The sequence below is a fragment of the Rhinoderma darwinii genome, chromosome 3, assembly GCF_050947455.1.
Source record: "Rhinoderma darwinii isolate aRhiDar2 chromosome 3, aRhiDar2.hap1, whole genome shotgun sequence".
Taxonomy (NCBI): Eukaryota; Metazoa; Chordata; class Amphibia; order Anura; family Rhinodermatidae; genus Rhinoderma; species Rhinoderma darwinii.
The window spans coordinates 47,400,641-47,645,315 of record NC_134689.1 but is presented as its reverse complement, the minus strand read 5'-3'; the positions used below and the strand labels follow the sequence as shown (position 1 = coordinate 47,645,315).

Sequence of the window (244,675 nt, the reverse complement as noted above, 5' to 3'; positions counted from 1 at the left end):
GCACTGACAGAGAGAAGGGCTGCCGATTACTGCAGTGTAATTTTGCAGCGAAAACGTGCCCATAAATACGGGTGGAATACGGTTGACACCGGACCCGTATTTATGGGCACGGGTCCGTAAATACTGGTGCAATACGGGTCGAAAACGTGTGACCAAGGACCCGTATTTACGCCAGTATTTACGGGAGGACAAAAATACGTTTGTGTGCATGGGGCCTAATGGCAGGGAAATGTAACTTTTATTAAATTATAAATAAAATGTGAAAAAAACAAAAACACCTTGATGTTGGTGTTTTGTTGTATACTATTTGGTAAATCAGGACGTACCGAAGACTCAAAAAATAAGTATTGCAATACTTGATACTAAATCTTCGAAGTATTCCCTATCGTTCAGTATGCTCTCAGGCGAGTAGTACATGGCAGCAATGAGAGCCCTAAAGTTATGTTATGTGACATTACTCCTGGGTATCTTCAGGTTTGAAAAAATTCTGCACACGACCTGTTATATCCGTAGTGGTAAAAGTTCTGTTAATAGAATGTTAAAGTATATATATATAGTCGTATGTGATACAGTGTAGAACGTATGATACATTTGATGCATCCATACGCCAAAGTCGGGTAGGGGAAGTATGGAACGGGTTCACGGAGTGAACCCACTCCATATGATGCCGGTGTCGGCTGTTTGTTACAGCCGACACTTCAGAGTAACGAGCGGCAGCGTGTTTGAGCGCTATCCCGCTCGTTTAACTCGTTAAATGCTGCGGTCAATAGCGACCGCAGAATTTAACTCGTTAGAAAGAGGAGGGCGACCCCCTCTAACAGCTCATCACGCCCCCCACAACGCAGTCACGGGGGGCCGATGGTTGCTATGGCTGCCTGGGGGCTTAATGAAGGACCCCAGGTCCGCCATCTTTGTACACCTATTAAGCCTTGCCTCCGGCAGGGCTTAACAGCTGCCTGTCAGAATCACGATATACTGCAATACATTAGTATTGCAGTATATCGTGCAAGCTATCTAACGATTGCTGGTTGAAGCCCCCTAGGGGGACTAATAAAAAAAGTAAAAATTAGTTCAATAAAGTTTGTTTTTTTGTGTAAAAAAAATAAAAAATAAATATTAAAAGTTCAAAAAACCCCCCTTTTCCCATTTTCCCCCTAGAGCATAGTAAAAAAAAAAATAAACAGAATTGGTATCGCCCCATCCGTAAAAGTCTGAACTATTACAATATATCATTATTTAATCCGCACGATGAACGACGTAAAAAAAAAATTGTAAACGCCAGAATCTCTATTTTTTGGTCACCTAATTTCCCACAAAAAAATTTAATAAAAAGTGATCACACCGTCGCATGTACACCAAAATCATATTAATGAAAACTACAGCTAGTCCCGCAAAAAATAAGCCCTCATACCACTTAATCGACGGAAAAATAAAAAAGTTATGGCTCTCGGAATTTGGCAACACAAAATACATTTTCTTTTTTACACTTAAGTTTTTACTTGTAAAAGTAGTAAAATATAGAATAAACGATATATATTTGGTATCGCCAGTAATCGTATTGACCCACAGAATAAAGTTAACATGTTGTTTTAATTGCACAGCGAATTCCATAAAAACGGCGTGCAAAAAACCATGGAGGAATCGCTGTATTTTTCATTTTCTACCCCACAAATAATTTTTTCCCGTTTCCTAGTACATTTTATGGCAAAATAAATGGTGCTACGAAAAACTACAACTCGTCCCGCAAAAATCAAGCCCTCATAGTACTATATAGACGGAAAAATAAAGACGTTAGGCTTTTGGAAGGTGGGGAGGAAAATACTAAAATGAAAATCTGAAAAAGGGCTGCGGCGGGAAGGGGTTAAGCTAAGAAAATAAAGGAAGAGTTCAGGACAGCCAATTCCAAAGATAATTGGAGCCTGGAGTGGCCAGATCGCTTGTTATGGCTCAACCCCTCTAACTGATTTAAGGGTATTGGGGGTTGGATAATGGGTTTGCTCCAGAGTGTCCTGCAGGTTGTTTTATTATGTATTGCATTATATTTGCTTCTGCGCCTCATATTCTGAGGCTTGCCGAAACTTTTGCAATGTTCACAGCACTCTAGATCCTTTAATCCAGCGTTCCCCATGCGTGATCCTCATAATGTAATGACATCACAGCAAACTGAAGCTGAATCTCAGCACATGCATAATGTGAATATTGAAGAAGTACAAAACATGAGCCATGAATAAAGGGCATTGTAACAACCAGGAGGTTTGTCAACCCACTGGGCTACACCACGGTAAGCAGGCCGGTGACGGATTGCTGGAAGCAGGCCGGTGCCGTATTGCTGAAAAGAAGCCGGTGTCGCGGTCACGGAACATTGGCATTACCCGCAAACGGCCGCGACCGCAGACCTGTGAGCTCGTGCCGGCGTCTCACTCCTCTGAGACAATGGCATACAAGACTGTCCTCGGTGGCTGCTGCTGCTACCGTACATAGGGTGTCTTGAAGGGCCAGCATGTGCACCAAGAAAATCTCCTATCCCAGCATACCAGGAACTATAAAAAGGACTCTGCCCTATTCCTCCTTGCCTGAGCGTTGTTGTGTCTGCACATGTTAGTCTTTGCAAATGGCCCCTTAGTTGTATATCCCGGAAACAAAATGTGCCATTTTAGAACAACAGTCCACAATAGCCCAAATAGTGGTGCATACATCAGACAGAGGAAGATCTGTAATGAAATCCTTGGCAATGTGTTGCCATGGGCAGTTCAGCACCGGCAAGGGTTGGAGCAGACCCGCAGGCTTGAATTGAGTAATTTTATTTTGAGCGCACTTGATACAAGAGGAGACATAGTCCGTGACATCTTTGTGCAATATGGGCCACCAATAGAGGTGAGAGATAAAGTCCAAAGTCTTACGAGTGCCCGAATTACCTGCCAACTTGGAATTAATGATTTTTTTCCTGCCAATTGGACGACCAATAATGTTCCCAGGAGGAATGTGTTTAATTTGCATAGGGTTAACGGGAATAATACAGGAAGTGTCAATAATATGCTGAGGTTCCTCTTCAGAGTCATCTGTCTCAAACCAACGAGACACTGCATCAGCCTTGACATTTTTATCAGCAGGACGAAAATGGAGAAGTTTTAATCTGGCAACAAAAGTGACCATCTGGCTTGACGTGGGTTCAGGTGTTGTGCAGACTTTAAGTAAGTGAGATTCTTGTGATCAGTATAGATGATAATTGGATGAGCAGACCCCTCTAGCAAATTCCTCCACTCTTCTAAGGCTAACTTGATGGCAGGTAGTGCACGTTCCCAGTGGCAGATTAAGTGTACCATGGGCCCTGGGCTGTTGACACAACTTGGGTCCCCTCCTTCCCCCTCACATGTATATTGGTTTTAGCACTAGATACAGCTGCTCTGTATACAGGATACAAAGCAGCTGTATCTCAAAAAGTAAAAATAATTTTTAATAAAAAAGTATTTAGAAAGTTGCACCAAACACACTGATACACTGTTTTATTAAAGAAAAAACTTTAAAAAAAACGTTTGATATGTCAGAGTGATATCAGAACTTTTAATCGGTGGGGGGTCCGAGCACTAAAAAACCCATTGATCGCTAAAATGAAGCGCTCTGTTGAATGCTGCGCCGCTTCTTTTCTGATCGGCATTCCTCGGAGTGGTGTACGTCCGTACGCCCCTTGCTCGGTTTTTCGAGAAAAGCAGATCAGAAATGAAGTGGCACAGCGGTCACCTAAGTGCTTCTGCTACATTATTTTAATGATCAGTGGGGTCTCAGTACTCAGACCCCCACCGATCAAAACGTCTGATATTTCACTATGACGAGTCAGAAGTTTTTTCGAAGTTTTGTTACACTTTAAAAGGGTTTTCCCATGAGGGACATATATGACATATCTACAGGATATGTCATAAATGCCACATAGATGCGAGTCCCACCTCTGGGACTCGCACCTATCTCTAGAATAGGGTCCACTAAACCCCGTTCTACCTCTTTCTCCTCTAGCTGCCTCCCAGCCACTTCCGGAATTCATGGTCGGGAGTTACGAAAACACTGTTTCTTTTACTCTCATAGTAGTGAATATCAGTTATGGAAGCAGCGTAGCATGGGAGCTACGCTGTTTCTGTAACTACCATTCAGTTCTATGGGACTTACGAAAACAGCGTAACTCAGCGAGCTACACTGTTTTCGTAACTCCCGATCATGAAGTCGGGAAGTGGCCCAGAGAGAGCGAGTGCAGAAAGAGTTAGAACAGGCTTTCAGGGGCCCCGTTCTAGAGATAGGTGTGGGCCCCAGAGATGGAACTCACATCTATCTGACATTTATGACGTATCCTGTGGATATGTCATAAAGTCCCTTTATAGGAAAACCCCTTTAAGTAGTCAGACACCCCTTCCCATGTGGTAAAACAACTACTAAGGCCAGTATGTGGGGATTATATTGCAAGGGGAGGTCAGATTGTCTGACTGACTTCTGGGGGCTCTATAGGGGTGTGTGTGTGTGTGTGTATGACTCTGGGGGGGGGGATATCCCTCCTATAGAGACCTCAGCAGTTAGTCGCTCAGACCCCCTATAGAGCCCCCAGCAGTCAGTCAGACAATCTGACCTCCAAGTTGCAATATATTAGTAACTACTGAGGGCTCTATGGGAAGGGGGGATTATACTGAAAGGGAGGTCTAACCATATAAGTGACTCAGTATTTATTATAGAGCGGGGGGGGGGGGGTTGCGCGTCTGACTGCTGAGTGCTCTATGGGGGGAAATTATTATCCCCCATAGAGCCCTCTGCAGTGAGTTCGATGGACCCTCTCTTGTTGTATAATTAATCCCTTCCTAGCGTTGGCCGATCGGTTTTTAAAGTTGGCTGGGGTAGGAGGCGAGTACCACACTAACCTCACCACATGACCACCGTCCTGCTTTCCTGTACCTCTCTGGCGGTTAATGCATTGTCAGAGAGGCATGTTCTAACTTCTACCACTAGCACACGTGCCTATCGTGACGCACTTCTGCTAGCCCTGCTAGTGGGTTTAGAGGTAGGACTGTGTGACTCTTCAGGATAGTGGCACTGCCCCATGACCCTTTAATGAGTAATTAGCATATAGTGTGCGCCGTTTAAAAAGTAGATTTTATAAATTTTGCTGCATCTGAATAAAACATTTAAGGGAATGTTTGGAAATATTGTCAGGTCATGTATTACCACATGGTGGCGGTTCAAGGGGTTAAAATTACCTCACAGGTTCCCATTAAATATACAATGAATTGAAAACTATTCCATCTGCCCTGCAATTTTGTTATTATAAAGATATCCTATATAATTACAGCATCAGAACCAAACTCTGACATATACGGCTCCAGAACGAAGCTCAGTACATATATACAACCCCAGAACCAAGCTCATACATATATACAACATCAAAACCAAGCTCTGTACATAAATACAGCACCAGTACCAAACACAGTACATAAATACAGCACCAGAACAAAGCTCAGTACATATATACAGCCCCAGAACAAAGCCCATACATATAGCACCAGAACCAAGCTCAGTACATAAATACATCACCAGAATCAAGCTCAGTACATAAATACATCACCAGAACCAAGCTCCGCACATAAATACAACACCAGCACAAATACAACTCAATTTAGTGCAACCCCTGCCATATAGGTTTGTACGGCGTAAAACGACAGAACCCAGCATAACCCGAACAATGGTAAGGATATCCTGGGAGTTGCTGTTTCCCCCCAAAAAAAATATCATACCACCCATCTCGCTGCAGATAATAGAGTGACTATAGTGTTGACTAGAGGCAGAATAAACATTTACATTAAGTGACTCACCGGTGACGTCTTTTCAGATTCTAGTTGTTCTTTTTCTCTTTTATTCTCCATCCGGTCCAGACCCCTATGATGACAGCCCATTTCTGCAGTTTGCCGCTCAGATGTCTTCAGCTTCTCACTTTGCAAACATTTCTGCACCTATAAACGAAGATAAAATTCTCATACTGCCACACAATACGCCCCTAAATATAATAGCACAATACACTGCACCTCTAATTATAATATAACCATACACTGTGTCCCTGATTATAATAGCACCATACACGGTATCTCTGATTATAATAGCACCATGCACTGTGTCCCAGATTATAATAGCACAATACACTCTCCCTGATTATAATAGCACAATACCATGTGTCCCTGATTATAATCGCACAATACGATGTGTCCCTGATTATAATAGCACCATAAACTGTGTCCCTGATTATAATACCACAATACACTCTGTCCCTGATTATAATAGCACCATACAATGTGTCCCTGTGCTCCCTGTAGATAGTGCCCCCATAGAGCCCCCTGTAGATAGTGCCCCCCACAGAACCCCCAGTAGATAGTGCCCCCATAGAGCTCTCTGTAGATAGTGCCCCCATAGCTAGCATCCTCTGTAAATAGTGCTCCCCATAGAGCCCCCTGTAGCTAGTGCCCTATATAGATCCCCTGTACATAGTGCCCTTCAGACAGCCCCCTGTAGATAGTGCCCCACATATAGTCCCCCTGAAGAAAGTGCCCTACATACGGCCCCCTGTAGATAGTGCCTTACATATAGCCAACCCTGTAGATAGCGCTCTACATATAGCCCCCCTGTATATAGTGCCCCACATATAGCCCCCCCTGTATATAGTGCCCTACATATAGCCCCCCCTGTAGATTGTGTCCCACATAAAGCCTCCCCTGTGGATTGTGTAAAATTAACTTAGCCTAAAAATTCTAGACTGTTCATGTCTTTGACAGTGGGCAAACTTACAAAATCAGCAAGGGATCAAATACTTATTTCCTTCACTGTATATATATATATACACACACACACACACACACACACACACACACACACACACACACACACACACACACACACACAATGCATCCGGAAAGTCTTCAGAACCTTTAAAAAAAATTTACATTTCATGTTGGGGCCTTGTGCTAAATTCTGTACTGCATATACCACAATGACAAAGTGAAAACAGAGTGTTAGTAATCTTTGCGAATTTATTGAAGTGGAAAAACTAAAATGTTGCATTGTCATAAGTATTCAGACCCTTTACTCAGCACCTTTTGGCAGCGATAACAGCCTCTAGTCTTCTTGGGTATAATGCCACAAGGTTTGCACACCTGGATTTAAAAATGTTCTCCCATTCTTCTCTGCAGATCCTCTCAAGCTCTGTCATGTTCGATGGGGATCGTCGGCGGGCAGACATTTTCTTGTCTCTCCAGAGATTTTCGATTGGGCTCTGGCTGGGCCACTCAAGGACATTCACAGAGTTATTCCTAAGCCACTCCTGTGTTGCCTTGGTTGTGTGCTTGGGGTTATTGTCTCGTTCGAAGGTGAGCCTTCGGCCCAGTCTGAGGTTCAGAGCAGGTTTTCATTAAGAATATCTCTGTACTTTGCTCAAATCATCTTTTACTCAACCCTGACCCGTCTCCCTGTCTCAGCCGCTGAAAAACACCCTCACAGCATGATGCTGCCACCACCATGCTTCACTGTAGATATAAGACTGGGCAGGTGATGAGCAGTGCCTGGTTTCCTCCAGACATGACTCATAGAATTAAGTAAAAAAAAGCTTAAACTTGGTTTCATCAGACCGCAGAATCTTGTTTCTCAGGGTCTGAGAGTCCTTTAGGTGCTTTTTGCAAACTCTAGGCGGGGTTTCATGTGTCTTTTACTGAGGAGAGGCTTCTTTTCTGGCCACTCTGCCATAAAGCCCAGATTGGTGGAATGCTGCAGTGACAGTGGACATTCTGGAAGTTTCTCCCATCTGTACACAGGATCTTTGGAGCTCAGCCAGAGTGACCATAAGGTTCTTATTCACCTCTCTTACCAAGGCTCTTCTCCCCTGATTACTTAGTTTGGTGGGGCGGCCAGCTCTAGGAAGAGTCCTGGTTGTTCCAAACTTCTTCCATTTAAGAATTATGGAAGCCACTGTGCTTTTGGAAACTTTCAGTGCATTCAAATTTTTTTCGAACTGTGCTCCAGATCTGTGCCTCCACACAATCCTGTCTCTGAGCTCTACAGGCAGTTCTTTCCTCCTCATGGCTTGGTTTTACATACATACATACATACATACATACATGTAAACTGGAATGCTTGTAGAAGCATGTCCGCCTGCATGGCTTGAACTGCAGTCTTGGGTTGACCAGTGGGATTCATTCACCATACATACATACATACATACATACATATATACATACTCAATGAATTAGAATATCATCAAAAAGTTAATTTATTTCAGTGATTCAATTCAAAAAGTGAAACTCATATATTAAATAGATTAATTACACACAGAGTGATCTATTTCCAGCATTGTTTTTTATTTTAAAGTTTAAGATTATGGCTAACCGTTAATGAAAACCCAAAATTTTGTGTCTCAGAGAATTAGAATATTATATAAGCCCAATTTCAAAAATGATTTTTAATACCGAAATGTAGGCTTACTGAAAAGTATATAAAGTATATGCACTCAATACTTGGTCGGGGTTCCTTTTGCATGAATTACTGCATCAATGCGGCGTGGCATGGAGGCGATCAGCCGGTGGCACTGCTTGGGTGTTATGGAAGCCCAGATTGCTTTCATAGCGGCCTTCAGCTCGCCTGCATTGTTGGGTCTGGTCACTGATCTTCCTCTTGACGATACCCCATAAATTCTCTATGGCGGTTTAGATCAGACGAGTTTGCTGGCCAATCAAGCACAGTGATACTGTAGTTATTGTAACGTCCGTAGTCGCTGACCACGAACTCCTTCCATCCAGTCTACGCCCTTCCATCAAGAGATGTCTGCACATACGGTCGTCCTGCTCCACAGTGACCACCAGGGTGCGCTCACGAGCTCAGTCCAGACTTGAGAAGCCAGAGTGCACCCATGTTGGTAGTTGAGCTGATTGCTTTAGAGCACCCTGGGCTATAAGAAGGTCCCAGCCCCATCCTCCCACGCCTGAGCTTTGTTGTGTATTCCTAGTCTATCTATGTCAGGGGTTTCAAGCACCCGGCCTGCGGGCCACATGCGACCCCTGAGGCTGTCATCTGCGGTCCGCGGGACACAGATCCGCTAGTATCGGCTCTGCTCCTGTGCTCTGAAATCCCTGACATCGCTGTCCATGAATGGACACGCGATGTCAGTGTCTTGCCCACAGTGGAGTCCCGGGCAGAGCGCTAGCATAGGCTCTGCTCCGGGACTCTGTGGAAATCACCGACATCGCTGTCCATATATGGACAGTTTTGTCAGGGTCCTTCCCAGAGCCTGAGTCCCGGACAGAACGCTAGTACAGGCTCTGCTCCGGGACTCTGTGGAATACCCTGACATCAGTGGCGTAACTACCGCTATAGTAGCTGTGGATAGGGGATGCATGTCTTTTGTAGGACAAGCTATAGGCCGTTTTTTTTTGGGGGGGGGGGCGTTATCTACAAGGGGGGTTCTGTTTGGCGTTATCTACAGGGGGGGTTCAGTATGGTGTTAACTACAGAGGGTCTGTATGGCGTTATCTACAGAGGGGGTTCTGTATGGTGTTATCTACAGGGGGGTTCTGTATGGTGTTATCTACAGGGGGGTCTGTATGGCGTTATCTACAGGGGGGTCTGTATGACGTTATCTACAGGGGGGTCTGTATGGCGTTATCTACAGGGGGGTATGTATGGCGTTATCTACAGGGGGTCTGTATGGCGTTATCTACAGTGGGGGCTGTATGGCGTTATCTACAGGAGGGGTCTGTATGGCGTTATCTACAGGGGGGTCTGTATGGCGTTATCTACAGTGGGCTGTGAGGCGTTATCTACAGGGGGCTGTGTATGGCGCTATCTATAGGGGGCTGTGTATGGTGCTATCTATAGGGGGCGCTGTGTGGTGGAATCTATAGGGAGGCACTATCTACAAGGGGGGGGGGGTTGTGTGATACCCAGGGGAGGGGATGCCCCAGTCAAAAGTTTGCTATGGGGCCCAGTCTTTCCTAGCTACGCCCCTGCCTGACATCGCTGTCCATATATGGACAGTTTTGTCAGGGTCTTCCCCAGAGCGGAGTCTCGGGCAGAGCGCTAGCATAGGCTCCGCTCCGGGACTCTGGAATCCCCTGACATCGCTGTCCACATATGGACAGCGATGTCTAGGGATTCCCCAGAACTGGACAGTGATGTCAGGAGAACAGCTGGAGTCCCAGTATTAGCGCTCTGCCCGGGACACCAGCTCTGGGGTTGCCCCTGACATCTCTGTCCATATATGAACAGTGATGTCAGGAGCAGAGCTGTAATCCCAGGCAGGGTGCTAGAAGCAGCAATACTCCGGGACTCCAGCTCTGGGCAAGCCCCTGACATCACTCTCCATATATAGACACTGATGTCAGTTGCTTCCCCAGAGTTCCGGAGTAGAGCCTATACTAGTGCTCCGCTCTGGGACACCGGCTCTAGGGTTGCCCCTGACATCACATCACAGTGACATCAGGGGGCATATGTAATCTGTGCGGAGTACATCAGGGTATATGTAATCTGTGCAGAGAACATCAGGGCATAATAAGAGGGTATAATAATGCGGTAAATAAATAATAATTCATAGATGTGTGGCCGGTGTCGCACTGAGAAATGGTGTCGGATGTTACCTGCTTTTAGAAAACACTGCACATTTTGCATCGCCATATTCTGAGAGCCAGAACTTCTGTATTTTTTCACCACCGGAGCTGCGTGAGGGCTTATTTGTTGCGGGACAATCTGTACTTTTCATTAGTACCATTTTGGGGTACATGCGATTTTTTTGATCACTTTTTATTACATTTTTATTAAATTTTTTTGCAAGCCGGGTGACCAAAAACAAGCAATTCTGACAATGTTTTTTAGTTTATTTTTGCGGCGTTCCCCGTGCACTATAAATGACAATTTTACTTTATTCTGCGGGTCGATATGATTACGGTGATACCATATGTATATAGGTTTATTTATGTTTTGCAGCGTTTGCGCAATAAAATCACTTTTTTATTAAATAATTTATTTTCTGTGTCACCATATTCTGAGAGCCGTAACTTTTTTATTTTTCAGTCCAAAAAGCTGTGTAAGAGCTTGTTTTTTGCGGGACGGGTTGTAGTTTTTATAGGTACTATTTTCGGGTACATGCGACTTTTTGATCAGTTTTTATTCTCTATTTTGGGAGGGGTGGTGACCAAAAAATAGTGATTCTGGTGTAGTTTTTTATAGATTTTTTTTGGGGTGTTCATCGTGCGGGAAAAATAACATTATAGTTTTATAGTTGGGGTCGTTACGAACGCGGTGATACCAGATATGTGTATTTTTTTTAACGTGTTCATTTTTTTCCTATAATGAAAGACTTATTATAGGAAAAAAATGCAGTGTTTGTTTATATAACCTATAACTTTTATTTTTAGACTTTTTTAAAACATTTTTATTACTTTTTTTTACTTTTTTTACTTGTCACACTAGGGGACACTTAGACTTGCAGCTTTGATCGCTGCTAGAGTACATTACACTACACACGTAGTGTAATGTACTCTAACTGTCATTGTGATGTGACAGTCACACTGACAGGAAGCCTCGGAGGACCGGCAGGAGGCTGCTCCTCCGAGGCTTCCGTACATGGCAACCCAGAGGTCATTGTCTGACCTCTAAATGCCACGACAAGCATCGGTAGCCCCCATGATCACTTCGTGGGGGCTGCCGATGTGCTTCAAACCACTTAAAAGGCTCTGTCACCAGATTTTCAAACCCCTATCTCCTATTGCAGCAGATCGGCGCTGCAATGTAGATAACAGTAACGTTGTTTTTTTTCAAAAACGAGCATTTTTGGCCAAGTTATGACCATTTTTATATTTATGCAAATGAGCCTTTCTTAAGTACAACTGGGCGTGTTTAAAGTTATGTCCAAGTGGGCATGTATTGTGTGTGTACATCTGGGCGTTTTTACTTGTTTTACTAGCTGGGCGTTGTGAATGGAAGTGTATGATGCTGACGAATCAGCATCATCCACTTCTCTTCACAACGCCCAGCTTCTGGCAGTGCACAGACACACAGCGTGTCCTCGCTCATCCGACGCGATGAAGTTCCTGTGGGAGGAAGTGAGTGACGTCACAGCGTGATCCCGCGAGGACACGCTGTGTGTCTGTGCACTGCCAGAAGCTGGGTGGTAACGAAGAGAAGTGGATGATGCTGATTCGTCAGAATCATACACTCCCATTCACAACGCCCAGCTAGTAAAACAAGTAAAAACGCCCAGACGTACACACACAATACAAGCCCACTTGGACATAAATTTAAACACGCCCAGTTGTACTTAAGAAAGGCTCATTTGCATAAATATAAAAATGGTCATAACTTGGCCAAAAATGCTCGTTTTTGAAAAAACAAAACACGTTACTGTTATCTACATTGCAGCGCCGATCTGCTGCAATAGGAGATAGGGGTTTGAAAATCTGGTGACAGAGCCTCTTTAAATGCAGCAACGGCAATCTGTCGCCGCATTTATGGGGTTAAGTGTCGAAATCAGCGGCTATGGTCCGTTGACCGGCAAGGCTGGAGTGTCAGCTGTCGGGGACAGCTGACCTCCCGGTTCCCGGACACTGTCCGTTAGGACAGTGTGCGCCGGGAACTACTGCGCAACTGTACGTCCTGATGCGGGAACTAACCCCTCTGCAGGACGTGCTATTGCGGAGCAGCACGGCAAGAGGTTAAAGAAGAAGCAGGGGGGCTTGTCTCTACCAGATATAAGGTTATATTATGAAACAATTCAATTGCTTAGTTGGTCGCAACTTGCTAACCCCTCTCTTACTTACAGTTACTTGGATATAGAGAGACGAGTTCTCTCGGAGGAATTATTACCCTTGCTTTGGGTTAAATTACCATTGCCACCGAAAACAATCCTAGTAAGTGATATGACTCGTGGTATGCTTAAAGTATGTCAGAAGTCTATACAGTACTAAATATGGCTAGTGGTTGCCTCTCTGTTAGCTCCATTGGGGGTCCTCCAGTATTTTACAGATAGGGTAAATGTTATTAGGTCGTCGCTATGGCCTCTGCTTGGTTCTCTAAGGGTATGTGCACACACACTAATTAAGTCCGTAATTGACGGACGTATTTCGGCCGCAAGTCCCGGACCGAACACAGTGCAGGGAGCCGGGCTCCTAGCATCATACTTATGTACGATGCTAGGAGTCCCTGCCTCGCTGCAGGACCACTGTCACGTACTGAAAACATGATTACAGTACGGGACAGTTGTCCTGCAGCGAGGCAGAGACTCCTAGCATCGTACATAAGTAGATGCTAGGAGCCCGGCTCCCTGCACTGTGTTCGGTCCGGTACTTGCGGCCGAAATACGTCTGTCAATTACGGACGTAATTAGTGTGTGTGCACATACCCTTAGGGTCAGTGAGGTAACTATGTGTAGAGCTACTCTTGCACTAAGTGCTTTGTTGGCACAATCCTCTGGGTCTGGTTTGTCTGCTTCTGCTGCTAATGTGACATTTCTTCATAGGTATGACTTTAACTCAGCGTGCTGCAAATTTTTGGCTATAGCTCCCTCACCAAACCCTGATCCCACGTGGATGGAAAACTATACTCTTATGCCTCAATCTCCGCCCAGATCCATGTCCAAAATATATACCAACCTTCTTTTAGATTTGGTCCCATCCAAACCCTTTTTCTTAATGGAATGGGAAAAATAAATAGATATTGTTCTATCACAAAAGGAAGTCTGTTGTGTACGACACCAAGAGAACTCTTTTATAAATTGCTAACTCGATGGTATCGCACTCCAGCATATCTTTATAGGATACGTCTCTCCCTGTCAAATGTTTGCTGGAGCTGTTGGTTAACTCCTGGATCTCTGTCCCATTTGGTGGTTTTGGCCCAAGATCAGACCTTTCTGGTCACAAGTAGAAAGGTCTATTAACCCCTTAGTGACCAAGCTTATTTGGACCTTAATGACCAAGCCAAATTTGTCAAATCTGGTATGTGTGACTTTATCAGAGAATAACTCTGTGAAAGTTTTGAATATCCAAGTAATTCTGACATTGTTTTTTCGTCACATGTTGTACTTTATTTTAGTGGTAAAAGTAGACTGATACGATTTGCGGAAATAACTTAAAAAATAGAAAAATTGAAGAAATTTTGTAAAAATCATAATTTTTCCCTATTTTTAACTGCAATATGTCACATATGTACACACATACTGTACAATTTTTTTTAATTAAATATATATTTCCATCTCTTTACTCTATTTTGGCAGCACTTTTGAAAAAAATAATAATTTTTGAGCAATTTAGAAGACTTACAGAATGGTGGAAACCCCCACAAGTGACCCCATTTTGAAAACTAGACCCCTTAAGGTATTTATTAAGTAAGGGGTGTTGTAAGTATTTTGACCCAACAGTTTTTTTGTAAGAATTCATGCAAGGCAGGCATAAAAAAATATAATTTCACTTTTTTCATAAAAGTATCACTTTGAAGACCGATTTCTTTGTAAAGCGACCATGAGAATGAAGAAACACATTCCAAAATCTATCACCCTGTTTCTCCTGTTTTCAAAAATGCCCCCATTGTGACCCTAATGCGTTGCCTGGACACACGGCAGGGCCCGAAAGGGAGGGAGCACCCGGAAGCTTTCAGGACTCATATTTTGCTTGAAAATGTTTTAGGCCCCACTGTACATTTGGAGAGGTTTTGAACTACCAGAACGATAGAAACTCCCCATAAACGACCCCATTTAGAAAACTAGACCCCTTAAGGTATTTATCTAGGGGTGTAGTGAGTATTTTGACTCCACAGTCTTTTGCTAAATTTAATGCATAGCTGGTGAAATAAAAAAAAAAACACTTTTTATATAAAAGTATCACTTTGAAGACCGATTTCTTTGTAAAGCGACCATGAGAATGAAGAAACACACCCCAAAATCTATCACCCTGGTTCTCCTGTTTTCAAAAATGCCCCCATTGTGACCCTAATGCGTTGTCTGGACACACGGCAGGGCCCGAAAGGGAGGGAGCACTCGGAGGCTTTCAGGACTCATATTTTGCTTGAAAATGTTTTAGGCCCCACTGTACATTTGGAGAGATTTTGAACTACCAGAACGATAGAAACTCCCCATAAACGACCCCATTTAGAAAACTAGACCCCTTAAGGTATTTATCTAGGGGTGTAGTGAGTATTTTGACCCCACAGTTTTTTGCTAAATTTAATGCATAGCTGGTGAAATAAAAAAAAAAATCACTTTTCATATAAAAGTATCACTTTGAAGACCGATTTCTTTGTAAAGCGACCATGAGAATGAAGAAACACACCCCAAAATCTATCAGCCGGTTTCTCCTGTTTTCAAAAATACTCCCATTGTTGCCCCAATCTGCTTATTAGACGTGTGGCTGGGCCAAAAAGAGAGGGAGCACCCTTTGGCTTTCAGGGCACAATTGAATAAATTCTAGGCCCCATATCATGCATTTAGAGGCATTGAGAAGCCTGAACAAAAAAAAAAACCACGCAGAAATGACCCCATTTTAAAAACTAAACCCCTAAAGGTATTCATCTAGTGGTGTAGTGGGCATGCGGACCAAAAATTTTTAAGGAAGAAATAATGGTTATTATTTCAGACACTATGGGTATATAATGTTTTCTTCAAACTCTTATTACGTTTCCACATGAAATAGAGGAGACGTGGTAGAAGGTTATTTTGTTAGAAATATGCCACATTAATAAATTTGTGCGGCACAGAAGAGAAGTGAAGCCGTGTATTCATAACGGATACATGTTGCTATAGACGTATTTGCCTGTACTTATGACTATGTCTTGCTGAAGAAGCAGTTGGTGCCATTATGATGTCATTGTGGACAGAATTCTGTCCTAATATAAAATCAGTCAGAGAGGAAAAAATAAACTGTACTGGAGTGACGGGCAATATCTTCAAACAAATGGAGGAAAATGTATCCAACTATGTTGCAAACTCGAGTCTGTTCACTACATAGAAGAACACCTGCAGGGCTGTCATGACAAGGTTTGTTTTTTTCAGTGACTGGTTGTACAACGTCCCTTTAGCTCCATCAATCCTTATGAGGGACGAATGTGCCAAGTGACGCGGTACACCATAACAGGCCCCTGCCCGGCAAGGTAGGAACCGCTATGTGCACAAAACAACCGATCACCTACAGAATATATAAAGGGACAGTGTCCAAAACCATCTATAGGAACAGTAAAGGATCACTAATCCCCAAAATGATGTCAGTATTTCCAGAAGAACTGTAACAAAGCCCATGGTGTATTGATAAGGAACAGCTCGATTAAAAGAGATCCTCCAAATAAAAAAAAAGATCATGCCCGTATCACGGTACAGAATTAGGAATGTAACAGCTGTATGTGGCAGGACATAGTCATAAGAACAGTCAAAATAAAAAAATTGTGGATGTGGGATTTTGTACTGGACAATTAATTCCAGCACTTGATCACCCACAAATAAATAAAAAAAATCATAAGGGGTAAAATTAGTTTCACGGTCTGAAAAAAATGTGCTCTACAACCTCTCCCACAAGAAATAATCCCTACTTGGAAAGCCCACAAACTAAAAAGAAAATATAAAGAAATTGACTCCCTAAAAAGGCCCCCAACCCATTTTTTTTTTTGTGTTAAATTCTAGTAATTTGCAACCGTGTGAAAGGTTTCGAAACAGGGGTAGTTACAAAGGGCTGGTTTTGATGGACACATGGGGCAATAAAAGCGGGTATCCCTCCTCCTGCCATGCTTGCTACATACCCGACAACTTTTTTGGGGATATTTTTGGGTCTCAGTGGAAGGAATAGGGTGTAAAAAGTGGCGCTCTGAAAGCCTGCGCACATCCTCAGATTCGCAGGATTGTGCCGGTATAGTGGACTCAAAAAGGAAATGCTCAATGACCTTCTTCTGAAATTGAAGGAAAGTGAGCGTTCCTTGGGCTTTTTTGAAAATAACAAAACTGTTATAGGTAGCAACCTAGATGAGGTAGATTGCTACCTTTTTGTACCAGGCCTTATTTTTGCGCTTCACCAGGTACGGCTGAAGCACCTGGTCGGAAAGGTCTACACCCCCCATAAATTTGTTGTAGTCTGTTACACAGACCGGTTTCGGCTTTGCAGTGGTAGCCCCCCTCTCCGTAATTGCCACAGTGGTGTCCGTGTGTACGGTGGACAGCATGTAGACATCCTTCTTGTCGGCCCACTTCACTGCAAGCAATTCCTGACTTGCAAGGGCCATGGATGTTCCTTTTCCCAAACGCCTGGACACCAACTGTTGTGGGAGTCCCACTCTGTTCTTCCGTACTGTCCCACAGGCCCCTGTATTTGCAGCATGGAGGGCTTTATAAAGGGCAACGCTTGTATAAAAATTGTCTGTATAGACGTGGTACCCCTTGTGCAGAAATGGCTCCATTAGGTTCCACACAATTTTGCCAGAGGTGACAATAGTTTCTGGGCAGCCTGGGGTATGAATTTGGCAGTCCCTGCCTTCATAGATTTTGAAACCGCAGGTGTAACCCGTTGTGCTCTCGCACACTTTGTACAATTTCACCCCATATCTGGCTCGTTTGGAAGGGATGTATTGACGAAAGGAAAGACGCCCTTTGAAGCTCATGAGCGATTCATCTACAGACAAATTTTTGTCAGGGGTGTACAACTTTAAAAATAAATCATTTAGAAGGGTGATTAATGGCCTTAATTTATTAAGCCGATCATAGGCTGGGTCACTTCTTGGGGGGACTTGGGAATTGTCAGTAAAATGCATGAATCGCATTAGGGCCTCATAGCGGTTTCTGGACATCCCTGCTGCAAATACAGGGGTAGCGTGGACAGCACTAGAAGTCCAGTAGGACCGGACAGAGGTTTTTTTTTAACCAAACCCATATTGAGGGTAATGCCTAAAAATTTTTTTATTTCTGGGACACTTGTGGGGCTCCACATTCTGGAGTACATAGACGCAGGCTTTTGTAGAACAAACTGCCTAGCATACAGATTAGTCTGCTGAACTATCAAGTCTAGGACCGTATCACATATAAATAAATTAAAAAAATTATAGGGGGTAAAATTTTGGACGTCGACACTAATTCCTGGGGTCGCTTCAAATTGGGGTACTTAGGGGGAAAATGATAGTGCAGGATCCCACATCACGGGAGGGACTGCAACACTCGGCCCTGCACTTGACACCTCTACAGCGACTGACGTATCCACCACCATAGGACTATGGGGTTCAGCGGTGGAATTAGAATCGTCACTGTCACTGTCTTGAACAATTTCTGAAGCGGTGTCTGTTTCGCTTTCAGAAGTGTCGGAACATAGCAAGGCGTAGGCTTGCTCTGCGCTGTACATTCGCTGAGACATATTTATAGATATGTATGTATATATATATATATTTATATATATATATATGCCCTATAAGTCCTAACCCTAAAGTAAACCTAAAATCCTAAAAACGACACAAATTATTATTATATTTTTTTATATATATATATTTTTTTTATATATATATATATTTTTTTTTATATAACAGACGTAAAATAAATTCTAACGGCCCTAAACACGAACGCTAAACTAGCCCTAACCCTAAACTAACGCTAAACTAGCACTAAACCTAAAGTAACGCTAAACTAGAACTAACGCTAAACTAGAACTAACGCTAAACTAGCGCTAACGCTAAACTAGCGCTGACGCTAATCTAGCGCTGACGCTAATATAGATTTTATATATATATATATATATATATATATATATATATATATATATATGTGTATATATTAGAACAATGATTTTTTATCACTTTTTCTTTCACAGCACAGGACGCAGACTGATTTCTCTCTCCTCTCAGAACAACTACAATGGGAGGAGAGAGAAACACAGCCCATGTCCTGGCTGTGTTATGAAAATAACTGTCAGTGATCTCTGTGATAGGTTTTATCACAGAGATCACCTGATCAGGGACCAGTCACAACGGTCCGATTGTTGCTGTGCCAGCTGACGACACAGGTAAGATATGCAAAGCGCATTCGGGCACCATTTTGGGGGGGGGGGGAATCGGACCGGGGGGGGGTCGGATCGGACCGGGGTGGGGAATCGTACATGAAGGGGAATCGGACGGGGGATCGGACGTGGGAGGGGGGGGCCGCACTAATTACCCGTTCTCTCTCCTCTCTAAGGAGTTATTCCATGAGAGGAGAGAGAAATGGCGATTATCTGCCGCTTTAGCGTGAACGCCGTGAAATAGCGTTTCACGGCGATCACGTGACCAGAGACCACTCGTTATGGTCTCTGGTCGTTGCTCCGAACTCTCAGCTACCGGAGGTAGCTGAGAGAACGGAGCTCTGATCCTTCGTTTCGGCGCTACTTTAGGCTAAAGCGATCACGTTAAAAGGCGTCGCCTTAGTGAGGAACGCCCATTAGTGAGGAACGTAAAAAGGCGTACTGTTGGTCACTAAGGGGTTAATGATATTGTGAATTTATCCTTAAAATTGACCCCTGAACTGATCTTCTTATGGCTCCCTTCAGGAGACTTCACTCCTGTACCAAGGGACTTGCCTACCTTAAAGATCTCGGCTGCTAAATTGTTGATACCGTTGAAGTGGCGCAGTGATGACCTTCCCTTGTTGGAGATGTGGTGCTCTAAAGACATCAGCTCCATTCATTGGAAGAAATTTTAGGGTGGCACACCTTCTTGAGGGACTTGTTTCTGAGAGTTTGGCAGCCATGGAGAGATTTTCATAGTAGGGCTGTAAATGTGCTGTGATTCTGACTCTTTGCATGTTCATTGTATACTTATCTCTGATTAACATGCTCTTGGGAAGTCCTCACTCTTAGCTGATCATTTATGTGGTATTCATGTTCCCTTTAACCCATCCTTTAAACAGCGTTTATTGCTAATTTTAATAACCTTACTCATTTAATGACCACACCTGATAGATTGCATTTTTTGGAGGTTTATTTTTATTATCTGTGTGTACTGGAAGTCGTGCAATATACCTCATTGTTACTGGGATAGAGATACGTCCTGTTTTGTTTTATTTATTTTCTGTCTTAATTTTTTGCTTTAATGTCTGAATGTATGCCCTGTTTGACTAGTTCTTTAGCTGCGGTCACTTTCTTATGTGTTCATGCAAGTGGTTTTCTTTTCTGCTGAATATTTGGAATTTATATCTTCCTGCCATATTGCACTTTTGCATACAGGTGGTGATCGTTTGTATAATGTGATAATTGTTTATTGTTGTCAACAAAAATTCAAAAATATTTCTTAAATAAAGAATTTACAAAAAAAAATAATTCTATAATATATGATATTCTAGTTTTTTGAGACACAAAATTTTGGGTTTTCATTACTTTTTGAATTTAATTACTGAAATAAATTAACTTTTTTTATGATATTCTAATTCATTGAGAAGGACTACTGTGTGTGTGTGTGTGTGTGTGTGTGTGTGTGTGTGTGTGTGTGTGTATATATATATATATATATATATATATATATAGCTAGAAGTATATGAGCTTGTTGGGCATCCCATTTCAAAACCATGGCTGTTAATATGAAGTCGGGTTCCATTTTGCCCCTGCAACAACCTCCACTCTTCTGGGAAAGCTTTCCACAAGGAGGATTTTGGTGTGTGTCTATGAAATTTGTGACAATTTAACCAAAAGTATGAGAGATTTATAAACAATCCCTTTTTGTTGCTCGCTTCGTACACTGGGGCACAGTCATGCTGGAACAGGAAATGGCCTTTCCCAAACTGTTGGAAGTATACAATTGTGTAAAATGTCTTTTGTATGCTGTAGTATTAACGTTACGCTTCACTAGAGGTAAAGGGCCTAGTCCAAACCCTAAAAAATGCTCCAGTCCATTATCTCTACTCCAACAAACTTCACAGTGCGGACTATGCATTCTGGCATGTGTCAAACTCAGATTCGTCCATCAGACGGCCAGATAGTGAAATGTGATTTATCATTCAAAAGAACACGTTTCCACTGCTCCAGAGCCCAGTGGCAGCAGGCCTTACACCACTCCAAACAACGCTTGGCATTGTGCATGGTGATCTTGTCAGGGATCATTACCATGTATATTGTTTGCAAAAATATTATCCTTACATATATATGTATATATATCAGTATATTACACAAAGAACTGGAATGTAACAAAATGGACCATGTATCAGGAACACGTCTATGGAAGACACCGCCCCTGGAATGCAAGAGGAGTGTACAGAAGAACTTACTGCTGAGGAGCCAATAGGGTTTAAGCACGTCCCACCTTCCTACATGGAAGTTTTTTTGTGTTTCTTTGTTCTTTAAAAAAGTTCAGTTCACTTCCTACCTCACTGAGGGAGGATGTCTACCACCATTCGTCTGTTTGGTACATATCTTCCATGCATGCCCTCAGTTCCAATTTACAGAGGTGGCTATTCGGTGTGGAATAACAGGGAGAAGGAAGTTTGCCCTGACAATCTTAGGCTTCTGTGTAGATGATTAACCATCGGAACACTGAGCGGGCCTGCTCTGTGAAAGTGCGTGGTCTACTGCTTCGTAGCTGAGCTGTTGTTACTCCTAGACGTTTCCACTTTATATTAATAGCATGTACAGTTGACTGGGGCAGATTTAACTTGTGGCAAAGGTGGCATCTAAAATCACTGAGCACTTTAGTACCACTAATACTATCAGCAATGTTTGTCTATGGAGATCGTATGACTGTATGGTTGATTTTATGCACCTGTTTGCAATAAACGATCTATGTGTATTTAAAAGTCTGTCTAATTTAGTAAGATCCCAAAACATTATTAAAGAGATTTTTGTAACCGCTAAGGACCACTGAATTTCTTTAGTAGTATTTTAGGCATGTAAGTATGGTGATAGTACATTTTCTACTTGATGCTAATAATTAATATTACAGTACTAATGGGCACAGTTTTGTTTTTTATTTGAACGATTATAATTTAATACTGGATACATCATATGAAGGATATCATCTTGGAATAAAATACAGGTGCACATGGCATTCATGGAATAAATGTAAAATATTTGTGACAGTAATGTTTTACACATAAAGCCACGCATGCCCTATGCCATTCAACGAGAACTGTTCCTGCACATCATCTTCATATCTACCTGCAATACCACTTTGTCATTATATTAATTAATTCAAGTTACAAAATCTGAGCAACAAAATAAAATAGAGAATAAAATGTACAGGACTTGATAGTCATCAATCAATGTATTGTGATAGCCAGCGGAATCCTTCCCCGTAGCCTTGTCTCTTTAGTATGCTGCACATGAAAACTTCAAGAGGTCTTGTATTCAGCAGCTTTAAAGGCACTTTTCCCTAAAAATGTAAAATAAAATTTATATGATCCTTAATAATTATAGAGAAAGCAAGACTTCTAAAACACACTTGAAAAACAATAAGCAAAGATTCAATTATTAAAAAACACTAATAACAAGGATTAGTAGTGTGGCAAACTTCACCTCTTACAATAGAGTAGTTAAAATCAGACCATAGTCAAATTGACAGTGGAATTGGGCATCAAGAAGATTTAAAAATTCACAGCACACTTTAAAATCTGCACTAATTTTTTTCCTACTGCGTTTGAATGAGATTTTCATAATGTGGTGGATTTCTTCTGTCTAGATCAGGGGTCTCAAACTCGGCCGGGTAAGTGGGCCGCATATAGAAAAAATGGGAATTTGACGGGCCGCATTACTTTCAAATTTGATACAATACAAAATTATTGTTAATCAATTAGTTATTTGAACTACTATAACACTATATTACTATAATAATACCGCTAGGTTTAAAATTTGAGATATTTCTCCACGTGCTTATTTCAACAATCCAGCTTTCCAGTTTAAGTGTCGCTAAATGCAGATGCTGCCGCAGAGTCTTCCGTAGATGCTGCCGCAGAGTCCTCCGGAGATGCTGCCGCAGAGCCCTCCGCAGATGCTGCCGCAGAGCCCTCCGCAGATGCTGCCGCAGAGCCCTCCGCAGATGCTGCCGCAGAGCCCTCCGTAGATGCTGCCGCAGTGTGCCCTCCGTAGATGCTGCCGCAGTGTGCCCTCCGTAGATGCTGCCGCAGTGTGCCCTCCGTAGATGCTGCCGCAGTGTGCCCTCCGTAGATGCTGCCGCAGAGTGCCCTCCGTTGATGCTGCCGCAGTGTGCCCTCCGTTGATGCTGCCGCAGTGTGCCCTCCGTTGATGCTGCCGCAGTGTGCCCTCCGTTGATGCTGCCGCAGTGTGCCCTCCGTTGATGCTGCCGCAGTGTGCCCTCCGTTGATGCTGCCACAGTGCCCTCTGCAGATGCTGCCACAGTGCCGTCAGGGGCTTGCCTAGAGCTGGCGTCCCGGAGCAGAGCCGCTTCTGGCACTCTGCCTGGGATTCCAGCTCTGCTCCTGACATCACTGTCCATATATAGACAGAGATGTCAGGGGCAACCCCAGAGCTGGAGTCCCGGGCAGAGCGCTAGTAGGATCTTCCTGGGACTCCAGCTGGGCTCCTGACATCACTGGGACTCCTGTCTGGGGAAGCCCCTGACATCATTGTCGATGTATGGACAGCGATGTCAGAGGCTTCCCCAGAGTCCCGGAGCAGAGCCGATAATAGAGCTCTGCCCGGGACTCCGCTCTGGGGAAGACCCTGACACACTGTCCACATATGGGCAGCGATGTCAGGGAATTCCACAGAGTCCCGGAGCAGAGCCGACACCAGCGCTCTGCTCGGGACTCCGGCTCTGGGGAAGCACCCAGACATCGCTGTTCATATGTGGACAGCGATGTCAGGGAATTCCACAGAGTCCCGGAGCAGAGCCGAGACCAGTGCTCTGCTCCGCTCTGGGGAAGACCCTGACACACTGTCCACATATGGGCAGCGATGTCAGGGAATTCCACAGAGTCCCGGAGCAGAGCCGACACCAGCGCTCTGCTCGGGACTCCAGCTCTGGGGAAGCCCCAGACATCGCTGTTCATATGTGGACAGCGATGTCAGGGAATTCCACAGAGTCCCGGAGCAGAGCCGACACCAGCGCTCTGTTCGGGACTCCGGCTCTGGGGAAGCCCCAGACATCGCTGTTCATATGTGGACAGCGATGTCAGGGAATTCCACAGAGTCCCGGAGCAGAGCCGACACCAGCGCTCTGCTCGGGACTCCGGCTCTGGGGAAGCCCCAGACATCGCTGTTCATATGTGGACAGCGATGTCAGGGAATTCCACAGAGTCCAGGAGCAGAGCCGACACCAGCGCTCTGCTCTGGGGAAGACCCTGACACACTGTCTATATATGGGCAGCGATGTCAGGGAATTCCACAGAGTCCCGGAGCAGAGCCTGTACTAGCGCTCTGCCCGGGAATCCGGCTCTGGGGAAGCCCCAGACATCGCTGTTCATATGTGGACAGCGATGTCAGGGAATTCCAGAGTCTCGGAGCAGAGCCAATACTAGCGGCTCTGTGTCCCGCGGGCCGCAGATGACAGCCCCAGGGGCCGCATGCGGGCCGTGGGCCGCGTGCTTGAGACCCCTGGTCTAGATCCACTTTGTGAGTTTTTCTTTGTGTAGAAGATCTCATATATAGCCCTAACACATCAAAAAGGAAGGGATCTTTTCAGACTTCGTTATGCGGCCCTATGAATTTTAGTTATGTCTGAACTAAAGCCTTAACCCCTTAAGGACGCAGCCTAGTTTGGGCCTTAAGGCTCAGAGCCCATTTTTGAAATCTGACATATTTCACTTCCCGCTCCTGGACGTACTATTAGGTCATGGTAACCATAGCGTTCGCGCTCCATGACCTAATAGTACGTCTCGGGAGTAACGGCCGTTTCGGATGTCCTCCCGACACATACAGGAGCTGTGACAGCTGCTGTCTTGTACAGCAGCTGTCACAGCTCCTACAGCGGGGACCGATCGCTGTGTCCCCGCTGATTAACCCCTTAAAAGCCGCGTTCAATAGAGATCGCTGCGTTTTAGGGGTTAAGCTACCATCGCCGGCCTGCTACACGATAGCAGCCGGTGATGGTGACTATGGCAACCGGACACCAAAGAATGGCGTCCGGCTATGCCATAGACGGAAGCCTAGTGGGTCCTGACAAAGTCAGGACCCACTATGCTTGCTGTCAGTGAGTAGCTGACAGCTCTAATACACTGCACTACGCATGTAGTGCAGTGTATTAGAATAGCGATCAGGGCCTCCTACCCTCAAGTCCCCTAGTGGGACAAAGTAATAAAGTAAAAAAAAAGTTAAAAAAAGATGTGTAAAAATAAGAAAATAAAAATTTTAAAAGTAATAAAAGTAAAAATCCTCCTTTTTCCCTTATCAGTCCTTTATTATTAATAAAACTAGATAAATAAACAAATAAACTATACATAATTGGTATCGCCGCGTCCGTAACGGCCTGAACTACAAAATTATTTCGTTATTTATCCCGCACGGTGAACGCTGTAAAAGAAAATAATAATAAACATTACCAGAATCACTTCACCTCCCAAAAAATTGAATAAAAAGAGATCAAAAAGTCGCATGTACCTAAAAATGGTACTGATTGAAACTACAGTTCGTTATACAAAAAATAAGTCCTCGCACGGCTTTATTGATGGAAAAAGAAAAAAGGTTTTGGCTCTTAAAACATGGTAACACAAAAAGTGAATGATTTTTTACAAAACTTATTTTATTGTGCAAACAGCATAAAACATAAAAAAAACTATAAACATATGGTATCGCAGTAATCGTATCGCCCCGCAAAATAAAGTGAATATGTCATTTATAGCGCACGGTGAACGCTGTAAAAAAAATAGAATAAAAAAACAATAGTAGAATTGCTGTTTTTTAGTCACCACGCCGCCTAAAAATAGAATAAAAACTGATCAAAAAGCCGCATGCACCCCAAGAAAACTACAATGAATTCCTCAAGGGGTCTAGTTTCCAAAATGGGGTCACTTTTGGGGGGTTTCCACTGTTTTGGCACCACAAGACCTCTTCAAACCGGATATGGTGCCTAATAAAAAAGAGGCCTCATAATCCACTAGGTGCTCCTTTGCTTCGGAGGCCGGTGCTTCAGTCCATTACCGCATTAGGGCCACATGTGGGATATTTCTCAAAACTGCAGAATCTGGGCAATAAGTATTAAGTTGCGTATCTCTGGTAAAACCTTTTGTGTTATAGAAAAAAATGGTATAAAAAGGATTTTCTGACAAAAATAAATATGTAAATTTCACCTCTACTTTGCTCTAAATTCCCGTGAAACACCTAAAGAGTTCATAAACTTTCTAAATGCTGTTGTGAATACTTTGAGGGGTCTAGTTTCTAAAATGGGGTGTTTTAGGGGGGTGACTAATATATAGGCCCCTCAAAGCAACTTCGCTTCTCCTAATGAGCATTGCCTACTCTAAGACGACCCCAGTTTTGACCATTTGTATAAACGGAGACCCCTATTAGACCGTTTCAGTGCCCGGTTTTCCCAAGCATACACCCCCGAGAATTGTATTTCAATTGATGAGTCCTTGGTACATTTTAAAGGGAGGCTTCAATTCCGCCAGTACCTGCCGGATAGGAGGGCAAGGTATGGCGTGAAGATGTATAAGCTGTGCGAGAGTGCATCAGGGTATACGTACAAAGTTAGGATGTATGAAGGGAAGGACACTAGTGCTCAGCCCCCAGAATGCCCCCCCCCCTTACTGGGAGTTAATGCTAAAATTGTGTGGGAATTGGTGCACCCACTGCTGGACCAGGGTTACCAACTCTACCTGGATAATTTTTATACCAGCTTCCCACTCTTCAAGTGCCTCGCTTCCAGAAGTCCTGCAGCATGCGGCACTGCTAGAAGAAATCTGAGAGACCTCCCTAAGACTCTGCAGGGCAAACACTCAGAAGGGGTGAGAGCAGGGCACATTCTAGCAGCAACATATTGTATGTCAAGTACAAGACAAGAGAGATGCCACAACAGTACCCATGTACCTGTACGAAGTACCAGTACAGAAACCCCCAAACCAGACTGCATCCTGGACTACAATAGGTACATGGGAGGGGTGGACTTGTCAGATCAAGTCCTGAAGCCCTACAGCGTCATGCGGTGTGGTATAAGAAGCTGGCCGTGCACATCATACAGATGGCATTGTTCAATGTGTACGTGCTACGTCGATGTGCAGGCCAGACGGGAACTTTCCTGGAATTTCAAGAGGTGGTTATCAATAAACGAATTTTTAGGGACCAAGAAGGGGGGGCACCCAGTACTTCTGGAACCGGGGTCACACGCATCGTACCAGGGCAACACTTTCCAGGAGAAGTTCCCCAAACTGGCAAGAAAGGAAAAAGTCAAAAGAGGTACAAAGTTTGCTATAAGAGGGGGATAAGGGAGGACACAATATATCAATGTGACACGTGTCCCGAAAAACTAAGGCTCCGTATGAAAGAGTGCTTCAAAATGTATCATACATCCCTTGATTTTTAATCTACCCCAGTTTTACTTACCCCGATGCACTCCCCCCTCATCTTTCCCATCTGAGCCCAGCCGTGTGCCCAGGCAGCTGATAACAGCCACATTGAGGGTATTACCATACCTGTGAGAACCCACATTACAGTTTATGGGGTGTATGTCCCGGTAAAAATGCTCACTACACCTCTAGATGAATGTCTTAAGGGGTGTCGTTTTTAAAACAGGGTCACTTCTCAGAGGTTTCAACTGTACTGGTACCTCAGGGGCAGGGGCGTAGCTAAAGGCTCATGGGCCCCGGTGCAAAAGTTCTTATTGGGCCCCCCCCGCGCAAACTTCTCATGGCCGACGGTCCGCAGCTTTCAGCTGCATCGCTGGGTCTCCTAAGTGACCCAACAATGCAGCACTAGCAGCCGGGGGCGTCACTAAGGACTTAAAATGTCAGGGGAAATAGCCCCAATGCATATGTGTCCGCCCAAAAAAAAAGTATGTGTGTGCGTATGTATAGGAGACAGCATAGCATATCTATAGCACTACGACCCTATAAACTATGGATAGGATTAGATACATTGGCTCAGCAGACAGTATCACACATGATAGGATTAGATACAGTGGCTGAGCAGACAGTATCACACATGATAGGATTAGATACAGTGGTTGAGCAGACAGTATCACATATGATAGGATTAGATACAATGACTCAGCAGCCAGTATCACACATGATAGGATTAGATATAGTTGCTCAGAAGGCAGTATCACACATAATAGAATTAGATACAGTGGCTCAGCAGACAGTATCACACATGATAGGATTAGATACAGTGGCTCAGCAGACAGTATCACACATGATTGGATTAGATATAGGGCCCAGCAGACAGTATCACACATGGTTGGATTAGATACCCGGCTCAGCTCGCTGACATTGCGGCTCCAGCGCTGGACCCAGGAAAGGTAAGAATAATAATTTTGCTTCTTTATGTGTTACTGATTATTTTTGTGTGTTTGTGTTTTTTTACAGGTTCAGTTGTTGGACTTCGGATACGAGGACTTCAATGACGGCGTTTTTTTATTCTCAATAAAATGGTTAATGAGGGTCGTGTTTTTTTATTTCAATAAAATATTTTTTCTATGTGCTTGTATCTTTTTAAACTTTATTATCACCGCCTTAGTAATGGCCGCTGGCAGATTGACAACCTCCATTACTAAGGCGGTGCTTAATGTTAGCAGGTGCAGAGGCTAACACTAACCTCCATTATTACCCTGGTACCCACCGCCACCAGGGGTGCTGGGAAGAGCCGGGTACGAACCAGTACCCGACTATCTGCAGTGACGGTCATGCATCGGGGTGGCCGCAGGCTGGTAGTATTAGGCTGGGGAAGGCCAAAAACAGTGGCACCTATCACCCTGGTAATGCTGCCTGCTGCTGCTGTGTTGTATCTGGCTGGTTATGAAAATTGGGGGGGGGGACCCCACATCGTTCTTTCCAATTATTTTTTATTTTTATTTTTTTAAATGATGTGGGGTCCCCCCCATTTTTCATAACCAGACAGATACAATAAAGCAGCAGCAGCCTAGCATCACCAGGGTGGGAAGGGCCACTGTTTTTGGCCTTTCCCCTCCTGATAATACCAGCCTGCGGCCACCCCAGTGGCCGACCATCACTACAGATGGTCAAGTACTGGATGGTACCCGGCTCTTCCCAGTACCCCTGGTGGCGGTGGGTACCGGGGTAATAAAGGGGGTTAGTGTTAGCCTCTGCACCGGCTAACACTAAGCCCCGCCTTATCAATGGATGCTGTCAATCAGCCGGCGGCCATTACTAAGGCGGTAGTAATATAGTTTAAAAAAAAACACAAAGATATAGAAAAAATATTTTATTGAAATAAAAAAAACCCGACACAACCCTCATTAACCATTTTATTGATAATAAAAAAAAAAGCCGTCATCGAAGTAGTCCTGGAATCCGACGTAGTCCAACGACCGAACCTGTAAGAAAACACAAAAAAAACAATTAGTAACACATGTGTTAGGCTTAGATACAGGGCCCATGTGTGATACTGTCACAAGGTAGGCTTAGATACAGGGTCCAGCAGACAGTAATCTTATACAGTATAAGATTACTGTGTGCTGGGGCCCTGTATCTAAACCTACAGTGTGGTAGGCTTATATACAGGGCCCATCAGACAGGATCACACATGGGCCATGTATCTAAGACTACCATGTGATTGGCTTAGATACAGGGCCCAGCAAACAGGATCACACAATCTGTGATCCTGTCTCATGGGCCCTCTAAGCCTGCTACATCATAGGCTTAAAGGGGTTGTGCAGTCCCTAAACATTGATGGCCTATCCTCAGGATAGGCCATCAATAGCTGATGTGTCGGGTTCCGACTCCCGGGACCCGCAAATCAGCTGTTTCGAAGGGGCCGCAGCGCTCGTACGAGAGCTGCTTCACCTTCATTTCACTACTCGCTCACACTGTGAATCGCAGACACCGATTCACAGTGTGACCGGAATGAAGGGGAAGCAGCTCTAGTGCGAGTGCTGCGGCCCCTTCAAAACAGCTGATTGGCGGGTCCAGGGAGTCAGACCCCGCCAGTCAGGGCTACTTATCTTACCTTCCTCTTCAGCCACGGCGGAAGTCCTGTCCTCTCGATGTTGTGCGCGGCGCATAAGGCTGTGACGTCAGGACCCCCGCTGCGATCCGGAACCAGGAAGGTAAGTACAGTCTGTTACTATAGTAACAGGGGCCCGCGGCCCGAGTTACTATAGTAACTTTTTATTGACGTGGTGTGGGGCGCTGTGGGCCCCCCTGGCTTCGGGGCCCGGTCGCAATTGCGACCGCTGCGACCCCTATAGCTACGCCAGTGGGTGGTACTTATGGCATATACTGTAAATAGGAATACCTCTTTAAGAAAGTAATAAAATACTTGTTGAATACAATTGGTGAGGAGAACTACAACTCACAGCAGGTCCTGAAAACCTACAGGTATCATGGCATGCTTGGAGTTATAGTTCCCCATGCAGGGGAAGGGCATAACAGACAGTAGTTTCTTTGCAAAGTACTGGGGACACTTTTTTCTCATAAGCTGCTGCAGTGCTGCCTGGCTCTTACCTTTGAGTCTGACTATTTCTCTGCTCAGCTCTGTGAGCCGTGATGCAATATGATGGGACCGGGGGAGGGGGAGTTGAAAAGTTAAGTCAACCACGACTCATGAGGCTCCTCCTGCTGCTGCTAGGACCACGACAATTCCCCCCTATGCAGTGCACAGTCTACATGCTGGCCGCTGTAGTACACAGCCTAGTGCAGCCCAGCCAATCAGTATGACCCACACTAATTGGCTGGACTGCAGCAGGCTGCGTAGTATAGCGTCCAGCAAGTGGGCTGTGCGCTGCTCAGGAAGGGGAAATGTGTCACAACTACAGAGCAGGGCCCGCCGCTGGGGATAAAGATGTTGGCGGGTAGCAGCAGCAGCATACTACATACACCGGCATCTGGCATTTGCCAGATAGGCAGCCTGGCCCTGCAGTCGGTGTTAGTGTGGCGAGGGGGGCCTGCGACCGCTGCGACCCCTATAGCTACGCCACTGCTCAGGGGCTTCTGCATACATGACTTCGCACCAGAAAATCCCCAGTAGGCCAAATGGTGGTCCTTTCCTTCTGAGCCCTCCCACGGGCCCAAGCGTCAGTTTATCACCACAAATTGGGCATTGCCGCACTCAGGACAAATTGGGCAACAAAATGGGGTATTTTATTTCTTGTGAAAATATGATATTTTTAGCTAAAACTACATATTATTGGCAAAAATTATATTTTTTTAAATTCCCAGCCCAATTCAAATAAGTTCTGTGAAGAAACTATGGGGTCTAAATGGTCACATTACCCATCATTTAATTCCTTGAGTGGTGTAGTTTCCAAAATGGGGTCACTTCTGGTGGGTTTCCATTGCTTTGATACCTCTGGGGCTCTGCAAATGCGACATGGCACCCGAAAACCAATCCAGCAAAATCTGCACTCCAAAGAACACACAGCGCTCCTTTCCTTCTGAGGCCTCCCATTGGCTCAAACAGCAGTTTTTCGCCACAAATGGGGTATTGCTGCACTCAGGAGAAATTGGGCAACAAAATGGTGTATTTTGTTCCCTGTGAAAATAAGAAATTTTGATAAAAAATGACATCTTATTGGAATAAATGACATTTTTTACATTTCACAGCCCAATTCAAATAGGTGCTGTGAAAAAACTGTGCAGTCGAAATGGTAACAAAACCATAAATTAATTCCTTGAGGGGTGTAGTTTCCAAAATGGGGTTACTTCTGGTGGGTTTTCATTGCTTTGATACCTCTGGGGCTCTGCAAATGCGACATGGCACCCGAAAACCAATCCAGCAAAATCTGCACTCCAAAGAACACACAGCGCTCCTTCCGTTCTGAGGCCACTCATGGGCCAAAACGGCAGTTTATCGCCACAAAAGGGGTATTGCTGCACTCAGGAGAAATTGGGCAACAAAATGGGGTATTTTGTTCCCTGTGAAAATAAGAAATTTTGATCAAAAATTACATCTTATTGGAAAAAATTTCATTTTTTTAATTTCACAGCCCAATTCAAATACGTGCTGTGTAAAAACTATGGGGTCAAAATGGTAACAACAACCATAAATTAATTCCTTGAGGGGTGTAGTTTCCGAAATGGGGTCACTTTTGTGGGATTCCTACTGTTTTGGCACCTCAACACCTCTTAAACCTGGCATGCTGCCTAAAATATATTCCAATAAAAAAGAGGCTTCAAAATGTACTAGGTCCTTCTTTGCTTCTGTGGCTTGTGTTTTAGTCCACGAGCACACTAGTGCCACAAGTGGGACATTTCTAAAAACTGCAGAATCTGGGCAATACATATTTAGTAGTGTTTCTCTGGCAAAACCTTCTGTGTTACAGAAAAAATTGAATACAATTGAAATTCAGCAAGAAAAATTAAATTTGCAAATTTCACCTCTACTTTGCTTTAATTTCTGTGAAATGCCTAAAGGGTTAAATAAATATTCTAAATGCTATTTTGAATACTTTGAGGGGTCCAGTTTTTAAAATGGGGTGTTTTATGGGGGTTTCTAATACATAGGCCCCTCAAAGCCACTTCGGAACTGAACAGGTACCTTAAAAAAAAGGCTTTTAAAATTTTCTTAAAAATATGAGAAATTGCTGTTTATGTTCTAAGCCTTGTAACATCCAAGAAAAATAAAAGAATGTTCAAAATACGATGCCAATCTAAAGTAGACATATGGGAAATGTGAACTAGTAACTATTTTGGGTGGTATAACCGTCTGTTTAACAAGCAGATGCATTTAAATTCTGAAAAATGCTATTTTTTATATATTTTCTCTAAATTTTGCAATTTTTTACCAATAAACATTGAATATATCGTCCAAATTTTACCACTAGCATAAAGCCCAATGTGTCACGAGAAAACAATCTCAGAATCGCTTGGATAGGTTTAAGCATTCCGACGTTATTACCACATAAAGTGAAATATGTCAGATTTGAAAAATGGGCTCTGAGCCTTAAGGTCAAAACAAGGCTGCGTCCTTAAGGGGTTATACCTATCCAAGCGATTCTGAGATTGTTTTCTCGTGACACATTGGGCTTCATGTTCATGGTAAAATTTGGTTGATATATTCAGTGTTTATTGGTGAAAAATTGCAAAATTTAGAGAAAATTTTGAAAAAATTGAATTTTTCAGAATTTAAATGCATCTGTTTTTAAAACAGACAGTTATACCACCCAAAATAGTTACTAGTTCAAAATATTTGTAAAGTATCGATAAGCATGAACCATCAGCTTATTCAGTTCAATTTGGTACACAGGCTTTACTATACGCCAGCCCTTTTGAGTAAGTTCTCGATTAATAAAGCTTCTAACTGCCCCAGATGTGGTGCAGCGGAAGCAAACTATTTGCACATGTTATGGAATTGTATTAAGATTGCTGATTACTGGGATAGAATTTTTAAAACCATTTTGAAAAAAATAGATCCAGATATAGTGTTTCAACCTCAACTGGTACTGCTGGGTGATGATTCCAAATTAAATATTTCTAAGGAAAAAAAATGTGGATTAATAAAACTATTATTTATTGCAAAATTACTAATAGTTAGAAAGTGGATATCTAGCTCCCCACCAGAGTTTAATGCTTGGGTAAATAATGTGAAAATTATAATGAAATATGAGAAAATCTATAATCAAGGCAAACACTGTAAAACCTATTGGGGGGAGTGGTAAGAATTTTTGTTCTTTTTTTTTTTTTTTTTTTTCTTTAACCAAGATCGGTCTTGAGAGGGTGGGGGGGTGGGAGTAGGGGGAAAATGTAAAAATGTGTATAATTGTATTTTCTTTATTCCTTACTTGTATGGAATTTTATATTTTATTGAATAAAAAAATAAATAAAAAAAAATAGTTACTAGTTCACATTTCCCATATGTCTACTTTAGATTTCCATCGTTTTTTGAACATTCTTTTATTTTTCTTGGACGTTACAAGGCTTAGAACATAAACAGCAATTTCTCATATTTTTAAGAAAATTTCAAAAGCCTTTTTTTAAAGGTACCTCTTCAGTTCTGAAGTGGCTTTGAGGGGCCTATGTATTGGAAACCCCCATAAAACACCCCATTTTAAAAACTAGACCCCTCAAAGTTTTTTAACCCTTCAGGCATTTCACAGGAATTAAAGCAAATTTCATTTTTCTTGCTGAATTTCAGTTTTATTACATTTTTTTCTGTAGGTTTTACCAGAGAAATACTACTAAATATGTATTGTCCAGATTCTGCCGTTTTTTTTTTAGAAATATCCCACATGTGGCTCTAGTATTCTCGTGGGCTAAAACACAAGCCCTAGAAGCAAAGAAGCATTTTGAGGCCTCTTTTTTATTAGAATATATTTTAGGCAGCATGCCAGGTTTGCAGAGGTGTTGAGGTGCCAAAACAGTAGGAATCCCCCAATAGTGATGCCATTTTGGAAACTACACCCCTCAAGGAATTAATTTATCGTTGTTGTTATCATTTTGATCGCACAGTTTTTTCACAGTACCTATTTGAATTGGGCTGTGAAATTAAAAAAATTTAATTTTTTCCAATAAGATGTCATGTTTCATCAAAATTTCTTATTTTCACAGGGAACAAAATACCCCATTCTGTTGCCCAATTTGGCCTTAGTGCGGCAATACCCCATTTGTGGTGATAAACTGGCGTTTGGGCCCATGGGAGGGCTCAGAAGGAAAGGACCACCATTTGGCCTATTGGAGCTTTTCTGGTGCTGTCATGTATGCAGAAGCCCCTGAGGTACCAGTACAGTTGAAACCCCCGAGAAGTGACCCCATTTTAAAAACTACACGCCTTAAGATATTCATCTAGAGGTGTAGTGAGCATTTTGACCCCACAGGTACTGTGCAAAAGATAATGCGCAGCAGATAGTGCAGAGTGGGATTTGCAATTTTTTTATATATATATATATATATATATACCATGTCAGTGTCCAATATAGTGTGCTCAGCATGTGCCACCGGAGATATACACCCCATAAGCTGCAATGTCGGTTCTCCCGGGTACGGCAATACCCTACATGTACCCTACATGTAGCTGTTATTAGCTGCCTGGGCACAACACACGGCAGGGCTCAGAAGAGAATGATGAGGCGGATAAGCTGTGCGGAGTGCATCAGGGTAAATTAAAAATGAAGGGACGTATGATAAATTCGAAAACAATCTTTCATACAGAGCCCTGGTTTTTCGGGAAACATGTCGCATTGGTATGTTGTATCCTTCCTTATCCCCCTCTTTGAGCAGACTCTGCACCTCTTTTGACTTTTTCCCTTCTTGCCAGTTTGGGGAACTTCTCCTGGAAAGTGTTGCCCTGGTACGATGCGTGTGGCCTCGCTTCCAGAAGTACTGGGTGCCCCCCGTCTTGGTCCCTAAAGATTAGGTTCTTGATAACCACCTCTTGAAATTCCCGTAAAGTTTCCCTCTGGCCTGCACATCGACCTAGCATGAACGCATTGTACAATGCCACCTGTATGATGTGCACGGCCAGCTTCTTATACCACACCCTCGTTTTTCGCATGGCGCTGTAGGGTTTCAGGACTTGATCTGACAAGTCCACCCCTCCCATGTACCTATTGTAGTCCAGGATGCAGTCTGGTTTGGGGGTCTCTGTACTGGTACCTCGTACAGGTACATGGGTACTGGGGTGGCCATGTATTGTTGTCAATACAAGGACATCTCTCTTGTTCTTGTACTTCACGCTATAGGGAAAAAGGAAACAAAGCGCACATAGTGCATGAGCCTGTATTGGGTGAGAACAAAAGGAAAAAAGTGGTCAATTGTGCTGACCTGATGTTGTTATGCTCGGAGCATAACATCCCAAGGTGCGTGTCCAAGTTAGACTTGGGTAGAGACAGTTGCAGCCCAAATTCCGGTTTGAAGATTGGTAAAAATCCACTATGTAGATCCAGGAGATAGGGAGATAAAACATGGAATATCCGAGGGCGCAGCTGTACTGGAAATGGCTTTTATTTGTACAAGAACAACAACAATGTGTTTCAAGGCCGTACCGGCCTCTTCGTCAGGTTAGGTACAAGTGTTAGGTCTATTCATGATGACTGTGCATTTATAGCTGGCCTAGGAATCAGTACCGGGTTAAGTTATAGGTCAAAGGTCAAAGGTCGATTGTGTAAGCAAGGTACGGCAGTGAGGTATAAAAATTATTCATTTAGAAACAAAACAGTTTTTCATTCATATTAAAGGTATAGACAAAGATACAAAACAAGGATCGTAGGTTCAAAAATATGAATAAGCATTTTTTACAGAATGATAATAATATAAAAATAATAATATTAAAATAAAACAATGATTAAAAAACATTAATGACAATATGTATAAAAGTATGTATAAAAAGATCATAGATGCATTTCAAGTGGAATGTCTCCGCAGTGTGTTTATTCGTTCGTTGTAGTATGAAGTTTTTTATTGTTGTTTTGTATTTTCAATTTAAAACATCGTTCATTCCAAACTTTCAGTGGTGTGTATCATCGTCCTGGTGATAGCAAAGTGCGGTAATGAAGTGTGTAAATAGGGAACAACTTACACACTTCATTACCGCACTTTGCTAATATGACTCATACCTAGGAGCGTCATATCACCAGGACGATGATACACACCACTGAAAGTTTGGAATGAACGATGTTTTAAATTGAAAATACAAAACAACAATAAAAAACTTCATACTACAACGAACGAATAAACACACTGCGGAGACATTCCACTTGAAATGCATCTATGATCTTTTTATACATACTTTTATACATATTGTCATTAATGTTTTTTAATCATTGTTTTATTTTAATATTATTATTTTTATATTATTATCATTCTGTAAAAAATGCTTATTCATATTTTTGAACCTACGATCCTTGTTTTGTATCTTTGTCTATACCTTTAATATGAATGAAAAACTGTTTTGTTTCTAAATGAATAATTTTTATACCTCACTGCCGTACCTTGCTTACACAATTGACCTTTGACCTTTGACCTGTAACTTAACCCGGTACTGATTCCTAGGCCAGCTATAAATGCACAGTCATCATGAATAGACCTAACACTTGTACCTAACCTGACGAAGAGGCCGGTACGGCCTTGAAACACATTGTTGTTGTTCTTGTACAAATAAAAGCCATTTCCAGTACAGCTGCGCCCTCGGATATTCCATTTTTTATCTCCCTATCTCCTTGTTCTTGTACTTGACACACAATATGTTGCTGCTAGAATGTGCCCTGCTCTCACCCCTTCTGAGTGTTTGCCCAAGCAGAGTTTAGGGAGGCCTCTCAGATTTTTTCTAGCAGTGCCACATGCCACAGTACTTCTGGAAGCGAGGCACTTGAAGAGTGGAACGCTGGTATAAAAATGATCCAGGTAGAGGTGGTAACCCTGGTCCAGCAGTGGGTGCACCAAATCCCACACAATTTTTGCATTAATTCCTAGTAAGGGGCTGCATTCTGGGCTCTGAATACTGCTGTCCTTCCCTTCATACATCCTAAATTTGTAGGTATACCCTGATGCACTCTCGCACAGCTTATACATCTTCACACCATACCTTGCCCTCTTACTCGGCAGGTACTGGCGGAATTGAAGCCTCCCTTTAAAATGTACCAGGGACTCATCAATAGAAATACACTTCTCGGGGGTGTATACTTGGGCAAACCGGGCACTGAAATGGTCTAATAGTGGTCTCAGTTTGTACAAACGGTCAAAACTGGGGTCATCTCGGGGTGGGCACTGCTCATTATCCGTATAATGTAAGAAGCGAAGTATTGCCTCATAACGCATCCTGGACATGGCCATACGGTACATCGGGGTGTGGTATAAGATGTCTGTGCTCCAATAGGTCCTAATGAACGGCTTTTTCAGAAGCCCCATGTTCAAGTGAAGTCCCCAGAACTTGCCCAACTCTGCTGCATCTACTGGGGTCCACCTGTGGGATTGGGCATAAAATGATGTGGGGTTCTTAGTAATATACTGTTGGGCATATAAATTCGTCTGGGAGACCATAAGATCTATAAAGTCATCAGTAAAGAAGAACTTCAAAAAGTCCATTTCACTGAGCCCTGCCATATTAAATTTTATCCCTGAGCTGCCCATGTACTCTGGGATTTGGGGCTCATAAATGTTCGGTGTGGGGGTCCAAATGGGTCACTTCGCTCCGGGGCTTGAACTGCGGCAGGGTCATCTCGCTCGGGGGCTTCAACTGTGGTGGTGGTCCTGGGGCGTCTCCTAGGGGGTTCCTCTTCTTCATCACTGGATGAGGAGGTGGATAAATAACTCACCATCCGACGACTCTGTGTTGGAGGCAAGAAATGAATATGCCTCTTCGGCACTAAATGTCCGTTGGGACATGTTTGATTGCTTCCTTAACTAGGAAGAATAGGCTGCTACCTAAACCAGCCAAAAAAATTGGTGTTTTTATAGAACGAGTGGGCTTCCCTGAGACTAAACCTAACTAGGGCGAGGGTTCCTAACACTAAACCTAACTAGATTTTATTTGAACTTCCCTGAGACTAAATCTAACTACGGCGACTATTCCCTGACACTAAACCTAACTAGATTATTTCCGAGCTTCCCTAACACTAAACCTAACTACGGTGACGGGTGCCTTACACTAAACCTACATAGATTATTCTGAGCTTCCCTGATGCTAAATCTAACTACGGTGATGGACCCCCTAACGCTAGATCTAACTACGGTGACGGATTCCTGATGCTAAATTTCCTGACGCTATACCTAACTACGCTTTTTGACGGATCCCTGACACTAACTAACCCTAATACTAAACTAACCAGTTAAATTGTCTAAATTAACTGTTTTTTTTTTACATTTTTATGTTTTATTGTTTTATATGTTTTTCATAAAGAAAAAAAAGAAAAAAATAATCCCCAGGGACCAAGAAATTGGTCCTGAAGACTAAGAAGTGGTCAGTGATAGGTGATCACTGACCAAAAACGTGGGGGGAACACAAGGAGGAAGGGTACAGGAATGGGTAGTGGATGGGAGAGGTGGGATGCCGAAAAAAGTTGTTTTTTAGACTTTTTTTTTAACTTTTTTTAACTTTCTCTTCTCTCTCTCTTTCTCACAACCGCTCTGAACGTCTCGCTATCTCCAACAGATGCGTTCAGGGCGGGAGCGGCAGGATGTGATGTCAGGGAGAGGAAGTGAAGAGACCGATCACCACTATTGGACAGTTACTCACTAACTGACCATTAGTGGCGATCGTGGAGGCGGGACCATCGCGACAGGTGGAAAATGGCGATGCATTTTACTATTCCGTCGCTGAGCGCGAACGTGTTGGTCAGCGCGACGGAATAGTACATCGCTGAGCGCGAAGGGGTTAATGTAGTTGAGAAAAGAGCCTTAAGCCTTGGCTAGATGACTTCCGGTGCACTACAGACGCATCCATTGGAATAAAATGGGCAACAATTGCTACATATGATTTGAGTCATGTGGCTCACCTCTAGCTAGCATTGTGCAGCTGAAGTCCTAGTCTAGCCATGGCCTTAAACTGCCCATACACTTGAGATAGATGTCGGCCGAACAATCATTAGCTTTTCCTCCCGACTCCCCCTTACACATGTATGTTCGACTCGGCCGAGCGTGCATGTGTTTTCAACAGGGAGAGAGCTGCTGCCGGGCTCCTCTGCCAGAGGCCAACAAATGAATTGAGCATGTTGAAACTCAAAATTCCCAAGCCTTTTCTCCCCCAACATCTGCCACAGGGGGAGGGTCCAGACACTATCATACACATTAGATGGTCGCCCGGTCCTGCCGAGATCGGCGGTATTTGGCCACTATACATCTAATGTATATGGCCAGCCTTAAAGAATGCTAAGAGACAGACTTGATACAATTTATCTGTAAGAGACATATCAGTACCTTTCCTGTTGTGTGACCATAAATTCCAAATGTATGCAAAAGTCTCTCCTCACTGATGGCCTCTGGTCTATCAATCTTGTTGCCAAGAAGAAGTATAGGTACACTGCTGATTGTTTCATCAGCTAGCAATTCCTTAAAGACAAAAATTAGGTTATATATTAATTTCATGAGGAAGGATAGTTGGCAGCAAAAACACATACAGTAAAGCAGGAAAAAAGTGCACATATAGTTACATAGTTAAAATGGTTGAATAAAAAAGACACCGGTCCATCAAGTCCATCCTATACTGTAATCCTTACTATGTTGATCCAGAGAAAGGCAAAAATTCCTAGGAGCTGGATGGCAATTGCCCAATATTAAAATTCCTTCCCGAAACAATTTGGAAATCAGAATAAATCCCTGGATCATTGTCCATCTCCAGAATTAGAATCCATAACTTGTAATATTTTATATTACTAGAAAGGCATCCAGGCCTGTCTTGAACTTGTTCCCTCAATCAACCATAGCAACATCTTTATGCAGAGAGTTCCAAAGTCTCACTACTCTTACAGTAAAGAATCTCTGTCTATGATGATGCTAAAGCCTTCTTTTCTATAGACGTAGAGGATGTCCCCTTGTCATAACCTGTACTGTCCAGTCATATATTTGTGCATTGTAATAAGCCATCTTTTTTCTAACAATAACCCCAAGTTTGATCATCTTTCTTGGTACTGCAATCCACTCATTTCCTTAAAGGGTAACTATATGTTCGACAAACTTCTGACATGTCATAGACCCCCACGAATCGCTAAAACTAAGCGGCAGAAGGGCTCATGTGAGCGCTCAACTGCTTTTTTTTTCAGAAAGCTGATGTATCAGAGTAGGGGCTCATAGACTTTCTATTGAGCCCTTACTCCGATACATTGATTTCAGGAAAAAGCCGAACAGAAACGAAGCGGCTGAGCATTCAAACGAGCGCTTCTGCCGCTTTGTTTTAGTGATTTGTGGTGGTCTAAGTGCTCGGACCCCCACCAATCAAATCTTCTGACATGTCACTATGACATGTAAGAAGTTTGTAGAGCATTTAGTTAACCTTTAATTACCTTGGTAGCCCCTCTCTACCAGGGACGATTCTCACTTTTCTGCTGCCTGAGGCAAATATTTAAATGGCACCCCCAGATATTGATTGATATTCCCTGGCAGTAATACATAACTACCGGCCTCCTCCAACTCTTGTGGATGCAACGTTGCCTTGTACTTCCCAAGCATGTGCAGTGCAACGAATTGTATTTCCGGGGATGGTGCAGCAATGAAGACGGGCAGAGTACACCAAGCTCATTACATAAATACAGCACCAGAACAAAGCTCAGTTCAGAAAATACAGCACAAGAACAAAGCTCAGTACAAATATACAGCACCAGAACCAAGATCAGTATTTTAATGCAGCACCAGAATAAAGCTCACTACATAAATACGGTACTAGTACCAAGTTCAGTACATAAATATGGCATTAGTACCAATCAAGCTCTAGTACATACAGTGAAGGAAATAAGTATTTGATCCCTTGCTGATTTTGTAAGTTTGCCCACTGTCAAAGACATGAACAGTCTAGAATTTTTAGGCTAGGTTAATTTTACCAGTGAGAGATAGATTCTATAAAAAAAAAAAACTGAAAATCAAAATTATATATATTTATTTGCATTGTGTACAGAGAAATAAGTATTTGATCCCCTACCAACCATTAAGAGTTCAGCCTCCTCCAGACCAGTTACATGCTCCAAATCAACTTGGTGCCTGCATTAAAGACAGCTGTCTTAAATGGTCACCTGTATAAAAGACTCCTGTCCACAGACTCAATTAATCAGTCTGACTCTAACCTCTACAACATGGGCAAGACCAAAGAGCTTTCTAAGGATGTCAGGGACAAGATCATAGACCTGCACAAGGCTGGAATGGGCTACAAAACCATAAGTAAGACGCTGGGTGAGAAGGAGACAACTGTTGGTGCAATAGTAAGAAAATGGAAGACATACAAAATGACTGTCAATCGACATCGATCTGGGGCTCCATGCAAAATCTCACCTCGTGTGGTATCCTTGATCCTGAGAAAGGTGAGAGCTCAGCCGAAAACTACACGGGGGGAACTTGTTAATGATCTCAAGGCAGCTGGGACCACAGTCACCAAGAAAACCATTGGTAACACATTACGCCGTAATGGATAAAAATCCTGCAGTGCCCGCAAGGTCCCCCTGCTCAAGAAGGCACATGTACAGGCCCATCTGAAGTTTGCAAATGAACATCTGGATGATTCTGAGAGTGATTGGGAGAAGGTGCTGTGGTCAGATGAGACTAAAATTGAGCTCTTTGGCATTAACTCAACTCTCCGTGTTTGGAGGAAGAGAAATGCTGCCTATGACCCAAAGAACACCATCCCCACTGTCAAGCATGGAGGTGGAAACATTATGTTTTTGGGGTGTTTCTCTGCTAAGGGCACAGGACTACTTCACCGCATCAATGGGAGAATGGATGGAGCCATGTACTGTCAAATCCTGAGTGACAACCTCCTTCCCTCCACCAGGACATTAAAAATGTCTCGTGGCTGGGTCTTCCAGCATGACAATGACCCAAAACATACAGCCAAGGCAACAAAGGAGTGGCTCAAAAAGAAGCACATTAAGGTCATGGAGTGGCCTAGCCAGTCTCCAGACCTTAATCCCATCGAAAACTTATGGAGGGAGCTGAAGATCCGAGTTGCCAAGCGACAGCCTCGAAATCTTAATGATTTACAGATAATCTGCAAAGAGGAGTGGGACTAAATTCCATCTAACATGTGTGCAAAACTTATCATCAACTACAAAAAACGTCTGACTGCTGTGCTTGCCAACAAGGGTTTTTCCACCAAGTATTAAGTCTTGTTTGCCAAAAAGATCAAATACTTATTTCTCTGTGCACAATGCAAATAAATATATATAATTTTGACAATGTGATTTTCTGTTTTTTTTTTTATATATAATCTATCTCTCACTGGTAAAATTAACCTAGCCTAAAAATTCTAGACTGTTCATGTCTTTGACAGTGGGCAAGCTTACAAAATCAGCAAGGGATCAAATACTTATTTCCTTCACTGTATATACAATACCAAAACCAAGCTCGGTACATATATACGGCACCAGAACAAAAATCATTACATACATACAGCATTAGCACAAATGCAGCTCAGTACAGAGATCATTTGCAAAGTTAGGTTAGCCCCTGCCATATAATAATTTATACGGCGAGAAATAGTGTCACATTGCACCCCCTGTAGATAGTGCAACATATAGTGCCCACCTAAAACAAATAAACAAGCTAACCTGTTCACATTTCCTCGTTGTCAATTGACACAGAACTGGCCTTCACCTAAGGAACGATACAGGCGGCGCGATGTTTCACATAAAAAGCGTTAAATGGTGGGGCAGGGAATTGATGGTTACCTTGCTTCCGCCAGCAATGTTACCCTATCCAATTGTATCTGCGTCCTATAGATAGGGGGGTGTCTGTGGCTGTTGGGTGAGCTCGGTTGAGCCACCAACCTGTAGGCCACCAAATGAGGCGAGATGCTCATCTTGCCTAATGCTAGATGTGGCCCTGTCCTTTACACCCGTTTAAGTTCAGCTATGTTTTTCTGACACCCAGGTGCCCAAAATTGTACACAATATTCTATGTGTGGTCTGAGTAGCGAAACTATGTTCCAGTCATGTGCATCCCATGATTTTCTTTGCCATTCAATAAGTTTACTGTCAACCAACAGCTCCATATCTTTTTTAGAGGCAGTTTTTTCCATTATTTTATTATTTAGTACATAATTGTAGAATTTGTTTTCTCGGCCCATGTGCCTAACCTTACATTTATCCACATTAAACTTAATTTGAAGTTGATAGGAGATGTTGAAAGGATAGCAGGATATAAAATAATAATCACTTAGAGGTATTAATGTTAAATAAGCACTCAAATATCTCCTGGAATCATAGATATCAATTAAGTATAGTGGCTACCCACTTCAAATATCTTGGCGTCCACATTGATAGGTATACGGAGATGACCAGACATTTGAAACTATGGTAGTCCGTTAAGGGATACTTACAACACGTTACAAGTAGGGAAATGGATTACTATGCACTATTGTGCAAGTAAAAAAAAAAACAAAAAAAACAAACACCTGTTATATATGCAATGGTTGATAGAAATAAATGTTTGAAAACCTGAAATAACACAAGGTAGAGGATAACATATTATCCTCCTCTGTGCTAATTACTTAGTAGAGCTTAGCATCATCTGCAAATATTAAAATTATACACTGTAAGCCCTCTACAAGGTCATTAATAACACATATTAAAAAGTAGAGCACCCATTATTGACCCCTGTGGTACCCCACTGGTAACTGACAAACTGAGGATGTTCCAGTAATAACTACCCTCTGTTTTCTATCACTGAGACAATTAACCCAAGTACATCTATTTTCTCCCAGTCTCTGCATTTTCATTTTATGCACCAACCTGGCACAGTATCAAACGCCTTTGAAAAGTCTAGAGACACACCATCCACCGCCTTACCCAGGTACACTCTAGCGCTTACCCCCTAATAAAAGCTGATCAGATTAGTTTGACAGAACCGATACCTCAAAAACCCATGCTGATTCTGCATTTTAAGTTTATTTTTATTGAGATACGTCAGTATAGCATCTCTAGAAATCTTTAAAATATTTTACCCACAATGGCGGTTAAACTGACAAGCCTGTAGTTTCCGGGTTCATATTTATTACCCCTTTCTTCAATATTGGCTCTGCCGTAGGTCCAAACAGCAGCTTATTACCACATATGGAGTATTGCTGTAATTGCTGCTTCTGCCCACGAGGCCGCTGTACCACGAGTTGAATGTGCCCGAATCGGAAAAGGCGGAGGAAGATCCCTGAGACTATAGCACTTAATAATTAGAGCTTTTATCCAATGGGCTAAGGAAGCTTTAGATGCTTGAGCCCCTTTTCTGGAGCCTAAGTATTGTAAGAATAGGGAGCTGGATTTTCTAAACTCCTTGGAACAGAAAAGGTAAGTTTCAACTGCTCTTTTCACATTCAGGAGATGCAATTTAGCTTCTTCATCATTCGCTGGATTAGGGTTGAAAACAGGCAAGTAAATATCTTGATTTATATTTTACTCTGTTGCAATTTTGGGAAGAAAAGATGACACAGTCTTCAGGACTACTCAATTCAAACAAAATTTTAAATACGGACGATCAGATGACAAGGCCTGCAACTCAGAAACTCTCTTCGCAGATATAATGGCAATTAGGAACAGGGTCTTCCAAGATAGCAGCTGGAGAGAAGACTCAGACAGGAGTTCAAAGGGTGGGTCCATAAGATATTTTAAGATGAGGGATAAATCCCATGATGGAGAAGTTGATCTCACAGAAGAACTCAGATTTTTTTTACCCCTCTAAAGAATCTTTTGATTAGTGTGTGCCCTGAAAACTTTCCATGCAAGAAAGCATTGATTGCAGACATCTGAACTTTAAGTGTATTGACCTTGAGTCTCGACTGGAAACCGTCCTGGAAGAACTGAAGCAACAGCGGAACTGAAATGGAAGTAGGTGAAGTGGAGTGAGAAGTACACCATCTTGAGAAGATACCCCAGATTCTGTTATACACCTTAAGAGTTGATGGTCTCCTTGCTGGAAAAAAATAAAAAAAGAGTACTGATTACATCTTCAGAAATGCCTTCACTAGACAGAACCATCCTGTCAGGCTCCATGCCGTCAGATTTAAATATGATACAGGCTGTGCTGGGGCAGCAGGTCTGGAGTCTGAGGAAGATGGCAAAAGTTGTCCCTCGAAAGATTTAACAACTCTGGTAACTAGGCCCTTTGGGGCCAAAAAGGTGCTATCAAGATTGCTTGAACCTTCTCCTCCTTGATCTTCCCGAGGAATTAGAGGAACTGGGGAAAGACGTAAATGAACAGGTGACTCCAATTTAGAAAGGAGGCATCCAGGGCTTCTGGGTAATCTGTTCTGTAAAGTGAACAAAAACGGGGAAGTTTGGCATTGCTACTCCTTGCCATAAGGTCAATCTCTGAGCACACTCACCTGTGAACTAACTGCTTAAAAATGTTGGAGTTAAGCTCTCAGTCCCCTGGTTTGAGGGGCTGACGGCTGAGTAGGTCTGCTTGGATGTTCTCTTCCCCTCGTATGTGGACTGCTGAACTATCCTGAAGATGTCTCTCTGCAAGCACATTATTTTCTCGCATTCGGACTGGAGAGCAATACTCCTGGTACCCCCTTGTTTAGATAATAAACAATAGGCATGTTGTCCGACTGAACCATGACAGATTTGGCTTGGTGCTGGTGAGAGAAGGTGAGGAGAGCCATTCTGACCACCTTGAGCTCTCTGACGTTGGTGGGGAGTTGTTGTTCTAGAAGAGACCAATTGCTCTGTGACCATCTTCCTTCCAGAAGCGTGCCCCATCCGTTCTGAGAGGCATCTGTGGTAAAACACACTTGAGGTAGAGGGTGAAATGTTTTCCCTCTGGAGAGGTTGTGAGGAGAGAGCCACCACTTCAAATGTTTTCTTGTCTGACTGGAGACCAACATAGTCCTGTCCAGGACGTACGTAATCTTCCTGTCCTAAACTCAGAAGTTGTGGTGGAAGAGGCCTTAAATGTTCTTTGGTCCACGTTACTGCGTCTATTGATGCGGCCAGATATCTGTGATATCATGACTGTTCGGATAGGGACTCTGGATGAAGAATGAGATGCTTGATTGCCTTCTGAAGTTTGAGAATCTTCCCTGGGGGTAAAAACAGACATTAGACCTGTGTGAATAATTATTCCCAGGAACTGGATGGAAATTGAGGGCTGTAGAATGGACTTTCCAATTTATGAGAAACCCATGGTCGGACAGATACTGGAGATGACTCTGGAACTGAAAGGGAGTTGCTGCCTTGAGCAACCAATCATCCAGGTGGGGAATAATATATATATATATACCCTGAAGTCTTAGATGGTTGGCAATGACAACGACGCGATTGGTAAAAACACGGAGTGCAGAGGAGAGGCCGAATGGAAGGGTTAGAAACTGTAGGTGTTTGATGGAACCTTGATGTTGAACTGCAATCCTGGGAAACTTGCTACAGCTGGAAAGGATAGGCACATGGACGTAAGCATCTTTTCGATCGAGTTTTGCAAGGAAGTCTCCTTGTTGAAGGACTGACAGTGCAGAATGAAGGCTCTCCATCTTGAATTTCCTCTTGATAAGGAATTTGTTGAGAAATCTCAGTTCTATAATTAACCTCCAACCTCCGTCTACCTTGGGAACAGGAAAAACTGTGAAATATAGTCCCCTTCCTTGTTGAGATACAGGAACCTCCTCTAATGCACCTTTTAGGAGAAAATCTTGAAGAAGCTGAGAGACCACAGGATTGTCTCCTAGGTTGACAACAAATTTTTCGGGAGGTAGGTGATGGTATTCTAGCTGGTAACCAATGTGAACCGTTTGAAGAACCCACGCATCTGTGGTTGTGCCTTACCATGCAGGAGAATATCTTAGAAGCCTGGCACCTACTCTCTCTGCTAAACTAGCATCATAGCTCGGATTTTGTACCATTGGAGAAGGATTTCTTCTTGAACGTGGAAGAATTTGTCTTTCCTTTGTTCTTGTCATACTGTTTTCCTGAAGATCTAAACCCTCTGTTAAATCTAGGAGATCTTCTTCTTCTGTTGTGAAAGGAGCAAAATCTAGCTCTTGAAGTAGAAGGAAAAGTGTAGAAAAACTCTAGGGGGACACTCCCAACTCTCACTCTATTTGGGATCAATCGAATCCACTCTTTTCACTGGAGCTATCCATTCTTTCTCTAGAACTTCTTTCAGGACCGAATGTCCTGGAAAAACCTTGGCCTTCTTTCTAGGAAAATAAGAGATTATTCTGGTGGACATCGGACTTTAGGTATCTCCATAATGTCTTTTACTGCTTAAATGAGTTTGGAAACTTGTTCCTTTTAAAAAAGAAATTGTCCTCAGACACTTCAATTTCTGTTTTGGAGGAGGAGTCATGAGTATCTGACATGACTTGGACCACAGAACTGGAGAAATCAGCATCACTCTCACTGCGGCATACTGTCTCTTTAAGAAGTCCGGTTTCAACATCCTGGAAGATCTCAATCATTTGGGATTTGAACCAGGTGAAAAATTATTTGGCTTGTAAAGAGATATCAGGTTCTTCGGGGCAACAGTTCACACAAATATTGGAAGCAGCATCATCAGGGACAGGCTGGATGCATACAGTACAAAGTCTGTGTCTTGATGTCCTCTTCCCTGACCTTGACAGGCTAGAATATAAAAATGTGAAAAAAATTCCAGATGCAGACAAATAATACAAGCACTTGCTAGCTACCAAACAGCCACTTAGTAAGACATATGCAAATATAAGGCAAGTACTTGCTGGCCAGAGCAATTCCAAACATGACCACTAGAGGGAATGAAAGTCTCAGAAACTGAGAAGCAGGTCGCTCAGCAGAACAAACTGTGCTGCTGCCAGCTTCTGGCCACTAGAGGGAGCACAAGTCAATCCCAACATGACAGCATAGAGGAGGGAAAGCTCATATCTTAAAGAGGCTCTGTCACCAGATTTTGCAACCCCTATCTCCTATTGCAGCAGATCGGCGCTGCAATGGAGATAAGAGTAACGTTTTTTTTAAAAAAAAACTAGCATTTTTGGCCAAGTTATGACCATTTTTATATTTATGTAAATGAGACTTTCTAAAGTTTTCCTACTTTTACAAATTTGTATAGTTTTTGTATGTTTTACTACTTTTACACAGTAAAAATGCTTTTTTTTCAAAATTATTTGTTCTTGCGTCTCCATATTTGAAGAGCCATTTTTATTGTTCAGCCGATGCAGTTGAATGAGGGCTTTTTTTTTTTTATCACTTTTTATCACATTTTATTTAAGTCAGGATTCATAGAAAACAGCAATTTTTCCATCTTTTTTATTCAATTTTGTTTTACGGCGTTCACCGTGCGGGTTAAATAATGTATTCGATTTATAGTTGGGGTCGTTACGGACGCAGTGATACCAAATATGCGTAACTTTTTTACTTTATTTTGTTTTTTTAATAGTAAAGCATTTTGTAAGGGGAAAAAGTGGGTTTTTCATTTTTTTTTCACATTTCTTTTTATTAACTTTATTAAACTTTTTTTTTACTTTTATACTAGGGGACTTTAATATGCGATTCTCCAATCGCTATTATATTACTCTGCAATACTTTTGTATTGCAGTGCATTACTGACTGTCCGTTTAAAACGGACAGGCATGACCTAGCAGGCATTCACTACAGGCAGACCTGGGGGCCTTTATTAGGCCCCAAGCTGCCATTGGAGACACAGACACTCGGCGATCTTATCGCCGGGTGTTGGTGGGATGAGAGGGAGCTCCCACCCTCTCTCCAAAACCACTCAGATGCGGTGCACGCTATTGAGCACCGCATCTGAAGGGTTAAACGGGTGAGATCGATACTTATATCGATCTCACGCGTTCGAGCAGGGACGCCCCCAGCCCTCAGCTACATCTGGCAGCTGAGAGCAGGGAGATTTGACAGCTCCCTGCTCTGTTTATTTATCCTGATGCAGTGCCGTAAAAAGGCTTATGCATCAGAATAAAGCCCGTTAGTGACCGACGTGAAAAGGCGTATTAGCGGTCACTAACGGGTTAAGGCAGTATTTACAGAAAACAGCAATTCTTGCATTGTTTTTTATTTTATTTTTTACAGCGATACCAAATATGTGTAACTTTTTAAAAGAAAAATTTGTTTTTTAATAATAAAGCATTTTGTAAGAGGGAAAAAGTGGGGTTTTCATTTTTTTTCTTCACTTATTTATTTATTATTAACTTTATTAAACTTTTTTTTAAACTTTTTTACTAGTCCCACTAGGGGACTTCACCATGCGATCATCTGCTCACTTTATAATACACTGCAATACTTCTGTATTGCAGTGTATTACTGCCTGTCCGTGTAAAACTGACATGCATCTGCTAGGCCGTGCCCCTAGCAGGCATTAACTAGAGGCAGACCTGGGGGCTTTTATTAGGGCCCCGGCTGCCATAGAAGACACCGACACCCTGCGATCTTATCGAAGGATGCCGCTGGTGTGAGATAGGGAGCCCTCTCCCTCCAAAACCACTCCGATGCGGCGCTCGCTATGTGAGCGCCACATCTGAGGGGTTAAAATTATATCGATCTCGCCCGTTCTAGCAGGTATGTTTCCAGCCCTCAGCTACCTCTGGTAGCTGAGAGCAGGGAGATTTAACGGCTCCCTGCTCAGATTAAGCCCAGTTAGTGGCCGCGTAAATACACCTATGGGCGGTCACTAACGAGTTAAATTAAAGTGGAGCGTTCGGCTGCCAGGAACAACTGGGCCGCTCCTACCTTGAATCCAGGGCCTTAAGACATGTCCAGCCCACACGATGTCTCCAGATCTCACACCTGCACAGGGGGAATACCACTGATGCAGAGACCAGACAGAAAGCACTGGAGGAAACATGTGCTGCTTAGTTCAGAGACGCTGCAGGGATGTAAACTTCCTTCATACATGCTGCCAGTGATATTATACTGCTCACCCATGGCCGCCCACCACTGGGGAACAGAAAAAAAAAGCTCAGGGATATGGCTACAGACGAGACCCCTCTCCACCTGGATGTATCTCCACTTTCCCTAACTGACTCGAAACTCCCAGTCAGGATGAAGCATCGGCCTAACCTGAAAAAAAAAAGGAAAAAGATTAGTATGCTTATTTATATGTCATCAGGGCTCCGAAAACCCAGAACTAACTGTGTCCTAAAGAGACCAGAAAGAAAAAAAAACACATCTGGTGTTAGGGTTAGGCCAGATTCAGACGAACGTGTGCATTTTGCGCGCGCAACATACGCTGCGTTTTGCGTGCGCAAAAGGCACTTGACAGCTCCGTGTGCCCTGTTCATATGGATGCGCGGCTGCGTGCTTTTCGCGCAGCCGCCATCAATATGACACTCCGTTTGGATGTTTGTAAACAGAAAAGCACGTGGTGCTTTTCTGTTTACATTCATTCTTTTACTGCTGTTGCGCGAATAACGCTTGTCCCACGGAAGTGCTTCCGTGGGGCATGCGTGATTTTCACGCACCCATTGACTTCAATGGGTGCGTGATGCGCGGAAAACGCAGAAATAGAGAACATGTCGCAAGTTTTACGCAGCGGACTAACGCTGCGCAAAACTCACGGACAGTCTGCACTGCCCCATAGACTTGCATAGGTCCGTGCGACCCGTGTGAATACCATGCGGGCTGCACGGACGCAAATCACGTTCGTGTGAATCCCCCCTTAGAGTGTATTTATAGAGTCCTCTGCCAGTGGTTAATTAATTAATTGTCTGCTTAACCATTTGTATGCTGTTCAAGTTCTGTCGTAGGGAATGAAGTCAGAAGAAGACCCTCGGGTGCTGCCAAGGACGATTAGGAAACAAATGTTTTTTTTTAAAAAGTAATTTTATTGTGCAAAAGCTGCAATACATGAAAAAAACTATATAAATTTGGTATCGCCGTAATCATATCGACCCGCAGAATAAAGTTAACATGTTATTTATGGTGCAGAGAATGCCGAATTAAAAAAAGATAAAAATTCCAGAATTGCTTGTTTTTGGTAATTTCCTCTTCCAACCCGATGTGCAGGCCGGAGGGGAACATTCCTTCAGTTTTAGGGCCCTAGTATTTAGAAACTAGGAAGGGAAGAGACATAGTACATCTTTCGGCAAGCGAGGGCACCCGTATTATAATAGGGCAACACTTTTCCTAGCAAAATGTCCCAAACTACAAAGGAGAAAAAGCCACTAAAAAGTGCAGAGTGTTACAAAAGGGGGACAAGAACGGACACTGTTTATCAGTGTGACGCTGGCCTGTGCAAAACAGATTGCTTCACAGCATAACACACATCTATGGATAGTTTTATTATTTACCCCATTATTATACCCTCTTATTATGCCCTGATGTACTCCACACAGATTACATATGTCCCCACATTATAAACTGAAATACCAGTAAAACTCAAACAAAACTACTACCAAGCAAAATGCACGCTCCAAATGTCGCTCCTTCCCTTCTAAGTCTACATTTGTATGGCATCACCATACCCGGGAGAACCCGCTTAACAATTTATGGAGTAAGTGGCACAAGCTGGACACAACATATTGAGCAGTTAAGTGGCAGATCAGTGGAAAAATTGAAATTTTCACTTTGCATCATCCACTGCGTATTCATTTCTGAAAAACACCTGTGGGCTCTAAATGCTCACTACACCCCTTGATAAATGCCTTGAGTGTAGTTTTTAAAGTGGGGTCACTTTTTTTTTTTTTGGTACATCAGGGGTTTTGCGAATGCGACATGGTGTCCACAAACCATTCCAGCAAAAACTATGCTCCAAAAGTCAAATACCACTCCTTTTCTTCTGAACCCTCCCATATATGTAAACAGCAGTTTATAACCACATATGGGGTGTTACCATACTCGGGAGACATTGCTTTACAAATGTCGGGGTGTCTTTTCTTCTTTATTCCTTGTGAAAATGAAAAATATTGATATAAAACTACATCTTATTGGTAAAAAAAATGCATTTTTAAATTTCAAAGCTTAATTCCAATTAATGCAGCAAAATACCTTTGGGGTGAACATTTTCACTATACTCCTAGATGATTCCTCAAGGGGTGTAGTTTCCTAAATGGAGTTACTTTTGGGAACACTGTTACCAGTACTAAAGGGGCCCAGCAAATGCGACATGACGCCCAGAAACGATTCCAAAAGCCAAATGGCGCTTCTTCCCTTCTGAGCCCTACCGTGTGTCTAAACAGCAGTTTATGACCGCATATGGGGTATTGCCGTACTCAAGAAAAATTGCTTTACAAATATTAGGGTGCTTTTTCAGTTCTTGTGAAATATATAAAAAAATAAAACCTACATTTTATTGGAAACATTTTTTTAGATTTTTATTTTCACAGCCTACTTCCAATAATTTCTGCAAAAAACCTGTGGGGTCAAATGCTCATTATACCCTAGATAATTTCCTTGAGGGGTGGAGTTTTCCAAATAGGGTCACTTGTGGGGCTTTCCAGTGTTTTGGCCCCCTGTGGCTTTGCAAATGTGACATGGCCTCCGCAAACCATTCCAGCTAAATTTGCGGTCAAATGGTGCTCCTTCCATTCTAAGCCCTGCTATCCAAACAGCCGTTTATGACCACATGTGGTCATACTTGCCGTACTCGGGAGAAATTGTTTTACCAATATTGGGCTGCTTTTTTTCCTTTAGTTCTTGTGGAAATGGACAAAAAAACTAGTTAAACCTACATTTCATTGGAAAAGTACATTTTTAATTTTCACGGCCTAATTCCAATAATTTCTTTAAAAAGACTTGTCAATTTGTAAATTTCACCTCCACTTTGCTTTAACCCCTTCCCGCTCCTGGACGTACTATTAGGTCATAGTAGCTGTTTATTTCGCGCTCCATGACCTAATAGTGCGTCACAGGAGGAACGGCCATTTCGGCCATCTTCGCGACACATACAGGAGCTGTGACAGCTGCTGTCTCGTATAGCAGTTGCCACAGCTCCTATAGCGGGGACCGATCGCTGTGTCCCCACGGATTAACCCCTTAGTAGCCGCGTTCAATAGCAATCGCGGCTTTTTAGGGGTTAAACTACCATCGACGGCCCGCTACATGATAGCGGGCAGCGATGATTGCTGTGGCAACCAGACGCCTGACGTCCGGCTATGCCATCTATGGAAGCCTAGCGGGTCCTCACAAAGTCAGGACCCACTATGCTTGCTGTCAGTGAGTAGTTGACAGCTCTAATACACTGCATTACACATGTAGTGCAGTGTACTAGAATTGCGATCAGCGCCTCCTGCCCTCAAGTCCCCTAGTGGGACAAAGTAAAAAAGTGTAAAAAAGTAAAAAAAAGTTGTGTAAATATAAGAAAATAAAAGTTTTAAAAGTAATAAGGCGGGATTCACACGACAGGGTCCCGCCCGAGCCCGAGTGTCGGCCGGTAAAATCGTCCATTTTGCCCGGCCAGTTTGCATAAAGTTTTGCATCCGTTCCGGGCCGGGCAGATCTGGACAGTGACATCAGCGGCAACTCCTGAAGGGGAATCCCCATGTGTTCGGGGATTCCGCTTCAGGAGTTTCCCCTGATGTCACTGCCCAGATATGGACAGTGACATCAAGCGCTCTGTCCAGGAGCGGAATCCCCGAAAACACGGGGATTCCGCTCCTTCAAGGAGCTAAAATGGAGCTAGCACATAGCAGAGCGGGGAGATACCTCCCTGCTCTGCTATAGTGGCGTCGCTACAGTAGTAGCAGCCGCAGGAGCAGCAGCTGCTAGCGGTGCCATGGATGGTGTCGCCGGGCCAGGGCGCTTTTAAAACAAGCAGGGGAAGGGAGCCAGCGCAGTGCTCCCTCCACCTGCTGTACACCCAGGCCCTGCCACACAGTATCTCCAGCGTAGCCATTCGTCCGAATGGCATCAACTCCTCCTCCTCACATGCACTCTGCGCTGTGAGGAGGAGGAGATAGAGCGCAAGCGACGGAAAACCCGGCCATCACTCGGGACACATTCCGGTGATGGCCGTGTATTACCCGGCCCCATAGACTTCTATGGGAGCCGGGCGGCCGGGTACCCGGCCGAAAATAGAGCATGACCTATTTTTTGACGGCCGGTTTTCCCGGCCGTCAAAAAATCGGTCGTGTGAATGGCCCGATTAGGGGTCTATTATTCCTAATGCAGCCAGGTGACGGCCGATTTATGAACGGCCGGCACCCGGCCGGGAAACCCTGTCGTGTGAATGAGGCCTTAAAGTAAAAATCCCCCTATTTCCCTTATAAGTCTTTATTATTATTAAAAATAAATAAACAAATAAACTATACATAATTGGTATCGCCGCGTCCGTAGCGGCCTGAACTACAAAATTATTTTGTTGTTTATCACGCATGGTGAACGCCATAAAATAAAATAATAATAAACCATACCAGTGATGGTACTGATCGAAACTACAGTTTGTTACGCAAAAAACAAGTCCTCACACGGCTTTCTTGTTGGAAAAATAAAAAAGTTATGACTCTTAGAATATGGCAACACAAAAAGTAAATGATTTTTTACAAAAAGTATTTTATTGTGCAAACGCCATAAGACATAAAAGAAACTATAAACATATGGTATCGCCGTAATCGTGTCGCCCCGCAGAATAAAGTGAATATGTCATTTATAGCGCACGGTGAACGCTGTAAAAAAAATAGAATGAAAAACAATAGTAGAATTGCTGTTTTTTAGTCACCACGTCTCTTAAAAATAGAATAAGAACTGATCAAAAACTCTCATGCACCCCATAAAAACTACAATCAATTCCTCAAGGGGTCTAGTTTCCAAAATATGGTCACTTTTTGGGGGTTGCCACTGTTTTGGCACCACAAGACCTGTTCAGAAGGACATGGTGCCTAATAAAAATTAGGCCTCAAAATCCACTAGGCTCTCCTTTGCTTCGGAGACCGGTGGTGCTCCAGTCCATTAGCACACTAGGGCTACATGTGGGATATTTCTCAAAACTGCAGAATCTGGACAATAAGTATTGAGTTGCGTTTCTCTGGTAAAACCTTCTGTTTTACAGAAAAAAATGGAATAAAAAGGATTTTCTGACAACAAAAATAAATAAATGAGGCAATACTTCGTTTCTAAAATTATACTGATAATGAGCAGTGTCCATCCCGATATGACCCCTGTTTTGACCGTTTGTATAAAGTGAGACCCCTATTAGACCATTTCAGTGCCCGGTTTTCCCAAGCATACACCCCCGAGAAGTGTATTTCTATTGATGGTTCCTTGGTATATTTTAAAGGGAGGCTTCAATTCCGCCAGTACCTGCTGAGTAAGAGGGCAAGGTATGGCGTGAAGATGTATAAGCTGTGCAAGAGTGCATCAGGGTATACGTACAAATTTAGGATACATAAAGGGAAGGACACCTGTATTCAGCCCCCAGAATGCCCCCCCTTACTGGGAGTTAATGCAAAAATTGTGTGGGATTTGGTGCACCCACTGCTGGACCAGGATTACCACCTCTAAATTTTTATATCAGCCTCCCACTCTTCAAGTGCCTCGCTTCCAGAAGTCCTGCAGCATGCGGCACTGCTAGAAGAAATCTGAGAGGGCTCCCTAAACTCTGCTTGGGCAAACACTCAGAAGGGGTGAGAGCAGGGCACATTCTAGTAGCAACATATTGTGTGTCAAGTACAAGGACAAGAGAGATGTCCTTGTATTGACAACAATACATGGCCACACCAGTACCCATTTACTAGTACGAGGTACCAGTACAGAGACCCCCAAACCAGACTGCATCCTGGACTACAATAGGTACATGGGAGGGGTGGACTTGTCAGATCAAGTCCTGAAGCCCTACAGCGCCATGCGGTGTGGTATAAGAAGCTGGCCGTGCCCATCATACAGATGGCATCGTACAATGTGTACGTGCTACGTCGATGTGCAGGCCAGACGGGAACTTTCCTGGAATTTCAAGAGGTGGTTATCAAGAACCTAATCTTTAGGGACCAAGAAGGGGGGGGGGCACCCAGTGCTTCTAGAAGCGAGGCTACATGCATCCTACCAGGGCAAAACTTTCCAGGAGAAGTTCCCCAAACTGGCAAGAAGGGAAAAAGTTAAAAGAGGTGCAAAGTCTGCTATAAGAGGGGGATAAGGAAGGACACAATATATCAATGTGACACGTGTCCCGAAAAACCAGGGCTCTGTATGAAAGTGTTTAAAAATAAAGGGATGTATGATCAATTTTAAATCTATCCCAGTTTTACTTACCCTGACGCATTCCGCACAGCTTATTCCCCTCATCTTTCCCTTCTGAGCCCTGCTGTGTGCCCAGGCAGCTGATAACAGCCACATGCAGGGTATTGCCGTACCCAGGAGAACCCACATTAAAATTTATAGGGTGTATATCTCCGGTAGTGCATGCTGGGCACAATATATTGGACACTGAAATGGCATACATATATAGAAAATTGCAAATCTCACACTGCACCATCTGCTGCACATTACCTTTTAGACAATACCTCTGGGGTCAAAATGCTCACTACACATCTAGATGAATGCCTTAAGGGGTGTAGATTTTAAAATGGGGTCGCTTCCTTGGGGTTTCCATTGCTTTGATACCTCTGGGGCTTCGCAAATGCAACATGGCACTTAAAAACCAATCCAGCAAAATCAGGACTCCAAAGAACAAATAGCACTCCTTTCCTTCTGAGCCTTCCCATGGGCCCAAACGGCAGATTATCACTACAAATGTGGTATTGCCGCACTCAGAACAAATTGGGCAACAAAATGGGGTATTTTATTTCTTGTGAAAATAAGAAATTATGAGCCAAAACTACATATTATTGGAAAAAAATAAAAAAAAATTAATTGACAGCCCAATTCAAATAAGTTCTGTGAAAAAACTGTGGGGTCTAAATGGTCACAACACCCATAAATGAATTCCTTGATGGGTGTAATTTCCAAAATGGGGTCACTTCTGGTGGGTTTCCATTCCTTTGATACCTCTGGGGCTCTGCAAAGGCGACATGGCACCCGAAAACCAATCCAGCAATATCTGCACTCCAAAGAACACAAAGCGCTCCTTCCCTTCTGAGGCCTCCCATGGGCCCAAACGGCAGTTTATCACCACAAATGGGGTATTGCTGTACTCAGGAGAAATTGGGCAACAAAATGGGGTATTTTGTTCCCTGTAAAAATAAGAAATTTTGATCAAAAATGACATCTTATTGGAAAAAATTTAATTTTTTTAATTTCACAGCCCAATTCAAATACGTGCTGTGAAAAAACTGTGTGGTCAAAATGCTAACAACAACCATAAATGAATTCCTTGAGGGTGTAGTTTCCATAATGGGGTCACTTTTGGGGGATTGCTACTGTTTTGGCACCTCAACACCTCTCCAAACCTGGCATGCTGCCTAAAATATATTTTAATAAAAAAGAGGCCCCAAAATGCACTAGGTGCTTCTTTGCTTCTGGGGCTTGTGTTTTAGTCCAGTAGCGCAGTAGAGCCACATGTGGGACATTTCTAAAAACTGCAGAATCTGGAAAATACATATCATGACCATCTGTGTTACAGAAAAAAAATGGAATAAAATTGAAATTCAGCAAGAATAATGAAATTTGCAAATTTCACCTCCACTTTGCTTTTGCTTTAATTCCTGTGAAATGCCTAAAGGGTTAAAAAAACTTTCTAAATGCAGTTTTTAATACTTTGAGGGGTCTAGTTTTTAAAATAGGGTGTTTTATGGTGGTTTCTAATACATAGGCCCCTCAAAGCCACTTCAGAACTGAACAGGTACCTTAAAAAAAAGGCTTTAGAAATTTTCTTAAAAATATGAGAAATTGCTGTTTATGTTCTAAGCCTTGTAACGTCCAAGAAAAATAAAAGAATGTTCGAAAAATGTTGCCAATCTAAAGTAGACATATGGTAAATGTGAACTAGTAACTATTTTGGGTGGTATAACCATCTGTTTTACAAGCAGATGCATTTACATTTAAAAAAATGCTATTTTTTTCGAAATTTTCTCTAAACTTTTGCCATTTTTGACAAATAAACACTGAATATATTGACCAAATTTTACTACTAACATAAAGCCCAATGTCTCACGAGAAAACAGTCTCAGAATCGCTTGGATAGGTTTAAGCATTCCGACGTTATTACCACATAAAGTGAAACATGTCAGATTTAAAAAATGGGCTGTGAGCCTTAAGGCCAAAACAAGGCTGCGTCCTTAAGGGGTTAACTCCTGTCAAAAGTCTAAGGGCCAGTTCACACGTTGCGTAAATACTGCAGATTTTACGCAACGGAATTAGTTGCGGAAAATCCGCAGCAAATACAGTAGCAGCAAAGTGGATGAGATAAAACAAATCGGTCAGAAATTTACCTGTATTTACGTAAACGCTTCTTATTTGTTGCAGGATTTCCCCATTGAATTCAATGGGGATGTAAATCCTGCATCAAATAGCAGTTCCATTTTTTGCGGCGGGTTTGCAGCGATCCCGCCGCAAAAAACGCAGCTCAGAAAACAAAAAATATGTTAAACTTACCTAGGAGTCTGTGTTTCATCCTCCTGGGATGACGCTTCATCCCATGTGACCGCCGCTGCAGCCAATCACAGGCTGTAGCGGTGGTCACATGGATGAAACTTCATCCCAGGAGGCCGGCCTGACATGGCGTCGCAGGAGGCCGGCCTGGATGACATCAGAGGGTCGGTCTCCTGGAATGACGTTTCATCCCATGTGACCGCCGATGCAGCCAATCAAAGGCTGCAGCAGTCTCCTGGGATGATACGTCATCCCAGGAGGCTGGCCTGCTAAGTGCTGCAGTTTTTCGCAGAGGACATTCCAGGCGAAAAACTGCACCACAGTTTGATGCGCTTTTTCACCCGGAATTCCCTGCGGCGCACATGGCGGAAACACTGCGTGCTATTACACAGTGTATCCGCACCATGTGAACTCAGCCTAAAGGGTTGAGAAACTTTCTAAATGCTGTTTTGAATACATTGAGGGGTGCAGTTTTTAAAATTGGGTGATTTATGGGGGTTTGTAAAGTATGGGGCCCTCAAAGCCCCTTCAGATCTGAGCTGGTCCCTGAAAAAATAGCCTTTTGAAATTTTATTGCAAATGTGAGAAATTGCTGCTAAAGTTATAAGCATGGTAACGTACTAGAAAAATCAAGGGATGTTCAAAAAATGCTGCCAATCTAAAGTAGACATATGGGATATGTTATTCTCGATATATAAACTCCAAAAGCATATTTCTTAGAGGCTAGGTGTTGTTTAAACCAACATCCCCCATAATTATCATGCAGGCAACTCCATAAATATATGAACCATACCGAAAAAAAACAGAGCATATAACCATGTATATATAAGAATATAACTAATTTATTAAACAGATAAGACAAACAATGTTATAAAAGCATAAAAGGACAAGACTCTAGTAAAAGTACGGGGTATAATGGAGCGAGATAGAAAATGCTGGATGATATGTATACATTTGAAAGGCTATTGTGAATTCACTCAAAATCTATCATTGACCCAAAATATGTCTAAATGCTGATGAATTCTAATCCCATGTAAACAATTCTAAATAGTAAAGGGGGAAAAGAAAAAGTGTCAATGCATGAGAATATAAATCAGTAACACCCTGAACATGCTGTGTGTGCTCGTTCCCTTAAAGAAAACCAGCATGGCAATGAGCTGATTGCATCAGGTCTGGCTTTTCTAAACCCCCGCTGATAAGTGGTTATCGGCACAGAAAGCCGTGTCTTTATAAGACAACCCCTTTATTATAATTAAAAACATAATTAAACAATACAGAATTATTAAAACTCATATGAAAAACTGAGATTTTGCATCTACTGAAAACATATTTTGTAACTTTTTGCCTACACAAAAATAACAACAAAGAACAGAATACTCCTACTGCCAAATATTAAGTTTACTAAGTAAATAATAAAAGTCCTGTGAGGATATGCTGAGCAAATATTCTTCTCATATGAAACGTCAACAGTAAACCGGTAATGTGGATTATTTCCTTCAGGGGATAAGATTCCCTGTACACATTTGCATTTGTTTTATTTTTCTGCCAATTTTTCATAATAAAAATTGTGAAAATTGTATGTGCTGTACTCCAAATTCACATAAATTGCTCATAAATAAAATTCTAATATAGATAAATAAACAATTTACAAATTTTAATTTGGAGTTCTTTTACAAATTTTAATACATATTCTAAGCTTATATAAGAAAAACAGAAGAAACAGCGCTGGAGTTTCAGGCAGTTTAACAAGTAAGTACCGTGGTTTTGTTTTTTTTTTGGTTTTTTAAAATGTTAGCAATTGCTATTTAATTGTATTTCTTTACTCTTGTACATCTTTTTCAAATTGCTTGGAGAGAAACTGTTGTGGTGCGTTTTTTCGAACGGAATATCCACTGCGGAAGAAAGCCGTTCATACTTACCACCTTGCTCCTCTGATGTCCACTCCGGCCTCCCGGGATGACGTTGCAGGCCATGTGACCGCTGCAACCTGTGATTGGGTGCAGCGGTCACATGGGATGCAACGTTATCCCAGGAGGCCAGACTGCAGGATAAGGAGGGTGTTCTGGGTAATTATGATTTTTTTTTCCGTAGTTGCAATTTTTGCGGAGTAATCGCTGCGAATACACCACAACACTTGGCTTTGTGTTGCGAATTATGCATCCCCATTGAATTCAATTGGGAAAAACCGCAACGGAAAATCAACTCAAATGTGGCATAAATTGACATGCTGCGGAATTAAATTCCGCATGGCAGGTAAATTTATTAACATTTACGCTGCCGTTTTTTTCCACAGCGTGGGCTTGAGGTTTTCTGAATCTCATCTACTTTGCTGCTTCTGTAAATGCTGCGGAATTTCCACACACAATTACGTTGCAGAAATTCCACAGCGTTTCCGCTACATGGAAACCCGACCTAAGACAGATGTTAACATATGACAAATTTTACCATGCGCAGAGGTGAACTCTGTCATCAGTTAAGATCTTTGCTCTGTGAAGAATATTACTGAAACCTGGGAATCTATATTACTGTTTATGAAAAAAAACCAAAAACCTTTCATCCCTGTTCAAGGTCACATTACCTCTAATGTAATTCAATCCCTCAGCTTAGACAACGTGAGGCCTCAGCTCTCACAATGACTTGCTAAAATATATCACCAACATTTAACTAATCAATACAAAGATTTCATTCAACAAGGTTCTGTACTTCAAAAGAATGTAGCTCACTGGTTTCAGTAGGAAATAGCGACGTTACAGTACACAGCTTGCTTCATTTGTCTCCTCCTGATATCCTGTCGCACCAATGTAAATAGCTTGCGACTTCTGGGTTGCCATTGAAATATCAACAGATATTTGTAGATGCAGTTTCTTTCATGTGATCACCTCTTATAGAATGCATTTAAAGGGGTTGTACAGGATTATAATAATATGGCTGCTTTTTCCAGAAACAGTGCCTCACTTGTCCGTGGGTAGTGTCTTGTATTGGAGCCAAACTCCATTAGGCCCTGTTCACACAGATGTTTTTGGCACTGTTTTTTACACAGAAACCACATCAGAAACTGCGCCAAAAAATTGCCGAAAACGCAACCTATTGATTTTAATGGGAGGCAGACGTGTTTTTTTCCTGTGAGCATAAAAAAACGCTTGCGGGAAAAAAAAGCGTCATGCCCTTTCTTCAGGCGTTTCCATCTCTGTACTCCCATTGACATCAATGGGAGGCAGAGAAAGCGGTTTTCGCAGCGTTTTTGCCCGCGGCGGTCAATGGCGGCGGCCCCGGAATACGCGGCAAAAAACGCTGCAACTGTTCTGACAGCAGGTCAAAATCTGATTTTTCCGCCTGCAAAAAACTCAGTGTGAACTAGGCCTTAAAGTGATTAAGTGGGACAGCAAAATTTCCATCCCTACCCCTCCACACCTGATTATACTCACTTTTCCAACTTTCTACATGTACGATATCACAGATTTTAACATAGGGTGGTTAAGGACTTAGTTATAGTATTTCTGTAATATCCCTGGGTGTCCAGGGAGGGTTTGTGATTAATACCTAGTGTCTCTGGTATTCTAGGTTGATAAAGGGGTTAATATTGTTATCGGTGGTGCTCTAGAAAAGCTATAAGTTAATATCTAATTCTGTAGGTCTAGTGCAGGGGTCTCAAACTCGGCCGGGTAAGTGGGCCACATATAGAAAAAAGGGGAAGTTGACGGCCCGCATTTAATTTCAAATTTGATACAATACAAAATTATTGTTAATCAATTAGTTATTTGAACTACTATAGCACTATATTACTATAATAGTATTACTACATTACTATAATAATACCGCTAGGTTTACATTTTTCAACAATCCAGTTTTCCAGTTTAAGTGTCGCTAAATGCAGTCTGGCGACTCAGTTGGCAGCGTTTGGCAGACACACATGTCAAGATTGGGCAGCCCCTTTTTAGTCCTCTGTAGATAATGCCACAGTGCCCTCTGTAGATAATGCCACAGTGCCCTCTGTAGATAATGCCACAGTGCTCTCTGTAGATAATGCCACAGTGCCCTCTGTACATAATGCCAGTGTCCTCTGTAGATACTGCCACAGTGCCCTCTGTAGATAATGCCACAGTGACCTCTGTAGATAATGCCACAGTGCCCTCTGTAGATAATGCCACAGTGCCCTCTGTAGATAATGCAACACACCCCTAGATAATGCCACAGTGTCCTCTGTAGATACTGCCACACACCCACTTGTAGATAATGCCACCGTGCCCTCTGTAGATGCTGCCACAGTGCCCTCTCTTAGATGCTGCCACAGAGCCCCCCATAGATGCTGCCACAGTGCCCTCCATAGATGCTGCCACAGTGCCCTCCACAGATGCTGCCACAATGCCCTCCGTAGACGCTGCCACAGTGCCCTCCGCAGATGCTGTCACAGTGCCCTCTGCAGACGCTGCCACAGTGTCCTCTACAGACGCTGCCAGTGCCCTCTGCAGACGCTGCCACAGTGCCCTCTGCAGACGCTGCCACAGTGCCCTCTGCAGATGCTGCCACACACAACCCAAGTAGATAGCTCCACTGGGGCTCCCTCTAGGAGTGGAATCCCCAGCCAGAGTGTTGCTGACACTTTTGCTGGGGATTCCTCTGCTGTTGGAGCCCCTGATGTCACTATATGGACATGGATGTCAGGGGCAACCCAAGAGCTGGAGTCCCGGGCAGGGGCAACCCCAAAGCTGGAGTCCCGGGCAGAGCGCTAGTAGGCTCTTCCTTTGACTCCAGCTGTTCTCCTGACATCACTGAGACTCCTGTGGGAAGTGCACTCCTGGGGAAGCCCCTGACATCACTGTCGATGTATGACAGCGATGTCAGAGGCTTCATCCTAGCGCTCTGCCCGGGACTCCGCTCTGGGGAAGACCCTGACAACACTGTCCATATATGGACAGCGATGTCAGGGAATTCCACAGAGTCCCGGAGCAGAGCCGATACTAGCGCTCTTCCCGGGACTCCACTCTGGGGAAGACCCTGACAACACTGTCCATATATGGACAGCGATGTCAGGGAATTCCACAGAGTCCCGGAGCCGAGCCGATATTAGCGCTCTGCCCGGGACCGGGACTCTGCTCTGCGGAAGACCCTGACAACACTATCCATATACAGTATGGACAGCGATGTCAGGGAATTCCACAGAGACCCGGAGCAGAGCCTATACTAGCGGCTCTGTGTCCCGAGGGCCGCAGATGACAGCCCCAGGGGCCGCATGCGGGCCGCGTGCTTGAGACCCCTGGTCTAGTGGTTTACACTGGTTAACCCCTAATAGTAAATAATAATATAATTGTAAATATAATCTAACTAGGTTTAAAATCCTTGACGTCACTTCACGTAATTACTGCAGATTTTCCGCAACGGAATTAGTTGCAGAAAATCTGCAGCAAATACAGTAGCATCAAGGTGGATGAGATAAAACAAATCTCATCCACACGCTGCATAAATACTGAGCGGATAAAATGCTCTGAATTCAATGGGGAGATAAAACCCACAACAAATAGCAGTTGTTGTGTTTTTTTGCTGCGGGTTCGCAGTGATTCCGCCGCAAAAACTAAAAAAATAAATCTTATACTTACCCAGGAGTCTGTGTTTCCTCTTTCAGGCCGGCCTTCTGGGATGACGTTTCATCCCATGTGACGACTGCAGCCAATCACAGACTGCAGCGATCTCCTGGAATGAAACGTTATCCCAGGTGGCTGGCCTGATAGCAGGCTGGCTAAGTGCTGCAGTTTTACGCAGCGGACACAGTTTGGTGCGGCTTTTCGCCAGGAATTCCCTGTGGCGAACAGGATGGATATGCTGCGTGCTTTTACGCAGCGTATCCGCTGCGTGTGAATTCATCCTTAGGGGTCAGAGATCTGTTTTGCTGATACAGAGCTCCAAATTCCCTGCTTCCCTTCACACAACCATCTAGGTAAAGGATACAATTCTGTCTGCCTCCAGCCACCACTCGAGGGAGTTCACTGCATATGGATTTATACAGCTCCCCATTAAGTCAATATGTCTGGAAATGCAGCGGATTTTCCGTGCGAAATATATTCAGAGGCGCAATATATGGTGCTATTGTTTGAAAAGTGAGAAGCAGAAGAAACCTGACCGGCAAACTGCAGAAATGGGCTTTGACCAGGAAAAGTCATTATAGAGGTCTGGATCGGATGGAGAAGAAAAGAAAAAAAGAATATATGGGCACTCTAATCAGAATAAATATAAATATACGGGAAGGTGTCCATGGGCAATAGAAATGAATGGGTCCGTACTTTGATCCGCAATTACAGTCCGTAATTGCAAATCTAAATTACGTCCGTGAGCATGGGGCCTTAGACATTTATGACATAACCACAGAATATGCCATAAATGTCTGATAGGTGGTAGTGAGGAAAACAATTCACGTCTATAGGTGGCTGATAGTCTATGAGAGCCACCTCTCCATTTATTCTCCGCCTGGATGTGGTGACTGTTGGCTGCCTCAACTATCTGAACGAGGGTCAAGGGATCCTGTTCTCCTGATATATATCCTATCTAATATGGGAAACCCCATTTAACACTGCAGTAATATTTGCCTTAACTATTGTGTAGGCAGTCAAGCGTGAACTCAATGTGATATTTATTGTTAGTATATGTTCTGTTCAGTTATTGATTAACCCTTCTGTTGTTTCTTCACTTATAAAATAAAAAAACAATAAAAAAACACGTGGTTAGAATTTGCATTTATGTTTTTCTACACAGTGAGATAAAAGCAACTAAAAGAATCCCAAGGATAGGGCATGCGGGGGTAAAAACAAAACAACAAAAAACAGCGCACTACTGCACTGTTTTTCTGGGAATTATCGAGTCCTGATTGCTGAATGCTTATTGTATATTGTTGCAAAATCCAATTTTGAACTGCAGTACTTACATCAAGTTCTGCCTTAGCTTCAGCCAGCCGTTCGTGATCAGCACAGTCAATGAGGAAAACAATGGCGTTTATGGCAGGGAGGTAGCTTTTCCATACTCTTCGCGCTAAATTGAAATAAAAAAAAAATATTATATTATTATGAGCGGTTATGATCACTAGTACTTGGAGAGAATCTGAATAAGACACATCTCATCCTATCAGATGCCTTAAGAGTCTAGTCACACTACGATCAAATTACAGTTTGTGCTGCGATTTTCGTTAAATCATGATCATGGATGCGTGATTATTACTTCTCTTTGCATGAGCAGTATATTTAGAGCCAAGGATGCAATCAGAACCCATGCTATAAGATTAGGAAATAATTTGTCAAAGCTTTCTTTGGTAATGGCTTTTTTAATCTCATATGTTGTAGAATCATATTATGCTTACCTACAAGCATTTAGTGTCACCCTCTTTAACCAAAGTAATATCTAATGTGCATAATTTGGAAGAGATTATGTTTCCCTCCCTAAACAACAATCCAATGACAGAAAAGAATAGAATTCTTAACATGTAAAGAGTTGCATCATAAATTTATACAACACCACTCTGGCTCATAAAGGGAGGGGTCTTGTACGGGGACCCCCCTCTATGAAATCTATGTAAGGGGGTGATACTGCCACTTTAAATAGTCTCCCCTGTTCGTCCCCCAAGTTTGTTGGTACCTGCATTCTGTGCTCCCTCCTGTGTGAAGTGATGACTGACCCTGTATGTCTGTATCTATGTGTTATTTGATGTATACCTGCCATGTTATCTGTAGCCCCTAGGAGTCACTGCAGAACTAGTGACTTCAAAGATCTCTAAATTTTAAACAAACTTTGCATAAATCAATAGTTCAAGCACATATAAGAAACTTTGTAATATATCTTATTAGAGAAAAATGCCTCTTTCTTCACCTATCAGGGTCTTCCATCCCCCCTCCCTTTCTTGCTAACTGTTCACTTTGAATTGACTGCTTTTTCCAACTCCTCAAGACAAGGCGGACTATCAACTCACTAAGGAAATAAGTTACAGCGTCCCATAGAAGTCTATGGGGAGAGGAGGGGAAGAGCGTAGGCACAGAGTGAGAGAGAGGGGCAGAGACACACAGAGACTCAACAGCTTCCTAGTAAGTGTTATATCTACACTGCTGACTACTGCTGCATAATGTCCTCCATGTTGCTGCTGCTTCTATGTACACAGTCGAGTCACATTATTATGACCACCTCCTACTTTCAACATCGGCAGCGTGTAGCCTGTGATGGAAGTGATGTGTCGTGGACTGGCTTGGTGGGTATTAGACTGCCTGAACACATATCACTCATTGTTGCCATGGGTAAAAGGGGCGATTTATCAGAGTTGCAAAAAGATTATGATTATTTTGGGCCAAGGGTGGCAGTATTTCTCAAACAGCGCAGTTTGTGAATGTTCACGTGCTGCTGTGGTGAAAGTGTATCATGAGTGGACAAATGGCAGCATTGGGAATAACAGGCATGGAAACTGCGGAGGACCAGGTGCCATTCATGTGAGAGGTGAAAGTCGGCTGCGAAGGTGCGCGAGGGCCGAACGACACTCTACAGTGGAGCAGCTCACCGTGAAAATCAACATGTGTCTAAAATGACAGTTCAGTGCACCCTACTGCGTATAGGGCTCCGAAGCCGACAGATGGTCACTGCTCCTATGCTAACAAAGGTGCATCGGAAAAAAAGGCTTCAATTAGCACGACAGTATCAGAATTGGACCACCAAGGGTGGCCTCCGATGAGTCAAATTTTCTGCTACATCGAGTGGATGGATGTTGGCGTGTTAGGCGAGAAATATCAGAGAACAAACACCCTGCAACCATTGCTGGAAGAACACAAGCTGATGGCAGCAGCGTTATGGTCTGGGGAATTTTTTTCCTGCCGTTCTCTGGGCACACTCATCCATGTGGAAGGCACTCTCTTTGGGTATGAATCCATCATTGCAGATCACGTCCACCTATACTTGCTGTTTGTCTTCCCTGGGGCAGATGGAATCTTCCAGAAAGACAATGCAACATGCCACATGACTAGAAATGTCCGACAGTGGTTGAAAGAGCACGACCAAGACTTCCAAGTACTTCCCTGGCCCCCTAATTCGACTTGAGCCCAATTGAGCATCTGTGGGACCTCCTCGATCATCTTGTTCGCTCTATGGATCCTCTCCCACGCACCCTGCAGCAGATGTGGAATGCAGTCAGCATGGCTCCAGATACCTGAGACAACTTACCAGCACCTTATTGAGTCACTCCCAGCCCGTCTAGCTGCTGCACACGGCAGTTACTCTGGATATTAGCTGGTGGTCATAATAATGTGATGGATAGAGATAGGATAGCAGGATTCGCCTCTTTTATATGTGCAGTGTATAGAAGACATGATAGCAGTTAGGATCCACCCACTAACTCAAATAAAACTAAGAATTAGAGCCTGCAGAGGAAAAAAAATACTAAATAATGCAGAATGCAAGTCATATAATGGTCATAAATATTGTTATTCTTCATGTATACACATATGACAGCTTATTCGAAAAAGTTGCATGAAAGGTTAGGAACACTATAATATATAGAGCTATCAGTGTGTGCTGTGGGGAGAGTTGCTGCACCCTGTGAGGGAGAGTTAGGGTTTTCCTTAGCCTTAAGCCTTATTCAAACGAGCGTGTGCGTTTTGCGTGCGCAAATAACGCAGCGTTTTGCGCGCATTGCACTTCCGTGTGTCATCAGTGGTGGCTGCGTTCGCCTAGTCTAAGTCCTGCACGGGTGTCCCGTGCAGGCAGGAGCCGGAGCTCTGCTGTCTGATGACAGCTGAGCTCCTGCTCCAATGCCCGTGATCGAAGTTTAAAAAAATTGCAATTTTTTTCCATTGCCCCCCAAAAAAGTCAGAATAAAAAGAATCAATAAGTCCCATGCACCCCAAAACAGTACCAATCAAAACTATGTCTCTTCCCGCAGAAAACAAGCCCAAAAATTCACTACATTGATGGAAAAATAAAAAAGTTACGGCTCTTGGAAAGCAACGATGCAAAAACAAATAATTTTAGTTCAAAAGTGTTTTTATTGTGCAAAAGTCGTAAAACATAAAAAACCTCTACATATGTGGTATCACCATAATCGTACCAACCCATAGAATAAAGGTAATGTGTTATTTACGCCGCACAGTGAACTGCGTCAATTTAAAAACGCATAGAACAATGGTGGAATTTCAATATTTTTTTATAATCCCCCCAAAAAAAGTTAATAAAAGTTAAAAACAAAATTATATGTACCCTAAAATGGTGCTATTAAAAAGTACAACTAATCCCGCAAAAAACAAGTCCTCATACAGCTATGTAGACGAAAAAATAAAAAAGTTATAGCTCTTTGAATGCGACTATAGAAAAACAAATAAAATAGCTTGGTCATTAGGGCCTAAAATGGGCTGGTCACTAAAGGGTTAAACTTGTTAAATTCACTCAGGGCAGAAGCCCACATATATGAAATCACATAAAACACAAAAATGTGAACAGTACATTCCAACAAAATGAAAAAGAAAAACATGTATACAGGTGCAAGAAGGCCTGTGACTGCAAATTTATACAGCATTAGTATCCAAAAATCTTGGTAATTCTGTTTCTAGGATAGTCAGAACCTCTTTACAGGAGAGCCATGGAAGACTTAAGTCCCTTTAACACAGGCCAAGACATCGTTGATCGGCGCACGTTTGCTCCTGTCACACGGAGCTATGAATGGGGACGAGCGGTTGTTACGCCGATCGCTCGTTCCCATACATTATTATGTCGGCAACACGTCTCCCTGTTTACACAGGGAGATGTGATGCCGACAACGATAATATTTAACTTTTTTAAAACTATACGATCAGCAGATGATCGAGCAGTTTGCTCGTTTTTCTGCTGATCGTTCCCCTGTTTACACTGGGCAATTATCGTCAACGTGCGTTCTGTGAACGCTTGTCTGCCCGATAATTGTCCAGTGTAAAACCCCCTTAAAGAGGCTCTGTCACCAGATTCTGAAATCCCTAACTCCTATTGCATGTGATCGGCGCTGCAATGTAGATAACAGTAACGTTTTTATTTTTTTATAAAACGTTCATTTTTGGCCAAGTTATGAGCTATTTTATATATATATGCAAATGAGCTTTGAAATGGACAACTGGGCGTTTTTTTTTCTCGTTATGTCCAACTGGGCGTGTATTGTGTTTTTAACTGGGCGTGTTTACGTGTATGACGCTGACCAATCAGTGACCAGTCAGCGTCATACACTCCTCTCCATTCATTTACACAGCAGCGATGTGCAGCCACATAAACAGAGATTAACGTTACTGCAGTGTCCTGATAATGAATACACATGACCATCCAGCCTGGACGTCATGTGTATTCAGAATCCTGAGACTTCTGAATCTTTTCTTTGAGATTTCTAGCACGGGAAACTAAATCTCGCGAGATTTCGGAGATAAACGAGATTTCGTTTCCTTTGCTGCAAATCTCACATAAAAGATTCAGAAGTGTCCTGATAATGAATACACATGACGTCCAGGCTGGATGAAAAAATGAACGTTTTAAAAAAAACAAAACTTTACTGTTATCTACATTGCAGCGCCGATCACATGCAATAGCAGATAGGGATTTCAGAATCTGGTGACAGAGCCTCTTTAAGTCTCCAAATTTTACGTTTGGCCACTTCAGGGGGTGCAGGGCCAAGGTCCGTCACCATTACCATCACTTCATGTAGGAGTTGGACAGAAGCTGGAGGAGGATTATAAATATTCATAATAATGAATGAGGAGAAATATAACTAGCAAAATAAATGAATGAATCTACCGCTAGGGTCAGTATTGACAGAAGTAATTACACACTCCAGGAGCTTGTCTCTATCTTTGAATTTGAGAAACTTGGCGAAAAAATTTACGTGGAGGTGCTCCAGTTGGGAGAGATCTGGTCAGGATACGATATGTCTGTTCCACACAAAACATGGGAGAAAATGCAGTTTGACTGAAGGACAATTTAACATGGGAGAATCAGTTGGTGTGGAAGGAGAGACAGCAGCCACTGAAGACCGTGATGTACGTGGCCCAGGCGCATTTCCCATCGATTTCCATCTTGTCAGTAATTTTGGACTGCTTTGAAGGCGCCATTACCGTTAGATCACAGACCATATACATGCCACAGAACAGATATTGTTTTCAGGCTAGTGCACCAAGAGTATACATCACAGTATTATTTGCAAAGGGAAGAAGAAGAGTCCTCCAGGTGGTACATCACAGTCACATATTTAGAAGTATAATGTGAGGGGGTTTCCAGCAAAATATGTAGTACTTCCAGGGAATTGATTGAGCCAAATAACCAGATCACTCACCATACCCAAGGAGAGTAGATGGAGTCTTGGATCTACAACCACAGAGAGCCTGTAGTTGTAGATCCAATATGGCAACCGTGCCTGCTATCACCTGCAGCTCCGATGGAGCTTAGGATCTGATTGGCACCATGGAGGATGTTCCAGACAATGTCTGTAATGTCCGTGGCTGCGGGCTGTCAGCTCCAACCTCCCCCTGACAGCCGCAGCCACGAGATGGCAAGTGCTGGCCCCAGCCTCCTCCTCAGGAGACACCAGTGCAAGCATCCACTCACCTCTGCCGGATCCCGCTCTTAAAGGGGCATCGCACGCACTGGACCTCATGGACGACCTTTGACCCGTGAGTACCCTGGACTATAAGAGGGGTCCAGCCCCCTAGTTCTATGCCTGAGCGTTGTTGTGTTCCCTAAGTTTGTCTATGTGATGGCCTCCTAGTTGTTTCCTGTTTCGGTCCCTGTTCCAGTCCCCGTCGTTGTACCTATACTTGTTTCCAGTTCCTGTTATGAGCAATCCATATCTTCCTGGTCGAGCACTGTGCTGTGCCAAAGTTGTGCTACGCTACATCCACGTCTGACCTGCTTCATCTCGCCTGACGCCCGCCTGCTACCTAAGTCTCAGCCGAGCCTGCCCTGCCGCTGTCTGAGCTGCCACAGGTACCTATAGAACTATAGGCAGTCACCTACTCCCTGTTGGCCAGCTGCCTTACCGCCACAGCGGTACGGCCCAGTGGGTCCACAGACCCTTCGTGACAATGTCCCAGAGTGATTTTCTAGCTCAGGGAGCGTTGTTTGACTTCAACTTGTCTCTGTGCGCCGGACCGGAAGTGTGGCCCACGCACTTCCAGATTCAAATTTAGGCTGGGGTTCCAGTTCGGAGAGTAGGCCCCTTCACTATATCGCCACCGAATGGGGCAAGAAAACCCTCAGAGGGTAGCAACACACCAGGGGATCACTACTGTGTGTATCCACTGGAGGAAAAAGACGGCTCCAAAGAGGATGGCGGTCAATTGTGTCAGGTGCTGGCGAAGCTCTCCGACTGCACGTCTGCTCCCAGCAGCGTCCAGGCCACTCCCTTCTGTATTTTGGCTTAGTCCGATTTAGAAACACCTGCAGAATTGTGATACCTGGTCTGAGGGCCGCTCAATAAAGTGTGTTCTACTGTTTAATAAAGAAACAATTAGTTTCACTGCGACATCCATGTCACCGGATAATGGATAGCAAGATTGGAGGTTTTCTTCAGTGCACAGTTTGCCATATGTATGCACGCCTGGAACCGGAGTTCCAGGGTGAATACCTCTGTGGCAGATGTGAGCATGTTGTTCACCTGGAAGCTCGCATTAGAGATCTGGAGGAGCAGAATGCAACACTGAGGAAGATAGACAATCACGGAGCACGCAGTTAGTGGGTTAGAACTGGAGGGTGAAGACATGGGTGAGCAGGATCAGGTAAGTAGCTGGGTTAATGTAGTTAGGGGCAGTAGAAAGGGGTCAAAGAAAAGGAATGCCAATCCGGTTTCTGATATTCCAAGCAAAATTGCCAAGTTGGGTGAGGATGCGAGGGTGTCTGTCTCTGAAATGGCAGCCCTAATGGATACTGATCTCCCTAACAGCCGGGAGAACAGCCCAGCTAGTAGTCAGCGGGATGGTAATGCAGGTAAGCCAAGACAATTGATAGTTGTAGGGGATTCTATAATCAGGAAGACGAATAGAATAATTTGTCGCCAAGACCGCCTCAACAGAATGGTTTGCTGTCTCCCTGGTGCCAGGGTTCGGCATATGGTGGAACGGGTGGACAAATTGCTGGGAGGGGCTGGTGATGATCCAGCTGTCGTGGTCCATGTGGGTACCAACGACAGAATAAATGGTAGGTGGGGGAGCCTTAAGAATAATTTTAAAAAACTAGGCTACAAGCTGAAGGGAAGGACCTCCAAGGTTGTATTCTCAGGAATACTGCCTGTGCCATGCACATCACAGGAAAGACAGCGGGAGCTTAGGGAGTTAAATGCATGGCTGAAGTCTTGGTGTGGAGGAGAAGGCTTTGGGTTCCTAGAGCATTAGGCTGACTTTTCATTGGGGTACAAACTGTATTCTGCAGATGATTTGCACCTAAATGGAAGGGAGTCTGCTGTGCTGGGGGAGAGATTTCTAGCTGGGGTGGCGGAGTATTTAAACTAGGGCTGAGGGGGAGGCCAATGTAGAAAATAAAGGGATAGTTAGGTTAGAGAGGGGTCAGACTATATTGGTGGGGGGAGAAACAGACTGTAGGGAGAGGACTAGGCAATAAGATAAGGAGATCCTTTCGTTACAAAACAGCAGTGAAAATAAAAAAGCCCAAATAATGTCAAATAACATTTCTGATAATCAAAGTGAAACATTTAAAGGCAAGTTTTACAAGTTAAAGTGTATGTTCACAAATACAAGAAGTCTAGCAAGAAAAATGGGGGAGCTGGAGGCCTTGGTACTGGAAGAAAGTATAGATATAGTTGGTGTTGCTGAAACATGGCTAGACTCTTCTCATGACTGGGCTGTAAATCTACAGGGTTTTACACTTTTTCGGAAAGACAGGACAAATAGGAAAGGTGGTGGTGTATGTCTGTATATGAGAAGCGATATGAAGGCGAGTGTGAATGAGACATTAGAGGGTGAAGATTGTGAGGAGGTTGAAACCTTGTGGGTGGAATTACAAAGAGAGGTAAACACTGAAAAAATAACTTTTGGTGTAATCTATAGACCCCCCAATATAACTGAGGAGATGGAAGATCAGCTATATAAACACAGCTATATAAACAGATGGAGCAGGCTGCACAGGGGGGGTACTGTAGTGATAATGGGAGATTTTAATTACCGGGATATTAATCGGTGTCATGGTTTGGCTTCAACTGCAAAGGGGAGACATTTCCTCAACCTGTTGCAGGAAAATTTTATGGGCCAGTTTGTGGAAGACCCGACTAGAGGTGAAGCTCTGTTGGATCTGGTCATTTCTAATTAATGCAGAGCTTGTTGGGAATGTCAATGTTTGTGAAAACCTCGGTAACAGTGATCACAATATACTTACATTTTACCTATACTGTAAAAAACAAACACAGGCGGCTGGGAGGGCAAAAACACTTAATTTTAAGAAGGCCAATTTCCCCAAGATGAGGGCTGCAATTCATGATATAGACTGGGAAGAACTAATGTAAAATAATGGTACAAATGATAAATGGGAGATTTTCAAATCTGCTTTGGGTAATTATACTGCAAAATTTATTCCTATAAGTAACAAGTATAAACGACTAAAATTAAACCCCACATGGCTTACACCTTCTGTAAAAAGGCCAATACATGACAAAAAAAAGGGCATTTGAAAAATACAAATCTGAGGGTACAGCTGTAGCCTTTGTAAAATATAAAAAGCTTAATAAAATCTGTAAAATGGTAATAAAATCAGCAAAAATACAAAATGAAAGGCAGGTGGCAGAGGATAGTAAAACAAATCCCAAAAAATTCTTCAAGCAAATAAATGCAAAAAAGCCAAGGTCTGAACATGTAGGACCCCTAGATAGTGGTAATGGGGAGTTGGTCACAGGGGATCAAGAGAAGGCAGTGTTACTAAATGGGTTCTTCCGCTCTGTATATACAACAGAAGAAAGAGCAGCTGGTGTAGCCGCTGTCAGTGCTGTTAATATATCAGTTGATATACTGAATTAGATGAATGTAGATATGGTGCAAGCTAAATAAAAAAAAAATAAACATACACAAGGCCCCGGGACCAGATGGGTTACACCCTAGAGTTCTTAAGGAGCTTAGTTCAGTTATTTCTGTCCCCCTCTTCATAATATTTAGAGATTCTCTCGTGACTAGTATAGTGCCAAGGGACTGGCGCAGGGCAAATGTGTTGCCTATATTCAAAAAGGGCTCTAGGTCTTCGCCGGGTAATTATAGACCAGTAAGCTTAACATCAATTGTGGGGAAAATGTTTGAGGGGCTTCTGAGGGACTATATACAGAATTATGTGACAATAAATAGTATTATAAGTGACAGCCAGCACGGTTTTACTAAGGACAGAAGCTGTCAAACCAACCTGATTTGTTTTTATGAAGAGGTGAGTAGAAGCCTAGACAGAGGGGCCGCTGCGGATATAGTGTTTTTGGACTTTGCAAAGGCATTTGACACTGTCCCCCATAGACGTCTAATGGGTAAATTAAGGACTATAGGTTTAGAAAGTATAGTTTGTAATTGGATTGAGAATTGTCTCAAGGACCGTATCCAGAGAGTTGTGGTCAATGGTTCCTACTCTGAATGGTCACCGGTTATAAGTGGTGTACCCCAGGGTTCAGTGCTGGGACCACTATTATTCAACATATTTATTAATGATATAGAGGATGGGATTAACAGCACTATTTCTATTTTTGCAGATGACACCAAGCTATGTAATATAGTTCAGACTATGGAAGATGTTCGTGAATTGCAAGCGGATTTAAACAAACTGAGTGCTTGGGCGTCCACTTGGCAGATGAAGTTTAATGTAGATAAATGTAAAGTTATGCACCTGGGTACAAACAACCTGCATGCATCATATGTCCTAGGGGGAGCTACACTGGGGGAGTCACTTGTTGAGAAGGATCTGGGTGTACTTGTAAATCATAAACTAAATAACAGCATGCAATGTCAATCAGCTGCTTCAAAGGCCAGCAAGATATTGTCGTGTATTAAAAGAGGCATGGACTCGCAGGACAGGGATGTAATATTACCACTTTACAAGCATTAGTGAGGCCTCATCTAGAATATGCAGTCCAGATCTGGGCTCCAGTTCATAGAAAGGATGCCCAGGAGTTGGAAAAAATACAAAGAAGTGCAACAAAGCTAATAAGGGGCATGGAGAATCTAAGTTATGAGGAAAGATGAAAAGGACTAAACCTATTTAGCCTTGAAAAAAGAAGACTAAGGCCTCATGCACACGACCGTAAAAACACCCGTTATTACGGGTCGTAATTACGACCCGAAATAATGGGCCAATAGACTTCTGTTGGCCACGGGTACCTTCCCGCTTTCTCACGGGAAGGTGCCTGTGCCGTTGAAAAAGGTAGAACATGTTCTATTTTTTTCTTTTACGGGCCGTGCTACTATACTTTATAATGGGAGCACGGCTCGGAATAACGGCCGGCTGCCCGTGGCCGGCCGTGTCCGGCCATGCTCGTAATTACGAGCACGGTCGTGTGCATGGGGCCTAAGGCCTCATTCACACGACAGGGTCCAAGTGTCGGCCGATAAAATCGGCCGTTTTAGGCCGTTTTCCCGGCCGGTTTGCATCCGTTTTGCACCCATTCCGATTCCGTTCCGGGCCGTGTTGCCGTTTTTAACGGGCGATTTTGACCCGTTTTGCAACCGTTTTTTTCCCTGTCCGTTTTAAAATTGGATGAATTTCATTTAAATTTGTTGCCATACACAGCTATCTGTTGATAATGCCACACAGCCCCCTGTAGGTAATGCCACCCAGCCCCCTGCTAGTAATGCCACCCAGCCCCTGCAGGTAATGCCACCCAGCCCCCTGCAGGTAATGCCACCCAGCCCCCTGCAGGTAATGTCACCCAGCCCCTTGTAGGTAATGCCACCCTGCTCCCTGTAGGTAATGCCACCAAGTCCCCTGTAGGTAATGCCACCCAGCTCCCTGTAGGTAATGCCACCAAGTCCCCTGTAGGTAATGCCACCCTGCCCCTGTAGGTAATGCCACCCAGCTCCCTGTAGGTAATGCCACCAAGTCCCCTGTAGGTAATGCCCCCAAGTCCCCTGTAGGTAATGCCACCAAGTCCCCTGTAGGTAATGCCACCCAGCCCCCTGTAGGTAATGCCACCCAGCCCCCTGTAGGTAATGCCACCCTGCCCCCTGTAGGTAATGCCACCCAGACCCCTGTAGGTAATGCCACCCAGACCCCTGTAGGTAATGCCACCCAGCCCCCTGTAGGTAATTCCACCCAGCCCCCTGTAGGTAATGCCACCCTGATCCCTGTAGCTAATGCCACCAAGTCCCCTGTAGGTGATGCCACCAAGTCCCCTGTAGGTGATGCCACCAAGTCCCCTGTAGGTAATGCTTCACAGATCCCTGTAGGTTGCACCCATCCACCCACCCTTCCAGGAGAAGTCACTGACTTCAATGTCCATATATGGACAGTTTAGTCACTGACTTCTCCTGGAGAGGAATCCCCAGCCACAGGGTCGGGGATTCCGCTTCTGAAGTGAGTGACGTCACTGTGTCCATATATGGACAGTGTAGTCACTCACTTCTCCTGTAGCGGAATTCCCTGCCACAGGGTCGGGTTTCCGCTTTTGAAGTGAGTGACGTCGCTGTGTCCATATATGGACAGTGTAGTCACTCACTTCTCCTGTAGCAGAATCCCCGGCTACGGGGTCGGGGATTCCACTTCAGAAGTGAGTAACGTCGCTGTGTCTATATATGGACAGTGTAGTCACTCACTTCTCCTGTAGCGGAATCCCCGGCCATAGAGTCGGGGATTCCGTTTCAGAAGTGAGTGACGTCGCTGTGTCCATATATGGACAGTGTAGTCACTCACTTCTCCTGTAGCGGAATCCCCGGCCATAGAGTCGGGGATTCCGCTTCAGAAGTGAGTGACGTCGCTGTATCCATATATGGACAGTGTAGTCACTCACTTCTCCTGTAGCGGAATCCCCGGCCATAGAGTCGGGGATTCCGCTTCAGAAGTGAGTGACGTCGCTGTGTCCATATATGGACAGTGTAGTCACTCACTTCTCCTGTAGCGGAATCCCCGGCCATAGAGTCGGGGATTCCGCTTCAGAAGTGAGTGACGTCGCTGTATCCATATATGGACAGTGTAGTCACTCACTTCTCCTGTAGCGGAATCCCCGGCCATAGAGTCGGGGATTCCGCTTCAGAAGTGAGTGACGTCGCTGTGTCCATATATGGACAGTGTAGTTACTCACTTCTCCTGTAGCGGAATCCCCGGCCATAGAGTCGGGGATTCCGCTGCAGAAGTGAGTGACATCGCTGTGTCCATGTATGGACAGTGTAGTCACTCACTTCTCCTGTAGCGGAATCCCCAATCCCCGGCCGGGGATTGGGGATTCCGACTCCTACAGGGAGCAAAAAAAGACCCTCCTCCTCCTCACATGAACTCTGGAGGAGGAGGAGGAGAGAGAGCGCGCGAGCGATGGAATACATGGCCGTCACTCGGGACACAATCCGGTGATGGCCGTGTATTACCCGGCCCCATAGACTTCTATGGGAGCCGGGCGGCCGGGTAAACGGCCGAAAATAGGGCATGTCCCATTTTTTGATGGGCTGTCAAAAAATCGGTCGTGTGAATAGCCCCATTAGGGGTCTATTGTTCCTAATGCAGCCGGGTGACGGCCGATTTATGAACGGCCGTCACCCGGCCGGGAAACCCTGTCGTGTGAATAAGGGCTAAGGGGGGACATGATTAACTTATATAAATATATGAATGGCACATACAAAAAATATGGTGAAATCCTGTTCCATGTAAAACCCCCTCAAAAAACAAGGGGGCACTCCCTCCGTCTGGAAAAAGAAAGGTTCAACCTGCAGAGGCGACAAGCCTTATTTACTGTGGGAACGGTGAATTTATGGAATAGACTACCGCAGGTGCTGGCCACAGCAGGGACTGTAGATAGCTTTAAAAAAGGCTTAGATCATTTCCTAGAACAAAAAAATATTAGCTCCTATGTGTAGAAATGTTTTACTTGCCCTTTCCCATCCCTTGGTTGAACTTGATGGACATGTGTCTTTTTTCAACCATACAAACTATGTAACTATGTATGTAACTATGTAACCTTCTGGAAAACTCTGTTACATCCATATGCCTTAAGGGTACGAACACACACAGCGTAAACACTGCAGTTTTTGTGCAACGGATTAATTGTGGAAAATACGCAGCGTATTACAGTAGCAGCGTGACATTTTTAACAAATCTCTTCCACACACAGCAGAAAAAAGCTGCCGAAAAAAAATGCACATGTAAATTAATGCTGCGGAATCGCAGTACTTCTGTTGTGAGTTTTCACCATTAAATTCAATGGGGTGCTTAAACCCGCAGCAAAGTGGTGTGTGTTGGGACATTTGCGGCGGAATCACAGCGATTCGACCGCAAAAATCCCAAGTAAGAAAAAAAAAAGTTATACTTAGGGCTCGTTTACACGAGCGTGATATACGTCCGTGCAACGCGCGCGATTTTCCCGCGTGTCTTACGGACTTATGTTAGTCTATGGGGCAGTGCAGACAGTCCGTGTTTTTTGCGCAGAGTGTGTCCGCTGTGAAAAACTCACGACATGTCCTATATTTCTGCGCTGTTCGCGCATCACGCACCCATTGAAGTCAATGGGTGCGTGAAAATCACGCATGCCACACGGAAGCACTTCCGTGTGACGCGCGTGATTCGCACAACAGCTGTCAAACTATGAATGTAAACAGAAAAGCACCACGTGCTTTTCTGTTTACAAACAACCAAACGGAGTGTAATAATGATGAATAAATCACGCAGCCGCGCATCATACGGAGATGACACACAGAGCTATTAAGTGCCTTTTGCGCACAGAAAATGCAGCGTTTTTTGCATGCGCAAAACGCACACGCTCCTGTAAACCCGGCCTTACCCAGAGTTCCCTGCATCTTTTCCAGTCCGGCCACATGGGATGACGTTTCATCCCATGTGACCGCTGCAGCGAATCACAGGCTGCAGCGGTCACATGGCCTGCAACGTCATCCCAGGAGGCTGACTATGCGCAGAGAAGAGGGGTTAAGTATGAACGTTTTCTTTTAAATTTTCCGGCGCTGCTTCAAAGCAGCGGAAACTCTGCTGGAAAAAGGCACCACGAAGTGGTGCGATTTTTTTGGACAGAATTACCTGCGGTGTTCAGGGCTGATATGCTGCGCAGCTTGACTCAGCGTATCCGTCCTGAACACGCAGTGTGTGTTCGTACCCTAATAGTGCAGATGATCAGTTGGGACAACCCCTAAAATGGACATTCCTCTGAATAATTAGGGTATGTTCACACGGCAACTCCAAATACGTCTGAAATTACGAAGCTGTTTTCAGGCCAAAACAACTCTTGAATTTCAGACGTTTTGACAAGTGCATGCGTTTTTCGCGGCATCCATTACAGACGTAATTGGAGCTGTTTTTCAATGGAGTCAATGAAAAACGGCTCCAATTACATCCCAAGAAGTGACATACACTTCTTTGAGGCGGGCGTCTATTTACGCGCCGTCTTTTGACAGCGGCGCGTAAAAAAAAAGCCTGTCTGCACAGAACACCATAGGACCCATTGAATTCAATGGGCAGATGTTTGCAGACAGTTTGGAGACATTTTTTCGGGCGTAATTCGAGGCGTAAAATGCCTGAATTACGTCCGTAAATTGGGCGTGTGAACATACCCTATTGTGTAGTTACCTGCCCTGTAATTAGGAAGCCTAGCCAAACAAATGGAAAGGAAACAACTGCATGGTGCATGTCATTGTTGAAATAAAATGAAGGCAGGTCAGACAGATGGGTGGGCCTTTTCCGCCATATGAGTATAGATTTATTCACCCATTATGATCACATTGCAAAAGTTGATGCAAAAACCCCAACATGACCATAGGCCTCCTTCACACACAATATTTTTCTGGTGTTTTAAATTGCATCAAAAAATGCTTCTAAAAGCAGTAGCGTTATTAAAATGAAACATACGTTTTTTAAGGCGTTTTTAGTCGTGTTTTTCATTTGGTGTAATTTTGTACATGCTTTTTTCTGGCTTTTTTGAAGTCTATAGAGAAGCCTATGGGATAAATGTCTGAAAAACGCCCAGAGCATGTTGCGTGTGGAAAAAAAGCCTCTGACCACAAAATTACCTAAAAAATGTCACAAACCAAAACTCAGTTGTGTTTAGTGAATTTGATATTTTACTATAAACGTTAATGTAACATTTGGACACACTAAAAAAAGCACCACAAAATCCTCAAAAAATGGCATTAAAAACACAGAAAAAAAGCACAGCAAAAGACTGTGTGTGAATCTAGCCGAGGGGGCCAGTCACATGTTGCGGTTGAGATGCGGTTACAAACGCATAAAAAAAGGCATCTGAAAACCGCATGCGTACATACTGTGATTTGGTGCATTTTTCAACGCAGTTGCGTTAAAAAAACACAACCGCATTGAAAAATGTACCAAGTTGCGGTAAAAATGCATGCAGGTCTCAACCTCAACATGTGAATGGACCCTAATGTGTGAATAGGCCTCAATTGTGTTAAGTTAGGGTATGTTCACACGGCAGCGTCCGTAACGGCTGAAATTACGGGGATGTTATCAGGAGGAAACATCCCCGTAATTTCAGCCGTAACGGCATGTGCAGGCGCTTGAACGCCGCGTCAGTTACGGACGTAATTGGCGCTGCTATTCATTGGAGTCAATGAATAACGGCTCCAATTACGCCCCAAGAAGTGACATGACACTTCTTTGACGCGGGCGTCTATTTACGCGCCGTCTTTTGACAGCGGCGCGTAAATATACGCCTCGTGTGAACAGACAAACGTCAGCCCATTGCTTTCAATGGGCAGATGTTTGTCAGCGCTATCGAGGCGCTTTTTTCGGACGTAATTCGGGGCAAAAACGCCCGAATTACGTCCGTAATTAGTGCGTGTGAACATACCCTTATTGAGTGCAATAGCAGCTACTAAATTATACTCCAGGTTCTGATTGGCGGTTGTCAGGGTAGCTGATTTGCTAAAAGAAATAACCAGAACCATTCGACAGCACCTTTTATTTGCAAAGACAATCAGACAAAGGGTGCATTCACACGTTGTGCAAAGGTGTGGTTAGAACCACATTGTAAAAATTCAAAAAGACGCGATTTGGTGCGTTTTTTTGTGCAGTTGCATTTTTCACCGCAGCTCAGTTTTCTGAGCCAAACAAAGAAGTGAATACAAAGGAAAGGAGGTGCATAAGTCTTTTGTTTATACCTTCCCTTCCATTAGATTAACATCTGCCTGATCAAAACTGTGGGTGTGATCCTGGCCTTATAATTTTCTCTGTTTATGTTTAACTCCTGGCTTCCAAAAACTGAAGCAATTTACTGTCCAAATTGCGGCTGTGTGAAAGTGGCCTGAGAGTGCCCGTACATGCAGCAGCTGAGCACTCTGTACTTGCCACAGAGCACGGCCACCAAAATCTCCCATAGAAGTCAATAAGCTGTTTCCTGATTTTCATAAGTCCAGGTGCCTGCTGTAAAGAAAATCTCTGGAACTACTGTTAGGGGGGATTCACACGAGCGTGATTTGGCAGCGTGTAGGGCGCGTGGTTTTCGCGCGGCACGCAATGCCCTATAGAAGTCTATGGGGCAGTACACACAGTCCGTGTATTTTGCGCAGTGTTTGTTCGCTGCGCAAAATACGCGACAGGTTCAATAACTCTGCGTATTTCACGCATCACGCACCCATTGAAGTCAATGGGTGCGTGAAAACCAGGCAGGTCGCACGGAAGCTCTTCCGTGCGAACTGCGTGTTTGCGCAACAGCTGTCAAAAGGATGAATGGAAACAGAAAAGCACCACGTGCTTTTCTGTTTCCAAGCATCCAAACGGAGTGTCTTTGCGAGGAGCGAACCCCGACAACCGAGGCAAACTTCACCGGGTTCGGCCAAACTCGTTTTGGCCGAACCCGGCAAAAAAATTTCCGGTCCGCGACGTCGGGAGAGATTCACTGTGCATGGTGCTGAAAGAGTTAAACTGTTTCAGCACCATGGACAGTGACTTGAGATCCCAAAATACATGAACCTGTAAAAAAAAAACGAAGTTCTAACTTACCGATTACTCCTGTCTTCTTCCTGCAGTCCGACCTCCCGGGATGACACTTCAGTTCAAGTGACAGCTCCAGCCAATCACAGGCCAAGCACAGGCTGCAGCCAATCACAGGCTGCAGCGGTCACTTGGACTGCCGCGTCATCCAGGGAGGTGGGGCCCGATGTCAAGAGAGGCGCGTCACCAAGGACGCGTCACCAAGGACGCGTCACCAAGGCAACGGCCAGGAAGTTCTCGGTAAGTAAGAACTTTATCTTTTTTTTTACAGGTGTTTCGCTGTTGTGTTCGGCATTCACTGTCGAGGGTGCTGAAAGAGTTAGCTCTTTCAGCACCTTGGACAGTGACGGGCGTCGACAAGCCTCATCTCTATGATGGCGGCTGCGCGAAAATCACGCAGCCGCGCATCAGACACGCATGACACACGCAGCTGTCAAATGGTTTTTGCGCTCGCAAAACGCCGCGTTGTTTGCGCGCGCAAAAACGCAACGCTCGTGTGAATCTGCCCTTACAGCAGTTCAGAGCTGCATCCAGAAACATGTGAATAAACAAAATAAAAAATATACAATCAGAAAATTAGAAAAAAACTAAATAAAAATGAGTATATTTCAGTATATATTTTTGATTAGTAAAAAAAAGTAAAACAAATGCCTGTATTATAACCCAAAGATGTACATATAAAGGTGTTCACATCACGTTTTTAGCTGGTAAAAAGCTCCCGATGTGTACGTTAAACATAGGCTGTGACAGACGTGTAATAGTGGCATCTCTCACCCATAGACTATGATGATATCCGTTTAACATATAAGTCATAAATTACCATTTCCATGACTTATTCGTTAAACCGATACCAATATGCTGGGTTCAAACTGCGTATTTGATGCATTTTTAGCATTAGTTTTTTTTATTTTGGTTGATAAACTCACATTGAGAAACATAGGAGTTTATCCACTAAAACAAAAACAACACTGTGCAAAAAGAATGCACAGTGTGAACCTAGCCGTATAGTCACCTAAAGCATCCGTCACCCATAGACTATAAAGGCATCTGTTTAATAGATACGTCATAAAAAGCTATTGAAATCATGATGTATCCGCTTAACGGATAGCCATAGGTTACCATGTTAAAAAAAATGCCTATGTTTAACTTTTTTTACTGAACTCTGCTGGGTGGAACAGCATAGTCTACTACACTATTCCATTCTTTTTTTTTTTAGGTATACTAATGTATACTGGCCAGACGGAAGCCAAGAGTACACTCTGACAATGGAGCCCTCTGGGCATGTTTAGAGCGTACGTCGGGAGCGCTTCTTATTTTCGCACCAAATGTATAAAAAAACGTGATGTGAACAGGGCCTAAGTCTGCTTGTTGCTCTGTATCAAGATGATACTCTGGTGATTTGCGTTCTGAGGAGTATACCCTGTATAAACACTGAACAAATGCTGGGTGATCTCAGTTCTGCATAAACTTTAATATAGAATGTAACTCAGCAGTGGCAGTGCAAGATAAGTGATGCAATGTCAAATTGTGTGTATTTTGTGTCACTTTCGTACATATCTTACCTTGAGCATGTCCTCCTAGATCAAATGTAGTGAATGTCATTCCTGCAATTGTTAATTCTTCCGAAGCTAAGAAAAAAGAAAAAAGCCAAGTATTTAGAGTGTATTCAGTCTCTAAACAGCTTTCTAAGTAACAATTGTGCATTTTTAAATTCTAATTTTAATCAGAACAACAAAGAAATGCTCACAGCATATTTTATCTTCATTCATACAGTACAATACATAAAGATAAAGGTGATGTTATTGATCAGATAAACCGTTTGCAGCGGAATGTTGGCTGTATATTACAGCTGGCATCTGCTGCGAATGGTGTGGGCACAGCTCCTGTGCCGTGCAATCCACTTTACTTAACATTTCACCCTATTGCAATGAATAGACCACAATTTGGGTGTAATGGTACGCCCATTTGCGCAAATGGGTTAAACCTCAGTTATTTTGCTCTATGTTGTTGAAATGTGGCTATCAATACTTTTTGATTCAGAGAACTCTCCCAGGCCTTCCTAAAACAAGTTATAGATGTTTAAGAGTCTGGAAAGTCATTTAAAGTTCGCCATGAATAATTTCACTGTCCAGAAGATGTCTTCAAGTGGAGAACATTTCACACAACTCCCAACTTGCCAATGTCATGCCTTCCCAGCAAGTTCCGCGCAACACTACTAGGCTCTAATACATGGTATTTCCCCCTTTGCCCAAAAAGACAAGACATCCACGGAGGATTTTTTAAGCTGTTTCCCCCATTATATCTAAATGGGATTTAGATCTCAGCTTTGACTTGGCCATTCAATAACCTTCCATTTCTTTCTTTTTTTTTTTAGACATTCTTTGGCAGTTTAGGGGCATTGTCATGTTGCAAGGTTCACTGTTAGCTGAGCTTCAATCTTCTGACAGGTAGTCTCAAATTATCCTCAAGAACCCCCTGGTACAATAAATTCGTAGTGGATTATATGATGTAGAGCTACCCAGTCCCTGATGCAGCAAAGCAGCCCCAAACCATAACATTTCCACCACCATGCTTTATGGTGTATTCACATGTTGCAGTTTAATTGTGTTTTCTGCTGCAATTTTGTACAAAATTGTGGGAAAATCATCAGTTTTGTGCAAAATGGTGACAAAAAGCACTTTTTAACAGCAACATAAGAATACACACAGAGAGGTTAAACTTCAGCTTATTATTGCAAAATTGAGGCAAAATCCTGTGACTCGCTGAGCTACGCTGTTTCCATAACTCCCATAGAACTGAAAAGTAGTTACGGAAACAGCGTGGTTTTTTGCAGACAAAAGAAACTGCATGACATAGGCGCGTAAAAAACGCAGACGCTCACGGATGCCACACGTAACTGCAATCAGCAAAAACACTGCATTTTTTATGCACTCGTGAATCTAGCCTAAAAATTTGGTATTGCCCTGCAGAATAAAGTTAACATCTTGAGGAATCACTGTTTTTTCTGTCCATATATGGATAGTGACTCCAGGGGCTTCTCCACGAGGGCCAAGGATTCCTCTCCAGGAGGAGCCCTTGACGTCACTGACCATATATGGACAGTGACGCCAGGGGCTTTTCCTGATCCGGAATTCCTGGCCAGAGCATTGCCGCCGGGATATTTGAATGCTGAAGTAGGGAGCTGACGGCTCCCTGCTTCAGCACTGGATTCAACTGTATCTGCGTCCTGAATTGAAAAAGGGACCTACCACTGGCTGCCTGGGACAGCCGGACAGCGCCCGGAATCCGGCACTGTCCTACTGAATCCGGGACGGTTGGGAGGTATGGTGATCGCTGTAGCCTTTGATTGGCTGCAGAAGTCAGATGGGATGAAAGGTCATACGAGGAGGCACTCAGAGCAGAGAATCCTGTAGCTATGACAACAGCCAGGGGTCAGTATGAAACTTTTTATTACTTTTCAAGCAAACATAGCTATTTTTTTCTGAATTGCGATTTGCCGCAGAATCGCAGCTTTTGCGCCGCAAAAATCCCATTTGCCTATTTGTTAGAAAAAACGGACCGTATTTCATGCATTTTATGTCCATGTGGCATCAGTGTGGTTTCCGTGTGGCATCAGTTTTTCACATCAAGGTTTCCCCTCTGCAAGCACTGCTTTTTCCCAGCACTTTTTTGGTCCTGCTGCATACGGCCCTGTATGGTCCAAGAGATATGGACCGTATGACGGCTGTATTTCCCGGACAAAACACAGCTCAGGGAGCTGGGCTCCTAGCATCATAGTTATCTATGATGCTAGGAGTCCCTGCCTCTCCGCGGGAATACTGTCCCGTACTGTAACAATGTTTTCAGTACGGTACAGTATTCCCGCGGGGAAGCAGGGACTCCAGGTATCATAGATAACTACGATGCTAGGAGCCCGACTCCCTGAACTGTGTTCAGTCTGGGAAATATTGCCGACTTATGATCCGTATCTCACGGACCGAACACGGCCCTGTGCAGCAGGCCTTAGCAACTGATGTGTGAATTTCGTCCATGTGCTGTCCATGTTTTTCATGCACCCATAGACTTCAATGGGCAAAGTGGTCCGCAAAAAGTGACCAGAATAGGATATTCAGTGAGTTTCACACATCAGATACAAGCTCCGTGAAAAAACAGGCATGTGTGAATAGCCCATTGAATTGCATGAGTCAGTAAGTTGTCAATTACTTCAACGGATAACAAAGGGATTCCGCCCCTTCAGAGAGCTACAGTGGCGCTATGTACAGAAAGGAGGGGGGGGGGTGCTATCTACAAGGGGGCTGTGTGGCATTACCTACAAGGGGTCTGTGTGGCATTACCTACAAGGGGGCTGTGAGGCACTGTAACGTCTGCGGTTGCAACCATCCTGTCCTGCAGTGACCAGGGTGCGCGCTTGAGTTGATTCCCGGGCTTAATGGGCCAGAGCACACACGTTTTAGATTTGACTGATTTCTCCCAGATCACCAGATCACCCTGGACTATAAGGGCCCTGCCCCACTGATCCTTGCATGAGCATTGTTAGTATTCCCATGTCAGTCTTGCAAATGGTCCCTTAGTGTTATACTGTTCCTGTTGTAACCTGTGCCCTGCTACCTGTATCTTGTGTCCTTGTTCCTGAAACTGCTAGTGTTGGAGTCGTGTCCTATTGCACCTGCTGTCGTCTGCCACGTCCAGGGTCATCTTCCACGTCCAGTATGATCCGCCACGTCTGGTGCAACCTGCTGCACCTGCTGTCATCCGCCACATCTGGCATAACCTGCTGCCCCCACCTCCATCCATGCTAAAGCCTCGGCCACTGTCTGGACTATTCAGGTACCCTAGCGCGGGACTTTGTATTGTTTGGGTGCTCTGTTGCTTGGCCAGCTGCCTTCCCGCTACGGCGGTAAGGCCTAGTGGGTCCACATACCCACAGACCGTGACCGTACGCTCAGGCCATGGATCCCGCTGGTCAACCTAAGACCTTGACGACACAAGCCATGCTGGCAGAGATGCAAGACCTTCAGTTACGGCAAGACCAACTCCTCCTGTCGGTGAACGCCATTGCGCATCGGCTGGTTGCTCAACCCAAAGTCATCACCGCACCTATTCCTGCTGTTCCACCTGCTACACCTCCTGTCTGTACCAGTGCCGATCCCCTATGCTTCCTGCCGCTACCTCCTCGTTATGACGGAGACATGAGGTCCTGCAGGGGATTTCTGAATCAGTACCAGATCCACTTCAGATTACATGCCAGGGCCTTCTCCTCTGATGATGTCAGGATCACCTTCATAATCTCTCTCCTTACTGGCAAAGCCCTGGCATGGGAAAAACCTCTGTGGGAACATCAGGGACCAGAGACTCGTTACTTGCAGTGCTTTTTATGGACTTTCCGTTCGATATTTGAGGAACCTGGGAGAGTTTCGTCTGCTGCTGCATCTCTGCTGACCCTACACCAGGGAGACCTCTCAGTGGACGACTATGCCATTTAGTTCCGTACCCTGGCTGCTGAACTAACCTGGAATAACGAGGCTTTGGTGGCCAGATTGTGGAAGGGACTGTCTTCTGGGATTAAGAATGAGCTGGCCGCTCGCGATCTGCAACCTATCCTGGACGATCTCATCCTACTAGCCACCAGGGTTGACATGAGGATCCGGGAGCGTTCCCAAGAGGTTCCCCGGGAGAGAGAATTTCCTAGGCTGGCTTCTACTTTCCAGCAATCCCTACTGTCCTCTTCAGTCGTCCTACCAGAGGAGTCTATGCAGATGGACCGAGCCAAATTGTCCACCCAGGAGAGACAACGCAGACGCACTTCAGGACTTTGTCTGTATTGCGGCCTCTGATGCAATGTTGTGCGTTTGTGTCCCCAGAGGCCAGAGAGACCCCATTGCCTAGGATTGGTTGGAGAGGCGACCCTAGGCGGAATGGTACCAAATAAAAGGTTCAGTTCCAAGCTGACCATTCCTGTGACCACAGTGTCCGGCAAGAAGACGCACCGGGTTTGGATTCCGGGTCCACGGCAAACTTCATCCAAAAGGATCTAGTGGATCGTCTCCAGTTGCCCACAGTTCCTCTTACATCTTTGGCTGTTGTCTCGGTGAATGGACTGTCTCTGCCTGATCCGATTGTATCTGAGACTAAGCCGCTGAGGCTCCAAGTTGGAGTTCTTCATTCAGAACTGATTTTGTTTCTTGTTTTGCCCAAAGCCATCAATCCTGTTCTGCTGGGCCTGCCTTGGCTTCAACTACATGCCCCAGTTCTGGACTGGAATTGCGGAGAGGTTCTCCAATGGGGCTCCAAATGTCTCGATCATTGTCTGTTGCAGATCCATCCTATCCAGCCTCCTCTGCCGCAGTCATTGGGTGGATTGCCACCTTATTTCGCTTTGTTTGCGGATGTCTTCAGCAAGAGAGAGGCTGAGACGCTGCCCCCACATCGGACTTATTACTGCCCCATTGAATTGGTTCCAAATGCCTCTCTTCCCCGTGGATATACCCTCTCTACCTGCCAGAGACTCAATCCATGTCTGTCTATATCAGGGAGAATTTGGAGAAGGGTTTCATACGAAAGTCTTCCTCCCTGGCCGGGGCTGGGTTCTTCTTTGTTAAAAATAAAGACAGATCTCTTCGGCCCTGCATAGACTACCGTGGTCTCAACCAGATCACGGTCAAGAACAAATACCTGTTGCCACTTATATCCGAACTATTTGACCGTATACGAGGAGCCAGGATTTTTTCAAAACGAGACTTGCGGTGGACTTATAAATTGATCCAAATCCGTCAAGGTGATGAGTGGAAGACGGCGTTCAACACCCGAGACAGGCACTACGGATACTGGTGATGCCCTTCAGACTGTGTAATGCTCCTGCGATCTTCCAGGAATTCATCAATGATATCTTCCGAGATCTCCTCTATGCCTGTGTTGTAGTCTAACTCGATGATATTTTGATTTTCTCCCCAGATCCGACGACTCATCGGAGGCATGGCTGTCAGGTTCTACTGCGATTAAGGGAGAATCGTTTATATGCCAAGCTGGAGAAGTGCATCTTCTAAAATAATTCTCTGCCCTTCCTGGGCTATACCATCTCGGATCAAGGTCTCAAGATGGATCCTGAGAAAGTTAAGTCCATTCTGGAATGGCCACGTAATCAAGGTCTGAGGTCCATACAGCGTTGTTTGGGATTCACAGGCAGTTTATCCCAAACTTCTCATCACTGACGCCAAGATGTGGACTCCAGAGGCAGAATCTGCATTTAATAGCCTTCACTTCAGCCTCGATCCTCCATCATCCTGACGTGTCTTGGCAGTTCTCATTGGAGGTGGATGCTTCTTCTATGGGTCCAGGTGCACTTTTGTTCCAGAGAAATTCCAAAGGAAAGGCAGTAGTATGTGGCTATTACTCGAGACTTCTTTCTTCTGCAGAGTTCAACTACTCTATTGGGGATCGGGAGCTACTGGCCATCAAATTGGCTCTGGAGGAGTGGAGACACAAAGAGAAGAGAGCCTCCCCAGTTTCTTCCGGGTACCAAGGTCTGGCTGTCCTCAAATATCCGGCTGAGGGTGCCGTCGTGCAAATTTGCTCCCAGGTTCCTCGGACCCTTTGAGAGCCTCCAGTAGATCAACCCGGTCTCTTATAAGCTTCGGCTGCCCGCTGCCCTCAGAATCCCCAACTCCTTTCATGTGTCTTTTCTGAAGCTTGTGGTCCTGAACCGCTACTCTAAGACTCTTAGCCCTGCAGTTGCCCCCAGCGGTTCTGCCGATGTATTCGAGGTCAAGGAGATCTTGGACTTCAAGATGACAAGAGGAAAAGCCTTTTACTTGGTGGATTGGAAGGGGTTTGGCCCAGAGGAGAGGTCCTGGGAGCTAGAGGAGTACGTCCAGGCTCCTTCCCTCATTAAGAAGTTCCTCTCACGTTCTGGTCCCAAGAAGAGGGAGCGTAAGAGGGGGATACTGTAACATTCGCGGTGGCAGACCACAGGCTCCTATCAACCTGCAGACGTCTTCCTCCCCAGAGATGCCAGCACATGCGGCCGTCCTGTCCTGCAGTGACCCCGAGGGTGCACGCTCGAGCTCATTCCCAGGCTTAATGGGCCAGAGCACACACATGTTTTAGATTTGACTGATTGCTCCCAAATCACCCTGGACTATAAGAAGGGCCCTGCCCTTCTGATCCATGCCTGAGCATTGTTAGTATTCCCATGTCAGTCTTGCAAATGGTCCCTTTGTGTTATCCTGTTCCCATGCCCTGCTACCTATATCCTGTGCTGTGTCCTTGTTCCTGAGCCTGTTAGTGTTGGAGTCATGTCCTATTGCATCTGCTGTCGTCTGCCACGTCCAGTGTCATCTTCCACGTCCAATGTGATCCGCCTTTTCTGGCACAGCCTGCTGCACCTGCTGTCATCGGCCACGTCTGGCATAACCTGCTGCACCCACCTCGATCCAGGCTAAAGCCTCGGCCACTGTCTGGACTATTCAGGTACCCTAGCGCGGGACTTTGTATTGTTTGGGTGCTCTTTCGCTTTGCTAGCTGCCTTCCCGCTACGGCAGTGCGGCCTAGTGGGTCCACATACCCACAGACTGACAGGCACTACCCACAATGGGGCTGTGTGGCACTACCTACAAGGGGGCTGTGTGGCACTAGCTACAAGTGAGCTGTGTGGCACTACTTACAAGTGGGCTGTGTGGCACTACCTACAAGTGGGCTGTGTGGCACTAGCTACAAGTGGGCTGTGTGGCACTACTTACAAGTGGGCTGTGTGGCACCACCTACAAGGGGGCTGTGTGGCACTACCTACAAGTGGGCTGTGTGGCACTACTTACAAGTGGGCTGTGTGGCACCATCTACAAGGGGGCTGTGTGGAACTACCTACAAGGGGGCTGTGTGGAACTACCTACAAGGGGGCTGCATGGAACTACCTACAAGGGGGCTGTGTGGCACTATCTACAGAGGGCTGTATGGCACTATCTACAGAGGGCTGTATGGCACTATCTACAGAGGGCTGTGTGGCACTATCTACAGGGGGATTCTGTGAGTGACAGGCTGATGGTCATTTTACTGTGAGTGTGGGGGGGGGGGGCTGATGGCCATTTTACTGTGAGTGGCGGGCTGATGGTCATTTTAATGTGAGTGGGCGGGCTGATGGTCATTTTGTGGTAAGAGGGGGGGCTGATTTTTTCCCAAGGTGCTTTGAGTCCGAAAAGGTTGGGAAACTCTTTACTAGACTACAGGATTACGCTGGCCTACGCACGGATCCTGTCATCGGTGTTCTGAAGCAGTTCAGTTAGTCGTGGGAACGGGGCTTAGGTGAGTACAATTTTTTTTGTTTGGGGGCACGGTCTACAAGAGGGAGGTGGGGGCTTTATGGCACTGTATACAAGGGGGAGGTGGGGGGCTGTATGGCACTGTATACATGGGGAGGAGGGGGCTGTATGGCACTGTCTACATTGGGGAGGTGGGGGATTATGGCACTGTCTGCAGGGAGGCTGTATGGCACAATCTACAGGGAATCTTTATCTACAAGGGTGGTGTGGCAGCCAGGGGAGGTTACATTATACTGTGTGGAGGCCACTATGCAGACATTATACTGTGTAGGGGCACTATAGGGGGCAATATACTGTGTGTGTCACTCAGGGGGCATAATACTTTGTGGGCCCAATTAGAGGACAAAATACTGTGTCCTTGAAGGGGTTATAATATATTATATTATATTATTATACTGTATGGGGAGCACTAAAGGGGCATTATACTGTGTGGGGGCACTATATAGGGCATTATAATTTTTTATGGGGCATTTTTTTATGATGGGATGGGAGCGCCGAAAGATAATTTCGCATGAGGCGTCATCTATCCTAAGGCCGGCCCTGAGTATAGGCTCATTTGCATATTTAGAAAAAAGTTCATAACATTTCAAATAAACTTTTTTGGACACAATTTTCACTAGCATTATCAGTGTGATAGCGACAATTATATAAGGTAGAAGATTAGACATGACTAAACTAGTGACAGATCCTCTTTAGTAGCCCTAGGGGTTAAAAAAGTAAAAATTGCTCTGAGCATCTGGGTAAGGGAAGTGGAACAAAGATCCCCTATACATGGTGAAAGACCCATGAAGGATAGAAATTGTCTGATTTTAGCCCTTTACTAAATTACATCATTTTTGAGAATTGGGACCTAGATCAAGACCATAAAAAGGAAATGGGACATACGGTAATATTTATTATATAAAAAAAAAATAAACAGGTCAGCAAATAATAGCCTTGAAAAGTAGTTTGTTGCTGTGATTTACATTAAACATTTCCGCATACTTTTTATGGACATCATTCCCACACCTCCCAACCATCTCAGATTCCAGGCGGTCTCCCGCTGTCCTGGGTGGCCAGGGGTATGTCCTGCTGTCAAGCTAATTCTGAAGCAAGGGACCATCAGCTCCCTGCTAAAGAATTATTTCAGAGGGAGCTCCTCCGCTCGCCGAGGACTCCCTGGGCAAAGCGCTACTTTAAGCGCTGTGCTCGGGGAATCCCTTGACGTTACTGTTCATATATGGACAGTGACGTCAGTGGCTACTCCTGGAGCGGAATCCTCGGCCAGAGTAGGCAATGGGGATTCCGCTCAAGGAGTAGCCACTGACGTCATTGTCCATATATGGACAGTAACATCAAGGAGCTCCCCCTGCTCCTCCGCTCTGAACTAATTCTGAAGCAGGGAGCTGATGGTTCCCAATGCTTCAGACTTAGTGGCTTTACCTTGAGCGGAATCCCCGTTGTCGATGATCTGGCCTGGGATTCCGCTCCTAGAGGAAAGCCCTGAGGTCACTGTCCATATATGGACATAGACGTCAGGGGCTCCTCCTGGAGCGGAACCCCCGGCCAGAGTCGGCAACGGGGATTCCGCTCAAGGAGCAGCCACTTACTCCACTGTCCATATATGAACAGTGACATCAGGGCTTCCTCTCTAGGAGCGGAATCCCTGGCCTATGCTCTGGCTGGGGATTCCGCTCCTAGAGAGAGTCCCAATGGGGGTATCTACAGGGGGGTGGTGGTAGCTTCAAGGGGGGTGAGGCATTATCTAAATAAACACTGGGGCACTATCTACAGGGGACACTGTGGCGCTATGTATATGGGCACTACCTACATGGGCAATGTGTCACTATCTACAAGGGCACTGGCACTAGGGGCAGCTAAGGGGGCATTATACTGTATGGGGCAGCCATGGGGGCATTATGCTGTATGGGGGAATTTGTTTGGGCATTATACTGCATGGTGGCATCTTTGTTAGCTTTATACTGTATGGGTGCATCTATGAGGCAGTATACTGTATGGTGGCAGCTATGGGGGCATTATAATGTATGGTGGCAGCTATGGGTGCATTATACTGTTTGGTGGCTGTTAGAAGTTACAGAACAGTTTTATTTAAATACTCACTTGGATGAAGTGTAGGAACATACTGGCCCATTCGTCCATCTTTAAGCATCTGTAGTAATGTGGTTTTTCCAGCATTATCCAACCCTAAAAATACTAATTTTCCATTTTTCTTGTAAAGACCTGCAGAATAAAATTAAAAGTATTTAGATTGAGGACCTTTTCAAACTGAGTTTTTTGCAGGCAAAAAAAAAATCTGCCTCAAAATTCCTTCAGGAACTTTGAGGGAGATTTTGACCTGCCTGCACTTTCTTGCCACAGTTTTCACTGCGTTTTTCGCTGCATTTTTTGGCCGCGGCCATTGAGTGAGCAGGCAAAAAATGTTGCGAAACAGTTTTTCTCTGCCTCTCATTGATTTGAATGGGAAGTCTGAGACGGAACCACGGGAAGAAAGAGCATGTTGCTTTTTTTCCCGCGAGCAGGAAAAAATGCCTCTGTCTGCCATTAAAATCAATGGGAGGCAGTTTCGTACGTTTTTTGGCGCTGATTACGACGCGGTTTCCGCGTAAAAACACTCAGTGTGTACAGGGCCTAATTTTCATTTATAGCAAAACGTGTCACTTTTTATGTTTTTTTTTTTTCAAAATTAGCTATGTTTGTTTACCTTTTTTTAAATTTACTTTTAGAAATAAAATTATTGCACCAAAGAGGCAAAGATGAAAGGGATAAAAAGGGCCGGGCATATTCAGGTGAGTTAGATTGCCTGGTTGAAGACTAAGCTCACTGCTTATTATTGGATTGTAAGGCCCCATGCACACAAAAAGAAAAAATCGTATCCAGAAGTCTGTGTTTCTTCCTCCAGGCCAGCCTCCTAGTAAAACGTTTCATTCCATGGCCGGCTAAATTTCTGCAGTGGATATTCCAGTGCGAAAAACTGCACCACAGTTTGGTGCGTTTTTTTGCCCGGAATTCCCCGCGGCCACCAGGGCAGATACACAGTTTAACTTTACGCAATGTATCCGCCCCGTGTGAACTCAGCCTTAGGGCTTATTTACACAAACGTGATAGACGTCCGTGCAACGCGCGTGATTTTCACGCGCCTCGCACGGACCTATATTAGTCTATGGGGCCGTGCAGACAGTCCGTGATTTTTACGCAGCGGGAGTCCGCTCCGTAAGACTCACAACATGTCCTATATTTCTGCGTTTCTCGCGCATCACGCACCCATTGAAGTCAATGGGTGCGTGAAAATCACGCGCAGAACACAGAAGCACTTCCGTGGGGCGCGCGTGATTCGCGCAACAGCAGTAAAAAGTATGATTGAAAACAGAAAAGCACCACATACAAGCATACAAACAGAATGTCAGCCGCGCATCATATGGTGATGATACATGGAGCTGGTAAGTGCCTTTTGCGCGCGCAAAACGCAGCGTTTTTTGCGCCCGCAAAACGCACGCGCTCGTGTAAATCCGACCTTACAGTAGCAGCAAAGTCAATGAGATTTAGAAAAAGCTCATGTGGCGGAAAAAAACAAAAGTCGTGCTGAAAGTGTTCTGCGATGCGTATTTAAATTTCGCAGCATGTCAATTTATGCCGTGTGTTTTGTGCGGAGAAATTCCTCAACAGATTTATACAGCGCATACGCAGCTGCAAATTTCAGGTGCACATACACTTTGCTATAATTAATGTTTAACACTGAATCTGGAGGTAAAACCGATGCGGAGAAAAAAGCAGCGTCCCTGCAGCAATATGAGCAGGAAAAACGCACTATTTGGTGCGGATTTCTGTGCCAGATTTACCAGCGTTTTTCTAGAAATTCTGCTGTAGATTTTCTGTTGCAGAGAATCTGCCGCGTATTCTGTGTGTGGGAACATACCTATGTTTCTGCTGCGTAAACGCTGTAAAAACCGCAACATAAATTTGTTGCGGATTTTCTGCTTCCCATTGTAGTCTATGGGCCAAACACGCATCAAATCCACACAGAACACGTGGCATATTGGCTTATTCACACGAATGTTGAATATGTCCGTCTGATGGCCGTTAAAACAATTTCAATGGGACCGTTGTTTCAACAGACTGTGTGAAGAGTCCGTTGAAAAGTAAAACATATACTATTTTCTTCCGTTTTCATGGATCCCCTAAGAAGTGACAAGTCTACGGGGATCCGTGAAAACGGGTCTCACACGGGTGAAACTCAAACGTGAAAAACTGAAGTTTTTCATGTCCGAGTTTTCCCACGTTCGTGTGAATAAGCCCTAAACTGACATGCTGCGAAATTGAAAAATGTGCCTCAGAACTCTTTCCCGCACGACTTTTGTGGTTTTTTTTACGCAGTGTGTGCATGAGATTTTCTAAAGCTCGTTCACTTTGCTACTACTGTAAATGCTGCGGAATGTCCAAACAGAATTCAGTTGCGGAAATTTCTCAGCGTTTACGCAAAAAAAAATCATACTTACCCAGAACTCCCTGCTTCTTCCTAGAGTCCGGCCTCCTGGGATGACGTTGCATCCCATGTGACCGCTTCACCCAAACATAGGCTGCATCGTCACATCGCCTGCAACGTCATCTTAGGACTACGCTCAGAGAAGAGAGAGGGGGTGAGTATGAAAGTTGTTTTTTTCCACAGCACTGCGTTCCGCAGCGGAAATTCAGTTTGAAAAACCGCACAACAATTGCAGCTCTTCTGTTGCAGGATTTCCTCATTGAATTCAATGGAGTGCTTAAACCCGCAACAAAGTAGTGTGACCCAATCGCAGGCTGCAGCGGTCACATGGCCTGCAATGTCATCCCAGGAGGCCGGACCACGCACAGAAGAGAGGGAGGGTGTAAGTATGAGGGTTTTTAGGGTTTTTTCTGACGCTGCTTTCAGCAGCAGATATTCCGCCCGAATAAACGCACCACAAAGTGGTGCGGATTTTCGGACGACATTCTCTGTGGTGTTCAGGGCAAATACGCTGTGCAGCTTGACGCAGAGTATCTCCCCTGAACATGCTGTGTGTGTTCCTACCCTAAAGGCGTTAATAAATGTGGCTTACACCACATTTTGTCAAGTACATGTTTCTGAGCTTTTTGTTGCCGTACTGGGTTGTCGCACCAGTTGGGCTGTAGGAGGTATGTAGAGTAAATTCTTTAAGGTACTATTATAAAACTTTACTTTCACATAGTACTGCAATGTATAGTTTAGAAACTGGTTTAAAGAAAATTTCCAGGGCAAGGAGGATATTCACATAGAAGACACGTCCATTACCGCAGCTCATTGATCAAAGGGAAGAGGTACATTCTGAGTCCGGACGTGGCCACTGAAGTTGCTAAACCACGCAGCGTATCCGACCCGTGGGAACTCGGCCTAAGGGTAGGAACACACTAGGCGTAAACACTGTGGATTTTCAGCAACGGATTTAATTGCGGAAAATCTGCAACATGTCACAGTAGCAGCAGTGTGGATGAGATTTGGGCCTGGTATAAGACTAGGGCCTGTTATAAAAAGATAGCAGGCTACCTCATCCAGATGGCTACATATAACAGCTATGTGCTGTACAAGACCCAAGGAATGCTCAATTTCCTACAATATCAGGAAAAAAAATTATAGGAGCACCTCCTGTTTGACTCCTCTGCACCAGGAGAATCCTTTGAGTCAGAGGATGTCCAATGGCTTATTGAGTGCCACTTCCATCACCCCATCCCTGCTACTGAGAACCAAAGATACCCTCAAAAGAGATGCCGTGTTTGCAGTAAACATGGAAGGAGGAGTAATACCTGGATTTACTGCCCCATGTGCCCTTCAAAACCAGGCCTGTGCAACTTTCCCTGTTTTGAGACATATCACACCATTTCTAAATATTAATTTTCTATAACATTTAGGGAAAACCAAAAAGGGTGGGGTCGGGGATTATTTTTAGGGAGTCGATTTCATTTATTCATATTTTTTGTTTTGTTTATGGATTTCCAAGGGAGGGAGGGATTCTCATGGGGAGGTAGTAAAGCATATTTAATTCAGACTCACAAATTCATTTCTATTGCATAATTCTTGGACAATTAAATCCAGGACTTGATCACTCACAACGGAAATGTACATGGCCCCATTGAAATGAATGTGTCAGTGTGCTATAAGTTAATTGTCATCGTCCTGTTTTGAGCAGACTCCCACGACCAGGTCTGTGTTTCTACAGACCTGGCTCATGGGACATTAATATATATATATATATATACACACGTCCCTGGTTTTGAGGACAGTCTTGTCTAGCAAATGACTGGGTGGTATGATGCAGCTTCCGTTACCTCACGGTTGAGCCAACAGTTCACACTAGCAGGGCCGCTATCAGTAATTTCTGGGCCCCATACACGCAAGGAGTCTGGGCCCCCCTTCATTACCGAGGGTTGGGCAATGGAAGGTGGTGCACTCACGTTTGTACATTATGCACGTTAACTGATTTTGGTACTGATGTCAATTACAGTGAAAGAAACCATGGGTCAGGCACATGCCCTGGATTTTGTTCAATTCAGCCAAAACGTATCCCACTGTATGGCATACAGTGGGATACGTCGCCCGGGAATGGCCCAGGGGAAACTCTTGAAGTCACTTTCCATAAATGGACAGTGACATTAGTAGCTTTCCTAGGGCTAGAGTCCCCAGGCAGAGCTTCTACTAGAACTCTGTCCAAGGACTCAGGCACTGTTCCTGATGTCCATATTTGGAAAGTAATGTTAGGAGCTTCCCCAGGAACAAAGTCGAAGGGCAGTGCGATTGCGATGCTCTGTCTGGGGACTCCAGCATTGGGAAGCACCTGACTGTAGCGTCCACAGCCGCGGACCGTTGGGATTACTCACCCCCTGACGGCCACAGCCATGTATCTGTGAGTGCTGGCCCGCATCTCCTGCACAGGAGACGGCAGCACTCACTACCGCTCCGTTCCGCTGTGTCATCAATTAACCCATGATCACCCAGGACTATAAAAACGAGCTCTGCCCTTTCACTCATTGCCTGAGCATTGTTGTGTTTACCCGTTTTAGTCTTGCAAATGGTCACTTAGTGTTATCCTGTTACCAGTGTTCCCGTACCTGCTACTTGTATGCCATGCTACCGTTGTTCCTGTGCCTTAGAAAGTTGGAGTAGTGTTGTGCCATCGGTCGCGCCTGCTGTGTTACACCACGCCTGGTGTCTGCTGCCAAGGTCCCATCTGAGCCTAGCCGTTACTACTGTCTGAACTGCTACAGGTACCATTGTGTTTGGACTATATAGCAATTGACTTGGTACACTGTTCCGCCTGCTGCTGTCTCGCTACGGCGGTACGGCCCAGTTTGTCCACATACCCACAGATCGTGACACTGACATTACTGTCCTTACAGTGTTGTCAGGAGCGGTATACCGTTTTTTTTTTCTCCGGGATCTCTCAGGATGGAATAGCATAGTCTACTATGCTATTCCATCCTTTGAAAAAAGGTAAACCCCATTCACATGAGTTATATTGTAATTTCTAGTGAATTTTCAGTACACAATCCACATAGAACATAGGAGAGTTTGAGCCATGTGCCAATTTAAAAGCAAATTGTTTTTCTATTACTCTTCAAAACCCACATGTATTTGGTCTTGTTTTTCTCAGAACATGTTGGGCTTCCATATTGTGTAAAAAAAAAATAAGTGATATATTTAACTTTTTTAAAAATTTAAAAGGAAAAAAAGGGAAATAAAAAAATAAATAAATGTGAATATGTAATATTAGGTGATGTTTTTAAAAAAAATCTGGTGCATGCCACTAGTTAAACATACGTAATAACGTATTTGGAAACTTCTGCCCACTTCAGCTATACTAATTGTGTGCGCATTTTTTTACATGCTGTGCGCAAGGCTGAGCTAACAATGAATGGTGCGCAAACTGGCTTTCGGAGAGCAAATTTTCCAAAGCTGGTTTGCTGACACCATACGACCATTGCAGATGTTGTGAAGTGCCAAAACACTGTTAACACCCCCAAAATGACTCTTTTTAGGACATTAGACCCCCCCCCCCAAGGCATTTGTTTGGTGACATAGAGGGCTAAAATCTTTTATATTTTTTCCGGACAATTTATTGACTTTGATGGAAAAAATTGAAACGGGCATTTTTTGTTCCAAATATGTGAATTCAGGTGAACTTTTCAGACATCTGGCACATGCCACTGGGTTATCACACCTGAAGACATGTTTGGCAAATTTTGCCGACTTCAACGATACCAAATATGTGTGCATTTAATAAAAGCTTTTGGAGAGCAAATTTTCCAAAGCTGATTTCATAGCAATCTCTGTGGATGTGTGGATGTGACCAGTGTCGCGGCCAAAGTCGCAGTGTAGCCTTAGTTTAAAACTGTATAATACATCAGTATATATTATATGAAAGATATGGATAAAGAGATAGGTAGATAGAAATAATAATAATCTTTATTTGTATAACACCCAAAAATAAATTAAAAAATAAATAAATCGCAATTTAGATAGATATATAAAGATATTATAATCAACGATCTCCTATCTGTCTGTCTGTCTATCTATCTATCTATCTATCTATCTATCTATCTATCTATCTATCTATCTATCTATCTATCTATCTATCTATCTATCTATCTATCTATCTATCTAGAATCCAAAAATCAGGCAGCACTCCAAGGTATAAGCAAAGTAGAAAAAGGTGCTTTATTGGTCCATATACACAAGACGTTTCAGCTCAACACAGGAGCCTTTCTAAAGTGAACAGATTCATGTCATGACCACTCATTTATAAGAGAACCAATATTACAAAAAAGTAGTGCCAATAAAATACAACAACACATATAAGGTTGCCAAAAGGTACATAGTGAATTCATATATGTAACATTAAATGAGTGAGGAATGTGTTATAAAGATACTATCACAACAGGACTGTAATACATAATATAATACATTACAGAAAGTTATATAGTCTAACAATCTTTTAATTGTATATAATTAGATAGGATCATGCACATGTGTAGATATCACTACACTTGAGGGACTCACCGAGAGTAAGGATCCTTACAATTAAATACAATTAAAAGATTGTTAGACTATATAACTTTCTGTAATGTATTATATTATGTATTACAGTCCTGTTGTGATAGTATCTTTATAACACATTCCTCACTCATTTAATGTTACATATATGAATTCACTATGTACCTTTTGGCAACCTTATATGTGTTGTTGCATTTTATTGGCACTACTTTTTTGTAATATTGGTTCTCTTATAAATGTGTGGTCATGACATGAATCTGTTCACTTGAGAAAGGCTCCTGTGTTGAGCTGAAACGTTGTGTGTATATGGACCAATAAAGCACCTTTTTCTACTTTGCTTATACCTTGGAGTGCTGCCTGATTTTTGGATTGTACTACAGCAGGTCTGTTAGCCCTGACCTGGGCAGGTCGGCACCCATCCATGATTCGCAAGGCTGTGCGGCTGACATTGTATTGGGACTTTATCTATCTATCTATCTATCTATCTATCTATCTATCTATCTATCTATCTATCTATCTATCTATCTATCTATCTATCTCATATCTATCTATCAATCAATCTCATATATATTGATATATAGTATAGTTCTAGCTGGGGCTACACGACTCCTTTGGCCACGTCACTGGTCTCATGGCCAAAAATCGCTTTGTCCGCTAGCCTACATCAAAAGTAAAATTCCTGCGACCACATTCACTGTCATTACTTGCCATGTAGGCTACGGAACATAGTAATCTTTGTCCGTGCGACCTGTGTCGCGGCCAAAGTCGCTGTGTAGCCCCAGCCTATGCTATACTTTATATGAATATATACAAGATAGAAAGAAATAATAAAAATCTTTATTTATATGACACAAAAAAAAATCTGCATTTAGAGAGATGATTATTATAAGAATCTTTATTATGGACTAGATAGAAATATACTTATTGGAGAAAAAAAAGTGTGTTTTATTACTTCTATTCTCCCTCCATGAGAGCCTGCCAGGAGAGGGAGTAGTTACAGCAGAATGTCGGGGAAGGGCCATGAGGGGTTGGACAAGGGGTGCTGCATGGTGGCCGAGGGGGGTGCCATGAATCGGACAGCCCCCTTTTTTTCAGCCATGTGGTTGGGCCCCTGAAGGCAGTACCGGTAGTACTGCCCCGATGGTGGCCCTACACACTGGAGAGTGAATTTATCAACCTTTGGCGTAAAAAAGTTGCAAACGACTTAAAAGTTGTAATTTGCGGGAAAAACTATGACTTTTGGGGAATTGATGCCGTTCGACACCCCCCGCCCCTCCATGATGAGATATTAAAATAAAACTAAAAAAATTGTACTCACCTCACCGCTTCTCCCTCCCTGGCTCTTTTCAGTCTCCCACATCAGGCCTGGGCGCATAGAAAGTCCTGACGCTGGGCACCTCAGCGCCAGGACCTTGTATGTGCCGTGGCCTGAGGTGGAAGTCTGAGAGATCCGGAGGGGAGAAGCAGAGCTTCAAGCGAGTACATTTTTATTATTTTATGTCCGATTGGGGGGCAGGAAAGACGGATTGGGCCCATCAGAGCAACCACAATTGTTACGCCAGAGAAAAGATGCAACAGATTTTTTAAGAGGCATGCCCCTCTTAATAAATCCGTTACATCTTACTCCAGCAGAGAAGAAAGCTAAGACTGCCATATGAAACACCAGTCTTAGTAAATCTGCCCCTAGAATTTTTCCTATTTTTGTTCTTCATTATCACAGCTTTGCTTCAGGTTCACAGACTAACCAGTTGTACTCGAATGAGGTGGAGTTTTATCCTGAAAACATGATCCTTTTCTTGGTGAAATGCAGGTAGATATCAATTGTAAGCTAATTGTTAGAGCAATATGTAAACATGGATCTCCCACAGAATGCAGAACTTTCAGTTTTTAATTTTATCTTTAAAAGTTCAAAAATAATTAGATGTGAGTTTAAACATTTTCTTAGGATCATACTAGTTTGCAATAAAAATACTTTCTAGAACAATTTGTGTGTAGCAAATCTGTTGACTTTTTAGGGGTTTGAATACTTTAATAGATGTTTTAATACAGTTAGGTTCAGAATTATTTGGACAGTGACGCAAGTTCTGGCATTTTAGCTGTTTACCAAAACATATTAAATATACAGTTATATAATCAATATAGGCCTAAAGTTCAGACTCTCAGCTTTAATTTGAGGGTATTCTCATCCAAATTTGAGGAAGGGTTTAGGAATTACAGCTCGTTAATATGTAGCTGCCTCTTTTTCAAGGGACCAAAAGGTAATTGGACAATTGTCTCAAAAGCTATTTCATGGGCTGCATGGTCTATTTCCTCGTCAATCCATCATCAATTAAGCAGGTAAAAGGTCTGGAGTTGATTCCAGGTCTGGTATCTGCATTTGGAAGCTGTTGCTGTGAACCCACAAAATTAGGTCAAAGAAGCTCTCAATGCAAGTGAAACAGACCATTATTAGGCTGAAAAAAAAAGGAAGAAATCCATCAGAGAGATAGCAAAAATGTTAGGAGTGGCCAAATCAACAGTTTGGTGCATTATTGGAAAAAAAAAAAAGCGCGCACTGGTGATCTCGTGAACTCCAAAAGGCCTGGACGTCCACGAAAAACAACAGTTGTGGATGATCGCAGAATCCTTTCCACGGTGAAGAAAAAACCCTTCACAACATCTACCCATGTGAAGAACACTCTCCTGGAAGTAGGTGAATCAGTATCTAAGTCTACCATAAAGAGAAGATTTCATGAGAGCAAATACAGGGGGTTCACTACAAGGTGCAAACCATTAATCAGCTTCAAAATGAGAAAGGCCAGATTAGACTTTGCCAAACAACATCTAAAGAAGCCAGCCCAGTTCTGGAACAGCATTCTTTGGACAGATAAAACTAAGATCAACCTGTTCCAGAATGATGGGAGGAAGAAAGTATGGAGAAGGCTTGGAACGGCTCATGATCCAAAGCACACAACATCCTCTGTAAAACATGGTGGAGGCAGTGTGATGGCATGGACATGCATGGCTGCCAAAGGAACTTGGTCACAGCCCCCCGCACCACATCAATAAAAAGTTACTATAGTAACTCGGGCCGTGGGCCCCTGTTACTATAGTAACAGACTGTACTTACCTTCCTGGTTCCGGATCGCAGCGGAGGTCCTGACGTCAAGCGCTTGTGGTAAGCTTAGATACAGGGTCCCACAGACAGTATCACACATGGGCCCTGTATCTAAGCCTGTGTTACTAATCGTTTTTTTTGTGTGTTTTCTTACAGGTTCGGTCGTTGGACTACGCGGATTCCAGGACTACTTCGATGACGGCTTTTTTTTAATTATCAATAAAATGGTTAATGAGGGTTGTGTGTTTTTTTTTAAATTTAAATAAAATATTTTTTCTATGTCTTTGTTTTTTTTTTAAACTATATTACTACCGCCTTAGTAATGGCCGCAGGCTGATTGACAGCATCCATTGCTAAGGTGGGGCTTAGTGTTAGCCGATGCAGAGGCGAACACTAACCCACTTTATTACCCCGGTACCCTCCGCCACCAGGGGTGCTGGGAAGAGCCGGGTACGATCCAGTACCTGACCATCTGTAGTGATGGTCGGCCACTGGGGCGGCCACAGGCTGGTAGTATCAGGAGGGGAAAGGCCAGATACAGTGGCCCTTCCCACCCTGGTAATGCTAGGCTGCTGCTGCTTTATTGTATCTGGCTGGTTATGAAAAATGGGGTGACCCCACGTCATTTAAAAAAAAAAAAAAATAATAAATAATTGGAAAGAACGATGTCGGGTCCCCCCCCAATTTTCATAACCAGCCAGATACAACACAGCAGCAGCAGGCAGCATTACTAGGGTGGGAGGTGCCACTGTTTTTGGCCTTCCCCAGCCTAATACTACCAGCCTGCGGCCGCCCCGGTGCCTGCCCGTCACTACAGATGGACGGGTACTGGTTCGTACCCAGTTCTTCCCAGTACCCCTGGTGGCAGTGGGTACCGGGGTAATAATGGGGGTTAGTGTTGGCCTTTGCATCGGCTAACATTAAGCCCCGTCTTAGTAATGGAGGTTGCCAATCAGCCAGCGGCCATTACTAAGGCGGTGATAATAAAGTTTAAAATATTTTATTGAAATAAAAAAACACAACCCTCATTAACCATATTAATGAGAATAAAAAAACGCCGTCATTGAAGTCCTCGTATCCGAAGTCCAACAACCGAACCTGTAAAAAAACACAAACACACAAAAATAATCAATAACACATAAAGAAGCAAAATTATTATTCTTACCTTTCCTGGGTCCAGCGCTGGAGCCGCAATGTCAGCGAGCGGAGTCCTGTATCTAATCCGATCATGTGTGATACTGTCTGCTGAGCCCTGTATTTAATCCTATCATGTGTGATACTGTCTGCTGAGCTGTGTATCTAATCCTATCATGTGTGATACTGCCTTCTGAGCCACTGTATCTAATCCTATCATGTGTGATACTGTCTGCTGAGCCACTGTATCTAATCCTATCATGTGTGATACTGTCTGCTGGGCCCTATATCTGATCCAATCATGTGTGATACTGTCTGCTGCGCCACTGTATCTAATCCTATCATGTGTGATACTGTCTGCTGGGCTCTGTATCTAATCCTATCATGTGTGATACTGTCTGCTGAGCCACTGTATCTAATCCTATCATGTGTGATACTGTCTGCAGGGCCCTATATCTAATCCGATCATGTGTGATACTGTCTGCTGAGCCACTGTATCTAATCCTATCATGTGTGATACTGTCTGCTGAGCCACTGTATCTAATCCTATCATGTGTGATACTGTCTGCTGAGTCATTGTATCTAATCCTATCATGTGTGATACTGTCTGCTGGGCCACTGCATCTAATCCTATCATGTGTGATACTGTCTGCTCGGCCAGTGTATCTAATCCTATTATGTGTGATACTGTCTGCTGAGCCAATGTATCTAATCCTATCCATAGTTTATAGGGTCGTAGTGCTATAGATATGCTATGCTGTCTCCTATACACACCTTTTTTTTTTGGGTGGACACATATGTATTGGGGCTATTTCCCCTGACATTTTATGCCCTTAGGGTATGTTCACACGGCAGCGTCCGTAACGGCTGAAATTACGGGGCTGTTTTCAGGAGAAAACTGCACCATAATATCAGCCGTAAAGGCATGTGCAGGCGTCTTTCGCTGCTTCCATTACGGACGTTAAATGGAGCTGGTTTTCTATGGAGTCCATGTAAAACGGCTCCATTTATGTCTGAAGAAGTGACAGGCACTTCTTTGACGCGGGCGTCTTTTTTACAGCGGCGCGAAAAAAAAATGACCGTCGGCACAGAACATCGTAAGAAACATTCAAATGAATGGGCAGATGTTTGCTGACGCTTTTGAGCCGCATTTTCGGACGTAATTCAATGCTAAAACGCCCGAATTATGTCCGTAAATAGGGTGTGTGAACCCAGCCTTAGTGACACCCCGGCTGCTAGTGCTGCATTGTTGGGTCACTTAGGAGACCCAGCGATGCAGCTGAAAGCTGCGGACCGTCGGCCATGAGAAGTTTGCAGGGGGGGGGCCCAATAAGTACTTTTGCATCGGGGCCCATGAACCTTTAGCTACGCCCCTGGTCACTAGTGTTTATTAATGATGTGACTGAAGACAGAAGCAGCCGGATGAATTCTGAAGTGCTAAGGGATTTACTTTCTGCTCAGATTCAACCAAGGGGCAGTAGCCCACGGCAACACCGTGAACAACAAGAGTAGTGAACGTGCCGAGTCAAACCAGGAGTGTACGAGGTACCAAACGCAGAGCAGGAGCGTAGTCAGTAAAGCCAGGGTCAATATGAAGCTGAGGTCAATAGTAATAGCTGGAAAAGCAGAGCCAGGAAACAGAGAGAATCCCAGGCAAAGACAAGAAGCAAATGGAGGTATACATAGACCGAGGGCGGGAGCTAGAACCGTCTGGCCAGGCTGTGATAGGTTCTCCCACTCCTCAGCCTACCAGCCTGATTGGTAGCAGATCGAGTCATTCTATCAGACCTAGGAGCAGATGCAGACTGAATAACCACGGGCGTCGACACAGAAGCTGTGTCTGGCAGATCCTTTACAGTACCCCCCCTTTTATGAGGGGCCACTGGACCCTTCCTAGGTGGACCTGGCTTATTGGGGTACCGAAGATGGAACCTCCTGAACAATACCCCAGCGTGAACATCCCGGGCGGGTACCCAAGTACTCTCCTCAGGCCCGTATCCTTTCAATGGACCAGGTACTGGAGGGAACCTTGGACCATCCTGCTGTCCACAATCTTGGCCACCTCTAATTCTACCCCATCGGGAGTGAGAACAGGGACCGGAGGTTTCCTCGAGGTAACCAAGGACGGGGAGCAGCGTTTCAGGAGGGAGGCATGAAACACGTCGTGTATTTGAAAAGACAGGGGTAACTCCAGCTGGAATGAAACAGGGTTAAGGACCTCAATGATCTTGTACGGCCCTATAAACCGAGGAGCAAATTTTTTGGACGGAACCTTAAGGCGTCAATTTTTTGAAGACAGCCACACTAGATCCCCGACCACAAACAAGGGGTTAGCAGAACGTCTTCTATCTGCCTGAGTCTTTTGTATGCTCTGGGATGCCTCTAGGTTCTTCTGAACCTGGGCCCAGACTGTGCACAGTTCCCGATGAACGACATCTACCTCGGGATTGTTGGAACCACCAGGTGAAACGAAGGAGAACCGTGGATTAAACCCAAAATTACACAAAAAGGGGGAGACCCCTGACGAGTTACGGACCCGGTTATTAAGGGAAAATTCGGCGAGGGGAATGAAGGAGACCCAATCATATTGACAGTCAGAGATAAAACACCTTAAATATTGTTCTAGAGACTGATTAGTCCTCTCAGTTTGGCCATTAGTTTCAGGATGGAAGGCCGAGGAGAAGGACAGATCAATCTCCAACTTTTTACAGAAAGCTCTCCAAAACAATGAAACAAATTGTAACCCTCTGTCAGTAACAATATTGACACGAACCCCATGGAGACGCAGGATGTGTTTGACAAACAAGGTAGCCAACGTCTTGGCATTGGGTAGTCTCTTGAGGAGCACAAAGTGGCACATCTTACTAAAGCGGTCTACAACCCACACCACCGACTTGCCTTGAGATGGAGGCAGATCGGTGATAAAATCCATGGAGATATGGGTCCAAGGTCTCTGGGGAATGGGCAAAGAACATAGTAAGCCCGCTGGTCGGGACCTGGGAGTCTTAGACCTGGCACAAATTTCACAAGCGGTGATGTAGGCCTTAACGTCTTTAGGCAACCCAGGCCACCAATAGTTTCTAGCAATGAGGTGCTTGGTACCCAGGATGCCTGGATGGCCAGATAGTGCAGAGTCATGATTTTCCCTGAGTACCCTTAGCCGGAATTGCAGGGGAACAAACAGCTTGTTCTCAGGAAGGTTCCCGGGAGCTGAACCTTGATCAGCCGCAATTTCGGAGACTAAATCAGAATCAACAGAGGATATTATTATACCTGGGGGCAAAACACAAGCAGGATCTTCCTCCGAAGGAGGGCTGGCCATGAAGCTACGCGACAGTGCATCAGCTTTAATATTTTTAGCCCCAGCCCTATACGTGACCACAAAGTTGAATCTAGTAAAAAACAATGCCCATCGAGCTTGTCTCGGGTTTAGCCTCCGGGCAGATTCTAGGAAGACCATATTCTTGTGGTCGGTAAGGACCGTTACCTGGTGCCTAGCCCCCTCCAAGAAGTGGCGCCACTCTTCAAATGCCCATTTAATGGCTAAGAGTTTGCGGTTGCCCACGTCATAGTTACTCTCAGTGGGCGAGAACTTCCTGGAGAAGTAGGCACAGGGACGGAGATGGGTGAGGGACCTGGTACCCTGGGACAAGACAGCACCCACTCCCCCCTCGGAGGCGTCAACCTCCACGATGAATGGCTCCAATTGGTTAGGCTGAATCAGCACTGGGGCAGAGATAAAGCACTTCTTAAGGATCCCAAAAGCCTGGACCGCCTCCGGAGACCAGTGGAGGAGATCAGCACCTTTGCGAGTAAGATCCGTAAGAGGCTCAGCGATGACTGAGAAGTTAGCAATAAATCTCCTGTAATAATTAGCAAACCCCTGGAAGCACTGTAACGCCTTCAGGTAGGCAGGTTGAAGCCATTCAGCCACAGCCTGAACCTTGGCAGGGTCCATGCGGAATTCATTAGGAGTGAGGATTTGACCCAAAAATGGTATCTCCTGCACCCCAAACACACATTTTTCGGATTTAGCAAAGAGTTTGTTTTCCCGAAGGGCCTGGAGCACCTTCCTTGACATGCTCTATGTGGGAGGACCAGTCCTTTGAAAACACAAGTAGGTCATCAAGGTACACTACAATAAATACCCACAGGTAGTCTATTAAAATCTCATTTATGAAATTCTGGAAGACGGCGGGAGCATTACACAACCCAAAGGGCATGGCGAGGTATTCGAAATGACTTTCAGGCATGTTAAACGCAGTCTTCCACTCATCCCCTTCTCTGACTCGGATAAGGTTATAAGCCCCCCGAAGATCAAACTTAGAGAACCATTGGGCCCCCTGAACCTGATTGAAGAGATCAGGAATCAAAGGAAGGGGATACTGGTTCTTTACAGTGACTTTATTCAAGTTTCGGTAATCGATGCACGGCCTAAGACCACCATCCTTCTTCCCTACGAAGAAGAAGCCAGCACCTACCGGAGAAGTAGAGGGGCGAATGTAACCCATGGCCAGTCTTTCCTGGATATATTCTCTCATGGCCTCACATTCGGGACAAGAGAGATTAAATATCCTACCCTTAGGGAGCTTAGCTCCTGGTACCAAATCGATTGCGCAATCGTATTCTCTATGAGGAGGTAACACTTCGGAGGCCTTTTTAGAAAAAACATCAGCGAAGTCCTGAATAAACTCAGGTAGAGTGTTCACCTCCTCAGGGAGAGAAATAAAATGAACAGAAAAACAGAATGTCATGCATTCATTACCCCATTTAGTAAGATCCCCAGTACTCCAGTTAAACGTGGGATTATGCGTCTACAACCAGGGAAGGCATAAAACCAAATCGGACGATAATCCCTGCATCACCAGTACAGAACACTGCTCCAAATGAATGGAGCCAACAATGAGTTCAAAAACGGGTATGCTGCGTAAAATAACCATTAGCAAGTGGAGTGGAGTCGATACCCACTACCGGGACAGGTTTAGGCAAATCAATCAATGGCATAGCTAGAGACATAGCAAATTCCAAAGACATAATATTAAGCAGAAGAGCCTGAATCCACGAAGGCACTGCCGGTGGTAGACCTACCCTCAAAAGAGACCTGAAAGGGAAGCAAGATCTTATTAGGTTTCATATTTACGGGAAATAACTGTGCGCCCAAGCGACCTCCCCGATGGTCACTTAGGCGCGGAAGTTTTCCGGCTGCTTATTCTTACGCCTAGGACAGTTGTTCACTTGATGCTTGTCATCCCCACAGTAGAAGCAGAGACCATTCTTCCTGCGGAGATCTCTACATTGTTGGGGAGACACGGAGGCCCGGAGTTGCATTGGTTCATCCGAGTTTTCCGTGGAAGAACGAAGCAACGGAACCTCGGGAGCCATCATGGGGGAGCCAGAGGAGAAGGCACAAAAACGTTCAAGTCGTCGTTCCCTGAGACGTCGGTCAAGACGTACCGCTAAAGCCATAACCTGATCTAGAGAGTCAGAGGAGGGATAGCTAACTAACAGGTCTTTCAGGACGTTCGACAGACCCAATCTAAACTGGCACCTCAAGGCAGGGTCATTCCAGCGAGAAGCTACACACCACTTCCTAAAGTCAGAACAGTACTCTTGAACGGGTCTCTTACCCTGACGTAAGGTCACCAGCTGACTCTCGGCAAAGGCAGTCTTGTCAGTCTTGTCATAGATGAGCCCGAGAGCAGAAAAAAAAGGTCAATAGAGGAAAGTTCAGGAGCGTCAGGAGCCAAGGAGAAGGCCCATTCTTGGGGGCCATCCTGGAGCCGGGAGACAATTATACCCACTCGCTGGCTCTCAGAACCTGAGGAGTGGGGCCTTAGACGGAAATAGAGTCTACAACTCTCCCGAAAGGAGAAAAAAGTCTTCCGGTCCCCTGAGAACCGGTCACGCAACTTGAGATGGGGTTCAAGAGGTGAGGTGGAGGGCACTAGCTGGTTAGCATCACGCTGGAAGCACCTATGAGCCAGGGCTTGGACCTGTAGGGAGAGACCCTGCATTTGCTGAGCCAGGGTCTCAAGGGGGTCCATAGTAGTAGGAACCAGGGTAGAAAAGGTATATGGGCCTGTGATTATGTAATGACGGGGTAGGGAGACAGACAGGTGAGCGCTATTCTACCCGCCACTCAGTCCCTGCCTACTTGCACGACCCGTCCTAGGCGACGGCGTACAACTGGGCGACGGTCCCTACGCTCAATATGTGCACGACAGACAAACAGACAAGGGAACACAGAAGCTAAGAGAAAAGGGGCAGTTGCCCACGGCAACACCGTGAGCAACAAGAGTAGTGAACGAGCTGAGTCAAACCAGGAGTGTACGAGGTACCAAACGCAGAGCAGGAGCGTAGTCAGTAAAGCCAGGGTCAATATGAAGCTGAGGTCAATAGTAATAGCTGGAACAGCAGAGCCAGGAAACAGAGAAAATCCCAGACAAAGACAAGAAGCAAATGAAAGTATACATAGACCGAGCGCGGGAGCTAGAGCCGTCTGGCCAGGCTGTGATAGGTTCTCCCACTCCTCAGCCTACCAGCCTGGGTGGTAGCAGATCGAGTCACTCTATCAGACCTATGAGCAGATGCAGACTGATTAACCACGGGCGTTGACACAGAAGCTGTGTCTGGCAGATCCTTTACAGATACGCTGCGGAAAATCCGCAACATTTCCGTCTCGTGTAAATCCAGCCTTAACCTTGGTTCACAGATCGCATTTATAATGTGTTTTATTTTGCCGAGAATCATGGCAAAACCATGCCATTTAGCAGTTATTTTATGAAAATCGCAGCAAAATGGCACAGTTTCACCATGATTCTCCTAATTGATGATATATGCAGCATTATACAAGGGACCATGTATGGATTATAATGACCAAATCTACTTCTTACTGCGCTTCATAAGCGGCAGTTATGAGTGCATAAATGCACATTGATGTGTTTTGTAATTTGGATACACACAAGATCTACATGATAACATAGCACCTGTCAGAAATTAGGATACGTGTTGTCATCAGAATTCTTCCAGAAAAGAATCATAAGGCTTTGAGCTTAAATTTAAGTGATCATGTATCAGAATAGAAGAAGAATTCAAAAAATGTTTTTTGCATTTGTAATGTGTACTAAAGGGCCTTTTCTTACAATTCTTAGGTTCCCTTTAAACAAAAAATAACTTTTCAAACAACTTCTGCTAATCCAATAGTATACTTGATATATACAAGTCATACAATGGCCAGAAATATTGTTATTCCTCATGTACACACATATGATAACTTATTCTGAAAACTCATCTGAAAAGTTAGGTACACTTTAAATTTGCTAATATATTGTCATTATATTCCACAAACTTACCTAAAAATTGAAGAACGCTGTTGAAACCACTGTATATCCAGTTGAATAGGAAAGACATTGTGAATATTTAGTAGTCCTAAATGCAAGCAAATAAGATCTTATGAGATTCACAATTTACTCTTTCAAGACAGACAAGAATTTAGCTGAGAAGCGCTACATGATTATAAGAAAACAACAATATTTTATTGCCTGGGCAAAGAACACTCTACTCTGTGTCATCAGATAAAGCAAATAAGGTTAATGTCTTCAAAGTAAGATAATATGATGAATAGTTCTGCTGTAAAGAAATGTAGCACATTACTTTTATGTTTTTCAGGGGTTCAAACTGACCAGAACAAGATCTGTATGGAAGTTTCTAGTTTTCTCATACATGATTAGGGTGTGTTCACACGAAGCAGCTTATATTGAGTAAATTTCTTCAACTGAAAATCTGTTTCATTAATCTGAATGGAGTTGTTTCTGCAACAGGTAGATGAATTTCTGCAATTTTCATTCTGATGAATGAAACGGATTTTGAAATCTCTGCAACAAAATCTGCCACGTGTGACGGCAACGTAGGACAATCGACATCCTATGGAATTAAAATGTGTGGCTGAGATAGGAAAATAAATTGTGAAACAGAGATTGATGTAAGTGAATATATATTTCGGGGGTTTTGCGTAAATTTTTAATAAGAAAGCACTGTATAGTCTTCTGGCCATATTACTTAAAATGTTGAAACTTACCTTATGTATCATACTATGAAAGCCACATGTGTCCAGTGTGACCAGAAGAGCAACAGGTGACTTAAACAGGTCTAGCACATTATGATAGTTTAACCCTGTAATGCCATGTAAATTTGATGAATATATCACATAACATAAAATTATCTAACCATACCTCCTCAAAGATTGTACAGTGCGACAGAATGTGTCAACACTATATGAACACCAAAGCATGAAAGGACCAATCTAAAATTGAAACAGGCTATAAATTGGAAACTAAGGTAATATTTTTAGTGCGCAAACATATAGGCACCACCTAATAAAGCTGGAGAACACCAGGCAAAGTTCTCAAAGTTTGCCTCACCTAAACAGCTGCATTCCAGGGATTCCCTGTGGTCCTTTCTAGGCCATAGCCTAGTCATGAAATTACAACGGAGCATCATGAGCCTGCTGGGAGTCATCATAGGAAATTGGCAGTTAGGATTTTCCTATACAAACTACAGGGAGTCTCATGATAGCATTGCTCAGTTGTCCTATAATGTAAAGATAGTCCTACTCACAGCTGTCAAGACAAGTAGCATGCAGCAGCTCTAGTTCCTACTGTAACTGGGTACAGGAAGTTGGAATCATAGTCAGCCATTTCAAAGTTATAAGGTTGAGTCTTCTGGTCACCCACTCACGTTAGTGTGTACAAGCATTACTATATTCTCCTCTGTCCTCCCCCTCTCCATGTATGTCAATATCATAAAGAAAAAAATAATTGTTACCCTTATAGGTCACGTCATGGTGTCGCTTCAGCTTATTTGGACTAGTACACAAGAACCTGCATTTCAAAAATGACTCTTTTACACTGGCATTCCTACTCCAAGGTAACAACACCCATATGAGCTGGCAATGGAGACTGGAGACTGTTCTAAGGGTTTCCATTCATTGCAACACAAGGCACAGCCTGGCAGAAAGGAACTAAAAAAATAAAATCTTGTTTTTAAGTAAATAGTGTTTTAATAGCTCACTTTGAATACATAGCTGGAAAATACTTTAATAAACATTTGATCACTGCACGCTGAAAAGTACACGTATGTAGCTTTTATACTGATCACAAATGCAAGTGAAACAAACTTCACAGCAAAGGTCAAAAACTTTTATAACATCCACACGTCAGCAGTTTCACTTGTTGCAAAACCACAATCCCAAAATGCCTTTAGCGCAATGTTAAGGAACAAGAAACAGTGATGCAGCAGGGAGGGTCAGGTTACAACTTACAACTGAAATCTATTCGGGTGATTCACAATGAGAACATCCTACCTTTGTCAGCACTGAGTCACTCCTGAACACCTATGTGCCTATGAAAATGTAGCATCTCCAGGGATGTCACAGCATTCTCAGAATAGTTTTTTCATGTAACATAATAATAAATGAGGGAGCAGTTGCCTGGGATGCATGTATCTAACATTTCAACTCGCCATGTTCATTCATGAAGCAGAAGACAGACCATATTTTTGTAGACAAGAAAAACACAACAAAACTCAAGGGAATGTTACCATGATGCTGTGACATCAAGATTTAAAGTATAAATTTGCATGTGGAAGTCTACATAAAAGACATACCATTAAAAAAAAGTACTTCTATACAGGGGCGTAACTAGGAAAGACTGGGCCCCATAGCAAACTTTTGACTGGGGCCCCCCTCCCCTCAGTGTCACACAACCCCCCCTTGTAGATAGTGCCTTTTTTTACAGCCCCCCCTGTAGATAACGCCATACAGCCCCCTCTGTAGATAGTGCCATACATCCCCCTGTAGATAATGCCATACAGCCCCCCTGTAGATAACGCCATACAGCCCCCTGTAGATAACGCCATACAGCCCCCTCTGTAGATAGCACCATACATCCCCCTGTAGATAACGCCATACAGCCCCCATGTAGATAACGCCATACAGCCCCCTCTGTAGATAACGCCATACAGCCCCCCCTTGTAGATAACTCCATACAGCCCCCTCTGTAGATATTGCCATACAGCCCCCTCTGTAGATAACGCCATACAGCCCCCCCTGTAGAGAACGCCATACAGCCCCCCCTGTAGGTAACGCTATACAGCCCCCTGTAGGTAACGCCATACAGCCCCCCCTGTAGGTAACGCTATATAGCCCCCCCTGTAGGTAATGCTATACAGCCCCCCTGTAGGTAACACCATGCAGCCCCAACCCCCCAAAAAATTCTGACCTACAGTGTGTCCTACAAAAGACATGTATCCCCTATCCACAGGATAGGGGATACATGTGTGATCGCTGGCAGTGGTAGGGAGAACGAGGGACCGAAAGTCCCCCGAAGTTCTCCATGACTAACCTCTGACTTCCGGCGTCTGTGCAGCTCAATAAAAATGAAAGGAGCGCTGGTCACGCATGCGCACAAGCGCGACCGGCGCTCCATTCATTTCTACGGAGCTGCCGACACAGACCCCGGAAGTCCGAGGTTTGTGATGGAGGACTTCAGGGGACTTTCAGTTGCCCGTTCTCCCTATCAATGCCAGCGATCACACATGTATCCCCTATCTTTTGGATAGGGGATACATGTCTTTTGTTTAATGGCAGAGCGGGGAGATACCTCCCTGCTCTGCCGTAGTGTTCAGTGGTGTCGCGCTGTAGCAGCCATAACGGCTGCTAGCGGAGCCTCCGGCCATGGTGTGGGCCCGTGCCGGCGGGCGACAGGGCCCCCTCATGCCGCGGGCCCCGTAGAAGCCGCTAGTTATGCCACTGGTTATATATTTTCATCCTTTTGTATTTTAATTACTTAATTTTTTAAGCAGTAAGGCATAAATATAAAAACATTAATGTTACACATCAGTCTATTACAATAGGCTAACTCCATGCACAAAAATGAGAAGGACAACATGCTACGGGACTGTAAACACAGCAACAATTTTACAACAAAACTCGTGATTGTCATTACAATTCTCAACATTTCGCTGAAAGTATGGAAAAAAATTGACATGGTAGAATGTTGACTAGTTTCATGGCTGGTGAGAAAGAAGGGAAATAAACAATAGTAGCACAAAAACGGAAAGAATGGTGAAATGAGAACGAGAACAAAAGAAAAATCTTGGGATAAGAGAGTCACAAATCCTGTTGAAGGTAACAGTATCAATCAAGAGGAACAGGAGTGTCCAATAGCTCTTCACCGCACATGTAGAGGGGATGTTTGAGAGTAAAATTGTAATGGAAGACTCCTTAAAAGTTGTAATATACTCAGCAATAAGTTATGCTAGCCTTTGTGAGTGCTGAATCTGTCTTAGGATCAGTTCACACGGCGGATTTTGCGTGGCAAGTTCCCACGCAAAATCCGCCACTGAATTATTCCTGCCTTCAGCAGGAAGATTCCTCCTCCCATTAACTTTAATCGAGCAGGACGTGTGAGACTCCCATTGGGATAGAAGTTTCCGACTCCCATTGAAATGAATGAGAGACAGAATTCTGTATGAACTGGGCCAGTGGCAGGATTTTGATGTAGGAATTTTGGCCCCAATTAGACATTTGTCACCCTAAATAAATACGTAAAATACATCCTGCAATCATAATGCTAATGGTTATTGGATCAAAAGTTATGTTTAGCAGGTAAGGAAGTAATGAAGTGCAATGGATCTAATAACTTTCCTATTAACATACACTGCTATATTCCAAAATTTTTAGTTGGACAGTATCCAAATTAGTTATTTATTAATCTAGACAAGGCCTAGGCTACCTAACAAATGACAACTATACTTCAACATTATATATGTAACAAGTAAACCACTTTAAATAATGCATTTAAAAAAATAAATAAAAAGGGATTGTTTTTATGATCAATACTTTATTAAGTTGTAGTACACCATTACAAAAAGTAACAAATAGTCCTTCTTTAACCCCTTAAGGACATAGCCTGTTTTGGCCATAAGGACACAGCCAATTTTTTTAAATCTGACGTGTCATTTTATATGGTAACAACATTGGAATGGATTTATGTATCCAAGCGATTCTGAGATTGTTTTCTCGTGACACATTGTACTTTATGTTAGTGGTAACATTTGGTCGATACATTTAGTGTTTATTTGTGAAAAACACCAAAATTCAGAGAAAATTCCAAATTGAAATGTATTTGCTTGTAAGACAGATAGTAATACCACACAAAATTGTCCCTAGTTAAGGCCTCATGCACACGACCGTATTTTTTCCCATCCGTAAATACTGGCGTAAATACGGGTCCGGTGTCACACGTATTCGACCCGTTTTGCACCAGTATTTACGAACCCGTGCCCGTAAATATGGGTCCGGTGTCACCCGTATTCCACCCGTATTTACGGGCACGTTTTTGGCGGCAAAATAGCACTGCACTAATCGGCAGCCCCTTCTCTCTATCAGTGCAGGATAGAGAGAAGGGACAGCCCTTTCTGTAATAAAAGTTAAAGAAATTCATACTTACCGGCCGTTGTCTTGGTGACGCGTCCCTCTCTTCACATCCAGCCTGACATCCCTGGATGACGCGGCAGTCCATGTGACCGCTGCAGCCTGGGATTGACCTGTGATTGGCTGCAGCGGTCACATGGCCTGAAACGTCATCCAGGACGTCGGGCTGGATGTCGAGAGGAACGCGTCACCAAGGCAACGGGCGGGAGACCGGACTGGAGGAAGCAGGAAGTTCTCGGTAAGTATGAACGTCTTTTATTTTTATTTTTTACAGGTTTATTCTGATCGGTAGTCACTGTCCAGGGTGCTGAAAGAGTTACTGCCGATCAGTTAACTCTTTCAGCTCCCTGGACAGTGACTATTTACTGACGTCGCTTAGCAACGCTGCCATAATGACGGGTGCACACATGTAGCCACCCGTCATTACGAGAGCTCCATAGACTTCTATGGACTGTCCGTGCCGTTATTACGGCCTGAAATAGGACGTGTTCTATCTTTTTCAACGGCACGGGCACCTTCCCGTGAAAAAACGGGAAGGCACCCGTCGCCAATAGAAGTCTATGAGCCCGTTATTACGGGTCGTAATTACGACCCGTAATAACGGGAGTTTTTAAGGTCGTGTGCATGAGGCCTAACATTTACCATATGTATACTTAATGTTGGCATCATTTTTTTAAATGTCCTTTTATTTTTCTAGGACGTTACAAGGCTTAGAACTTTAGCAGCAATTTCTCACATTTTCAATAAAATTTCAAAAGGCTATTTTTTCAGAGACCAGTTCAGTTCTGAAGTGGCTTTGAGGGTCTTATATATTAGAAAGTCCCCATTAATCACCCCATTTTAAAAACTGCACCCCTCAAAGTATTCAAAACAGCATTCCGAAATTTTGTAACCCTTTAGTGTTCTACAGGAATTAAAGCAGAGGTGAAATGTACAATTTAAAAAAAAAAAAATTTGACAAAATTAATTTTAAATTAATTTTTTCTGTAACAGAGAAGGATTTACCAGAGAAAAGCAACTCAATATTTATTGCCCAGATTCTGCAGTTTTTAGCAAAGAAGCACCTAGTGGATTTTGGGTCTCCTTTTTTTAGAATATATTTTAGGCACCATGTCAGGTTTGAAGAGGTCTTGGTGTGCCAAAACAGCGGAAACACCCCAAAAGTTACCCCATTTAGGAAACTACACACTTGTTAGCATTTTAACCCACAGTTTTTTTGCTACATTTATTGGAATTAGTCAGTAAAAATGAAAATTTACTTTTTTTGTGAAAAAAACTTAATTTTTTAAAATTTTTACAAGGAATAAAGGAGAAAAAGCACCCCAACATTTGTAAAGCAATTTCTCTCGATTACGACAATATCCCACATGTGGTAATAAACTGCTGTTTGGCCCCACAGCAGGGCTCAGAAGGGAAGGAGCGCCATTTGGATTTTGGAGAGACGATTTTGCTGGAATGGTTTTCAATGCCATGTCGTGTTTGCAACGCCATGGAGGGACCAAAAAAGTGCAAACCCCCCAAAAGTGACCCCATTTTGGAAAAGACACCCCTCAAGGAATTTTTCTATGGGTATAGTTAGAATTTTTGACCCCCACAGGTTTTTTGGGTGAATTTATTGGAATTAGGCCGTGAAATTGAAAAACTACATTCGAATAAAATGTAGTTTTAGCTCAGATTTTTTCATTTTCACAATAAAGGAGAAAAAGCACCCAAACATTTGTAAAGCAAACTCTTCTGAGCACAGCAATACCCCATATGTGGTAATAAACTGATGTTCGGACACATGGCAGGGCTTAGAAGGGAAGGAACTACATTTGACTTTTGGAGCTCAAATTTTGCTGGAATGGTTTGCGGCGCTATGTCACATTTGCAAAACCCCTGAGGGGCCAAAACAGTGGAAACACCGCAAAAGTGACCTCATTTGGGAAACTGCACCCCTCAATGAATTTATCTAGCGGTATAGTGAGCATTTTGACCCCATTATTGTTTTTTGCTGAATTTATTGGAATTATGCAGTGAAAATGAAAATCGAAATTTTTTTCCACTAAAATGTTGAACTTTTTCCATTTTCCCAAGGAATAAAGGAGAAAAAGCACCCCAACAATTGTAAAGCAATTTTTCCCGAGTGCGGCAATACCCCTATGTGGTCATAAACTGCTGTTTGGACACATGGCAGGGCTCAGAATGAGCAGAAGAGTGCTATTTGGCATGCAGATTTTGCTTGATTGGTTTTTGGGTGCCATGTCGCATTTGCAGAGCCCATGAGGTACCAGTACAGTAGAAACCCCTGAGAAGTGACTCCATTTTGGAAACTATACCTCTCACGGCATTCATCTAGGGATGTAGTGAGTATTTTGACCACGTGGATTTAGCTTGGTAGTTGTTCTGTTTGGAGTTTTACTGGTATTTCAGTTTAGTATGTGGGGGCATATGTAAGCTGTGCGGAGTCCATCAGGGCATAATAAGAGGGTATAATAATGGGGTAAATAAATAATAATATGCAGATATGTGGCCAGTGTCGCACTGATAAATGGTGTCAGATGTTATCCGCTTTTGGAACGCTCTGCACATTTTATATCGCAATATTCTGAGAGCCAGAACTTTTTTATTTTTTCTCCTACAGAGCTGTGTGAGGGCTTATTTGTAGTTTTCATTGGTACCATTTTAGGGTACATGCCATTTTTTGATGACTTATTATTTCACTTTTTGGCAAGCAAGGTGACCACAAACCAGCAATTCTGACAATGTTTTTTTATTCTATTTTTTACGGCGTTCACCGTGCGCTATAAATGACATATTTACTTTATTCTGCGGGTTGATACGATTACGGCAATTCCATATGTATATTGTTTTTTTCTGTATTGCAGCGTTTGCATAATAAAATCACTTTTTTTTTAAAATCATTTATTTTTTGTGTCACCATATTCTGAGAGCCATAACATTATTATTTTTCCGTCCCAAAAATTGTGGGAGGTCTTGTTTTTTGCGGGATGGACTGTAGTTTTTATTGGTATAATTTTGGGGTACATGCAACTTTTTGATCGCTTTTTTTATTCTGTTTTGTGAGGGGTAGTGACCAAAAAACAGCAATTCTGGAATTGTTTTTTATATTAGTTCACTGTGTGGGTAAAATTGCAAGATAGCATGATATTTTTATAGTTCGGATTGTTACGGAGGAGGTGATACCAAATATGTGTACGTGTTTTTTTATATGTTTTCCATTTTTTCCTACAATAAAAGACTTATTATGGGAAAAAAGGCAGTTATTGTTTTTTTTAACTTGAAACGTTTATTTTTTCCCTTTTTTTTTACAAATTTTTTAAAACTTTTTTTTAGCTTTTGTTTTCCCACGATGGGACTTGAAGGTCTGATGCCCTGATTGCTATTCTAATACACTGCTCTACCTACACAGTGCAGTCTATTAGAGCTGTCAGCTATTCACTGACAGCAAGCCTATTAGGCTTCCGTACTAGGAGGCTATTGTTAGGACTCCGGTTGCCATAGTAACCAACGACACCCCCGTGTGTGCCGATCGTTGCCATAGCAAATATCGGGTGTGATCTAACCGGCTAGATGCAGCGATCACTGTTGGTCGCTGAATCTATGGGGTTAATTGGCTATATCGGAGCCTAGCCGTGCAGCATCGGGGAGAGATACTGTTGATGAATGTGGCGTGGGATGAAAACAAACGTAAAAAAAAGTAATGAAAAGCTGATTCCATTATTAGTCAATGGGATCTATCAGGATTCTGTAAAAAAAACAACAACTGCAGTACAACAGTGTGTCTTTAACGTGTTTTTGTCTCAATTGTGTGGCACCACTATTTCTATGTGTGAAGATAGCCTAACCCACTGGCGTAGAATAAATTACAACAACAGCCATTACACAGACGCATTTATTTCAATGGGGGCCTTCACATAGCCGTTGTTTCAATGGACCGTGTGAAGGGTCCGTTGAAAAAGAAAACATGTCCTATTTTCTTCCGTTTTCACGGGTGAAAATGGGACCCACATGGGGGCAACTCGGACTCCGAGTTTACCCACGTTCGTCTGAATAAGTCCTTAACCCCTTCACTACCAGCCCACGTAGATTAACGGGCTGCAGTGCTGGGCTTTTGTCCTGCAGCCTGTTAATCTACGTGGTGTCAGAACAGAGCGCACAGCGCTCTCCCTATACCCTGAATCTCTCAGCACACGCTGCTACTAGCAGCCTAAGTGCTGAGAGAAGACATCAGGACCAGATTGGTGTCGGTCCTGATGACGTGATCACCATGATAAAGCTATCATGGTGTTCACAGCAAAGTTTGTTGCAGCAAAAAACTTTCGTGCTGTTCGTTACAATGTTTCTCCTCCCTCCCTGTCAGATCATTCTGAGACAGTGAGAGAGCAGAAGCACTGTGCCGAGCAGCTGCTGTGTGTCTCATATAAAGACACACTGACTGTGAAAAATACAAAAAACACCTCCACATAGATAGTTTAGTGTAGGCAGCTAGTTATAGTTTAGGTAGTCTGGTAGGTAGATAGTTTAGATAGTACTCAGATTAGGGCAATTAATTAGTTAATTAAAAATCATATAGATATATATATTTATATACTGTGTGTGTGTGTGTGTGTGTGTGTGTGTGTGTGTGTGTGTGTGTGTGTGTGTGTGTGTGTGTGTGTGTGTATATATATATATACACATATACACACGTCTATATATGTATATATATATATATATACATATATATATACACACACACACACACAAACACGTAATATATATTATATATAGACATATATTTGAAATTTGTTAATACTAAAAATTAATAATTAGGGATGTTATATATCTATAATATCATATAGATATATACGTACATGTAATATATACGTATACACACATAATCTTATATAAATCTCTTTGTATATTTTAGACGTCTGTAAATTCTAAATACATTGATTCATTGTTAGGATTGTTCATAAATTTATTATCTATTAGGGTTGTCATAATTTAGTTGTGATTTAATTATTTACATATATATCTATAATGTTGTATAGATATATGCACACGTTTTATATATATACACAGTACCGTTCAAAAGTTTAGGGTCACTTAGAAATTTCCTTATTTTTTAAAGAAAAGCACAGTTTTTTTCAATGAAGATAACATTCAATTAATCAGAAATACACTCTATACATTGTTAATGTGCTAAATTAATATTCTAGCTGCAAACGTCTTGTTTTTAATGCAATATCTACAGAGGTGTATAGAGGACCATTTCCAGCAACCATCACTCCAGTGTTCTAATGGTACATTGTGTTTGCTAACTGTGTTAGTAGGCGAATGGGTGATTAGAAAACACTTGAAAACCCTTGTGCAATTATGTTAGCACCGCTGTAAACAGTTTTGCTGTTTAGAGGAGCTATAAAACTGTCCTTCCTTTGAGCTAGTTGAGAATCTGGAGCATTACATTTGTGGGTTCGATTAAACTCTAAAAATGGCTAGAAAAAGAGAGCTTTCATGTGAAACTCGACAGTCTATTCTTGTTCTTAGAAATGAAGGCTATTCCATGCGAGAAATTGCCAAGAAACTGAAGATTTCCTACAACGGTGTGTATTACTCTCTTCAGAGGACAGCACACACAGGCTCTAACCAGAGTAGAAAGAGAAGTGGGAGGCCCCGCTGCACAACTGAGCAACAAGACAAGTACATTAGAGTCTCTAGTTTGAGAAATAGACACCTCACAGGTCCTCAACTGGCAGCTTCATTAAATAGTACCCACAAAATGCCAGTATCAACGTCTACAGTGAAGAGGCGACTCCGGGATGCTGGCCTTCAGGGCAGAGTGGCAAAGAAAAAGCCATATCTGAGACAGGCTAATAAAAGGAAAAGATTAATATGGGCAAAAGCACACAGACATTGGACAGAGGAAGATTGGAAAAAAGTGTTATGGACAGACGAATCGAAGTTTGAGGTGTTTGGATCACACAGAAGAACATTTGTGAGACGCAGAACAACTGAAAAGATGATGGAAGAGTGCCTGATGCCATCTGTCAAGCATGGTGGAGGTAAAGTGATGGTCTGGGGTTGCTTTGGTGCCGGTAAAGTGGGAGATTTGTACAAGGTAAAAGGGATTTTGAATAAGGAAGGCTATCACTCCATTTTGTAACGCCATGCTATACCCTGTGGACAGCGCTTAATTGGAGCCAATTTCTTCCTACAACAGGACAATGACCTAAAGCACACCTCCAAATTATGCAAGAACTATTTAGGGAAGAAGTAGGCAGCTGGCATTCTATCTGAAATGGAGTGGCCGGCGCAGTCACCAGATCTCAACCCCATAGAGCCATTGTGGGAGCAGCTTGACCGTATGGTACGCAAGAAGTGCCCATCAAGCCAATCCAACTTGTGGGAGGGGCTTCTGGAAGCATGGGGTGAAATTTCTCCCGGTTACATCAGCAAATTAACAGCTAGAATGCCAAAGGTCTGCAATGCTGTAATTGCTGAAAATGGAGCATTCTTTGACGAAAGCAAAGTTTGAAGGAGAAAATTATTATTTCATATAAAAATCATTATTTCTAACCTTGTCTATGTCTTGACTATCTTTTCTAGTCATTTTGCAACTCATTTGATAAATATAAGCGTGAGTTTTCATGGAAAACACAAAATTGTCTGGGTGACCCCAAACTTTTGAACGGTAGTGTATAAATATATATATATATATATATATATATATATATATATATACACACATGCAAACATTCATATAAATTATTAATTTTATTAATTCTACATATCAAATAATTGATAGGGTCATTCATAAAGTTATTAATTATTAGTCGTTCAATAATTGATTAGTTGTAAAGATTCAATTGATTATATATGTATACGTAATACATACAAATACACACACATTTAGATACAATAATTTATTCCTATATTTTACAGTTCTATTAATTCTAGATACTAATTGATTAATTGTTAGGGTCGTTTATAAATTTATTGATCAATTGATTAGTGGACTTTTTCTTTGTTACTTTTATTAAAATTGTTACAAAAAATACGTAAAAAAATGGCACGCAAGTTATATACCGCTGAAAAGGCATTTGCTCTCTTGGATTCTGATGTGAATGGGGTCACTTTTGGGGGGTTTCCGCTGTTTTGGTCCCTCCAGGGCGTTGCAAATGCGACATGGCACCGAAAACCATTATAGCAAAATTTGAGCTCCAAAAGCCAAATGGCGCTCCTTCCCTTCTGAGGGCTGTCGTGTGTTCAAACATAAGTTTATGACCACATATTGGGTATTGCCGTAATCAGGAGAAATTTCTTTACAAATGTTGGGGTGCTTTTTCTCCTTTATTCCTTGCAAAAATTAAAAATGTCTATGTTTCTTCAGAAGAAATGTAGATTTTCATTTTCACAGACTAATTCCAATAAATTCAGCAAAAAAACATGTGGGGTTAAAATGCTCACTATACAACTAGATAAATTCCTTGAGGGGTGTAGTTTCCAAAATGGGGTCACTTTTTGGGGGTTTCCACTGTTTAGGCACCACAAGACCTCTTCAAACCTGACATGCAGCCTAAAATATATTGTAATTAAAAGGAGGCTTCAAAATACACTAGGTGCTCCTTTTGCTTGTGAGGCCTGTGTTTCAGTCCATTAGCACACTAGAGCCACATGTGGGATATATTCTAAATCTGGGCAATACATATTGAGTTGTGTTTCTCTGGTAAAACCTTCTGAGTTACAGAAATGTTTCTATTACAAATGAATTTCTGCAAAAAAAATTTAATTTGTAAATTACACCTTTACTTTGCTTTAATTCCTGTGAAACGCCTAAAGGGTTAAGAAACTTTCTTAATGCGGTTTTGAATACTTTGAGGGGTAAAGTTTTTAAAATGGGTTGATTTATGGGGCGTTTCTAATATATAAGGCCCTCAAAGCCACTTCAGAAATGAACTGGTCCATGAAAAAACAAGTTTTGGAAATTTCTTGAAAATGTGAGAAATTGTTGCTAAAGTTCTAAGTCTTGTAACGTCCTAGAAAAAAGGACGTTCAAAAAATGATGCAAACATAAAGTAGACATATGGGAAATGTTATCTAGTAACTATTGTGTGTGGTATTAATTTCTGTTTTGCAAGCAGATACATTCAAATTTAGAAAAATGCAATTTTTGTGTAAATTTTGGTGTTTTTCACAAATAAATATTGAATTTAATCGACCAAATTTTTTCACAGACGCAAAGTACAATATGTCACGAGAAAACAATCTCAGAATCGCTTGGATAGGTAAAAGCATTCCAGCGTTATTACCACATAAAGTGACATGTCAGATTTGAAAAAATCACCTGCGTCCACAAGGCCAAAACAGGCTGTGTCCTGAAGGGGTTAATGATGGGGCAATTTTTTTTATTTTTTTTTCATCCATTCTAAGAGCAATAACTCTAAGAGCTTTTTTTTGGCGTACATATAATGTATTAGAGGTTTTATGCAAAATATTTAAATGCTAGTGGAAAAAAATTTGCAATTCCGCCATTGTTTTATGGGTTTTATTTTTACAGCATTCACCGTATGGATAACTTTATGCTGCGGATTGTTATGATTACATAGATACCAAATTTCTATATTTATTTTTTGGGGTTTTGCCACTTTTTTCGCCACATTCCAAGAGCCATAACATTTTTATTTTTCCTCGACAAAGCTGTGTAAGGGTTTGTGTTTTGTGGAAGAAGTTGTATTTGTATTTATTTGTTGTATGTGCGCTAACCTATTTTATTTTTACATTTTTCAATATAAGGATTTTTGTGAAAGGAATTTTCTCATATTTGACAATAAAGTAGTATTTTAGTCTATTCTAGTTTTCATTGTTAAAATTTGATGACTTTAGTCCATTTTTGGATGAACAAACAAACCGCAAATTTGGCATTGTTTTTTTCCTTTATTTATTTATTTATTTTTTAACAGTGTTAAACGTACGGGATAAATTACGGAACATTTGATGTTTATAGTATGGGTTTTTATGGACGAAACAATGCTAATTATGTGTTGGTTTTTTTTTAATTTTTTTCCTTACAATAAATTCTAAGGAAAAAAAAGGTGATTTTTTTTTTCTTTACTTTTATTTTTTTTTTTACCTTTTTTTTTTTTTTTTTTAGTCCCACTAGGGGACCAGACAATGTGATCCTCTGATCATTTATATAATACACTGCAATACTTCTGCATTGCAGTGTATTATGGCTGCCAGTGTAAAACTGACAGATAGCTTATAAGGCCCTGCATCACGGGGGCACCAATAAGGTGACAGAGGGAGCCCTTATGTAGCGTCTATGGCCGTGGGTCATCGGGTTTACTCCCCTCCCAACGCATTCAGCCATGGATCAGTGAGTGCTGGCTCACATCTCCTTCCTAGGAGACGCCAGGGCTCACTTCCGCTCCAGTCCGCTGTGTCCCATAGGGACAGCGCGCGCACATGTGAACAATCATCATCATCAACTACACATGATTTCCTGCCCTTCTGATCCTTGCCTGAGCATTGTTAGTGTATCCCAAGTCTGTCTTGCAAATGATCCCCTAGTGTTTTCCCGTTCCAGTTGTTACCCGTGCCCTGTTACCTGTTCCTGTATCCCGTGCTGTTTTCTTGTTCCTGTGACTACTAGTGTGGGAGTCGTGTCTACTGCACCTGCTGTCGTTTGCCACATCCTGTGTCATGTTCCACGTCCAGTGTGATCCGCCACGTCTGGCGCAACGTGCTGCACCTGCTGTCATATGCCACGTCTGGTGTAACCTGCTGCACCCACCTCCATCCATGCCAAAGCCTCGTCCACTGTCTGGACTATTCAGGTACCCTAGTGTGGGACTTTGTATTGCTGGGGTGCTCTGTGGTTTGGCCAACTGCCTTTCAAATGAAAGTCTTCCTCCGAACTGTTTGATAGTATACGAGGAGCCAGAATTTTTTCAAAACTAGATTTGCGTGGGGCTTATAATTTGATCCGAATCCGTCAAGGGGACGAGTGGAAGATGGCGTTCAACACTCGAGACGGGCACTACGAATAACTGGTAATGCCATTCAGACTATGCAACGCTCCCGCGGTCTTCCAGGAATTCATCAATGATATATTTTGAGATCTCCTCTATGTCTTTGTTGTCGTTTATCTCGATGATATTTTGAGTTTCTCCCCAGATCCGACGACTGATCGGAGGCATGTCCGTCAGGTTCTACTGCGATTACTACTGATTTACACAAGCGCGTGCGTTTTGTGCACAAAAAAAAAGCGGCGTTTTGCGTGCGCAAAAGGCACAAAACAGCTGCGTGTGTCATCAGTGTATGATGCGCGGCTGCGTGATTTTCACTCAGCCACCATCATTATGACACTCCGTTTGGATGTTTGTAAACAGAAAAGCACGTGGTGCTTTTCTGTTTACATTCAGAGTTTGACAGCTGTTGCGCGATTCACGCAGTTCACACGGAAGTGCTTCCGTGTGGCATGCGTGGTTTTCACGCACCCATTGACTTCAATGTGTGCGTGATGCGCGAAAAACGGCGAAATATAGAACATGTCGTGAGTTTTACGCAGCGGACTCACGCTGCGCAAAACTCACGGACTGTCTGCACTGCCCCATAGCCTAATATAGGTGCGTACGACACGCGTGAAAAGCACGCGGGTCGCAAGCGAGTATATTACGCTCGTGTAAATGATGCCTAAGGGTGAATTGTTTATATGCCAAGCTGGAGAAGTGCGTCTTTGAAAATAATTCTCTGCCCTTCCTGGGCTACATCATCTCGGATGAAGGTCTCAAGATGTATCCTGCGAAAGTAAAAGCTGTCCTGGAATGGCCACGTCCTCAAGACCTGAGGTACATACAGCGTTTCCTGGGATTCGCCAATTTCTACCGGCTTTTTATCCCAAACTTCTCATCACTAACAGCTCCCATCTGTCATGTACGTAGCTGCAGTCCATCAGGTTCACTTTCCCCCTGATGGCCGCAGCCATGGGTCTGCGAGCGCTGGCCCCAGTCTCCTCCTCAGGGGACGCCAGCGCTCACTTCCACTCATCTGGGCTGGGTCCTGTAGGGTGCGCGCACTCTGGCCCATTCTTAAAGGGGTAGCGCGCGCACGTCTACCCGCCGCCTAGTCCCAGCCGAGCCTGCCTTGCTACTGTCCGAGCTGCCACAGGTACCTTATATGAACTGTCAACTGTGACCTGCACCCTGTTGGCCAGCTGCCATACCGCCAAGGCGGTACGGCCCAGTGGGTCCACGAACCCAACGTGACAGTATGCTCAGGCCATGGACCCTGCTGGTCGATCCAAGACCATGACGACGTCACAAGAGATGCGGGGGGGATATGCTGGACCTCCGGTCTCGACAGGACCAACTCCTCCAGGCCTTGAACATTGTCGCACGTCGGCAGGAGGCATGAGCTGCCGTTCCTCCTACAACACCTCCTGGCAGTACTGTTCCTCAGACTACACAGATTTCAACCAAATCACGGTGAAGAATAAATATCCATTGCCGCTGATCTCTGAATTATTTGATCGTATATGTGATGCCAAGTTTTTTCCCAAACTAGATCTGTGTGGGGCTTACAACCTAATCCAGATTCGCCGGGGTGACGAATGGAAGACTGCATTTAACACCCGTGATGGACACTATGAGTATCTAGTAATGCCCTTCGGTTCTGTGTAATGCTCCCGAGGTCTTCCAGGAGTTCGTTAATTACATTTTCCGAGACCTCCTCTATGTTTGTGTTGTGGTCTTGATGACATCTTGATTTTTTTCTCCAGATCCTGTTACTCATCAGAGACATGTCCGCCAAGTTTTGCTGCGGTTAAGAGAGAATCGTCTGTACGATAAGTTGGAGAAGTGCGTGTTTGAAAAGGATGCTCTGCCCTTCCTTGGCTACATTGTCTCGAATAGAGGTCTCAAGATGGATCCTGAAAAGGTAAAATCCGTTCTGGAATGGCCACGCCCTCAAGGCTTGAGGGCCACTCCTTTAGACTGGCAGGTCACGCGGGGACCCGTAAGACCCGATATCTGATTGCCCATCATTTATGGTGGCCCACGCTGCCCAAGGACATTTTGAACCTGCTCAGTGTGTGCAGCTAACAAGGTCGCTCACTCCAGACCTGCTGGCCTGCTCCAGCCATTGCCTGTGCCCGATGCTCCCTGGCAGCATATAGCTATGGACTTTATTACTGATCTGCCTCTCTCTGCTGGATGCAGTACTGTCTGGGTGGTGGTGGATCGATTTTCGAAGATGGCCCACTTCGTTCCTCTGACCGGTCTTTCTTCTGCTCCTCTACTGGCCAAGCTGTTCACCCAACACATCTTCCGCCTGCACGGCTTGCCGCAGCATATTGTGTCTAATGGGGGGGGGGGGTTCAGTTCACCTCGAAGTTCTGGAGAGCACTCTGTGGACTGCTAGGTGTAAAGTTGGACTTTTCCTCAGCCTACCATCCTCAGTCCAATGGTCAGGTTGAGAGGATCAATCAGATCTTGGAGAGCTACTTGCGCCACTTCATCTCCAAGCAGCATGATGACTGGGTGCAGTTGCTTCCGTGGGCTGAATTCTCATGCAACAATCACACCAGCGAGTCCACACAGAAGACACCGTTCTTCATTGTCTATGGCCAACACCCACAAATTCCTCTCCCGGTGCCTGATACGTCCGAGGTACCAGCTGCTGACACGGCTTTTAGGGACTTTCTGCAGATTTGGCAGCAGCCTCGATGCTCCATCCTGCTGGCGGTCGACCGCATGAAACGGAAGGTGGACACAAGGAGAAGAGAACCTCCTCACTTTCTTCCTGGCACGAAGGTCTGGCTGTCCTCCAGGAATATTCGACTGAGGGTGCCATTATACAAATTTGCTCCCAGGTTCCTCGGACCCCTCGAGATCCTGCAGCAGGTCAACCCTGTCACCTACAAGCTTCGGCTGCCTCCTACCCTCAAGATCTCCAACTCTCTCCTGAAACCAGTGGTTCTGCACCGCTTTACCAAGACTCCTAGCCCTGCGGTTGCCTCCAGCGGCCCTTCAGACACCTTCGAAGTTAAGGAGATCTTGGACGCCAAGAGAGTGAGAGGAAATACTTTTTATTTGGTGGTTGGCGGGGGTTTGGTCCTGAAGAGAGGTCCTGGGAGCCAGAGGAGAACCTCAATGCACCTACACTTCTGAAGAAGTTTCTCTCTCGCTCTGGCCCCAAGAAGAGGGGCGTAAGAGGGGGATACTGTCATGTCCGTGGCTGCGGTCCGTCGGGTTCACTCTCCCCCTGATGGCCGCAGCCATGGGTCTACGAGCGCTGGCCCCAGTCTCCTCCTCAGGAGACACCAGCACTCACTTCCACTCACCTCGGCCGGGTCCTGTAGGGTGAGCGCGCACGCTCGTGCTCGCTCTTAAAGGGGCAGCGCGCGCACCGGACTTTAATGTTTTAATCAGCCCATGAGTGCCCTGGACTATAAGAGGGGCCCAGCCCCTTGCTTTGATGCCTGAGCATTGCTTGTTATATCCTAGTTTTTCTAAGCAAATGGTCTCCTAGTGTTTTCCATTTCCAGTGTTCCCTGTTCCTGTATCCCGTATTCTCTATCCCGTGCTATCCTGTTCTAGTGCCGTGCTGTGCTGTAGTCGTGCTGTGTTGTATCTATGACTGTCCTGCTGCTCCACGCCTGATGTCTACTCGCTGCCTAGTCCCAGCCGAGCCTGCCTTGCTACTGTCCAAGCTACCACAGGTGCCTTATACGAACTGTGACCTGCACCCTGTTGGCCAGCTGCCATACCGCCAAGGCGGTACGGCCCAGTGGGTCCACGAACCCAACGTGACATCATCTCTACCCTTACCAAGAAGGGTGTGAATGCCAAGGTGTGGACTCCAGAGGCAGAATCTGTATTTATTAGCCTCAAGAAAGCCTTCACTTCAGCCTCGATCCTCCATCATCCTGACGTATCTCTGCAGTTTTCTTTGGTGGTGGACGCTTCTTCGGTTGGTGCAGGTGCACTTCTGTTCCAGAGGAGCTCCAAAGGAAAGGCAGTTGTATGTGGCTATTACTCGAGACATTTTTCTTCTGCATGGCGCAATTACTCTATTGGGAATCGGGAGATACTGGCCATCAAATTGGCTCTGGAGGAATGGAGACATCTTCTAGAGGGCGCAGCTCAGCCCATCCTGATCTACACCGACCACAAGTACCTCACTTATCTTCAGTCCGCTCAACGACTAAATCCCCGTCAAGCCAGGTGGTCGCTGTTCTTCACCCGTTTCCAATTTGTGCTCCACTACCACCCCGCTGACAAGAATGTGAGGGCCGATGCACTGTCCAGGTCATTTGAGATGGATGACACGGTGGAGTCCCTTTAAAGTATCATAGACCCGTCCTGCATTGTCACTGCCAATCCTTTGCAGGTTAGAGACATTTCTCCGGGGAGGACTTTTGTTCGGTTGGCAGACAGGAGAAGAATTCTCTACTGGGGACATAGCTCTAAACTTGCTGGGCACGCTGGTGTTCGTAAGACCCGAGATCTGATTGGTCGTCACTTCTGGTGGCCTACACTACCCAAATATGTTGTGGACTTTGTCTCTTCCTGCACGGTGTGTGCTTCTAACAAGGTTACTCACTCCAAGCCTGCCGGCCTGCTTCAACCTCTGCCTGTACTCAATGCCCCATCTTCCGCTTGCATGTCTTGCCCCTTCACATTGTGTCAGATCGGGGAGTTTGATCAGTGAGCGCTGGCTCGCAACTCCTTCCTAGGAGACACCAGCGCTCACTTCCGCTCCAGTCCGCTGTGTCTCGTAGGGTGTTTCTGGTGCAACGTGCTGCACCTGCTGTCATCTGTCACGTCCAGTGTCATCTTCCTCATCCAGTGTGATCCGCCACGTCTGGCGCAACGTGCTGCACCCACCTCCATCCGTTCCAAAGCCTCGACCACTGTCTGGACTATTCAGGTACCCTAGTGCGGGACTTTGTATTGCTGGGATGCTCTGTGGTTTGGCTAGCTGCCTCCCCGCTACGGCGGTGCGGCCTAGTGGGTCCACATACCCACAGACCGTGACACCTTAGATGCCGCCAAATGCGTTGGCCACGGCATTAAAGAGTTAAATGGCTGGGATCTAAGTTATCTATAATTCTGGCTGTTACAGTGGTGTGTCCGTTGTATAATACAGCCGGTACCCCCAAGTGACACTGTTGCCACAGATTCTGTGCTATCACAGCAACGTAGTAGTATGTCGTTTCGCACGATGTTACTATTACACGGCTGAGCATATAGGGTTTTATCAGTATCTAAGGGCGGATTTACACGAGCATGTGCGTTTTGCGCGCCCAAAAAACGCGGCGTTTTGCGCACGCAAAAGGCACTTAACATCTCTGTGTGTTTTCCCATATGATGCGCGGCTGTGTGATTTTCGTGCAGCCGCCATCATTATGACACTCCGTTTGTATGTTTGTAAACAGAAAAGCACGTGGTGCTTTTCTGTTTTCAATTATACTTTTGACTGCTGTTGCGCGAATCACGCGCGTCCCACGGAAGTGCTTCCGTGTGGTGTGCGTGATTTTCACGCACCCATTGACTTCAATGGGTGCGTGAATCGTGAAAAACGCACAAATATAGGACATGTTGTGAGTTTTAAGCCCTAAAAGTAACCTTTTTGATTTTTTTTTTCTATGTAAGACAAGGATTTATTTGTCAGTCTATATACAATTATGATATCACAGAGGAAGAAAAATTGGTCTACATTTAGAAATATTTACACCATTCACTTGCAGACAGGAGATCATTCTATACTTTTGGTATGATGTACAGAAACTCTACAATATCTTTCTCACATAATTTATTTTTAAAACAGTTAGGCCTCATGCACACGGCTATGTTACAGCTCAGTTTGTACAGAACCTTAATAGAACACCAATAAAGGTGAATGGGCATGGGGCCTTGCTGTACCTCTGTACGCCTCTAACTTAGAGAACCAGTTCTAATTCCACCTGAGACAGTAACATATTTACCGGATAAATGTTAATATATTAAATATTAATACATTTGTCAACATGGTGTGATACAAGGTAAATATCACAAACCAACGCTTTATTAATTTAGCTACTATGATTTAAATAAACATTATAAGCATTTTAATTGGCAATTGTAAGGTTAAGCCTATGACCCCAGGGTATGTATGAAAGGGGTTTATGTTTCTACTGTTCCTGAAGAGAAGATATCTTACATTCTTCCTACACAGGGGAACTTGCTCTTTATACCGAACACCGGACGTACATGCCGGAAGAAGTTGGCTCTGGTTACTGAATAGCGGTTGAGCTGTAGTACTGCAGCTCAGCTCTTATTCAAGTGAATTGGAGAGCAGAGCTGCAGTACAGCTGCTATGCTATGTATGGAGCCAACCAGGGGCATAACTAGGAAAGACTGGGCCCCATAGCAAACTTCACACAACGCCCCCCTTGTAGATAGTGCCTTTTTTACAGCCCCCCTGTAGATAACGCCATACAGCCCCCCTGTAGATAACGCCATACAGCCCCCCTGTAGATAACGCCATACAGCCCCCTCTGTAGAGAACGCCATACAGCCCCCTCTGTAAATAACGCCATACACCCCCCCTGTAGGTAACGCTATACAGCCCCCCTGTAGGTACCGCCATACAGCCCCCCTGTAGATAACGCCATACAGCCCCCCCTGTACGTAACGCCATAAAGCCCCCTTGTAGGTAACGCCATACAGCCCCCCTGTAGATAACGCCATACAGCCCCCTGTAGATAACGCCATACAGCCCCCTCTGTAGATAGCACCATACATCCCCCTGTAGATAACGCCATACAGCCCCCATGTAGATAACGCCATACAGCCCCCTCTGTAGATAATGCCATACAGCCCCCCCTTGTAGATAACTCCATACAGCCCCCTCTGTAGATATCGCCATACAGCCCCCTCTGTAGATAACGCCATACAGCCCCCTGTAGAGAACGCCATACAGCCCCCCCTGTAGGTAATGCTATACAGCCCCCCTGTAGGTAAAGCCATACAGCCCCCCCTGTAGGTAACGCTATACAGCCCCCCCTGTAGGTAATGCTATACAGCCCCCCTGTAGGTAACACCATGCAGCCCCAACCCCCCAAAAAAATCTGACCTACAGTGTGTCCTACAAAAGACATGTATCCCCTATCCACAGGATAGGGGATACATGTGTGATCGCTGGCAGCGATAGGGAGAACGAGGGACCGAAAGTCCCCTGAAGTTCTCCATGACTAACCTCTGACTTCCGGCGTCTGCGCAGCTCAATAAAAATGAAAGGAGCGCTGGTCACGCATGCGCACAAGCGCGACCGGCGCTCCATTCATTTCTACGGAGCTGCCGACACAGACCCCGGAAGTCCGAGGTTTCTCATGGAGAACTTCAGGGGACTTTCAGTCCCCCGTTCTCCCTATCAATGCCAGCGATCACACATGTATCCCCTATCCTGTGGATAGGGGATACATGTCTTTTGTTTAATGGCAGAGCGGGGAGATACCTCCCTGCTCTGCCGTAGAGTTCCGTGGCGTCGCGCTGTAGCAGCCATAGCGGCTGCTAGCGGAACCTCCGGCCGTGGTGGGGGCCCGTGCCGGTTGGTGACACGGGCCCCCTCATGCCGCGGGCCCCGTAGAAGCCGCTACGGCTGCTACGGCGGTAGTTACGCCACTGGAGCCAACTGCTTCCAGCTCAGTACATCACATAATGTACCGGAGGCAGCCGGAGTGGCTTAACGATGCAGGGTTTGGGTGACAGACCCACACCGATTATATACTGATGACCTATCCAGAGGATAGGTCATCAGTTCTTCAGTAGTGGACAACCCTTTTAACAAACTACTCCTTGCTAACGATACTCAGCTTTCCTGGATTCCTTCTATCTCATTCAGCTTTTCCTGGATGGGACAGATACTTCCTGGAGCCTAGTACACACATGAGAGAAAGCTTATGTAACTATAGCAATCCCCTACCACTTTTCCAGGCACTGCCTCACAATATATATATAATTTTTTTTTTAAATGCTCACAATTCAGGATTATACAAAGAAATTATAATAAATGGAACATTCATTGTCATCATGGCTATGAGTCTTGAGGAAAGAAGCATTATTACAATAGGGGGCACTATGGAGGGCACTTTTGCTAATGGGGGCACTGGGGGAGTATTATTACTATGGGGAAGACTATTACTAATAGGGGCCCTTATATTAACGGTGTGCTCTGGAGGAAAATTACTATTACTAATGGGGGCACTATGGGGGAGTACTATTAATAGTGAGGCCATAATTACTAATGAGGCACAGTGGGGGGAGCACTATTACTAATGGAGGCACTGTGGGAGAGCATTATTATTATTGTAAAAATATTACTAATGGAGCTCTCTGGGGAAGCATTATTACTATTAGGTCACTATAGGGAGCACTATTAATAACGGGGGCACTCTTCTTTGCACAATTATTTTTGTAAGCACTGCTTAAGCACTATTACTGTCAGGGGCATTATCTACATCTATGTGGCACAAATATTTCTGCAGTACAATATTTGGGGGCACTGGGTAGCACAGCAGGCCCAATATCAGGGGGAGTAGCAGGATGAATCTGTTAAGGCACCAGAATGGGGAGTTTGTGATGAGAAGGTTGGGAGGATAATGGAAAAGTGCAAATGCTGCAGACGAGTCGTGGCTGGAAGAAGCATTCATTGCGGTCATGGTTGGTGGAGAAGACCATAAAAGAGAAAAACTCTCCATTCAGAGAAGACTGTGAGTCACTAGAACCTCCCTATTTGTAAGTAGATTTAGCTTTAGTGCATATTTATTTATATTTAGTGGTTTAGGTGGCATTAGTGTCGCAGGGTGCTGTCGCCATTTTTTGTCTGCTGCATATCTGCAGTCACAGGTGTTCTTGCACCTGCATACATTTTGTATCATTTAGTTGGAATGTGCTGTTCAAATTTTTGTTGTGTTTATGGTATCCATATATGTGGGGTTAGTGACTGCCTCCACTTGTTGTTCTTGCACTCCTCCCATTCTTCCCTGGGTGATTTTAATCAGTTCAATGCTGGATCCTACCATCCCCAGGTATATATGTAGGCTTAGTCCCAGTTCTGGGTGTATGTGCAGCGTAGGTTCCCACCTTACAGAGGTCGCCTTGTCGTGGCAGGTGGGCTAACACTTTTTGATCAAAATGTGCACTAAGAACCTCCCTATTTGTAAGTAGATTTAGCTTTAGTGCATATTTATTTATATTTAGTGGTTTAGGTGGCATTAGTGTCGCAGGGTGCTGTCGCCATTTTTTGTCTGCTGTATATCTGCAGTCACAGGTGTTCTTGCACCTGCATACATTTTGTATCATTTAGTTGGAATGTGCTGTTCAAATTTTTGTTGTGTTTATGGTATCCATATATGTGGGGTTAGTGACTGCCTCCACTTGTTGTTCTTGCACTCCTCCCATTCTTCCCTGGGTGATTTTAATCAGTTCAATGCTGGATCCTACCATCCCCAGGTATATATGTAGGCTTAGTCCCAGTTCTGGGTGTATGTGCAGCGTAGGTTCCCACCTTACAGAGGTCGCCTTGTCGTGGCAGGTGGGCTAACACTTTTTGATCAAAATGTGCACTAAGAACCTCCCTATTTGTAAGTAGATTTAGCTTTAGTGCATATTTATTTATATTTAGTGGTTTAGGTGGCATTAGTGTCGCAGGGTGCTGTCGCCATTTTTTGTCTGCTGTGAGTCACTAGATGTCATTGTTGTTTATTTTACCTGTGACTTTGTCTTATTAGTGCTGGATTCTCCTGTATGTTCTGTAGTAGTGTTAAACTTATTTTTTTTTTAAATATCCATCCATGGACCGTGTCTTAGGACCCTAGCCACACTTCCTGCAGACTAACACATTATTCCCACATGGTCCTGCTACAACTACATACCAAGTAGTTTTCAAGAATCTCCCAAATTACTATAGTAGATCTCCAACTCACTAAGGTTGTCTACCCCTGGTGTAAACTCTCCGTGTTGCCAACAGATTTGGCGTGGGGCTAATCTGGATAGTGGCGTCTAAGGGATTCCCGAAGAGTTCACCCTTTAACCTCTGTATGGAGATGTGGACTTGGCTGCTAGGAATCCCTAAGTCGCTATGCCCAGAATAGTCTCTAGTGGCAATGGCTGACGTGATCAGAAAGAGCACTTAGGTTGAAGAATTGAAAAGGAGAGGGCACCACCAAAGCCAAAGTGGACGGTAAGAAGAGGGGTGCTGCAAACGTGCAAAAAGAGCACAATTTAACTAAGAGTAATGCAACACATTATGGACTTACGCACACCCAAAATTCACAGCAATATATCTTTTGTACCCTGTAAAGTTGGGTGGATTGACACACGCTCTTTTAAGAAAGGAGGAGTCAGCGCGCACACTCTAGTGGACAGAGGAGCTGGGGGAAAGCAGCGAGTTAGACTGCGAGCTGGGCGTCTCAGAGGAGCGGCGCAACATTGGCTGGACAGAGGAGATAGGTACGCTGAAGCAGAGGAGGAGGTGGTCATGAGAAGGTGGCTAGAATACTATGATCAATAATCAGTTTAAAAAACCCACAGACATCAAGAGACATCACGAAACTACGTAATAACAAGAAAGTTATGCAAGTAGCCAAAACAGACATTTGTAATATTCACATTATTACTCCATAAAAGCAACAAGTTAGTTCATCAACATTGGCCTATGATGAGACTTCATAAGGTTTTTGAGGAAATGCTTCCCATACATATTCATTTTTAAAAAGGCAAGAAATATTGTAAATGTAGTGGCTCCAATGACCCTCTTGTAAAAATAAGATAGGCTGGCTTAAGAAGCACTGACGGTATTATGGCTGGTATGGGGGCAATGTAGCTGGCATAAGGGACATTTTGACTGTCATGGGGGCATTGTGGCTGTCTCTGGGGCATTGTGGCTGGCATAAGGGAGTCTAGGCAGCAAACTCTGCATATGTATTTAGCGGGTGTCGTCTATGTTACAGTCGACACCTCACTGCAATGGGCAGACTCAAAGGTCACATTGATTCCGCCTGTTTAAGCCCTCAGGTCAATAGCGACATAGGCATCTAAGCCGTTAGAAAGAGGGGGCGGCCTGCTCTGGCAGCCCCTCGCCCTCCCGTGACATGATCACAGTGTGCCGATGATTGTCATGGCAGCCTGGGGGTGTGATGAAGTCCCCCCCATGTCTACCATTTTTCTGCTCCAATTAAGCTCTGCCTCTGAGCTTAAAAGTGCTCCCTCACACTTGCGTGTGACAATACCGATCGAATACGAATGTGCAATATTTAAAAATTATAAAAATTTTTGCTTCCGTATTCTATTTGTTTTTGTTCAGTATTTATTATAATTTTTTTAAATTTGTCATCTGTATTTGTTCAACTGAAAGTTTAAGGCCCCAAGCACACGACCGTGCCCATAATTATGATCTGTCCCCATTTACGGGCCGTGCTCCCATTATAAAGTATAGGAGCATGGTTTGTAAAATAAAAAAATAGGACGTCCTATTTTTTTCGGAAATTTCTATGGCTCGAATACCTTTCCGTAAATATACGGGAAGATGTCCGTCAGCCATAGAAATGAATTACATAATTACGGGCAATTTTATGGTCGTGTGCATGGGCCCAACTATTTTTATGCTGTTAGGATATGTGCACACACAAAATCAAAAACCTCTGAAAATACGGAGCTGTTTTCAAGTGAAAACGGCTCCTTATTTTCAGACGTTTTTTAATCAAACTCACGTTTTTAGCTGCGTTTTTACGGCCGTTTTTGGAGCTGTTTTTCTATAGAGAAAAACTGCTCCAAAAACGGCTCAAGAAGTGACATGCACTTCTTTTTCGCGGGCGTTTTTTTACGGGGGCGTTTTTCAAAACGGCCGCGTAACAAAAGGGCCCATTTGAACAGAACACCGTTTTTCCCATTGAAATCAATGGGCAGATGTTTGGAGGCATTCTGCTTCTGATTTCTCGGCCGTTTTACGGCCGTTTACGGCCCGAAAATAAGCCGTGTGAACATACCCTAAATGTAATGTTGCTAAAATATAGATGTAAAAAAACAAACAAATGTGCAAATTTAAACTAATAAAGCATTTGGAACATCCTGCGCAATGCCCCTAACTAAGTGGAAATGTGAATAAAACCCATTTAAATGTACAGTGGAGGAAATAAGTATTTGATCCCTTTCTGATTTTGTAAGTTTGCCCACTGTCAAAGTCATGAACAGTCTAGAATTTTTAGGCTAGGTTAATTTTACCAGTGAGAGATAGATTATATTAAAAAAAAACACAGAAAATCACATTGTCAAAATTATATATATTTATTTGCATTGTGCACAGAGAAATAAGTATTTGATCCCTTTGGCAAACAAGACTTAATACTTGGTGGCAAAACCCTTGTTGGCAAGCACAGCAGTCAGAATTTTTTGTAGTTGATGATGAGGTTTGCAGACATGTTAGATGGAATTTTGGCCCACTCCTCTTTGCAGATCATCTGTAAATCATTAAGATTTCGAGGCTGTCGCTTGGCAACTCGGATCTTCAGCTCCCTCCATAAGTTTTCGATGGGATTAAGGTCTGGAGACAGGCTAGGCCACTCCATGACCTTAATGTGCTTCTTTTTGAGCCACTCCTTTGTTGCTTTGGCTGTATGTTTCGGGTCATTGTCATGCTGGAAGACCCAGCCACGAGCCATTTTTAATATCCTGCTGGAGGGAAGGAGGTTGTCACTCAGGATTTGACGGTACATGGCTCCATCCATTCTCCCATTGATGCGGTGAAGTAGTCCTGTGCCAATAGCAGAGAAACACCCCCAAAACATAATGTTTCCACCTCCATGCTTGACAGTGGGGACGGTGTTCTTTGGGACATAGGCAGCATTTCTCTTCCTCCAAACACGGCGTGTTGAGTTAATGCCAAAGAGCTCAATTTTAGTCTCATCTGACCACAGCACCTTCTCCCAATCACTCTCAGAATCATCCAGATGTTCATTTGCAAACTTCAGACGGGCCTGTACATGTGCCTTCTTGAGCAGGGGGACCTTGCGGGCACTGCAGGATTTTAATCCATTACGGCGTAATGTGTTACCAATGGTTTTCTTGGTGACTGTGGTGCCAGCTGCCTTGAGATCATTAACAAGTTCCCCCCGTGTCGTTTTCGGCTGAGCTCTCACCTTCCTCAGGATCAAGGATACCCCACGAGGTGAGATTTTGCATGGAGCCCCAGATCGATGTCGATTGACAGTCATTTTGTATGTCTTCCATTTTCTTACTATTGCACCAACAGTTGTCTCCTTCTCACCCAGCGTCTTACTTATGGTTTTGTAGGCCATTCCAGCCTTGTGCAGGTCTATGATCTTGTCCCTGACATCCTTAGAAAGCTCTTTGGTCTTGCCCATGTTGTAGAGGTTAGAGTCAGACTGATTAATTGAGTCTGTGGACAGGAGTCTTTTATACAGGTGACCATTTAAGACAGCTGTCTTTAATGCAGGCACCAAGTTGATTTGGAGCGTGTAACTGGTCTGGAGGAGGCTGAACTCTTAATGGTTGGTAGGGGATCAAATACTTATTTCTCTGTGCACAATGCAAATAAATATATATAATTTTGACAATGTGATTTTCAGTTTTTTTTAAAAATATAATCTATCTCTCACTGGTAAAAGTAACCTAGCCTAAAAATTCTAGACTGTTCATGTCTTTGACAGTGGGCAAACTTACAAAATCAGCAAGGGATCAAATACTTATTTCCTTCACTGTATTTGCACTGGGTTTTCAAAAACTAAACCCAACAGTGTTATTTATTTCTTAAAGGCTATGTACACCTTTGAAAGGTGTATACATATATATACATAAAGGTCAGTCAGTGTGACTAGTGCAAGTTGCTAAATTGATTTTATTAAAAATAAATGATAAATTTTTAGATACAGCTGCTCTGTATTCTCTATACAGAGCAGCTGTATAGTTCGCTACGACCTGAATCCGTCAGTCCCGCATGATAGATTGCAGGTGAGTCCTGTGTGTCAGGGAAATGCAGAACCCGCTTTCACTGAACCCATCAGTCCCGAGGACCTGACGGGAGCAGGATTTAGTGCAAGATACAGCTGCTCTGTATAGAGAATACAGAGCAGCTGCATGTCAAAAAGTAAAATGAATTTTTAATAAAAGCTAATTATAAAGTTGCACTAATCACACGAACTAATCTTTTTAAAAATAATAATTGCCTTTCAAAGGCTTACATAGCCTTTAAAGAGGCTCTGCCACTACATTATAAGTGCCCTATCTTCTACATAATGTGATCGGCGCTGTAATGTAGATCACAGCAGTGTTTTTTATTTAGAAAAACTATCAATTTTGACAGAGACTATTTTCGATTTATGCTAATGACTTTCTTAATAGACAACTGGGCGTGTTTTTACTTTTTGACCAAGTGGGCATTGTGGAGAGAAGTGTATGACGCTGACCAATCAGCGTCATACACTTCTCTCCATTCATGTAATCAGCACATAGTGATCCTGCGTTGTTCACTATGTGCTGTCTCATATACTCACACATTAACGTTACTGAAGTGTCTTGAGAGTTAATAGACATCGCTTCCAGCCAGGACGCGATGTCTATTCACAATCCCGACACTTCGGTAACGTTTGTGTGCAGCACAGTAAGCGTGTTTTTGCTGTAAGATGTCATTTACAACGTGATCTCGCGAGATTACGCTTGCTGTGCTGTAGGTTCCTCACAAACTTTACCGAAGTGTCGGGGTTGTGAATAGACATCGCGTCCTGGCTGGAGGTGATGTCTATTAACTCTCAAGACACTTCAGTAACGTTAATGTCTGAGTATGTGACAGCACATAGTGAACAACGCAGGATCACTATGTGCTGATTACATGAATGGAGAGAAATGTATGACGCTGATTGGTCAGTGTCATACACTCCTCTGTACGACGCCCACTTGGTCAAAAAGTAAAAACACGCCCAGTTGTCTATTAAGAAAGTCATTAGCATAAATCTAAAATAGATCATAACTCTGTCAAAAATTATAGTTTTTCTAAATAAAAAAACTACTGTAATCTACATTACAGCGCAGATCAGATTATGTACAAGATAGGGCACTTATAATGTGGTGACAGAGCCTCTTTAAACAGGTTTGCTTATACGGTGTATGACAGCTTGAGGTTGTCAATATGATATTTTTTGGAAGGTCAGGCTCTGATCGTACCTGCATCGCAAGTTCAGCCACAGATCATTTGACAAATCGACAGACATTGTGATGGAAATGCGCCGGAATACATTAACCCCTTCCCGCACCTTGATGTAACTGCACGTTAAGGTGAGCAGTAACTTTGCGCACCTTGACGTGCAGTTACGTCTGTACTTTGACAGTTAACCGCCGCGTGGCGCTACACCGCAGCGGCGGTTAACTGTGCAGGTTGTCTGCCCTGCATTCCCTGTTGCCGATCAGCAGCCCATCGCCGCTGATTTCAGAATTTAACCCCTCAGATGCGGTGTTCGATTGCGATCGCCGGATTTAAGGTGTTTAGCGCAAATCAGCAGCCCCACGTGAAATCGCGGGGACTGGCGATGGTACCCATGTCAACCGGACGCCAGACAATGGCTTCCGGGCTGTCATGTACAGAAGCCTATGAGGACCAACCGGAGGCTAGTCCTCATACGCTTCCTGTCAGAGTGACTGTCACGTCACAATGACAGTTAGAACACATTACACTACGTAGGTAGTGTAATGTACTCTAGCAGCGATCAGAGCTGCAAGTCTAAATGTCCTCTAGTGGGACAAGTAAAAAATGTTTTATAAAAGTTTAAAAATAAAAATTATATGTTACATAAACAAAAAATGCTTTTTTACCTATAATAAGTCTTTTATTGTAGGAAAAAATCTAACACGTTAAAAAAAGTACAAATTTTTGGTATCACCGTGTTCGTAACGACCCAAACTATGAAACAATAATGTTATTTTCCCGCACGGTGAATACCGCAAAAAAAGTAAGCAAAAAACCATGCCAGAATTACTATTTTTTTTGGTCACCACGCCTCTCAAAATATACAATAAAAAGTGGTTAAAAAGTTGCATAGTATCAATAAAAACTGCAACCCGTCCCGAAAAAAAAAGCCCTTACAAAGCTTTTTTGACTGAAAAAGAAAAAAGTTATGGCTCTCAGAATATGGGGACACAAAAAATACATTTTATAAAAAAGTGATTTTATTGCACAAACGCTGCAAAACGTAAAAAAAAACTATATACATATGGTATCGCCGTAATCGTATCGACCTGCAGCATAAAGTAAAATTGTCATTTATAGCGCAGGGTGAACGCCATAAAAAAAAGAATAAAAAATATTGTCAGAATTGATGGTTTTTGGTCACCCGGCTTGCCAAAAAAATGGAATAAGAAGTGATAAAAAAAAAACACATGTACCCTAAAATTTTATCAATGAAAACTACAGATTGTCCTGCAACAAATAAGCCCTCGCACGTCTCCGGTGGAGAATAATAAATAAATAAATTCTGGCTCTCAGAATATGGCGATGCAAAATGTGTAGAGTGTTCTAAAAGCGGATAACATCCGGCACCATTTATCAATGCGACACTGGCCACATATATATGAATTATTATTTATTTACTCCATTATTATACCCTCTTATTATACTCCGCACAGCTTACATATGAAATACAAGTAAAACACCACACAGAACTACTACCAAGATAAATCTGCGCTCCAAAAGCCAAATGGCGCTCCCTCTCTTATGAACCCTACAGCATGCCCAAACAGCAGTTTATGTCCACAGATCTGGCATCGCCATACCCAGGAGAACCCGATTAATATTATATGAGGTATTTGTCTTCAGTGGCACAAACTGGGCACAACATATGGTGCACTAAAATGGCATATGAGTGGAAAATTTTAATTTTCACTCCGCACCACCCATTGCACATTAACCCCTTCGTGCACCACGGCCTAAATAGCATGGCGTGGTGTGCGGGAGGCATGTATGGAGCGGGCTCACGCGCTGAGCCCGCGCGATACACTGCAGGTGTCAGCTGTGTATTAGAGCTGACACCCGAGACTAACGGACAGGAACAGCGATCGCGCTGTTACAGGAGCCTGAAAAAATGACAATATACTGCAATACATTAGTCCCTAGGGGGACTAATAAAATGTGTAAACAAAAAATAATTAAATATAAATTAGTGAAAAAATGTAATAAATATTTAAAGTTCAAAAGAAAACCCTTTTACCATTTTTTCGCTGAAGTAATGTAAAATATAAAAAAAAATACACAAAATTGGTATCGCTGCATCAATAAAAGTCTGAAGTATTAGGCCCTGTTCACACAGAGTTTTTTGGCGCGGAAACCGCTCTGCAAAACTCGTCAAAAACTGCCTGAAAATGCCTCCCATTGATTTCAATGGGAGGCGGTCGAGTTTTTTTACCGCGAGCGGAAAAACCGCGTCGCGATAAAAAGAAGTGACATGACCTATCTTGAGGCAGTTTCCGCCTCCAAAACCCCATTTCAATCAGTCAGAAACTGTAAAAAAACGCCTCGACGAGTGTTTTGACGAGTTTTTCTCAAACCACTGTGCAAAAAAACGTCTGGAGCAGTTTTTGCAGGAGGAATTTTCCTCCTGCAAAAAACTCAGTGTGAACAGAGCCTTAGGCCGGATTCACACGAGCATGTGCGTTTTGCGCGCGCAAAAGGTACTTAACAGCTCCGTGTGTGAGCCCCGTACGATGCGCGGCTGTGTGATTTTCGCGCAGCCGCCATCATTATGACACTCCGTTTGTATGTTTGTAAACAGAAAAGCACGTGGTGCTTTTCTGTTAAGGGTATGTGCACACACACTAATTACGCCCGTAATTGACGGACGTATTTCGGCCGCAAGTCCCGGACCGAACACAGTGCAGGGAGCCGGGCTCCTAGCATCATACTTATGTACGATGCTAGGAGTCCCTGCCTCGCTGCAGGACAACTGTCCCGTACTGAAAACATGATTACAGCACGGGACAGTTGTCCGGCAGCGAGGCAGGGACTCCTAGCATCGTACATAAGTATGATGCTAGGAGCCCGGCTCCCTGCACTGTGTTCGGTCCGGTACTTGCGGCCGAAATACGTCCGTCAATTACGGACGTAATTAGTGTGTGTGCACATACCCTTACATTCATAGTTTGACAGCTATTGCGCGAATCACGCTCGTCCCACGGAAGTGCTTCCGTGTGGTGCGCGTGATTTTCACGCACCCATTGACTTCAATTGATGTGCGAAATACACACAAAGACCGGACAGGTTGTGAGTTTTTCGCAGCGGACTCATGCTGCGTAAAAATCACGCAACTGCCTGCACAGCCCCATAGACTAATATAGGTCCGTGCGATGCGCGTAAAAATCACGCGCGTTGCACGGACGTATATCCCATTCGTCTGAATAAGCACTTAGGGCTAGTTCACATGGAGTTTTTTGCAGGAGGAAAATTCCTCCTGCAAAATCTGCTCCAGGCGTTTTTTGCACAGTGGTTTGACAAAAAGTGTCAAAACTCTCTGATTGAAATCAGGTTTTGGAGGCGGAAACCGCCTCAAGATAGGTCATGTCGCTTCTTTTTACCGCGGTAAAAAACCGCCTCCGCCTCCCATTGAAATCAATGGAAGGCATTTTCGGCCGTTTTTTGACGAGTTTTGCGGAGCGGTTTCCGCGTAAAAAAAACTTGTAAAAAACTGTGTGAGGTATGTTCACACGCTAAGGGTATGTTCACACGCACTATTTACGGACATAATTCAGGCGTTTTATGCCTGGAATTACGGCCGAAAATACTGCTTGAAAGCGTCGGCAAACATCTGCCCATTCAGTTGAATGGGTTTTACGATGTACTGTGCAGACGGTCATTTTTTTTACACGCCGCTGTCAACCGTAACGGACGTGCACGTGTGAACATACCCTTAACCTAAAACGTCTTAAAATACGGAGCTGTTTTCAGAAAAAACAGCCTCTGATTTTCAGGCGTTTTTGAAGCTGAAAATTAAGCTTCTTTTAATTTGGAGCTTCTTTTGAGGCTTCTTTTCAGGCTTCTTTTGAGGCGTTTTTCATAGTGTTCAATGGAAAATCAGCTCCAAAAAACGTCTGAAGAAGTGACATGAACTTCTTTTTACGGAGCGTCTTTTTACGCTCCGTTTTTTTAAAACAGCGTATGAACTAAATGCTGTTCTTCCCATTGATTTCAATGGGCAGATGTTTGTTGGCGTTCAGCTTCTGTTTTTTCAGGCGTTTTTCGGAGGCGTAAATGCCCCAAAATACGCCTGAAAACACTGCATGTGAACATACCCTTACAATATACAATTATTTAACTTGCACGCTGAACGCCGTAAATAATAAAGATTTGAAAACGCCAAAATCACTGTTTTTTTGGTCACCTTAGCTCTAAACAAAATGTTAATAAAAAGTGCTGAAAAAGTTGTACACTACCGTTCAAAAGTTTGGGGTCACCCAGACAATTTTGTGTTTTCCATGAAAACTCACACTTATATTTATAAAATGAGTTGCAAAATGACTAGAAAATATAGTCAAGACATTGACAAGGTTAGAAATAATGATTTGTATTTCAAATAATAATTTTCTCCTTCAAACTTTGCTTTCGTCAAAGAATGCTCCATTTGCAGCAATTACAGCATTGCAGACCTTTGGCATTCTAGCTGTTAATTTGCTGAGGTAATCGGGAGAAATTTCACCCCATGCTTCCAGAAGCCCCTCCCACAAGTTGGATTGGCTTGATGGGCACTTCTTGCGTACCATACGGTCAAGCTGCTCCCACAACAGCTCTATGGGGTTGAAATCTGGTGACTGCGCTGGCCACTCCATTACAGATAGAATACCAGCTGCCTGCTTCTTCCCTAAATAGTTCTTGCATAATTTGGAGGTGTGCTTTGGGTCATTGTCCTGTTGTAGGATGAAATTGGCTCCAATCAAGCGCTGTCCACAGGGTATGGCATGGCGTTGCAAAATGGAGTGACAGCCTTCCTTATTCAAAATCAATTTTACCTTGTACAAATCTCCCACTTTACCAGCACCAAAGCAACCCTAGACCATCACATTACATTACCTCCACCATGCTTGACAGATGGCGTCAGGCACTCTTCCAGCATCTTTTCAGTTGTTCTGCGTCTCACAAATGTTCTTCTGTGTGATCCAAACACCTCAAACTTCGATTCGTCTGTCCATAACACTTTTTTCCAATCTTCCTCTGTCCAATGTCTGTGTGCTTTTGCCCATATTAATCTTTTCCTTTTATTAGCCAGTCTCAGACATGGCTTTTTCTTTGCCACTCTGCCCTGAAGGCCAGCATCCCGGAGTCGCCTCTTCACTGTAGACTGGCGTTTTGCGGGTACTATTTAATCAAGCTGCCAGTTGAGGACCTGTGAGGCGTCTATTTGTCAAACCAGAGACTCTAATGTACTTGTCTTGTTGCTCAGTTGTGCAGCGGGGCCTCCCACTTCTCGTTCTACTCTGGTTAGAGCCTGATTGTGCTGTCCTCTGAAGGGAGCAGTACACACCGTTGTAGGAAATCTTCAGTGTCTTGGCAATTTCTCGGATGGAATAGCCTTCATTTTTAAGAACAAGAATAGTCTGTCGAGTTTCACATGAAAGCTCTCTTTTTCTAGCCATTTTGAGAGTTTAATCGAACCCACAAATGCAATGCTCCAGATTCTCAACTAGCTCAAAGGAAGGTCAGTTTTATAGCTCCTCTAAACAGCAAAACTGTTTACAGCGGTGCTAACATAATTGCACAAGGGTTTTCAAGTGTTTACACCAACGGATTGCCGTCGCCGCATTTATGTGGTTTGAAGCACATCGGCAGCTCCCACGAAGTGATCGTGGGGGCTACCGATGCTTGTCACGGCAATCGGAGGTCAGATAATGACCTCCGGGTTGCCATGTACGGATGCCTCGGAGGAGCAGCCTCCGGCCGGTCCTCCGAGGCTTCCTGTCAGTCTGACAGTTACGTCACAATGACAGTTGGAGTACATTACACTACGTGTGTAATGTAATATACTCTAGCAGCGATCAAAGCTGCAAGTCTAAGTGTCCCCTAGTGGGACAAGTGAAAAAAGTAAAAAAAAAGTAATAAAAATGTTTTAAAAAAAGTGTAAAAATAAAAGTTATAAGTTCTATAAACACAATGCTTTTTTTCCCTATAATAAGACTTTTATTATAGAAAAAAAATGAACACGTTAAAATGTACACATATTTTGTATCACCGCGTTCGTACCGACCCCAACTATAAAACTGTAATGTTATTTTTCCCGCACGATGAACACCCCAAAAAAAATCAATAAAAAACTACGACAGAATCACAATTTTTTTGGTCACCACCGCTCCCTAAATAAAGAATAAAAAGTGATCAAAAAGTCGCATGTACCCGAAAATAGTACCAATAAAAACTTCTATCCGTCCCGCAAAAAACAAGCCCTTACACAGCTTTTTTGACGAAAAATTAAAAAAATTACATCAGAATATGGTGACACAGAAATTATTATTTTTTTATATATAAGTCATTTTATTGTGATAACGCTAAAAAAAAGGACCAAACCAATATACATATGGTATCGCCGTAATCGTACCAACTCGCAGAATAAAGTAAAAATGTCATTTATAGCGTACGGTGAGCGCCGCAAAAAGAAAACCTAAAAAACGGTGTCAGAATTCCTGTTTTTTGCTCAGGATTGCAAGAAAATTGAATAAAAAGTGATCAAAAAAAATCACATGTACCCAAAAATGGTACCAATGAAAACTACAGATTGTCCCACAACAAATAAGCCCTCACACGGCTCCGTTGGTGAAAAAATAAAAAAGTTCTGGCTTTCAGAATATGGCGATGCAAAATGTGCAGAGTGTCCAAAAGTGGATAAGATCGGGCGCCATTTATCAGTGCGACACCGGCCACACATCTATGAATTATTATTTATTTACCGCATTTTTATACCCTCTTATTATGCCCTGATGTCCTCCGCACAGATTACACATGCCCCCCACATTATAAACTGAAATACCAGCGAAACCCAAAACAGAAAAACTACCAAGCAAAGTCTGCGCTCCAAAAGCAAAATGGCGTTCCCTCCCTTCTGAGCCCTGCAGCGTGCCCAAGCAGCAGTTTGCGCCCACACATATGGCGTCGCCATACCCGAGAGAACCCGCTTAACGTTATGAGGTATTTATCTTCTGTGGCACAAACTGGGCACAACATATTATGCACTAAAATGGCGTATCATTGGAAAATTGCAATTTTCACTTGAACCATCCGCTGCGCATTAACCCCTTTGCGCACTATGACTTAATTGCCCGTCATGGTGCGGCGGTTGATGTATGGAGCCGGCTCATGTGCTGAGCCCGCTCCATATGCTGCGGGTGTCGGCTGTGTATTACAGCTGACACCCGGGACTAACGGACAGGTAAAGCGATCGCTCTGTTACAGAAGCCTGTAAGAACAACAATATACTGCAATACATTAGTATTGCAGTATATTGTACCAGTGATCCAATGATCGCTGGATCAAGTCCCCTAAGGGGATTGATTAATAAAATGTGTAGAAGAATTATAGTTATTAGTAGTGAGAATTTTATTTTTTAAGTTAAAAAAACAAAACACCTTTTCGCATTTTTCTTCTAAAGTAATGTAAAAAAAATGAACAAAATTGGTATCGCTACGTCCGTAAAAGTCCGAACTATTACAATATACCATTATTTAATTTGCACAGTGCACACCTTAAAAAAAATTAAATAATTGAAACCGCCAAAATCGCTGGGGTTTTTTTTGTCACCTTCGCTCTAAAAAAAAAAATGTAATACAACTTTTGAATCACTTTTTATGTACCAAAAAATGGTACCAATAAAAACTGCAGCTCCTCCCGCAAGAAATAAGCCCTCACATCACTCTACTGATGGAAAAATAAAAAAGTTATGGCTCTTGGAAAGCGGGGAGTGAAAATCTAAAATATGAAAGCAAAAAATGGATCAGTCCTGAAAGGGTTAATTCATTTCTAATGAAAAAAAAGTATGATCACATGTGGGGTATTTCCGTACTTGGGAGAAATTACTTTATAAAAATTGGTTGTTTTTTTCCTCCTTTATCCCTTGTAAAAATGAGAAAATGCAACATTTTAGTGGAAAAAAATTTGATATTCATTTTCGCGCCCTAATTCTAATAAACTTTGCAAAAGACCCGTGGGGTGTAAATGCTCACTATATCCATAGAAAAATTCCTTGAAGGTTTTTCCAAAATGGGGTCACTTTTGGTGGGTTTCCACTGTTTTGGTCCCTCCAGTGCATTGCAAATGTGACATGGCACCGAAAACCATTCCAGCAAAATCATAAATCCAAATGGCGCTCCTTCCCTTCTGAGCCCTGCTGTGCGTCCAAACAGCAGTTTATTACCACATATGGGGTATTGTCGTAATCGGGAGACATTGCTTTACAAATGTTGTGGTGCATTTTCTTCGTTATTCCTTGTAAATAATAAAAATTTCTATGTTGTTTCAGAAAAAAAGTACATTTTAATTTTTACAGACTAATTCCAATATATTTACGAAAAACCTGTGTGGTCAAAATGCTAACTATACCCCTAGATAAATACCTTAAGGGGTCTAGTTTTCAAAATGGGGTCGTTTATGGGGAGTTTCTAGCAGCTCAAAGCTGAAAGCCTCTCCAAATGTACAGTGGGGTCTAAAACATTTTCAAGCAAAATAGTCCTGAAAGCCTCCGGGTGCTCCCTTCCTTTGGGGCCCTGCCGTGTGTCCAAACAACGCATTAGGGCCACAGTGTGGGTATTTTTGAAAACAGGAGAAAGAGGGTGATAGATTTTGGGGTGTGTTTCTTCATTTTCATGTTCGCTTTACAAAGAAATCGGTCTTCAAACAAATACTTTTATGAAAAAAGTGAAATATTTTTTTTTTCACCTGTTATGCATTAAATTTAGCAAAAAACTGTGGGGTCAAAATACTTACTATACCCCTAAATAAATACCTTATGGGGTCTAGTTTTCTAAATGGGGTCGTTTATGGGGAGTTTCTATCGTTCTGGCAGCTCAAAGCCTCTCCAAATGTACAGTGGGGCCTAAAACATTTTCAAGCAAAATATGAGTCCTGAAAGCCTCCGGGTGCTCCCTTCCTTTTGGGCCCTGCCGTGTGTCTAGGCAGCGCATTAGGGCCACAATGTGGGTATTTTTGAAAACAGGAGAAACAGGGTGATAGATTTTGTGGTGTGTTTCTTCATTCTCATGGTCGCTTTACAAAGAAATTGGTCTTCAAACTGATACTTTTATGGAAAAAAGTGATTTTTTTTTTTTCAACCTGCTATGTATTAAATTTTGCAAAAAACTGTGGGGTCAAAATACTTACTATACCCCTAGGTAAATACCTTAAGGGGTCTAGTTTTCTAAATGGGGTCATTTGTGGGGGTTTCCATCACTCTGAGACCTATGAGCCTCTGAAAACCTGGCTTGGTGCAGGAAAACAAAATGTACTTCAAAATTTATAAAATTATTATTCAATTTGTAAGTCCTCTAAATTGCTGAAAATTTATTTTATTTTTTCAAAAGTGCTGCCAAAATAGAGTAAAGAGATAGAAATATATATTTAATTTAAAAAATTGTACAGTATGTGTGTACATATGTGACATATTGCAGTTAAAAATAGGGGAAAATGGTAATTTTTACAAAATTTCTTCCATTTTTCTATTTTTTTATTAATTTCCGCAAATTGTATCAGTCTACTTTTACCACTAAAATAAAGTACAACATGTGACGAAAAAACAATGTCAGAATTACTTGGATATTCAAAACTTTCACAGAGTTATTCTCTGATAAAGTCAGACATACCAGATTTGACAAATCTGGCTTGGTCATTAAGGTACAAACATGCCCGGTCATTAAGGGGTTAAAGGGAAAATAAGTGTATTTATTTTGCATTTGTACAAACGGCAGTCCTATGTAAATACTATTGTGCCTTTAAAATTATTTGTGTGTGCCCTTTGTGTTTCTCTCTCTAGGTTTGACCTTCCAGGGAAGACATGTTCTTGCTGTATATTGTAGATTATTTATTTGTAATGTAATGTATATTGTGATTTGGCAATTGCGGCTGCTATAGCTTTAAGGGATTTGGTGATGTAGGAAACAGGCCAGACACCATTTTAGTAAGTCAGATTGTTTTGCAGCACCATAACAGCATTGGCGGATGTGACACAGCATGGTTATGTTGCATGTTCACACTGTGGCAGCAGTAAATGCATAAAAGACGGCTTTTATACATTGTTAATGTGCTAAATGACTATTCTAGCTGCAAACGTCTGGTTTTTAATGTAATATCTACATAGGTGTATAGAGGCCCATTTCCAGCAACCATCACTCCAGTGTTCTAATGGTACATTGTGTTTGCTAACTGTGGGTTCACACGACCTATTTTCAGGCATAAACGAGGCGTATTATGCCTCGATTTACGCCTGAAAATACGTCTCCAATACGTCGGCAAACATCTGCCCATTCATTTGAATAGGTTTGCCGACGTACTGTGCCTACGACCTGTCATTTACGCGTCGTCGTTTGACAGCTGTCAAACGACGACGCGTAAAATGACTGCCTCGTCAAAGAAGTGCAGGACACTTCTATGGATGTTTTTGGAGCCGTTTTCTCATAGACTCCAATGAAAACAGCTCCAAAAACGGACGTAAAAAACGCCGCGAAAAACGCGAGTTGCTCAAAAAACTTCTGAAAATCAGGAGCTGTTTTCCCCTGAAAACAGCTCCGTATTTTCAGACGTAATTGCAGTTATCGTGTGCACATACCCTAACAGGCTTCAGCACACCTGCTACTGCCCATTGGACAGCAGAAGCGTTCCTGCGTGGTGCCAGAGGGCATCAGTGTTACGTGAGTACCCCGAGTGTCAGAGCAGGTCCAGAGTGGCAGTGGGGGATAGTGGAAGGAGCCTCCTCGCGTGCGTTTTACCATCAGTCGGGTAACAGACAGGATCCTCCCTGTGAGGTACAGCATGGTACTGATGGGTAAACGTGCAGGAGCCTCCCCGCAAGCAAGCATAAACTAATAGGCTGCAAGCCGAAAGTCAAGTGAGGGCCTGTGTATCTGAAGAGGTCATGCCCCGGTATCAAGGAGGAGTGAACGAGACTCTGTACTACAACTGAGTGTTGAGCAGCTAGCATTGCCTGAACCAAGGTGTACAAAGTTAAAGAGACTGTACCTCTCACGTATCCTGAGAAGTATTTAGTTGCTGTCTGCGGGGGTCGTGTGTGAGTGCATAATCGGTCTGAGTAAAGTGAATTTTTTTGGCCATAAACTTCATTCTATTCCATCTATCTGTGACTACCCTGCACACATTTGGCCTTACACCACCCGGCCCTACATTACATCCATATGGACAGTTTAATGACATCTATATAATTTAAAAAATAACTGATTTCTAAGGCTAAGGCCAGACATAGCACAGTTTTTCCACGACGGATCTTGCCGCAAGTCCACCGCTAAATCTATGTGTAACACATTTTGCAGTGAATATCACCTTTGCATTGCATTTCTGTATCAGCGTAGGTATACTGTGGATTTAAAATTCGGCATCAAAATGTGAACAGAGCCTTAGATAGTTGTTTGAGTCAGATGTTATGCATGAAATCATTTGAGACCTTAAACCATCTGCCAATAGCCATATTGCAACCACATTTTTCTTTTCTTTGGGCCTGTTCACATCACCGTTCATTTCAGTTCCAGGGTTCCGTCGGAGGGTTCCGTCGGGTGAACCCCGCAACGGAAAGTGAAACTGACAGCACAGCTTCCGTTTCAGTCACCATTGATCTCAATGGTGACGGAAACATCGCTAGTGCTTTCCGTTCATCACCATTCCGGCTGGTTTCCGGTTTTCCGACGGAATCAATAGCGTAGTCGAATTCATCAAAAATAAAAAAGGAAACAGCTATTTAACTCTTTAATGACTAGCGACGGATATATCCATCACAAGCAGGAGCTAGTTCCCGCATAAAGGCGGATATATCCATCAGTCTGATCTCGTGGGTACTGCCACTATACCCACGAGTTCAGTGGCAGGAGCGCGGCTGTTATACACAGTTAGGCTCCTGCCGCAACTGCTGGAATCAAAGAGTGCTCTGATTCCGGCAGTTGAACCCCTTAGATGCCGCTGTCAATAGTGATCGCACCATCCAATGTGTTTGACAGAGGGAGCTCCCTCTGTCACCCCATCAGCACACCCACGACGAGATTGCGGGGTGCTGCCGGCCTAACAAAGGCCACCAGGTCTGCCTTGAGCAACTGCCTATAAGGCCAAGCCAGAGGCAAAACAGCAAAAAGCTGTCAAATCTCCCTGCTCTCAGCTGCCAGAAGCAGCTGAGGGCTGGGGGCGTCCCTGCTCGACCGGGAGAGATCGATATAAGTATCGATCTCACCCGTTTAACCCCTCAGATGCGGTGCGGTGCTGAATAAGATCGCCGAGTGTCTGTTTCTCGGATGGCAGCCAGGGGCCTAATAAAGGCCCCCAGGTCTGCCTGTGGTGAATGCCTGCTAGGTCATTTAACCCCTTCCCGCTCCTGGACGTACTATTACGTCATGGCAGCTGTATCGTTCGCGCTCCATGACCTAATAGTACGTCTCGGGAGTAACGGCCGTCTCGGCCGTCCTCCCGACACATACAGGAGCTGTGACAGCTGCTGTCTCGTACAGGAGCTGTCACAGCTCCTACAGCGGGGACCGATCGCTGTGTCCCCGCTGATTAACCCCTTAAAAGCCGCGTTCTATAGAGATCGCAGCTTTTTAGGGGTTAAGCTGCCATCGCCGGCCTGCTACGCGATAGCGGCCGGCGATGGTGACTATGGCAACCGGACACCAAACAATGGCGTCCGGCTATGCCATAGACGGAAGCCTAGTGGGTCCTGACAACGTCAGGACCCACTATGCTTGCTGTCAGTGAGTAGCTGACAGTTCTAATACACTGCACTACGCATGTAGTGCAGTGTATTAGAATAGCGATCAGGGCCTCCTTCCCTCAAGTCCCCTAGTGGGACAAAGTAATACAGTAAAAAAAAAGTTAAAAGAAGTTGTGTAAAAATAAGAAAATAAAAGTTTTAAAAGTAAAAATCCCCCTTTTTCCCTTATCAGTCATTTATTATTAATAAAAATATATAAACAAACACATAAACTATACATAATTGGTATCACCGCGTCCGTAACGGCCTGAACTACAAAATTATTTCGTTATTTATCCCGCACGGTGAACGCCGTAAAGGAAAATAATAATAAACCGAAACACAATCACAATTGATTGGTCACTTCACCTCCCGAAAAATGGAATAAAAAGAGATCAAAAAGTCGCATGTACCGAAAAATGGTACTGATCGAAACTACAGTTCGTTACGCAAAAAATAAGTCCTCGCACGGCTTTATTGATTGAAAAATAAAAAAGTTCTGGCTCTTAGAATAAGGTAACACAAAAAGTGAATGATTGTTTACAAAACGTATTTTATTGTGCAAACGCCATAAGACATAAAAAAAAACTATAAACATCTGGTATCGCCGTAATCGTATCGTCCCGCAGAATAAAGTGAATATGTCATCTATAGCGCACGGTGCACGCAGTAAAAAAAAAAGAATAAAAAAACAATAGTAGAATTGCTGTTTATTAGTCACCACGCCACCTAAAAATAGAATAAAAACTGATCAAAAAGCCGCATGCACCCCAAGAAAACTACAATGAATTCCTCAAGGGGTCTACTTTACAAATTGGGGTCACTTTTGGGGGGTTCCCAATGTTTTGGCACCACAAGACCTCTTCAAACCGGACATGGTGCCTAATAAAAAAAGAGGCCTCAAAATCCACTAGGTGCACCTTTGCTTCGGAGGCCGGTGCTTCAGTCCATTACCACACTAGGGCCACATGTGGGATATTTCTCAAAACTGCAGAATCTGGGCAATACGTATTAAGTTGCGTTTCTTTGATAAATCCTTTTGTGTTATAAAAAAAATGGTATAAAGAGGATTTTCTGACAAAAAAAAGAAGTAAATTTCACCTCTACTTTGCTCTAAATTTCTGTGAAACACCTAAAGGGTTCATAAACTTTCTAAATGCTGTTGTGAATACTTTGAGGGTCTAGTTTCTAAAATGGCATATTTGATAGGGGTTTCTAATATATGGGCCCCTCAATGCAACTTCAGAACTGAACTGGATCCTAAAAAAATAAATAAATGAGGCAATACTTCGCTTCTTACATTATACTGATAAGGAGCCGTGCCCACCCCGAGATGACCCCAGTTTTGACCGTTTGTATAAACGGAGACCCCTATTAGACCGTTCCAGTGCCCGATTTTCCCAAGCATTCACCCCCGAGACGTGTATTTCTTTTGATGAGTCCCTGGTACATTTTAAAGGGAGGGTTCAATTCCGGGAGTACCTGCCGGGTAAGAGGGCAAGGTATGGCGTGAAGATGTATAAGCTGCGAGAGTGCATCCGGGTATACCTACAGGTTTAGGATATATGAAGGAAAGGCCACCCCCAAACCAGACTGCATCCTGGACTACAATAGGTACATGGGAGGTGTGGACTTGTCAGATCAAATCCTGAAGCCCTGCAGCGCCATGCGGTGTGGTATAAGAAGCTGGCCGGGCACATCATACAGATGGCATTGTACAATGTGTACGTGCTACGTCGATGTGCAGGCCAGACGGGAACTTTCCTGGAATTTCAAGAGGTGATTATCAAGAATCTAATCTTTAGGGACCAAGAAGGGGGGGCACCCAGTACTTCTGGAAGCGGGGCCACACGCATCGTACCAAGGCGGCAACACTTCCAGGAGAAGTTCCCCAAACTGGCAAGAAGGGAAAAAGTCAAAAGAGGTGCAAAGTCTGCTATAAGAGGGCGATAAGGGATGACACAATATATCAATGTGACACGTGTCCCGAATAACCAGAGCTCTGTATGAAAGTCAGTTTTAAAATTGATCATACATCCCTTGGTTTAATTTACCCCAATTTTACTTACCCTAATGCACTCCGCACAGCTTATCCCCCCTCGTCTTTCCCCTCTGAGCCCTGCTGTGTGTCCAGGCAGCTGATAACAGCCACATGTAGGGTGTTGCCATACCCGGGAGAACCCACATTACAGTTTATGGGGTGTAGGTCTCTGGTCAAAATGCTCACTACACCTCTAGATGAATACCTTAAGGGTGTAGTTTTTAAAACGGGGTCACTTCTTGCGGGTTTCAACTGTACTGGTACCTCAGGTGCTTCTGCATACATGACTTCGCACTAGAAAATCCCCAGTAGGCCAAATGGTGGTCCTTTCCTTCTGAGCCCTCCCATGGGCCCAAACGGCAGTTTATCACAACAAATGGGGTATTGCGGCACTCAGAACAAATTGTGCAACAGAATGGGGTATTTTGTTTCTTGTGAAAATAAGAAATTTTCAGCCAAAACGACATATTATTTGAAAAAAATAATTTTGTTTTCATTCCCAGCCCAATTCAAATAAGTTCTGTGAAAAAACTATGGGGTCAAAATGGTCACAACACCCATAAATGAATTCCTTGAGGGGTGTCGTTTCCAAAATGGGGTCATTTGAGGTTGGTTTCTATTGCTTTGATACCTATGGGGCTCTGCAAATGCGACATGGCACCCGAAAACCAATCCAGCAAAATCTGGACTCCAAAGAACACACAGCGCTCCTTCCCTTCTGAGCCCTCCCATGGGCCCAAACGGCAGTTTATCACCACAAATGGGGTATTTCCGCACTCAGGACAAATTGGGCAACAAAATGGAGTATTTTATTTCTTGTGAAAATAAGAATTTTTGAGCTAAAATGACATATTATAGGAAAAAAATATATATTTTTTTAATTCCCAGCCCAATTCAAATAAGTTCTGTGAAGAAACTATGGGGTCTAAATGGTCACATTACCCATAAATGAATTCCTTGAGGGGTGTAGGTTCCAAAATGGGGTCACTTCTGATGGGTTTCCGTTGCTTTGATACCTCTGGGGCTCTGCAAATGCGACATGGCACCCGAAAACCAAACCAGCAAAATCTGTACTCCAAAGAACACACAGCGCTCCTTCCCTTCTGAGGCCTCCCATGGGCCCAAACGGCAGTTTATTGCCACAAATAGGGTATTGCTTCACTCAGGAGAAATTGGGCAACAAAATTGAGTATTTTGTTCCCTGTGAAAATAAGAAATTTTGATAAAAAATTACATCTTATTGGAAAAAATTTCATTTTTTTAATGTCACAGCCCAATTGAAATAGGTGCTGTGAAAAAACTGTGTGGTCAAAATGCTAACAACAACCATAAATGAATTCCTTGAGGGGTGTAGTTTCCAAAATGGGGTCACTTTTGGTGGGTTTCCATTGCTTTGATACCTCTGAGGCTCTGCAAATGCGACATGGCACCCGAAAACCAATCCAGCAAAATCTGGACTCCAACAAACATATAGCGCTCCTTTCCTTCTGAGCTCTCCCATGGGCCCAAACGGCAGTTTATCACCACAAATCGGGTATTGCCACACTAAGGACAAATTGGGCAACCAAATGGGGTATTTTGTTCCCTGTGAAAATAAGAAATTTTGATCACAAATGACATTTTATTGGAAAAAATGACATTTTTTTCATTTCACAGCCCAATTCAAATACGTGCTGTGAAAAAACTGTGCGGTCAAAATGGTAACTACAACCATAAATGAATTCCTTGAGGGGTGTAGTTTCCAAAATGGGGTCACTATTGGGGGATTCCTACTGTTTTGGCACCTCAACACCTCTTCAAACCTGGCATGCTGCCTAAAATATATTCTAATAAAAAAGAGGACTTAAAATGTACTAGGTGCTTCTTTGCTTCTAGGGCTTGTGTTTTAGTCCACGAGCGCAGTAGGACAATACATATTTAGTAGTGTTTCTCTGGTAAAACCTTCTGTGTTACAGAAAAAAAATGAATAAAATTGTAATTCAGCAAGAAAAATGAAATTTGCAAATTTCACCTCCACTTTGCTTTAATTCCTGTGAAATGCCTGAAGGGTTAAAAGACTTTCTAAATGCTGTTTTGAATACTTTGAGGGGTCTAGTTTTTAAAATGGGGTGTTTTATCAGGGTTTCTAATACATAGGCCCCACAAAGCCACTTCAGAACTCAAGAGGTACCTTAAAAAAAAGGCTTTTGAAATTTTCTTAAAAATATGAGAAATTGCTGTTTATGTTCTAAGCCTTGTAACGTCCAAGAAAAATAAAATAATGTTCAAAAAACGATGCCAATCTAAAGTAGACATATGGGAAATGTGAACTAGTAACTATTTTGGGTGGTATAACTGTTTTACAAGCAGATGCATTTCAATTCTGAAAAATGCAATTTTTTTCAAAATTTTCTCTAAATTTTGCAATTTTTCACCAATAAACACTGAATATATCGACCAAATTTTACCACGAACATGAAGCCCAATGTGTCACGAGAAAACATTCTCAGAATCGCTTGGGTAGGTTTAAGCATTCCGACGTTATTACCACATAAAGTGAAATATGTCAGATTTGAAAAATGGGCTCTGAGCCTTAAGGCCAAAACTAGGCTGCGTCCTTAAGGGGTTAAACAGACAGGCATAATACACTGTAATACAGAAGTATTGCAGTGTATTATAAATGCGATCAGAGAATCGCATAGTGAAGTCCCCTAGTGGGACTAGTAAAAAAGTGAAGAAAAACAAAGTGAAAAAAAAAAATTAAAAACCCACTTTTGCCCCTTACAAACTGCTTTATTATTAACAAACAAAATAATGTAAAAAAGTTACACATTTTTGGTATCGCCGCATCCGTAACGACCCCAACTATAAACTTAGTATATCATTTAACCCGCACGGTGAACGTCGTAAAAAATAAAATTAAAAAAGCATGCAAAAATTGCTGTTTTCTTTGAATCCAGCCTTAATAAAAATGTGATAAAAAGTGATCAAAAAGTCGCATCTACTCCAAAATGGTACCGATAAAAACTACAAGTCGTACGGCAAAAAAAAAGCCCTCCTACAATTGCATCGGCGAAAAAATAAAAACGTTACGGCTCTTCAAATATGGAGACACAAAAACAAATAATTTTGAAAAAAAAGTGTTTTCACTGTGTAAGGCCGGCTTCACGCGAGCGGGTGTGCAAAAAATGCGGCGTTTTGCGCGCGCAAAAGGCACTTGACAGCTGCGTGTGACAGCCCCATATGATGCGCGGCTGCGTGCTTTTCGCGCAGCCGCCATCATTATGACACTCCGTTTGGATGTTTGTAAACAGGAAAGCACGTGGTGCTTTTCTGTTTTCATTCATCCTTTTCACAGCTGTTGCGCAAATCACGCTTGTCCCATGGAAGTGTTTCCGTGTGGCATGCATGATTTTTATGCACCCATTGACTTCAATGGGTGCGTGATGCGCGAAATACGCCCAAAGAACGGACATGTCGTGAGTTTTTCGCTGCGGACTCATGCAGCGTAAAAATCACGCACCTGTCTGCACGGCCCCATAGACCAATATAGGTCCTTGCGACGCACGTGAAAATCACGCGCGTTGCACGGACGTATATCCCGTTCGTCTGAATAAGCCCTAAAAGTAGTAAAACATACAAAAACTATACAAATTTGGTATTGTTGCAATCGCAACAACCCGCTGAATAAAGTTATTGTGTTATTTATACCACACGGTAAACGGTGTAAATTTAGGACGCAAAAAAAGTGTGGCAAAATTGCTGTTTTTTTTCTATTCCCCCCCCCAAAAAAAAAGTTAATAAAAGTTAATCAATAAATTCTATGTACCCCAAAATGTTGCTATTAAAAATTACAACTTGTCCTGAAAAAAACAAGACCTTATACAGCTATGTCGACGCAAAAATAAAAAGTGTATAGCTCTTTGAATGAGACGATGGAAAAACATAAAAAATGGCTTGGTCATTAACGTCTAAAATAGGCTGGCCATTAAGGGGTTAAGGTTTATTCTATGAAGCGGCTCAAACGGGGCACGACTGACGTGCTTCAAAACAATGGGCAACTCCCAAGAGGGCAGAGGGTTGTGGTAGTATGGCCTTAATTTTTGAACTGCTTTCAGGAATCTGGTTATCAGAGGATGGTTGGAGAACCTCCCCTCTGAATTAGCATTAATGGCCGTTAAATGCACTTTTAATGTATTGGGCTTGAGGCCTTTCTGGTATCCCTCTTGCAGAAACTGCATTACAGTGGACACTGTATCTGGTGACCTGTCATCATCCTGACACCATTTTGAAAATATAAGCCATATCCGAAAATATATTTTTGTTGTACTGGGTTTCCTGGAGGCTAATAGGGTATTAACTACTTCATCAGAGAAGCCCTTATTTTTTAGAGACTGTCGTTCAGTTTCCATGCCGTCGACTGTAACCTGTCTAACATGGGATGAAACCAATCCTCCTGTAGCAGGAGATCTGGACGTAATGGGAGTCTCCAGAAGTTGCCGTTCGAGAGCTTTAACACGAGCAGAAACCATGCCCTTCTGGACCAATGAGGAATGATCGCTATGGCCTTCACTTTCTCGTCCCTTATTTTCCTCAATACCCAAGGAATTAGAGGGACGGGGGAAAGACATATATGAAGCTCTTCTCCCAACTCAACGATAGACTGTCTATGGCATATGGGTGATCCGACCTGTTGAGGGAGCAAAACTTCCTTAACTTGGCATTTGCGGTCGCCATGACATCTAAAGATGGTTTGCCCACCTTCCTGGTGATTTGGAGGAAGATTTCCAGATTCAAGCTCCATTCTCCCGGATGAATCTGTTTCCTGCTCAGCCAATCCGCTTTCAGATTCGAATTCCCCCGAATGTGGACTGCGGAGACTGATCTCAGATTGCGTTCTGCCCACCGCATAATCTGACTGCATTCCCTGCTGAGGAAATTGCTTCTGGTGCCCCCCTGCTTGTTTACATAAAACAGTGTGGGGAGGTTGTCCGACTGAATTTGAACATCGTGATGATGGAGTACAGCCTGAAAAAGTGTAATAGGGCTAGTTTGATCGCCCTGAGCTCCATCATATTGGATGAAATGCAGCTGTCGTGTTTGGACCATTTCTTTTGCACCCATGATGTTCCCACATGTGCACCCCAGCCTGAGCCTAAGGCATCCGCAGTGAGGAGTATCCGATGAACTGGTCTCAGAGATCTGCCTTAATCGAGATGGTAGGGTACCAGCCACCACTTGAGGTACCGTTTCACATCCGGAGGCACTGATATTAGGGTGTCGAGTGACACTAATCTCTTGTCCCAGCCTTTCAGTATGTTGGATTGCAACATTCGGATGTGTGGCCTAACACCTTCATGGCGTGACGGATGGAGCAGTGACTGAACTAAGTTAGTCGCTGAACACCCTGACGGATAGAACATATCCGGTCGCTGGACAGAGTCAGTGTCGTTTTCTGTGTGTCTATCATGAAGCCTAAGTACTTTAACTTGGTGCATGGTGTTAGATGAGACTTGTGGAGGTTTATGATAAAACCATGCAATCTGAGCATGTCTAGATTGACCTTCAGGTGTTTTATGAGCATGTCTTCTAAAGGAGCTCTCACCAGCCAATGGTCTATGTACGGACATATGAAGATCCCTTTCATGAGTAGTACTGCAGATAGTACCACCACTACCTTCGTAAACACTTGGGGTGCTGATGTTATCCCAAAGGTTAGGCGGGTGAACTGAAGATGTAGGACTTGATGTTGAACAAAGAAGAAACTTCCTGTGTTTCTTCAGGACTGGGATATGAAGGTATACATCTTGCAGATCTAGTGGCTAGAAAATCTCCTTCTTGGACGATATTTATGACTGATTGTATAGATTCCATTTTGAACTTTTTCTTTACAAAGAACTGGTTCAGATGTGTTAAATCTATCACTAATCGACACTTGTCTCTTTTTTTGGAATGGCAAAGATAGGGGAGTACACTCCCCGACCTTGCTGATGATACGGGACTTCCTCCAATGCTCCCTTCCGTATGAAGTCCTGAATAAGGCTGAGAACAATAGGATATCTTCCTCTGTTTATACAGAATCTGTTCCTTGGAACGGTGTTTAGTACCAGTGAGTAACCATTTTGGATGGTGGATCTGACCCAGGCGTCTGTGGACGTTTATAGCCATAGGTGAACAAACTTTCCCAATCTTCCACCTACCAGACACTCCTCTCTCTTGGCGTCATAAGTTAGAATTTTTCCGAAAGGGTGATTTCTTTCTGACGGAGGGGTTACCCTCTTGCTTGCATTTGAATCTACGCTGTCCACTCCCCCCCCGCCCACCCCCCGTGAAAATATTTTGGACTCTTAGGGGACCTTTTGGAACGGTTTTAAAAGGTTTTAAATGGCGGCCTCATTGGAGGACGTTGGAAAGAAACCCCTTTCTCATCATTAATTAATTTAAGGATGTCTTCCAGCTGAGGGCCAAAGAGAGAGGAGGGATGGAATAGCAGGGAGCAGAAATTATTTTTGGATGGCATGTCCCCTGACCATTGCATGATTCAGAGGGTTCTACGCGCCATATTAGACAAAGCCAGGGATCTGGAAGAAAACTTGAAGGCAAGCGGCTCCTCACACAAAAATTCTGCAGCTGTCTTCATGAGAGGGATATTTTGCAAGATCTTCTCTCTCGATACGCCTCCCTCTAGATCCTGAGAGAGCTGACTCAGCTATGTACGAAGGGCTCTGGCAACCGGGATGGAAGCTGATGCCACTTTGCACGCTGCAGCCGACGATGAGTAGGCTTTTTTCAATATGGAATCAGCTCTGCGATCCATTGGATCTTTTAAGAGCGAAGACTCCTCTGAAGGGAACACAGATTTCTTTGAAAATCTGGTGACAGCAAGATCAACTTTGGGCGGAACATCCCAGTTAGAGCTGAACTTGGGATCTGTTTTGTAGGTGTTTTTAAACCTCACCCCTTGATCGATGTGCCTCTCCGGCTTATCCCAATCTTTCTGGACCCAGTCTATAATAACAGGATAGGAGGGGAGGACTCTGTCCTTATTGACCGAAAAATAATAAAGTTGTTCCTTTTTAGGTTTATGAGACACGTCTTTATCAGTTTGACTGTTTTCAGCAAGCGCGGGACCTTGTCTTTATCTAATAGATAAATATTATCTAAGGGTTCCCCACCAGAGTCCTCTGTATCCAGATCCTCCTCCGATAGATCATATTCGGAAGGGGATTGCGGAGAGGGCGACCGCTTTCTACTTTTGGATTTTTTCGGCATAGCAGCCGACTTAATCTCCTGAAAGGTATCTGTAAGCTGATCTTTAAACCAGGAAAGAAACCTCACGGCTTCAGTATGGAAGGATTGTTCAGGAGGTCTGCAAGATGAGCAGAAACTCTGGTCCCAATCCCCTGGCAATGGTTGCTGACAACCTTTACACATATTGTGTTTGGACTTCTGTTTACGTTTCCCTTGAGATGCAGGACTTTCCACCTGGGGAAAAAAGGCATGCAACTACACTCTTATCTGCAAGAGGCCTTAACCAGTTCAGGACCGGGCTATTTTGAGCCTTTAGGACCAGACACCGTTTAGCCATTTTTAGCAAGCGTTAGTTAAATCGCTATAACTTTTTTATTTGTTGGGCTAACTACGTGATTTTCTTATCGCTTTTATACACATCCTTTTTGCTATTTTAGAATTTTAGAATTTTAGAATTTTTGTTCTTAAAGTTTGAAAATAATAGTAAAAAAATAAGCTTTTTTTCTTTTCAGCAATTTTTTTTGGTAATAATAGTTTTACCCTAAGTAGACCTTTTATTTGTGATCATTGTCCACCGCAAATTTTTATATATTACATGTCTATATTAGGGTAATTGGGTCAGCGCTAGCGTTACAACAATGATTGGTGGGGGGGGAGTTTTTTTTGGGGGTGGGTATTTTATGTGTATTTATTATTAATTTTTTTGGGCACTTTACTTGACTTTTATTTTTTTATTACTATGGTCTGACCCTCAAAGGTCAAAAAAGACCTTTGGGGAACTTTACTTATATTTTTTTCTTTCTTTTACACCATGCTTTTCCACTGTAACTGGAGCTGCACAGCAGCCCCAGTTACAGGGGAAATCAGCCCTCTCATAGTGACAATTGTCACTAATAGGGCTGAGCTGGGTCTAGTAAGACCCAGCAGCGGTCTGCCACTAACGACACCCGGCGATCATGTGACCAGTCACATGAACACCGGGAGCAATAGAGACAGCGGCACGGCCGCTGCCTCTATTCCTATACACAGCGTTCATTGAGCGCTGTGTACAAGTGATCAGAGAAGACAGATGCAGCGAAAGCTGCTTCTATCCTCTCCTCAGGGTCCCCGGCAGTCGCTGACAGCTGGAGACCCGACATTCAGCTGCCCGATGGCGCGGGCAGCAAGTTAAAACCCGAGCCGTAAAAAGTCTGTGGCTCGGATTTTAAGGACCCTGACAGCTGGCCGTAAAAACACAGCCAGCGTTCGGGAACCAGTTAAGGAAGCAAACAAACCCTTCTCACATTAACACAATGAAAGTTTTGGGTACCTTAATCTCCAGGGTCGAGCAGCTGCACCAGCGCCGTAGCCCCGGATTCGCGGTCCTTTATTGAACCGCCGGGATCCCGCGAGACTTCCGTTCTCGCGCATGCGCAGTCTGCACCGAAGTCCGGGAAAGTGCACTGCGCCGGAATCCAGAGTACACCTTGCCTCGGTAGCGGCCATCTTGGGACACCCGCTTGGAAGTGTATGGGATCCACGTCTAGAAGCCGAGGGACAGGTAAGACCTGTATGTCGCTCCAGACTGGAAGCGTGGCTTCTCATTACCTCCAGGTAAGATTTTTAGAAGCCAGGCCGAGGGACTGAGGAAACCCCCAGTATACAGCCCCCATGTCCTCATGGGTCACAGCTTAGGGACAGAGGAACCCCCTCTGTTTAAGCATTTTGGTATAGGTGTCTTCTGTCTTCAACTATCCATGTTCATAGAAGAGAAGAAATACGCATTCTGAAGGGCTTTGGGCTCTATTTAAGGTTACTGCTAAGTAATATGTCTCTTCTATCCGGTCAGATGAAGTATCTTAACCCTTACGGTATGTTCACACGCAGTAGCAAAATATGTCTGAAATTACAGAGCTGTTTTCGCCTGAAAACAGCTCCTGATTTTCAGACGTTTTTTAACAACTCACGTTTTTCGCGCCGTATTTTACGGACGTTATTGGAGCTGTTTTTCAATGGAGTCAATGAAAAACGCCTCCAAAAACGTCCCAAGAAGTGACATGCACTTCTTTGACGCGGGCGTCTTTTTACGCGCCGTCTTTTGACAGCAAAGCGTAAAAATACACCTCGTGGGAACAGAACATCGTAAAACCCATTGAAAGCAATGGGCAGATGTTTGTAGGCATATTAGAGACGTTTTTTTTAGGCTTAATTCGAGGCGTAAAACCCCCCAATTACGTCTGAAAACAGTGCTTGTGAACATATCCTTAAGTGTGCTGCCTTAGGACGATCAGGAAATGCAATTCACACTGCTAGAATTGCAGTTCTTTTGGTCACCTCGCTTCCTTAGGCCTTAAAAAATGGGTTAAATATTGATCAAAAAGTCATATCTACCCAAAAATTATACCATTAAAAAACAAAACAAGCCCATAAATTATTTTTTTTAACAAATAGTTATTTTGTAAAAGTAGTAAAACGTACAAAAGCTGTATAAATTTGGTATTGCTGTAATCACGCTCATCGGGAGGATAAAGTTAACATACTTTTTTCAACATAGTGAACACATTAAAAACAAAACCCAAGAAATGATGGCAGAATTGTGTTTTTTTTCAAATCCACCCCACAACATTGGTTTTAAAAGTTTTTCAATACATTATATGGTACATTATGGAATGTGATGATGGAAAAACAAAAATGAAAAGCGAAAATTGGCTGTGTTCTTAAAGGGATGTACCAGAATCGAAAATTATCACCTATCAACATGATAGGTGATAATTCTCTGATCGCTGGGGGCCTACCCGCTGGGACACCACCAATCTCGAGAACAGGGGTCTCGAACCCCCTGTTCCTCCTCACTGAACCCTCCGCAGTGAAGAGGAGGTTGAATGGAGCAGCAGTCGAGCATTCGCCCGCAGCTCCATTCAATGTCTATGGGACTGACGGATACAGCCGAGCGCTGTACTCTGATGTTTCCTTCATTCCCATAGACATTGAAAGGAGCGGCACTGCGCATCCTCGACTGCCACTCCATTCAATGTCCACCCCTGTTCTCACAATCGGTGGGGGTCATAGCGATCAGGCAATTATCTATCTTAGGCCTTATTTACACGCACCTCGGACGTGAAAAACTACAGTTTTTCACAGCCGAGGTGCATCCATGCTCGGGGCTGCGGGATGCGATGTCTCGCATCCCCCATAGATGAGAGTCTATGAAGGGATGCGTGATGCGTGAAAACATAGGACATGTGCTATATTCCCACGGACCCTTCACACGGTCCATTGAAACAACGGCTGTGTGAATGGCCACATTCAATTACATAGGTCCGTGGGACGGCCGCTGTTTCAACGGCGGTCCCATGGACGTTTAACACGCTCGTGTGAATTAGGCCTTATGGACAGGTGATAATTCTCAATTCTGGGAATACCCCTTTAGGGGCTATGGCTGAGTTCACACTGTGTGTCTTTCTATTTTCTATAGGGTAAACATTTTTCAAATAGTCTCACAAATAGTTTGTTTTTAAGATAGTGAATTATATAGTATAGTATGCTACACTTTTGTTTCAATCCATTTGGATATTCCTGTTTGGGTCTCTTTAAAAAAAGAAATACAAATTTAAAGAAAAAAATAACATCACAAAAGAGGAGACTACCTAAAAGGGCTACAAAGTGTGTTTACATCACGTCTAAGGACGTGCTGCATGTAAGCAGACACTGACACAGCAGCCACAGCGCAGGATAAGAGCAACTGGTACATCATAGAGTTTTAATGTGTAGTCATATTTGCCTGAATGGCAATGCATATAAAAGTAAGGATAGTATGTCAAAGTAATGATAGTATGTAAAAGTAATGATAGTATGTAAAAGTAATGATAGTATGTAAAAGTAATGATAGTATGTAAAAGTAATGATAGTATGTAAAAGTAATGATAGTATGCAGAAGTAATGATAGTATATAAAAGTAATGATAGTATGTAAAAGTTATGATGCCTCTCACTTTCTAACACACAGTTCAGAACAATAAACTTATGGAAAAAATACTCAGGTTGGGTTTAAAACCTTGTACAAAGACAAGTTTGAGAGTAGAGTTCCCTGTGCACAGCAGAAGTTTAGTCTTTGATCGTCAAACTGCAGCACAAACAATCAACAAGTGACCCTGACAGCTCCTGTCACTTCTCCGATCACCCACAACCCACAACCCACAACACACAACACACACAAGTGGTCACCTTGATGAGGTAGTAGTGATCCAGTGAGTGCTCCCTGCTGTAGTCACACGATCTCTAGTACACAGATCCCAGGAATCACACTGTCTCCTCCCCCCCCCCTGTCACAGATGATCACAGCTTCCGCTGTCACTCACAGATCTGCTGACCCCCACCTGTCCCAGGTTTGTCACTAGATCAGCAGCAGCTCCCTATAGTAAACAGCGTTAAGTGTGAGTGTTCCTAGGAGTGGAGCATGTTCTGCTGTACAATGCTAAACATCACTGTAGTCTGTTTTATCAGTCAGTGACTAGCATGACAAGTATGTAAGTTTACCGTTAAATGGCTGTTGTATTCCTGCTTTACATTACACTATGCTAAAGGCTCTCCTCTACCCCAATAAGATCATTCCTGAGTTGTTTTTTTTGTCTGGATAACTTATGCAAAAAATGCAGACAGTCAACATTTTTTACAGACAAATTGTAAAATCAAAATGGCTATAAAGATAACATGTAATATATGTCTATAGCTCAGAATACTAATATGATCACATCAGAAGTCTTTACTGTGAACTGTAAAAAGATAATAATGCTAATCACAGTAACCCGTACCAGCCCCTCCAGCTCCAAAAACAATCACGGACACATTCATTGTTTTTTTTAAAAAAGTCTTCAATTTTTACGAACTGTCTGTGAATTTACAGACAGTTGAAAACCCTCAGACATTTGACATTTAGGGCTTATTCAGACGAACGGGATATACGTCCGTGCAACGAGCGTGATTTTCACGCGTGTCGCACGGACCTATATTAGTCTATGGGGCCGTGCAGACAGTTGCGTGATTTTTATGCAGCGTGAGTCCGCTGCGAAAAACTCACGACATGTCTGTTCTTTGTGCGTATTTCGCGCATCACGCACCCATTGAAGTCAATGGGTGCGTGAAAATCACGCGCACCTCACGGAAGCACTTCCGTGATTCGCTCAACAGCTGTAAAACTATGAATGAAAACAGAAAAGCACCACATGCTTTTCTGTTTACAAACATCCAAACGGAGTGTCATAATGATGGCGGCTGTGCGAAAATCACGCAGCCGCGCATCATACGGGCCTGACACGCGGAGCTGTTAAGTACCTTTTGCGCGCGCAAAACGCCGCGTTTTTTGCGCGCGCAAAACGCACACGCCCGTGTGAATCCGGCCTTAGTGTAATACTTTGAGCACATGTTTTTTTTAGAAAAAAATACAACAAAGTATTAGAGGATTTAAAAAACTTTTTAATTGTGTTTTATTAAAACAAAATGTTACTTTTTGAGCAACAGCTTCTATGTATCCTGGATACATAGAAGCTGTATTTTATGCCCAAACCAGAATCCGTCAGGTCAGCGAGAACAATTACCTAAGGCCGGATTCACACGAGCCGTGTGTCATCAGCATATGATGCGTGGCTGAGTGATTTTCGTGCAGCCAGCATCATTATGATACTGTTTTTATGTTTGTAAACAGAAAAGCACGTGGTGCTTTTCTGTTTTCATTCATCGTTTTGGCTACTGTAGCACGCATCAGGCGCATCAGTGCGTCCGTGTGCCGTGCGCGGTTTTCACGCACCCATTGACTTCAATGGGTGCGTGATGCGTGAAAAACGGGCAAATATAGGACATGCCGTGAGTTTTGCGCAGCGGACATACACTGCGTGAAAATCACGGACTGTCTGAACGGCCCCATTGACTAACATAGGTCCGTGCGACGCGCGTGAAAATCACGCGCGTCGCACGGACGTATTATACGTTCATCTGAATAAGCCCTAAGTGTTATGGATAACAACTGGATCCTGCATGTCAGGTGTCAGTTCTGTTGACCTGACAGATTTGGGTTTGGGCATGGCCCCACGTGGCGGATTTCTTCCGCAACTGTCCGCATCAATGCCGCACAGAATCTGCGTTGCAGATTCTGTTGCGGATCTGCCCAAAATGTGCATTAAATTGATGCGGACTGGCCGTTGCGTATTGAGGTGAAAGTACTTTCCTTCTCTCTATCAGTGCAGGATAGAGAGAAGGGACAGCACTTTCCCTAGTGAGAGTAAAAGAAATTCATACTTACCGGCCGTTGTCTTGGTGACGCGTCCCTCTCTTGACATCCAGCCCGACCTCCCTGGATGACGCGGCAGTCCATGTGACCGCTGCAGCCTGTGATTGGCTGCAGCCGTCACTTAGACTGAAACGTCATCCTGGGAAGCCGGACTGGAGAAAGAAGCAGGGAGTTCTCGGTAAGTATGAACTTCTATTTTTTTTACAGGTTGATGTATATTGTAATCGGTAGTCACTGTCCAGGGTGCTGAAACAGTTACTGCCGGTCGCTTAACTCTTTCAGCACCATGGACAGTGACTATTTACTGACGTCGCCTAGCAACGCTCCCATAATTACGGGTGCACACACGTAGTCACCCGTAATTATGGGTGCACACACGTAGTCACCCGTAATTATGGGTGCACACTTGTAGTCACCCGTAATTACGGGAGCCCCATTGACTTCCTCAGTCTGGCTGTAGACCTAGAAATACATAGGTCCAGCCAGAATGAAGAAATGTCATGTTAAAAAAACAATACACTCCGCAGCACACATAACATGTACATGACATCTGCGGACTTCATTGCGGAATTTAGAATCTCCATTGAAGTCAAATTTAGAACTTCCGCAATGAGTCCGCAACCAGTCCGCCACACGTCCGCAACAACCATTGTATGCTGCGGACACCAAATTACGCACCGCAGTCTATGCTCCACAGCGGAATTTTCCGCATCGTCTAAACGAACACTACTAAAAAGCAGTGGAAGGCAATGGAGAAACCGGTCCGCTGCGGATTGCTGCGGAATGTCCGCAGCGGAATTCCAGAGCAATTCCGCCACGTGGGGCTTTGCCCTTTGAGTGCAAGATACAGCTTCTATGTATCCAGGATACATAGAAGCTGTTTCTCAAAAAGTTAAACTTTTTTTTTAATAAAAAACAATTAAAAAGTAGTTTTAAATCCTCTTATACATTGTTTTATTTAAAAAGAAAAAAAATGTGCTCAAAGGTTTACATAACCTGTAAATATATTCTGATACTTCATAGAGACACGTTACGGTATATTCCCACACACAGGATACGCTGTGGATTTTCTGCAACAGAAAATCTGCAGCAGAATCTCAAAAAAACGCAGATAAATCAGTCAGAAATTCCACAGCAAATAGTGCTTTCACATTCGCTGCGATTCCGCCGCAAAAGTCGCAATACTGGGCTATTTGTTGGTTTTTGCATCCCCATTGAATCGAATGGGGAAAACCCGCAATAGAAAAGCAGCTATTCCGCAGCATAAATTTACATGCTACTGATTAATAAAACGCCGCGTGTGGATGAGATTTATTCAAATCCCATCCACTTTGGTGCTTTAATACGCCGCAACAGAAAAGCAATGAAAACGCAGCATAAATGGTTATGCTGTGGATATAAATTCCGTATCGCAGGTCAATTTATTAACATTTTTGCTGCGTATTTTTACGCAGCGTAAGGCATGAGATTTTTCAAAATTTCATCCACTTTGCTGCTAATGTAAATGCTGCAGAATTTCCACGCAGAATTACATTGCGTTTATGCTACATGGGAACCCGGCCTTGGTGTAAAGCATTGATTGTAGAAGACGGTATGTGCTCCTGATGTTTTTAGGTCTTGTTCATACCGTGCAGATTAACTGCAGATTTTGACAGTATTTTTCAAGCCAAAACCAGGAACGGAACCTAAACAGTAGAAATATATAATGGAAGTCCTTATAGGTCTACTCTCCTGGATCCAATTCCGGTTTTGGCTTAAAAAATGTAAGCAAAACTTGCAGCAATGCAAAATCTGCACTGTGTGAACAAGGCCTAATAGCGTTTCTGCTGTGTAAAAGCTGTACCCTAACAAAATCCACTTTGCATATTTTAGTACAAAATTAATGCACCGGATTCATGTCTATGGCCCAAATACGCAGCATCTCCACTCAGAATACACAGCATAAATTGATATGCTTCAGATTTGAAAGGCTCGTTTCAGAACACTTTTTTGCATGACTTTTCTAAAAAAACAAGTTCTGCAGTGTGTAGCTGATATTTGCAGAAATCTCTGTCTGCAGAGTATTGTGTTGCGGAAATTCAGCAGCATATTTTGGCGGTTTGATTCACATGGGATGGAAATGCTGTAGATTTTACGTGCGGAATTTCCATACAGAAAATCCGTAGCGAATTACAGTACCAGTCATGTGGATGAGATTGAACAAATCTCATCCACATGCTGATGAAAATTTTCCAGACGGAAATCAGAGCATGCTGCGGATTTTCAAAACTCTAGTGTGCTCATTCTGTTACATAGTTGACAAGGTTTAAAAAAGACACAGAACCATCAAGCCCAACCTATAATCCTACCATGTTAATCCAGAGAAAGGCAAAGCCCCATGAGGTTGATGCCAATTGCTTCATTAGGGCATCAAGGCCCTTCTTGAACTTGTTCAAAGAATCAACCATCACAACATCCTGTGGCAGAGAGTTCCATAGTCTCACTGCTCTCACAGTAAAGAATCCCCATCTGTGTTGATGGTGAACCCCTTTCTCCTCTAGACGTAGGTGATGCCCCCTTGTCCTTATTACAGGCCTAGGTGTAAAAGATCATTAGAAAGATCTCTGTACTGTCTGGTTATATATTTGTACATTGTAATTAGAGCGCCCCTAAGCTGTCTTTTTTCTAAACTGAATAGCCACAGTTGATAAGGGTGGCCCTTTTTTGCACCCGTTCTAGTTCAGCCATGATCTTCTTATACACAGGTACCAAAAATTGTACACAATATTCCATGTGTGGTCTGACTAGTGATTTGTATAGAGGAAAAACTATGCTCTTGTCATGAGCATCTAGGTCTCTTTTGATGCATCCCATGATTTTATTTGCCTTGGCCGCAGCTGCCAGACACGAGCTGCTAAAGGTAAATGTACTGTCCACCAATATCCCCAAATCTTTTTCAGTAGTATTTTTACCCAGTGTTTTACCATTTAACGCATAATTGTAAAATCTGTTTCCAAGTGCATAACCTTACATTTATCCACATTAAACTTAATTTGCCATTTCTCTGCCCAAACCTCCAGCTTCCCCAAATCCCTCTGTAGTATTACATTATCGTCCTGTGTTGATTACTTTACAGAGCGTCATATCATCTGCAAATACTGAAATTATACTCTGTAAACCCTCTACAAGGTAATTTATAAACATATTAAAAAGAAGACAGCCCAATACTGACCCCTGTGGTACCCCACTGGTAACTGTGACCCACTCTGAGGATGTACCATTATTAACCACCCTCTGTTTTCTATCACTGAGCCAATTGTTGACCCCAGATCACTTTGATTCCGCCCCCGTTCAATACCTTAAATGCCACAGTCAATCACGACCGCGGCATCTAAATTGTTAGAATCAGGAGGGCGCCCCCTCGAACACGCTATCACACCCCCCCCCCCCCCGCAGCACGATCGCCCGTTTACAGTGGTTGTTATGACAGCCTGGGGCCTAATAAAGGCCCCCAGGTCTGCCATCTTTGTACTCCTTTGAAGCCCTGCCTTCAAAAGAGACTGTCAGCATCACGATATACTGCAATTCATTAGTATTGCAGTATATCATGCAAGCGATCCAACAATCGCTGCTTCAAGTCCCCTAGGGAGACTAATAAAAAAAGTAAAAAACAGTTAAGGAGGCTCTGTCACCACATTATAAGTGTCCTATCTCCTACATAATCTGATTGGTGCTGTAATGTAGATAACAACAGTGTTTTTTATTTTGAAAAACGATCATTTTTGACCAAGTTATGAGCAATTTTAGATTTATGCTAATTACTTTCTTAAAGACCAACTGGGCGTTTTTTTAACTTTTGACCAAGTGGGCGTTGTAAAGAGAAGTGTATGACGCTGACCAATCAGTGTCATACACATCTCTACATTCATGTCTATTTGTGCTTAGCACAGCGTGATCTCGCTGTGCTGTAACATACACCCACTTTAACTTTACTGAAGTGTCTTGAGAGTGAATAGACCTTGCCTCCACCCAGGACGCGATGTCTATTCACACTTCCGACACTTTGGTAAAGTTTGTGTGGAATTTAATCGCTGCACAGTGTGATCTCGCTGTGCTGTCATTCATAGCGTGATCACGCAAGATCACGCTGTGCAGCGATTAAATGAGATAGGGCACTTATAATGTGGTGACAGAGCCTCTTTAACGATTTTTATAATGTTCCAAAAAATATATATATTAGAAGTTAAAAAAAATAACTTTTCCCATTTTTTCCCTAAAGCAATGTTAAAAAAACCTAAAAGTTAACATAACTGGTATCACCGCATTCGTAAAAGTCCGAACTATCACAATATAGCGTTGTTTAATCCACTTGGTGAACGACGTAAAAATAAAAAAAATATATATATATATATATAAAATATGCAAATTGTTGTTTTTTGGTCTCCTTAGTTTTCCAAAAAAAAAGGAATAAAAAGTGAACAAAAAGTCGCATGGACCCCAAAATGGTATTGGTGAAAACTACAGCCCGCCCCGCAATATTTAAGCCCTCGCGCCTCTAAATTGATGGAAAAATAAAAAAGTTATGGCTCTCATAATATGGCGACTCAAAACATTTCGTTTTTTTAGCATATAGTTTTATTTTTTAAAAAGTGGTATAACATAAAACAAAACATATAAATTCGGTATCGCCATAATCATATCAACTTGTAGAATAAGGTGAATATGTAGTTTTTACCGCCTGATGGACGCTGTAAAAACCAAACCCCCAAAAAATTGTGTAATCGCTGTTTTTTGCCCATTTCACCCCACAAATAATTATTTTTCAGATATCCTGTACATTATGCGGTACAATAAATGGTGCCATGAAAAACTGCAACTTGCCCCGCACAAAACAAGCCCTCATATGGCTATGACGACGAAGAAATTAAAAAGTTGTGGCTTTTGGAAGGCGGGGAGGAAAAAACAAAAATGAAAAACGCAAATTGGCCTGGTCTTTAAGGGGTTAAAAGTACATTGGACAAAAGAAAAAAAAACTGTGATTTTCAACAGGGTGCAAAAACGTAACGTGAAGACAATTTACAGCTGAGCATTGGAATATGATACTAGACCTTCTCTGCCAAAGAAGCTGAAGAGTACATATCCACAAAATACTGATTTCAACCAACATACATCTTTGGCAGCCACGTATATAAGTAGAAGAGAAGCCAGCTGGACTAAAATACAGCCTTCAAAGGGAGATGCAAATGTTCAAGGTGCATTCGATTAGGATCTGAGGATAGTACTAAACTGTGGTGAATTTCACCAGCTGTCCCTGGGCATTAATGAAATGATGTGCATCCATCCGTTATACATATCACAGTAGCAGTGGAGAAATGTACTGATTTTTAGGCTAAATGCACACGTTGCAGAATTTGGTGCAGAAAATCCATATCAAAACCGTAGGTAAATGCAGGTATTTCCATAGGTAAAATCAGCACCTAAGACCGTTGCGTAAACGCTGCAGAATTTCCGCAACGGAATTGTGTGTGGAAATTCCACAGCATTTACAGCAGCAGCAAAATGGATGAGACTAAGAAAATCTCATGCTCACGCTGCGAAAAAAAAAAATGTGGTGAGGAATTTAAACCCGCAGTATGTCAATTTATGCTGCATTTTCGTTGAATTTCTGTTGCAGGTTTTCTCCATTGAATTCAATTGGGATGCAAAACCCGCAACAAAAAGCCAAGTGTTGCAACTTTCAGAAAACTTCGGTGGGGTTCTGAGCACTGAGGCCCTCACTAATCGCTAAAATGAAGAGGCAGAAGCGCTTGGGTGAGCGCTGAGCCGTTTGGTTTCTGATCGGCTTTTTTCGGAAAGCTGAGGTAATGGTGTATGACTCAATAGAATGTCTATGAGCCCGTACACCAACTGCTCGGCTTTCCGAGAAAAGCCGATAAGAAACTAAGCAGCTCAGCGCTCACTCGAGCACTTCTGCCACTTTGTTTTAGTGATTGATGGGGGTCTCATTGCTCAGACCCCCACCGATCAAAACTTCTGACATGTCACTGTAACATGTCAGAAGTTTTCTGAAAGTTTAGTTAACATTTCAAATCTGACCACTATTAAAGAGGACCTGTTACTTCTCCTGACATGTCAGTTTTATTAAATACTTGTATTCTCCATAAAATAATAATGCTGTTGCATCTTTTCCTAGAACTCTGCACTGTCATCCCTCTGTTATTCCTCATATAAATTTATGAATAAATTACAAACTGGATGTTGTCATTCCCCTTGCCAAAGGGCATTGGCTCTACTTAGTCTCACTCTGTCAGCACTGATTTGATGGTGTCAGATTGTGTACGGACACACTCCCAACTGGTATCACCCAGTTGTCAATTTACTTATACATTTCCAGGAGGAATAATAGAGGAACAGCACAACGCACAGTTCTAAGAAAAGATACTCCAGAATTGTTCTATTATGAGGAATACAAGAATTACCTGAAACAGATGTGGTCCTTTTTAAGTGATGGTAGAATTCTATATGCTGCATGAACCAGGAGTGTACCATGATACTGAATTTAAAGAGGCTCTGTCCCCACATTATAAGTGCCGTATCTCCTACATAAGGAGATAGGCGCTATAATGTAGGTGACAGTAATGCTTTTTGTTTAAAATAACGATCTATTTTTACCACTTTATTAGCGATTTTAGATTTATGCTAATGAGTTGCTTAATGCCCAAGTGGGTCAATGGGTGCGTGAAAACCATGCATGCCGCACGGAAGCACTTCCGTACGAACTGCGTGATTCGCGCAACAGCTGTCAAACTCTGAATGTAAACAGAAAAACACCACGTGCTTTTCTGTTTACAAACATCCAAACGGAGTGTCATAATGATGGCGGCTGCGAGAAAATCACGCAGCCGCGCATCATACGCTGATGACACACAGCTGTTATGTGCCTTTTGCGCACGCAAAACGCCGCGTTTTTTGCGCGCGCAAAACGCACACGCTCGTGTAAACCAGGCCTTATACTAACACATTAACAATACTGAAGTGTTTAGACAGTGAATAGACATTCCACGGGATGTCTATTCACAATCCCTGCACTTCGTTACTCTGTCTGTGGTAGTTATAGCAGAGGAAGCGTGATCTCGCGAGATCTCGCTGTAAATGACAGGTTATAACGAGATTACGCTTCCTCTGCTGTAACTACCATAGAAACAGTAACGAAGTGCAAAGATTGTGAATAGACATCCCGTGGAATGTCTATTCACTGTCTAAACACTTCAGTATTGTTAATGTGTTAGTATAAGACAGCACATAAGGATCTAGCAGGATCCCTATGCGCTGTGTAAATGAACGGAGAGGAGTGCATGAGGCTGATTGGTCAGCGTCATACACTCCTCTGTACAACGCCCACTTGGTCTAAAGTAAAAATACGCCTACTTGGGCATTAAGCAACTCATTAGCATAAATCAAAAATCGCTAATAAAGTGGTGAAATCAGATCATTTTTTTAACCCCTTAGTGACCACTAATACGCCTTTTTACGTGATTCACTAATGGGCTTTAGGCTAGGCTGACGCCTTTTCACGTCGGCCTAGTCTAAGTCCTGCACGGGTCTCCCGTGCAGGCAGGAGCCGGGGCTCTGCTGTCTGATGACAGCTGAGCTCCTGCTCCAACGCCCGCGATCGAAGTTTACTTAGATCGCGGCCGTTTAACCCGTTAAATGCCGCCGTCAATAGCGACCACGGCATTTAACTTTGTTTACAGAGGGAGTGCGCTCCCTCTGTCACCCATCGGCGGCCCGCGAATGCAATCGCGGGTCTCCGATGGGGTGTCATGGCAGCCGGGGGACTGATAAAAGCCCCCAGGTCTGCCCTGGACATATGCCTGTTAGGACGAAGTATACCAAAGCATTATAGCAGCGATCGGAACATCGCACAGTAAAGTCCCCTAGTGGGACTAATAAAATCAGTCATCAAAGTGAAATAAAGATTATTAATAAAGTACAGTAAAAAAATAAATAAAACCATTTTTTTCCATAAAAAGTGGTTTTATTTAGTAAAAGTGTAAAAAAAAAAAGTACACATATGTGGTATCGCCGCGACCGTAATGACTCCATTAATAAAGTTAATATGTAATTTAAACCGCAAAGTGAACACCGTAAAAACAAAACGCAAAAAACTATGGCGAAATTGCAATTTTTTTCCATTGCCCCCCAAAAAAGTCATAATAAAAATGAATCAATAAGTCCCATGTACCCCAAAACAGTACCATTCAAAACTACGTCTTGTCCCGCAGAAAACAAGCCCAAAAAATCACTACATTGATGGAAAAATAAAAAAATTACGGCTCTTGGAAAGCGACGATGCAAAAACAAATAATTTTAGTTCAAAAGTGTTTTTATTGTGCAAAAGTCGTAAAACATAAAAAAAAACTCCACATATGTGGTATCGCCGTAATCGTACCGACTCATAGAATAAAGGTCACATGTTAATTATGTCGCACAGTGAACGGCGTCAATTTAAAAACGCATAGAACAATGGCGGAATTTCAGTTTTTTTTATAATCCCCCCCCAAAAAGGTTAATAAAAGTTAATATAAAAATTATATGTACCCAAAAATGGTGCCATTAAAAAGCACAACTAATCCCGCAAAAAACAAGTCCTCATACAGCTATGTAGACGAAAAAATAAAAACGTTATAGCTCTTTGAATGCGACTATAGAAAAACGAATAAAATAGCTTGGTCATTAAGGCCTAAAATGGGCTGGTCACTAAGGGGTTAAATAAAAAGCACTGTTGTCACCTACATTATAGCGCCGATCTCCTTATGTAGGAGATAGGGCACTTATAATGTGGTGACAGAGACTCTTTAAATTGAGCTCTTTTCATGGGACATGTCTGTTTTAGTAAATGCTTGTATTCCCTATGAAATAACATTGCTAGAGCACCTTTTAGAACTCTGCATTATGCAAATCCTCTATTATACTGTTATACTGGAAATTGACATTTTTATATACACGTTAGTTAATAAGCTTGGCAAAGTCTCAGTGAATGTTGTATTTGCATTATATATTCTTGCTTTAATACTGAAACTCATACAATATATTTTAGATTTAGTGGACCTTTAACATAGTGCAAACTGCTTGAATAAGTCAAACACCGCACTAAGCCTGTCAGCTTTTTGTGCCAGAACAGCTGAATCACAAGAGTTGCACAATCTGACACATGGTAGTGTGAGGATTGTTTTTTATCAGTAGAGTACAAAGTTTCTATACACGCTGGTGACTTCTGTAAGAAAGGCAAAGGCTATTTTCATATTTTTATACCTGTGACTGAAGGACTGCGTCAGAGAAAGCATAACTAAAAAGAACGATGACTATGGTTGTCTTATAATATGAGATTTTTCTAGTATGTTATAGAACATAATTCACAGATTTATAAGTCATGAAACAGGAAAATTAATATATTTTTTTTAATTCTTTTATTTTCATTTTGTTATTTTGTAACACAAAGTATACAAAGGATACACAACACAAATGGGAAATGCCAGTGCAAAACAGTCAACAGGCCACAGGTCGGCTATCAGCATGACCTAAGTGCATGGGATCACATGAAATGACTACATCGCTTGAATCAAATATGAAAGAATCTCCAATATGCACCCTGAACCCGCAGCCGTGTATAATACTCCAGAAGCGAACATGAGAACAGTAAGAGGAAAAGGAAAAGAAAAGCAGAGACAGTAGGAAAGAGGGGGAAAAAAGGGGAAGAAGGGGGGGGGGGAGCTGACCTGACGCACCAGATCTAGGTGTAAATTCAAGAGGCCATGATGGTCTTATATTCCGCAGTTGATTGAAATCTGATCCATTCACGCCATGTTCTTAGGAAGGAAGTATGGGACCCCTTCATAAATGCCGTGAGGTCCTCCATTCTCATGATCTCCTGAATCTTGCCGAACCACATGCCCACTGACGGGGGACAGGATTGTCTCCACAGTGCAGGAACACATGCCCTAGCCGCGTTCACCAAATAGCGAACTACCGGGCGTTTGTACGTAGGCAGAGGGACCTCACACAGATGGAGCAGGAAGAGGCCCAGGGATAGTGGGAGGGGGAAATCTGTAAATTTCGAGGAAATGCGCCACACCTCGGACCAGAACCCAGTCAGGAGTGGGCAGTCCCAAAAAATCTGCATGATTGTACCCACATGGTCACCACATCTCCAGCATAATGGCGAGACCGCCGGGATCATTGCAAGCAATCTGGAAGGCACCCTATACCAACGGGACAGAATGACCCCTGCCTCCTGAAATCTGCTGGCCAAGGAGGACTTATGTGTTATGGTGAACAGGCGTTCCTTTTGTTCAGGGGTGAATGTCTCGCCCAAGTCCCTCTCCCAGCTAATCAAGTAAGGGGGTGGAGGCAAATTGGAGGGTGAGGGTGAGATCAAGAGAATGTAAAGTCTGGACAATGAGTGATGGATTGTGCCTGTGCCTGTACATAGGAGTTCAAATGGGGAGCAATCTCGCGGTTGCGCCGCAGGATGTTCTAATGCCAGGAAATGTCACAACTGGGTAACCTGCCACGCCGAGAAAGGGACTGGGTCAGACAAAGACCGTAGTTGAGCGCTCGACATTCACCTTCTATCCTGCAAAAAGTGTGCGGCCTGTCCCTTACCTGCCCTCAACCATAGCTGAAATGGGCCACTGTCCAGTCCCGTTGGAAAAGAAGGATTGCCCAAAATCGGGAACATCGGGGAGGGGGACGGCGAGAACTCTGCCTGAGGAAATACCCGTGCCGCAACTTCAAGGGTGGGGCCTATTGTCGGGTGTGTCCGCGCTACCAGGGGAACATGTCCACCCAACCACGGTAGTGCCTGTAAGGGGACTGTCATAAAAGCCTGTTCCATAGATACCCATTCTTTAATCCCGCCATGTCGGAACCAATCTAAAATTAGTGTCAAGTGGGAGGCGTGGTGGTAGGAGACAAAATCCGGTAGACCAATGCCCCCCTCCCCCTTTACACGAAAAAGCAAGGATCGGGCAAATCGCACCGGTTTCCCTGCCCATATGAATTTGTGCACAAGGGATAGCAGGGATTGAAAGAACGGGCGTGGGATATGTATCGGTAGGGCCTGTAGAAGATACAGAATGCGCGGTAAAATGTTTATTTTTAAAAATCGCACACCTACCAAACCAGTATAATCACATAATTGCTGCATTGTCAGCTACATGTTTATCAACTAAAAGTAACTTGACATGTTCATTTATTATCCAGACATTGTATTTTGGATTGCATTGCTTTACCCATGGTTGCTACTTAGTGTTTACATCTTGCTCTTAGCACAGAGGGACGTCCTGCTCATGCTCAGCATGACTCGTTTTTATGCTTTTTATTGTCTTTACCTTGTTTAATAAAGATTGTTTGTTTCTCCATTCAAGATTACTGTGTGTTAATTGCACCCCATACTCTGTAGGTTTATCTTGTCTAAATTTTGGGGTCAATACACCAAGATTTACTTAGTTTATACATGTTTTTGTCCCTTTCTGGGTTACAATTTTCTAAACCATACTTTAAGGCTGACATTAACTTTCCTGAATGTACCAATAGGTGTTTGTTACCTACCAAACCAGGTAAATGTGCCCGACGTCCAAAAATCCAGGTCAGCCTTTATACGTTGAAGAAGTGAGGGAAAGTTCACCCAATAAAGGCGAGATAGATCACTGGGAAGTCGGGTTCCCAGGTATTTAAGCGAGTCCCTTGCCCACTTAAAAGAGAAGGACTCTGACAAGTCAGTAACCAGAGTCTGTGGTAACGAGATGTTAAGAGCCTCTGACTTCTGGTAGTTTATTTTGAAGTTGGATAATCTCGAGTATCTACTCAACTCCACCATCAGGTTGGGCAAGGAAATTCTAGGGGCTGTGAGGAAGAAGAGTAGATCGTCCGCGTAGGGGGCAACCTTATGGGATCTGCCTCCCAAGTCCAGGCCCGTAATATCCGGGTTGGAGCGAATATGGCAAAACAAAATTTCCAGGCATAAAATGAAGATTAGTGGAGATAGGGGGAAGCCTTGTCGTGTACCATTAGCGATCGTAATTCAGGATGAGAAGTGCCCGTTGACCTTAACCTGGGGTGATGGGGAGGAGTAGAGGCCCGAGATCCAGGACATCATATGAGTCCCTATTCCTATTTGTCGTAAAGTTGCCAACATAAAGTCCCAGCTGACCCTGTCGAAGGCCTTTTCCGCTTCCGTTGACAAAAAACAAGTGGGGAGTGACGAAGCTGCCGCCTGGTACTTTAAGTTAATTGCCCGTGTGGTGTTGTCTCTCGCTTCCCGTAAGGGCATAAAACCCACTTGGTTGGTATGTATCACATTGTGTAGGAGTGGAGACGCCAGAATCTTCGCGAATAGTTTCAAATCTACATCCAGTAGAGAAATAGGATGATAAATCTGGCATAGGGATGGGTCCTTCTCCTCTTTGGGTATGACCATAATGTGTGCCCTCAACGTGTCTCCAGGGATGGAGCCCCCCTCAGTGAGCGAATTGAAGGCCCGGATGAAGTGGGGCGTGAGCACGTCTGAGTAGGTCTTGTAGTATGGTAGGGACAAGCCGTCTGGGCCCGGGGCCTTCCCCGTGAGTCCTTCAGTGCCCATGACAACTCCTCCGGGGAGATGGGGGCCTCCAAGGCCGCAAAATCGTCTAGTGGGATAGATTTCATCCCTGAGGACCGAAGATACTGCTCGATCTTCTCCAGCTGACTGCTGCCATCTGGAGAGGAGGATGCCTTCCGGAGGTTATAGAGAGAGTGGTAGTAAGCACGGAAGGCCTCTGAAATGTTGTTTGGGAGCTGCAGCCGTTCATTATGTGGGCCCAGGACGTGCGGGATGTAGGTACGTGAGCGGGTTTTTCGAATAGCACGAGCCAGGGTCTTACTGGGTTTATTACTGAATTCGTAGAAGTGCCGCCTACATTTAACTAGGGTGGCCTTCGCCTTTGAGAGACAAAGTGAACGTACCTGCTCCCTCAACTGTCCCAGTTCTGCCCCTAATACCCGATCCTGAGATACCTTATGAGACTGCTCCAGTCTATGTATTCGGGACAGTAGGTCCCGAAGGTGAGCCGTCCGTTCCTTCTTAAGTTTGGCTCCGATTCTTATAAGGGAACCGCGCACCACGCATTTATGCGCCTCCCAAATACAAAAAGGGTCCATCCCCGGTGTGTTGTTTGTGTCGAAGTACTGCACTAGGTCCCTGCGAACATCGGAGACCACTGTCGGGTCTTGTAGGAGCGATTCGTTCAGTCGCCACTGCCATGAACAAGGGTGGGCCGTTGGGTGAGCTAGGGTGAGAGTGATAAGGGCATGATCAGATATCGTTATGTCATCTATTGAGGATGATGTGAGGCTAGGGAGATGTGTATGATGCAGGAAAAAGTAATCCAACCTAGAGTAGGAATTGTGTGGTGCCGAATAATACGTGTAGTCTTTGGTTGAGGGATGCAAAACCCGCCACGCGTCTACAAGTTGGTGCTCATGTAGCAATCGTCGTATACGACGATGAGCTGCCCTGGGTAGAGAGGAGTGCCCTCGCGAAGTGTCTAATACAGGGTCTAGTGTGACATTTAAATCCCCCCCCCAGTATTAGGGTGCCTTCCATAAAGCCATCCAGCGCCCTTAAAACTCTGTCCAAGTAGGCCACCTGACCACAGTTAGGGAGGTAGTATGAGGCCAATGTGTACAATGCGTTATCCAACTTACCCTTCACGAAAAGGTACCGGCCCGCTTCATCTGTGCAGGTCTCTACATGTTCCCAGTGGAGGGAACGTGAGATCAGGATGGAGACTCCCTTAGTCTTGGAGTCAGGGGATACACTATGATACCCATCAGGGTAGTTAGAATCTGTGAGCTTCGGGATGCAGTCTGCCCGGAAGTGGGTTTCCTGCAGAAATGCCACGTGTGCTCTTCTTTTCCACAGGAGATGGAGAATGGAGGACCTCTTTTCCGGAACATTCAGACCCTGTGCATTTAGGGAGACAACGGTAATGTCAGACATGGTAGCGGATTTAGGGATGGACAGAGGGGAAAGGGGAAGGAGAAAAGAAAGAGAAGGAGAAAAAGAAGAAGTATGAGCAGCAGTACCGAAGGTGCCAAAGAAAACAAGTTCTCTAAAGTTGGAGTACAATATCTCTCCACTACTCAATGTGAGCTATGTTGCCCGCAGAAAGCCTTCAACCACGACACAGCTGCACGTAACCCTAATAGGGAACGAGGAAAGACAGTAGTGCAATAACAACGTGTCCGCAATTCAATTGTCAACTAGGTATTTCAATTAAACTGAAGTGCATTGAAGCCCCGGACTCAACAAATCAACAATTAACAATTCCAGAACCCACCTTCCCCTACTTGATGAAACAGGTGAGACAGTTGAAACATCCCCCAACAGGTGAAAACCTTCCCTCCACCAGGTCCACAGCAGTTCAGCAGGCTGTAGAGCAATACCAGCAATGTGTTCTTGACCGTCCTCCAAGAACCCTATGGAAGAAAAAGGTGTACAAGTAAATGTCTACATAGGAGTGTCGCAGATCAGTCAATCCCTCCGCGGTGAACGACGTCCTAGAGGAGGAGGGTCAACGGGCCCAGATCCACGGTCACGGCGTGGAGGTCGGCGCTCCGAGGGTCGGAGTTCGGGCGGCTCCGCTCCTGGTCGGGTCGGAAGATGGGACACATAATCCGGATACGGGCCTCCTCTGGGAGCGAATGGTGCCGGAGGGTCAGTCCAGTCTGGTAACCGCACTGGTGGGATCTCCAAGAACCGGAATGCCTCCTCTAAGTCATCCGGGGAGCGGACTGCAAATGACATTCCCTGCTTGCGAAGGATGATGTGGAAGGGGTGTCCCCACTTGTAGGTTGCGCCTGCTGCTTTTGTCGCTTCCAGTAGCGGATGGACAAGTCTGCGCATGGAGAGTGTCAGTCTTGAGACATCTGGCAGGACTATGATGTCGGTACCGTTGAAAGGGACAGCCCCCTTCTCCCAGGCTCTCCGGGCAATCTCCTGTTTCTGCTTGTAGAAGTGCAATCTACATATAACATCCCTGGGTCGGTTGCCATCTCTATTCCGGGGGCCCGCCAGTCTGTGAACTCTGTCCATCTCTATGGGCATATCCCGCGGGCGCTCCAGAAGTTTGTTAAAAATGTGAGTCACAGCATCGTAAAGTCCGGGGGGTACAGGCTCGGACAAAATCCTCAGTTTCAAGTTATTACGCCTCCCCCTATTCTCGACATCATCCAAATGTAGGGAGAGGTCCCGGAGTTGCGTAGCTTGGGTAGCCAAGGACTGGGAGAGGACCGATATGTCCAGGGAAGAGACGGAGTGCTGGCGCTCTAATGTTTCCACCCGCGTGGCCAGGGCCCGTACATCTTGTGTGACCTCACCAATGGCCCTGTCGTGTTTCTCCTCTAGCCGGGCGAGGTGGAGGTCCAAGTCAGTTTTTGTGGGCAGTACTCTGACCATCTCCCAAAGTTCTGCCAGGGTCCATTCCATTGAGAGCGGGGGGCTCGAGGACAGGCCTGCGTGGTGGTCCCCTGTGTGCATTGGTGGGGTGGGGGAGGGGGTCCCCCGGAAAATGTCCGGCATTCCCTGACTCTACTGGCTGTCTGGTGCTGTTGTCTGCCGCTGCAAGGGTGGTAGAAATGGCGCCTCATGCACCCTGCCCATCGGCGTCGAGCTAGAGACCCCGCGTCCGGGTGCTGGCTGGGGCTGGAGATTGGGAATGGCCTCTGCCGGGGCCGGGGCGACGGAGTCTGGATGCGGCCTACAGGAGGAGACGATGAGGACCGCTGTGGAGTGCCGTCCAGAGTGGACCGGAGATACCGGCCAATGAAAGGGGTGCCCGAGGTGTCCGGGAGGTTCTTGCGGTGTTTCCCCCTGGTCATGCTGAGTCGGGAGACTGGTGAGTAAGCCCTGTCGGGCGATTTTCGGCGGGATGAGTCCGGAGCTACAGACACACGCGTCCTCACACCGCCATGCCTAAGCCACGCCCCGGAAAATTTATATTTATAATTAATACGTCAAAGCAAAGTAATTCAACATTGGCATTGCCCAGCAGTATGGAGTCCAGAGGATATAGTTATACCCAAGCTTTGATGTCTGAGGGGACAATATGCCCCTCTTCTATTAGTGAGTAACTGTATTATAAGGGGAAATGTTATGGTGTTTCATGATAATTTCACAATAATGTATTAGCTGTAGATAACCCAACCTTACTAAATAAAGACTTTACTTTTATAATGTATGTAGATCCCACAAAAGTCATTGTAATGTTTAGAGGGTGAACACTAATACAAGCACTGTACTTCATTGAAATCTTCCGTCAAGACCATGGCATTGAAAATATGTTATAAAACACCTTCTTAATATTCCATGCACCAGCACCGAAGGACAATGACCATGTTACTAGGGACCAGGACCAGTAGTGCATATGACATGTCATCCACTGAGCTAGGCATTGTCATTGGCCTTTGTTCCTAGCAATCTCTCACAGGGAATGTTATTTTAAAATATGCAGATGGAATGGCATAGACCAGGCCAGGACAAATCTTAGCAAAAGGTAGGAACTAGTTCCAAAAGTTAGGAACTAGGAGGCGCATGCGCACGGGGCTAATGGGGGACGTGTTTCCCTAGAGCTCCGCACCTCAGCGGGAGTATCCAGCGTATTTTGGCGATTTGGCGAAAGGGATCCGGGGTCATGACCAGATCTTCGGCTGTTGGGTCGGAGCCTCCATTACAGAGTACACACGTAGAGCAGGCTGTGATGGCACCGGACCCACCTCACTCTCCTCAGCTGTAGGCATCTTCGCCAGACCTGATGCTCAATATGGATGGAGGTACCCCGTGTTTTCGAAGCCCGAAGCCTGCCTCAGCTTTATTAGGGGATGAAGGGTCCAATGCCTCCTCCGCAGAGCCTGCGGTACAAGGGTTCTCATTTAGCCAGGCTGGGCAAGATGGTGACTCTCAATTTCCCTCCCCACAGCTACAGGCTGACACTGGTGCATACTCGGGGGATAAAGTTCTCATTGCACACTTTTCACAACTTTTGCAGCAAGAACTTGATAAAACGTGTGTGAAGATCACATCTGAACTTAAAACTGATTTTCATGCTTTGGGGTCAAGCAATGGAGGCTAAAATAGATCATACGGTGACGACCGTCAATCAGCACTCTGATTGTATTGACGACATTTACCAGCAGCTTGAAGACACCCAATCTAAGCTAGAAGATATGGAAAATAGATCCAGGAGGGAAAATTTTCGTATCAGAGGTCTGTCAGAAAATTTCCTGGACTTGGAAACTGCGGTATATGAACTTTTTAAACCGCTCCTTCCTGATTTAGCTGACTGCTATTTTGATGTTGACAGAGTGCATAGGGCGATACTGCTCCCCGCTCAGATGGACTGCCCGGAGATGTGTTGGTGAAAGCGCATTATTACTGTGTGAAAGAAAAGATCATGAAAGCTTCTAGATCTGCGGATTAGCTGCAATTGCGCAGCTGCGACTTACAGATCTTCACTGATTTGGCTCCTCGCATGATCCAGAGGCATCGGTCCTTAAAGCCTCTCTTCCAAATTTTGATTCGCCAGGAGATTAGATACAGCTGGGCCTTCCCGTTTCGACTCACATTTTCGCAATCGGTCATACAGTTTTGCTTCAATCAAGGAAGGAGAAGTGATTATGCACCGTCTGGGTCTTCTTTCAAAAGATGGTACGCCTCCGCCGAGGAAATCACCACCACCTGCGTCCTTATCTTCTACAACATGTATTAGACCACTCTGGAGCTTCAGACGTTCGTCCCGGCCTTCGACTTCTGCTACCTGATCTTATGGAACCTTGATGTCATTTTGATACACCTCTCCTAGGAGCCTGTGATTGTAACTTTCTTCAAATACCAGTCCCCTTTGCTGCTTACTATTGATGTTTCATTTTACATTGCAAATCTCTTTTGTATTGGAATTTTTTTTGTTATTGTTTTTCCGCTAGCTCTGGATTGAGTTATCGTGAGCTCACCCTCCCACCCAACGCTCAGTTGTCTTGCCCTCCTTGGGATCTTGATGGACACCCCTGATATTCTATTGTTCTCTAGGTGGTGCTCTCTTAACATCCCCTATAGCCTTGTTTGGGCAATGTTCTGTAATCTATTCTCTTAATCGCAATGATTTCTGTTTATTGTCTTTTCTTTTGTACTTTTGCTTCTCTCCCCTCCTTTCATGTCCCCTGCTTCTGATGGTCGAGTGTCTTGGGTATTTTGCATTCTATGAACGTTTTGGGTATGGCTGATCGTCAGAGCTCTTTTAACATTGTTACTCACAATGTCCAGGGCCTCAACACGAAGACTAAACAGCGGCAAGCCTTCCACACATATAAATCTTTTGTAATGATGGGGGTAGGGAAACAGACAAGTGAGCCCTAATCTACCCGCCACTCAGTCCCTGCCTACTTGCAACGACCCGCCCTAGGCGACGGGGTACAACTGGGCGACGGTCCCTATGCTCAATAAGTGCACGACAGACAAACAGACAAGGGAACACAGAAGCTAAGGGAAATGGGGAAGTTGCCCACGGCAACACCGTGAGCAACAAGAGTGGTGAACGAGCCGAGTCAAACCAGGAGTGTACGAGGTACCAAACGCAGAGCAGGAGAGTAGTGAACAAGCCGAGTCAAACCAGGAGTGTATGAGGTACCAAACGCAGAGCAGGAGAGTAGTCAGTAAGCCAGGGTCAAATAGTTCAGAAGCTGCAGCAGGGCCAGGAAACCAAACGAGAAGAATCACAAGCAAGGAGGAACAGGAAAGGCAGGTATAAATAGACAGAGGGCGGGAGCTAGCTCCGTCTGGCCAGGCTGTGATAGGCTCTCCCACTCCTAAGCCTGCCATCCTGAGTGGTGGAAGATGGAGTCAGTCTCACAGACATAGAAGCAGGTGCAGACTGATTACCTATGGGCGTTGACACAGAAGCTGTGCCTGGCAGATCCTTTACAGTACCCCCCCCTTTTATGAGGGGCCACCGGACCCTTTCTAGGTGGACCTGGTTTATTGGGGAAACGAAGGTGGAACCTCCTGACCAATACCCCAGCGTGAACATCCCGGGCGGGTACCCAAGTCCTCTCCTCAGGCCCGTATCCTCTCCAATGGACCAGGTACTGGAGGGAGCCTTGGACCATCTTGCTGTCCACAATCTTGGCCACCTCGAATTCCACCCCCTCAGGGGTGAGAACGGGGACAGGAGGTTTCCTCGAGAGAGCCAAGGACGGGGAGCAGCGTTTAAGGAGGGAGGCATGAAACACGTCGTGTACTCGAAAAGATGGGGGCAACTCCAGTCGGAAGGAGACAGGATTGAGGACTTCAATGACCTTGTACAGCCCTATAAAACTTCTTGGACGGGACTTTAAGGCGCAAGTTCTTTGACGATAGCCACACCAGATCCCCGACTATAAACAAGGTGTTAGCAGAACGTCTTCTATCTGCCTGAGTTTTTTGTATGCTCTGGGACGCCTCTAGGTTCTTCTGAACCTGGGCCCAGACTGTGCACAGTTCCCGATGAACGACCTCTACCTCGGGATTGTTGGAACTACCAGGTGAAACGGAGGAGAACCGTGGATTAAACCCAAAATTACAGAAAAAGGGGGAGACCCCTGACGAGTTACTGACCCGGTTATTAAGGGAAAATTCGGCGAGGGGAATGAATGAGACCCAATCATATTGACAGTTAGAGATAAAACACCTTAAACATTGTTCTAGAGAGTGATTAGTCCTCTCAGTTTGGCCATTAGTTTTAGGATGGAAGGCAGAGGAGAAGGACAGATCAATCTCCAACTTTTTACAGAAGGCTCTACAAAACAATGAAACAAATTGTACCCCTCTGTCAGAAACAATATTGACAGGGACCCCATGGAGACGCAGGATGTGTTTGACAAACAAGGTAGCTAACGTCTTAGCATTGGGTAGTTTCTTGAGGGGCACAAAGTGGCACATCTTACTGAAGCTGTCTACTACAACCCACACCACCGACTTGCCTTGAGATGGAGGCAAATCGGTGATAAAATCCATGGAGATATGGGTCCAAGGTCTCTGGGGAATGGGCAAAGAACGTAGTAAGCCCGCTGGTTGGGACCTGGGAGTCTTGGACCTAGCACAAACCTCATAAGCAGCGACGTAGGCCTTAACGTCTTTAGGCAACCCAGGCCACCAATAGTTTCTGCCAATGAGGTGCTTGGTACCCAGGATGCCTGGATGACCAGATAGTGCGGACGGAGTCATGATTTTCCCTAAGTACCCTTAGCCGGAATTGCAGGGGAACAAACAGCTTGTTCTCAGGGAGCTGAACCTTGATCAGCCGCAATTTCAGAGACTAAATCAGAATCAATAGAGGAAATAATTATACCTGGAGGCAAAATACAAGCAGGATCTTCCTCCGAAGGAGGGCTGGCCATGAAGCTACGCAACTGTGCATCAGCCGTAATATTTTTAGACCCAGCCCTATAGGTAACCAAAAAGTTGAATCTGGTAAAAAATAACGCCCATCGAGCTTGTCTCGGGTTTAGCCTCCGGGCAGATTCTAGGAAAACCAGATTCTTGTGGTCGGTAAGGACCGTTACCTGGTGCCTAGCCCCCTCCAGGAAGTGGCGCCACTCTTCAAGAGTTCGCGGTTGCCAATATCATAGTTACTCTCAGTGGGCGAAAATTTCCTGGAGAAGTAGGCACAGGGACGGAGATGGGTGAGGGACCTGGTACCCTGGGACAAGACTGCCCCCACTCCCACTTCGGACGCGTCAACCTCCACGATAAATGGCTCCATTTGGTTAGGCTGAACCAGCACCGGGGCCGATATAAAGCACTTCTTAAGGACCTCAAAAGCCTGGACAGCCTCAGGAGGCCAGTGGAGGAGATCAGCACCTTTGCGAGTGAGGTCCGTAAGAGGCTTAGCGATGACCGAGAAGTTAGCAATAAATCTCCTGTAATAATTAGCGAACCTCAAGAAGCACTGTAACGCCTTCAGGGAGGCAGGTTGGACCCATTCCGCCACAGCCTGGACCTTGGCGGGGTCCATGCGGAATTCATGAGGAGTGAGGATTTGACCCAAAAATTGTATCTCTTGCACCCCAAACACACATTTTTCGGTCTTCGCAAACAGTTTGTTTTCCCGAAGGACCTGTAGCACCTTCCTGACATGCTCAATGTGGGAAGACCAGTCCTTGGAAAACACAAGTATGTCATCAAGGTACACTACAAGAAATATCCCCAGGTAATCTCTTAAAATCTAATTTATGAAATTCTGGAAGACCGCGGGAGCATTACACAACCCAAAGGGCATGACGAGGTTTTCGAAATGACCTTCAGGCGTGTTAAACGCAGTCTTCCACTCATCCCCCTCTTTGATGCGGATAAGTTATACGCCCCCTGTAGATCAAACTTAGAGAACCATTGGGCCCCCTGAACCTGATTAAAGAGATCAGGAATCAAAGGAAGGGGATACTGGTTCCTTACAGTGACCTTATTCAAGTTACGGCAGTCAATGCATGGCCTAAGACCACCATCCTTCTTCCCTACGAAGAAGAAGCCAGCACCTACCGGAGAAGTAGAGGGGCGAATGTAACCCTTGGCCAGGCATTCCTGGATATACTCTCTCATGGCTTCACGTTCGGGACAAGAGAGATTAAATATCCTACCCTTAGGGAGCTTAGCTCCTGGTACCAAATCGATAGCGCAATCGTATTCTCTATGAGGAGGTAACACTTCGGAGGCCTCCTTAGAGAAAACATCAGCGAAGTCCTGAACAAACTCAGGTAGCGTGTTCACCTCCTCAGGGGGAGAAATAGAATTAACAGAAAAACATGACGCCAAGCATTCATTACCCCATTTGGTAAGCTCCCCAGTATTCCAGTCAAACGTGGGATTATGCAACTGCAACCAGGGAAGGCCTAAAACCAAATCGGACGATAATCCCTGCATCAACAGTACAGAGCACTGCTCCAAATGCATGGAGCCAACAAGGAGTTAGAAAACAGGGGTATGCTGTGTAAAATAACCATTAGCAAGAGGAGTGGAGTCGATACCCACTACCGGGACAGGTTTAGGCAAACCAATCAAAGGCATAGCTAGAGACATAGCAAATTCCACAGACATGATATTAGCAGAAGACCCTGAATCCACGAAGGCTCTGCCGGTAGCAGACCTACCACCAAAAGAGACCTGAAAGGGAAGCAAGATTTTATTACGTTTCATATTTACGGGAAATACCTGTGCGCCCAAGTGACCTCCCCGATGATCAATTAGGCGCGGAAGTTTTCCGGCTGCTTATTCTTACGCCTAGGACAGGTGTTCACTTGATGCTTGTCATCCCCACAATAGAAGCAGAGACCATTCTTCCTGCGGAACTCTCTACGTTGTCGGGGGGACACGGAGGCCCCGAGTTGCATAGGTACCTCCGAGTCTTCCGTGGAAGAGCGAAGCAACGGGACCTCGGGAGGCATTATGGGGGAGTCAGAGGGGAAAACACAAAAACTTTCAAGTTGTCGTTCCCTGAGACGTCGGTCAAGTCGTACCGCTAAAGCCATAACCTGGTCTAGGGAGTCAGAAGAGGGATAGCTAACTAGCAGGTCTTTCAGGGCGTTCGACAGACCCAACCTAAACTGGCACCTTAAGGCAGGGTCATTCCACCGAGAAGCTACGCACCACTTCCTAAAGTCAGAACAATACTCCTCAACAGGTCTCTTACCCTGACGTAAGGTCACCAGCTGACTCTCGGCAAAGGCAGTTGTTGGTACCCAGATGCATAACTTTACATTTATCCACATTAAACTTCATCTGCCAAGTGGACGCCCAAACACTTAGCTTGTTTAAATCTGCCTGCAATTCATGAACATCTTCCATAGACTGAACTATATTACATAGCTTGGTGTCATCTGCAAAAATAGAAATAGTGCTATTAATCCCATCCTCTATATCATTAATAAATAAGTTGAATAATAGTGGTCCCAGCACTGAACCCTGGGGTACACCACTTATTACCGGGGACCATTCAGAGTAGGAATCATTGACCACAACTCTCTGGATACGGTCCTTGAGCCAATTCTCAATCCAATTACAAACTATATTTTCTAAACCTATAGTCCTTAATTTACCCATTAGGCGTCTATGGGGGACAGTGTCAAATGCCTTTGCAAAATCCAAAAACACTAAATCCACAGTGGCCCCTCTGTCTAGGCTTCTGCTCACCTCTTCATAAAAACAGATTAGGTTAGTTTGACAACTTCTGTCCTTAGTAAAACCGTGCTGGCTGTCACTTATAATACTATTTTTTGTCACATAATCCTGTATATAGTCCCTCAATAGCCCCTCAAACATTTTCCCCACGATGGATGTTAAGCTTACTGGTCTATAATTACCCGGGGAAGACCTAGAGCCCTTTTTGAAAATCGGCACCACATTTGCGCTGCGCCAGTCCCTTGGCACTATACCAGTCACTAGAGAATCTCTGAATATTATGAAAAGGGGGACAGAAATAACTGAACTAAGCTCTTTAAGAATTCTAGGGTGTAACCCATCTGGTCCCGGGGCCTTGTGCACATTTATTTTATTTAATTTAGCTTGGACCATATCTACATTCATCCAATTCAGTATATCAACTGATATATTAACAGCACTGGCACCGGCTACATCAGCTGCTCCTTCTGTTGTATATACAGAGATAAAGAACCCATTTAGTAACTCTGCCTTCTCTTGATCCCCTGTGACCAACTCCCCGTTACTATTATCTAGGGGTCCTACATGTTCAGACCTTGGCTTTTTAGCATTTATATACTTGAAGAATTTTTTGGGATTTGTTTTACTATCCTTGGCCAGCTGCCTTTCATTTTGTATTTTTGCTAATTTTATTACCTTTTTACAGATTTTATTAAGATCTTTATATTTTACAAAGGCTGCAGATGTACCCTCAGATTTGTATTTTTTAAATGCCCTTTTTTTGTCATGTATTGCCCCTTTCACAGAAGGTGTAAGCCATGTGAGGTTTAATTTGAGTTGTTTATACTTGTTACCTATAGGAATAAATTTTGCACTATAATAACTCAAAGTAGATTTGAAAATCTCCCATTTATCATTTGTCCCATTATTTGACATTAGTTCTTCCCAGTCCATATCCTGAATTGCAGCCCTCATCCTGGGGAAATTGGCTTTCTTAAAATTAAATGTTTTTGCCCTCCCAGCCTGCGTTTGTTTTTTACAGTATAGGTAAAATGTAACTATATTATGATCACTGTTACCGAGGTTTTCACGAACATTGACATTCCCAACAAGATCTGCATTATTAGAAATGACCAGATCCAACAGAGCTTCACCTCTAGTCGGGTCTTCCACAAACTGGCCCATAAAATTTTCCTGCAACAGGTTGAGGAAATGTCTCCCCTTTGCAGTTGAAGCTGAACCATGACACCAATTAATATCCCGGAAATTAAAGTCTCCCATTATCACTACAGTACCCGCCTGAGCAGCCCGCTCCATCTGTTTATATAGCTGACCTTACATCTCCTCAGTTATATTGGGGGGTCTATAGATTACACCAAAAGTAATTTTATCAATGTTTACCTGCCTTTCTAGTTCCACCCACAAGGTTTCAACCTCCTCACAGTATTCACCCACTATTGTCTCTTTCACACTCGCCTTCATATCATTTCTCACATACAGACATACACCACCGCATTTCCTATTTGTCCTGTCTTTCCGAAACAGTGTAAAACCCTGTAGATTTACAGCCCAATCATGTGAAGAGTCCAGCCATGTTTCAGCAACACCAACTATATCTATATTTTCTTCCAGTATCAAGGCCTCCAGCTCCCCCATTTTGCTTGCTAGACTTCTGGCATTTGTGAACGTACACTTTAACTTGCCTGTCAGTTTTCACTTTTATTATCAGAAATGTGATTTGACATTATTTGGGCCTTTTTATTTACACTGCTGTTTTGTAACGAAAGGATCTCCTTATCTTGTTGTCTAGTCCTCTCCCCACATTCTGTTTCTCCCCCCACCAATATAGTCTGACCCATCTCTAACCTGGCTACCCCTTTTTTTTCTACATTGACCTCCATCCTCAGCCCTAGTTTAAATACTCCACCACCCCAGCTAGAATTCTCTCCCCCAGCACAGCGGACCCCCTTCCATTTAGGTGCAAATCATCTGCAGAATACAGTTTGTACCCCAATGAAAAGTCAGCCCAGTGCTCTAGGAACCCAAATCCTTCTCCTCTACACCAAGACTTCAGCCATGCATTTAACTCCCTGAGCTCCCGCTGTCTTTCCTGTGATGCACATGGCACAGGCAGTATTCCTGAGAATACAACCTTGGAGGTCCTTCCCTTCAGCTTGTAGCCTAGTTCTTTAAAATTATTCTTAAGGCTCCTCCACCTACCATTTATTCTGTCGTTGGTACCGACATGGACCACGACAGCTGGATCATCACCAGCCCCTCCCAGCAATTTGTACACCCGTTCCACCACATGCCGAACTCTGGCACCAGGGAGACAGCAAACCATTCGGTTGAGGTGGTCTTGGCGACAAATTATTCTATCCGTCTTCCTGATTATAGAATCCCCTACGACTATCAATTGTCTTGGCTTACCTGCATTACCATCCCGCCGACTACTCTCCCGGCTGTTAGGGAGATCAGTATCCACTAGGGCTGCCATTTCTGAGACTGACACCCTCGCATCATCACCCAACTTGGCAAATTTGGTTGGAATGTCAGAAACCGGATCGGCCTTCCTTTTCTTTGACCCCTTTCTACTGCCCCTAACTACATTAACCCAGCTACTTACCTGATCCTGCTCACATATGTCTTCACCCTCCAGTTCTAACCCACTAACTGCATGCTCCGTGAGCAGCATGCTTCGCTCAAGATTGTCTATCGCCCTCAGTGTTGCATTTTGCTCCTCCAGATCTCTAATACGAGCTTCCAGGTGACCAACATGCTCACATCTGCCACAGAGATATTCACCCTGGAACTCCGGCTCCAGTGGTGCATACATATGGCAAACTGTGCACTGAAGAAAACCTACAATCTTGCTGTCCATTATCCCAGTTACAAAAAAAAAACAGCGAACAGTTGTTAATGCAAAAAAGAAAAAGAAGAGTACTTACTGGGGCTTTACTCCTCTTTTCAACTCCGGTTTTTGGAACTCCACTTGATCTACAAACCACTTGTTTTTTCAAGCCACAGAGCAGGCTCCACAGAGTACTGAGGCCTGATTTATACCACCTGGTACCAGCTAACCCCTCCCCCTAGTCAGCTACTCAGCAGGAAGGAAGCTGCAAAGGAAAAATGGTTTTAAATTCTGTCACTTTTGTAAACTTTGTAGCAAGCAATCAAACATGACTTGGTGTTGTTTACATTTAACTGCTTCTGGCTTAAACCTCGGTCTAGCTTATGGCGCTTAAATGAATCCCTTCTGACAAATCCACAGGTATTTCAGGAACTTACATCTGAAATTGAACACTATTTTCAAGTTAATTGTGCAACTGACACCACCCCAGCTATTAATTGGGAAGCCCATAAAGCTACTCTTAGGGGGAAGCTTATTCAGAACGATTCACGTTTGAAGAGGGCGAGAGAACAAATCCTTAAAGAGAAGGAAGCGGCTTATTTAGCTTCAGTTGGACAACAAAAAGCAGACAATACCCTTGATTTATGGTCCAAAATTGAAGATGCCCGTACCAAGCTTAACTTGTACCTTACGACAATCGCAGAGCGGCACATTCGTTGGACGGAATATAAATATTTTGCTCAAAGTGACAAACCCGGCACCCTTTTAGCTCGGAAACTTGCTCCATTGTCCCGTAACTTTATGATACCTAAATTACGGTTAGCGAACGGTAATCTCACATAACACCCTAAAGAGTTTCTCAACAATTTCTTTGCATTTTACTCCTCTCTATATAAATCTCCTCCCCATTTAGATACAGTAAAAGCCGAGTCATTATTTCAGGATATCTCTTTGCCCGTATTGAAAGAACCTCACAGAGACACTATGGAGGCCCCTATATCGCTTCAGGACCAGATTAAATCCCTCAAATCAGCTAAATCTCCAGGACCAGATGGGTTCTCTAATCTTTATTATAAAAAATTTGCAGATGTTTTGGCCCCTCACTTGGTCATCCTTTTTAATGATTTGAGGGATGGGGGCCCTCCTGGATCTGAAGCCCTTCAGGCATACATTTTGGTTATCCCCAAACCAGGTAAGGGCCCCTCTTCCTGTCAAAACTATCAGCCAATATCATTGATTAACCCCTTAAGGACGCAGCCTAGTTTAGGCCTTAAGGCTCAGAGCCCATTTTTGAAATCTGACATATTTCACTTTATGTGGTAATAACGTCGGAATGCTTAAACCTATCCAAGCGATTCTGAGAATGTTTTCTCGTGACACATTGGGCTTCATGTTCATGGTAAAATTTGGTTGATATATTCGGTGTTTATTGGTGAAAAATTGCAACATTTTGAGAAAATTTAGAAAAAATAGCATTATTCAGAATTTAAATGCATCTGTTTTTAAAACACCCAAAATAGTTACTAGTTCACATTTCCCATATGTCTACTTTAGATTTGCATCATTTTTCGAACATTCTTTTATTTTTCTTGGACGTTACAAGGCTTAGAACATAAACAGCAATTTCTCATATTTTTAAGAAAATTTCAAAAGGCTATTTTTAAAGGTACCTCTTCAGTTCTGAAGTGGCTTTGAGGGGCCTATGTATTAGAAACCCCCATAAAACACCCCATTTTAAAAACTAGACCCCTCAAAATATTCAAAACAGCATTTAGAAAGTTTTTCTTAACCCTTCAGGCATTTCACAGGAATTAAAGCAAAGTGGAGGTGAAATTTGCAAATTTCATTTTTCTTGCTGAATTTCAATTTTATTCAATTTTTTTCTGTAACACAGAAGGTTTTACCAGAGAAATACTACTAAATATGTATTGTCCAGATTCTGCCGTTTTTAGAAATGTCCCAAATGTGGCTCTAGTGTTCTCGTGGACTAAAACACAAGCCTTAGAAGCAAAGAAGCACCTAGTGCATTTTGAGGCCTCTTTTTTATTAGAATATATTTTAGGCAGCATGCCAGGTTTGAAGAGGTGTTGACGTGCCAAAACAGTAGGAATCCCCCAATAGTGACACCGTTTTGGAAACTACACCCCTCAAGGAATTAACCCCTTAGTGTCTAAGCCTGTTTTGGCCTTGTGGACACAGCCGATTTTTGCAAATCTGACATGTGTTACTTTATGTGGTAATAACTCCAGAATGCTTTTGCCTATACAAGCGATTCTGAGATTGTTTTCTCGTGACATGTTGTACTTTATGATACTGAAAAAATTTTGTCGTTAAATTCAATATTTATTTGTAAAAAACACAAAAAATTTAGAGAACATTTGCAAAATTCTGCATTTTTCTAAATTGTAATGTATCTGCTTGTAAAACAGATAGTAATACCATACAAAATAGTTACTAGTTAACATTTCCTATATGTCTACTTTATGTTTGCATCATTTTTTGAACGTCCTTTTATTTTTCTAGGACGTTACAAGGCTTAGAACCATAGCTAGAATTTCTCGCATTTTCAAGAAAATTTCAAAAGGCTATTTTTTCAGGGACCAGTTCAGTTCTGAAGTGGCTTTGAGGGTCTTATATATTAGAAAGTCCCCATAAATCACCCCATTTTAAAAACTGCACACCTCAAAGTATTCAAAATAGCATTCAGAAAGTATTTTAACCCTTTAGGCATTTCACAGGAAATAAAGCAAAGTAGAGGTGAAATTACAAATTTCAATTTTTTTTTTAATGAAATTCATATGTAATAAATTTTTTCTGTAACACAGAAGGTTTTACGAGAGAAACGCAAATCAATACTTATTGCCCAGATTCTGCAGTTTTTAGAAATATCCCACATGTGGCTCTAGTGCAGTAATGGACTGAAACACAGGCCTCCGAAGCAAAGGAGCACCTGGTGGATTTTGGGGCCTCTATTTTATTAGAATATATTTTAGGCACCATGTCAGGTTTGAAGAGGTCTTGTGGTGCCAAAACCGTGGAAAACCCTCAAAAGTGACCCCATCTTGGAAACTACACCCCTCAAGGAATTTTTCAAGAGGTATAGTGAGCATTTTTAGCCAACAGGTTTTTTGCAAAATTTATTGGAACTGGTCTGTGAAAATGAAAAAACATACAATGTTTTAGTTTTTACAAGGAATAAAGGAATAAAGGAGAAAAAGCACCCCAATATTTGTAAAGCAAATTCTCCCAATTACGGCAATACCCCATATGTGGTAATAAACTGCTGTTTGGACCCACGGCAGGGCTCAGAAGGGAACGAGGGCCATTTGGATTTTGGAGCACAAATTTTGCTGGAATGGTTTTCGGTGCCATGTCGTGTTGGCAAAGCCCTGGAGGGACCATAACAGTGGAAACTCCCCAAAAGTGGCCCCATTTTGGAAACTACACCCCTCAAGGAATTTTTCTAGGGCTATAGTTAGCATTTTGACCCTACTGAATTTATGGGAATTATGCCGTGAAATTGAAATTGAAATTTTTTCTAATAAAATGTCGTTTTAGCTCAGATTTTTTCATTTTTACAATAGATAAAGGAGAAAAAACACCCCAATATTTGTAAAGCAAACTCTTCTGAGCACAGCAATACCCCATATGTGGTAATAAACTGCTGTTTGGACACATGGCAGAAGTTAGAAAGGACGGAGCGCCATTTGACTTGGAGCTCAAGTTTTGCTGGAATGGTTTGCGGCCCCATGTCACATTTACAAAGCCACTGAGGGGCCAAAATAGTGCAAACCCGGCAAAAGTGACCCCATTTGGGAAACTATACCCCTCGTGGAATTTATCTAGCGGTATAGTGAGCATTTTGACCCCACAGTTTTTTTTTGCTGAATTATTGGAATTATGCAGTGAAAATGAAAATCTACATTCTTTCCACTAAAATGTTGAATTTTTTTCATTTTCACAAGGAATAAAGGAGAAAAAGCGCCCCAACAATTGTAAACCAATTTCTCCCGAGTACGGTAATACCCCACATGTGTTCATAAACTGCTGCTTGGATACACCACAGGGCTCAGAATGGCAGGAGTGCTACTTGGCATGTAGATTTTGGTTGATTGTTTTTTGGGCGCCATGTCGCATTTGCAGAGCCCCTGAGGTACCCGTACAGTGGAAACCCCTGAGATGTGACTCCATTTTGGAAACTATACCCCTCAGGGTAATCATCTAGGGGGTGTACTGAGCATTTTGATGCCACAGGAGTTTCATAGATTGTATTAGAATGAGGCAGTATGAAAATGAAAAATAATTTTTTTTTCCAAAAATATGTAATTTTGCACCCAATTTTTTTTCCACAAAGGTTAATAGGAGAAAAAAACACACATAATTTGTTACCCAATTTCTCCCGAGTACGGCAATACCTCATGTGTGGCCCTAAACTGCTGTTTGAGCAGATGGCAGAGCTCAAAATGGAAGGAGTGCCATGTGGCTTTTAGAGCACAGATTTTGCTGGACTGGTGTATGGGCGTCATATCGCATTTGCAAAACTCCCTTGGGTACCAGAGTAGAGTGTAAAACCCTGAGAAGTGACCCCATTTTGTAAACTACACCCCTCAAGGCATTTATCATTTGCCTGGACATATGACAAAGCTTAGGAGTGAAAGGCGCATGTGAGACCTATTTTGGTGATTTTCGCAGCATTAGCCCACAATGGCAGGGCTCTGGGGTCAAATAGTAAAACAAACCCCCAAGTAGTGATCCCCATTTTGGAAACTGCACCCCTGAAGGCATTTTATTAACGGGTGTAGTGAGCATTTTGACCACACAGGGTTTTTTTTTTCTATAATAAATGAATGCTCAGTGGATGGTGCAAAGTGAAAATAGCAAATTTCCACAGGTATATGCCATTTTAGTGCACAATATTTTGTGCCCAGTTCATGCCACTGGAGAAACATACCTCAAACTGTTAAGCGGGTTCTCCCGGGTATGGCGATGCCATATATGTGGACGTAAACTGCCCGTTGAGCACACTGCAGGGCTCAGAAGGGAGGGAGCGCCATTTGGCTTTTGGAGCGCAGATTTTGCTTAGTGGTAGTTTTGTTTGGGGTTTTTCTGGTATTTCAGTTTATGATGTGGGGGTGTAATGATAGGGGTAGGGAAAAGGACAAGTGAGCCCTAATCTACCCGCCACTCTGTCCCTGCCTACTTGCAATGACCCGCCCTAGGCGACGGGGTACAACTGGGCGTCGGTCCCTACGCTCAGTAAGTGCACGAGACAAACAGACAAGGGTACACAAAGCTAAGGGAAATGGGGCAGTTGCCCACGTCAACACCATGAGCAACAAGAGAGGTGAACGAGCCGAGTCAAACCAGGAGTGTACGTGGTACCAAACGCAGAGCAGGAGAGTAGTCAGTAAGCCAGGGTCAGTATGGAGCAGGATCAAATAGTCAGGAGCTGTAGCTGGGCCAGGAAACCACATGAGAAGAATCACAAGCACTGGAGGAACAGGAAAGGCAGGTATAAATAGACAGAGGGCGGGAGCTAGCTGAGTCTGGCCAGGCTGCGATAGGCTCTCACACTCCTAAGCCTGCCAGCCTGAGTGGTGGAAGCTGGAGTCAGTCTCAGAGACATAGACTCAGGTGCCGACTGATTACCTATGGGCGTTAACCCCGAAGCTGTGCCTGGCAGATCCTTTACAGTACCCCCCCTTTTATGAGGGGCCACCGGACCCTTTCTAAGTGGACCTGGTTTATTGGGGAAACGAAGGTGGAACTTCCTGACCAATACCCCAGCGTGAACATCCCGGGCGGGTACCCAAGTCCTCTCCTCAGGCCCGTATCCTCTCCAATGGACCAGGTACTGGAGGGAGCCTTGGACCATCTTGCTGTCCACAATCTTGGCCACCTCGAATTCCACCCCCTCAGGGGTGAGAACGGGAACAGGAGGTCTCCTCGAGGGAGCCAAGGACGGGGAGCAGCGTTTAAGGAGGGAGGCATGAAACACGTCGTGTATTCGAAAAGATGGGGGCAACTCCAGTCGGAAGGAGACAGGATTGAGGACTTCAATGACCTTATACGTCCCAATAAACCGAGGAGCAAATTTCTTGGACGAGACCTTAAGGCGCAAGTTCCTAGACGATAACCACACCAGATCCCCGACCATAAACAAGGGGTTAGCAGAACGTCTTCTATCAGCCTGAGTTTTTTGTACGTTCTTCTGAACCTGGGCCAAGACAGTGCACAGTTCCCGATGAATGACCTCTACCTCGGGATTGTTGGAACTACCAGGTGAAACGGAGGAGAACCGTGGATTAAACCCAAAATTACAGAAAAAGGAGGAGACCCCTGACGAGTTACTGACCCGGTTATTGAGGGAAAATTCGGCGAGGGGAATGAATGAGACCCAATCATATTGACAGTCAGAGATAAAACACCTTAAATATTGTTCTAGAGATTGATTAGTCCTCTCAGTTTGGCCATTAGTTTCAGGATGGAAGGCAGAGGAGAAGGACAGATCAATCTCCAACTTTTTACAGAAGGCTCTCCAAAACAATGAAACAAATTGTACCCCTCTGTCCGAAACAATATTGACAGGGACCCCATGGAGACGCAGGATGTGTTTGACAAACAAGGTAGCTAACGTCTTGGCATTGGGTAGTTTCTTGAGGGGCACAAAGTGGCACATCTTACTGAAGCGGTCTACTACAACCCACACCACCGACTTGCCTTGAGATGGAGGCAAATCGGTGATAAAATCCATGGAGATATGGGTCCAAGGTCTCTGGGGAATGGGCAAAGAACGTAGAAAGCCCGCTGGTCGGGACCTGGGAGTCTTGGACCTAGCACAAACCTCACAAGCGGCGACGTAGGCCTTAACGTCTTTAGGCAACCCAGGCCACCAATAGTTTCTGGCAATGAGGTGTTTGGTACCCAGGACGCCTGGATGACCAGATAGTGCGGAGTCATGGTTTTCCCTAAGTACCCTTAGCCGGAATTGCAGGGGAACAAACAGCTTGTCCTCAGGAAGGTTCCCGGGAGCTGAACCTTGATCAGCCGCGATTTCTGAGACTAAATCAGAATCAATAGAAGAAATGATTATACCAGGAGGCAGAATACAAGCAGGATCTTCCTCCGAAGGGGGGCTGGCCATGAAGCTACGCGACAGTGCATCGGCTTAATATTTTTAGACCCAGCCCTATAGGTAACCAAAAAGTTGAATCTGGTAAAAAATAGCCTCCGGGCAGATTCTAGGAAAACCAGGTTCTTGTGGTCGGTAAGGACAGTTACCTGGTGCCTAGCCCCCTCCAGGAAGTGGCGCCACTCTTCAAATGCCCATTTAATGGCTAAGAGTTCGCGGTTGCCAATATCATAGTTACGCTCAGTGGGCGAAAACTTCCTGGAGAAGTAGGCGCAGGGACAGAGATGGGTGAGGGACCTGGTACCCTGGGACAAGACAGCCCCCACTCCCACCTCGGATGCGTCAACTTCCACAATAAATGGCTCCATTTGGTTGGGCTGAACCAGCACCAGGGCCGAGATAAAGCACTTCTTAAGGACCTCAAAAGCCTGGACAGCCTCAGGAGGCCAGTGGAGGAGATCAGCACCTTTGCGAGTGAGGTCCGTAAGAGGCTTAGCGATGACCGAGAAGTTAGCAATAAATCTCCTGTAATAATTAGCGAACCCCAAGAAACACTGTAACGCCTTCAGGGAGGCAGGTTGGACCCATTCCGCCACAGCCTGGACCTTGGCGGGGTCCATGTGGAATTCATGAGGAGTGAGGATTTGACCCAAAAATGGTATCTCCTGTACCCCAAACACACATTTTTCAGTTTTCGCAAACAGTTTGTTTTCCCGAAGGACCTGGAGCACCTTCCTGACATGCTCAATGTGGGAGGACAGGTCCTTGGAAAACACCAGTATGTCATCAAGGTACACTACAAGAAAAACCCCCAGGTAATCCCTTAAAATTTCATTTATGAAATTCTGGAAGACCGCAGGAGCATTACACAACCCAAAGGGCATGACGAGGTATTCGAAATGACCTTCGGGCGTGTTAAACGCAGTCTTCCACTCATCCCCCTCTTTGATGCGGATAATGTTATACGCCCCCCGTAGATCAAACTTAGAGAAACATTGGGCCCCCTGAACCTGATTAAAGAGATCAGGAATCAAAGGAAGGGGATACTGGTTCCTTACAGTGACCTTATTCAAGTTACGGTAGTCAATGCATGGCCTAAGACCACCATCCTTCTTCCCTACGAAGAAGAAGCCAGCACCTACCGGAGAAGTAGAGGGGCGAATGTAACCCTTGGCCAGGCATTCCTGGATATACTCTCTCATGGCTTCACGTTCGGGACAAGAGAGATTAAATATCCTACCCTTAGGGAGCTTAGCTCCTGGTACCAATTCGATAGCGCAATCGTATTCTCTATGAGGAGGTAACACTTCGGAGGCCTCCTTAGAGAAAACATCAGCGAAGTCCTGCACAAACTCAGGTAGCGTGTTCACCTCCTCAGGGGGAGAAATAGAATTAACAGCAAAACATGACAAGCATTAATTACCCCATTTGGTAAGCTCCCCAGTATTCCAGTCAAACGTGGGATTATGCAACTGCAACCAGGGAAGGCCTACAACCAAATCGGACGATAATCCCTGCATCAACAGTACAGAGCACTGCTCCAAATGCATGGAGCCAATAAGGAGTTCAAAAACAGGGGTATGCTGTGTAAAATAACCATTAGCAAGAGGAGTGGAGTCGATACCCACTACCGGAACAGGTTTAGGCAAATCAATCAAAGGCATAGCTAGAGACATAGCAAATTCCACAGACATGATATTAGTAGAAGACCCTGAATCCACGAAGGCACTGCCGGTAGCAGACCTACCACCAAAAGAGACCTGAAAGGGAAGCAAGATTTTATTACGTTTCATATTTACGGGAAATACCTGTGCGCCCAAGTGACCTCCCCGATGATCACTTAGGCGCGGAAGTTTTCCGGCTGCTTATTGTTACGCCTAGGACAGGTGTTCACTTGATGCTTGTCATCCCCACAATAGAAGCAGAGACCATTCTTCCTGCGGAACTCTCTACATTGTCGGGGGGACACGGAGGCCCCGAGTTGCATAGGTACCTCTGAGTCTTCCGTGGAAGAGCGAAGCAATGGGACCTCGGGAGGCATCATGGGGGAGTCAGAGGGGAAAACACAAAAACGTTCAAGTTGTCGTTCCCTGATACGTCGGTCAAGTCGTACCGCTAAAGCCATAACCTGGTCTAGGGAGTCAGAAGAGGGATAGCTAACTAGCAGGTCTTTCAGGGCGTTCGACAGACCCAACCTAAACTGGCACCTTAAGGCAGGGTCATTCCATCGAGAAGCTACGCACCACTTCCTAAAGTCAGAACAATACTCCTCAACAGGTCTCTTACCCTGACGTAAGGTCACCAGCTGACTCTGGGCAAAGGCAGTCCTGTCAGTCTCGTCATAAATGAGTCCGAGAGCAGAAAAGAAACGATCAACGGAGGAAAATTCAGGGGCGTCAGGAGCCAAGGAGAAGGCCCACTCTTGGGGCCCTTCCTGGAGCCGGGACATAATTATACCCACCCGCTGGCTCTCAGAACCTGAGGAGTGAGGCTTTAAGCGAAAGTAAAGCCTACAACTCTCCCGAAAGGAGAGAAAAGTCCTCCGGTCCGCTGAGAACCGGTCAGGCAACTTGAGGTGGGGTTCAAGGGGTGAGGTGAGGGGCACTACCATGGTAGTGTCAGGCGGGTTGACCCTCTGAGCCAGGGCCTGGACCTGTAGGGAGAGACCCTGCATTTGCTGGGCCAGGGTCTCAAGGGGGTCCATAGTAGAGACAGGGACCAGGGTAGACTAGGTAGCTGGCTTGTGATTATGTAATGATAGGGGTAGGGAAACGGACAAGTGAGCCCTAATCTACCCGCCACTCTGTCCCTGACTACTTGCAGGGACCCGCCCTAGGCGACGGGGTACAACTGGGCGGCGGTCCCTACGCTCAGTAAGTGCACGAGACAAACAGACAAGGGTACACAAAGCTAAGGGAAATGGGGCAGTTGCCCACGGCAACACCGTGAGCAACAAGATAGGTGAACAAGCCGAGTCAAACCAGGAGTGTACGAGGTACCAAACGCAGAGCAGGAGAGTAGTCAGTAAGCCAGGGTCAGTATGGAGCAGGATCAAATAGTCAGGAGCTGTAGCTGGGCCAGGAAACCACACGAGAAGAATCACAAGCACTGGAGAAACAGGAAAGGCAGGTATAAATAGACAGAGGGCGAGAGCTAGCTGAGTCTGGCCAGGCTGCGATAGGCTCTCCCACTCCTAAGCCTGCCAGCCTGAGTCAGTCTCAGAGACATAGACTCAGGTACCGACTGATTACCTAAGGGCGTTAATCCCGAAGCTGTGCCTGGCAGATCCTTTACAGGGGGCATATGTAATCTGTGCGGGGTACATCAGGGTATATGTAAGCTGTGCGGAGTACATCAGGGGCATAATAAGAGGGTATAATAATGGGGTAAATAAATAATTCATAGATATGTGGCCGGTGTCGGACTGATAAATGGTGCCAGATCTTATCCGCTTTTGGAACACTCTGCACATTTTGCATCGCCATATTCTGAGAGCCAGAACTTTTTTTTTTTCGCCACCGGAGCTGGGTGAAGGCTTATTTGTTGCGGGACAATCTGTAGTTTTCATTGGTACCAATTTGGGGTACATGCGATTTTTTTGATCACTTTGTATTTCATTTTTTTGGCAAGCAAGGTGACCAAAAACCTGCAATTCTAATGTTTTTTATAATTATTTTTTTACTGCGTTCGCCATGTGCTATGAATGACAATTTTACTTTATTCTGCGGGTAGGTACGATTACGGCGATACCATATGTATATAGTTTCTCTTAAGCTTTGCAGCGTCTGCACAATAAAATCACTTGTTTCAAATTTATTTTTTGTGTCACCATATTCTGAGAGCCATAACTTTTTTATTTTTCCGTCAAAAAAGCTGCGGGAGGGCTTGTTTTTTGCGGGACGGGCTTCAGTTTTTAATGTTATAATTTTGGGGTACATGCAACTTTTAGATCCCTTTTTTTATTCTGTTTTGCGAGGGGTAGTGACTAACAAACAGCGATTCTGGAATAGTTTTTTATTAAAATTTTTTACCGTGTTCACCGTACGGGTAAAATAGCATGATATTTTTATAGTTTGGGTCGTTACGAACGCGGTGATACCACATATGTGTACTTTTTTTTATGTTTTTCCTATAATAAAAGACTTATAGGAAAAAAGGCTGTTAGTGTTTTTTGAAACTTATTTTTTTCATGAAACGTATTTATTTTTACTTTTTTACAACATTTTTATTAACTTGTTTTACCTTTTTTTTGTGTCCCACTAGGGAACTTGAAGGCATGAAGCCCTGATCGCTATTCTAATACACTGCACTACCTACATAGTGCAGTGTATTAGAGCTGTCAGCTATTCACTGACAGCAAGCCTATTAGGCTTCGCCTCCCGGCGGGGCCTACTAGGCTTCCGTACTAGGAAGCGATTGTTAGGCTACGGTTGCCATAGCAACCATCGGAACACCCGCGGGTGCCGATGGTTGTCATTAGCAACCATAGCGTGCGGTCTAATCACTTAGATGCAGCGATAGCTGCATCTAAGGGGTTAATCGGCCGGATCGGAACCTAGCTCCGGTCCTGGCCGTTAGAGCACGATGTCAGCTGTGACAAACAGCTGACATCCGCGCCCGTGGCAACCATCGTGGTTGCCGACAGGCTACAAGACACTTCGATGCATCGATCGCGTTGATCGATGCATCGAATGGGTTAATCGGCCGGATCGGAGCCTAGCTCCGGTCCTAACCGTTGCAGAGGGGTGCCGGACATCTGATTACCGGCGGTGATAGCGCTGGCTCAAGCTGAGCCTGCGCCATCACATACACTACGTCATGGAGCTGTGATTGGTCAGTCTGCTTTGACTGACCAATCACAGCGATCGCCGGCAGGAGACCGCTGTGAATGGTCCCCTGCCGTCTTACTGTGCCGGTCAACTGTCATAAACAGTTGATGGCACAGTTCTGTCACCTTGTCCTTTGACAGGGTGACAGTTTTTAGCCAGGACGCACAGATACGTCCCTGTGCCTTAAAGCACTTCAATGCAGGACGTACCGGTGCGTCCTGGTGCGTTAAGGGGTTAATTTATGGTGGTTGTTATAATTTTGACCACACTGTTTTTTCACAGCACCTATTTGAATTTGGCTGTGGAATTAAAAAAATTAAATTTTTTCCAATAATATGTCATTTGTGATCAAAATACCTTATTTTGTTGCCCAATTTGTCCTTAGTGCGGCAATACCCCATTTGTGGTGATAAACTGCTGTTTGGGCCCATGGGAGGGCTCAGAAGGAAAGGAGCGCTATGTGTTTGTTGGAGACCAGATTTTGCTGGATTGGTTTTCGGGTGCCATGGCGCATTTGCAGAGCCCCAGAGGTATCAAAGCAATGGAAACCCACCAGAAGTGACCCCATTTTGGAAACTACACCCCTCAAGGAATTAATTTATGGTTGTTGTTATCATTTTGACTGCACAGTTTTTTCCCAGTACCTATTTGAATTGGGCTGTGAAATTAAAAAAATGTCATTTTTTCCAAAAAGATGTCATTTTTGATCAAAATTTCTTATTTTCACAGGGAACAAAATACCCTGTTTTGTTGCCCAATTTGTCCTTAGTGCGGCAATACCCCATTTGTGGTGATAAACTGCCGTTTGAGCCCATGGCAGGGCTCAGAAGGAAAGGACCACCATTTGGACTACTGGGGATTTTCTGGTGCGAAGTCATGTATGCAGAAGCCCCTGAGATACCAGTACAGTTGAAACCCACGAGAAGTGACCCCATTTAAAAATTCCACCCCTTAAGACATTCATCTAGAGGTGTAGTGAGCATTTTGACCCCACAGGTACTGTGTAAAAGATAATGCGCAGCAGATGGTGCAGAGTGAGATTGCAATTTTCTATATATATATGCGCTGTCAGTGTCCGATATAGTGTGCCCAGCATGTGCTACCGGAGATATACACACCATAAGCTGTAATGTGGGTTCTCCCGTGTACGGCAATTCCCTACATATGGCTGTTATTAGCTGCCTGGGCACACGGCAGGGCTCAGAAGGAAAGGACCACCATTTGGCCTACTGGAGCTTTTCTGGTGCTAAGTCATGTATGCAGAAGCCCCTGAGGTACCAGTACAGTTGAAACCCACGAGAAGTGACCCCATTTAAAAATTCCACCCCTTAAGACATTCATCTAGAGGTGTAGTGAGCATTTTGACCCCACAGGTACTGTGTTAAAGATAATGCGCAGCAGATGGTGCAGAGTGAGATTTGCAATTTTCTATATATATATACCATGTCAGTGTCCGATATAGTGTGCCCAGCATGTGCCACCGGAGATATACACCCCATAAGCTGTAATGTGGGTTCTCCCGGGTACGGCAATACCCTACATGTGGCTGTTATTAGCTGCCTGGGCACAGGGCAGGGCTCAGAAGGGAAAGATGAGGGGGATAAGCTGTGCGGAGTGCATCAGGGTAAATTAAAAATTAAGGGATGTATGATAAATTCGAAAACAATCTTTCATACAGAGCCCTGGTTTTTGGGGACACGTGTCACATTGGTATGTTGTGTCCTTCCTTATCCCCCTTTTTGAGCAGACTCTGCACCTCTTTTGACTTTTTCCCTTCTTGCCAGTTTGGGGAACTTCTCCTGGAAAGTGTTGCCCTGGTACGATGCGTGTGGCCTTGGTTCGAGAAGTACTGGGTGCCCCCCCTTTTTGGTCCCTAAAGATTAGGTTCTTGATAACCACCTCTTGAAATTCCAGGAAAGTTCCCCTCTGGCCTGTACATCGACGTAGCACGTACGCATTGTACAATGCCACCTGTATGATGTGCACGACCAGCTTCTTATACCACACCCTCGTTTTCCGCATGGCGCTGTAGGGTTTTAGAACTTGATCTGACAAGTCCACCCCTCCCATGTACCTATTGTAGTCCAGGATGCAGTCTGGTTTGGGGGTCTCTGTACTGGTACCTCGTACAGGTTCATGGGTACTGGTGTGGCCATGTATTGTTGTCAATACAAGGACATCTCTCTTGTCCTTGTACTTGACACACAATATGTTGCTGCTAGAATGTGCCCTGCTCTCACCCCTTCTCAGTGTTTGCCAAAGCAGAGTCTTAGGGAGGCCTCTCAGATTTTTTCTAGCAGTGCCGCATGCCATAGTACTTCTGGAAGCGAGGCACTTGAAGAGTGGGACGCTGGTATAAAAATTATCCAGGTAAAGGTGGTAACCCTGGTCCAGCAGTGGGTGCACCAAATCCCACACAATTTTTGCATTAATTCCCAGTAAGGGGGGACATTCTGGGGGCTGAATACTGCTGTCCTTCCCTTCATATATCCTAAATTTGTAGGTATACCCTGATGCACTCTCGCACAGCTTATACATCTTCACGCCATACCTTGCCCTCTTACTCGGCAGGTACTGGCGGAATTGAAGCCTCCCTTTAAAATGTACCAGGGAATCATCAATAGAAATACACTTCTCGGGGGTGTATGCTTGGGCAAACCGGGTACTGAAATGGTCTAATAGGGGTCTCAGTTTGTACAAACGGTCAAAACTGGGGTCAACTCGGGGTGGGCACTGCTCATTATCCGTATAATGTAAGAAGCGAAGTATTGCCTCATAACGCATCCTGGACATGGCCATACGGTACATCGGGGTGGGGTATAAGATGTCCGTGCTCCGATAGGTCCTAATGGATGGCTTTTTCAGAAGCCCCATGTTCAAGTGAAGTCACCCGGAACTTGCCCAATTCTGCTGCATCTACTGGGGTCCACCTGTGGAATTGGGCATAAAATGATGTGGGGTTCTTAGTAATATACTGTTGGGAATATAAATTAGTCTGGGAGACCATAAGATCTATAAAGTCATCAGTGAAGAAGAACTTGAAAAAGTCCATTTCACTGAGCCCTGCCATATTAAATTTTATCCCAGAGCTGCCCGTGTACTCTGGGATTTGGGGCTCATAAATGTCTGGTGTGGGGGTCCAAATGGGGTCATCTCGCTCGGGGGCTTCAACTGTTTTGGTGGACCTGGGGTGTCTCCTAGGGGGTTCCTCTTCTTCATCACTGGATGAGGAGGTGGATAAATAAAACAGAGTCTCACCATCCGACGACTCTGTGTCGGAGGCAAGAAATGAATATGCCTCTTCGGCACTAAATGTCGGTTGGGACATGTTTGATTGCTTCCCTAACTAGGAACAATAGGCTGCTACCTAAACCAGCCAAAAAAAATTGTGTTTTTATAGAACGAGTGGGCTTCCCTGAGACTAAACCTAACTAGGGCGAGGGTTCCTAACACTAAATCTAACTAGATTTTATTTGAACTTCCCTGAGATTTTCAGCCATGACTAAGGACGAGGAGATCGTCTGAAACGTGTAGGCTATATATACATATATTCCTTTCATACATCCAACTTTCTTCCGTGGGATTTGGACTCCCGTTTTTTATGCTGTTACTTAATAAAATTGGATGAAGGTTCCATTTTAAATATACACTTTGAAAATGATTTCATTGCGCTGGATCCTATCTACTTCTCTGTTCCATTAGATTTTATTTGAACTTCCCTGAGACTAAATCTAACTACGGCGACTATTCCCTGACACTAAACCTAACTAGATTATTCCGAGCTTCCCTAACACTAAACCTAACTACGGTGACGGGTGCCTGAAACTAAACCTATCTAGATTATTCCCTGACGCTAAACCTAACTACGGTGATGGACCCCTAACGCTAGATCTAACTACGGTGACGGATTCCTGACGCAAAATTCCCTGACGCTATACCTAACTACGCTTTTTGACGTTTCCCTGACACTAACTAACCCTAATACTAAACTAACCAGTTAAATTGTCTAAATAAACAGTTTTTATATATTTTTTTGTTTTATATGTTTTTTATAAAGAAAAAAAAGAAAAAAATAATCCCCAGGGACCAAGAAATTGGTCCTGAAGACTAAGAAGTGGTCAGTGATAGGTGATCACTGACCAAAAACGTGGAGGGAACATAAGGAGGAAGGGTACAGGAATGGGTAGTGGATGGGAGAGGTGGGATGCCGAAAAAAGTTGTTTTTTAGACATTTTTTTAACTTTTTTTTTACTTTCTCTTCTCTCTCTCTTTCTCACAACCGCTCTGAACGCCTCGCTATCTCCAACAGAGGCGTTCAGGGCGGGAGCGGCAGGATGTGATGTCAGGGAGAGGAAGCGAAGAGACTGATAGCCACTATTGGACATTTACTCAATAACTGACCAATAGTGGCGATCGTGGAGGCAGGACCATCGCGTCAGGTCCCGGCGTATTGAGCTGTGATAGCCTGCTGTTGGAAACAGCAGCTGTTACAGCTCGTGCACGCGCCGGTGGAAAACGGCAATGCATTTTCCCTGCGACGTACTATTCCGTCGCTGAGCGCGAACGTGTCAGTCAGCGCGACGGAATAGTACATCGCTGAGCGCGAAGGGGTTAAGGTTGATGTGAAAATACTCACTAAAATTCTGGCCAACCGACTTAATTCCTTTCTAGAACAATACATTCACCCTGATCAGGTGGGTTTTGTACCGAATAGACAAGTGGTTGACCAGACTAGACGGATCATTGATCTTATTTCCCTTGATCGTTCCCAGTGGGATGGATCGCAGAGGTCGGGAACATTGTGTCTGTCGCATAAGGCCTTCGACTCCCTGAACCGGGACTACTTATTTTTTTTATTACGGAAATGAGGGTTTGGCGATAAATTTATTACTCTTTTAGTTAGCTTTTATTCGACTCCATATGCCCAGGTGATGATCAAGGGTTTTTTCTCAGACCGCATACCCATAGCCCGGGGAACGAGACAGGGGTGCCCTCTCTCCCCTATCCTTTTTGTTTTGGCGATCGAGCCCCTGGCCCACCTGATCGGGCTAAATAATGACATTAAGGGAGTTGAGGTTAGGGGTCAGACACATAAATGCGCACTGTATGCAGATGATATCTTATTGGTATTATCATCCCTCCTGACGTCGCTCCTGAATCTTTATCACGTTCTGGACCAATTTTCCCACATTTCCGGAATAAAGGTCAATCGTGACAGGTCTGAGGTTTTGAACATCAGCGTTCCACATTCCATGGCCAAGCTTATACAATTGAACTTTGAGCTGAGATGGAGGGAAGACCATATATCCTATGTAGGGGGCCATCTTACTCCTTGCTATTCCACCCTTTTTCGCACAAACTTCCTCCCTCTCGAACAAAAAATTAAAACAGACCTGTTACACTGGGCTTCCATGCCTCTTTCCTCGTTTGGCAGGATAGCAGCAGTGAAGATGACGGTCCTCCCCAGAATCTAATATTATTTCCGCACTTTACCAATTGATGTACCTGCCTTTTTTTTAAAAGACCTCCAAAGGCTTCTGTTGTCCTTTGTTTGGGGTCCTAAACATTGTAGAGTCCCACAAAGCACATCTATATGCCCCTACAGCCTCTGGGGGTTTGGGTTGACCGAATCTCACCAAATATTATTATGCTTCTCACCTGACACCCTTAGTCTCACTCCATGGTAGCAGTAATCAAACACATTGGATTTCTATTGAACAAGCAGCTACCCCTGGGGTTCCTGTAGACAAGTTGTTATGGTTGAAGCCCAAACACACACCACCTGTAATGTGTCCACACCTCTCTTCTTACTTGGCATTGTGTGATAAGTTGGGTCACAGGTTCCGTTCTATACATGTGTCTGCAGCTCGATTGTTTGCTAACCCTATTTTTGCTCCTGGTATGCAGCCATCAGCGTTTCAATGGTGGCTGGACAAGGGTTTGTATCATATTGGACACTTTTTTTTATAAACCAGGAATAAAACCCTGCCTTTTATATCAGTCTATTCACCACATGCCAGACTCTGAAATGTTTCTTTATTAGCAGATTCACCATTTTATGTCCTCATTTAGACCTGCTTCGGTTCTGCAAAGTACGTCTGTATTTGAAAAATGATGCTTAAATAATCCTAACGGTCATCACCTTCTGTCACATATTTACTCAGATTTGGTCTCTCCGTCGGACAAACTATCATATATGTCTATGTGGGAGAGGGATCTACACACATCCTTTACTGTAAGGGACTGGCAGGATATGGCAGAACGTAATGCGAAAATTTATATTAATGATTCGTTGGTTGAAGCCAATTATAAATTACTTTTACGATGGTACCTAGTTCCCTCACGATTGGCCAAGTTGTTCCCTGCTTCCTCATCATTGTGTTTCCGACACTGTGGATGTGTGGAAGATCCTCTACATGTATGCTGGGGTTGTCCTAATGTTCGGCGATTTTGGCGGAGAATCTTTTTTATGTTATATTCCATAACTCAGATTAATTTGACTCTGTCTCCGACACAGGCGTTAATTAATGAGACCGATTGTCACGTTCGGTTCGTGGACCCACTGGGCCGTACCGCCTTGGCGGTATGGCAGCTGACCAACAGGGTGCAGGTCACAGTCTATAGTTCAGTTCGTATAGGGTATCTGTGGCAGCTCGGACAGTAGCAAGGCAGGCTCGGCTGGGACTAGGCAGCAGGCAGACATCAGGTGTGGTATAGCAGGACAGGCGTGGTATGCAGCACAGCACGACTACAGCTCAGCATGGCTCTTGACCAGGATAGCACGGGATACAGGTACGGGAAACACTGGCAACTGGAAGACACTAGGAGACCATTTGCATAGACAAACTTAGGGTACGACAACAACGCTCAGGCATGAGAGGAAGGGGCTGGGCCCTTTTTATAGTCCAGGGTGCTCATGGGCTAATTAAACATAAAAGTACTGTGTGCGCGCTGCCCCTATAAGAGCGGGCACGAGCGTGCGTGCGCACCCTACAGAACCCGGCCGAGGTGAGCGGAAGTGAGCGCTGGCGTCTCCTGAGGAGGAGACTGGTGCCAGCGCTCGCAAAACCATGGCAGTGGCCGTCAGGAGGTAAGTGAGCCTGACGGCCCGCGGCCATGGACATGACAGTATCCCCCCTCTTACGGCCTTCTTCTTGGGACCAGAGCGAGAGAGAAACTTCTTCAGAAGGATAGGAGCATTGAGGTTCTCCTCTGGCTCCCAGGAACTCTCTTCAGGACCAAACCCCCTCCAATCCACCAAATAAAAAGTCTTTCCTCTTACTTTCTTGGTGTCCAAGATCTCCTTAACCTCGAAGGTATCTGAAGGACCGCTGGAGGAAACCGCAGGGCTAGGAGTCTTGGTAAAGCGGTTCAGAACCACCGGTTTCAGGAGGGAGACATGGAAGGAGTTGGGGATCTTGAGGGTAGGAGGAAGCCGAAGCTTGTAGGCGACAGGGTTGATCTGCTGTAGGATCTCGAAGGGTCCGAGGAGCAAATTTTTATGATGGCACCCTCAGTCGAATATTCCTGGAGGACAGCCAGACGTTCGTGCCAGGGAGAAACTGAGGGGGTTCTCTTCTCCTAGTGTCTGCCTTACGTTTCATGCGGTCGACCGCCAGCAGGATGGAGGATCGAGTCTGCTGCCAGATCTGCAGAAAGTCCCTAAAAGCAGTGTCAGCAGCTGGTACCTCGTACGTATCAGGCACCGGGAGAGGAATTTGTGGGTGTTGGCCATAGACAATAAAGAACAGTGTCTTCCTTGTGGACTCACTGGTGTGATTATTGTATGAGAATTCAGCCCACGGGAGCAACTGCACCCAGTCATCATGCTGCTTGGTGATGAAGTGGGGTAGGTAGTTTTCCAAGATCTGATTGTTCCTCTCGACCTGACCTTTGGACTGACGATGGTAGGCTGAGGAAAAGTCCAACTTTACATCTAGGAGTCCGCAGAGGGCTCTCCAGAACTTCAAGGTGAACTGAACCCCCCGATCAGACACACTATGTGTTAAGGATCTGCCAGGCACAGCTTCTGTGTCAACGCCCATAGGTAATCAGTCTGCACCTGCTTCTATGTCTGTGAGACTGACTCCATCTTCCACCACTCAGGATGGCAGGCTTAGGAGTGGGAGAGCCTATCACAGCCTGGCCAGACGGAGCTAGCTCCCGCCCTCTGTCTATTTATACCTGCCTTTCCTGTTCCTCCTTGCTTGTGATTCTTCTCGTTTGGTTTCCTGGCCCTGCTGCAGCTTCCTGAACTATTTGACCCTGCTTCATATCGACCCTGGCTTACTGACTACTCTCCTGCTCTGCGTTTGGTACCTCGTGCACTCCTGGTTTGACTTGGCTTGTTCACTACTCTCCTGCTCTGCGTTTAGTACCTCATACACTCCTGGTTTGACTCGGCTCGTTCACCACTCTTGTTGCTCACGGTGTTTCCGTGGGCAACTGCCCCTTTCCCCTTGCTTCTGTATACCCTTGTCTGTTTGTCTGTCGTGCACTTATTGAGCGTAGGGACCGTCGCCCAGTTGTACCCCGTCGCCTAGGGCGGGTTGTTGCAAGTAGGCAGGGACTGAGTGGCGGGTAGATTAGGGCTCACTTGTCTGTTTCCCTACCCCCATCATTACACTATGCTGCGGAAAGCAGTACATGCGGAAGATGTGTTGGATGAAAAGCTTGGCCAGTTGAGGAGCAGAAGGACCAGTCAGAGGAACAAAGTGGGCCATCTTCGATCCACAAACACCCAGACAGTACTGCATCCAGCAGAGAGAGGCAGGTCAGTGATAAAGTCCATAGCTATATGCTGCCAGGGAGCATCGGGCACAGGCAATGGCTGGAGGAAGCCAGCAGATCTGGAGTGAGCGACCTTATTAGCTGCAAACACTGAACAGGAAGAAACAAAGTCCATAATGTTTTTGGGCAGCGTGGCTACCAGAAATGCCGGGCATTCAGATCTCAGGTCTTACGTGTACCCGCGTGACCTGCCAGTCTAGAGGAGTGTCCCCAGCGGAGGATTCTCCCTCTGTCAGTCAGGCACACAAAAGTCCTCCCTGGAGGAATGTCCCCAACTTGCAGGAGATTGACAGAGACAATGCAAGACGGATCAATAATGTTCTGTGGAATCTCCATGGAGTCTTCTGTCTCGAAAGACCTGGACAAGGCATCGGCCCTCACATTTTTCTCAGCCGGGCGATAATGCGGCCCTCACATTTTTGTCAGTCAGATGATAATGGAGCTCAAACTGGAACCTGGTAAAGAACAGCGACCACCTGGCCTGACGAGGATTCAGCCGTTGTGCCATCTGGATATAGGTGAGGTTCTTGTGGTCCGTAAAAATTAGGATAGGATGAGCTGCGCTCTCTAGTAGATGTCTCGACTCCTCCAGAGCCAATTTGATGGCCAGTAACTCCCGATCCCCAATCGAGTTGTTGCATTCTGCAGAGGAGAAAAGCTCAGAGAACTATCCACATACCATTGACTTGTCCTTGGAACCTGTCTGGATCAGGAGTGCACCAGCAAAGGAGGCGTCCACCTCCAATGAGAACTGTAGAGAAATATCTGGATGATGGAGGATAGAGGCTGACGTGAAGGCACTCTTCAGGCTATTGAATGCGGACTCTGCCTCAGGAGTCCACACCTTGGCGTTCATGCCCTTCTTGGTGAGGTTAGAGATAGGAGAAGTCAGTGAGGAGAAGTTTGGAATAAACTGTCTGTAAAAATTGGCAAATCCCAGAAAGCGCTGTATGACCCTCAAGCCTTGAGGGCGTGGCCATTCCAGGACAGACTTTACCTTTTTAGGATCCATCTCGAGGTCTCGATTCGAGACGATGTAGCCCAGGAAAGGTAGAGCATCTTTCTCAAATATGCACTTCTCCAACTTAGCGTACAGACGATTCTCCCTTAACCGCAGCAAAACCTGACGGACATGTCTCTGATGAGTCATAGGATCTGGAGAAAAAATCAAGATGTAATCAAGATAGACTACTACACAAACATAGAGGAGGTCACAGAAGATGTCATTAACAAACTCCTTGAAGACCGCGGGAGCTTTACATAGGCCGAAGGACATTACTAGATATTCATAGTGTCCATCACGGGTGTTAAATGCAGTCTTCCATTCATCTCCCTGGCGAATCCGGATTAGGTTGTAAGCCCCACGCAGGTCTAGTTTGGAAAAAATCTTGCATCACGTATAAGATCAAATAGTTCTGAGATCAATGGCAACGGATACTTATTTTTCACCGTGATCTGGTGGTGACCCCGGTAGTCGATACAGGGACGCAGAGAACCATCCTTTTTCTTGACGAAGAAGAACCCGGCTCCTGCCGGGAAGGAAGATTTCCGTATGAAGCCCCGCTTCAAGTTCTCTTTAACATAGGCGGACCTGGACAGTCTCTGGTAAGGAGAGAGGATATACCCTACCACGAGGAAGGGATGCACCAGGAATCAGCTCGATAGGACATTCATACGCTCGGTGTAGGGGCAGTGTCTCCGCCTCACTCTTGCTGAAGATGTCAAAAAATGCAGCATAATGACCAGGCAATCCTGCCAATGACTGAGGCAGAGGAGGCTGAGCTGAACTAATCTGTCCCAGGCAACGGTTGTGAATTTCGGGGCCCCAGTGGAGAACATCTCCAGAGTTCCAGTCCAGGCCTGGGGCATGTAATCGGAGCCAAGGCTGGCCCAGCAGCACGGCGTTAATGGCCTTGGACAAGACAAAGATAGATAACAGCTCAGAGTGGAGAGCTCCCACTTGGAGCCTCATCGGCTTGGTCTGAGCTATAACTGGGTCTGGCAGAGGTAGTCCATTTACCGATGCAACCATCACCGGGCTCTCTAGAGGGGTAGTGGGTAATTGAAGAAGATCCACCAGGTCTCTACAAATGAAATTAGCAGCGGATCCAGAGTCCAGATTCGCAGAGACCCGATGCGTTTTCTCACCGGACACTATGGTCACGGGTATGGACAATTTAGACGGAAGTCCTTTTTTAACCAAGATTGAATCTCCGAGCAACCCTAGGCTTTGGAACTTTTGGGGACACAGACGCACAAGATGGCCTCCGAGGCCGCAATATAGACAGAGTCCCGAAGTGCGTCTACGTTGTTTCGGTGGATAGCTTACACTGGTCCATCCTCACAGACTCCTTAGGAGGATCGGCACCTGAGCACAGCAGAGGTTGCTGCAAGGGTGGGACCAGACTAGGGAGGCCTTCCTCCCGACGAGCTTTTTGGAGCTGTTCTCAGATCCTCATATCAATCCGGGTGGACAGAAGGATGAGGTCATCCAGGGTAGACGGTAGATCTCGAGCGGCGAGTTCGTCCTTAATCTTAGGAGACAATCCCTGCCAGAATGTAGCCACCAGAGCTTCATTGTTCCACAACAGTTCTCCTGCCAGAGTGCGGAAGTGGATGGCGTACTCACCCACGGAGGTGTCTCCTTGGCGTAGGTTTAACAAGGAAGCCGCTGCAGATGAGACTCGTCCAGGCTCCTCAAACACCATGTAAAAACTCCGGAGAAAGCCCTGGAAGTCACGGGTCTCTGGTCCTTGTCTCTCCCAGATAGGTTTCGCCCATGCAAGAGCCTTGCCAGTGAGGAGAGAGATGATGAAAGCGACCCTTGCACCATCAAATGAAAATGCCCTTGCATAGAGGCTGAAGTGTATCTGGCACTGGTTCAAAAATCCACGACAGTTACCTGCGTCTCATAGCGGTAAGGAAGTGGCAAAGAAAAACGGGGATCAATACTGCCAGGAGGTGTAGACTGAGGAACAACACTGCCAGGAGGTGTAGTAGGAGGAACGGCATCTTGTGCCTCCTGCCGACGTGCGAGAATGTTCAAGGCCTGGAGGAGTTGGTCCTGTCGAGACCGGAGGTCCAGCATATCCGCCCGCATCTCTTGTGACGTCATCTTGGTCTTGGATCGACCAGCGGGGTCGATGGCCTGAGCGTACTGTCACGTTGGGTTCGTGGACCCACTGGAGGTATGGCAGCTGGCCAACAGGGCGCAGGTCACAGTCTAAAGTTTGTATAGGGTACCTGTGGCAGCTCGGACAGTAGCAAGGCAGGCTCGGCTGGGACTAGGCAGTAGGCAGACGTCCAGGGTGCTCATAAGCTAATTAAACATAAAAGTCCGGTGCGCGCGCTGCCTCTTTAAGAGCCGGCACGAGCGTGCGCGAGCACACTACGGGACCCGGCCGAGGTGAGCGGAAGTGAGCGCTGGCGTCTCCTGAGGAGGAGACTGGGGCCAGCGCTCGCGGAACCATGACTGCGGCCGTCAGGTGGTGAGTGAGCCTGATTGCACATGACACCGTCCTTGGTTTGTCTAAGGCCTCTCATAAATTTGTATCCTTTCTTTTTCTGGCAGCCAAAATTGCTATAGCTACATCTTGGAAAAGCCCTGTGATTCCTCTTCGTTTGGTTAAGACTAAGTTGAATTGGATTATGGTGAATGATCGATTACACTGTATGGTCTCAGATAAGAAGGAACTGTTCCGTCAAATCTGACAGCCATGGCTCAGATATCTAGGGACGATCTCTTAAGTTTATTTGGCCTCTAGGAAACTCGACCCTCATTCTCTTCCCCTTCTCTTCCTCTTCCTTCTTACCCTTCCCTTTTGTATCCCCTCCCCCTATTTTCTCTTGACCTGTAGCAATATATGGTATATATTTGCCTATTACAATTCGATTTATGGGTATTATCCCCGGATGCTACTTGTACTGTTTACCGAATGTTTGTTAATTGAAAACCTTCAATAAAAATTATTGAAACACAAAAGGTAGGAACTAGTAACAACGTCCTATGACAAGTTCCCATAAGTAGTGATTGAAGCAAAAAAAACCTAAAAATTAGTTTGTGATTTTACTCCCAGGCCTCCTACTGGCACGAATTGTAGACACAGCAGGCCCCTCTTCACTGGTGTGAAAGCGAGGAGCCAAAAGGGTGTTTAACACTGGACGATTATCGGGCAGACGAGCGTTCATATAACTACCCTGTGTAAACAGGGGAACGATCAGCAGATGAACGAGCAAAGGCTCGATCATCTGCTGGTCATATAGTTTTAAAAAAGTTAAATATTATCGTTGTCCGCAGCACATCTCCCTGTGTAAACAGGGAGACGCGCTGCCGATATGATAATAATGTATGGGGACATGTGATCGGAGTAACGACCGCTCGTCCCCATCCATAGCTCTGTATGTCTCGTTGATCGACACTCGCTGCACCGGCCGCTTATCGGCCGGCGTAAAGGGGCCTAAAGACTTCTGGGTTGGCAAACTCTGCAGAATCATGTTATAGCTGGAAGTAGCCTTCATGGCAGTCTGGACCAGATGGGAAAGATAGGGAAAGTGAATGACTACAATGAGAGAATACGTCAACTGTGAATCTGATGTATTCTGGTATATGGTGGTAATAATTGTTCATGTTACAGTGGTACTATTTACATTTAGACGTATGGTTTACATAATTATGATGGGTTAAACATTTTGGGGTAGGAATAAAGTGGGACACATTGTATCCTCCACCCCCTGGTATACCAGTGCCCCATGGTGTTTTCAGAGTCTGGTGATATGTATTAGTTCTATGCAGATTTAAGACTCTGGATGTAAACATTTTGTTCCTATTCCCTGACAGCACACATGGATTAAAAAAAAAAATTTGAGGAATTTAAAAAACAAAGTATATTACAAAGTTGCATAAGTAATTTACATACAATTTGAAAATACCTTTAAAGGGAATGTGTCGCGAATTTAAAAAAAGATCTAAGGGATTGTTGAGACGCCCCCTCCCTATTTGTGGCTACAAGCCGGGAAAAGGTGTCTTCAAATTGTCAACCAGTGTCCAACTGCCATTTCAAGCTTCCAAGCCTCGTAATATCAGCCTGAGGCAACCCCAGTGCACGGGCATCACTCAAGATGGTCGGGTACTGCATTGTACCCAGCTCTTCCCGATACCCCTGGTGGTGGTGGGTACCGGGGTAATAATGGGGGCTTACTGCTAGCCTTTTTACTGGCTAACACTAAGCCCCACCTTAGTAATGGACATCGTCTAACAGACAACTGCCATTACTAAGGTGCTAATAAAGTATTAAAAAAACACAGAGATTTTTTTATTAAAATAAAAACTCCCCCACAAGAACCTTGTTTATCCATAAAAAACTTAGATCATCGCAGCAGCCCACCGAATCTACGATGTAGTTCAATAGGTCCAGCAGAACCTGCAAAACAAAGAAAAATAAAGTTAATAATATGAAAAATAAAAATACTTATACTCACCTAAAGAAGACGTCTGTCTTCTCCCGTGCACCGCAAAAGAAACTAGAGGTCAATAAATTGGGACGGGAACTAGAGATGCAGCAAAATATTTATAGTTATTAATAATTCTGGCGTATCATGGAGCTCCCCCTCGCAAATCTCCCCCACACATGCAGCCGCTCAAAAAAAAAACAACACGCCACCCCACAATGCACCGCTCCACACACACATGTACCTCGCCACACACGTACCCCCCACACACAAACCACCCCCAAACATGCAGAGGCTCCCAAAAAAAACACATCACCCCCCAACGCACCGCCACACACACGTACCCCAAAAACACAGACAAAAGGCCATACTTACAAATGGACACATAAAGGTCAGAAACTCTGATGAAGGGGAGTGAGCAGGTGCTTTAAATAATAGTAACCACTCCCACTTGAGGGGAGTGGCGTGTGGTGCATGGAATGTGTAGTAAAAAATAATAAATGAATAGTGTATGTGCAAGTGATAATAGGGGTGAAATATAGGGGGCAGTAATGAGTAAAGTGCATAAATAAAGATAAATTAATAATGGGGTGCCAGTGTGTGAAACATGGAGGGATAGTGTGTAGGTCATGAGGCGCAGCGTGTATATCCAGGTACCCCACCACACACACACTTACCCCCACACCTACACACCCACGCACCACCCATAATCCCCACCCCCCACACGCACCCCACACACACACACACTCCAACAAACCCCCCCTAGACACCCGCACCGCAACACAAAACCCCCCAAACATGCAGCGGCTTCAATAAAGAACCCACACCACCCTCCAATGCACCGCCTCACACACAAACACACACACACACAGACATACCCCCCAACACACACTTACCCCCAAGCGTACACGCCCATGCACATTCCCCACCCCTCACACAACCACTTACCACACACACGCACCCACACAACCCCCACAAACCCCCCAAACATGCAGAGGCTCCAAAAAAAAACATCACTCCCCAACGCACCACCACACACACATACCCCGCCACACACACGTACTCCACCACACACACACTTACACCCACATTTACACACCCACGCACCCCCCAAACATTCCCCACCCCCCACCTGCATCACACACACACCCCCCCAGGCACCCGCACCCCTCACACAAACCCCCCAAACATGCAGCGGCACCAAAAAAAAAGCCAAACCACCCACCAACGTACCCCCCCCCCCCACACACACACACACGTACCCCCCACACACATTCCCCACCCCAAACCACTTACCACACGCATCTCCCACACAAACCCCCCAAACATGCAGCGGCTCAAAAAAATAAAAAACACACCACCCTCCAACGCACCGCCCCACACACACACACGTACCCCACCACACACACGTACCCCCCACACAAATCCCCCCAAACATAGCGGCTCCAAAAAAAAACCAGATCACCCAAAGTGCCCCTCCACACACGTACCAACCCCCACAAGAACCCCCATGCACACACACCCACCCCCCTCACACACACAAACCCCCCAACACATGAACCCTCCCAAACATGCAGAGGCTTAAAAAAAAAAAAAACACCACACACGTACCCCCCTCTCACACACACGTATGATGGTTGCTATGGCAACTATAGGCCTAACAATGGCCTCCTGGTCTGCCTGTATGGAAGTCTATTAGGCCCTGTTCACAGGCGAATCCTAATAGGCTATACAGAATAACTAACAGCTCTAATACACTGCACTATGTAGGTAGTGCAGTGTATTAGAATAGCGATCTGGGCTTCATGCCTTCAAGTCCCCTAGTGGGACACGTATGATGGTTGCTATGGCAACTATAGGCCTAACAATGGCCTCCTGGTCTGCCTAGTATGGAAGTCTACTAGGCCCTGTCCACAGGCGAAGTCTAATAGGCTATACAGAATAACTAACAGCTCTTATACACTGCACTATGTAGGTAGTGCAGTGTATTAGAATAGCTATCGGGGCTTCATGCCTTCAAGTCCCCTAGTGGGACAAAAAAATAGTTAAAAGAAAGTTAATAAAAATGTAAAAAAGTTAAAAAGTTTCAAGTTAAAAAACAATAACTGCCTTTTTTTCCCATAAGAAGTCCTTTGTTATAGGAAAAAACTCTAAACGTTAAAAAAAAAGTAGACATATTCCGTAATGACGCAAACTATAAAGATATCATGTTATTTTCCCTACACGGTGAACACCGTAAAAAAATAAAACATAAAAAACAATTCCAGAATCGCTGTTTTTTGGTCACTACCCCTTTCAAAACATGGAATAAAAAGTGATCAAAATGTTGCATGTACCCCAAAATTGTAACAATAAAAACTACAGCCCGTCCTGCACAAAACAAGTCCTCCCACAGCTTTTTTTACAGAAAACTAAAAAACATATGGCTCTCAGAATATAAATAAATGTTGTTTTTTTTAAAAAGTGATTTTATTGTCCAAACGCTGTAAAATATAGAAAAAACTATATACATAAGGTATCCCCGTAATCGTATAGACCTGTAGAATAAAATAAATATGTCATTTATAGCGCACGGTGAACGCCGTGAAAAAACAAGAATAAAAAACATTGTCAGAATTAATGGTTTTGGTCAACCTTGCTAGCTAAAAATGGATAAAAAGTGATTAAAAAAAATGGTAGTATTGAAAACTACAGATTGTCCCGCAAAAATAAGCCCTCACACTGCTCTGGTGGAGTAAAAATAAAAAAGTTCTGGCTCTCAGAATATGGCGATACAAAATGTGCAGAACGTTCCAAAAGCGGATAAGATTAGGCACCATTTATCAGTGCGGCACAGGCCAGACATCCATGAATTATTATTTATTTACCGCATTATTATACCCTCTTATTATGCCCTGATGTACTCCGCACAGCTTACATATGCCAACATTATAAACTGAAATACCAGTAAAACCCCAAACAGAACAACTGCCAAGCAAAATCTGTGCTCCCTCCCTTCTGAACCCTACAAGCGTGCCCAAACAGCAGCCACATATATGGCATCGCCACTCCCGGGAGAACCCGCTTAATAGTTTATGAGATATTTGTCTGCAGTGGCACAAACTCAGCACCACATATTGGTCACTAAAATGGCATATCAGTGGAAAATTGCAATTTTCACTTTGCACCATCCGCTGAGCGTTCACTTCTAATAAATAAACAAAAAACCTGTGGGGTCAAAATGCTCACTACACCCCTTAAAATGAATTGAGGGGTAAAGTTTCCAAAATAGAGATCACTACTTGGGGGTTTGTTTTACTATTTTACCTCAGAGCCCTGCAATTGTGGGTCAAATATGTGAAAATCATCAAAATAGACCTGTGCATGGTGCTCTTCACTTCTGAGCCCTGTCATATGTCCAAGCAAATCATAAATGCCTTGAGGGAAGTAGTTTCCAAACTTCTCAGGGGTTTCTTTTGTACTCTGGTACATCAGGACTCTGCAAACGCGACGTTGTACCCGTACACTAATCCAGAAAAATCTGCGCTCTAAAAGCCAAATGGCGCTCCTTCCATTTTGAGCTCTGCCATGTGCCCAAACAGCAATTTAGGGCCACATATGGGGTATTGCCGTACTTGGGAGAAATTGAGTAACAAATTGTGTGGTGTTTTTTCTCCTATTAAGCCTTGTGAAAATAAAAAGTTGGGAGTTAAAACTACATATTTTCGGAAATAAATTAATTTTTAATTTTCCCTGCCTAATTCTAATAACATCTATGAAACACCTGTCTCACCTGTAGGGACAAAATGCTGACTACATACCTAGATGAATTCCCTGTGAGGTGTAGTTTCCAAAATGGAGTCACTTCTCAGGGGTTTCTACTGTACTGGTACCTAAGGGTCTCTGCAATAGTGACATTGTGCCTAAAAAACAATCAAGTAAAGTCTGCATGCCAAGTAGCGCTCCTGCCATTCTAAGCCCTGCCGTGTGTCCAAACAGAAGTTTATGTCCACATATGGAGTATTGCCACACTCGGGAGAAATTGCTTTACAAATGTTAGGGTGCTTTTTCTCCTTCATTCCTTGTAAAAAATTGAAAGTTCTATGTTTTTTCAGAAAAAAAGTAGATTTTTATCTCAACAGACTAATTCCAATAAACTCAGCAAAAAACTGTGGAGTCAAAATGCTAACTATACTGCTAGAAAAATTCCTTGAGAGGCGTAGTTTCCAAAATGGGGTCACTTTTGGGAGGTGTTTTCCACTGTTTTGGTCCCTCCAGTGCATTGCAAACGCGACATGGCACTGAAAACCAATCCAGCAAAATGTAAGCTCCAAAATCCAAATTGAGCTCTTTCCCTTCTGAGCCCTGCCATTGGTACAAACAGCAGTTTATTACCACATATGAGGTATTGCCATAATCATGAGAAATTGCTTTACAAATGTTGGGGTGCTTTTTCTCCTTTATTCCTTGTAAAAATGTGAAAATTCTATTGTTTTTTAGAAAAAAATATATTTTCATTTTTACAGACTAATTCAATTAAATTTAGCAAAACAGCTGTGGGGTTAAAATGCAAACTATAGCCCTAGATACATTCCTTAACGGGTGTCGTTTCCAAAATGGGTTGACTTTTGGGGGGTTTCCACTATTTTGGTACCACAAGACCTCTTCAAACCTGACATGGTGCATAAAATATATTCTAAAAGAAACGAGACACCAAAATCCACCAGGTGCTCCTTTGCTTCTGAGGCCTGTACTTCAGTCCATTAGCACACTAGGGCCACATGTGGGATATTTCTAAAAACTGCAGAATCTGGGCAATAAATATTGGGTTGAGTTTCCCTGGTAAAACTTTCTGTGTTACAGAATTTTTTTTATTACATATGAATTTCGGGAAAAAAAAAATGAAATTTGTAAATTTCACCCTTACATTGCTTTAATTCCTGTGAAACGCCTGAGGGGTTAAAACACTTTTTGAATGCTGTTTTGAATACTTTGAGGGGTGCAGTTTTTAAAATGGGGTGTTTTTATAAGGGTTTCAAATATATGGGCCCCTCAAAGCCACTTTAGAACTGAACTGATCTCTGAAAAAATAGCCTTTTGAAATTTTCTTGAAAATGTGAGAAATTGCTGTTAAGGTTCTAAGCATTGTAACGTTTTAGAAAAACAAAAAACGATGCAAACATAAAGTAGACATATGGGAAATGTTAATTAATTTTTGGTGGTATTACTATCTGTTTTACAAGCAGATACATTTAAATTTAGAAAAATCATAATTTTTGAAAATTTTCTAAAAATTTTGGTGTTTTTCACAAATAAGCAATGAATTTATCGACCACATTTTTGCACTAACATAAAGTCCAACCTTCTCATGAGAAAACAATCTCAGAATCGCTTAGATAGGTAAAAGCATCCCAAAGTTATTACCACATAAAGTGACACATGTCAGATTTGAAAAAATGGGGCTGGTCCTGAAGGCCAAAATGAGCTTGTTCTTGGAGGGGTTAAAAACAAAATTATTCACACAAATATTAACTTAATAAATGCTTTCTACATGTAATAAAATGATGACATCCTGGTAAGTTATCAGACCTGCATATGGTAAGTTATTTCTTAAATAAACTGCTACTAGTTCCTTTACACATGGGCACTTAGCTCTTATGATGACTTTGCAGAATGACTGAAATCAATTCCAGCGTTATTGACCTTGCACCTCTAAGCTGGCTACACATCTATTTACAGAAGTGTTTGTACTTCATACCCTTGCAGCTATTATAACTATTAAAAGACCTATATCCAAATGTTTTTATTGCAGCCAGAATTTATGTAATTTATCAGTAGAAAAAAAGCTTTATAGACAGACAATAGCAAGATTTCAAAAGTTTTACAGTTGTGTATGATATTAAAGCGGAGATTTCTCTTGAAATATTTTTTTGCAATTACATATTAAAATCAACATAAAAACTTCAGTAAGTTTGTAAATCCTTCATTTTACTTATAATTCCCTGACCCTGAGCCCCAGCCAATATTATAACCTACAGCTGCTAAAAATTTTTTACGGTTGTTGCAGCCAGTCAACCAAAACTCTCTTAAAAGGTCACTGTACGCACCAGAAAATGCTTCCGACATAGATGTAAATTCGGCTGGTATGTGTCGGATACCTTTCTGTACAGAATGGAAAAGCATAGTCAAAATTTGGGAACGATGGATTGACTCCCTCATCCTAACTAAGGCTGGGTTCACACGACCTATTTTCAGACGTAAACGAGGCGTATTATGCCTCCTTTTACGTCTGAAAATAGGGCTACAATACGTCGGCAAACATCTGCCCATTCATTTGAATGGTTTTGCCGACGTATTGTGCAGACGACCTGTAATTTACGCGTCGTCGTTTGACAGCTGTCAAACGACGACGCGTAAATTGACTGCCTCGGCAAAGAAGTGCAGGGCACTTCTTTGCAACGTAATTTGAGCTGTTCTTCATTGAACTCAATGAAGAGCAGCTCAAGATATACGAGCGTCACAGACGCCTCGTATATTACGAGGAGCATTTACGGCTGAAACGACGCAGCTGTTTTCTTCTGAAAACAGGCTGTCATTTCAGCCGTAAATGCCTGCTATCGTGTGAACATACCCTAACTCTCTCATATATATATATATATATATATATATATATACATACACATACATACAAACATACATACACACACACACACACACATACACACATATATCTTTTGTGACTCTTTTTCTTACATGATCTGTCGTGTAATACATTTTATTTGTTCAATCCCATCCTAACTGGGTGGACAAGACTACAGAACCGTTAAACTATGCTTTTAATTTTTTTTTTTGTAATAAATAAAAACTTGTATTGTACTGTACTTTTCTTTTTTCACATCATATATAGTGTCTGTGGTTTCTTATTTGTACACATGCCAATCTATCAAAACAGTGTATGAGAGATACAAAAGATATTGCATGGGATAAAAATCCCATGCAATATCTTTTGTATCTCTCTAACACTCCAAATGAGCGCTGCAGGTATTTTCTGCCTCCTAATAATTTAAATTGGAGGTCAGAGGTGGAAACCACTTGAAGACCATCAGTCCGCCACTTACAGTAAAATGACCATCAGTCTGCCACTCATAGTAAAGTGACCACCGGCCCGCCCCTCACAGTAAAATGACCATCAGCCTCCCACTCACAGTAAAATGACCACTAGCCTACCACTCACAGTAAAATGACCATCAGCTCGCTACTCACAGATTCCCCCTATAGATAGTGCCACACAGCCCCCTTGTAGCTAGTGCTACACAGCCCCCTTGTAGGTAGTGCCTCACAGCCCCCTGTAGGTAGTGAAACACAGCCCCATGTAAGTAGTTCCACACAGCCCCGTTGTAGGTAGGTCAACACAGCCCCCTTGTAGGTAGTGTCACACAGCCCCATTGTAGGTAGTGCCACACAGCCCCCTGTAGGTAGCACCCCCTTCCTGTAGATAGCGCCACTGAAGCTCCCTAAAGAAGCGTAATCCCCCTGTGGGCGGTGGTTCCACTCCTGGACGGAGCGCTCGATGTATATTGACAGTGACATCAGGGGCAACTCCTGAAGCGGAATCTCCGTCCACAGTGTTGCCGACACTGAGACCAGGGATTCCACTCCAGGAGAAGCCCCTAACGTCTCTGTCAATTTATGGACAGTGACGTCAGAGGGTTCTCCTGGAGTGGAATCCCCAGTCACAGCGTCAGGAATTCCACTCCAGGAGAAGCCCTTGACCAGTAGCGGATTAAGTAGACCATAGGCCCTGGGCTGTTCCCCAAACTTGGGCCCCCCTTCTCCACTGCCGCTCTGCCGTGTCTATAGTGAACACCACCTTTTTGTGCGAGCATTGACAAATGGGTGTTATGATTCCCCTTGTCAAAGGGCTGTGCCCCTACATACTGACAGTCTCCAACCATTGCTGACAGTATCACACTTCCTCTTGAAAATGGGAATGGTAACACGTATTTGTCTATTAGTCCTGGGTACACAAAGATATGTAGAATACAAGGATTTCCTACAACAGACATGTCAGGAGAGGGGACAGATCCCCTATAGATCTAGTGACTCACAGGTGATGTCTTCTCTTATGGGAGTGTTTTCTTTTCTTCTCCATCTGACGCAGACCGTTATGGCGACTTCTCCTGATGAGACATCTTTGCCCATCACTTCTGCAGCCATTTCCAGCCTCTATAGAAGCACACAAATTTAGACACCAAGGCCCAGAACCATACATTAAAGGGGTTGTCCGGGCACAGACCGTTTTTTTATACTGATGACCTATCGATGTGCCCAGACAACCCCTTTTACTCAGACTAATAAATTTGGACCCCAGACTAGATCATAGAATACATATAGACCCAGACCTTCTAAACTATTGCAGTCCCCAGACCAGACCCCCTAAACAAATACAGACCCCAGAACAAGCACCCTAAATAAATACAGACCTCAGACAGGACTCCTAAATACAGACCCCAGACCCGACCCTTTACACTAATGATGACCCCCAAACATGACTCCCTTAATACAGACCCCAGACCAGACCCCTTAAACTAATACAGACCCTTAAATAAAGACCCCTAAACTAATCTAGACCACTCCCCCTAAATACAGACCCCATAAACTAATACAGACCCCAGACCCCTAAATACAGACCCCCTAAATACAGACCCCAGACCTCAAACTAATACAGACCCCCTAAATACAAACCCCAGACACCTAAATACAGACCCCCTAAACACAGACCCCAGACCTGACCCCCCCACACTAATGACCCCAGACCTGACTCCCTTAAGTAATACAGACCCCATCCAGACCCCCTAATCTGATACAGACCCCAGACCAGACCCCTAAATACAGACCCATAAATAAAGACCCCTAAACTAATACATACCCTAGACCAGGCCCCCTAAATACAGACCCCATAAACTAATACAGACCCCAGACCCCTAAATACAGACACCCTAAATACAGACCTCAAACGAATACAGACCCCCTAAATACAGACCCAAGACCTGACCCTCTACACTAATAATGACCCCAGACCTCACTCCCTTAAAGGGAATGTGTTGCCAGCAAACGTGTTTGTTTTTTTTATTTAAACAATTAGTGTGTAGGTGATTAAACATTGTTCTAATTTTTATTTTTTTCCACGAGTCAGGAAATATTATAAATTGGATTCAATTTATAATATTTCCCAGCACTGGTCACTAGATGGAGCCATTCCCAAAATTGCAGCATTGCATGTGGTAAAGCAACCACATTGCTTTATGCTGCAAAATTGGGTAAAAATCCCTCGCTCTAGTGAGCTCTCAGAATCCCCCCCCCTCCTTTATCCTGGCTAGTGCCGGGAGAAACGAGGGGTTTGAACGGTCTAACCTCCTACACTGTGTGTCGCCATTTTTTGAGCTAACACACAGTGTAGTAGGTTTACATACAGTAGTAAACACACACTGAAACATGAACATACATAGAAATAACTTACCTGCTCCAGTCGCCGCCGCTCCCTCCGGTCCATCCGCTCCGTCTGCTGCCGCTGCTCCATGTGCACAAGTCCGGAAGCCGCGACCGGAAGTAGTAATCTTACTGTCCGGCCGCGACTTCCGGTCCCTCAGGGGAAGCGATTAAGAACAGCGAAACGCGCGTTGGGGTTTTTCTGTGGGCGACTCAGCACGGACGTGTATCGATACCTCTTACTTTCCTTTGAAATGGGTACGACTGCACTGTTATAACTGCTCACTATTCTCATTACTGATCCTCCCGGTGTGACTCTCTCCTGACTTAATAGTATCCTTCATGCTTATATAACTGAGAGGACACTGCGGATGATCAGTATACAATCCACATGGATGTAATATATTATAATCACTTCTGTGGGTAGTATATACTTTTCTGCGGCATACACCATTTCGTCTGTGTTACATAATATCTTCCTGTGCTGAATGACGTACCATAGTACTAGTACTAGAGTCTTCGAATGATGTGTTTTTAAATGTATGTTATTTTGTAATAATAAAATTGATATATTCTTATATACTCCGACTATATGCTCTATTCTTTCTTCGGTATGGTTCTATATTACGGAGCAGTCTATCCGATACATTATGGGGGGAAGTTGGACTTTTAAACTTTACCTAGCCTGTAACCAATATATGCTTGGAGTCTATTTATCTATATGTTAGTGGTTGCCTTGAGTTGAAAATTTTGCAGTAAATTATAGTCTGTAATCTTTATTCCTTTATTCATTTTCCAAAGCCCTGATATGCAGTTTGCAACCTGCTCCAAGTTTTAGACTTTTCTCATGTGGTTGTGTCCCTCCTAATCAGGGCCGGCCACATGGCTGAAGAAAAGTGGCCCGCCGTGCTGTCGTCGCCCCCGCCTCACGGGCCCCCCTCGCAAACCCTCAAGGGCCCCCCTCGCAAACCCTCGCGGGCCCCCACCTGCAGACCTATTGTAACTTCAAAAACTGGACAAACTTCAGCATTGCTGAGGAAGAAGGGGAAGATGCAGCATGTAAGTAGAAGCTCTGTGTGGAGATCCCGCCCCCAGACACGTCCCTCTCTACACAGCTGACTGGACCTGCAGGCTGGTGAGTGTCCCCCCCCCCCCCTCTGCATCCTGCTACCGATTCCTCCTGACCCCACTTGTAGAATATATCAAGTATGTTAAAATGTTATTTTTTTTGTTTCCCTAGCGTTTTTTGCCTCGATTTTCGCAATGGACGTCTGAATAAGGCCACTCGTCTCCTATTTTTGGTGTGGATTGAGCACTGAAAATTCACTACAAATTACAATATAAGGCTATATTCAGACAAACGTGTGTGAAATCAGCCGTTAAGAACGGCCGATTTGCACCCGAGCGGGACACGTTTTCACAGATCCCTCGTAGACTTGAGTCTATTGAGGGATCTGTGAAAATGCACAAAAATAGGACATGTCCTATTTTTTTACAGGCCCTTCACACAGTCCATTAAAGCAACGACCATGTGAATAACCCCATAGAAATACATGCAGCCGTGTGACGGCCATTAAAAAAAACTTCCTTCACAAGGACGATTAACACGTTAGTCTGAATAAGCCCTAACTCATGTAAATGGGGTTTGTCAATTCAATCGCGACTGCAGCATTTAATGTGTTAGAATTAGGGGGGGCGCCCCCTGAAACAATCCAACGCGTCCCCCGCCCAGCACGATCGGCTGTTAACAATGGTTCTTATGGCAGCCTGGGGGCGTAATGAAAGCCCCCAGGTCTGCCATTTTTGTACTCCTTTGAAGCTTTGCCTCCGGCAGGGCTTCAATGGGGACTGTCAGAATCACGATATACTGCAATACATTAGTATTGCAGTATATCATGCAAGCAATCCAACGATCGCTGCTTCAAGTCCCCTAGGGGGACTAATAAAGAAAGTAAAAAAACAGTTAAACTTTTTTTATGTTCCAAAAAAAATAAAGTATTAAAAGTTCAAAAAAAAACCCTTTTTAAATTTTTTTCCTAAATCAATATTAAAAAAAATAAAAGTTAACATAACTGGTATCGCCGCGTTCTTAAAAGTTCGAACTATCATAATATAGCGTGGTTTAACCCGCTGGGTGAATGCCGCAAAAAAAAATATATAAAACACGCAAATTGCTGGTTTTTGGTCACCAAAGCGCTAAAAAAAATGAAATTAAAAGTGATCAAAAAGTCTACCCCAGTATACCCCAAAATGGTATCGGTGAAAACTACAGCTCGCCCTGCAAAATTTAAGCCCTCACATCGCTGAATTAATGGAAAAATTAAAAAGTTATGGCTCTCATGGCAAATAGTTTTCTTTTTTTTAAAGTGGTAAAACATAAAACAAAACATGTAAATTTGGTATCTCCATAATTGTATCAACCTGTAGAATAAAGTGAATATGTAGTTTTTACCGCCTGATGGATGCCGTAAAAACGAAACCCCCAAAAAATGACGTAATCGCTGTTTTTTGCCTATTTCACCCCACAAATTTTTTTGTCAGATATACTGTACATTATACGGTACAATAAATGGTGCCATGAAAAACGACAAAAACAAGCCCTCATATGGCTATATAAACGGAAAAATAAAAAAAATATAGCTTTTGGAAGGTGGGGAGGAAAAAACAAAAGTGAAAATCCAAAAAATGGATGAGGGAAGGGGTTAAATCAGCTGCATGCCTATTAGGGGGATTTACACGAATGTGTATTGGGTCCGTGCGGGCCGCGTGGTTTTCACGCGCCACGCACAGACCAATACAAGTCTATGGGGCAGTACAGACAGTCCGTGCTTTTTGCGCAGCGTTTGTCAGCTGCGCAAAAAGCGCGACATGCTCAATATCTCCGCGTATTTCGCGCATCACGCACCCATTGAAGTTCCGTGCGAACCGACTGAAACAGCGCACCAGCTGTCAAAAGGATGAATGTAAACAGAAAAGCACCACGTGCTTTTCTGTTTCCAAACATCCAAACGGAGTGTCTTTGAGATGAGCGAACCCGGACAACCGAACCGAACTTCACCGGGTTCGGCCGAACTCGTTTTGGCCTAACCCGGCAAAAAAAATTCCGGTACGGGACGTCAGGAGATAGTCACTGTCCAGGGTGCTGAAAGAGTTCAACTGTTTCATCACCCTAGACAGTGACTTCCGATCCCAATATACATGAACGTGTAAAAAAATAAATAAGTTCTGACTTACCGATAACTCCCGGCTTCTTCCTCCAGTCTGACCTCCCGGGATGACAATTCAGTCCAAGTGACAGCTCCAGCCAATCACAGGCCAAGCGCAGGCTGCAGCGGTCACATGGACTGCCGCATCATGCAGGGAGGTGGGGCCCGATGTCAAGAGAGGCGCGTCACCAAGGACGCGTCACCAAGGCAACGCCGGGAAGGAAGTTCTCGGTAAGTACGAACTTTTTCTTTTTTTTTAACAGGTTTCTCGATTTTGTGATCGGCATTCACTGTCGAGGGTGCTGAAAGAGTTACTGCCGATCAGTTAACTCTTTCAGCACCCTGGACAGTGACTGACGTCGACTAGACTCATCTCTATGATGGCGGCTGCGCGAAAATCACGCAGCCGCGCATCATACACGGATGACACACGCAGCTGTCAAGTGGTTTTTGCGCGCACAAAACGCCGCGTTTTTTGCGCGCGCAAAAACGCAACGTTCGTCTGAATCTGCCCTTATGTTGCAGAATTGTAACGTATTTCATCCTTTACAATGTAAAGGGTTAATTTGCTGTAAATCTCTAGCAAATTCTGTAACGCACACATTGAGGAATTTGGTGCAAAAAATCTGCAGTTAATTGCACAGGTAAAATCTGCACCTGAGGCCTTATTTACACGAACATGTTAAACGTCCGTGGGACCGCCGTTGAAACAGTGGCCGTCCCACGGACCTATGTAATTCAATATGGCCGTTCACACAGCCGTTGTTTCAACGGACCGTGTGAAGGGTCCGTGGGAAAATAGGACATGTCCGTTCTTTTCACGCATCACGCATCCCTCCATAGACTCTCAACTATGGGGGATGAATGACAGCGCTGAGCACGGATACACCTCGGATTTGAAAAACGGAAGCTTTTCATGTCCGAGATGCGCAGCACTCGTGTGAATCAGGCCTTATAGTGCGTTTTTTTTATACGTTTATAGGTGCGGTTTTTGCATTTTGATACGGAAATAGGTGCAGGTTTTATGCTGCAGATTTTTTTAAAAAAATGAAGCTAGTCAGAAACAATTCACAAGCGGAAACGCAATATAAATTGACATGTAGCATATGTTCAAATACGCACCGCAGGTCAATTTTTCTGCAGAAAATGCGACATGTAGATGAGATTTCTTGATCTAATTTACTTTGCTGGTACTGTATTACACTGCGCATTTGCCACACGAAAATACCCACGACAAATTTGCACGTAATAAGTATCGTGTGCTTTTGGCCTAACAGAGGTTTTTTTTTTAACACACCCTAAGGCCCCCGTTCACACATGTTGGATTTGATACGGAATCCGATGACATGTCGATGATTCTGCCTCCCCTGCATATGAGGTTTCCGCAACGCAGTTCACATCCTACGAAAAATTTTCCACGTGTCATTTTGTCTGCACTATGAAAAAAAATCCACCGCAGCAATAAGTAGAATGCTACTTATTTTGCATGGAAAAGCCAAGGATAAGCAACTTTGAATGACAATGGGACTTAGGCCTTGTTCACACAGTTTTTTGCACACAGAAAAATCTGCCTCGAAATTCCTTCAGGCTTTCTCTGCCTCCCATTGATGTCAATGGGAGGTCAGAGACGGAAATGGCCGAAGAAAGGGCATGTCGCTTCTTTTTCCCGCGAGCGTTTTTCTCCGCCCGCGGGGGAAAAAAACGCATTTGCCTCCTGTTGAAATCAATAGGAGGCGATTTCGGCTGCTTTTTTGCCGCAGTTTCCAACGCGGTTTCCGCTGCAAAGTATGCGGCAAAAAACTCTGTGTGAACAGGGCCTTATTCTCATGCGAATCTGCTGCACGCTTGTGGCACATCTGCGTCAGAAATCAAAGGGAAAGCCTCAGATTTTTGCTGTTGAAGAACACATTGAACTTTAATGGCAACGTAAGAACGGAGCATTAGTGCTCCTTACATCCTCACAAGCGCTTCCCCCTCCCTTAAGGCCACCTTCACATCGTTTTGTTGCCCTAAGTTTATCGTGTATGTCTTTTTAGCCTACGTCGGGCTGGTAGACGTCGGTATACATTATTTTTGAAAGATGGAATAGCGTAGTAGATTTTACTATTCCATCCTGAGAGATTCCACAAAAAAACGTATACCGCTCCTGACATTAGTATGTGGACAGTGATTGCAGGATTTTCCCAATGCCAGGGTCCCCAGGCAGAGCATCACAAGTGCTCTACCCATAGACTTTGTCCATGGGAAAGCTCCTGACATCACTGTCCATATATGTAAAGTGAAGTCAGGGGATTCTCCAGGGCCGGAATCCCTGGCCAGAGCGTTGCCGATGCTCCGGCCGTGTACTCAGGATTTGCAAAGCTTCTGACATCACTTTACGTATATAAACATCAGGAACAGCGCCATAGTCCCTGGGCAGAGCGATAGTAGAAGGCTCAAGCCCTGTTCATGGACAGTGACTTCAAGAGTTTCCCCTGGGCCATTCCCCGGGCGACGTATCCCACTGTATGCCATACAGTTGGATACGTTTTGGCTAAATAGATCAAAATCCAGAGCATTAACTGGTCACTGCCTGCTCCATGGTTTCCTTCACTGTAATTGACATCAGCACCAAAATCAGTTAATGCGTATAACGTACAAACGTGAGTGCCACACTTTCTGTTGTCCACCCCCGGTAATGGAGGGGGGCGGGCTCAGACATCTTGGCTGTATGGGGCCCAGAAATTCCTGATGGCGGCCCTGCTCCTAATAATACATCTGGATAGGAGGTCTGTGACTCCAGGATGCTGCTGCCTTCACTAGTTATTATGTACTAGCACAGCTTCATCCCTGTACTGCCCATGATGGTTCTCTTCTTCCTTGCTAAAGCGATGTTGTGCCATAAAAACATGTGACGGCTCCACCCAATCACTGGTCACAGCAGTCACATGCATTACATACTGACATGACCACTGCACCCAGTGTTTGGCTGGTGTGATCATGTACCAGTAAGGCACATCATCCCTTCAGCAAAGTACATAGTGAGAGGCAGAGGACTGACGGTGCTGGAGTGGATTCGGATTTTAAACGTTAGTTTGGGCTTTCTTACTTATGTAATCGCATTTACAGCAGATTTTTAAAGCCAAAAACCCCACTTAAGGTTATGGCTACATTACAGTCACATTAGTATTGCTGTTGTAAGATATATAACCATGATATGATTATGTTGAATTAGGGTTCATTAAAACATACAGTATAAAAACGTAAAGCATATCTAAACTTCTTGCTATGCTGCACTTTCACTGTCTGAATGAATAATATTGCTGAAACTTGTCTCATGCAGACTTTTTTTTAAATTGAAGCAGGTATAGGTTCAGAAAACCCAGTGATCAGCTGCTATTGAGGGGAAAGTGTTTGCTAGACATGAATGAATAGCTGAAAAGCTGGGTTATTTGTGAGCGTCTCTCTGCTCTGACTTATATAATGGTAGGTTTAGAATATCCTTCTGTTATGGAATTGCAAGTTGAGCAATACCCCAAAGGCTGCTGGAGACTGACGGGAGAAAGCGTTCAAATAAATCTGCAACCATCAAATACATCACAACTCTGATCGACAGAGTCTAAAGCTACTCTAAGGTCTTCGCCAGAGCTGACCGCAAGGCAGGATGCTTTTTGCTGCATAGAACCCAGGTTGTCTTAGCAGAGTTTAGTGTTGGATAAGACGTGTGTAACGTCCACGGTCGCAGACCGCAGACTCCTATCTTCCTGCAGACGTCTTCCTCCCCAGAGATGCCAGCACATGTGGCCGTCCTGTCCTGCAGTGACCACTAGCTCATTCCCCGCCTTAATGGGACAGAGCACACACAAGTTTTAGATTGACTGGTTGCGCCCATGATCACCCTGGACTATAAGAAGGGCCCTGCCCCTTCCTTCATTGCCTGAGCTTTGTTGTGTTTACCCGTGATAGTCTTTGCAAATGGTCCCATAGTGTTTTCCAGTTCCCAGTGTTCCCGTTCCTGCTACCTGTATCCTGTATCCCATGCTACCTTGTTCCTGTGACATAGAGAGTTGGAGTCGTATTGTGTCGTATACTACGCCTGCTGTATTTCACCACGCCTGGTGTCTGCCTGCTTCCACGGTCCCATCCGAGTCTGCCATCGCTACTGTCTGTATTGCCTCAGGTACCCTTATTCGAACTATTGACTTTGCCTTGGTACCCTGTTTGGCCAGCTGCTATATCGCTACGGCAGTACGGCCCTTGAGGTCCACACACCCATCGTGACAGTAAGCTCAGGCCATGGACCCCGATGGTCAACCCAAGACCATGACGACGTCACAAGTGATGCGAGCAAATATGCTAGACCTCCGGTCTCGACAGGACCAACTCCTCCATGCGTTGAACATTATTGCACATCGGCTGGATATGCAAGCTGCAGTTCCCCCAGCACCTGCTCCTATTGCCTCTGCTGCTCCTCCTACTACATTTCCTGGCAGTACAGACCCTCAGACTACACCTCCTGGCAGTGCTGACCCCCTATTTTCTCTGCCACTACCTCATCGCTATGACGGAGACGCGAGGACCTGCAGGGGATTTCTGAACCAGTGCTAGATCCACTTCAGTCTGCATGCCAGAGCATTTTCTACGGATGGCGAAAGGGTTGCTTTCATCGTCTCTATCCTCACTGGCAGGGCCCTAGCATGGGCGAACCCTATCTGGGAACAACAAGGACCAGAGACCCTTGACTTCCAGGGGTTCCTACGGACATTTCGCACAGTGTTTGAGGAGCCTGTACGAGTCTTGTCGGCAGCTGCCTCCCTGCTGAACCTTCGCCAGGGAGACAATTCTGTGGGCGAGTACGCCATTTACTTCCGCACCCTGGCGGGAGAGTTGTTATGGAACAATGAGGCCTTGGTGGCTACATTCTGCCAGTGACTGTCCCCTGAGATTAAAGACGAGCTTGCCGCCCGAGATCTGCCATCTACCCTGGATGACCTCATCCTTCTGGCCGCCCGGATCGACATAAGGATCAGAGAATAGTTCCAAGAGGCTCGTCGGCAGGGAGGACTCTCTAGTCCGACTCCTACATTGCAGCAACCCCTGCTGCCCTTATCAGCTGTACCTCCAAAGGGGTCTTTGAAGATGGACCATCTCAAGCTGTCTACCCAGGAGAGACAACGCAGATGCACCTCTGAACTCTGTCTGTATTGCGGCCTCGGAGGGGATCTTGTGCGTCTGGGCCCCCAAAAGCCCCAGAGCCTAGGGTTGGTTGGAGAGACATAGTCCATCCCCTTGACCATAGTGTCTGGCGAAAAGACTGCCTATCTGGACTCTGGCTCTGCAGCTAACTTCATTCAGAGAGACCTGGTGGATCTTCTCCAGTTGCCCACAACCCCCCTGGAGAGGCCTTTGATCATTGCCTCGGTGAATGGACTGCCTCTGCCAGACCCGATTTTGGCTGTGACCAAACCACTGAGGCTCCAAGTGGGAACCCTTCATTCCGAGCTCATCTAATTTTTTGTCCTGTCCAAGGCCGTCAACCCTGTGCTGCTGGGCCTGCCCTGCCTCCGGCTACATGCCCCAGTTCTGGACTGGAATTCTGGAGAGGTTCTCCAGTGGGGTTCCAGGTGCCTCAACCGCTGCCTGGGGCAGATCCATCCGGCCCAGCCTCCCCAGTCTCAGTCATTGGCAGGATTGCCTTATCACTATTCACAGTTTACGGATGTTTTCAGCAAGAAGGAGGCGGAGACTCTGCCCCCACACCGGGTATATGACTGCCCTATTGAACTGGTTACTGACGCATCCCTTCCCCGTGGAAGGGTATACCCTCTCTCCTTGCCAGAGACTCAGTCTATGTCCGCCTATATTAGAGAGAATTTGGAGAGGGGCTTCATATGAAAGTCCTTCTCCACGGCCGGGGCCGGGTTCTTCTTCATCAAAAAGGATGGATCTCTTCGACCCTGCATCAACTACCAGGGTCTCAACCAGATCACGGTCAAAAAGAGATATCCGTTGCCACTGATTTTGGAACATTTTGACCGCATACGAGGAACCAACATTTTTTCGAAGCTAGACCTGCGTGTGGCTTACAACCTAATCCGGATTCGCTGGGGTGACAAATGGAAGTCGGCATTTAACACCCGAGACGGGCACTATGAATACCTGCTGATGCCCTTCGGTCTGTGTAATGATCCAAGAGTTCGTTAATGACATCTTCTGTGACCTCCTCTATGTCTGTGTTGTGGTCTATCTTGATGACATCTTAATTTTTTCTCCAGACCCGACGAATCATCAGAGACATGTCCGTCAAGTTTTGCTGTGATTAAGAGTGAATCGCCTGTATGCCAAGCTGGAGAAGTGCGTGTTTGAGAGAAATGCTCTACCCTTCCTGGGCTACATCATCTCGGATCAAGGCCTCAAGATGGATTCTGAGAAGGCAAAGGCCGTCCTGGAATGGCCATGTCCTCAAGGCTTAAAGAGACTCTGTCACCACATTATAAGTGCCCTATCTCCTACATAAGGAGATCGGCGCTGTAATGTAGGTGACAGTAATGCTTTTTATTTAAAAAAACGATCTTTTTTCACAAAGTTAGGAGCGATTTAAGTTTATGCTAATGAGCTTTCTTAATGCCCAAGTGGGCGTACTTTTACTTTCGACCAAGTGGGCGTTGTACAGAGGAGTGCATGACGCTGACCAATCGGCATCATGCACTCCTCTCCATTAATTTACACTGCACTAGCGATATAGTTATATCACTATGTGCAGCTACATACACAAGCCCTAACATTACTACAGTGTCCTGATAATGAATACACATGACCATCCAGCCTGGACGTCATGTGTACTCAGAATCCTGACACTTCTGACTCTTTTTTGTGAGATTCCAGCAACGGATACGAAATCTCGCGAGATCTCGGAGCTAAACGAGATTTGGTTTCACTTGCCGGAATCTCACAAAAAAAGATTCAGAAGTGTCAGGATTCTGAGTACACATGACGTCCAGGCTGGATTTCTCGGACCCTTTGAGATCATCCACCAGATCAACCCGGTCTCTTATAAGCTTCGGCTGCCCGCTGCCCTCAGAATCCCCAACTCCTTTCACGTGTTTCTTCTGAAGCCTGTGGTCCTGAACCGCTACTATAAGACTCTTAGCCCTGCAGTTGCCCCCAGCGGTTCTGCCGATGTATTCGAGGTCAAGGAGATCTTGGACTTCAAGAGGATAAGAGGAAAAGCCATTTACTTGTTGGATTGGAAGGGGTTTGGTCCAGAAGAGAGGTCCTGGGAGCCAGGGGAGAACGTCAAGGCTCCTTCCCTCATTAAGAAGTTCCTCTCTCGTTCTGGCCCCAAGAAGAGGTGGCGTAAGAGGGGGGATACTGTAACATCCGCGGTCGCAAACTCCTATCATCCTGCAGACGTCTTCCTCCCCAGCGATGCCAGCACATTCGGCCGTCCTGTCCTGCAGTGACCACTAGGGTGAGCTCTCGAGCTCATTCCCGGGCTTAATTAGCCAGAGCACACACATGTTTTAGATTGACTGATTGCTCCGATGATCACCCTGGACTATAAGAAGGGCCCTGCCCCTTCCTTCATTGCCTGAGTTTTGTTGTATTTACCCATGTTAATCTTTGCAAATGGTCCCATAGTGTTTTCCAGTTCCCAGTGTACCTGTTCCTGCTACCTATATCCCATGCTACCTTGTTCCTGTGCCGTAGAGAGTTGGAGTCATGTTGTGTCGTATACTACGCCTGCTGTATTTCACCGCACCTAGTGTCTGCCTGCTGCCAAGGTCCCATCCAAGCCTGTCATCACTACTGTCTATATTGCCACAGGTACCCTTATTCGAACTATTGACTTTGCCTTGGTATCCTGTTTGGCCAGCTGTTATCCCGCTATGGCGGTATGACCCAGTGGATCCATACACCCAACGTAACAAGGTGCAATGAGGGCAAACCTGAACAGGAACCAGACAACCAGAGGGTAAACAGAACATCCAAAACAGTAAGCAAGTGGATATTAGGTAAAGCAGAGGTCAGAACAAACTGGTTGCACATAATCAAAATCGGTAAACAAAGGGTTA

The 244,675-nt window shown here is 44.2% G+C and overlaps 1 protein-coding gene across 1 annotated transcript; it reads right to left on the bottom strand.

Annotated features, from left to right (window-relative positions):
* Positions 1–21,922: 21,922 nt before the first annotated feature.
* Positions 21,923–169,743, bottom strand: SAR1B (secretion associated Ras related GTPase 1B). The gene is made up of 7 exons (XM_075859955.1): positions 169,639–169,743; positions 113,065–113,140; positions 94,545–94,664; positions 84,696–84,761; positions 65,954–66,057; positions 39,884–40,015; positions 21,923–22,341 (listed from the first exon to the last, which is right to left on the bottom strand). The coding sequence occupies exons 2-7, from the start codon at positions 113,120–113,122 to the stop codon at positions 22,225–22,227; spliced, it is 597 nt and encodes a 198-aa protein (XP_075716070.1). The 5' UTR covers positions 113,123–113,140; positions 169,639–169,743; the 3' UTR covers positions 21,923–22,224.
* Between the last annotated feature and the right edge of the window lie 74,932 nt (positions 169,744–244,675).

What these genes read in the sequence shown, in the direction of transcription:
- SAR1B (XM_075859955.1), bottom strand. Translation starts at nt 113,122, where the DNA reads ATGTCTTTCCTATTCAACTGGATATACAGTGGTTTCAACAGCGTTCTT. An exon ending in CAGCGTTCTTCAATTTTTAG is followed by an intron (nt 94,665 to 113,064) that starts GTAAGTTTGTGG and finishes TTTATTCTGCAG; the next exon opens with GTCTTTACAAGAAAAATGGA. An exon ending in ATGGTCACACAACAGGAAAG is followed by an intron (nt 22,342 to 39,883) that starts GTACTGATATGT and finishes TTACATTTTTAG; the next exon opens with GGAAAAGTGCCTTTAAAGCT.